The sequence below is a fragment of the Leucoraja erinacea genome, chromosome 2, assembly GCF_028641065.1.
Source record: "Leucoraja erinacea ecotype New England chromosome 2, Leri_hhj_1, whole genome shotgun sequence".
Taxonomy (NCBI): Eukaryota; Metazoa; Chordata; class Chondrichthyes; order Rajiformes; family Rajidae; genus Leucoraja; species Leucoraja erinaceus.
This window is the reverse complement of record NC_073378.1, coordinates 84,533,991-84,777,783: the sequence shown is the minus strand read 5'-3', so window position 1 is coordinate 84,777,783 and position 243,793 is coordinate 84,533,991. Positions and strand designations below refer to the sequence as shown.

General features: G+C 42.1%; 2 protein-coding genes across 3 annotated transcripts; both read left to right on the top strand.

Moving 5' to 3' along the window:
• The first annotated feature begins 2,887 nt into the window (after nt 1-2,887).
• Nucleotides 2,888-4,470, top strand: LOC129711911 (kinesin-like protein KIF11-B). Its single transcript, XM_055659939.1, is given in 2 exon segments — nt 2,888-3,329; nt 3,331-4,470. Coding segments are annotated over 2 exon segments (810 nt in total). The 5' UTR covers nt 2,888-2,922; the 3' UTR covers nt 3,734-4,470.
• A 9,530-nt stretch (nt 4,471-14,000) lies between these two features.
• On the top strand, nt 14,001-236,270 carry jazf1b (JAZF zinc finger 1b). Of its 2 annotated transcripts, XM_055659953.1 has the most exons (6): nt 14,028-14,162; nt 68,722-68,836; nt 114,270-114,342; nt 183,738-183,934; nt 222,616-222,785; nt 234,224-236,270. In XM_055659953.1, the coding sequence occupies exons 2-6, from the start codon at nt 68,821-68,823 to the stop codon at nt 234,398-234,400; spliced, it is 633 nt and encodes a 210-aa protein (XP_055515928.1). In that variant the 5' UTR covers nt 14,028-14,162; nt 68,722-68,820; the 3' UTR covers nt 234,401-236,270. The 2 variants fall into 2 exon arrangements, with proteins under 2 accessions (XP_055515919.1, XP_055515928.1); XM_055659944.1 differs by lacking the exon at nt 68,722-68,836 and having other exon boundaries at nt 14,001-14,162.
• Nucleotides 236,271-243,793: the final 7,523 nt, after the last annotated feature.

Genomic DNA, 243,793 nt, shown 5'->3' with positions numbered 1-243,793 from the left:
AGCCACAACTACAATTCAAACGCGATACACAAAAACGTTTTTTTCGACAAATCCAGTAAGCCACTTAAACCTCTCACCAGTGGACAGGTGGTTCGCCTCCAGCCCAACAAGGGCTATGGCCGTCTGGGTCACATCCACAGCCCTGCCAAAGAACCACACTCCTACCTGGTTGAAATGGATGGAGCCATTTAGACGCAACCGTCAACATATCCTTCCAGTGAAGGAACCACGTCCTGCGTCTCCACATCCAGATGTCTCGCGTTTTGTGTACCCTCCCACTACCGGTCCTGCTGCTCCACTATTAGAGACCTTTTCCCCCGCAGCCTCCCTGGGGCGTTCGGTGCCTAGCTCGCCTATCACACCACCTCCCCTCCCCGGCAGGTCCCCGATCACATCCCCGGTTTCCTCCCCTGTAACCTTTCTGGTGAAAGGAGGAGAAGCGGATTCGTACCGCACACGTGCCGGATGGGTTAGCAGGCCACCGATTAGATACGGTGATTTTGTGTAACTATCGATACTTCCCCATGTGCGTTATTAGCGTTCTGGTTCCTATATTGCTTAGCCACCATGTTCCCACGTATCTATGCATTGTTTTGTTTCTACAAGGAAAGATGTAGATTGGTTATTTCCTACTAACCAATTGTAGTGCTTGTTAGTAGTTGCTCCGCCTAATATGCAATTCATATTACCAAGAGCTTGCCTACGCCATTCAGTATGAGTAGCTGCTAGGAACTGTAATGTCCTGCGAACCGATGCTGTAAGTATAATGACACAAGTTAATAAACATGTGCTGTTCCTGAACCTGGATGTTACAGTTTTCAGGCTCCCGTAGCTTCTTCCTAATGGAAATGGTGGTGAAATGGGTGCGTGGCCAGGATGGTGTGCGTCTTTGATGATGTTGGCTGCCTTTTTGACGCAGCGACTTCGATAGAACCCTTCGATAGTGGAGAGGTCAAAGCCGGTGATGGACTGGGCAGTGGTCACAACTTTTTGTAGTCTTTTCTGCACCTGGAAGTTCAAGTTGCTGAACTAGGCCTTGATGCAACCAGTCAGTGTGTTCTCTACTGTGCACCTGTAGAAGTTCAGGAGAATCCTCTTTGACATGCCGTATCTCCGCAATCTTCTCAGGATGTAGAGTCGCTGATGTGCCAACTTTATTATTGGATCAGTGTGCTGGGTCCAGGAAAGATCTTCAGAAATATGCACACCCAGGAATTTGAAGTTTTTGACCCTCTCCACCATATCAAGATTACTCTTACCCTAACCTATGAGTTATTCCATGCAGCTTTAGCTGATCTACACCATATCTTATGGTTAACTGTAACCCATAGCATTTTCATAGATCAAAGTTTAGTTTAGTTTTCTATACTTATGGAGAAGGGACTTCCTCAAATTCCTTTTTTGATAGTGTCTTGCATGGCATCCATCTTCTAGAGTTTTGTTATAGCTGAACTCATCCAGGCAAGCAAAGATGCCTGTATAATAGCAATTTACCATTACAGCTTATTGTTGGTAGGGTGTAACATGAGATTCCTTTATAATATTGCCTGTATATAACATCAGTTGATCTGAATCTGATCTGAATCAGTTGATCCAGTCAAATTTCCAATCTATACACTGGAAAAGAAAAGTTGGAGAGAAAGCCATGGAATTCGTTGCCACAGAAGGCCAAGTCAATTGATATTTTTAAGGCAGAAATTGATATATTCTTGATTGGTTTGGGTGTCAGGCATTATGGGGCCAAGACAAGAGAGTGGAGTTGAGAGGGTAAAATTGATCAGCCATGATTGAATGGCGGAGTAGACGATGGGCCAAATGGCTTAATTCTGCTTGTATCATTTATGAACTTATGGAAGACTGACCCAATTACACTGCATTATTTGCATTTTTGTCCTCACTTCTGGGCAGTGCTTGAGCTCCTTACTACACAATCAATGGGCATGGAACCCTATGCTCATAAAGCTTATTTTTCCAGATAAATAATTTATGTGTGCAATGCCAGAAATTATTTAGATACTACTCTGATTTTGGCATTATAAGAGTGTGAATGCCTCTCAGTTTATCTGAACGCAAGGCAAACGCCTCCAACGTGGTTGATTGTGATCCAGTCAGAAAATAAGTTGCAGTGCGTAGCTGTGTGCCGGGGAGTGAAAAAGCTGCCAATAAATACACCTTTGAAATTGTCTTTGGACCAGCAGCAAAACAAATTGATGTTTACAAAAATGTGGTGTATCCCATCCTACATGAAGTAATCATGGGGTATAACTGTACTATTTTTGCCTATGGACAAACTGGTACTGGGATCTGGGGGTCCTTGTACATCAGTCTATGAAAGTAAGCATGCAGGTACAGCAGGCAGTGAAGAAAGCGAATGGCATGTTGGCCTTTATAACAAGAGGAATCAAATATAGGAGCAAAGAGGTCCTTTTGCAGTTGAACAGAGCCCTAGTGAGACCACACCTGGAGTATTGTGTGCGGTTTTGGTCCCCTAATTTGAGGAAGGACATTCTTGCTATTGAGGGAGTGCAGCGTAGGTTTACAAGGTTAATTCCCGGGATGGCGGGACTGTCATATGCTGAGAGAATGTTGTTCCCAAAGTCTGCATTTATCCCATAGTCAATGTTACTAAAACAGACGATGTGGCCTTTGTGCAGTACTATTAGTGGGATCTAGCTGTCACAGGCTGGGTCCACAAATGGGGGTCATCGGGGAAAGTGGGGGGGGGGGGGGGGGGGGGGGGGTTGGAGAATAGGAGATAGGAGAAGGGAGGGAGAGGGGAAGAAGGGGACGTAAGGGGAGGCGGGAGTGGAGAAGGGGGAAAAGAGTGGAGAGGGGAGAAGGGAGGAAGAGGGGGGAACAGAAGAAGGGGGGAGAGGGGAGGAGAGAAGTCAAGTCGTCAAGTTTTATTCATCACTTGCTCTGATGAATGCATACTCGAGTCGTTCACATTCGGTCTTTTCCATCACAATACATATGAAGGAGATGACCGATGATGGGGAGGAGCTAGTAAAAATTGGCAAGCTGAATTTAGTGGATCTTGCCGGGAATGAAAATATCGGCCGTTCTGGAGCTGTGGATAAAAGAGCTCGTGAAGCTGGCAATATCAATCAGTCGCTACTTACTCTGGGAAGAGTAATCACAGCATCGGTGGAGAGAACCCCTCACATACCCTACAGAGAATCGAAACTTACCAGGATTCTTCAGGACTCTCTTGGGGGACAAACTAAAACTTCAATCATTGCCACCATTTCCCCAGCTTCATTGAATCTTGAAGAAACCTTGAGCACTCTGGATTATGCCTATCGTGCAAAGAACATTTTGAATAAACCAGGTTAATCAGAAACTTACCAAGATGGCCTTAATAAAGGAGTATACTGAAGAGATTGAGAGACTGAAGCGGGATCTTGCTGCAGCACGTGATAAAAATGGAGTGTTCATGACCGTAGAAAGCTACGAATTTATGCAGAGTAAAGGGACTGGTCTGGAAGAACAGATTAGTGACTATGTTGTAAAGATTGTTGCTATTGAAGAGGAGCTGAAACAGGTTAACGAGCTATTTCTGGATGGCAAGTAGGAGCTTGAACATTGTGTGACAGAACTGCAGCAACAAGAGCAGGTACTTCAGGAAACTTGGCAAGATTTGGAGTTGACCAAAGGAAAGCTGTCTGAAGAGGAATTTGTTTGTGATGCCTATGCTTGCACTGAGAAAAAGCTCTACAGGTGGTTGAAATGAGTACAAGAGACGTGTCTGGGCTTCACTAAGCTTGACTCTTTGCTAGGTTGTTAATCTGTGTGAAGACTCCTGCTGAATAAACGTATGTTTAAAGCAACTCCGGTGTCCGGTCGATTATTGTCGAAACAACCGATGTAAGAGAAAAACGAGACTCACAAGAGCAAATCTGGTTGATGAGACTGGTGGAACGATAGCATCAAATGTCGATTATTTCACTTTGGATGTTAGGTATCATCGTCCCAAAGGGTCATTGTAGCAATGTGCATGAGACAATATGAATATCACTGTACCTTAATTGGTACGCGTGACAATAAAATACCTTTGAAACCTTTGAGGTGTTTGCTGGTTGTCAAAATGCTTGATGGAGTTTGCCCTTAATAAAATTAACACATTGGCTTTTAAGTTACATTTTGCTTCGACTTTAGTTTCCACGAAAGCTGGTTCGTTTGAATAAACCATATCGCCTCTGTTCATCCTATATTCCTGAGGAAGATATATTCCTGAGCCAACAACTCAGGGTCTCCTGCGGTAATGTAATCATAAGCTGATGACGAGTAATGCTGCTTCCTCACTTGAATGAACACTAAAGACATTTCTTACATTCCTCCAATCAGCACAGCAATGGAAGTCTCATCGTTAAGGAGGGGAATGGGACAGTCTGTTACCTGCTCTGTCTCAAAGACTTCAGAGAAGGGGTGGCATAGTGGTGCAGCGGTAGAGTTGCTGCCTTAGTGCTAAAGACCTGGGTTCGATCCAGACGAGTGCTGCCTGTACGGAGTTGTGACCACATGGGTTTTCTCCAAGATCTTCGGTTTCCTCCCACACTACAAAGATGTACAGGTTTGTAGGTTAATTGGCTCGGTATAAATATAAAATTGTCCCTAGTGTGTGTAGGATAGTGTTAATATGCGGGGATCGCTGGTCGGTGCGGACTCGGTGGGCCTGTTTCCGCACTGTATCTCTAAACTAATCTGTTCAACGCTAGCTTTTTACTAATGTCTTTTTCATACTGCGTGTAAATAGGCCTTTCAAAAGACAACAGACAACAGGTGCAGGAGTAGGCCGTTTGGCCCTTCGAGCCAGCACCACCATTCAATGTGATCATGGCTGATCATCCACAATCAATACCCGTTCCTGCCTTCTCTCCATATCCCTTAACTCCGCTATCCCTAAGAGCTCTACCTAACTCTCTTTTGAAAGCATCCAGAGAAGCAACCTCCACCGCCCACTGAGGCAGAGAATTCCACACACTCACAACTCTCTGTGTGAAAATGTTTTTCCTAATCTCCATTTTAAATTGGCTTACCATATTCCTAAACTATGGCCCCTAGTTCTGGACTCCCCCAACATTGGGAACATGTTTCCTGCCTCCAGCATGTCCAAGCCCTTAATAATCTTATGTTTCAATAAGATTCCCTCTAATCCTTCTAAATTCCTTTCAACTCATCATCTTTGCTGACAACTAAGCATCCATTTAAGTCATCCTGTACTAATTCCACCTTATTCCCATGTTCTTCTCAAACTCACATGAGATTCCACTACTCACTTACACACTAATGTAAGCGTGAAAGGAAGTTCAATTAGATTCCTGATCCAACAGAAAGTATGTGAATTTGTAAACTTAACGTCATGAAGATATATTTTTTGTGTAGTACTCATAAACAACCCTGTGTGCCATTCCACTTGATTTAGTTGACCTAAGACTGCAAATCTTACTTAATCTGTGGCTTTCATCAGGCTGCTGGAAGCCACCTCGATGTCCTTCCTGTGTCAACATGTGACCTTATCCTTAACTGCCTCATGCCCAATGGATGTTAATGATGTGCAACAGTGGCACGGTATAGCTGCTGCCATACAGCACCAGAGACTCAGCTTCAATCCTGACTATTGGTGCTGTCTGTACAGTCTGTACGTTCTCCCTGTGTCCATGTGGGTTTTCTCTGGGTGCTCCGGTTTCCTTCCATATTCCAAAGACATGCAGGTTAATTGGCTTCTGTAAATTATTCTTAGTGTGTGGGATAGACTAATGCATGTGTAATCGTTGGTCTGTGTGGACACAGTGGACTGAAGGACCTATTTCCATGTTTTATCTCTAAACTAAACTATAATCATAATAGTACTTTATTAGCCAAGTATATTTTGCAACATACGAGGAATTTGATTTGCCGCACAGTCATACCAATAAAGAGCAAGACACCCAAATAAATTTTTAACATGAACATCCACCACAGCGACTCCCCAACATTCCTCACTGTGATGGAAGGCAAAACAAGTTCAATCTTCGTCCCTATGTGCCTGGGCTGTGGGTTTGGCCTGGCCCAATGACCAGGAATTCTCACTTCAAAGCTAGAAAGGGGCACATTGCACCTATTATATCATTTCTTGATGAGGTTATATTTGGAATATTGTGTATAAGTGTGATATTCTTACATAAGGGACAAAAATCTTACAATTGAAGAATGCAGGGAAGGTTGACCAGATGGATTCCTGCAAAGACAACGTTTTTGTATGAGTAAAGATTAAGAAAATGCGTGGTCAATGGTCAGTCTGGATACAGAGGGTCAAAAGGCTTGTTTCCACGCTTTAAAACTAAAACAGAAAACGAAATGAGACCTGCACTCATTTGAGTTCAGAAGAATGAAAAATACTTATTGTAATGCAAAAAGTTCCAAAGGGGCTTAACAGAATTGATGACCATTGATATTTCCCATGCCTGGGATATCTAGAACCAAGGGTCACAGTCTCAGAAAATAGAGTCAACCAGTTACGATGAAGATGAGAAGAAATGTTCTCACCCAGCTGATAGTGAACCTTTGGAATTCACTACTGAGAGGATTGTCACTGATCAAATTCAAGAGATCAATAGATTTTTAGATATTTTAAACATTAAGGGTATCGGGAAATTATGCAGTCAGTGTGGGGAAGTGGTGCTGAGCTTAACAACCAGATCTCATTGAATGGCATAGCGGGCACAAGCACTAAATGATTTGCTCGCACTTGCATTTCATTTGTTATTATACAGCCTCTGCGCTGAAACAGCAGCAATAAATACTGTAAATACTCATTGTTTAGTGAACCCCAGGCCTCATCCTCATGAGGAGCACATGGTATCTACAATGAAGAGTCCCACAATTTAATCAATTAGCCACATTATCATAAAAAAGTCCCATATTTTATTAAAGTGAAGTTACATGTTTGCCCAGTCATGGGTGGCACAATGGCACAACTGGTTAAGTTATTGCCTCACAGCAACAGAGACTCACGTTCGATCTTGATCTCAGGTGTTGTCTGTGTGGAGTTTGCATATTCTCCCTGTGACTGCATGGGTTTCCTCCAGGTACTTTGGTTGCCTCCTCAGCGGGTTTGCAGGTTAATCGGCCTCAGTAAAATTGCCTTCAATGTGCAGGGAGTGGATGAGAAAGTGGGATCACATTGAAGTAATGTGAATGGGTGACTGATGGTCAGCGTGGGCTGAAGGGCTTTTTTTCCGTGCTGTGACTCTAAAGTAAAAGCACATGCAGTAAACAAGAGGTCAACCATCCCACAAATCAGATCAAGGTCCTGCACTTCTACCGTATCCAGCCATGAGTGAGGTTGAACAATTAAACAAAATAAGGATGTTCCCTTAACTTTCCATCCTTCACAAAAGGAGAGTATTGTTCCTGATTGCAAAATACATATTTGAAGCAGTTGAAGACAGCTTCAGTCGGAAGCACCGAATGGATGTCCGTCTGCGCCTCGTACTGAGGTCCCTGCCTTCACTGAAGCATTCTTTCAGCCAATTCATTTTACTCAAATAACATCAGATAACAACTTAGAGCCATGAGCCAAACAATGTTCCAGCTTTAGGTCTGAAAACATCAGAACCTGTTGCAGTCTAGCCAGACCATGATATTTACTCCTATGAATAAAGTAATTAGTTCTCCAGGAATGTCCACATTGATCCTGTAATTTAGGATAATTTAGGAGGGAAATCGACAGATGACGTTTGGATCAGCATCCTTCTTCAGACTGATTGAGTAGAAGGAAGATAACTGGTAGAAAGAGGTGAGCGGAAGGGCTAGGGGCAATTGATAAGTGGATCCAAGTGGGGTTGATTGGCAGATGAGTCATGTTTGAGAGAAGGGTGGAGAGAGTAATCAAGACTGAAGGTGATAAGTGGAGAAGGCAGAAGGATGCAGATGGTGGAATCTAATAGTCATAGAGTGATACAGTGTGGAAACAAGCCCTTCGGACTAACTTGCCCACAACAATGTCCCAGCTACACTCGTCCCACTTGCCTGTGTTTGGTCCACATCCCTCCAAACCTGTCCTATCCATATGCCTGTCTAACTGTTTCTTGCTACTACCTCTTGCTCCATCTGGGGTTGGGGGCGCGAGAACAGAACTACAGGACACAGAAGAGACACAGGTGAGGGATCAATCTACTACAGCAGAGGGGAAACCACATTTGCAAAAGAAAGGGGTGATCTCAAAAGTCCAAGAATGGAAAGCCCCATCTTGGGAGCCGATGCACCAGAGAAGGAGAAATTGAGGGAAGGTGATTGCATCTTTGCAAGAGGCAGAGTGGGAAGAGGTGTAGTCCAGATAACGGTGGGAGGAAGTGGGCTTATAGTAGACATACAATACAATACAATTTATTGTATCAGTCGATAGTCTGTCTCCTGTGATGGAGACACACAGAAATACCGTGAAAACGGAAAGGCGTCAGAGATAGTCCAAGGGAACCGTAAAGAAATAGGCCCTTCGGCCCAACTTGCCCACACCAACTAACAAGTCCCAGCTACACTAGTCCCACCTGCCCGCATTTGGTCCCTATCCCTCCAAACTTGTCCTATCTGTGTACCTGTCTAATTGTTTCTTAAATGTTGGGATAGTCCCAGCCTCAACTACCTCCTCTGACAGCTTGTTCCATACACCCACCACCCTTTGTATGGAAAAGTCAACCCTCAGATTCCTATTAAATATTTTCCCTTTCACCTTGAACCTATGTCCTCTGGACCTCAATTCCCCTACTCTGGGCAAGAGACTCTGTGCATCTACTCTGTGCATCTATTCCTCTCATGATTTTGTATATCTATAAGATCACCCCTCATCCTCCTGCACTCCATAGAATAGAGACCCAGCCTTCTCAACCTCTCCCTACAGCTCACACGCTCTAGTCCTGGCAACATCCTCGTAAAGCTTTTTTGAACCCTTTCAAGCTTGACAATATCTTTCCTATAAAATGGCGCCCAGAACTGAACACAAAATTTTAAATGTGTTTTATATAACTGCAGCATAACCTCCCAAATTCTACACTCAGTACTCTGACTGATGAACGCCAAAGTGCCAAAAGCATTTTTGACCACCTTATCCACCTGCGATGACCTTTAAGGAACCATGTACCTATATTCCTAGATCCCTCTGCTCTACAACACCTACCAGAGGCCTACCATTTACTGTGTAAGTCCTAACCTTGTTCAACGTCCCAAAATACAACACCTCACACTTCTCTGTATTAAATTCCATCAACCATTCCTCCGCCCACCTGGCCAATCGATCCGGATCCTGCTGCAATCTTTCACAACCATCTTCACTGTCTATAAAACCCCTCTCTTTTGTATCATCAACAAACCTGCTAATCTTGCCCTGCATGTTCCCATCCAAATCATTAATGTAGATGAAAACAGTAACGGGCCCAGCACCGAACCCCGAGGCACACCACCAGTCACAGGCCTCCAGTCCGAGAAGCAACCTTCCACCATCACCCTCTGCTTCCTTCCATGGAGCCAATTTGCTAACAATTCAGCTATCTCTCATTGGATCCCATGCGATCTAACCTTCCAGAGCAGCCGACCATGCGGAACCTTGTCGAATGCCTCACTGAAGTCCATGTACACAACACCTACAGCTTTGCCCTTATCGACCTTTTTGGTCAAGTCTTCAAAAAAATCAATCAGATTTGTGAGATGACCTCCCACTATCCCTAATCATCCCTTGCCCATCCAAATGCCTATATAACCTGTCCCTCTGAATATTCTCTGGTAACTTTCCAACTACTGATGTTATGCCTATAGTACCCAGCATTTTCCCTACTGCCCTTCTTGAAAAGAGGCACAACATTTGCCACCCTCCAGTCATCCGGGACGTCTAATGTATTTAACGATGACTCATAAATTTAAACCAGGGCTCCTGCAATATCCTCTCTAGTTTCCGGCAATGTCCTCGGATATATCTGATCAGGCCCTGGGTATTTGTCTACCTTCATACACAACAGTACCTTCAATACTTCTTTGACGGTAACACTGACTGCTCTCAAGACACTTCCATTGACCGCCCTAAGTTCCTCCAAAAAGTGTTTCCTCGCCCTAAGGCTTCTCCTCCTTAAAAGTCCCCCAACATCGTGTTTCTACCTGGTGTCCAAGCCCTTCTAAATGGCTTACAATGAGATCCTTCTTCTTCTAAACTGTGGCCCAGCTGCTGGTTCTGGACAGTCCCACCATCGGGAATTAACATAAACCTACGCGGCACTTCCTCACCTCTAGGGACCAAAAACTGCACACAATACTCCAGATGTGGTCTCAAGCCTGCAGAAGGAAACATCTTATATGTTTCAATGAGATACCTCTCCAACATCGCTTTCTAAACTCCACCTGAGAGGTGATGAGGTTATCCATTTTGGTGGCCCAAAACAGGAAAGCAGACTGCTAAATGGTGGCCATTCTCAGCGAGACCTCAGGTACATCATTGAAGGTAGGCAGTCCAGCAGGCAGTAAAGAAAGCGACTTTCATTGCAAAAGGGAATAGGAGCAAGAGGTTCCATGTAAACCAGTTTTGGTCTCCAAATCTGAGGAAGGACATTATTGCCATAGAGGGAGGCACTCCCTCAATAGCAAGAATGTCCTTCCTCAAATTAGGGGACCAAAAGAAGATTGCACACAAGGGGTTGGACAGGCTAGATGCTCCAGATGTGGTCTCACTAGGGGGGAAATCCTCTGAGATGACAAGAACTTTTTTCACGCAGAGAGGACTCTGGAACTTCTGCCACAGAGGGTCCAGTATTGGCTATATTTAAGATTAGATGTGGCCCTTGTGGCTAAGGGAATCAGGGGGTATGGAGAGAAGGCAGGTACGGGATACTGAGTTGGATGATAAGCCATGATCATATTGAATGGCGGTGCAGGCTCGAAGGGCCGAATGGCCTACTCCTGCACCTAATTTCTATGTTTCTATGTTTCTACCTGCATGCTTCTTTCATAGACTGATGTACACGGACCCCCAGATCACGTTGTACTTCCCATTTCCCCAACAACGCCATTTAGATAGTAATGTGCCTTCCTGTTTTTGCTACCAAAGTGGATAACCTCACATTTATCCACATTAAACTTAATCTGCCCACTCCCCCAACCTGCCCAAGTCACCCTGCATTCTCATAGCATCCTCCTCACAGTTCACACTGCCACCCAGCTTTGTGTCATCTGCAAATTTGCTAGTGTTACTTTGAATCCCTTCATCCAAATCATTGATGTCCTCAGTAAATAGAGGAGAAATACTCATTGACGACCTTGCCCATCTTCTGTGGTTCCTGGGTAGTCCCACTCCTTCTCTAGACCCTTTTCCCCCTTATGTATTTATAAAATCTTTTGGGATTGTCCTTAATGCTACCCACCAGAGCCATCTCCTGGCCCCTTTTTGCCCTTCTGATCTCCTTTTTCAGTTTATTGATCTCCTTTTTCAATAAGAAAGGAATCTGCTCTCAAGATGAGGCTTTCCATTCTAGGACATCCGAGGTTGTGGATGGAGCCTTCACCAACAAAATAACAGATGGATTATAACATGGGGAAAAAAAGTGTAAAGTTATTTGGTTTAGTATAAAAAACAAAAATTTGAGTATTTTTTTAAATAGTAGGAAACTGGGAAAAGTTTATGTTCAAAGAGACCTGAAAATTCTTGTGAATATGTCATTGTGCAGTAGATCATTGGGAAGGGAAACCCTGCATTGGCCTTTATTGCACACGGTTTCAAAAAGAGTAAGGAGTCACATTTTTGAGACATACGGCAAAGATACAGGCCCTACGGCCCACCAAGTCGATGACGACCATTAACCATTTGTAGACAAGCCTAGTAACATGGAATTTAGGTGTATTTTTAATATAATTATGTTTTTGTGTGTTTTCGGAGTCTATGTGCTTGTAAACCTGTTCCAAATAAAACGTCATTGTACCTGTACCTCACCATACCTGTATATATGACAATAAACTTGACTTGACCCTACTACTACAATTAATTCATTTTTTATTCTCCCCATATTCTCATTAACTTCCCCGATTCTATCATTCACCAACATACTTAGAACAATTTACAGTGGACATTTAAGTTACCAACCTGCGTATTTTTGGAATGTGGCGGAAACCTGGAACACCCAGAGGAAAGCCACATGGTCATAGGGAAAATGCACAACCTCCACACAGACAGCATCAGGTCAGGATTGCACTCAGGTATCTGGTGCTTTGATGTAGCTGCTCCACCAGCTGATTAACTGTGCTTCCTACTTTAGGAGGTTTTACAACAATGATATTGGCTTTCATGAGGCCGATCTGAAATATCATGAATAATTTTGGCCTCCTTTTCTAAAGGTATATTTGCTGGCATCACAGAGTTGCACAGCACAGAAACAGGCCCTTCAGCCTACCATTTCCTTGCTGATCTTTTTGTCCATGTACATTATTCTCGCACTTGGATTGTATCTTTCTATGCCTTATCTGCGAAGTAACTGTCTTAATGTCTCTTAAACGTAGTGATTGTACCTGATCCACCATCTTCTCTAGTAGTGAGTTCCCGATATCAACCTCTCTATGTAAAATCAATATTCTCTCAAATCTATTTTAAAACTCCTTTTTAAACTTGTGCCCTCTTGGTTTTGATACGCCCATCATGGTAAAATAGATTCTATCTGCCCTATTTATGCCCATTATAATTTTATTTACCGATCTCTTTGGTCCTCGGCCTCCATTTGCTCCAGGGATAACACACCCAGCCTATCCAAACTCTCCCCATAACTATTCCGGACAACAACCTGGTGAATCTCTGCTGAATTCTCCCCATACAACCAACCCTGTTCATCATTCGGTGATCAAAATTGCACACAATGGTACAAATGCAATCTAACTAGAGTTTTGTGAAGTTGAACACAATGTCCTAACTTTTATATTCCATGTCATAACAAAGGCAACCAAGCCATACTCGTCATTATTCATTAATGATTAAGTATTCTTCACCACTCCAGCTAACTGTGTTGGCATTTTCTGGGAATGGCAGAGGCATACAGTGAAGATTCACCCTATCAATTTCTGAGATGGTGGGTCCGTTATATGAGTGATTGAATAGGCAAGGCTTCTATTCTGCCGATTAAAAAAATAAATAAGGGGGTGGTCTCATTCTGTTTCCTTAGCTGAGAACTCTAGAACTAGGGGTCGGTCACAGAATCAACTTAAGGGCTAGGCTGTTTAGGACTAAGATAAAGAGCATTTCTTAATTCAGAGGGTGGAATATCTTTGTAATTCAGTACCCAGGAGTGCTGTACAAGCTTAGTCACTGATTGTTTACAAAACAAAGTTTGTTGAAATTCGAGATATTAAAATAATCAAGGGATGCGAAGTAGACATGAGATAGAAGATCAGCTTTAATTCTGTTGAATGGTAGCGACTTAAATGGCTCAATGACCTACTTCTTATTCGAGTTGCTATGTAAAATGGATTAATTAAAATAAGACATTAATGGTCTAATAACAACATTTGGATGTTGTTTCATTTTCATTTTGTTTATAAACAGTGTACTACGCCTACGGTAATTGGGTCAGATTTCCAGAAACTGTTTTGTTTTTGGTTTTCGTTACCTTTTACAAATCAATTCCTTCCCTAGAAAGCAGGAGAAAAACTCTGCGAATCTCTTTGCAGGTGGATTGTGTAGAAGCACAATACTATTTGGCATTGGACAATGCGAGGCAAGGTGCCGTTCATAACTGGATATTCTCAATAGGATTTGCCCACTCGGTATGCCTGCACCCTACATAACTCCTTACTTTTCTTGGAATGTATGGTCATTTATAATAATGTTTATGCTTGGAAGGAATAAAGTGGGTGACCCCAGCCTCACCTCCCAATGAAAGTGCTGTGCACGGCCGGTGTGCCAGTGTGGTGGTGGTGGTGGCGAGGGAGGGAGGGCTGGCTGCCGGCCGTGCGAGCGAGTAGTTCAGTGGGTGGGCGAGTCCCTGCGCTCACTCTGTGCCCCTCCCCTCCCCTCCCCTCCCGCCGCCCGGACCCATGTAGCACCATGACCGGCATCGCCGCCGCCTCCTTCTTCTCCAATACCTGCCGCTTCGGGGGATGCGGGCAGCACTTCCCGACCCTGTGGGAGCTGATCGAGCACATTGAGGACAACCACATCGGTAGGAAGGGGCGAGAGGGAGGGAGGGAGGGAGGCGCCTCTCCGCCGCGCTGTGACTCCGGGCCCCGCGGGCAGTCGCGGCTCGCGTGGAGGGAGCGAGGGAGGGAGGGAGCGGCCGCCCGCCAGGGAGGGAGGGGAGGGGAGGGGGTGACGGCTGCACTGGACCAGGCACTGGGCACTGGGCACCGGGCACACACCCTCTCCGGTCCCCGCCGCGGGGCCCCTGCGGCTCACAGGCCGCCGCCGCCGCCACCGCCGCCGCGCACTTACCCGACCCGACCCGACCCGCTTCCCCGCCACCGCCGCCGCCGCTCGCCCCTCCCCTTGTGGGGCTGGAGGGTGCGGTCACCGGGACAGCGCCCGGCATTCAGGGTGACCGGCCGCCCGGCCCGGCCCGGCCCGAGGGAGGGAGGGAGGGAGGGAGGCAGCCGCAGGCCCTGGACCCCACGGGACGGGTGTCGAGGTTCAGCCGCTGTCATGGCAACGGCTGCAGGGGTGTGGAGGAGGTGGCGGGGAAATGAAGCTGCCCCGGGCACGGGTCAGGTCAGGTCAGGTCGGGCCTGGAGCAGGTGGGGCTTTACCCCCTCGCCTGCAGGAGCACAAGGGTTTGCACCTGAACCCTCACTGAGAGATTAGCCCTACTCACGCTTTTGGGCGGAATTAATGTCCCAACCCAGCATTGCAATTGAGTATTTGAGGGGAGCTGAAAGTTTGGGTATCATTTGAAATGCATTACATTAGGTCTCCGAAAAAGTTTGGCAATTTGGCTTGTTGAACATTCAAACCAGAAGTTAGACTCAATATTCAAGGTGTGCGTGATCTCGTTTTAACGCAGTGACAGCATTTGGAATATGCTTCAAGTGTTAAATAGTTAAAGCATATACTAAATTCTGAGCATGATGTCTTGCACCTAAATTATGCATATGACATGAATGATTGCCTGTGTTGGTCATCACTCTTTAAAATCTTGGTGAGTACTATCTGAAATCAGGGTTTGATCAATTTAAACATGCAAAGAATCTGCAAATGTTTCAGGATATTTCTACAAAATCTTGGGAACATCACCAAAATGTGTCCAGTGAACGTTCCTGGGACTTCAGTGATCCTGTAAAGAATAGCATATTGCGCCCAGGTTTGTAGGAATTCTATGGTCTGCTGCTGGACTGTATTCCACTCCTGTTTTGGACGTTGTAAGATCAAAGCGTACATGTCCTTCTCACCTCTGTATGCCCTTTCTTTCCTTTATGCCAAAAATCTATCAATCTCAGCCCTGGATAGACAATAGGTGCAGGAGTAGGCCATACGACCCTTCAAGCCTGCACCACCATTCAATGTGATAGAAACATAGAAAATAGGTGCAGGAGTAGGCCATTCGACCCTTCAAGCCTGCACCACCATTCAATATGATCATGGCTGATCATCCAACTCAGTATCCTATACCTGCCTTCTCTCCATACCCCCTGATCCCTTTAGCCACAAGGGCCACATCTAACTAACTCCCTCTTAAACATAGCCAATGAACTGGCCTCAACTACTTTCTGTGGCAGAGAATTCCAGAGATTCACCACTCTCTGTGTGAAAAATGTTATTCTCATCTCGGTCCTAAAAGATTTTCCCCTTATCCTTAAACTGTGACCCCTTGTTCTGGACTTACCCAATCTTCCTGCATCTAGCTTGTCCAACCCCTTAAGATCATGGCTGATCAGCCACAATCAGTCCCCCGTTCCTGCCTTCTCCACACATCCCCTGACCGCTATCTTCAAGAGCCCTATCTAGCTCTCTCTTGAAAGTTTCCAGAGAACTGGCCTCCATCGCCCTCTGAGGCAGAGAATTCCACAGACTCGCAACTCTCTGTGTGAAAAAGTGTTTCCTCATCTCCGTCCTAAATGGCTTACCCCTTATTCTTAAACTGTGGCCCCTGATTCCAGACTCACCCTACATTGGGAACATGTTTCCTGCCTCTAGCATGTCCAAACCCTTAATAATCTTATATGTTTTAATAAGATCCCCTCTCGTCCTTTTAAAGTCTAGAGTATACAAGACCAGCTGCTCCATTCTCTCAGCATACGACAGTCCCGCCATCCCGGGAATTAACCTTGTGAAACTGCGCTGCATTCCCTCAATAGCAAGTATGTTCTTCCTCAAATCTGGAGACCAAAACTGCACACAATACTCCAAGTGTGGTCTCACTAGGGCCCTGTACAACTGCAGAAGGACCTCCTTGCTCCTATACTCAACTCTTCTTATGAAGGCCAACATGCCATTCGCTTTCTTCAGTGCCTGCTGTACCTGCATGCTTACTTTCATTGACTGATGATCAAGGACCCACAGATCCCGTTGTAACTTCCCCTTTTCCCAACTTGACACCATTTAGATAAACTTCCTTTGTGTTTTTGCTACCAAAGTCGATAACCTCACATTTATCCACATTAAACTGCATCTGCCATGCATCTGCTCACTCACCCACCCAATGGTCCAAGTTACCCTGCATTCCCATAGCATCCTCCTCACAGTTCACACTGCCACCCAGCTTTGTGTCGTCTGCAAATTTGCTAATGTTACTTGTAATCCCTTCATCTAAATCATTAATATATATTGTAAATAGCTGCGGTCCCAACACCGAGCCTTGCGATACCCCACTAGTCACTGCCTGCCATTCTGAAAGGAACCCGTTATTCCTTACTCTTTGTTTCTTGTCTGTCAACCAATTTTCTATCCATGTCAGCACTCTACCCCCAACACTATGTGCCCTAATTTTGCCCACTAATCTCCTATGTGGGACCTTATCAAATGCTTTCTGAAAGTCCAGGTACACTATATCCACTCCATCTCCCTTGCCCATTTTCCTAGTTACATCCTCAAAAAATTCCAGAAGATTAGTCAAGCGTGATTTCCCCTTCGTAAATCCATGCTGACTCGAACCAATCCTGTTACTGCTATCCAAATGTACCACTATTTCATCTTTTATGATTGACTCCAGCATCTTCCCCACCACTGATGTCAGGCTAACTGGTCTATAATTCCCTGTTTTCTCTCTCCTGCCTTTCTTAAAAAGTGGGATAACATAGCTACCCTCCAATCCACAGGAACTGATCCTGAATCTGTAGAACATTGGAAAATGATCAGCAATGTGTCCATGATTTCTAGAGCCACCTCCTTAAGTACCCTGGGATGCAGACCATCAGGCCCTGAGGATTTATCAGCCTTCAGTCCCATCAGTCTACTCAACACCATTTCCTGCCTTATGTGGATTTCCTTCAGTTCCTCCTTCACCCCAGATCCTCTGGCTAGTAAGATTGTTTGTGTCCTCCTTAGTGAAGATGGATCCAAAGTACCTGTTCAACTCATCTGCAATTTCCTTGTACCCCATAATAAATTCACCCTTTTCAGTCTTCACCCACCAACGTAAACAAACTTGACTACAATAAGAGCTCAGGTCCACTCATTTTGCCTGCTCCCTTTCAGCTCTAATCCCACTAATTTGTTGTTATTCAAAACATTAAAATGCCCCATTTTATAGTTCTTGTTCCACATTATGTCTTCCCAAGCCTCCATTTTTCTCCTTCGCAGTTTCTGCCCACCACCAGCCAAACATGAACTCCTGATCCCGAGGTTCACTCTGCCACGCTGCAAAACATAGAAAATAGGTGCAGGAGTAGGCCATTCGGCCCTTCGAGCCTGCACCGCTATTCAATATGATCATGGATGATCATCCAACTCGGTATCCTGTACCTGCCTTCTCTCCATACCCCCTGATCCCTTTAGCCACAAGGGCCATGTCTAACTCCCTCTTAAATACAGCCAATGAACTGGCCTCAACTACCTTCTGTGGCAGAGAATTCCAGAGATTCACCACTCTGTTTGAAAAATGCTTTTCTCATCTCGGTCCTAAAAGATTTCCCCCTTATCCTAAAACTGTGACCCCTTGTTCTGGACTTCCCCAACATCGGGAACAATCTTCCTGCATCTAGCCTGTCCAACCCCTTAAGAATTTTGTAAGTTTCTATAAAATCCCCCCTCAATCTTCTAAATTCTAGCAAGTACAAGCCAAGTCTATACAGTCTTTCTTCATATGAAAGTCCTGACATCCCAGGAATCAGTCTGGTTAACCTTCTCTGTACTCCCTCTACGGCAAGAATGTATTTCCTCAGATTAGGAGACCAAAACTACGCAATACTCCAGGTGTGGTCTCACCAAGACCCTGTACAACTGCAGCAGAACCTCCCTGCTTCTATACTCAAATCCTTTTGCTATGAATGCTAACATACCATTCGCTTTCTTCACTGCCTGCTGCACCTGCATGCCTACTTTCAATGACTGGTGTACCATGACACCCAGGCCTCACTCCCATTGTCCCAGTTTCCACCTTATTGTTCTGAATCCCATATTCATTCATTTATTTTGTGGCTAGTCTATCTCCAAATACTACTGAACAAGATGTTGCTGAAGCCAGGCGGCTCTTAGCGTGCTGGTCGCTGAAATGAATCTGCAATCATTCATAAACAATTGTTCCACTCTTTAAAATCTTTATTTGAACTCTTTATCCTGTATACTGTGGATGGCTTGATTGTAATCATGTATAGTCCTTTAGATGACTGGATAGCATGAAACATAAAGCTTTTCACTATACCTCAATACATATGACAATAATAAACTAAACTAAACTCTCACTAAGGATGTGTTTTTTGACTTCATCTTGTCCAAAACACCAACCATCCCAGAATGCCTCGAGCCTTGTGGGGTGCTTGCCCCATTCCACTCTACATTCTTGACTTCTGGACTGCTGTAGATCATGAGTTTCCATGCCTATTTCCTCCTTTGCATATAGGCCTCTGGGCACCCTGCTTGAACCATGTCATTCCCTGGGTCTGTTGATCTCTGTGCTGGTCTGTTTCATCTCCTCCCCAACTGTGCTCCGGCATCTGCCTTGCCTACCCTCTTCCTGCAGGCTGCACTACCCCACCTTACACACTCTCCTGCAGCTCCACTTACTCTTGCTGAATCCTTCCCCCTGTGCTGCCATGTTGATCGCTACACCCCCCCAATAGCTCTCCAATGGTTTGGAGAAACAGTACCCAGAAGATTCGTCAGTCTGAGTTTCATTGTCTCGGTTGAAACTAATGAAATTAAATTCTGCAGATGATAGGTTTGATACACCTGTTTTCACCATGCATGAAGGCATATCTCTGAACATAATGGCAGCTTAAAACGCGGGCAATCGGTACTGATGTAAACCTGATTGCAGATCAGTAATTTTAATTTACAAGGACTTTGAATATTGATATAGATGTGTTGAAATAAAACCCCTAGTTATACTTGGGGAAAGTACAGCATGCCAGTGTGATGGAGAGGGTGTGACTGGTACAGCAGATGACCTCTGCACTGCAAATCAATGGCTGAATCATCAGAAATCCAAACTTCATGAAGCAAGTAACACACAAAATATTAATTAATGTTAATCAATTTTTAATTGTATAGTCTCATATAATTTCATATTAAGTTTTACCAGTAAATAAATAATGGTTGAATCAGATTTTAAAATTTGTATCACTATGAATTTACAGAAATGCGATTGATTTATCATGCAAATACCAAAATGAGATTTTCCTGCATCACATAAGCATTCTGATATGACTGTTGATGGCATAATGTATATATTAGCAGAAGCCCAAAAAACCAATGCATCTATCTATCTATCTATCTCCCCCCTTCCCTCCCCCCCCCCCCCTCAGTCCCCCGCCCTCCCTCTCTCTCCTCCCCTCTCATCCCTCCTCCCCCACTCACCCACCCTCCCTCTCCTCCTCCCCTCCACCACCCTCTCCCTTTGTCTCTTGCCCTTCTGTCTCTGCCCCTTTCTCTCTGTCTCTCCCCATTCTCTCTCTGCCCTCACTCTCTAAACCCCCCTCCTTTTCTAGACGCGCCTGCGAGTTAGGGACTATGTGTCAGTGGATAGGGAGGTTAAGGGGTAAAAGGAGCAAATTAATAATATTAATATAATATCAAGGGGGGTAGTTAGCGTGTGTGCGGGGGGGTAGTTAGTGTGTGTGACGCCACATGCCGTTCCCCCCCCCCCCCCCCCCCCCCCCCCCCCCCCCCGCACGTTGGGGGGGACAGACCCAACGGGTCTGCACTTGGTGTAGTGTCTATTAAAACTCTGTGTTTGTGTGTGTGTGTGATTTTGCATGTGAAGGGGAAATTTCTTACATATTTCAGTAGAGACATCCACTCCTCTGTACATTTGGTACATTATTTTCCTTACATTTTTTAATTAAAATTGTTGACCAATGTGACCTTTTTTTTAAAAAATCTGACCGCTGCCACACAACCGCTGATGTTACAATAACAGTAAAATGTTTACATCTTCTGGTAGAAATTTTCCTCATGATTGCAAAAGTCCACTCCTCTATAAATTTGGTCCTGAGATATTTACTAAAATTTATCACCAAACTGACATTTAAAAAAAACATAATGGTTGCCCAGCTGCTGAGCTCACAATGCCTTTCCTCGTTATCGTCGCACGGGGAATGCGATGAGAAGTTGGCCCTGGCGGCCATTACTCCCTCTGGGAAACCTGCAATTCCTCCGCTGATTGCAGGGACACGGGGAATCGTGGCGCGAGAGCTGCCGAGGCTCTCCACGCCGCCTGAGGTCCAGTGCAGGGGGGTAGTTAGTGTGTGTGAGACGCCACATGCCCCCCCCGCAACCGTGCGTTGGGGGGAGGGGGGGGACAGACCCAACGGGTCTGCACTTGGTCTAGTATATTATAAAACTGCAACATTGGAGCGGGTATATGGATTTTTGGAATGTCTGGCCAAGTTGTACTTCAGTTCATAGAGTACTGAGATTGTCCAAGGGAAGTCTGCACTATTTTATAGCATTGAGTACAAACATCATCTTGGCCTTTGAATTTGTTACTGTATGGAATATAACAGTAAATATTAGCAAATTTAGAAAATATAAAATGTCTGGGACATTAACCCTTATTCTGAAATATGTTGACATATTGACCTATCTTTGATCATTCATTGACATAAATCAGTACAAATGATTACTCTACTATGGAACAGTGACAGAAAGGCTAAATGATGAGTGAAAAGGTTGTGAAAGGTTTATCGATGCCCTAAGTAGTGTTTCTTTGAAAGTAATGTATCATAAAGCAAAATCTGTGTGGAACAGATAATTATTTATAAAGAAAGCTGTAATATTTCTTTGTGATGTGAAATGAAATCCTTTTACAACGATCAGTGAAATGTTACAAAAAGCATTACGGTTATCTCAGCTGCAGGAATTTATTCAATGCTGACCTTCATACAGTTAGCAAATTTAAACAAAAACTGACTATTCCTACTTCCTGACATCTGTCTGTTAGAGAATATTTTAAAAAACCTGCATGAATTTCCTGTCAATTAAATATTACTTCCTGTTTTAACATTTGTCATTTATTTTACTTTATTCATTATAATTTTTCATCTGCATATTGATGGAAACTACCCCTGTAAATATGTCGCACAGTAATTGTAATGTCACACCACTTAAATTACTCAATTTTTGCATCTCAATTCTGAAGCAAATGAATAAGCGAGTTCGGTATTCCGACTGCGCATGCTCAGGTCATAGGCCATTCGCGATAAACAGCTGAGTTGCTGCGTGTATACAAACCTGCGTTTCATCCGTAGTCGGGATCGAACCCGGGACTCCGGCGCTGCAAGCGCTGTTGAATTGCTATTGGAGTTAGATAATGTAGAACAAGTGCAAACGGGTGATCTCACTACCGTCCCCGTCCCCTCACGAGTGTCCCATCCCTGTCCGGGGGCGGCCGGAGATGTCCGGGGTGATGGGACACCGGCCCAGAGCAGTGGCTTACAGCCAGCGCTAACTCCAGCTCAAATCTGCTCTAACTCCCGAAGAACCCGGTCCCTGACGGACTGGGGACCGTCAGCTGCACCTCTCGCCTTATCCAGTGGCTGTCAGTTAACCCCCTCGGTGCCGGCGAAAGCCGAGCACCAGTCATCAACGGGGATACCACGGCTCTCACTGAACTTTTTTTCACTGTTGCCAGCCGGGCAACCTAGGCAGCTTTTTAAGTTGCCAAATGACAGTTTAGGTGGTCATTTAAGACGGCTTGCATGACGCGTGCGATAATGTGCTCGGACGAAGTGCGTAGTTACCAGTCGGAATTATGCTCAATGAAGCATTCACATCTTATTTCTGCTTCAAAAAAAGTCACAAACTAAACATATTCACCAATTAAGACATGGTATATACCACAATGACATGCAGCAAAATTATAATACAGTATCTCAACTCTTTTTACACGTTGCAATGAATGCAATTTCCATTATTTCTTTCCACTTCTAAACAAAAATGTGGTTGGATTATTCAGTGTATGATCAACCTGTGTCAATAAATGCTGGACCATGGTAACATATATGTTTAACCATGCACAGTTCAGATTGATGCAAGCATGTTTTCTGTGAAGGACCGAAAATTATCATGACATGGCCATAACATAGGTCTTTTCCTCTTGAATCTTTAAACATCGACCTCTGTTGTGCCCAGTCACAGCAAGGTAAGTTGATAAAGAATTGAATCGATCTGTTTGACTCCTTTGAAGGTAGACAAGGTAACAACATCAAGAGGCGAAAAATAGATACATAATATATCCCTTCTGCTCTAGGATTTTGTAATTTAAAACAAATAAAGAGAATGGAAGTGTACTTTGATTTTCTTTTTCTTGTAACGTACTTGTTACTGTATTATTATTATTATTATTATTACCTGACCTATACCATACTTTTGAATGTGGTAGCAATGTTACAAAATTTAAAAAATCAAGTCTGCAATTTATCCCATCAGATAAAGCATAAAAATAAGTTTAATTTGACACCTAATTCACTTTCATATCTTCAATATTAAAAAAAGTTATGGCCATTTTCATACTCTGAAATTAGCATCTTGTTCCCTATTGACTTAACACAAAAGCTGTGATCGAGGACAGTCAAAAGCCCATAACCTTCTTAAAAATTAAGAGAACTGAATGAAATTTTCAGTTATTATCGATTGAAGCATTCTGAAACAAATATAAAACATCTTACTTGGATGACCTGAAATTAAAGCATATAATTAGTTAGTTACCTAATTGTAGCTAATTACAAAATTGACCGTAGTGATGGAAATAGTAATAAACACCCAGACTGCCTTGAAAATTCAAAAATGTGATATTCTCAAGATCAGAACTTTAATATTATAGTATTATATGCTGTAAGTCCGTAACAGATAGGTAAATAAATTACAATTTCTAGCAATAGACCAAGTCTTTATGAAGAAGATCAGTTGCTAGCTGGTACATTGGCATATCATAATCAGTAGCATCATCATACTCCTCAGATTGTAACCAATAAGCAACTCTGTACACCTTGTTTTTCCACAACTTTTCAATCTTGGCATTAACGACAAGTTTTTGCTCTTCATACCACGCATGACATGCCTTTCTGCTCACTACTTTCCCATTAAGAATGTCCTGTAGATTCCATTTGTTTTAAATAGCCTAAGTATCCAAATAACAAACTAATCCCATTCACAAGAATTCACAATATAACATGATTTTTAAATCTCACTGTCATGAATTTATATGCCAGATGGAAGGAATTTAATGTTTAATTCCCATAAATTAATCTAGAAACATCCACTCAATATAATCAAAATTATAATTTTTTGCACAATACATATGGCTAAAACTGTGTATATTTAGTATAAAAATATTGTCTATGGATAGACAATAATGCAAATATAGACGATTTAGATGCTCATGACATGATTGTCCAAAAAAAGAGCATTTAAATCATCTTGCGAGTGGGTGTTTCTGGAACACGATCGATTTGAATGTTGCGGTGAATTTGAACCCCATATCGGCAGCAAAGACACTGCCGGTTCGTATGGGGTCTAAATAACATGTTTGCAACGTAAAATTAGATTAAAACCATCCCAAGAAGCAAGATTATATGTAAAATACATGACCTACCCTTTGTTTTGTCCTGTCATTATTATCCGTCACGTTGTAGGCGTTCGATCGCTTATTATTTTAATCCAATTATTAAATTTTCCAGCGATTTAAAATAAAAAAAAAAACTCAAAAAAATGGGAACGGAAATATGCCATGGAATTTCTAATATTAATAATTAAGGGCCAGAAGTAGCAGACTTGTTGAGCTTGATCTAATATTCATCAAGATCTTAGCTGACTAATTCAGCTTCTTTTTCCTACACAGTCCCCATTTACCATGATTCCCTTAATATCCAGAAATCTATTAATCCCTTTACTGAATTAATTTGATGATTGAACCTCCAAACATTCGCAACCCTGTAAGTGAAAAAAATTCTCTTCACCATGGTCTGAAATGGCCCACCCTTATTCTAAGCTGTGACACTTGGTTTTAGACTCCTCAGCCAGGGAAATAATTTGTTCTTCAAAGCTCCAGAGAATTCGACCCTACTCACTATCTCGTATGACAAATCTGCCATCCTCGGAACTAGTCTGATGAATCACCCACCTGGTTCTAGCTGCTTAAAGTCAGCTCTCCTATCCCTTACCCACACATCCACTGTTCCCATCTGACCAGCACCTCTCTATTGACTGGTTTCACTCATCATCTTCCTTGTCAGATTCCATAGTCTGTTGTCTCCACAAATCTCCCAGCTCTTGTTGCTGTCCCCATCCCCTCACTTGGCTCCACCTACCTACTAACCCTTTCCTCAACTACATCTATTTATTGCTTGCCAATTCATGCTCACCTTTCCATCTCACATATTTATTCTGGCTATCTTCCCTTTTCACTAGCTCTGCATGGTCTTGACCTGAAATGTTGACTAATCTTTTGCCTCTACAGATGCTGCCTGATCTGCTGACTTCCTCCAGCAATTTTTTTTTTGTTGTTGCTCAATTTACAGCATCTACAGATTTTTGTGTTTCCTGTAACACTGTGTACTTTTGGTCCATCAAAATTAGATCTAAAATTAGCTTTGTCATAAGCCTAGATAGTGATAGAAAAATATTTTTTTGACTGGAAGTCTGTGACCAATGGTGTTCCGCAAAGATCATTGCCAGGATCTGTCGTTTGTAATATGCATTAATGAACATGTGTGAACATGTAGCTGTTCTGACTTGGAAGTTTGCAGCTGACATCAAAATTGGTGGATTTGTGGATAGAGAGAAAGATTGTGAAAGGGTGCAGTAATATATCACTCATTTGGAAACTTGAGTAGAGAAATAGTAAAGCAGGTGGTAAAGGAAGCATATAGTATGTATGCCTTCATTACTCATGGCATAGGGTATAAAAGTAGGGAAGTCGTGTTGCAGTGATATACAGTGTTTGGGACAAAGACCCATCATTTATTTATTTGCCTCTGTGCTCCACAATTTGAGATTTGTAATTGGAAAAAATCACATGTGCACAATCAAAGTGCACATTGTCAGATTTTATTAAAGAATATTTTTATACATTTTGGTTTCACCCTGTAGAAACTACATCTGTGTTTATACATAGTCCCCCATTTCAGGGGCACTATAATGTTTGGGGAACATGGGTTCACAGGTGTTTGTAATTGCTCAGGTATGTTTGATTGCCTCCTAAATGCAGGTATCAGAGAGCTCTCAGCACCTAGTCTTTCCTCCAGCTTTTCAATCACCTTCGGAAACCTTTAATGCTGTTTATCAACACGAGGACCAAAGTTGTGCCAATGAAAGTCAAAGAAGCCATTATGAGTGAGAAACAAGAATAAAACTGTTAGAGACATCAGCCAAACCTTAGGCTTACCAAAATCAACTGTTTGGAACATCATTAAGAAGAAAGAGAGCACTGGTTAGCTTACTAATCGCAAAGGGACTAGCAGGCCAAGGAAGACCTCCACAGCTGATGACAGAAGAATTCTCTCTATAATAAAGAAAAAAAACCCAAACACCTGTCCGACAGATCAGAAACACTCTTCAGGAGTAAGAGGAATAAGACAGATCAGAAACACTCTTCAGGACTGACTTGTGATGCTTCACAACACGGACTAGGCGCAGCATGTCTTCAAAATGATGGTAACGGCAATAAGCCTGTTGCCTATGCCTTGCGCACTATGACTGACTCAGAACAACGCTATGCCCAAATTGAGAAAGAGCTGTTGGCGGTGGTTTTCACCTGCAAGAAATTTAACGACTTTACCTTTGGACACACGATCACGATCGAAACTGACCACCAACCTCTGATCCGCATTTTTAACAAATCGATCCACGCCTCTCCAGTGCGCCTACAGCAGTTGTTGCTGCAACTTCAAAAATATGACATTGTTCTGATCTACAAACGTGGTAAGGATAAACGAGGTCCGCCCTCACAGGATGATGACTTTATCGTAATGACTGTCTTTTGTTCCCTCGTCCTGTATGGAGGATTTGTTTGCCCACACTGCTGCTGACAGTACTCTACGGTTGCTCGCCTCCGTCATTAAGCGCGGCTGGCCAGACAAACACTACAACGTTCCGCTGCATGTCCGGCCTTTCTTTGCCGTCTGTGAGGAGCTAGTGCTGCAGGATGGCATTATTTTAAAAGGACACAAGGCTGTAGTTCCTGCTTCGCTGTACAGCAAGTATTTTAACGCTGTCCATGCAGGGCACCCAGGCGCTGAAGCTACTGTCCTACGGGCAAGAAGCATGTTTTACTGGCCTGGCGTGGCCGAATACATCACCGAGAATGTGGCGTCCTGTGCAGTGTGCAACAGCTTGGCATCTCACCAACAAAAGCAACCACTTCTTTCACATCCGGTTCCTGCACTCCCATGGTCTACAGTGGAAACTGAGATATTTGAGTGGCATGGCAAACAGTACCTAGTACTCATCGATTCGTACTTTTGACATTGATTTTTTTAGCAGTCCCACTTCACGCGGGGTGGTTTCGAAGCTATCTCGCTATTTTTCAATCCATGGATCTCCGGGCATACTGTTATCTGACAATTTACCAGCCAACACTTCAAGGAATTTGTGCACGCTGGAATGTTCGCCACAGTACCAGCAGCCCTGAATATCCACAGTCGAATGGATTCGCTGAGCGGGCTGTCAAGAGTGCCAAACAGCTCATGGAATGTTCGTACAGAGCTAATTCCGACGTGTTTCTGGATCTACTCAACTTACGCAACGTCTCTCGTGACCCCATTTTGGGTTCACCTGCTCAACGTTTATTGTCAAGGCAAACCAGAGCCAGGGTGCCTGTGGCGGATCAGGCATTGATCCCACAAGTGGTTCCACTATCGGAAGTCCAGTCCAGGTTACACCAAAAGCGTGACATTCAAAAACAATGGTATGACAAAACAGGTAGGCCACTGCCACCTTTAACCAGGGAGCAGGTGGTTTGTTTGCAAACTGACAAAGGCCATGACCGTATTGGTGTAATTTCTGGAACTGCCTCTGAGCCACGCTCATATCTGGTCAGTGCTGATGGCGGCACCTACAGGCGTAACAGACAACATATCCTGCCTGTGAACGATCCAGTTCCATTATCCAGACCGTACGAGTGTACTTCCATCTTGTGTCCAGTGGCATTAATCCGCCTATACCAGCACAACATCCCACTTCTGACACCATGTTGAGTAATTGAATAATGAGGAAGGGTTAGTTAGCAGTCTTGTGTGTGGGCCCCTTGGGCAAGAGTGGCCATAATATGGTTGAGTTCTTCATTAGGATGGAAAGTGACATAATTAATTCAGAAACAAGGGTTCTGAACTTAAAGAAAGGTAATTTTGAGGGTATGAGACGTGAATTGGCCAAGATAGACTGGCAATTGATTCTTAAAGGGTTGATGGTAGATATACAATGGGAGGCATTTAAAGACTGCATGGATGAACCACAACAATTGTTCATCCCAGTTTGGCAAAAGAATAAATCAGGGAAGTTAGTGCATCCGTGGATAACAAGGGAAATCAGGGATAGTATCAAAACAAAAGACGAAGCATATAAATTAGCCAGAAAAAGCAGCCTACCAGAGGACTGGGAGAAATTCAGAGTCCAGCAGAGGAGGACAAAGGGCTTAATTAGGAAAGGGAAAATAGATTATGAAAGAAAATTGGCAGGGAACATAAAAACTGACTGCAAATGTTTTTATAGATATGTGAAAAGAAAGAGATTAGTTAAAACAAATGTAGGTCCCTTGCAGTCAGAACCAGGTGAATTGATCATGGGGAACAATGACATGGCTGACCAATTAAATAACTACTTTAGTTCTGTCTTCACTAAGGAAGACATAAATAATCTGCCGGAAATAGCAGGGGACCGGGGGTCAAATGAGATGGAGGAACTGAGTGAAATCCAGGTTAGTCGGGAAGTGGTGTTAGGTAAATTGAATGGATTAAAGGCCGATAAATCCCCAGGGCCAGATAGGCTGCATCCCAGAGTACTTAAGGAAGTAGTCCCAGAAATAGTGGATGCATTACTGATAATTTTTCAAAACTCTTTAGATTCTGGAGTAGTTCCTGAGGATTGGAGGGTAGCTAATGTAACCCCACTTTTTAAAAAGGGAGGGAGAGAGAAAACGGGGAATTACAGACTAGTTAGTCTAACATCGGTAGTGGGGAAACTGCTAGAATCAGTTATTAAAGATGGGATAGCAGCACATTTGGAAAGTGGTGAAATCATTGGACAAAGAGCATGGATTTATGAAAGGTAAATCATGTCTGATGAATCTTATAGAATTTTTTGAGGATGTAACTAGTAGAGTGGATAAGGGAGAACCAGTGGATGTGTTATATCTGGACTTTCAGAAGGCTTTCGACAAGGTCCCACATAAGAGATTAGTATACAAACTTAAAGCACACGGTATTGGGGGTTCAGTATTGATGTGGATAGAGAACTGGCTGGCAGACAGGAAGCAAAGAGTAGGAGTAAATGGGTTATTTTCAGAATGTCAGGCAGTGACTAGTGGGGTACCGCAAGGCTCGGTGCTGGGACCCCAGCTATTTACAATATATTTTAATGATTTGGACGAGGGAATTGAATGCAACATCTCCAAGTTTGCGGATGACACGAAGCTGGGGGGCAGTGTTAGCTGTGAGGAGGATGCTAGAAGGCTGCAAGATAGGCTGGGTGAGTGGGCAATTGCATGGCAGATGCAGTATAATGTGGATAAATGTGAGGTTATCCACTTTGGTGGCAAAAACAGGAAAGTAGACTATTATCTGCATGGTGGCCGATTAGGAAAAGGGGAGATGCAACGAGACCTGGGTGTCATGATACACCAGTCATTGAAAGTAGGCATGCAGGTGCAGCAGGCAGTGAAGAAAGCGAATGGTATGTTAGCATTCGTAGCGAAAGGATTTGAGTATCGGAGCAGGGAGGTTCTACTGCAGTTGTACAGGGTCTTGGTGAGACCACACCTGGAGTATTGCATTCAGTTTTGGTCTCCTAATCTGAGGAAAGACATTCTTGCCATAGAGGGAGTACAGAGAAGGTTCACCAGACTGATTCCTGGGATGAGACGAAGATTAACATATCAGAGTGATGGCAAGAGCAAAGTATAGAGGAGAGAAGGAATTGTCCAAGATCCAAAGCATACCACTTCATCTGTGAAACACGGTGGTGGGGGTGTTATGGCCTGGGCATGTATGGCTACTGAAGGTACTGGCTCACTTATCTTCATTGATGATACAACTGCTATTGGTAGTAGCATAATGAATTCTGAAGTGTGTAGACACATCCTAGATGCTCAAGTTCAAACAAATGCCTCAAAATCCATTGGCTGACGGATTGTACAGCAAGACATTAATCCCAAATGTACTGCAAAAGCAACAAATGAGTTTTTCAAATCTACAAAATGGTCAATTCTTCAGTGGCCAAGTCAATCACCCTATCTGAACCCAACCCAATGAGCTTCTTCTATTCTATCATAACTATAAAAGTGTGCGTGTGTGTGTGTGCGCGGGCTAATGGGAAAATATTTATATATTCCCATTGAGTAATCCCGTCAAATCAAAAGTCGCCTTATCTCAGAATTTCATGCATTGTTTCTCCACTTATTTATGAAAGTGTTCGCAGATCTCTAATAACTTAGAAAATAAACGAGATGGACTCGCTCAGGACGTCACAATGGATCTTTCTGCCTGCCTCTGCTCGCGCTGTGAGTGGCGTCACCCCTGTTCAGTCTTCTGTACTTCTTGGCTTCTTAACTTTAACTTCTTTTATTATGTCCCTTTGCCTTTTTAAACTGCTGCAGGGTCGTGCTGCGCGCTCGGCTGGGCTCCTTGGACAAGGTTGCCGACCCCTGGTATAGATGTATACAAATCATGTGCAAGCAGATGGAATTAATTTTGATTAGCATCATGGTCATCACAGATATGATGGGCCAAGGATCTTGCTCCTGTGTTGTACTTTAGTGTTTTTATCCTTATTGATACACATGCACACCATGTCATCCATGGCAGCCATTGTCATCCATTTTCCTATCATCCATTCTTTGTCATTATCTCTTTTATGCAGGTTAATCAACATGTAAGCTACTGCCTTGCCATCTCTTCCATGGTCTGCTCCAATGTGCAAAGGCGCATTATATCCAGATTAGGTGATTTGTTTTCATTTGGTTCTGCGAGATTGGCAATCATTTTCTCTCACAATCCACTCGTGTTCTTTTGCAGCTCAGTTACAAGTTTAATTACATTGAGTAGAATGCAAGGCCAGCATGTTAGATTGCTGAGATCCACAACAATTTATTACCAAACTCTTATCTCCCACCCAACACCTATCTCTTCTTGGTCCTCCAAAATATTCCAAATGGAATTTAAACTAAAGTCTTAAAGGACCTGTCCCACTTACGCAATTTTTTCGGCGACTTGCCGGCACCTGTCGTAGTTGCAGCAGGTTGCCGAAAAATTGCAACATGTTGAAAATCCAACGGCGACAGAAAAAGGTACAACTCTTTGGGAGACTACTCACCACCAAAAAGGCGTCACCCCGCAACATGTCGTGTTTCTGTAAACCAAACTGACGCAAAATGCAATACAAGAAAGGGATATTACTCTGAAAAATCTGAGGCCATGCGAATGCCCATGGCAAGTCAAAGGTATGGCGATATAGCCGACACCTTGTGTTGCGATGGGCATTCGCAAGGGCCCCAGCTTGGCCTGCCTTTATGTCAGTTACTTGCCAGTCTTTGTTCCATTCCTTGACTCTTTTGCCGCAACATGGATGATTGCATCGGGGCTGCCTCATGCACCCGTGCAGAACTCATCGATTTCATGAACTTTACCACTTTGTAAACTATATATACTTTGTGTATAAAATCATGAGATGAATAGTTCGGGTAGATGCTCAGTGTCTCTTGACCAGAGTAGGTGAATCGAGGACCAGAGGGCATAGGTTTAAGGTGAAGGGGAAAAGATTTAATAGGAATCTGAGGGGTAACCTTTTCACACACAGGGTGGTGGGTGAATGGACCAAGCTGCCAGAGGAAGTAGTTGAGGCAGGGACTATCCCAACATTTAAGAAACAGACAGGTTCATGGATAGGACAGGTTTGGAGGGATTGGACCAAATGCGGGCAGGTGGGACTAATGTAGCTGGGACATGTTGGCCAGTGTGGTCAAGTTGGGCTGAAGGGCCGGTTTCTTGAGTGTATCACTCTATGACACCAAACTTACACCCTACCCTCAAATTCTCTTGGACTATCTCTGACGCCTCTCTCCGTTTTCACGTTCTCTCTGTGTATCTCCCTCACAGGAGACAGACTGATGTCTACTATAGGCCCACCGACACCCACGGTTATCTGGACTTCACCTCTTCCCACCCTGCCTCTTGCAAGGATGTCATCCCCTTCTCTCAATTTCTCCTTCTCTGTTGCATCGGCTCCCAAGTTGAGGCTTTCCATTCGAGGACTTTTGTGATCACCTCTTTCTTCAGCAAATGTGGTTTCCCCTCTGCTGTAGTAGATGGATCCCTCGCCTGTGTCCTGTAGTTTTGTTCTCGCACCCCCCATCCCAGACGGAGCAAGGGTAATTCCCCAAGTCCTTGCCTTTCATCTCACCAGCTTCCGCATCCATCACATCATTCGCCAACATTTCTGCCACCTGAAGAGTGATCCCACCACCAGCCACGTAGTTCCATCCCTATCCCTTTTCACTTTCCGTAGCGACTACTCCTTCCACAACTCTTGGTTGACATCTCTTCCCATTTAAACTGCCCCCAGGTACTTTGACCAGTCATACAACATGGAAACAGGCTCTCAGCCCAGCTCGTCCATCCTGACCAAGATGCCCCAACTAAGCTAGTTCCATTTACACATGTTTGGCCCATACGCTCTAAACCTTTCTTATCCATGTACTTGTGTAATCGTTGTATAAGTGTAGTTGTAGTACCTGCCTCAACTACATTCTCTGGCACTTCATTCCACATACCCACCACCCTCTGAATGAAAAGGTTGGAGGGATATACACTGCTGTAATTTCTCAAGCATTATGGAAGGCACTGTACAGTTAACATTTTACTGTGTCTTGCATGTCCATTTTCTGTTTCAAATAGTATGCCATTGATGATGAGTGCTCTGGAAAACTGCCCAGCAATTTTTATCTTGGATTATTCACAAAAGCTATTTTCATTGCTGTAAATCAAACACTTCATTCATCGTCTACCGACTGACCCAAAGGTCTACAAATCTACCGACCCACAATTATCTTTACTGCACTTCCTCTCACCCTGCCTGTTACAAAAATGCCATCCCCAACTATCAATTCATCTGTCTTCACCACCTCTGCTCCCAATTTGAGGCTTTCCATACAAGGACATCTGAAATATCCTCATTCTTTAGAGAACATTGTTTTTCTCCCAGCTGTGATGGATGAATCCTTCACCCATGTTTCTTCTGTGTCCCGAGTTCTACTATTGCTCCCACTTCCCCCATACGCAACAAGGATAGAGTTTCCCCATGTCCTCATCTTTCACCCCACCAGCCTCTGCACGTGACAAATCATCCTCCAACATTTCTGTCACCTCCAGCGTGATTCCACTACCATCTCTATCCATTAACGCTTACTGCACAGATGTTGGTTTACTCTTCCCTTCCCATCCAAACAATCCCCTTATCCAGGTACTTTTCCCTGCAACTACAGCAGATGTAACAGTAATCATGTATTGTCCATCTGCTGACTGGATCGCATGCAACAAAAGCTTTTTGCTGTATCTATACAGTGACAATACACTAACCTGAAACTACTGAAACTGCCCTTGTACTTCCTCTCTCGACTCCATCCAGGAGCCCCAGCAGTCCTTCCAGGTGAGATGGAGGTTCACAAGCACCTCATCTACTGCATCCAATGTTACTGATGTGGCCTCCTATACATCGGCAAGACCAAACAGACTTGGTGACCGTTTTGCGGAACACGCACTCAGTCTGCCAAGGCGTACATGATCTCCCTGTTGCTAATCACTTTTATTCCCATTCGCATACCAACCTTACTATCCTGGTGCTCCCCCATTGCCGGAGTGAGGCCTCGTGCAAATTGGAGGAACAGCACCTCATATTTTGATTGTTTCCTGTTTTGTTACCTTTTTCCAAATATAGAGCACTATTTCTGAAATTGTCAAAAGTTCAAATTCCATTGCTGGAATTTTTTTTTTGCTTGCCTGATTTTTGCATTGACCATTGAAAAAAACAATGCCTTCTTCCCCATCATGAGTTAATACAAGTTGCACAAATCCCTGTTGTTACCACTACCGCGATGAAAAGACAACAATGATTTTCTCAAATAGCTCGTCCTTAATTGCTACCAGGACACCCAAAGTGCTTCACAGGCATGACTTGACACCAAGTATTAGTAATTTCTGCACAATGACCAAGAGTTCAGCCAAAGACATTTTAAATTAATGTCTTTGGCTGAACACATGAACGTTCTGCCATCGACTCACTCCGCAACAACCCAGATTTGGTTATCAAACCCGCTGACAAGTCCCTTGTCAATTCTTCCCTTCCCTCTCGTACCACCCCCTCCCCGGGCACTTTCCCTTGCAACCGCAAGAGATGCAACACTTGTCCCTTTACCTCCCCCCTCGACTCCGTTCAAGGACCCAAGCAATCGTTCCAGGTGCGACAGAGGTTTACCTGCATCTCTTCCAACCTCATCTATTGCGTCCGCTGCTCTAGATGTCAGCAGATCTATATCGGTGAGACCAAGCGGAGGTTGGGCGATCGTTTCGCCGAACACCTCCGCTCGGTCCGCAATAACCAAGCTGACCTCCCGGTGGCTCAGCACTTCAACTCCCCCTCCCACTCCGTCTCCGGCCTCTCTGTCCTGGGTCTCCTCCATGGCCACAGCGAGCAGCACCGGAAATTGGAGGAACAGCACCTCATATTCCGTTTGGGGAGTCTGCATCCCGGGGGCATGAACATCGAATTCTCCCAATTTTGTTAGTCCTTGCTGTCTCCTCCCCTTCCTCAGCCCCCCTGCTGTCCCCTCCCATCCCCCAGCCATCGGGCTCCTCCTCCTCCTTTTCCCTTTCTTGTCCCCGCCCACCCCCGTCCCCGATCAGTCTGAAGAAGGGTTTCGGCCCGAAACGTTGCCTATTTCCTTCGCTCCATAGATGCTGCTGCACCCGCTGAGTTTCTCCAGCTTTTTTGTGTAACCTTTTAAATTAATTATGTTGAAAGAGATGTGGAGAAAGATAGGAAGGAAATTCCTCAGCTTTGAGTCTTAGAATCTCATGAAATCTTTAGAAATGAAGATTTGGTGACCGGAAGTCCAGAATAAGAGATATGCGGCAATCTGAGAAGGTGGCAAGTCTCTGGAAGATTATGGAAATGGGGTTTTTTTTGAAGGATATGAGAAGGTGAATTTTAACAATCTAATATATTGCTCACCAACGGACAAGGCCAGAAAGCACAAAGGTAATGGGTGGAAAGAATGTTGTGCTTGTTAGGATATCGTATGCTGGATTTAGGATGATCTCTTCGACATGCTGACATCAGTTAACAAAGGCATGGATGTGAGCTTCAAGCTCACACATACGGATGCAGAAGTAGGGTTGGGAAATGCCATTCATAGAAACATAGAAAATAGGTGCAGGAGTAGGCCATTCGGCCCTTCGAGCCTGCACCGCCATTCAATATGATCATGGCTGATCATCCAACTCAGTATCCTGTTCCTGCCTTCTTTCCATACCCCCTGATCCCTTTAGCCACAAGGGCCACATCTAACTCCCTCTTAAATATAGCCAATGAACTGGCCTCAACTACCTTCTGTGGCAGAGAATTCCAGAGATTCACCACTCTCTGTGAAAAAAGTTTTCCTTATCTCGGTCCTAAAAGATTTCCCCCTTATCCTTAAACTATGACCCCTTGTTCTGGACTTCCCCAACATCGGGAACAACCTTCCTGCATCTAGCCTGTACAACCCCTTAAGAATTTTGTAAGTTTCTATAAGATCCCCCCTTAATCTTCTAAATCCTAGCGAGTACAAGCCGAGTCTATCCAGTCTTCCTTCATATGAAAGTCCTGACATCCCAGGAATCAGTCTGGTGAACCTTCGCTGTACTCCCTCTATGGCAAGAATGTCTTTCCTCGGATTAGGAGACCAAAACTGTACGCAATCCTCCAGGTGTGGTCTCACCAAGACCCTGTACAACTGCAGTAGAACCTCCCTGCTCCTATACTCAAATCCTTTTGCTATGAACTATCAAGTAGAAGTAGGCAGAGATAACTAAGATAGTAGAAGTGTGGTCTGAAGCTCATCTCAGTGTCAAATATGACACCAATGCAGAAACAGTCCAGTTTGGTTTTCGTCAGTCAAAAGGTACAGTCCAGAAAATGTGCTGGGGAATGATATTTGGGGTGGGAACCAAAAACACAGTCTAAAGAGTATTAGTGTTCCTGTAGAACTAAATGGCAGATGAGCAACTGATAATTTAGATTAACAACAGTACATAGCATTAGCTAATGTACTTCCCTAAAAACACATCAAACATGCTGACGTTCAGGTAAGATTTCATTAAATAATTGTGACTAACTGGCTTCATGGTAGGATGCAGAGGGTGATGGTGGAAGGTTGGTTTTCACACTGGAGAACTGTGACGAATAGTGTCCCTTGAGGATCAGTGTCAGGCCCATTGTTGTTTGTCATCTATATCAACAATTTTAATGAGCAAGTACAAGACACGATTAGTAAGCTTGCAGATGGCACTAAAATATGTGGTATCACAGACAGTGAAGGTGGTTATCAAGAATTACAATAGGATCTTGATCACCTTTGCAAGTGGGCCAATGATTGACTAATGCAGTTTAGTTCAGATAAGTGTGAGGTGTGTTTTGGTAAGTCAAGCCAGAGCAGGACCTTCACAGTGAATGGTAGGTATCCTGGGAGCGTTGTACCGCAAAGCGATCTAGGAGTACAAGTGCAGCATTCCGTGAAAGTGACATCATAGGTAGACATTGCGACATTATGGTACATTTATATAACATGTCGGTGAGGTTATGTTTGGAATATTGTATTCAGTATTGGACACCACAATAGGAAGCATGTCATTAAAGTACGTGGAGAAGATTTGTTTAGATATTAGAAGGGTTATCATATTAGAAAATATTATACACACACACACACACACACACACACACACACACACACACACACACACACACACACACACACACACACACACACACACACACACACACACACACACACACACTGAAGAAGGGTATCGACCCAAAATGTCACCCATTCCTTCTATCCAGAAATGTTGCGTGTCCCACTGAGTTACTCCAGCTTTTTATATATATATGTGTGTGTGTGTGTGTGTGTGTGTGTGTGTGTGTGTGTGATGTGTGTATACATTCACACTGGAATCTTTTGTGTCTAGTTCTGGATATCCACGTTTCTGAAGATGACATGGCAACTTTAGTTGAATCCTAAAAAGCTATACTGTATCCTTAGCTTCTTAAATGCGAAAAGCAGCACCGTGTACTATTTTAAAATTAGTGAGAGCCAGGTTGGGTTATCATTATCAATTTGGGGCACCACATTTTTGGCCGGATGTCTAAGGAGATCAAAAAAGAAATTTACTGGAATGGTGCCTAGGATGAAAGTTCAGTTAAATAGATAGAAAAGTTTAAAAATGCCATTCAAATTCATGAGTTTTGACAGAATAAATGAGGGGAAACTACTTCCAGTAGAATGGATGATAACCAGGTGACACAGATTTACAGTGCCCTTCATACTGTTTGGGACAGACCCATCATTTATTTACTTGCCTCTGTACTCCAAAATTTGAGATTTGTAATTTAAAAAAATGAAAGAGTTAACACTCATATTGGACCAAATGGCCTCCACCTGTTCAGTACTTTATTTTTGTAAATCCATCGGCTAGAGCTGATGAGTCCCAGCTGCTTTACCACAGCAAAGATCTCTCCTACTAGTGTAATTCGCCTCCGTCCAGTTTAAGATTATTAACAAGCATAGAACCATTAACCATAGCCAACACAAATACCTTTCTGAAACCAGTACTGCTGAATATCTCAAACTTTAATAAAACACAACCACAAAGTTCTGTTCTCACTGCTCCCATTCACTCATTGACTATATTATCTTGTTAACAGTTTATCCCAATAGTCATCGCGGTTTTGTGAAAGAAAGAACCGCAGATGCTGATTTAAACTGAAGGTAGACACAAAAAGCTGGAGTACTTCAGCGGGACCGGCAGCATCTCTGGAGAGAAGGAATGGATGATGTCTGTAGAAGGGTCTCAACCCAAAACATCACCCATTCCTTCTCAACAGAGATGCTGCCTGTCACCGTAGTTTTGCTCTGTCAGAGATGCTCTGCTTTCTCAACCATCCCTGCAGTTAACAAAGTTATTTTGTCTACTTCCCAATTCTGCTGAAGACTCTGATTTAGCATCAGTTATATTTCTCTTCCCATAGGCCTGATTTGAGTATTACCAGGTGGTTTTACTTTAGATTTCCAGTAACTTTTTTTTCATGATATTGTTCACCTTCCATTTCATGCAACTCCTTATGGAAATAGAATAGTGGTCGTTAGCATGTGATAACTTCTTATGGGAGTTATTCCATAACTCCTTATGGAAATAGAATAATGCTCCTTAGCATGCGGATAGGATGGTAAAGAAGGGAATTGAGTATAAAAGTTGGGAAGTCATGTTGAAGCTGTATGAAACTTTGGTTGGCGTAGATTTGGAGTATTGTGCGTAGTTCTGCTTGCTGCATTATAGGAAGGGTGTGAATTATTTGGAGAAGGTGCAAAAGAGGTAATCAGGATGTTACGTGGATTAGAGAGTATAAACCATAAGGAGAGGTTGGACAAACTTTCTCTGAATAGCTTTCTCTGGAGCTTCAGAAGCAACTATATAATATGACAAAGATTAGTGTGAAGCTAGAGGATTGGGAAGCTTTTGAAAACTAACAGACGGCAACTACAAAAGCGATTAAGGCAGAAAAGATGAAATATTATATAAAGATGCCTATATTATAAAGATGCCTATATTATAACGGATGATACCAAAAGCTTTTTCAGATATATAAAGAATAAATCAGAGGCAAGAATTGACATTGGGCAGCTGGAAAATGATACTGGATAAGTAGTAATGAGGAACAAAAAAAAATAGATGAACTGAATACGTTTTTTGCATCACTCTTCACAGTGGAAGATACCAGCAAAATGCCTGGAATTCAAGAGAGTTAGGGGGCTGCAATGAGTGCAGTTGCTATTACTAAAGAGAAGCTGTTTGGAAACTTAAAAGGTTTAAAGTTGGGTAAGTCACCTGGACCAGATGGACTGCACTCCAGGTTTCTGAAAGCAGTTGCTGTAGAGATGCAGAGGGATAAGTAGTAATCTTTAAAGCTAGTTATAGGTAGCAAATTAATTGAATTTGGGTTATTTTATCTGTTGAGGTCATAAGGTCATAACGAATAGGAGTAGAAATAAGCTATTAAGCCCATCAAGTCTACCCCGCCATTCAATCATGAATGATCTATCTCCCCATCCTAACCCCATTCTCCTGCCTTCTCCCCATAACCTCTGACACCCATACTAATCAAGAATCTATCTATCTCTTTTGAGGTCTAGTTAACCACACATAAAATTATGCATTTAATGTGATTTGAAAGTGCCAATATGTTTATAAGGTCATAAGGAATAGGAGTAGAATTAGGCCATTCAGCCCATCATGTCTACTCCCCCATTCAATCAAGGCTGATCTATCTTTCCCTTCTAAACCCATTCTCCTGCTTTCTGCCCATAACCTCTGACACCTGTACTAATCAAGAATCTATCTCTCTGCCTTAAAAATATCCACTGATGGCCTCTACAGCCTTTGGTGACAAAGAATTCCACAGATTAACCACCCCCTGACTAAAGAAATTTCACCTCATCTTCCTAAAAGAATGTCCTTTAATTCTAAGGCTATGACCTATTGTACTAGACTCTCCCACTAGTGGATACATCCTCTCCATATCCACTATATCCAAGCCTTTCACTATTGTGTATTTTTTAATGAGGTCCTTCTAAATTCCAGCGAGTACAGGCCCCGTGCCCACAAACGCTCATCATAGAGCCAGCACATCACTTCCTCAGATATGATGCCCAAAATTGCTCACAATATTCCAAATGTGGCCTTTCCAGTGCCTTATAGAGCCTCAACATTACATCCCTGTGAAATAAATGCTAGCATTGAGTTTTGCTTTCTCTACCACCGATTCGACTTGCAGATTAACTTTTTGGGAATCCTGCTCCAGCACTCCCAAGTCGCTTTGTACCTCCAATTTCTGGATTCTCATCCGATTTAGAATATTTTTTTCATAGCTCTGGAAAACAGCCAAGAAGGTGGTAATAACTGATAACCTTTTATTAAAGAATTGACATGGGTACAACAGATTGAATGGCATTCTGCATTTGAATATGATACTAAAGATATTCTCAGTTTTAGGGAACTCTCAGATAACCTGCATTTTCTTAGCAAGTGTGAAATTTAAATTACATATATATACTAATAGAAACATCGGGCTCAGAAGCACCATGGGTCCAGTGGAAGACGCTCAACCGCCTGAGAACAGGAACAGGGCGATCAAAAGCTGCCATGGCCAGGTGGGGCTATGAAACTGGCCAAACCACCTGTGAATGTGGAGAAGAGGACCATACAATGCAGCACTGCCCAAAGGACCTTGCAGTGTTCAATAAAAACGCAAAGGACTGTAAAGGAGTGGGAAACTATCACATAACCAACCAGCTTCAAAGACACGAAAAGAAGAAGAAGAATAGAAACTTAAATATCCAATTTAAAATAATTTGGAAATACAATAAATGGATTATTTTTACATGTTGCAAAATTAGATTTTTTAAGATCACAGTTGCAACTGTTATGGATCTGTTCTTAAAAAATGTGAAATCACGTTCTTGAAACCAGCCACATCTTTAAATTTATTGCTCTGGAGAGGAATGTATTTATGCAGCTGCAATGCATAAACAAAACACCGTTGCCTGGAAAATCTATTCTCTTTAGAGAGATCAATTAATGTTTTTCCGCTTAAGTACTTTACCTGCAGATGTCCACCTTTCTCATTCCCACAACCTCTGCGTTAACCTCTTTGCTATACCATACACAAGCGATACAGGGAAACAATTTTTTTCTTAAATAGTAATGTAAGGATTTTATGCTATATAATTTCTTTAAATATCTTTCAGTTTCTACAGATTTTCTTACAAAACACCAAGATACTCTGATATGATACTGTCTTTATTTAACAGCTAGTGACAGTGAAATGATGTTATTTTTGCTTTGTTTCATTATTTTTCCATAAGCTTGGATGTCAAAGTAAATCAACTTATAAATTTCCGCTGACATTTATAACTAACCTTTATAACCTAACTTGCCAGCAAGATAATCAATGTGGTATCAAAGTGCCAATGAACCTTGCAAACTAGAAAAGGCTGGAAGTACTCAGCTAGTGAGGCAGCATCTGTGGCAGGCAAACTACATAACACTTCAGATCCAAGGATCTTTCATTGGTACTTTGGTTATTGGGGTGACACATCAGGAGAGGAGAGTACAAAAAGCATGTGATACTGTTACTACTTTGATTTTATATTGCATTGACGATTCGTCTCTTGTCTGGTTATCATCCTCCAGCACAATCCTAATAACTTAATCAAAACCCGATGTAAACAACTACAGGTGCACAACCTTTTATCCGAAAGCCTTGGGACCAGACACTTGTCGGATTTCGGACATTTTCGGATTTCCGAATGGAAGATTTTTAGCGTAGATTAGGTAGGTAGCGCGGGCGGCTTGAAAAGTCTGGAGCAGCTGCCTCCTCCCTGGAGACCGGGAGAATCATTGCATAAATGTTAGTCAGTTAGTTTGGAGGGATTTTATGTGGTGGTGGGGGGGGTGGGGGTGAAGGGGGAAACTTTGATTCTTAGTCCCCTACCTGGTCGGCCACTCCCAACCTCGCGGAGCTGGGGGCTCCGTCCGGCTGCGGGCGGCGCCGGTTGGAGCTCCGACCCCGGCAACTCTACCCCTGGCTGCGCGGCTCCAAATCCAGCGACGCTCCGCGAATGTTGGGAGTCGGCGGCCACAGCGCTCCGGAGCTTACCGCACAGCGACCCGGTAAGGCATTGCCTGCTCCCCGCTGGTATCCCAGCGCTGCGACGCCGCTGACTCCCGACATTCGCGGAGCTGGGGCGTCCGGCCGCGGGCCGCGCTGGATTTGGAGCGCCTCGCAGCCAGGGGTAGAGTTGCCGGGGTCGGAGCTACAACCGGCGCCGCCCACAGCCCCACCGGCCACAGCGCTGCGGAGCTTACTGCACGGCGACCCGGTAAGGCATTGACCGCTCCCCGCCTCTCCGACCAGGTAGGGGACTAAGAATTAAAGTTTACCCCTTCACCCCCCCTTCACATAAAAGCCCTCCAAACTAACTGACTAACATTTAAGCAATGATTTACAGATGTTTAAGCGTCTCCCGGTCTCCGGGGAGGAGGCAGCCGCTACAGTAGTACAGACCTGGGTTGACCGTGGGTCGTTTCGGGTCAAGTTTGGCGCCAAACGCGAGCTTTGGTGCGCAGACGACATCTGGAAAAAATGGCCGGTTTTCGGAGTTTTTCGGTTTCCGGAACACCGGATAAAAGGTTGTGCACCTGTATCATGAAATATGCATTTTTAAAATATTAATATTGATGAGTATTGAGTTATTTAATTTTCTGTATTGGCTTTTCAATGATTATGACTTACCTGAAACGGCTGTTTGATGACTTGCATATGTAAATCAGAACTTCAATATAAAATCTGGCGTTCAGAGGTTATGCTATACAAATTGTAGCAGTCAAACTAGCACTACCTAAAATGACCAGTGTGCTGTGCTTTGAAATGCCACAACTTTTTATAAGGTATATTAGATCATGGGACCAGTTGGGTCCCTGTCACAAGGGAGGCCTGGTCCCCCAATGCAACCCGTTACCCCAATGCATTATTCCACCACTCATCCATCGCCGCCAACTGTGCAGGCGTGGCTCATTTCCCCTCATCCCACAGCACTCCCTCCTCACTCCTCTTCACCCTCCCTCTTCTTTCCCCTCTCCTCTTCTCCTTCCCTACCCCACTCCCTCCCCTCTCCCTAACTAATCCCTCTCCCTTCCCTACCCCCTCATCTCTATCTGTTTAAATAACAACAATCCACCCCTCCCCTACTCCCTCCCTCTCCTTACAACAATGTAACAAATCTCATAGCACTGGCAGTCCTGTCTTTGTTAACATTGTAACAGTGGAGCACTGCTGCCGGGCAGTTTATGTAAATGAGATCCCATTGTGACATCATAGCTGTAACTGCCACTGCAGTGTTCAAATGATTCTTTCACAAACTGGATTTTGTAAAGTTAAAAATGTGAATAACTTGTAAAATATAACATCAATATGAATGAAACTTGATACACATGACCACGGGACAATGGTGAGTAAGGTAGTAATATCGCGTACCGTTTTGGCGTAATTCAAGTCATGAATCACAGACACACATACACGCAAACAGATATGGTTGGAGGGAGAGGAATAAGAATGCTTCTCATGAATTTGCAGAAATAGAGTGTCATCTGCTGCTAAAACTCACCTCCCCTCCGTTTTGCTTCCCAAAACATCTCCTTGCAGCTGGCTTAATAATAGAGTGATTTTTCAGACCACAATAAGGAAGCTTCACTCGAGCACCCAATTGAAATCCACAACTTGTCTCTTTTCATATAATTTGGATTGAATATCAAAATTTCCTTTCGGCTCACTGTAATTAACACTGTGCACTCGGATTGTACTGCACATTTACTGACGATTTGAATTTCCTCATTTGTGGCACTGTATCATCATCATCCAAATACTACAGAATTTTATGTAACACAGTGATCCTTCCATTAAATTAGTGTATCATCTTGCTTATCATTAGAAATACAAGACACAATATAAGCATAGTAACTATAATAGACCATTCATTGCAATTCAATAGCGTAAGTACACTCATGCAGATATTTTGCTGTTGCTTGATTGAATTTCCATAAAGAAAGAACAATTTACAATTGAGGAAATGTAAAATAAAGGATCAAAAATGGATATACAAACTTCTGTTTGCAAAAGGTGAATAGAAAAGGGACATCCAAATGGGCTCTCACTTAACTTTTTTTCTCTGTTGTCAGCCGGGACAACCTTGGCAGCTTTTTAGGTTGCCAAATGACAGTTTAGGTGGTCATTTAAGACGGCTTGCATGACGCGTGCGATAATGTGCTCGGACGAAGTGCGTAGTTACCAGTCGGAATTATGCTCAATGAAGCATTCACATCTTATTTCTGGTTCAAATAAAGTCACAAACTAAACATATTCACCAATCAAGACATGATATATACCACAATGACATGCAGCAAAATTATAATACAGTATCTCAACTCTTTTTACACGTTGCAATGAATGCAATTTCTATTATTTCTTTCCACTTCCAAACAAAAATGTGGTTGGATTATTCAGCGTATGATCAACCTCGGTGAGACCAAGCGCAGGCTTGGCGATCGCTTCGCACAACACCTCCACTCAGTTCGCAATAACCAACCTGATCTCCCGGTGGCTCAGCACTTCAACTCCCCCTCCCATTCCGAATCCGACATTTCTGTCCTGGGTCTCCTCCATGGCCAGAGTGAGGCCCACCTCAAATTGGAGGAGCAGCACCTCATATTTCGCTTGGGCAGTTTACACCCCAGCTGTATGAACATTGACTTCTCCAATTTCAGGTAGTCCCTGCTTTCTCCTCCCTTTCCCAGCTCTCCCTCAACCCACTGTCTCCGCCTCTTCCTTTCTTCTTCTCCTCCCCCCCCCCCCCCCCCCCCCCCCCCCCCCCACACACATCAGTCTGAAGAAGGGTCTCGATCCGATACGTTGCCTATTTCCTTCGCTCCATTGATGCTGCCTCACCCGCTGAGTTTCTCCAGCATTTTTGTCTGCCCATTCACACAAGTTCAGTTATCCCTTCCTCACCCACTCCCTACATATTAGGGGCAATTTTACAGATACAAGTTAACCTACAAAGCCAATGTGTCTGCGATGTGGGAGGAAACCCACACGCTTGCAGGGAGAATGTGCAAATTCAACACAGACAGTGCCCGAGGGCAGGATCAAACACAGATCTCTGGCGTGTGAGGCAGCAAGTCTACCAGCTGTGCCACTATATTTTGTTTTCCATCACACAAAAAATTATACCTTGATAACTTTGGTTACTAAAATAAAACTATCCATTTTCAGTCTTAAATCTCTAATTGACCATATGTCCCCCTTTACAGCTACTGTATGTTTTAATTCAGTTCAAGACTATGGGGCAGTACATTGGCCATAAAGTTGCTGCCTGAAAGTGCCAGAGACCCGGAATTGATCCTGAATATGGGTGCTGTCTGTATGGAGTTTGCTCCTTTTCCCTTTGATCGCATGGGTTTTCTCCAGGTACACTTGTTTCCTTCCACATTCCAAAGGCGCGCAGGAACCTATTTCAGACCCAATCCAAAACATGATATTTTCCTTTTGTCCAGAGATTGTGTCTGATCTGTTGAGTTACTCCAGCTTTTTGTGTCTTTCTTCAGTTTAAACCAGCATCTGCAGTTCCTTCCTACACACACAATACTATACGATAGAACTTTATTAATCCCAGGAGGGAAAGTGTGTGGGTATATATATTATACACACACTCACATACATATATATATTTATATAGTTATATATTCATATATAAATATACACCGTTTTGTTTTCTCGTTTATAACATTGTTTACAGAGTACTATGTTTACATAATCTGTTGTGCTGCTGCAAGTAAGGATTTCATTGTTCTAACTTGGACTTGAGAGAATAAAACACTCTTGACTCTTGACATACATCGCTATTGTGTGGGATAGAATTTGGTGTGGGCTTGGTGGGCCGAAGGGCCTGTTTCCACGCTGTATCTTTAAATTAAACTAAAAACACAAACTCCATGGCTGCTCCATGGAGTTCCCCTGCACAATTAAAGCATGGAATAGTCTTCACCCTACCATAGTTACCCAACCAGAGGCAAATAAATTTAAGGTAGCTCTTTTTTTCCCCAAGAACCCTTTTTTGCTTAAGTCCATGTCAAGAGTCAAGAGAGTTTTATTGTCATGTGTCCCAGATAGGACAATGAAATTCTTGTGTGATGCAACACAACAGAATATGTAACCATAATACAGAACAGGAGATAAAAGTTCAGTGTGTTTGTATACCATAGACCATATATATATACAATAAATAAACAGATAAAATGCAATAGGCTGTTATTGTTCAGAGTTTGGAGTTTGGTGGTGGACCCTGCACTACCTCCAGGTTAAATTCCATTTAGAATATTTTTGGAGGACCAGGAAACCAAGAAGCAAGAGTTACTCCAGGGAGTTACTCCAGCTCCAGGGAGTGATTCTGCGTGGTTTTCAGCAGTCGCGGCGAAGTAGCGACTGGACAGCAGTGGTGGCCAGATCTCCCATAATGCAAAGGGAGGGAGAAAGTGCCCGGCGCCAACCAGTTTCCGTGGCAGTGCGCTTGTGCAGGGCGGCCGATGATGTGCTGGCCATGGCAGTGTGCATGTGCAGGGGGAGGATGTGCTGGCCGTGGCAGTGTGCATGTGCAAGGCTGCCGGCGGATGACGAGCGGCGGAGAGCGGAGACCTGGACACGGATGGCGGACGGATACGGAGAGTGACAGAGAGAGAAATAGAGAGGTGTGCCTGCTCAGAGTTGAATGGCAGGTGCTTGCCAAGCCGGGCAAAATGACCTGACTTTTAGGTTGCTCGGCGGGACATTAGGTGGCCATTGGCACCCGGGCAGCCGTTCATTTCGAGCCCTGAACAGATTTAAATGTGCAGAGCACCTGCTGTAGAACGTATATTTAACATTTTATAAAGATGTTAATGTTGGAAAATTCTCAGAACAATGGTATTTGAAATGTCTGTAGCAATGCTTTCAAAGGCCAGTGTTGGAAGGTGTGAAATGCAAGTTCCCAGGCCTGAAAAAGTTCCAGATACAGTCATAAAACAGTCATAAAAACACACAACATGGAAGCAGACTCGTTGGCTTAACTCATCCATGCCGACTGTGTAGTTAACATTGTTAGTACATTTCCAGATGACACCAAATTTTGTGGGACATGGGACAGTGAGGAAGGCTATCTAAGTTGACAACAAGATCTAGATCAGTTGGGAAGATGAGGCAAGAAAGGGCAAACAGAATTTAATTCTGACAAGTCTATATCAAACCTGCGCAGGACTTGTACAGTAAATGGAAGAGCCCAGGAGAGTTTTGTAGAATAGAGGGATTTGGGAGTACAGGTGCAATGTTTTCCTGAAAGTGGTGAATCAGGTTGACAGTATGGTAAAGGAAGTGTTTGGCATGCTTGTTTTCATTAGGAAGTGTAATGAATTATAAAGGTTGAGACATCATGATGCAGCCACGCAGGTCATTGGTGAGACCACACTTGAAGTACTATAGGATCAGCTATAGGAAAGAAGCTGTTACGTTGGAAGGTAAGCAGATGAGATTCAGCAGGATGTTATCTGGAATTGCAGGCTTGAGTATAGGGAGAGGTTAAATAGGGTGGGACGTATTTGTTTGGAGTGTTGAAGGCTGAGAGATGACCTTGTTGAGATGTACAAAATCATGAGGGAGATGGATAAAGTGAACACCCACAGTCTTTTTTTCCAGGATAGAGAATTCGAAATCTCTTAGAATAGGTTTAAGATGAGAGGGGAGAGATTTAAGAGTGACTCGGGGCACATTTTTTGCTTTGAGTGTAGTCCGTATCCAGAGGAAGCTACAGAAACAGATACAATTATAACGTAAAATACATTTGGACAGACAGATAGTTCAGATGGATGGACAGGAGGGGTTTAAAGGGATGTGGGCCAAAGGCAGGCAAATAGTACTAGCCCAGATTGCCAAGTCGGTTGGTACAGACAAGGCCTGTATTGCTTGATTACTTGATATATATACCATCATTTATATAAAAAATGTTGCCCCTCACTTCCTTTCCAGAATGTAGGGAATTTGGAAATATTCTGATAGATCTATCCACTATTTCTTCAATCACTTTTAAGACCAGATCCGGGGTATAGATCAGCGGGTCCAGTAATCTTGTTGTCGTTTAGCTTCAATAGATTCCCTCTCACAATTTTCTAGTGAAGGTCATTGCTCTAAGTTGCTCCCTCTCTATATCACCTTGATTACTATAGAACTGTTTTTAGTGTATTCTACAGTGAAGACTGATAGCAAATAAGATTTAGATTCTCTGCCATTTCACTATTTTCTTTTGCATATTTCCACAACATCCTTTAAGGGCCAGCATTTATGTTGTCTACCCGTATCCTTTTTATCCGAGTTACCACTGGGTAAATAACGGGTTTTTTACTTTCACCCATAAGTTGAATTAGTCTGCAAGACAGAGAATGCACAAAATCACTCAATATGGTGCACAATATTGTAACCAATAGTAGCAAATTAGCATATTGGACTGATAAGAAGGGATAATTGAAGTGGAGTGGAACAATGGAGAGAAGAAACTAGTTCTGCCAATTGTTGGAAGGAACATATGTGGGGCTTTTTAATTTAATAGAATGAAAGCTTGTTTGTATGTAGGAGTGTTAATAAACCAGGGGTTCATGACCCAGGACCGCCTGTATACAGTGCATTCAGAAAGTAATCAGACCCCTTCACTTTTTCTACATTTTGTTACGTTACAGCCTTATTCTAAAATGGATTATATTCATTTTTTTTATCATCCATCTGCACACAATACCCCATAATAAAAAAGCGAAAACAAGTGTTTAGAAATGTTTGCAAAGTAATTAAAAATAAATAACTGAAATATCACATTTAAATAAATATTCAGAACAAAGATCATAGATCGGAGCAAGATGGTCTACTCCTGCAAAATCCAATGGACTAACGTGTAGTACAGAACGGGGCGGGACGTCCGCCATTTTAGCAAACCCGACCCGTCTTCCGTGGAATGTGTAATCAGCAAAGATCATAGAGTGGAGTCGGGTCGGGTTGGTTTCTTTATTTGAAAATCGAAATGAGGAAAACTACCAAGGGAATGATTTGGTATGGTAATTGAAAAGTTTCTGAATTACTAACTTAGAATGAAATCGGAGCATGCAACCATTGTCTTTTTTGAGGAGGACGGATGAGAGCTTTGGCTTACAGCCCAGACTGGAATTCATTTTAGCAAATGTTTGCTTGCTGTCAGAGCAATATTTCAATTACCTGCATAATCTGCAATTCAAACGTTGGCTTGAAGGAGAGGGCAATGCTGAGGAAGGAATTGCAGATGCTGGTTTAAACTGAAGATAGACACAGAATGCTGGAGTAACTCAGCGGGACAGGCGGCATCTCTGGAGAGAAGGAATGGGTGACGTTTCGGGTCGAGACCCTTCTTCAGAATGAAAGTTCCTTTCCCGTGTCTATCTTTGGTTTAAACCAGCATCTGCAGTTCCTTCCTATGCACAGTCTGTCCAGTCGAGGGTACAATTGGCGATCGAAATACAATAGCGAATGTTCAAGCAAAGATCATAGATCTCTGTGTTCAACGATGATTAATGCACCTGGCTGCAGTTTATGCACTTAACTTCATCCCGCGTTGAAACCGATCCCGGGGTGTATTAATCACCAGTAAATGCACGCTTCATTCCCTTCTTTTCATTACTTGTATGACAGTTTCTAAAATCGGCACACACAATGCTTTGGGGCCTGTTTGAATGGGTGAAAAATACAGCGATTCTGAATCTCGCTGCACTTAGTCCAGTAGAGTTATTTTCTTTACTCGTTTCAATGCGCGTAAAAGCAAATGACATTACAACATGAAGATTCTTGCCACAAACAACCAAAAAAGTTTGTAATGATTAGCATTTTATTAACATTTTGCCTTTTCATTTTGAATCGAATAAATAAAAGTGATAGACGTTTACACGGAATTCAAAATATTTTTTAAATTATGGGTAGCATTTTGGTGATTTGTAGAGAAATGGAACACTTAATGTTGAGGCACCGTTACTGTAATCCAACACTTAAAATGCCTGCGTTTTAAAATCTAAATATTTCTTTGCTGTAAAATAAATAGTCACACATGGTCATAGCTGGTTACCCTATATTCTGCTAATTGGTATTCATATATATATATTTTTTAAACGCGTAAATGATAAATTGCAGGAACAATGTGTTTTTAAAAGAGTTTACTTCAGTTGTGATTAGTTAACGGTGTAAACCATTTGAAATATAAACCAATTATATTTTCCCAAAACAAAAATCGAGGGAAAATGTCCTGAGTGCATAAATTCCTAATTCACAATCAAGAAACTGCATCAAGAAACATTGGATTATAATTTGATTTTTGACTCCCAATACGATCCATTAGGAACCTCGACAGTTCTGCGGCAAATGAACGCACTTGGGCAAATGAAATGGGTCTTTAGCATCGGTCTTTAGTAATTCAGAACTGTGTTCTGCCTTGCTATAATTTCATACATATTGAGCTAGGAGCTGAAGCTAGCGTCTGCAGTTTTAGAGCACGGCACAATTATAGGTAATCAAAAGAAAAATAATTAACTTTATCTAACACCTAGGTGAGAAGGGTCTCGACCCGAAACGTCACCCGTTCATTCTCTCCAGAAATGCTGTCTGGCCCGAACCGCTGAGTTATTCCAGCTTTTTGTGTCTATCTTCGGTGTACTCCAAAGATCATAGAGCGGACGCCATGACTAATGATCATAGATTGGAGCGGAGATGGAAGCCGGTTACGGAAATGGCCTTGAGGATTACTCATAACCTACTATGGCTTTTTCGACGAGTGGACTATCTTGCTCCGCTTTATGATCTTTGATTCAGACCCTTTGCAATGACACTCAAAATTGAGCTTAGGCTCATCCTGTTTCCATTGATTATCCTTGAGATGTTTCTACAACTTGATTGGAGTCCACCAGTGGTAAATTAAATTGATTGGACATGATTTGGAAAGGCACACACCTGTCTATAAGGTCCCACAGTTGACAGTGCATGTCAGAGCAAAAACAAAGCCATGAAGATGAAGGAATTGTCCATAGACCTCCAAGATAGGATTGTGTTGAAACACAGATCTGGGGAAGGGTATGAAACAATTTCTGCAGCATTGCAGGTCGCGAAGAGCACAGTGGCCGTCATTCTTAAATGGAAGAACATTGAAACCACCAGGGCTCATTATAGAGCTGCCGCCCGGCCAAACTGAGCAATCGGGGCCGAAGGGTCTTGGTCAGGGAGGTGACCAAGAACCCGATGGTCACTCTGATAGAGCTCCAGAGTTCCTCTGTGGAGGTGGGAGAACCTTCCAGAAGGACAACTATATATCTGCAGCACTCCACCAATCAGTCCTTTATGATAGACAAAAATGCTGGAGAAACTCAGCGGGCGAGGCAGCATCTATGGAGCAAAGGAATAGGTGACGTTTTGGGTCGAGACCCTTCTTCAGGCCTTTATAGTAGAGTGGCCAAATGGAAGCCACTCCTAAGTTAAAGGCACATGACAGCCCGCTTGGAGTTTGCCAAAAGGCACCTAAACAAGATTCTCTGGTCTGATGAAACCAAGATTGAACTCTTTGGCCTGAATGCCAAGTGTCAAGTCTGGAGAAAACCAAGCACCGCTCATCACCTGGTCAATATCATACCTACGGTGAAGCATGATGGTGGCAGCATCATGCCGTGGGGATGTTTTTCAGCGGCAGGAACTGGGAGACTAGTCAGGATCGTGGGAAAGATGAACGGAGCAAAGTACAGAAAAATCCTTGATGAAAACCTGCTCCAGAGCATTCTGGACCTTAGACTGGGACGGAGGTTCACCTTCCAACAGGACAACGACCCTAAGCACTCTGCCAAGACAAAGCAGGAGTGGCTTCGTGACAAGTCTGTGAATGTCCTTGAGTGGCCCAGCCAGACTTGAACCCGATCGAACATCTCTGGAGGGACCTGAAAATAGCTGTGCATCGACGCTCGCTATCCAACTTGATAGAGCTTGAGAGGATCTGCAGAGAAGAATAGGAAAAATTACCCAAATACAGGTGTGCCAAGCTTGTAGCATCATACCCAAGAAGACCTGAGGCTGTAATCGCTACCAAAGGTGCCTCAATAAAATACTGTGAAGGGTGAATACTTACTTAAATGTGATATTTCAGTTATTTATTTTTAATTACTTTGCAAAAATTAATAAACATCTGCTTTCGCTTTTTTATAGTGGGGTATTGTTTGTAGATTGATGATTAAAAAAATGAATTGAATCCATTTTAGAATAAGGCTGTAACATAACAAAATGTGGAAAAAGTGAAGGGGTCTGAATACTTTCTGAATGCACTGTCTGTAGAAGCTCTTAGTTTTCCTATGATATTTGCTCGTTTACCTTCATTATCTAGCTTCTTCATTTTCTTTATTTTTTGTTTAGTTTGTTTAATCTTTTGTTAGTTTCAAAAACGTCACGGTTCTCTGTCCACCACTTAAATGTACAACTCTGTATACCTTTTTTTCCAATATGGTCCCATTCTTAACCTTTTTATTTAGTCATGGATGATGTACTGTCTTGTGTGCTTTTATTTTTTCAACAGGATATATATTCCTTTGCTAAGATGTAAGAAATATGTCCTTTAACCGCCTTCAACTGCTGATCTACCATCTTATCCTTAAATCTATTTTCTCAATCCTCTTTCACCATTCTGACCGTTACTACATATTAGTAGTAAATCAAAATTTCTCACACTCTGACTGAATTTGATATTCTATACCATGATCACTCTTACATTGGGAATCTTACTATCAGATCAATAATCCTGTCTTACCATACATACCTAATTTCCTCACCACTACTACCACAAAGCAAAAACATCTTATGAGTCGAAGTAATAATTACAAGGATGAGTTGTAGATTAATTCTGTACTTTGCAGGTTCACAAGAAGTAAACACGTCAATTGTTATAGATTTTATCCAACATTAACAAATATCTCGAAGGGAAGGATTTCTCTATATGTGTGGAAAATTTCTTTATATGTTTAGAAAAAAAAGCTTTGTTTCATATGCAACGGTTTGTTTAAAATATTTCATTATAGCTGTGTGGCTGTTTAAATGAAATTAGTCAGTATTTCTTACTTTGCTGTATTGGGATGTCATCATAGTTACTTGAAGAATGGTGACATCTGCTGGTAAAATGGCAAATATAATGTACCAGTGTTTAAATTTCCGAGTGGTGGCGCCACCGAGTGTGGCAGCCTTGACAGTAGCTGTTTGTACTTTCATTCTTTTTTTATTTTTAGTGTCAAAAAGTTTTGTTTTGGAGGTCTTTTAGTCTTTTTATGTGGGGGGTGTAGGGGGAAACTGTTTTTCACAGTCGTTACCTGGGTCGAGGATGCGTCTTTCCTCCGAGCTGCATCATCGCCCTCTCCTCGCGGCCTACCATCTGGACTGGTGCGGCCTTTCCTGCTGGAGACCGGCCAGAGCTTCAGCTTCAGCGGCCGATGCCTTATTCGGGTCGCCGTGTTGGAAGCTCCGGAGTGCTGGGACTGCCGACTTTAACACTGTAGAGTGTGGTCTGTGGAGCTTCCAGCCGTGGGTGGCGCTGACTTTAACATCACAGAGGCCTGGGATCTTTCGCCGAGGTCGCCAGTGTTGGAGCTCCGCCCAGCTCGGCCTGTGGACCTCAGAAGCCGCGGTCTCCGGTAGGAAGCGGCCGATTCGGAAACTCCAAGCCGCTGAGAGTGTTCTTCCGACGCCGGAGTACCATCATCCAGTGAGAAGGCCTGAAACATCGGGCCGGCCGTAGCGGCGACTCTGGAGGCCTCAATAGGCCCCGACCACGGGTGAACAAGAGGAAGAGGACTGAACTTTTATTGCCTTCCCTCACAGTAGGAAACGTTGATTCAGTTGTGGGGGATGTTTTATGTTTTATGTTAAATTCTATAGTGTTGTGTTTATCTTATTTGTGTGCTGGATGGTAACAAAAATTTCACTGCACCAATTGGTGTATGTGACAATAAATGTCCTTTGTCCAATGCCTGGAAATGCATTACTGGTACCAATGCACTAAACACTCTGTATGGTACTGGAAGCTCATTTTGTTTGATTGACATCAAAAACATTAAATTTTAGAAGTGGTTGGAATAAGTTTTCATTTTTGATATAGTACATTTACCGCCATGAAAACAGGATGTATTTCCAGTCAATAAAAGGAAAAGTGTTAGAAATATTTAGCAGGTTAAGCAGCTTTCTGGAAAGATAAACTTATTATATCAGGTCTGGGTCCCTTTTTCGGAATTTGGAAGCAAGAAACAATTTAGTTTACAGTGGGAGTGAGATGGGAGAGGGTGGGTGGAACAAAGGCAATGTCTTGGAGAGAGTGGGATCAGGAACAGCAGGAATAGCTGTGAGAATAACATTATGCTTCTATTTTGTTATGTGCCCAGCGGAGAAAACTGTATGAATAGAAAAAGAAAAACTGAGCTAAAAATTATAACTGGCTGAAAGGTCCAATTTTAATACTGTACAGATTTTTGCAAAAACCTAAAATTGGAGTATTAAATGCAGAAAGCTGCAGTGTGTGCAAGCAAAAGATGGGGTGTTATTCCTTGTATTGAGCCTCACAGTAAAGCACTTTTTCATTTTAATGTACTACTCGGGAAATTTTGGTTGGGTGGGGAAGATGGAAGCTGATTGCTGGCGAGAGGACTTGTCCATAAATGCTGATCTTTGGAGGATTGAGAAACTGACTGCCTTGATTGAGAGTAAATCAAAATAAAGTAAAGGATAATGGGATTAACAGGATAATTCAGAGTGGATATTCACAGGATGGAAATTAACCCTTCTTCAAAGTGACTTACCCGAAACATTACTTATTCCTTTTCTCCAGGGATGGATGCTGAATGCAGGAAAGAACTGCGGATGCCGGATTAAATCAAAGGTAGACACAAAATGCTGGAATAACTAAGTGGCACAGGCATCTCGACCCTTCGCATCTCTGGAGAGAAGGAATGGGTGACGTTTCAGGTCGAAATTCTTCTTCCGACTCTGAAGAAGGGTTTCGACCTGAAACATCACCCATTCCTTCTCTCCAGAGATGCGGCCTGTGCCACTGAGTTACTCCAGCATTTTGTGTCTATCTTCAGATTAAACCAGCATCTGCAGCTCCTTCCTACACCAAATGTTCCTTGTAATCCCCATGCTAAATGATGGCAACTATTCCTCCCACACCATTGTGCCCCACCTTCCACCTCAAGGGAGGATGGAAGAGGGAGAAAGAAAGAACAGTTGAAGGAAAAGTAAAAATAATTCATTCAAATAATAGATGAATTAAGGCAGACAGTACAGACACCATACTGTATGCAACATCTATGAATGTTTTATTATTTGAAACTGAGAATACTGCCAAGTAAATAGGTCAGGCAACAATGGCAAAGCTAAAAATTAAGCTAATACTTCAGATGGGTGAAGGAAACGAGGGAAGGAGCCTGAATAGAAGGATAGTGGATTTAATAAATTATCTGTCCCAACGTGTGGTGGAAAATTTATTATTTGGTGGAAGTGAAAGGATTTAAAGTAAAGGTGGATAAATATTTGGGGGGAAAAAGGGAGAAAGAAAGAACAGTTGAAGGAAAAATAAAAATAATAGATGAATTAAGGCAGACAGTACAGACACCATACTGTATGCAACATCTATGAATATTTTATTAATTGAAACTGAAAATACTGCCAAGTAAATAGTTCAGGCAATAATGGCAAAGCTAAAAATTAAGCTAATACTTCAGATGGGTGAAGGAAACGAGGGAAGGAGCCTGAATAGAAGGATAGTGGATTTAATAAATTATCTGTCCCAACGTGTGGTGGAAAATTTATTATTTGGTAGAAGTGAAAGGATTTAAAGTAAAGGTGGATAAATATTTGGGAAAAAAGGGGAATAGAGGAATATGGAGAAATGGTATAGACCAGACGATCATACTGAATGGCAATATAGACAAAGATGCTGGAGAAACTCAGCGGGTGAGGCAGCATCTATGGAGTGAAGGAATAGGTGACGTTTTGGGTCGAGATCCTTCTTCAGACTGATGTGGGGGTAGTGGGGGCGGGGGATGGGAAGAAGAAAGGAAGAGGCACAGACAGTGGGCTGTGGGAGAGCTGGGAAGGGGAGGGGAAGGAGGGAGAAAGCAAGAACTACCTGAAATTGGAGAAGTCAATGTTCATACCGCTGGGGTGTTACTCCAAACCCACCAAATCCCATGGCTATCTAGACTACACTTCTTCTCACCCTGCTTCCTGTAAGGACTCTATCCTCTACTCCCAATTCCTCTGTCTACGCCGCATCTGCACCCACGATGAGGTGTTCCAAACCAGGGCATCAGAGATGTCCTCATTCTTTAGGGAACAGGGGTTCCCCTCTTTGACTATAGATGAGGCTCTCACCAGGATCTCTTCTATATCCCGTAGTTCCGCTCTCTCTCCCCACCCGAAACAAGGACAGAGTCCCCCTTGTCCTCACCTTCTACCCTACCAGCCGTCACAGACAACAGATAATCCTCCAACAGGATCCCACCACTGGCCACATCTTCCCATCTCCTCCCCTTTCGGCTTTCCGCAGAGACTGCTCCCTCCGTAACTCCCTGGTCAATTCGTCCTTCCCACCCAAACCACCACCTCCCCTGGTACTTTCCATTGCAACCGCGGGAAATGCTACACTTGTCACTTTACCTCCCCCCCTTGACTCCATCCAAGGACCCAAGCAGTCTTTCCAGGTGAGGCAGAGGTTCACCTGCATCTCCTCCAATCTCATCTATTACATCCGCTGCTCTAGGTGTCAGCTGCTCTACATCGGTGAGACCAAGCGTAGGCTTGGCGATCACTTCACCCAACACCTCTGCTCGGTTCGCACTAACCAACCTGACCTCCCGGTGGCTCAGCACTTCAACTCCCCCTCCCATTCCGAATCCAACCTTTCCGTCCTGGGCATCCTTCATGGCCAGAGCGAGTCCCACCGTAAATTGGAGGAGCAGCTTCTAATATTTCGCTTGAGTAGTTTACACCCCAGCGGTATGAACATTGACCTCCAATTTCAGGTAGTCCTTGATTTCTCCCTCCTTCCCCTCCCCTTCCCAGCTCGACCACAGCCCACTGTCTCCGCCTCTTCCTTTCTTCTTTCCGCCCCCCCCCCCCCATCCCCACATCAGTCTGAAGAAGGGTCTCGACCCGAAACATCACCTATTCCTTCACTCCATAGATGCTACCTCACCCGCTGAGTTTCTCCAGCATTTTTGCCTACCTTCGATTATTCCAGCATCTGCAGTTCTTTCTTAAACATATTGAATGGCAAGATAAACTTGAAAGCCCCAATAGCGTACTTCAAGTTGTGGTTTCTTATTCCTGTAGCAGAAGAAAGGAATATCCCACATACCTGCATTAGTTTCCACAACAACCACATCGAGGAGATGTTCAATGCAATGTACATGCAACGTTGGGCGAAGGACTGGTCGGGGCAGTTCAAGCATAAAACACGAAGCCCTAAGGCAATGCAGATAGATTGGATCATTCATAGTAAAAATGGATTCAAACTGGACCAGGAGAGAAATAAAAGTGATGGTAATAAGAAAGGAGTTTGGTGGTATCGGTAGAGGCTGAAACAATGGGCTGCCACACTCAGCCACCTCCATCACCACCTTTATTCACAACCTCTGCAGCTAACCACCCCGTCATAGATATTTTCTTGGACACATGAGAATTCAGAAGCCAGAATCTTGAGCAAAAAACAAAGTGCTTGAGGAACTCAGTGGGTCAGGCAACATCTGTGGAGGGAAATGAACGACATATATGTTGGGACTCTGTTTGTTACCTCCACACAACCCCATCCCCACCCTCTGAAATTTAAAATATTAAAACATTTCTCACTGGAAAAGCATCGACCGCGGATACTGCCGTGTATTTTCAAAATGTTTCCATTTTATGGATTTCCTGCATCTGCAAACAGTGGTTTGGTTTACCCTTGTTCTTATTTGCTGCTTAAATTATTTTGGGATATGGTAAGTACAGTGCTCTAAAGCAAAGACACTATGCTGAACACAAACAAACACTTTCTAGTCACCACATTTAATCAGGATATGAAGGAACTCGGGAGGATACAGAAAAGATTTACAAGGTTGATGGATTTCAACGCTAAAATTAGACTAACGATACTGTTTGTTCTACATAGGTTTGAAAGGAGATTTGATAAAGGGCTACAAGATCATGACGGGTTATGATTGATAGAGAGTAGATGTTCCCATTAGCAAAGGTCTGGCCAGGGGCATTCAAAATCTTAGAAAAAAGATTGAGAGGAAAACCTTCTTTACAGCAGTATTATGATTTGGAACATTGCTTCTAGGGATGGTGAAAGAATCCATCATTACTTTTAAAATGAAATTGGATAAACATATGAAAGAGAATTTGCAGGGCTTTTCTGAAAGATCAGCTAAACGGGACTGACCAGATTGTACTATTTGGAGCAAACATAAACCTCCATCTGTGCCCAAACAGCACTATGGTTTGTATCCTTCATTCATTCCTCCTTTGCCAAATTATACTGATTACGCTATCAGTAGACTGGCATGTGATGGCAAATAACTGAGATGTTTTCATATTTGGTTATGGGTGATGGGACATATTTTTGCTTGTGAAGTTTTCACATTTAAAAATATATATATGATTAGACCCAAACATTCATGTGACCAATATCCAAAACACGAATGCAAATGTGATTTGTTCTCTCTCGTGTATGGATGAATGAGGAGTGATCTCAATTAAACATGTCTGTTCCAGAGTGTGTATGTTCATTCTGTGTCTATAGTCCTCCCAAAGTGCATCACATCACACTTATCAGGATTAAATTCCATCTGTCATTGCTCTGCCCATTTTACCAACTGATCAATATCATCCTGGAGCCTCCAACTTTACTTCTCCCTTTCTACAGTACTGTTGGGCTGTAAGCTATACAATATGACATGTTTGCACTCTGACAATGGAGGTGGCTTAGGACAGAAAGGTTTGTATTGGACTGAAAATGGTTTGTAACCGTGTAGGCCTTGGTGGACTCAGCACGTCTTTGTCCGAAAAGGTCGCCGAGTCTGTTTGATCTCGCTAATGCAAAGGAGGCCACGTCAGGAACACCAGATGCAGTAAATGAGGTTTGTCAAGATGCATGTGGACCTCTGTCACACTTGGAGGTTTAGGGACAGGTGTTGCAGGGGAAACTACCTGGAGAGGAGGTGGCTTGGGTGGGATGGCATGAGTGAACCATGGAGTTATGGAGGGAGAAGTCTGTGCCGCAGGGAATAAGGGATGGGGATGGACTAGTGGCGGGATCAAGTTGGAGGTGATGGAAGTGTCCAAGGCTGATGTGGTGGCTGTTGGGGTGAAAGGTGAAGACCAGGGGAGCTCTATCCTTGTTCCAGCTGGGGGGAGGGGGAGTGAGAACAGAACTATGTGACACAGATGAGGCACAGATAAGTTAAAATACCTCCTGTGAGGGATCCAAGTATGATAGCGGGAGGGGGTGACCATGTACGCTTAAGAACGAGGACATTGTTCTTGAGAGATGTAACGCCTTTCCCTATACCTCCTCCCTCACCTGCATTCAAGGAACCTAGCAGTCTTTCCAAGGGAAACAGAGGTTCATGTGCTCTAACCTCATCTACTGAATCCAATGTCACCGATGTGTTTTCCTGTACATCGGTGAAGCCATGCGTAGACTTGGCAACCGCTTTGCCAAACACTTGCTCTCGGTCCGCCAGCATCAGAAACCAGCATCTGCAGTTCCTTGTATCCATATAGTGATAACAACCCAGTGATGCAAGGGTACACTACTGATGATGTGTCCTGTGCCCAACTATCCTGAAGTTTACACAGGCCAAGATATACCTATCACCCCCCCGCCCCCCACCGATGTTGAGCGTCTACCACTCTCAACAATCAACGAATGTCGTGAAATGCTCCCCACCTATTGGCACAAGGGACTTTTAACATCTTGTCCTGTGTATTTGATTCTAGTTCAATGCACATTTACCTCAGTTCTTTCTATTCATAGAATTGTGCTCTCAAAATATACCAATTCACATTTCTTAACATTTAATTTCATCTGCCTATGTTTCTATTTCACAAATCTGCCTATAACCTCCTTGAAATCTATTGCACACCTCCTCACAATTTACTACACCTTAAATTCTTGTGTCATCTACAGATTTTGAAATAGTGCCCTGCAGTTCCAAGTCATTAATATCTATTAATAAAACCTGTATCCTTGTGGTACCAAACTTTACAATTCCCTCCAGTCCGAGAAACAGTCTTTCACTGCTACTCTGTATCCTGTGGCTGAGCCAATTTTCTGTCCTACCGCCTGCAGTTCTTTGTATTCCATGCCCTTAAATCCTGATGACAAGCCTATTATGTGGCACCTTATCAAAGGTATATTGGAAAATCATTTGTGGCACACCAAGCACATTTTCTTCACTGTTATTTCATCAAAGTAAAACTCTTGTCTAGTTAGGTAGACATGATCTGCCTTTCGTGATATCTTTGGTGGCTTTCGCTAATTAATTCATACTCCTGATTTATTCTATCCTTGATTATTATTTCTGGAACTACCCCGCCTCCAAGATTAAATGTACGGATTGATCTCAATTCATATTTCATTGTTGCACATATAAACTCAAAAGACCATTAGTGAATGGAAATGCCTGGCTGGCAAAACTGATACTTTGAGGATACCTCGGAATAAACGACGTTTCGGGTCGAGACCCTTCTTCAGACTGATGTTGGGGGGGGGATGGAAGAGGCGGAGACAGTAGGCTTTTGGGAAGGGAAGGGGAAGGAGGGAGAAAGCAAGGACTACCTGAAATTGGTCGTCAATGTACATACCGCTGGGGTGTAAACTACCCAAGCGTTTATCCAGCATTTTTGTCTACTGTCTATCTTTGATTTTTCCAGCATCTGCAGTCCTTTCTTAAACTTTATGGATACCTAGTGAATATGAGATACTATGTAACAACAGAAATTATGAAGAAAGAGGCCTGCATATATCCAGTGCCCTCCATAATGTTTGTGACAAGGGCCCATCATTTGTACTCCACAATTTGAGAATTGTAATAGAAAAAAATCACATGTGGTTAAAGTGCACATTGTCAGATTTTATTAAAGGGTGTTTTTATATATTTTGGTTTCACCATGTAGAAATTACAGCTGAATTTCAGGGCACCATAATGTTTGGGACACATGGCTTCCCAGGTGTTTGTAATTGCTCAGGTGTGCTTAAATGCCTCCTTAATGCAAGTATAAGAGAGCTCACAGTACCTGGTCTTACCTCTAGTCTTTCCAGCACCTTTGGAAACGTTTATTGCTGTTTATCAACATGAGGACCAAAGTTGTACCAACGAATGTCAAAGAAGCCATTATGAGACTGAGAAACAAGAATAAAACTGTTGGAGACATCAGCCAAACCTTAGGCTTACCAAAATCAACTGTTTGGAACATCATTAAGAAGGGACTGCCAGGCCAAGGAAGAGAGAAGATATCTCGATAATAAAGAAAAATCCCCAAACACCTGTCCGACAGATCAGAAACATTCTTCAGGAGTCAGGTGTGGATTTGTCAATGACCACTGTCCGCAGAAGACTTCATGAATAGACATACAGAGGCTACACTGCAAGATGCAAACCACTGGTTAGCCGCAAGGTTAGGATGGCCAGGTTACAGTTTGCCAAGAAGTACTTGAAAGAGCAACCACAGTTCTGGAAAAAAGGTCTTGTGGACAGATGAGACAAAGATTAACATATCAGAGTGATGGCAAGAGCAAAGTATGGAGGAGAGAAGGAATTGCCCAAGATCCAAAGCAAACCACCTCATCTGTGAAACACGGTGGAGGGGATGTTACGGCCTGGGCATGGATGGCTTCTGAAGGTACTGGCTCACTTATCTTCATTGATGATACAACTGCTGATGGTAGTAGCATAATGAATTCTGAAGTGTATAGACACATCCTATCTGCACAAGTTCAAACAAATGCTTCAAAACTCATTGGCTGGCGGATCATTCTACAGCAAGACAATGATCCCAAACATACTGCTAAAGCAACAAAGTAGTTTTACAAAGCTAAAAAATTGTAAATTCTTGAGTGGCCAAGTCAATCACCCGATTTGAACTCAATTGAGCATGCCTTTTTTATGCTGAAGAGAAAACTGAAGAGAAACTAGCCCCCAAAACAAGCATAAGCTAAAGATGGCTGCAATACAGGCCCGGCAGAGCATCACCAGATAAAACTCCCAGCAACTCGTGATGTTCATGAATCACAGACTTCAAGCAGTCATTGCATTCAAAGGATATGCAACAAAATACTAAACATGACTACTTTCATTTACATGACATTGCTGTGTCCCAAACATTATGGTGCGCTGAAATGGGGGGACTATGCATAAACACTGCTGAATTTTTCTACATGGTGTAACCAAAATGTATAAAAATGGCCTTTATTAAAATTTGACCGTGTGCACTTTAACCACGTGTGATTTTTTCTATTACGAATCTCAAATTGTGGAATACAGAAGCAAATAAATAAATGATTGGTCTTTGTCCCAAACATTATGCAGGACACTGTATGTATGTGTGTATGTTTGAGTAATATACACACAGTGCTCTTTACTGCCTCTGATTATTCCAAAACATGTTATGACTTGCAACTTGTGCTTGAGTTGCTGTTGCTGTTACTGTTGTAATGCAAGAATTATGGTCGTCAGTTTGTAAGAGGAAGCTTCTGCAAACATTTAGATGACCATGAGGAAATAATATATTTGTGATATTGATTGAAGAATAACAATTGTCTAGACACTGGGATTAACTCTCTTGCATAGAAATGGTCTTATGGCACCTTTGTCTCCAATGGTGTGTCAAATGGGGCCTAAATTCAACACTTTATGTCACAGCACCTTGTACCAAAGATCTTAGAGCGGAGCAAGATGGTCCACTTCTGCAAAATCCAATGGACTGACGTGTAGTATGCACCGGAGCGTAACTTCCGCCATTTCAGTAAACCCGACCCGACTTCTGTTATGCCTCTCGCAGTGTAATAAGCATTGCGGAGGAACAGTTTGTGTGTTTCTAAATGTTTTAAATGTTTTTTTTAATTTTCTTTTTAAATGCAGTGAACCCTCATCAATTTCCTCCCATCACTGTCAGCATCGCCTTGGCCGCTATTTGCTGAAGTGAGTGTGTGTGTGGAAATTTGCATGATTGTTAATCTGACTGGAAGCCAAATCTGACTAGACCCATGGAGTTACCCCGCACAATTAAAGCATGGAATAGTCTCCACTCTACCATAGTCACTCAACCAAACGCAACTAAATTTAAGGTAGACAAAAATGCTGGAGAAACTCAGCGGGTGAGGCAGCATTTATGGAGCGAAGGAATAGGTGACGTTTCGGTTCAAGACCATTCTTCAGACTGATGTTGGGGGGGAGGGGGCAGGAAAAAGAAAGGAAGAGGCGGAGACAGTGGGCTGTGGGAGAGCTTGGAATGGGAGGGGAAGGAGGGAGAAAGCAAAGACTACCTGAAATTGCAGAAGCCAATGTTCATACCACTGGGCTGTAAACTACTCAAGCGGAATATGAGGTGCTGTTCCTCCAATTTTGCGGTTGGCCTCTCTTTGGCCATGGAGGAGGCCCAGGACAGAGAGGTCGGATTCGGAATGGGAATGAAGTGCTGAGCCACCGGGAGATCAGATTGGTTATTGCAAACTGAGTGGAGGTGTTGTACGAAGCGATCGCCAAGCCTGCGTTTGGTCTCACCGAGGTTGATAATACTCTGAATAATCCAACCACATTTTTGTTTGGAAGTGGAAAGAAATAATAGAAGTTGCATTCATAGCAACGTGTAAAAAGAGTTGAGATATTGTATTGTAATTTTGTTGCATGTCATTGTGGTATATATCATGTCTTGATTGATGAATATATTTAGTTTGTGACTTTATTTGAAGCAGAAATAATATGTGAATGCTTCATTGAGCATAATCCCGACTGGTAACTATACACTTCGTCCGAGTACATCATCGCAAGCCGTATTAAATGACCACCTAGACTGTCATTTGGCAACCTAAGCTTCCTAGGTTTTGGGACGGGACCTAATGTAATGTGTGTGTGTGTGTGTGTGTGTGTGTGTGTGTGTGTGTGTGTGTGTGTGTGTGTGTGTGTGTGTGTGTGTGTGTGTGTGTGTGTGTGTGTGTGTGTGTGTGTGTGTGTGTGTGTGTGTGTGTGTGTGTGTGTGTGTGTGTGTGTGTGTGTGTGTGTGTGTGTGTGTGTGTGTGTGTGTGTGTGTGTGTGTGTGTGTGTGTGTGTGTGTGTGTGTGTGTGTGTGTGTGTGTGGTGTGTGTGTGTGTGTGTGTGCGTGTGCGTGTGCGTGTGCGCGTGTGCGTGTGTGCGCGTGCGTGTGCGTGTGCGTGTGTGTGTGCGTGTGCGTGTGTGCGTGTGTGTGTGTGAGTTTGTGTGTGTGCGAGCATGTGTGTGTGCGTGTGGTGTGTGTGTGTGTGTGTGTGTGTGTGTGTGTGTGTGCGCATGTGTGTGCGTGTGTGTGTGTGCGTGCGTCTGTGTGTGTGCATGTGCGTGTGTGTGTGCGTGTGTGCGTGTGGTGTGTGTGTGCGTGTGTGTGTGGTGTGTGTGCGTGCGTGCGCGCGTGTGTGTGTGTGTGTGTCTCTCTCTCATGTGAGACCCGTTGGGTCCTATCCCCTCAACGCGGTTGCAGGTGGGGGGGGGATCCTGCGGCATCACAGACACACTAACCATCCCCGTCCAAAATTATATTAATATTATTCATTTAACCTCATCCCCACCCTGTCCCCTCAGGCATACCCCCAACTCGCGGTGGCGGGGAGAGAGGGGGGGGGCAGCGAGAGAGGGCAGAGGGAGGGGGGGCAGAGAGAGTGGGGGCAGAGAGAGGTGGGGCAGTGAGGGAGGGCATAGGGAGGAGGGCATAGGGAGGGCAAAGAGAGAGGACCCGGCCCGAGGATCTGACAGCTCTGTCCCGTCCCCTCAACGATGGGGAAACGTGGACTCGGCGGGCGAGCGGTACAGGCCCGACTTGCTCGTACTTTCTACATCTTTTGGAGCGAGGGGAGGGCAGAGTCTTGAATAACGGGGGGACGAGGGGGGGAGGGTGACGTCACTCGCAGTGCGAAGAAGAAAGGCACGCAGACCCCTTGTGATGTCATCAGTGAAAGACAGTCGTTTTTAAATTCAAAATGTTGTCAGATTTTTGAAAATATTCGGTAATAACTCGAGAAATAAAGCATGACATTTTCAGATAAGGCTCCACGGTAAAATATCTACCGGAATATGTAAAAAGCTTTACCGTTAGCGCGTCGTTTTTTCGAGAAGATGTGATTATACACAAACACACACACACACGCACACACACACACACGCACGCACACACACACACACACACACACGCACCCACACACACGCACGCACGCACACACACACACACACACACACACACACACACACACACACACACACACACACACACACACACACACACACACACACACACACACATCCAAGGTCAGACATTTAAATCTATAGATGAGAGTAAAATATTGCATTCATATGGGAATGAATTTGGATCTATAACAGTGCATATGTCAGATGAGGATGGACTGTTTACTGATATTCATAGAAGACAGAAGCTTTAACTTTTAATTAGAGATAATCAGAATAATTTTAAGAAACCAATTTCCAATTAATATGTGTTGTGGGTGTGTGTCTAGACATTTTTTTACGTGATTTCCTCCTATGATAGTTAATGGTATCAGAGGTATTGCCATACTATCATATTTAAGAATTAGAATATTATTTCTTCTGCCTGTGAGGACAATAATGTCCCTTCTACCATTATCATGATGGTAATGTCAGTTTGAATGCTGTTGCTTTTGGGTCAGATTATGAGTTCAAACACTTGCCATAGATTTGAGCTTTTGATTGTTCAGCACATTCCCTGATGGAGTGCTCACACCATGCTGTTAATATTTGGTACCAGCCTCCCTGCAGGAATAGAAATATATTTCCATGTTAGGATCATGATTTATAAGAATATCATTTCCTGTGCTCCTGCCACCCTGGATCTTAGTGTCCAAGGCTGCAGGTTTGGAAACAACTGCTGGGGATATCCTGGTGAATTACTGTAGAATTTCAGCAGTCAGCATGTGTCACACTGCTCTGAAAGGTTGCTGTGACTGCTGCACTTGGCCACACTTGAGCAAGATAGTACCATCCGGAAGTGGCGGCGCTGCCTTGCAGTTGCGGCTCGCCTGCAGTCCATTTGTCTTTTCTTTTTTTGTTTTCTTTTGTCCCATTGTTACAGTTTATTTTTGTTTATTTAGTTGTGTATGTGTGGGGGGGTGGGAGAAACATTTTTTGACTCTTCCATCAGGGGGATGCGACCTTTCTTGCCGTATCCCCCGTCTCCCGTCTGCGCTGAGGCCTATCGCGGAGCTGGCGGCCTCCAACTGGGACCGACCTCGAGGCTCCGCAGGCAGAGCCAGGACTTACCAATGCGAGGCTGGACAACTTTGGGGCTGTGGTGGCGTTGCAACCCGACTTCCTACCCGACTTCAAAGCCTCGGAGGCTCGGCCGCGGGCCAGTGGACGACATCATCGTCAGGAGCTCGCAGGTCACAGGTTGGTGACCTGTTTTTCCGGAGCTCCCGCAACAACAGCTTCATCCGCTGGATGGGAGGGCGGCAGCTTCAGCAGCTTCGACCGCCCCGGGCCGCGGAGTTTGAACCGGCCCGTTCGCGGAGCTCGGATTCAGCCACGGGACTTGCTTACCATCACCCGGCGGGGTCACAACATCGGAGGCCTGGATCGTCTCAGCGTAGAGGGAGAGCAAGGAGGGAAGGGACAAGGACTTTGGGACTTTTGCCTTCCATCACAGTGAGGAAGTGCCTGGTGGACTCACTGTGGTGGATGTAAAACTGTGTTGAGTGTGTGTTTTGTTATTTGTTGTACTGAAAAGTGCAATGACAATATAATTGCATCTGAAGTGTCGTGAGATGAGATGTATGAATTCAGAATTTGCTTGGAAAGGTGTGAATATAGTTCTGAATTTGACAATCCGTGGCAAGGTGAATCTGTAACAGATGATTGGCTGTAAGTTTGGTAGTAGCACAGAGATCGCCTTGGGAAATCAATGGCCTCTTAAGCATTGTTGTGCAAAGAGCTGTGCAAGCTATTAACGGCGCTTGGAATCGTGCTACTGAGTGGGAGAATGCTTCTTCCATAACACCGGGTTCTCGTGCATGCTTTACACATGGTGTCAGCTGGATTATCACAATCCAATTTAGTGGCAAGGGCATCATATTATTGTTGTATGAACGCCACTCCCTGCATTAATCTGGCATGTACACACAACATACGGGCTATTGTGTTGGACATTTTACCCAATAAGGTTAGTTCTGTGAAAATTTGTGCTCGTCATTTCAAAATAAAACTAAAAGCAAATCAGTGCCGCAGCTACACAGTTCAGATTTGTGGCTAAGATGTTTTATTTCATTGGTTGATATATACCTACTGGCCTTATTTATCTATGTTTGATTGTATGATTTGCAACTAAACCAATAAATATTCCATAAAATTGCCTGTAGAGGGAGACAGAGTTCAGTGAAATTAGGTATTTTAAATTTGAAAATAATGCTGAAGAAAGCAATTATTTTTTCATGCATGTTAGTTTTGCAGCAAATGTGTTGCTGTACCAGAAAGGGCTAAACCACAAATCCCGCTTTCTCTAATAATTCTGTCTTCACACTGAAAAGGAAATATTTAAGGTCTTTAATATTTTCTGCCATCCTTTCTCTTTATTGCTGCTGCATGATTTAAGTGAATTGTTCACCCACCCCAGATATTCCTTGACCATCATCACGCCTTATCCATTTAAATATTTTATACAATCAGATATCTACCACTTCCTTCCCACTGAAGCAGCCCTAATTAACATCATGTGACATTCCTGTGTCTTTTTTTACTTCCTCACAACCTTTGAATTCATTGGTTATATTATCCATCACCTACCCCATTGTAATCTAGTTGGCCATGCTTGACTGCCACCCTCCTCCCTGGTAGCTCCAGAACCTCCAATAAAGGCTGTACCATTACCTCTGATGTCAGAAGCTCCTCTTCCTCATCCATATGCAACCTCTTAGTCACAACATCCAAAGACTTGGGATTTTTCAGATTTACATCGATTACCTCTTGTTTTACTTCTCGGGTCATTTGACGACTTCTCCAGAAGAATTTATACTGTGAGCCTGGTAATCTGACACCCAGTCTTAGATAAACAATATTTTCCTTCAGCTAAATGTATGGATGATGGAAGGTATGGTCAAAATCTATGGCCCATTCTGTCTCACTGTCTGATGACGGTCTCAATTTGAACATGACTGCTTGCAAACGTTTAGACTGGGATCAGTTTCAAATCTTTCATTCCCCCTTTCACTAATACCCAAACTCCATCTAGGTAACATCACCTAACTATCAGCAGTACTAAATGTGTCTGTGTAGGAAGGAACTGCAGATGCTGGTTTAAACCGAATATAGACACAAAATGCTGGGAGTAACTCAGAAGGACCGGCAGCATCTCGGGAGAGAAGGAATAGGTGACGTTTTGGGTCGAGACCCTTCTTAGACTAAATGTGTTTGCTTTTGCCTATTTCTCTACCATATTCAAGATGGACTATTTTGCTATTATTTCGACCAATTAATCATCCTCAGTAATTTTAAGGCTATTATGCTAACGAGTGCCATGTTCTGAGATGCATTTCATCCATATCCACTGATAACCCCAATATAATACTTCTTTGTGTTCAAATCTATATATTGCAATATCTTGTTCTATCTCTAAAATGTCTTACTTCCAATAATGTTGGATGGCACATGCCTGTTGTATAATTTCTAACTTTGCATCTCAAATTATTTCTAAAGCTGGCGGCAGACCCGAAACCATCAGCGGTTCAACCTTGACCGCTAAAATTACACCAGATACATTCTACGCATCATTCGAGCCCTGTTGATTCATGTAGCATGTTCACCTGCCTTGGTAGGACAACATCTATAATTATATTCCCAGACACTTTTCACATATCAATTAATAGTGTATGTAAAGCAAAATGGAGATATTCATTATATTTTCTTAAGAACGTGGTATAACTAAATCTTTATTGGGTATTTTGGCTCTGGGAAACAGTTAAGCACAGAGCAATATTCAATAGAAGAATGACAGTAAAAAGTACAGAAGGTAATTTTTGTTTTAAATGTACTGGCTTGCCCAATCGGAGTGGTTATAATATTGTTAAAATTGTTTGAGAACTATAATGGGACTGAAATAAAGATAAAATAAAAATATCTGACGATTTCAAGTCTTTTGAAAGAAACATGACATAACCGTGTTCACCCGCCATCTCTCCCCTCTCCTGACAAATGTCATGTGGGACAAATTACAAACAATTCCGAATAAATATAAGATAGGTGTAAAAGTTCTAACTTTCCGGATTTATGTGTGTTTAGTGAATTACATTTTTTTTCAACCTGCAATTTGAGACAAATACATGTGCTACTTCATGTTGGGAATTTTGTACAGTTTTTTGTATCAAAATGCGTAATCGAGGTATACAGAGAACAAATATAGGCTACAACAAAAACATCTCTTCTAATTCCAGTATAGTCCTTCCATATGCACAAAGAAGAAATAAGACATTGTTTAAACATCATCAAAGTTAAGCTCAAAATATATTTGCTGCTACTTGTTTCCACCTAAAGACCAAAAACATAATTTAAACATGTATATGTGAAAAATAATAGCTTTTTTCTAATGTACACTTTGTGAACTGGAGAACACTAATGATTAGCATGGATTGCTCATTTTATTGTCGATATTTAAGCACATAATTGGTATATAACATCGCTTATGTTCAACAACAAATTTTATATTCCTGAAAATTGGCTTATGAGACTTCAAAATGTAATATCACCAAATTACAATTTGTGTTAGATTTTCTATATTAAGGTTGGTGATGATCTGCTCCAATAATAGAATAATGATTTGGAAACGTAAAAATTCAAATGATGGGAATGTATATTTTAAAAGAACTCAAATTGCATCTGAGATTCTGCTTCTCAAGGTTGATTTCTTTACTAACCAGTTTGCAGCCAGTCATTTTGCTTCATTTCTGGGTCTTCAGAGAAGAGCACATTTTTTTCTAGCTCACAAACGAGCAATGATTTCCAATGGAGCTAATAAGGTTGTTTCTGACTTCTGGCTATTCTAACCATAATATCAGTTTCTGCTGTGGAATGGAGGATCTTCAAGTTAAAGCAGAGGATAGTTGGTCTGTGTTTCTTGTCATCTAGTGTTGGAAAAGATTAGCTTAAAAATGTTAGACGTTTTTCAGTAAGACGTGTGGACAGAATGGTTAAAAGAGAAGATTTTTATGCCTGAATTTTTTTTTCTCAAACAATTACCCTTGAGATTTCAGAAGCAATAATCCGATTTGTGCCAAAACATGAAACAATTCCCTGTTGAAGACTGTGTAAATGAGGTAGCTTGCTCTTGTCAAGACCTCACAGGTCAGTGGTATGAAATGTTTTTAACATTGAAGATACTTTTATATTGGTTGACTGTGGTGGCTGTAAATGTGGAAACAATTTCCTCACTAATTTGGGACAATTGGTATGTTTTCCTCAATCAGAACGGAAATAATAAAATTTAAAAACGTTTAGAAGCGCCCACCACTTAGTTCGGTTGCACCTGGTGTTCCTAATTACATTTGTTTCGATCATCACTCAAAACTTGGAGGCTAAATAGCCACCATCAATACTTATGAATGTATATTGGGTATTAACTTGTAAAACAAAATTATGGGAATTGTGTGATATTGTTAAATCCAAGGTGATGACATTTTTGATTATTTGAAAAGTTGACTTTGTTATAATTTCAAGGTCAGAAACCATTTTGGCCACACAATTTGGTTTCTGACAATATTAAATACCACATTTTTGCCCATGAGCTTTGAATTTACTTCTTGTGGTTAATTTTAACTAACCATTCTTTGCTAAAGAGAGAAACTTCAATAAAACTTAAGTTAGGGTTGCAGAGACTGCTGGGGCAGTTTCAGTGTTTATCTGATAAGAAAGCTTTCTGCTTAGTACCATAAAATTTATCAAAGAGGCATCTGTTCAATGCAAAAGGTTGGTTGATTTTTTTTATCTTAAAAGTAAGCTTGGCGAAAGTAGACTTTTCATTTATACATTTGCCCTTGAGGCAAGAATAACGCCCCATAAAGTTTGCTATTTCTTGCCACAATACTGCAATGGCTGCAGCCAATTTTACTTATTCCAGTCCTCTCTTAGGTCTGGAATGTCTTGCCTGGCAGCCTTTTAACTAGGTCAACAGATTTCAAATGTTAAATTTAGTAGCTGCATGCAAAAATTAATTGTTAACAGAATCATTATTACCAACAGTAAAATAGTTAGACTAAGTGATGTCTCCATGGAAATGACTACAGGTTTCCTTAGAAGTGGATGAAATGAAATGCGTGGTTACACATTTGTAAATGTAAGAGGGTTACATTGCTTATCAATGTGCTTTTTTAATGCACTTTTAAACTTTAAAAAAATATATAAATAAACACAAATAAAGTATATATAATCTTAGATGTTTGGAATATTTTATTTCTTCGTGTTGTCTCCAAAGAACCAGCCTATTCCAACCACATAATTTAATTTTTGATAGAGATTGCTACAAATTATCACAACGTATTAAAATATGATGTTTTCCGTTGGTTTTGTGTTTCAGCGATTTCGGAATCATTTTTGCTGGAGCAAGCTGGTACTTCATAAAAATGTCACCAATCAAATTCTACATTAAGCACCTACCCATTTGCCCCAGGCTGTTGAAATAAATTCAGACCAGGTGTTCCTCTCATAATGGAACTCTCTGATGTGTTCTGATAATGAGCTTGAAAACGGAAACTGTCATTTTTCAAGTGGCTTGAAGAATGCAATTAGAGCAGTTTTAAAAGTGCCATGGGACAGTATTCCATCAACAAAGCATTAGTTTCATGGACATTCTAAGAGCAATGTTTTCCAAAAAGTAAGGTTGTGTGTTTTTGTTTTTGTTTTGATTGTTGGCAGATGCTGTTCACTATATACCTGTTGATGTAAAATACTCCATTGACAAGCCAACCAAAGATCTGCTGTTCTTGGTAGTTATGATAAACTTATCAATGCATTGTAGCTATGATGATCTTGGATGCTTCAATGGAAGCAGAATTTATTATAGATCCTCTGAACAGTGCTTGAGAGTTCTTCATATTACAAAAGTGGACTATGAAATATCTATATATATTATTAAAACTCTCATCTTGTTTGTTTGTATGCGTGCGTGCGTGGATGTGATATCCCAAAACCCCGCCGAAACAGTATACGATCGCACTACAATTTTTGACCTACCTTATTCACCATTGTCCTGGGATGTAAATGAAACAAGTTTCGTTCGGATTGATGTTATATTTTGTTTTGTTTATATTATATGTTACTGACATTTATAACTTAAAACAGCGCCCCCACTTGTCAGCCGCGCCTGCACGGTTGGGGGAGGCCCGTCAGCCCCGCGTGTGCGCTGTGTGGCCGGCGGCGGGCAGAGGCCACGCCGGGGACCCGGGGCCTGTGCGCTGGGGCTGTGTCTGGGGGTGGCGATGCTGCTGCACTGAGCCCACGTGGCGGTGTCCGGGGGCTGGGTCTGGGGGGGGGGGGGGGGGGGGGGGCGCGCAGTTGCTCCGGGGGCCGCGGAGAGGGAGAGGAGCGGGACCCTCGAGATCTTGGGGAGGTGAGGAGGGATGGTGTGGAGATTGAGGGAGAGGAGGGTGTAGGGAGGGAGAGGAGGGGGGTAGGAAGGGAGAGGGAGGGGAAAGTGGGGGAGGTGAGGAGGTACAGTAGGGGAGGTAGGGAGTAGGGGGGATAGAGGGAGGACAGTGAGAAAGGAGATTGGGGGGAGGTAAGATGGGGGGAGGTAAGGAGTGGGGGAGGTGGGAGAGACAGGGAGAGGAGGGTAGTAGTGAGGGGAGAGGGGTTATGGAGGGAGGGAATGACTGAAGGTAGGGGAAAGGAGAGGGAGGGGGAGGAGGAGAGGGGAAATAGGAGTGAGGGTGAAGAGGAGGGGGAAGGACTGCTGGGGGATTATGGGGAATGGAGGAGGATAGAGGTAGGAATAGGGATGGCGAAGTAATGGAGGAGGGGAGGGTGAAGACAGAAGAGGGAAGGGAGGGGGTGAGGGAAGTAAGCAGAAGAGGGTTGGTGGAGGGTGGGGAGATGGAGGATAATGGAGGGGGGGAATAGGGGACTGTAGAGGGAGAGTGAGAAGCGTTCACATTGATCTTAGATTTTACAAGTTATTGCCATTTTAAACTTTAAAAAAGTCGCAATGCCTGCTCAGTTTGGTGGAATATTGCGTTGGGGGAACGGGACCCAACGGGTCTGCACTTGATCTAGTGCTATATAAATGCAAAAATCGTGTCGATTTTCTAAAATGTTTATGTGGTAACAACTGCAGAGAAACTTTCCCTCGGGAGGAGCATTTGAATTTATCTGTTGGAAGGAAGAAGTAAAACTGACCCGTCCCTTTGATTAGTTGCAGAGTGTCAATGGTGGACTCCGAGTCCAAATTATTGACAGGACTTGTCAATAAGCTACGGCTTATTGGGAATAAAAGGTTTACATCAGGAAGCCATGTAAGCAGAACACTTCCGCTTCAAGGAAAATATGTGTAAAATTGAATCATAAGCTCTAGTTTTTGTTTTTGTGTACCTTGTGTGTTGTGACTGTCGGCAGACCAATTTCTCTTTGGAAGTTTTATTGTGTCGTATCGTAGCCATTATCAGTACTTTTGTAATGTATTTTTATCAACTTTTACAGAGATAAGTAAATAATTATAAATTTTGAGCATTAGTTTGCTAATAGATCCAGGTAGCAAAAATGGGACAAATTAGTTGAAAAACCTTGTTTTATAATGTGAAAAACGTACTTGTTTTCTATGCGTGTTGCTGAGTAAAGAGGTCAGAACGTTTATTTTAACCTGAATTGATGATGCCATTTCTTTGCTATTAACATTTTCTGCTATTGCAACTTTAAGAAAACATTGAATGGGAATGGATTGTTGCAATAATCAATGGTAGATAAAAATGCTGGAGAAACTCAGCAGGTGAGGCAACATCTATGGAGCGAAGGAATAGGTGACGTTATGGGTCAAGACCCTTCTTCAGACTGATGTGGAGGTGGTGGGAGCGGGAAGTAGAAAGGAAGAGGCGGAGACAGTGGGCTGTGGAAGTGCTGGGAAGGGGAGGGGAAAGAGGGAGAAAGCAAGGGCTACCTGAAATTGGAGAAGTCAATGTTCATATCGCTGGGGTATAAACTACCCAAGCGAAATATGAGGTTCTGCTCCTCCAATTTACGGTGGGACTCACTCTGGCCATGGAGGAGCCCCAGGACAGAAAGATCGGATTCGTAATGGGAGGGGGAGTTGAAGTGCTGAGCCACCGGGAGATCAGGTTGGTTATTGCGAACTGAGCGAATCGTGTTGGGCAAAGCGATCGCCAAGCCTCTGATTGGTCTCACCGATGTAGAACGGCTGACACCTCAGCAGCGAATGCAATAAGTTGGGGGAAGTGCCGGTGAACCTCTGCCGCACCTGGAAAGACTGCTTAGGTCCTTGGATGGAGTCAAGGGGGGAGGTAAAGCGACAAGTGTTGCATTTCCTGCGGTTGCAAGGGAAAGCACCATGGGAGGGGGTGGTTTGGGTGGGAAGGCTCGAATTGACCAGGGAGTTACGGAGGGAGCGGTCTCTGCGGAAAGCCGAAAGGTAGGAGATGGGAAGATGTGGCCAGTGGTGGGTTCCCGTTGGAGGTGGCGAAATTTCAACAGATAATCCTCTGACATTTTCGCCACCTCCAACGGGTCTCTACCCGAAATGTCACCTATTCCTTCACTCCATAGATGCTGCCTCACCCGCTGAGTTTCTCCAGCATTTTTATCTACTTTCGATTTTTCCAGCATCTGCAGTTCCTTCTTAAACGTTGCAATAATCAATGTTGATTACCTCTGGGTCAGCTTACAGAAAAGACGCTGAATGATCATCTACGAGCCACTGATTCAGTTATAGACCATAGCTCTTAGTTTTTACTTTGAACTTTAGATTTTAGAGATACAATTTTACCAAAGCCAAATAACCTACAAACCTGTACGTCTTTGGAGTGTGGGAAGAAACTGGAGCACCTGGAGAAAAGCCACGTGGTCATAGGGGGAACATACAAAATGCATACAGACAGCACATAAGCAGGATCAAAGCCAAGTCTCTGACACTGTAGGCAACTGCTGCGCCACAGTGCCGCCCACTTTTAGTTTTGGACATAATGAATAGAAACAGGCCCTATGGCCCACCATGTCCACGCAAACAATTGTTCATCAGTTTGCACTAGTTCTATGTTTCTATATTCTATATTCTATATTCTATATTCTCCCACTTGCGCATCCACTCCCTACGCATTAAGGAAATTTACATAGGCCAATTAACCTAGAAACCCAAGAGTTTATGGGATGTGGGAGGAATACCCAGAGGAAACTCAGGCAGAACATGCAAACTTCCATACAGATAGCACCCGACAGGATCAAACCCGATCAAATCCTGTGAGGCAGCACATCTACCAGCTGCACCACTGTGCCGCCTTTGTGTGAAATCCAGAACAGTTTGGATTCCCATGAAGAAATTGTTACAAACCTGGGGCTAAATGCTGCCTGCTTCAACTCCGTGATTTATGTTGTGCAATAATTTAATTTACTGCAGATATTCTGTCCATTTTGCCAGCTTTTGAAATCCAACAAAAAATGTTGATTTAAAAATTTGCAGTATAAATATAGATGGGTTATAAGCAGCAAGAAAATAAACTGCTGGAGGAACTTAGCAGGTCAGGCAGCATTGTTGGAGGCCGAGGGATGGTTGATGTTTTATGGGCCTGTCCCACTTTGCGATTTTTTTTCAGCGACTGCAGACGTCAGTGACTGACGCCCTAAAACAGTGTATGACACTCCGCGTCCCCAATACGTCAAGCACGTCACCCGCCTTCACACTACACCGAAGTATAATAATCACATTGGAAATGAACATCTGCTTCCTTGTCAGTTTGCTCACTGCTCGAACAGATAGCGATCTGGGGTTTTTAGGTATGAGTCGCTCCCTGCGAGGTCTCTGTTTCGCTCCAGCAGTATCCTGTTTCTATGTACATAATTGACATATTAAACTTTACAAAAATTACTTTTTTCAAACCATTTTTCCACTTGCCCTGCCCATCAGCCGCGTTCAGTGTCACAATGACATCACAATGGGATCCAGTTCGAGGTCACAATGGGATCCCTAGTCTCATTTACATTTTTTTTAATCGCAATTTTCAAAAAAACTCAGTTTTAATCAAATTCTACCTTCATTAACAGCTAACATTGTGTTTAGGTTATTTTAAAGAAAAAAAAGCGATTTTCATTAAGAATTCCATTTAAAAAAATAACATCGCGGTTTCATGGGAATGAGGGGGAATGAAGGAGGATAGCGGTAGGAAGTGGGAGGGCAAGGTGCAGTTTGGGGAGGGTTGCCGTGACTCGCGCCACAACGGGAATCTCTGGTATCACAACAGGAACCCCTCAGCTTGCACATTTGAGGGCTATGGGTGAGTGGTGGAATATTGCGTTGGGGGAACGAGGCCCAACGGGTCCCCACCTGGTCTAGTATATTTTTAAAAACAAACTCTATGGTGCACACAGAGAGTTAGGACTAAGTTTACACAGAAAAGCTGGAGAAACTCAGCGGGTGCAGCAGCATCTATGGAGCGAAGGAAATAGGCAACGTTTCGGGCCGAAACCCTTCTTCAGTTAGGACTAAGTGTTGTCTTCACTTAAAGCAGGTTAGATGAGGAGGCCCTTCCATTCAAATCAAGTGAAAAGACCCATGTGTCATCCTGCCTGTCTCTCAATCACTCTTGTCAGTCTCTCTGAAAGCTTTTTATTTTCCTTTTCACAGATGTTTCCCATGCTTAAGCAGGGTAATGCCAGGTGACTCTAAACATTTTGATGACATTTCCCTGCAATATCTAGGGTGCTCCATTTCTCACTTTGGTGGGTAATGAAGCATTCTCATCCCTGCACCTACTTTCAAAGCTACCTAACTTCTAAGTTATGCCACATGACAAATTGTGCATGATTCTGGCTGGTTGATTGCAGTATCATTATTGATAATCACTGAAGGCACTGAGAAAGGTGGACACCATAACATGCTAGAAATTGGCCATTTGATGGAAGACCTCTTATATTCGAAATCACATTGATAGTTGATACCTGAGGAATGATAGCCACCATTTTATCTGATTTGCCTATATTCTAGTAAACTTTTAAAGTATTTAATGGCATTGTGTATGTGTATAATATGGTATTTTCAAATAATATGCAATATGCAAATTAATATGCTTTTTTTAAACTTGTTTTCTGTGTAGCTGAATTGAGTAAAATCTGAAATATTCAGATGTTAGTTTTAAATCTATTACCTTGCAAACTAGTTAACCAGAAGTTTGGAAACAAACTGCTTCTGAAATATCTTTCCTTTTGTTTTGGGTATAATCCTGATATGAACTATATAGACATATTTGTTGTTTCTTACGATGAAGTTCAACAGGTGCTGCAAATGAACTTGTCAAAAAAATCTCATGTTTTGCTTTCTCTACATCTTAAATTCAAATTAATATGAATATGTAGGTTTATTGCCAAATCTCATTTTAAAAAGGTTAAAACTAATAAAGATCGGTAGGCAAATTCTAATAACAATATAATGTTTATGATTTGTTGCCAAATGTACTTTGAAACACTCCAATTTGAATATCTTTGGCACCCTTCCCATATGATCCATATCAGTGAACTAGGTTGCCAACCTCGTTACCTGTACTTGAAACTGTTAATCAACTTGATCATGCATATTAATCTGTGGATGAAGGAGTTTTTGTGTATGAAAGAAAGAATAACTGTAACTGAAGCACGCAGTAGGTTGCATTATTCTTTATTAGTATAAAAAATCTGCATTGTTTGTGTCGCAACTTCGGGCGAGTACCTTGTGGGCTCTTTATGGTTGATATTCGCAGATTTTCTCATTGTTTTCTCTGCAAAGTTATCTTCCTTTGCATTAAACTAAATCTTCTCCATGATTCAAGGTTATTTTGATTTCATTCTCAAATCCATAAAATGTTCAATATTATTCAATAAGAAATAATCTATACAGATTGAAATCTTTCAGAAAACATGATTAAAATTGGATTTAAAATGTGCACAGTAAAATTCCAATCATCCAAAACCCTTCGCACTAGCAGATTTTTTAGGACTATTGGATGTTACTCCAGTTAATTTCCAAATGCAATTTTATGTCACTTTATGTAATAATTCCACTGAACCTGTTGAGTTTAAAAGGAGCAGGAAATGTATGTGTAGTCTAGACCCTAACTCCAATCTCAAGTTTACCCATGTTATTGACCCTTGGTGTTCCACATCCCACTTACACTCTGGATTCCCACTTCATCTTGTGGGCTAATGTGCGATGAAGATGGCAAACCATGCTGGATTATTGGAGTTTTACTGTTGTGAGCAGTTGCCACTGGACCAGTGAAGCTAATCAACACTGATGCCAGATGTTAGAAACATAGAAACATAGAAAATAGGTGCAGGAGTAGGCCATTCGGCCCTTCGAGCCTGCACCGCCATTCAATATGATCATGGCTGATCAGTATCCCGTACCTGCCTTCTCTCCATACCCCCTGATACCTTTAGCCACAAGGACCACATCTAACCCCCTCTTAAAAATAGCCAATGAAATGGCCTCAACTACCTTCTGTGGCAGAGAATTCCACAGATTCACTACTCTATGTGTGAAAAATATTTTTCTCATCTCGGTCCTAAAAGATTTCCCCCTTATCCTTAAACTGTGAGCCCTTGTTCTGGACTTCCCCAACATCGGGAACAATCTTCCTCCATCTAGCCTGTCCAACCCCTTAATAATTTTGTAAGTTTCTATAAGATCCCCCCTCAATCTTCTAAATTCTAGCGAGTACAAGCCGAGTCTATCCAGTCTTTCTTCATATGAAAGTCCTGACATCCCAGGAATCAGTCTGGTGAACCTTCTCTGTACTCCCTTTATGACAAGAATGTTGGACAAGGTTAGCAGTGATGCCAGCTTTGGATCCTTGTTACCCGTGAAGTATGCAGAACTGTTCTTCTTGATGACAGCATCTATCCTTAATGGGGCAGCTTCAAGCACAATGCCTTGTCCGGCCCGGTGGGACAGTGGTAGAACAGCTGCTCGGGGCGCCAGAAACCTGGGTTTGATCAAGGGTTTCGGCCCGAAACGCTGCCTATTTCCTTCGCTCCATAGATGCTGCTGCAACCGCTGAGTTTCTCCAGCTTTTTTGTGTAACCTGGGTTTGATCATCCTGACTATGGGTGCTGTCTGTTTGGAGTTTGAACTCTTTCTCTGTGACCTGAAAGGTTTTGTCCGGGAGATCCGGTTTCTTTCCATATTATAAGACGTGGAGTTTGTAAGTTGTTCTGAGACGCTGAACCAACTGTTGAGCCTTCCCGAGATGTAGTGGGCCTGACAACGAAACAGTGAAGGGGGTGCCCACTTGATAACCCCAATGATGTACTTGCATCATTTTTACTTTAAGCTATGCCACTCATTGTGTGCAATCCCGGGAGAACATTTTGCCACATGAACACCTCCGCTCAGTCCGCCCAGGCCTACGCAATCTCCCAGTTGCCCTGACCCAAAATGTCAGTTGACCATTTTCTCCAGAAATTCTGTTTGACCAGCTGAGTTACTCCAGTATTAAAAAAAGTGTCTTTTTTTGTAAACCAGCATCTGCAGTTCTTTGTATCCTCGGGAAATGTGATAGTGGACAACCTCGGGAAATGTGATAGTGGACAACCCAGAGCCTGATCAAAGAGACGAGCTTTGAGGACTGTCACAAATAAGTAAAGAAACACAGCAAATGTACTGCTGAAATTAAGGATGGTATAACAAATACAATTAAACTACTTCATGCTCACAGGCCAGAACTCAGCAAATTCAGTCAGCTGTGGAGCTGGGAAAGATTATAGAAACAAGCAGGGGGGCTTGGAAAGATACGAGAACAAGGCTGCAAATTGATAAAAATCTTGGCTTTGCTTTACCAGAGCCGATGTAATTCTGCAAGCAGAGCACAATGAATGGATTAGAACTGTTGCACGTTGTGACACAGATAGCAAAGCTCTGGATGACCTCACATTTATGGAGATGTCAGAAGCTTGTCACAAATAGTCAGATCCAAGGATAAAGAAAAATAATAGACGAGGGATGTTTGACACTGCGGTCCACTGTTGCAAGGTCCTGGACTCCCTTAATAATGTTCCTCAAACTCCTCGTGTTGCTGATAAAACATCAATAATCCTATTAACATAAAACAAAAATGCTAGAAATAAATCAGGCCTGGCTGCATCTGTAGGAAGAGAAAGTCACCACTTGACACGACGACTCTGTTTCACTTCCCAGGGATGCAGCCTGACCCAATAAATATTTCTAGCATTTACTGTTTTTATTTTAAATTTCCAGCATCTGCATTTTTTGTTTGATCTTCCATGATCCTGATAATGTTACCTGATAAAACAGCCATGCACCTCACAAAACCTCAGATCAGCAAATTAAGCATGGCAATCTCAGGCGTCTTCCTGCAGTTCACCCTTGCCTCGAGAGGAGGCACTGTGAGGGATTGTTTGCATTCATTCCAGAGGACTAGAATGAAAAAGCAGGAATGTCATGCTTTATTAAGCAATGGTCACACTATATTTGGAGTATTGTGCGCAGTGATTGGGCACCATATCTGAAGTGGGATTTATTGGCTTTCGAGAGGATCTAGAGGGGGTTTACGAGAATGATCCCAGGGATGATTGGGTTAATGTATGATGAGTGACAGCCATGCGCCTCAACTTGTTCCAGTTTCGAAGGATGAGGGGGAGGAGACTTCATTGAAACGTAATAATCAAAGGCCTGGATAGAGTGAACATGAAGAGGATGTTTCCACTAGTGGGAGAGTCTAGGACCCGAGAGTTTAACCTCACAATAAAAGGACGTACGTACCTTTAGAAGGGAGATGAGGAGGAACTTACTTTTGCTAGAGGGTGGTGAATGTGTGGAATTCATTGCCACAGACGACTGTGGAGGCCAGGTCTTTGCATATTCTTAAAGCAGAGGTTGGCAGGTTCTTGATTAGTAATGGTGTTAAAGGTTATGGGGGAAAAGGGAGGAGAATGGGGTTGAGAGAGAAAGAAAGATCAGCAATGATTGAATAGTGGAGTAGGCTCGACGAGCCAAATGGCCTAATTCTGCTCCTATGACCAATTAACTTATGAACCCGATGATATGAACATTAAATTCTCCAATTTTAGGTCACTTCTACAAACACCTCCTATGCCCGGTCCCCTTTCTCTCCCCCCCCCCCCCCCCCTCCCCCACCCCCCAACACTACCCATCCCCTTCTCCTGAAACTTGGCTGTCCTTGCACCAGTTTCTGGATGTTTTGTCAGGGATGTATTTGTGAGGGAATGCATACCCCACTTAAAAACATTTCACATTGCTGAAAAATGTAGTTTCATATGGTATATCACCACATGGCAGGCTTTGACCACATACACCATTACTAAAAGCACTATTTTAATTTCACTAACATTGCCTGACTCTGCTCCTGACTCAGCTTATTTGCTGTCAAGTGCTCCATGTCTTTGTTATCTCAAGACCACCAACGCATTTGCTCCTTGCTTCCCTCGTTATACTCAAATCAGTCAAAAGTCTGCTTCTCTTGTCCAATCTCTTCATTTATTTTACTTCAGCACAGCCACTGACATAAATTAGTTCCAGCTCAAGCAACGATTTAATTTTTAAACTCTACTCTTTGTTTACACACCATTCCAGACTTAAAGTGTCCACAATCTATGTGCTCTAATTCTGACTACTTCAGCATCCCTCCGTTAATCACTCCTTTGTTGGTGGCCTTGCTGTCAGAAGTCAAGGCATCAAGCTCAGGGATTTCAAAATCTGGCAGCTTTTAACTGCGCTTCTAAACCTACCCCAGACCAAATATTGGGCCATCTGCTCTATTATTTCCTGGTACAACTCATTGTCAAACTGTGATAAATAAAGCATTTCTAAAATATTTTAGAATGTTTCATTCTATTGAAAATATGGACAAACTATTAATTGCTCATTTAACTTCTATGCATTATATTTTATGCTATGGATGCTGGTTTATGGTTAGTATGTCATAAGATCATCACCGTGTTTATTGCTGCCAGCTTTATAATGTTAATACTCAATTTGTAGTTGATGAGCCTATCTCTCTCAATCTGATGATCAGGTCTTTTTTTCCCACAATATCAAAAGATTGGGAGAGCATTAGGTTTGTGCCATAATTGCTTTTTTTAAAACTAAGAATGCTGTTTGGTGCATTGGAAGCTATTGCTTGTTTTATAGGAATGGATTTAACACCATGTCCAAGAGAAGTATGAGTAAAGCCTGGAAATATATTTGTTAACATTCTGTTCACATTTATAACTTTGGAAAGAGGAAGATGGTTGTAAATGGCCCATTCTGAAATTCCCCATCCATTATGTGTATTTGCATCTATATGTATTACTAATAAATAGTTTATAATAGAATTGTAACAAATCAAAGTAAGAATGGAATATTTTTCTTTTGAATACAACATTGGCATACGCTGAACAACAGACGTTAAAATAAAGGTTATTCATTGAGTACGTTAGGATTTGGATTGGAATTTGCACTCGTAGTACTCATCTTTGACCTTGAAATCTGCCCACTATGATCTGAGAACTTCAGTGGCGCCTGAGAACTTTTAGTAGTGTTCTAAGATATCTGGTCCAACAGATCCCTTGGTCTTCAGATCAGCAGTGCTGCAAGTTACATAGAAGAATTTTGAGACAACAAATGAGGAAATAAAAAGTATAATTTCTGACAAGTATTTAAGGATTTTTGAAGAGTGCATGATGAAGATTAGGAAATATATGAAATTATTATGCCTTTATACCCATTTATATTCCAAAATAATTGCAAGTGTTAAGAGATAAGTGTTAAGAGTATTAAGAATTGCAAGAATTAAAAGATAGACAAATCACGCCCGCCGGCCCACTCCACTGGAGCTGAGGATGGCCGGCGGAGGTCTCCAACTGGACACAATTTTCGGAGGGACCAGAAGCGGCCCCAGGAGATGTCGCCAAATGGAAAGCGGAGAATCTGATCCCGACGGAGGAGAGCGTCCAGCGCCCGATGTGAGTCCCAAACACAATGCCAACTAAACGCCCCGCAGCTCCAGCCCCTTCCCCTCTGGTCCCCCTCGCTGGCTCCTTCTCCCCTCCCCCATGATAGCCCCCTCTCCCCCATGGCTCTTCCCCCGTCTTTTCTTCCAACTCTCCCCCGCCACCTCGCCCCCACACGCTGGCTCTGCCGCAGCTGCTGGTGCTTCCGGGCCGAGCCAAGGATCCGCGCCGACGGCTGATGCTTCTCCAGGGGTCGGGTACTTTTCGGAGCCGCTGTTTCGGCGCCGCCCATAGTTAATGCTTATCACCTAGTTCATCTTAATTCATCTAAATTTTGCAAAGCTGTTATATTCTTATCACCTAGTTTATGTTAATTCTTATAGTTTTCAATAGTTTTGGGAGCCTTTATTAAATGAAGAATAGGTGAAATAAAAATTGGTTAAAAAAAAGTTAGTATAAAATAAATTCAATAACTTAATGTATTTCAAAGTTATGGGCTAAACCACGCAAGTATTCTAGTCGATCCCTTGTACCAAACTGTTGTACAATATTTAAAATGCACTCATCAGCACGCAAGAAGGAGAGGAGCGGCAACCTCGAGATCCTGGGATGGGAGAGTGGGGAGGGGGGGAGGATAGAGGGAGAGGAGGGCGTTAGGGAGAGGAGTTATGGAGGGCGGGAGTGTCTGAAGGTAATGGAAAAGAGAGGGAGAGAGCGGAGGGATTGGGGAGGAGAGGGGGAAGAAGAGGGAGGGTGAAGATGAGGGGGAAAGAGTGCTCAGGATGAGGGGAAATGAGCTACGCCTGTGCAGTCGGGGGGCTATGGATGAGTGGTGGAATATTGCGTTGGGGGACCAAGCCTCCTGTGTGACAGGAACCCAACGGGTCCCAATTAGTCTAGTCTTTATTAGTTCTCATCCAGATTCTTGAGGTTCTGTTGGTAGGTTTCCCATCCATGAAGGTGTTTAGGCATTGCAACTGCATGATTGACCTGATGTCCTTTCTCAAGATATGTGCAATGAAAATGGATGGGCGCATTTTCCCAAAATAAGCTTTTGCTATCTGAATCTTGTGTTCAATTATGACATTAGCATTTTGAGAGAGATGCCGACTGAGGCAAGATCTGAGGCAGGCAGAATGAGGGCCTTAGTCTTCTGACTATTATGTACTTCGGCTGTGGTACATTTGTGCAGAAAGATGCAGTGTGGACTGAAGGTTAATTTCAGTGTGTATGAAGTTTACAGCATGATTAGCATGACGGTCAGTAATAGGCCACTTCAGTCATTGAGTGAGAAAGACTTTGAAATAGGCAGAATGCCAGAAACCCCCTCTTTTATCCATTGATCAGGGCTGCTTTAATTGTTTTGTGGTCACTGAATAGTGCCACATGGATGATTTTGTGCAAAGTCATGTACTTTCTGGGAATTCGCTATCAGTTCTGCTCTTTGTTATAGAACTTACTTTTATAAAATGTGAAATAGATTTTCTGTGTAACATTCTTGACCCTCAACAGGGCTTGTTGCTCGGTTCCTAGTTTCTCACTTGCGTACATCTGGGTATCTTGAATACACTTGGTATTCATGAATCACAACTGTTTTTAATTATTTTAAAATAGCAAAACATTCTGTGGAGACCAGTTCCTGTTTAACAAGGAACCAAAACTTGTGCTTGGTCTTCCTCGGCCTGCAGGATCTCAAGGTTGCTAACCATTTTAACTCTCCTTTCCATTCCCATACCAACCTTTCTGTCCTGGGCTTCCTCCATTGCTAGTATGAGGCCACACATAATCTGAAGGAACAGCACCTCACATTCCACTTGGATAGCTTACAACCCAACAGAATGAATTCTCCAATTTTATGTAAACACTTCCCCATCTCTTCACTGTGACCCATCTGGGTGTGTGCCCCCGCTCCCCAACCGACCCCTTCCACTGGCTTCACATTTCACACATTTTCTCTCCTTATCGCACACCCTTTTGTCTCCTTTTTATCGTTAGCTTTAAGGAAAAGAAGAGGAGGGCAGTAGTAATAGGGGACTCGATAGTTGGGGGGTTTGACAGGCGATTCTGTGGACACAGTCTGGAGACCCGGATGGTAGTTTGCCTCCCTGGTGCCAGGGTCAGGGATGTGTCTGAACGTGTCCAAGATATCCTGAAATGGGAGGGAGAGGAGCCTGAGGTACTGGCACATATAGGTACCAATGACATAGGTAGAAAAAGGGAAGAGGTCCTGAAAGGAGAATTTAGGGAGTTAGGAAGAGAGTTAAGGAAAAGGACCGCAAAGGTAACAATCTCAGGATTACTGCCTGTGCCACGCGACAGTGAGAGTAGGAATGGAGTGAGGTGGAGAATAAATGCGTGGCTGAGGGACTGGTGCAGGGGGCAGGGAATCAAGTTTCTGGATCATTGGAACCTCTTTTGGGGAAGGTGTGACCTGTACAAAAAGGACGGGTTGCACTTGAACCCGAGGAGGACCAATATCCTGACGGGGAGATTTGCAAAGGCTACTGGGGAGACTTTAAACTAGAACGGTTGGGGGGAGGGACTCAAATAGAGAAAGCTAGCAGACAGTGTGTGAGGCAGGAGGCAGAGAAGGGAAGCACTCAGACCCAACATGTAGGGGGGAAAGAAGAAAAAGATAATAAACAGAGAATGAGAGGTGGTGGGTTTCTTAAATGTGTGAGCAGAGAGACAGAGGGGTGTAAAATGAGGGAAGAAGCAATAGGTAGCAAGGTGAAAAGTAAAAGTGGTAGGCAGACAAATCCAGGGCATAAAAAAAGTGCAATTTTTCAACATAATTGTATAAGAGGTAAGAGTGTTGTAAAAACAAGCCTGAAGGCTTTGCGTCTCAATGCAAGGAGCATTCGTAATAAGGTGGATGAGTTGAATGTGCAGATAGCTATTAATGTCTATGATATAGTTGGGGTCACAGAGACATGGCTCCAGGGTGACCAAGTCTGGGAGCTGAACATCCAGGGATATTCAATATTCAGGAGGGATAGACAGAAAGGAAAAGGAGGTGGGGTAGCGTTGCTCGTTAGAGAGGAGATTAACGCAATAGAAAGGAAGGACATTAGCTTGGAGGATGTGGAATCGATATGGGTAGAGCTGCGAAACACTAAGGGGCAGAAAACATTAGTGGGAGTTGTGTACAGGCCACCTAACAGTAGTAGTGGAGTTGGGGCTGGCATCAAACAGGAAATTAGAAATGCTTGCAACAAAGGTAAATCAGTTATAATGGGTGACTCCAATCTACATATAGATTGGGTGAATCAAATTGGCAGGGGTACTGAGGAAGAGGATTTCTTGTAATGTATGCAGGATAGTTTTCTAAACCAACATGTAGAGGAACCAACGAGAGAGCAGGCTATTCTAGACTGGGTATTGAGTAATGAGGAAGGGTTAGTTAGCAGTCTTGTTGTGCGTGGCCCCTTGGGCAAGAGTGACCATAATATGGTCGAGTTCTTCATTCGGATGGAGAGTGACATAATTAATTCAGAAACAAGGGTTCTGAACTTAAAAAAAGGTAACTTTGAGGGTATGAGACGTGAATTGGCCAAGATAGACTGGCAATTGATTCGTAAAGGGTTGACGGTGGATATGCAATGGAAGGCATTTAAAGGCTGCATGGATGAACTACAACAATTGTTCATCCCAGTTTGGCAAAAGAATAAATCAGGGAAGGTAGTGCATCCGTGAATAACAAGGGAAATCAGGGATAGTATCAAAACAAAAGATGAAGCATATAAATTAGCCAGAAAAAGCAGCCTACCAGAGGACTGGGAGAAATTCAGTCCAGCCGAGGAAGACAAAGGGCTTAATTAGGAAAGGGAAAATACATTATGAAAGAAAACTGACAGGGAACATAAAAACTGACTGCAAAGGTTTTTATAGATATGTGAAGAGAAAAATATTAGTTAAAACAAATGTAGGTCCCTTGCAGTCAGAACCAGGTGAATTGATCATGGGGAACAAGGACATGGCAGATTAATTGAATAACTACTTTGGTTCTGTATTCACTAAGGAAGACTTAATTAATCTGTCGGAAATAGCAGGGGACCAGGGGTCAAATGAGATGGAGGAACTGAGTGAAATCCAGGTTAGCCGTGAAGTGGTGTTAGGTAAATTGAATGGATTAAAGGACGATAAATCCCCAGGACCAGATAGGCTGCATCCCAGAGTACTTAAGGAAGTAGCCCCAGAAATAGTGGGTGCATTAGTGATAATTTTTCAAAACTCTTTAGATTCTGGAGTAGTTCCTGAGGATTGGAGGCCCACTTTTTGTAACCCCACTTTTTAAAAAGGGAGGGAGAGAGAAAACGGGGAATTACAGACCAGTTAGTCTAACATCGGTAGTGGGGAAACTGCTAGAGTCAGTTATTAAAGATGGGATAGCAGCACATTTGGAAAGTGGTGAAATCATGGGATGTAACAAGTAGATTGGATAAGGGAGAACCAGTGGATGTGTTATATCTGGACTTTCAGAAGGCTTTCGACAAGGTCCCACATAAGAGATTAGTATACAAACATAAAGCACACAGTATTGGGGGTTCAGTATTGATGTGGATAGAGAACTGGCTGGCAGACAGGAAGCAAAGAGTAGGAGTTAACGGGTCCTTTTCAGAATGGCAGGCAGTGACTAGTGGGGTACTGTAAGACTCAGTGCTGGGACCCCAGCTATTTACGATATATATTAATGATTTGGACGAGGGAATTGAATGCAACATCTCCAAGTTTGTGGATGACACGAAGCTAGGGGGCAGTGTTAGCTGTGAGGAGGATGCTAGGAGGCTGCAAGATGACTTGGATAGGTTGGGTGAGTGGGCAAATGCATGGCAGATGCAGTATAATGTGGATAAATGTGAGGTTATCCACTTTGGTGGCAAAAACAGGAAAGTAGACTATTACCTGAATGGTGACCGATTAGGAAAAGGGGAGATGCAACGAGACCTGGGTGTCATGGTACACCAGTCATTGAAAGTAGGCATGCAGGTGCAGCAGGCAGTGAAGAAAGCGAATGGTATGTTAGCATTCATAGCAAAAGGATTTGAGTATAGGAGCAGGGGGGTTCTACTGCAGTTGTACAGGGTCTTGGTGAGACCACACCTGCAGTATTGCGTACAGTTTTGGTCTCCTAATCTGAGGAAGGACATTCTTGCCATTGTACAGAGAAGGTTCACCAGACTGATTCCTGGGATGTCAGGACTTTCATATGAAGAAAGACTGGATAGACTCGGCTTGTACTCGCTAGAATTTAGAAGATTGAGGGGGGATCTTATAGAAACTTACAAAATTCTTAAGGGGTTGGACAGGCTTGATGCAGGAAGATTGTACCCGATGTTGAGGAAGTCCTGAACAAGGGGTCACAGTTTAAGGAAGGGGAAATCTATTTAAGAGGGAGTTAGATGTGGCCCTTGTGGCTAAAGGGATCACGGGGTATGGAGAGAAAGCAGGTACAGGATACTGAGTTGGATGATCAGCCATGATCATATTGAATGGCGGTGCAGGCTCGAAGGGCCGAATGGCCTACTCCTGCACCTATTTTCTATGTTTCTATGTACACCCCCTCCGCCTGTATCCACCTATTAGAAGAGTGCCGACCCAAAACGTCGCCTATCCACGACTTCCAAAGTTACTGCCTGACCCACTAAGTTACTCCAGCACTTTGTGGTTTTTTTTGATGCTAAAGTAATATTCAGTTGCTGGATTCCGCTGATCCCGGAGTTTTGATCTCTGAGTCAATTGCCATGTACCAAGCTACGAGGACTTATTATGTCTTGAGGAATACACACATGGATATTGCCTGTTAAATAATTCAGAGCATAGATATCCTGAAATTCAATGAACGAGCAATACAAGCTATAAAGCTGTGGGGTTTTTTAACTAGCATTCTAGCACACTACAATAATATGTCATCTTAAACCAAGCAGAAGGCTTTAAACTTAAAGGTAGTGCAACATATTTGCGATAGTACTGCACTTAAATGCCACAATCTTAATGTACTTTCACTTTTACAAGAATTTCGCAGTTTCCAATGAAGATATTTCTATAATTGTTTCCTCTTTTTAGCAGTCACTTTTACTAAAGTGTGTTTGGTCCTACATTCTAGTGACCTAAACTAGAAATTTACAATGTGTGAGTCATTTGAAATGTAATGCATTTGTCTTCATAAAGATGAAGAAAAACAGATGACTACATTAAGCTAAACTTGGGAGGTTTGAATTAATGCATAGAAATACACACACAGGCATAATATTTATCTTTAGCACCTTGGATGCGGTTAAATAATCTTTTTTAAATATTCCGTGGCGTTTCTCAACTGATTGGTAGTTTGGAGAAGTCTGCCTTTTCTCTGTTATTAAAGAAAACAGGATACATTTTAATGTATATCTATTTTATCAATTTCTTCTTTTGATCTATCGGTTCCCTATCTTCTGTGGTCAACTTTTGTTAATTTTCTGTCCCATGTAATTTACATTACAATGTTTGTTGGGTATTAGGATGTGTCCCAGTATCTGCTAGTGCAAGACAAAAGTGCATTGGACTGAAGTAATGGATGTGCTATGTAAAGAATGGTGGTGCAAGATTCTCGAAAGGTTAATTTGCAAGTTGAATCGGTAGTAAGGAAGGCAAATGCAATGGTTGCATTCATTTCGAGGGAACTAGATATATAAGCACAAATGTAATGCTGAAGTTTTATAAGGCATTGGTCAGACCACACACATTTTGAGTATTGTGAGCAGTTTTGGGCCCCGTATCTGAAGAGGGATGTACTGGAATCGGAGAAGGTCCAGAGGAGATTTGCGAGAATGATCCCTGGGACGATTGGGATAAGGTATGATAATTGTTTGGGCCTGTATTCGCTCGAGTTTAGAAGAATGAAGGGAGACCTCATTGAAACTTACCGAATAGTGAACGGCCTGGGAGAGTCTAGGACCAGAACGCACAACTTCAGAATAAAAGGACATACCTTTAGAAAGTAGATAAGGAGGAATTTATTTTGTCAGAGAGTCGTTAATCTGTGGAATTCATCGTCACAGATGGTCGTGGAAGCCAAGTCTTTTGGGTATTTTTAAAGTAGATTCTTGATTAGTAAGGGTGTCAAGTATTATGGGCAGAAGCAGGAGAATGGGATTGAGAGGGAAAGGTAGATCAACCATGAATTAATGGCGGAGTTGATTCGATGGGCCGAAAGGCCTAATTCCGCTCCTCTGACATGAACTGATGAATAGTTCTTGCAATAATTATTTTGTGCCTAATTTTGAGGTGATTATTTTCCTTTTGTAGGACACAGAATTCCTGGTTATTATCAATAGTTAAATGAATGCGTGTCTCCATCCTAAACTCTGGAATTTTGTGCCTAAACCCATCTTGCTTCCCTGCCTCTAGTTGTCATTGCTTTCATTCTTAGCTATTTGACCAAGCAATTAGTTGTTTTTCTTTATCATTATCATTAAATTGTGTTTGTAAACATTCATGTAAAGGGTCTTAGTTAAACCAAATGCAAGTTTGTGAATACTTAAAAAAAAAACATATGGTGAAGATTGGGGCTATGGGCAGTAGTCCGAGGTAATAGAGTTTAAGGTGCAAGAGTAGGGCAGGGGAGTGTGGTTGGGGCAGATTGGTGATGCAGACTACACTCTTCTAGTTTGGCAAACATACCCTTCAAATAGTCAGCACAATACCAGGTCATTCGTTAGGAAATGGGGTTCCCCTCTTCCATTATAGATGAAGCTCTCACTAGGGTCTCCTCGATATCCCTCAGCTCTGCTCTTTCTCCCCCTCTCCCACTTCCCCCCCATTCATAACAAGGACAGAGTCCCTCTTGTCCTCACCTTCGACCTCATCAGCCATCACATATAGCATATAATCCTCTGACATTTTCGCCACCTCCAACGGGATCCGACTACTGGCCACATCTTCCCATCTCCACCCCTTTCTGCTTTCCGCGGAGACGGATCCCTCCGCAACTCCCTGGTCAACTACATTCCCTTCCCACCCAAACCACCCCCTCCCCAGGTGCTTTCCCCAGCAATCGCAGGAGATGCAACACCTGCAGGGCTCGAAATTAACGGTTGCCCGGGTGCCATTGACCACTCAAAGTGCAGCCGGGCAACCTAAATGCCGACTCATTTTGCCCGGCTTGGCAATCAAATACTGGTTTATACCGATAGACACAAAAAACTGGAGTAACTCCGCGGGTCAGGCAGCATCTCTGGAGAATAGGAACGTGACGTTTCGTGTCGGCGGCGGCGGCTGTATTCGTCTAGTATATTTGATTGTGGGGCAAAGATACTAGGTGCGTGGTGGTGAAGGATCGGAGCGAATGACCGGCTCCGAACAGCGACAACAGCGGCTGCGCCGCCTCCTCCTCCCGCACCCCGCCCGGCGGAAGGAACCTCCCTCTCTCCCTCCTCCCAGCTCAGCTTGCGGGAGGGGCTGTGAAAGCTCTGTTGGTGGATTTGTAAGCAGCAGCCGAAGGTAATCCGCCAACGGCGCTTTCAATACAACCCCTCCCGCACGCCGAGGCCGGGAGGAGGGAGAAGGAGTCGGAGGCCTCCTTCCGCCGTCTGAAGCAGCTGCACGACAGATCCTTTAGCTATACGATCTTTCAGCTGCACCGCTCGGCCCCGCACCTTCCAGTCGGCTGGAGGGCGGAGGCGGTGGCGTGGATGCGGCGGCACTTTGGCATTGGACAGGGACGGCCAAGGCAGCGGGGCGATGTTGTCCGAGGAGCGCTGACCTTCCTTCCTCCCCATCTCCTCTGCCCCTTCTCTCTCTCTCTATTGTACGCCCCCCTCCACCCCTCTTATCCTGGGACCCCTCCCCTCCATCCCGCACTGATCCCCATTCCCTCCTCCTCTATTCAGTCCTCACTGACATCCCCTGTGCTCCCCTCCCCATCTATCTCATTCCCCCCCATCTATTCGTCACTGCACTGATCTCCCTATCCACCTTGCATTGATTCTCCTGCCACCCGCCCCATCCATCCTGTACTGCTGGTCCCCCAATTCATCCTGTACTGATCCCCCTTCCCATCCATCCTGCACTTCTCCCCCCATTCATATTGCACTGATCCACCCATTCATCCCGTACTGACCCACCCACCATTTACCCTGCACCAATCCCCACATTCATCCCATACTGATCACCCAATCATCTTTTACTGACCCCCTATTCATCCTGTACTGATCCCCTCATTCATCCTGTACTGATCCCCTCATGCATCCTGTACTGATCCCCTCATTCATCCTGTAGTGATCTCCCATTCCTCCGGCCCCGCCCCTCCGATCCACACTGTCCTGACCCCCCCCCCCCCCAATTCATCCTGTACTGACCCCCCCCCATTCATCCTATGCTGACCCCCCCCCCCCCCCCCCACAATCCATCCTGTACTGATCCCCCACATTTCAAGAAGATTGGGGGGAACAGTTTGAAGAAGGGTCTCGACCCGAAACTTTGCATATTTCCTTAGCTCCATAGATGCTGCCTCACCCGCTGAATTTCTCCAGCATTTTTTTCTACCCCCATTCATCCTGTACTGACCTCCCCCCCCCCCCCCATCCTTCCGTACTGACCCCCCATTCAACACCACTGACATCTCCCCTCACAATTTTACATACTCCAACCAACACGTACTAATTCACCTGCCTCATTCCATCCATTCCGCACCGATTGCCTTCTGAAACCCCCCACCGCCAACTATCCACCCCGCACTGAATCACACACCCCCTGACCCTATTGTGCTTCATGGTCTTCAGAGCGAACATTGACTATGTTTGATAACGGAATGCAATTAAATGTGTTTTAATCCCCAATGTTATTATTTGTTTTGACACCTTTAAACATATTACCAAAAGAACATTTCCTGCAGTTATATCCTTTGGCCATCTCTTGTCAGTTAGTGTAATGTTTAATCTGTCAGATGGGTATAGTCGGTTTTAACAGCTATTATCATAAAATGCCTTTAGAAATTTCCTTGCAACCTGTATATTTTGTTATGGATAAATTATGTGGGAAGCGAGAGTGTTTCTGTGCCAATAGCAATAACGACCCATGCTATGGCCATGTCATGGTAATTTTCGGTCCTTCACAGAAAACATGCTTGCATCAATTGAAATGTGTAAAAGGAGTTGAGATATTGTATTGTAATTTTGCTGCATGTCATTGCGGAATATATAATGTCTTGATTGGTGAATATGTTTAGTTTGTGAGTTATTTGAAGCAGAAATAATATGTGAATGTAGACAAAAGTGCTGGAGAAACTCAGCGGATGCGGCAGCATCTATGGAGCGAAGGAAATAGGCAACGTTTCGGGCCGAAACCCTTCTTCAGACTGATGGGTTTCCGCCTGAAACATTGCCTATTTCCTTCGCTCCATAGATGCTGCCGCACCCACTGAGTTTCTCTAGCACTTTTGTCTACCTTCGATTTTCCAGCATCTGCAGTTCCTTCTTGAATATAATATATGAATGCTTCATTGAGCATAATTCCAACTGGTAACTACGCACTTTGTCCAAGCACATTATCACACGCGTCATGCAAACCATCTTAAATGACCACCTAAACTGTCATTTGGCAACCTAAAAAGCTGTCAAGGTTGCCCAGCTGGCAACAGGGAAAAAAAGTTAAGCGAGAGCCCTGACCTGTCCTTTTACCTCCCCTCTCGACTCCATCCAAGGACCCCGACGGTCTTTCCAGATGAGCAGAAGTTCAATTACACCTCCTCCAACCTCATCTACTGTATCCGCTGTTCCAGGTGTCAACTCCTGTATATCGGTGAGACCAAGCGCAAGTTCGGCGATCGTTTTGCTGAACACCTCCGCTTTGTCTGCCTTTACCTGATCTCCTTGTTGCTTTGTACTTTAACTTCCCCTCCCATTCCCAATCTGACCTTTCTGTCCTGGGCCTCCTCCATTGTCAGAGTGAGGCCCAGCGCAAATTGGAGGAACAGCACCTCATATTTAGCTTGGGTAGTTTACACCCCAGCAGTGTTAACATTGACTTCTCTAACTTCAAGTAGCCCTTGCTTTCCCTCTCTCTCCATCCCTTCCCCCTTTCCAGTTCTCCCACCAGTCTTACTGTCTCCAACTACATTCTATCTCTGTCCCGCCCACTCCCCTGACATGAAGAAGGGTCTTCACCCAAAACGTCACCCATTCCTTCTCTTCATAGAAGGTGCCTGTCCCCGCTGAGTTACTCTGTGTGTCTACCTTCTAATCAGCACAATACATGAATGTGCACTTAGCGTTATTTGTGTGATATATAAAAGGGCTAGAAATTAACGGTTGTCTGGTTGCCAATGGCCACCTAAAGTCCCGCCGGGCAACCTAAAAGCCGTGTCATTTTGCCCGGCTTGGCAAATATCCGGAACACCAGCCGTTCAACTCTGAGCGGGCCCCCCCTCTCTATCTCTCTCTGTTGCTCTCCTTCTCCGCCCGCCATCCGTTTCCGGGCCGCCGTGTCTCCGCTCTCCAGCCGCTCCTTATCCACCGGAAAGGCCGGCCGCCTTGCACATGTGCACTGCCACGGCCTGCATATCCTCCCCCTGCACATGCGCAGAACCACGGCCAGCAGATCATCTGCCGCCCTGCACATGCACACTGCCAAGGCAACTGGTCGGCGCCGGGCACTTTCTACCTCCCTTTACATTGTGGGAGATCTGGCCGCCATTGCTGTCCGCTCGCCGCAACCGCTGAAACCCAACGCAGAATCACTTCCTGGAGCTGGAGTAACTCCCTGGAGTAACTTCTTGGTTTCCTGGTCCTCCAAAAATATTCCAAATGGAATTTAAACTGGAGGTGGTGGAGGGTTCCATCACTAAACTCCAAACTCTGAACAATAACAGCCTATTGCACATTATCTGTTTATTTATTGTGTATATATATGGTCTATGGTATATAAACACACAGAACTTTTATCTCCTGTTCTGTATTATGTTTACATATTCTGTTGTGCTGCAGCAAGCAAGAATGTCATTGTCCTATCTGGGCCACATGACAATAAAACTCTCTTGACTCTTGACTTGGACTTAAGCAAAAAAGGGTACTTGTGGAATAAAGAGCTACCTTAAATTTAGTTGCGTCTGGTTGGGTAACTATGGTAGGGTGAAGACTATTCCATGCTTCAATTGTGTGGGGAACTCCATGGAGCAGCCAGCATCTCTGGATAGAAGTAATTGGGTGACGTTTCGGGTAGAGACCCTTCTTTAGACTCCCTCTGGTTTTAATGTTTTTAGTTTCATTTAAAGATACAGCGTGGAAACAGGCCCTTTGGCCCACCAAGTCCATGCCGACCACCAATCACCCGTACACTAGTTTTATCCCGCACATTAGCGACGTAAGTCAAGAGTCAGGAGTGTTTTATTCTCTCACGTCCCAGTTAGAACAATGAAATCCTTACTTGCAGCAGCACAACAGAATATGTAAACATAGTACTCTGTAAACAATGTTATAAACCGAGAAAACAAAACAGTGTATATTTATATATGAATATATAACTATATAAATATATATAACTATATAAATATATATATATATATATATATATATATATATATATATTTATACTACACTATTGATATAAATCATAATTGATATATTTACATATATATCAATATATATATATATACACATACATACTTTGTACACACACATATATATATATATATATATATGTGTGTGTGTGTGTGTATATATATACCCACAGACACACACAAACAGATTCAGATTCAGATTCAATTTTAATTGTCATTGTCAGTGTACAGTACAGAGACAACGAAATGCATTTAGCATCTCCCTTGAAGAGCGACATAGCAAACAATTTGAATAAAAAAATAATAAGTGTCCAGGGGGGGGGGGGGTGATTGGCAGTCACCGAGGTACGTTGGTGAGTAGAGTTACAGCCGCCGGAAAGAAGCTGTTCCTCGACCTGCTGGTTCGGCAACGGAGAGACCTGTAGCGCCTCCCGGATGGTGGGAGGGTAAACAGTCCATGGTTGGGGTGAGAGCAGTCCTTGGCGATGCTGAGCGCCCTCCGCAGACAGCGCTTGCTTTGGACAGATTCAATGGAGGGGAGCGTGGAACCGGTGATGCGTTGGACAATTTTCACCACCCTCTGCAATGCCTTCCGGTCGGAGACAGAGCAGTTGCCATACCATACTGTGATGCAGTTGGTAAGGATGCTCTCGATGGTGCAGCGGTAGAAGTTCACCAGGATCTGAGGAGACAGATGGACCTTCTTCAGTCTCCTCAGGAAGAAGAGACGCTAATGAGCCTTCTTGATCAGAGTAGAGGTATTGTGGGTCCAAGAGAGGTCATCGGAGATGTTGACTCCCAGGAACCTGAAGCTAGAAACACGTTCCACCTCCGTCCCGTTAATGTGGATGGGGGTGTGCGTGCTGCGAGGAAACAATTTCCCTCCTGGGATTAATAAAGTTATATCGTATAGTATTGTGTGTGTAGGAAGGAACTGTAGATGCTGGTTTAAACTGAAGATAGACACGAAAAGTAACTCAACAGGTCAGACAGAATCTCTGGACAAAAGGAAAATTTTATATTTTGGGTTGGGTCTGCAAAAGGTTCCTGCAAACCTTTAGAATGTGGAAGGAAACAAGAGCACCCAGAGAAAGCCCATGCAATCAAAGGGAAAAGGAGCAAACTCCATACAGACAGCACCTATATTCAGGTTCAATTCCGGGTCTCTTGCACTTTTAGGCAGCAACTTTATGGCCAATGTACTGCCCCATAGTCTTGAACTGAATTAAAGCATACAGTAGCTGTAAAGGGGGACATAATGTCACTTAAAGATTTAAGACTAAAAATGGATAGTTTTTTTTTTAGTAACCAAAGTTATCAACGTATAATTTTTTGTGTGTTGGAAAACAAAATATAGTGGCACAGCTGGTAGACTTGCTGCCTCACACGCCAGAGATCTGTGTTCGATCCTGTCCTCGGGCACTGTCTGTGTTGAATTTGCACATTCTCCCTGCAAGCATGTGGGTTTCCTCCCACATCCCAAAGACACATTGGCTTTGTAGGTTAACTTGTCTCTGTAAAATTGCCCTTAATGTGTAGGGAGCGGGTGAGGAAAGTGGAATAACAGAACTTGTGTGAATGGGTGGTAGACAAAAAAGCTGGAGAAAATCAGCGGGTGAGGCAGCATCTATGGAGCGAAGGAATAGGCGACGTTTCGGGTCGAGACACTTCTTCAGATAGATGTCGGGGGGGGAGGGGGGAGAAAAGAAGGGAGAGGCGGAGACAGTAGGCTGTGGGAGGGCTGGGAATGGGAGGGGAAGGAGGGAGAAAGCAAGGGCTACCTGAAATTGGAGAAGCCGATGTTCATACGCTGGGGTGTAAACTACCCAAGCGAAATATGAGGTGCTGTTCCTCCAATTTGCGGTGGGCCTCACTCTGGCCATGGAGGAGGCCCAGGACAGAAAATTCAGATTTGGAATGGGAGGGGGAGTTGAAGTGCTGAGCCACCAGGAGATCAGGTTGGTTATTGCAAACTGAGTGGAGGTGTTGTGCGAAGCGATCGCCAAGCCTGCGCTTGGTCTCACCGAGGTTGATCATACGCTGAATAATCCAATCACATTTTTATTTGGAAGTGGAAAGAAATAATAGAAATTGCATTCATTGCAATGTGAAAAAAGAGTTGAGATACTGTATTATAATTTTGCTGCATGTCATTGTGGTATATATCATGTTTTGATTGGTGAATATGTTTAGTTTGTGACTTTATTTGAAGCAGAAATACTATATGAATGCTTCATTGAGCATAATTCCGACTGGTAACTACGCACTTCGTCCGAGCACATTATCGCACGCGTCATGGAAGCCGTCTTAAATGACCACCTAAACTGTCATTTGGAACGTAAAAAGCTGCCTAGGTTGCCCGGCTGGAAACAGAGAAAAAAAGTTAAGTGAGAGCCCATAAGGAACACTGCGTAGGGAATCAAGGGATATGGCGGAAAAAAGCCAGAACAGGGTACTGATTTTGGATGGTTAGCCATGATCATATTCAATGGCGGTGCTGGCTCGAAGGGCTAAATGGCCTACTCCTGCACCTATTTTCTATGTTTCTGTGTTCTATTAGAACTTTGTAAATTGCACTCTAGGAATACAGAGAATCTCTTAATTTGCATTGGATTAAGGGAACATAACCACAAGAAAACCTCAAATCCAAAGTATTAATATAAAGTGGAAAAAAACATTTTGAGAACATCAGAATTCAACAAGAGGAAATATGTAAAAAGTAAAAAGGATTGCTCTCCCACAGGCAGGGCCAACCGCATACTTTATCCCCTATCTGTCATGTCTGTTATATGTAATGCTTGGGGGGGTAATTACAGGTGAAGTAAGGGAGTAACGCAGTTTATATCATGAGACTAGCTGTGTTTGTTGTCATAACTTCCAAGAGCTTTTGTTTCCGTGTAGAAAGTCACAGTCCATGTTTCTGCTCTAATTTTAAGGTATTAACAGTTTAATTAATAACCTTGTTTGTTGTTAATCTCCGAGTATTTTCGAAAGAAACTGAGACACTGTTGAAATGGGTAATGTGTATTTCCAGATAGAAGGCACTAGGAAGTAACCGATTTATAGAAAATATGTAGATATATCTGATGGCCAGAGTTCAAATTTGAGTCCATAGTAGTGAACTGAGTTTTTTATTGCTGGGCCACGTGTCGATGCCTGGAGAATCAAAGCTATAATGTACCCCAGAAGTGATTCACGTCAGAACCAAATCATTTGCGAGAATCTTTGAAAAATATATCGTGTTCCCGGGGTCGCAGTTTAAGGATGAGGGGGAAATCTTTTAGGACCGAGATGAGAAAAAATTTTTCACACAAAGTGGTGAATCTCTGGAATTCTCTGCCACAGAAGGTAGTTGAGGCCAGAACATTGGCTATATTTAAGAGGGAGTTAGATGTGGCCCTTGTGGCTAAAGGGATCAGGGGGTATGGAGAGAAGGCAGGTACAGGATACTGAGTTGGATGATCAGCCGTTATCATATTGAATGGCGGTGCAGGCTCGAAGGGCCGAATGGCCTACTCCTGCACCTATATTCGATGTTTCTATGTGTTGTTGGAAGTAGCCTACAAGTCAACACAAACCGTTGTTGCAAATTTTGAGTTTTTATTCTTGTGATTTAGCTATAACCGATGCTTAATAATTTTTATCTTGGCAAAACAACAGAAGTAGTAGAGAGAAACAGTCAGAAAGAGAAAAATAACAATTTATCCCTTGACTATCTAAATTTCAGGGTAAACAGTATAGCATGGATTTGTGGAGCAAATTTAAATGCAAGCACTATTGTGAAAAAAACAGTTCAAATATGATGTTCTCAACTTTAGTGTAGAATGTAGGAAATATGCACAAAATAATGTTCCTTTTAATTTAAGTGCTGACGTGCGCAGTTGAATGTTAGTCAGTGGCATATATAAATGCTATTTCCTGCATGGTACAAGTGGTAAAGTTGAGCTGTTACTATATAAATCTGTTTACAAGATTGGGAATATTTAGCTGATCTGCAATAATAACATGTGAGTGTTATAATTTGAATTCTTCATGATTGCTTGTCCAACACAGTTATTTTCGGTTTGGGTTTTAGAAATGGGATAAGATCATTGTGCATCATGTTTGATTGTCAAGAATTGGAATTAACATCAAAAGAAATCTGGCCATTTTGAAACGTCATCTATTCCTTCGCTCCATAGATACTGCCTCACTCGCTGAGTTTCTCCAGCATTTTTGTCTACTGCCCATTAATTAATGTGAAATACATCTTGGAAAAGGGCTGAGTTTGGTGTTGGTGGTTGTGGTCTGCAAAACAGAAGCAGAATCAAAAAATAAATTGAGCTACAAAAACTTTAACTTTGATTTAATAAATACATTTTGACTACAGTTGCAAAACTCGGGTTATTGCTCGTCTGAAAATTTGGGGCAGCACAGTACAAAACCAGTTTACTGCATGAAGTAGACAAATGAACTTTAATTATCAAGAAATGTCAACATTTAGCTCAAAAGGTTAACTTTGAACTGTCTGTAGCCAGTGCATTAGGGTTGTTTACCAGAGGATTTCAAGATTGAAATAAATCTTGTCTGATCACATCCTGAAAGAAACTTTGTGTCTTCTGGAAAGGTCACATGTGAAGGTTTCTTATTTTGTAGCGTTGATAAATATGTCCTCTGGATTCCCATTATCCAATAAAATTAATTTTCAGACAAATGCACATGAAACACAAGGAGCTCAGAACAACATGTGCCCCCTTGATTCAAAGACTCCTTTCAAATTGCCTTTCCAGAACATTCTATAAATATCGTTGCAACCGAGAGAACAGTAAAGGCAAATAATGCGATCTTTAAAGATGTAACAATTAAACCACCAATCTCTATTTGCAACAAACTATAACAATGACCATGCGTTTCTGTTCTAAAATGAAATTTAACGTTACTTAATGCATCTACAAATCCTGCATTGGTTTCTGGTACAGTAAGAAGATTTGATAAACAGATTTTCACCATAACGCCGTTAACTCTTTCGGGTATGTGTCTTCAATTGACTAAACTACTTTTTGCTCTAATGTATTAGTTGCTGCTCGTGTGTGCATCATACGCACTGATTTTGCCCAGCTTTTTTATTTTTTAATGTTCAATGAACAAAATGTTTTCTAGGAAGGCCTCCCTTTCATAAACCAAGGAATAGCTGTATTCATGGTTATGGAGCAAATACAATTACAAAATGTTTGTTTTGTTTTAATCTGTACTCATAGTTTTTCACTTTCAAAAGCATTGTAATGCTTGGAAAAATTGAAAAACCTTTTAAAACCAATAAATCAAATTGAAATTTTTTGTAATCGTGAAAATGTTCAGATTTAATGTATTGTGAAGTGAGATTGATTTCTACCTGGCTTTATTATGCTTAATGTTAAAGCTTTATACATTTATAAATATTGATTCTTGTATCTGTAGGTTTTTACTAGTTGGATCCTCTAGTAACCATTTTTCACACCCAAACTGCACACGGTTTCCGCGGCGGTTCAATTGGACTTTTTATTGTGTATTGTGTGTTCTTTTTAAGTGTATCACTGCTGGCAAATTCATTTCACTGCATGTGATGTGCATGTGACTAATAAAATTGACTTTGACTTTTGACTCGTTTCTGGGTGAAATTGAGCATGCTGGGAAGTTGGCCTGGGCATTTACATGTATAAGGCACCTTCCTGCACTTGGCATTTACACAGATTTGCCAAATGACACTGCCATCTCTTTCTTTCTTTGGAGCGTGTTGAATGCAAATTTTGTTGTCTACTCAGTACAACCCAGAGTTTCTCAAGTGTTTCATTGTGACATTTGGTCAATTTAAAGGAAGACCATGGAAGATTTGACTGGGCAGCTTGCACTTGGTTCTGAAACCAACAGGGTATTTCTTTCTAGCACTCAGTTCCTGACATAACCAAAATTCTCATTATTCACTAACTTACTGAACGCAGATCAGCATATTCATAAGGTTATAAACACAAGAGACTGCATTTGCTGGAATCCGGAGCAAAACAAAACTATTGGAGTAACTCAGTGCATCAGGCAGTATCTGTGGAGGGATATGGACAGATGATGTTTTGGGTAAAAAAAGGCCACCAGTTTCAATGCCATCTATCCGCAAACCAGAATTCAGTTGCATTGGTAAACTGAAGTCAAAACACCATGGCAGTGAGACAACAGCACCAAAGGTAGTTAGTGTCTATTGGTGATCAAATCAAAGGAGGTAAAGTGATGACAGTCAACATCACAGCCAGCAGCTTGCGTAACGATTTATCCCGAACAGCTCCGTCACAGAGGACTCTGTGATCTACGGACTGTTCCCAGGGACGCATTCAGAGACTGACATCGAGTGCTGCTGGAGGGTCATCAACTCGGTCAAAGACGCTCTTTGGTCTGCCCGAGCGTTGCTCACCACCCAGCAGAGCGAGATGTCCGTCAGGGAATGTTGCCGACTGGCCCACTGCAGACTGCAGGAGTACGTGCTAAGGGACTCGCTGAAGCTTGGTGCAGCCAACGCCAAGGCTCGGTGGGGGAGGGCCACAGTCTAGGGTCCTTCCGCTGCTGGACATGGGGGGCACGGTATGGTGGAGACGCCCCTCAAATTAAATTAAGGGAAGGTATCCCACGCCAGGGGGCCACATGAGTGGCACGGGTGGGGGACTGTTTGGAGAAATTTGAAAAATGTAAAAAAAAATTGTACTGAAAAAACTTGTATAGTCTCCGAAAATGTCGGATGAATTTTGTTTGTTTGAATGGTTCAGGAATTGTATATATTTATCAATGAATAAAGTCTATTTTGAAATAAAAAAAAAAAAAAGCTTGCGTATGCTGCTTGCAACAGCTGTGACATGAAATTCAGTGGCCAGGCCTGCTGTCTGTGAGGTACAGGATAGTCTCCATTCTAGTGTAATGTTCAATTGATGTAGGCTACCCTTCTATGTGAAGAAGGCATATGGTATGCTTATCTTTATCAGTCAGCCATCAAGTATAAGAGTCACAAAGTTACGATGCAGATTTGATTAGGCAGCATTTGGAGTATTGTGTGCACTTTTCGTCGCCCCATTACATCTTTAGAGAGGGGGCAGAAGTAGTTTACCAGGATGTTAACTAGATTAGTGGGTATTTATGTAAGGAGAGGTTGGACAAATTTGGATTGATTTCTCTAGAGTGTAGGATGCTGCGGGGAGGCCTAATAGAGCTTTATAAAATTTATATGAGAGGCAAAGATAGGGTAAACGGTCAGAATCTTTTTCCCCAAGATGGAAATTACAAATACTGGAGAGCATAGCTTTAAGGTGGAGGTGGAGCTGGTTACAGAGTGGTGCAGATCTCACAACCTCACCCTCAACGTGGATAAGACGAAGGAGATGGTGATTGATTTCAGGAGGGCTGGCAAACACCATCATACACCGCTACACATTGATGGTGCTGCTGTGGAGAGGGTTAGCAGCGTGAAGTTCCTGGGAGTTCACCTAGTGGACGACCTGACCTCAACGACCAACACCACAGCAGTCAACAAAAGAGCACGGCAGCGGCTCCACCCCCTCCGGAGACTCAGAAAAGCAGGTCTCCCCACTGTACATTATTGGGCGTCGCGACCGACGTCGCAGCGGCCTCTGCAGTCTGTCTGTGTGTTTTTCATTTTTTTGTCCTGTTGAGGGTTTAGTTTGTAGTGGGTTTTTAAATGTGTATATGTGGGGGGTGGGGGTGGGTGGGGGAAACTTTTAAATCTCTTCCCTGCATGGAGACCCAACCTTTTCCCTGTTGGGTCTCCGTTGCCGTTGGGGCCTAGCGCCAGAGCTGTGGAGCAGTGGAGCTGCGGAACTGCGGACTTACCTCCGTGGAGCTGTGGAACTGCGGACCTACCTCCGTGGAGCTGGCCAGCTTCGGAGCATGGAGAGCTGCGGTGGCGCGCTGCTGCGACCCGACTCCGGTGGATGGTGACACCGGGAGCTCGTGGGTCCCCGGTGGGAGACTGCTTTGCAGGGCACCGGCAACGGCGACTTCTCCCGCCCGAATTGCGGGGTTGAAAGTGACCTGGAGCAGGGCCTTACAACGCCCGGCGCGGCTTCGATTTGCCGCGGACTTGCCAGCGCCCGCCGGGGGCTCCAACACCAAGTCCCAGGGCAGGGCCATACATCGCCCGGCGTGGCTTTGAGTGGCCACGGACTTGCTAGCTCCCGCCGGGGGCTTTGACCTCGACCGGGAGAGGAATGGAGAGCAGAGGAGAGACAAGACTTTGCCTTCCATCACAGTGAGGAGGAGACTCACTGTGATGGATGTTTGTGTAAATTGTGTTGGTGTGTGTCTTGGTTCTTTTCTTGTATGGCTGCAGTATGGCTGAGGTTCAAATGACAAATAAAAGGTATTGTATTGTATTGTATTGTTCGACCTTCTACAGGGGTACCATTGAGAGCATACTGACCTATGGCATCACTTCCTGGTTTGGCAGCTGCAAGGCTTATGAACAAAGACAGCTAAACAGGATAGTGAAGACAGCCAGTAGGATCATCGGTGCCCCACACCCTTTCCTGTTGGAGATCTACCAGAAGCGCTGCATCCGCAAAGCCATCTCCATCATTAAGTTAAATACTGAAACTGAAGGTAACAGGGGGAAAGTTTTAAGGAGGTGTGAAGCAATCATTTTTACTCAGAGAGTGACGGGCACCTGGAATGCCCGGCCAGGGGTGGTGGTGGAAGCAGATGCAAATGGCATTTAAGAGGCTTTTAGAGAGGCACACGTATATGAGGGAAATGGAGGGATATGGATCACTGGTAGGCAGAAGGGATCGGTTTATTTTGGGATCATGTTCGATGCAGACATTGTGGGCAAAAGGACCTGTTCCTGTCTTGGGATTTTTCAGCTGACGGAACATGTTAGGTGATAATCTGTCCAAGGTTTCCTTGCCTAAGATTGACTTTCTAAAGTAAGACTCATGTGTTCAAGAAGGAACTGCAGATGCTGGAAGATCGAAGGTACACAAAATTGCTGGAGAAACTCAGCGAGTGCAGCAGCATCTATGGAGCGAAGGAAATAGGCGATGTTTCGGGCCGAAACCCTTCTTCAGACTGATGGGGGATGGGGGAGGAGAAGGAAGGAAAAGGGGTAGGAGGAGGAGCCCGAGGGCGGGCGGATAGGAGGGTGGGAGGAGACAGCTAGAGGGTTAAGGAAGGGGAGGAGACAGCAAGGGCTAGCAAAATTGGGAGAATTCAATGTTAATGCCATCCGGACGCAAGGTCCCCAGGCGGAATATGAGGTGCTGTTCCTCCAATTTCCGCTGTTGCTCACTCTGGCAATGGAGGAGACCCAGGACAGAGAGGTCGGATTGGGAATGGGAGGGGGAGTTGAAGTGCTGAGCCACCGGGAGGTCAGGTTGGTTATTGCGGACTGAGCGGAGGTGTTCGGCGAAACGATCGCCCAACCTACGCTTAGTCTCCCTGATGTAAATCAGCTGACACCTAGAGCAGAGGATGCAGTAGATGAGGTTGGAGGAGATGCAGGTGAACCTTTGTCGCACCTGGAACGATTGCTTGGGTCCTTGAATGGAGTCGAGGGGGGAGGTGAAGGGACAGGTGTTACATTTCTTGCGGTTGCAACGGAAAGTACCCGGGGAGGGGGTGGTGCGGGAGGGAAGGGAAGAATTGACAAAGTAAGACTCATGATGTTCAGTAAATGTTGTGCGTGTTGTGGGTCTGGTGGTGCACATAACTCAGCCTGGGTAATCATGACATGTATTCGTTAAGACATTTGCAGCATGTGACAGAAAAAATACTGGCAGAACCACTAATTTATGACTCGTAAAATATGAAACTCTCGTGTATCAATTTAGGAAACTGACCATTTGCTGGTTTCAACAAAAAATGTTCAGTTTTCTAAGTTGGTATCAAAGCAAATATCTTCCCGCATATAACACAATATTTTATACTCCTTTTTACTCTTATTTTACTTTTACCTTTCTTTTCTCTTTTATTCCTGAAAGTCAGAAGGATTTATTAGCATGGCTGCATTTGCCAGAGAGGGGAAAAAGTAATGGATCCAGGAATACAAGATGTAAGGAATAAATTGGGAAACTGTCATAGCTAGTTGGACTGTTGAAATTCTGGACTTTTTGAAGAATATGGATGGAGGGGGAGAGCAAGTGGTTGCGTGGTGGTAGTGGCCGGGACAGAGCAGCCATGATCAAAGTTTAAAAAACAGCTCAAGCGAATGGAAAGTTGGTTTTGAGTATAAGCAGTGAAAGAAGATTTTGCATATAGCTTCACGCTTTTTTGTTAGTAAACTAGAGGTTGTTAGTGAATGTAACAATGAATGAATGCGGGTTGAAAAAAATAGAAGGCTGGGGGAATGAAAGGTAGATGTGAAACCAGCTTTTGAGAGGGCAATGAAAGCTTCTGCCAGTGTTCAGAATTATGACTGCATAAAAGTAACAACAACTTCAATTCACTTTCATTGAAATCTGCACAAGGATAATGAAGGGTCTCAGATTCAGATTCAATTTTAATTGTCATTGTCAGTGTACAGTACAGAGACAACGAAATGCATTACAGAGACAACGAAATGTCTCGACCCGAAACATCACCCTTCTCTCCAGACATGCTTCCTGACCCGCTAAGTTACTACAGCATTTTGTGTCTACCTTTGATTTAAACCGGCATCTGCAGTTCTTTCCTATGTAGTTTTGATCGTTGCTCTTTTACATAAAATTTATTTTGTGTTGTTTTATGAATTGCTCTTCCATGTCTTTGATTTAATCTTGTGTTTTTGTCAAGACAGCACTTGAAATTTAATTTATTTTACCTGTATTTTTTGTTTTCTGTGAAGAATATTCTGACTGGTTGGAAGGTGAACGCACTGGTTTGTGGAATGAATACTGATTTCTATAACTTCAAGTAACCCCAAATTCCCTCTCTCTCTATCCCTCCCCACCCAAGTCGCACTAGCTTCTCATTTTCACCCAACAAACAGTTAACAATGGCTTGTTTCCTTTATCATTGTTACTTTTTTTGCATATCTTTAATTCATTGTTCTTTATCTCTCTACATCATCGTCTATTTCCCTTTTCCCAAACTAGTCTGAAGAAGGGTCTCGACCCAAAACGTCACCCATTCCTTGTCTCCAGAGATGCTGCCTGTCCAGCTGAGTTACTGCAGCATTTTGTGTCTACCACTGGTTTCCTGCGCTGATTGCTCTACTCGTTGATGCCGCAGTTGCCCGTAGAGGGCAGCAAATCCAAACAAATGATGCACAATCAGACATGCAGGCTGACAACTCCACTTGAAGTCTGTGTGCAACTGGGTAGCAAAATGAAATGTTATCCTTGGCTGCTGACAGCAAAATCTGCAGCATAATTAAACCAGGAGAAGTTTAATTTCTGATTTGTACTTTTAATAACAAGCTGTGACAGAACCTGATGACAAAAAGAAGCAAGCACAATTGGGAATATTATTACCATGCACAGATGCACAAAAGTATTTTAGCTTGCATTCTCCTTAATTTCAATTCAATTCAATTTCAGTTGGAGGAACTACATACATTGAATATCCCCTTTAAAGAATTTTTATAATGAATCTAGGAAATAAATATATTGTAGGGCAAAATGCTTTGAAATCCAATTAATTGAGAAGTACCCATAACATTAGGAGCAAAATACATAGTCATTGAGTAACTCAATGGGTCAATCAGCAATTGAGGAGGAAATGAGTACGTAACGTTATGAGTTGTGGCCCTTCTTCAGACTGATTGTAGTAGAGAGGAGGAAGCTAGAAAGGATGTGAGATAATTTTTCAATTGCTGCCATAAGAAAAGGGGAGGCATCCACAGTGATTTTAGCAATATTTATCACTCAATCAGCATCACAAATACACGTGACCAAATCATTATAACATGATGGGTTCATCGTTGTGTTGTATAGGACAGACAAGGGAGAGTCAGTACATGTTGTTTACTTAGATTTTCAGAAAGCCTTTGATAAGGTGCTATATATGAGGCTGCTAAGGAAGAGCCTACGGAATCAAAGGGCAGATACGAGCATGGATAGCAGGTTGGCTGGATGGCAGAAGGCAAAGAGTGGCAATAAAGGGGACTTTTTCAAGTTAGCTGCCAGTAACTAGCGGAGTTCCACAAGAGTCGGTGCTGGGGCGTTACTCTTCACTTTGTATATTAATGACTTGGACAAGGGGATTGAAGGCTTTGTGGACAGGTTCGCAGATGATATGAAAATAGGTGGAGGGGCAGGTAGTGCCGAGAAAGCAGGGACTCTGACGAAGGACTTGGACAGGTTTGGAGAGTAGGCAGAGAAGTGGCAGATGGAATATAGTGTAGCAAAGTGTGGAGTCATGCATTTTGGTAGAGGGAATAAAGGCGTAGACTATTTTATAAATGGGGAGAGAATCCAGAAATCGGAGATGCAAAGGATCTTGGGTGCTGGTGCAGGATTCGCAAAAGGTTAATCTGCAAGTTGAATTGGTAGTAAAGAAAGCAAACTCAATGCTAGTATTTATTTCAAGAGGGCTTGTATTCAAAAACAGGGATGTAATGCTGAGGCTCAATAAACATAGAAACATTTAACATAGAAAATAGGTGCAGGAGTAGGCCATTCGGTCCTTCGAGCCTGCACCGCCATTCAATATGATCATGGCTGATCATCCAACTCAGTATCCTGTACCTGCCTTCTCTCCATACCCCCTGATCCCCTTAGCCACAAGGGCCACATCTAACTCCCTCTTAAATATAGCCAATGAACTGGCCTCAACTACCTTCTGCGGGAGAGAATTCCAGAGATTCACCACTCTCTGTGTGAAAAAAGTTTTCCTCATCTCGGTCCTAAAAGATTTCCCCTTTATCCTTAAACTGTGGCCCCTTGTTCTGGACTTCCCCAACATCGGGAACAATCTTCCTGCATCTAGCCTGTCCAACCCCTTAATAATTTTGTAAGTTTCTATAAGATCCCCCCTCAATCTTCTAAATTCTAGCGAGTACAAGCCGAGTCTATCCAGTCTTTCTTCATATGAAAGTCCTGACATCCCAGGAATCAGTCTGGTGAACCTTCTCTGTACTCCCTCTATGGCAAGCGCTGGTCAGGCCGCATTTGGAATATTGCGAGCAATTTTGGGCACCATATCTGAAGAAGTGGTGTGCTGAATGCGGAGAGTGTCCCGAGGAGGTTTACAAGAATTATCCCAGGAATGATTAGGTTAATCTATGATGAGCTTTTGTCGGCACTGGGCCTGCTCTCGCTGGTGTTTCAAAGAATGAGGGGGGACCTCATTGAAACATATAGAACAGTGAAAGGCTTGGATAGAGTGGATGTTGAGAGGATGTTTCCACTAGTGGGAGAGTCTAGGACTAGAGGTCATAGCCTTAGAATTAAAGGATGTTCTTTATGGAAGATGAGATATTTCTTTAGTCAGAGGGTGGTGAATCTGTGGAATTCTTTGCCACAGAAGGCTGTGGAGCCAAAGTCAGTGGATATTTTTAAGGCGGAGATAGATAGAGCTTTGATTAGTACAGGTGTCAGAGGTTATGGGGAGAAGGCAGGAGAATGGGGTTAGGAGGGAGAGATAGATCAGCCATGATTGAATGGCGGAGTAGAGTTGATGGCCTAATTTTACCTAATTGATGGTCTAAATCTACTCCTATCACATATGACCTAGTGAAAGTCAAATTTATTCGTCACATGCACCAACGAAAGCACTGTAAATTGAATTTGCCATGCAGCGATACACTTAAAAAAAGAACACGCAATACACAATAGTCAACACAAACATCCATCACAGCATTCCTCACTGGTAGAAGGCAACAAAGTTCAGCCAGTCCTCCCCGTTCATCCGTGGTCGAGGCCATAAACCCTCTGTAGATGCCGCTACGGACGGCCGGATGTACAGGCCCTCTCGTCAGGATGATCAAAACTACGACGTCGGGACGGTCGAACACACTTGGAGCACACGAATTGGCCACTTTCCTACCAGAGACCGCGGGATACTTCAGGATGTATGGGTCTTTGCTGCCTGCAAAATAACTGGCATATGTCTGTCCATCAAAAATACTTAATTGTGTCCAACGTACTTTAGGATATCTTGAGATTTTGAAAGACAATATCTAATTACACGTTTTTAACTTCTTTCTATATTTTGAATGGCTAAATGGTTACACCTCATTGTCCAAAACTCCAGCGAGTTTAAATGAATCTTTCTTAATTTATTTTTGTGGAACAGCTATCATGCCAGGAATCAATGTAGTGAATGACCAGGTCAGGCAGCGTCTCTGGAGGACATGGATAGGTGACGTTTTGGGTCGGGACTTTTCTTCAGATAGGCCACGTTTCGGGACAGTTCCCTTCATCACCGCCCTGCCCCACACCCAATTTTCTCATTAAACCCATCCCCAACCCTTCTCCTACCCGTCCCCTTTCACCTTTAATTCTCCCTCTGCCTTTACATTTCATTCTTCTTTACTCCTGATCTGACACTCTTGTGACTCCTTTAATCCCCATTTTATTTCCTTTTCATCCTTTGTTCACCTATCTGCCAATCAAAAGCCCCCTTCACCTGTATCAACCTATCACTTGTCAAACTTTGTCCCACACGCACCTCTTTTCCAGTTTTCTCCCTCCTACTGCAATCAGTTTGAAGATAGGTTCCAAAACATTGCCTATCCCTGTCTGCCAGAAATGCTGTCTGACTGCTGAGTTACTTCAGCACTTTGTGTTCAACACATAATAAATCACCAAGGTATATGGATGAAAACTCTTACCAGAGCCTGTCTTAGCCAGTCATCCCTTTTCAATAGATACAACTACCCTTGGCCTTCCATTTGTTTGTTGCAGCTCCACGGTTCCTTTCTGTATCTTGCACACCAAGATTACAAACATTTAATAGTTTTTCACTGTTCAAAAACTGTTCTGTTTCTTTCATGCCATCTGACTTTGATTGCTTTGGTTGGATTAAAATCAGCAAGATGATTATGAGCAGTGAGTGATTTTCAATAACATTATTGCATTGTGGACATTTCCTATGATCATTGCTTGGTAACTAATAATGTAAACTTTATTTTCCAAGTGAACAATTTTCAGCAGTCGCTCTGGTTCAATAAGCTTAATAAGCTCATAGTCACTTACAGCTAAAGCTGCAGTCAATTTCTCTTGGAAGTGTGTCATATTATTTTCTGGTTTCATATGCTTAGTGCCTTTGAGGGATGTGCTATAAATCTCACATTGGAAAGCCTTTTCATTTGCAATTAAGTTCAGTTGATGATTCAAGCTATAAAATCAACTCTTAATCATAGAACTAATGCAGGGTTTAAAATTCTGGACTGAACCTCTCCTTGTACTTTCTGCGCAAAGTGCATGTACTTAGATAATCAAGTGAATTTGAACAAGCATTGAAGGTTTTATAATTTTTGTTTCTTTGGTGTTACTCGGATTATTTTTTAAATATTAGAATTTTGTTGTTTTCATTAAATATTATCTGGACTAATTTTTCCTGATGATGTTTGACCTATGTTTTGTCGCAAATTACTGTTGCATTATTACTTTGGCTCAAGAGGTAATCCAGAAAAAAAGTGTGAATATATTTAGCTCCCTTGCTAATGGTAACCATGAGGGGAGAGGCATGGTATTGCATAAAAATCTGTTTGAATGTCAATGGCCTACATAAATGGCGGAGTGGGAAGGTGCCAAGACAGAAGGTCGGCGTACCTTCAGTGAATTGGTGTGACATTTGATATGCTGAAGTAAGCTAAAAACTGCATAGTTGTGGGACTGAATGGATATTGATATCAAGATGCAGATAAATCTGTCACTATGCTTGGCTGAATAGGCCATTAAATTATTTCCAGCATTGAATCTAGTATTAGGGAAACACAACTCCGACTGCTGACACTGGAACCTTGCAGTTACATCACTCAAGAAGCCACAGAGTGCTGAAGTCGCTCAGCCGGGTAGGGCAGCATCTTAGGAAGAACTGTCTACTCCACTGTCCTACTCCAGCACTCTGTCTTCTTTTGTAAACCAGCCACCTGCAGTTCCTTCTTTCTACTGTTACATCACTCATCTCTGTCAAGGCTCTTCCATCCAGCTAAGCCCCACAATTGATGCAGTTGTAAGCTTTACAGTCTCTTGCCTCCCTCCCCCCCCCCCCTTCCCTATCCCATCCATATCCACCATGACATCGAATGAAGAGTCAGTAAATCTCAGTTATGCAGAATGCTGTCTGATTTCTTTGTACTGGCAGCCGTCCTCATAATTCTTCAAATTTCATATTTGCAGTGTATTTCTAATAAATGGCTTTTTGTTTTGAGAGATACAGCATGGTTTCCCCTTCATTCGTTGAGGGGAAACAGACCTACCGTTGATCACCCATTCACACTAGTCCTATGTTATGCCACTTTCTCATCCACTCGCTACACAATAGGAACAATTTAAAGAGACCAATTAAGCTACAAACCCTCACATCGTAGGGATGCGGGAGGAAACCAGAGCATCTGGAGGAAACCCATGCAGTCATAGGGAGAATGTGCGAATTCCACATGAGCACACAAGGTCAAGATCGAACCCGGGTCACTAGTGCTGTGAGGCAGCAGCTCTACCAGTTGCGCCACTATGCTGCCCAATCCTGTCCTCCGGTGCTGTTGGTATAGACGTTTGCATGGGTTACATAATATATTTTGACAATATTTTGCGTGACAATCAGGATGTTGATAAAGCTGGTATATAACAGGAAAAGTCCATGACCTATTAAACAAATTAGGCCTGATTTTTTGCAATTGATTAATAGACTTAGGAGTACAATTAATAACGAACAAATAGGCTATTGGTATTTTCTCTTAAGGATAATAAAGACATAAGACTATAGCAGTAAATGACCCGAGGGGCAGGCAATGGAAAAGCTACTGGCTGTAAAAGTATTAAAGGAGCCACAGGCTTTTTCCTAAAGCAATTTAACCTTGGCAGGTAATAGATTTATGAACATAACTGGTCACCCGAGAATATGTGGCTGCTAATATGAGGCCTGTTGAGGACAGATGATGTTTGGAGGGGTGATACATTAATTTATTAAAACAAAGGGATGTTTTATGATCAAATTTAGATCGGAGCAGTGGTTTTATTTTGGCTATTGGTTATATGTTTGTCTGTTGCTCAAAGAAGTGTTCGTTTATGATATATAACCTCAGAATTGGTTGAAACTGGTCTCGTCTAGTTATGCTTTGGGTGTAATCATCACAATATGGTGTGATTTATGAGGCTCCCAGAGCTCTGTATCTAGGTGATTTCCTTGCAGGTGTTTGAATAAAATGGCGAGCATAGAAGTCCCTACTGATTATTATGGAGTGTGCAGGGTGACTACTACAATTACAGTGTCACTAGGCATTGATTTGTGTGTGCTGTTATCAGCAAAACGTTACCTATTTATGTTCTCCAGAGATGTTGCCTGACCCGCAGAGTTACTCCAGCACTTTGTGCCCTTTCTACTCAGTTTAGTTTGTTTGAAAATCCTGTACTCCAGTAGCTGGATTACAGACACTCCAACGAAACCAATGCAGAAAATTGCCTCAAGCTACCGTTGCTGCAAATTGCCTCAGGCTATCTTATCTAAATTATGCTCTATCTGACCCAGCTCACATTGGATAATAATATTCAACCTAATTTCATTCATGCAATATAGTTGTTTCATATTTCAAGAAATATACATGCTTGTTTTGATGATTCATAAGAATTTTGTCCATTTGTTTCCATCTTAGCTGCAGTATAGTACAACAAGCCTGAAGTTGGCAGTTGTAGAGAGCATTTTGCCCCCATTGCATTCTTGCTGCCAAATTTAATTTGTTTTCTTATGAGACTATATGTCCTATAATTGACCAAATGTCCAGACCATTTGTAGACTCATGTCTAGTGTTGCCCTTATAGTTAGACCCTGAGTTTACCTTTTCCACGTGAAAATAAACATATTTAGGGGCTGATGATAATTTGCTTACCCTGTCAGTAGATTTGGAGGTTTTCACGGCATCGTTCCAGTGCTTTGAGATGCCTATCTCAAGGTGGGGTTGTAAAATGATGGCACATTGAAATAGGATGTAATTTGATGGGGAACCGAGAAAATTGCTGATACAAGGTCTTGGAAATACCTTTTTTCTTTTTTACATATGTGCTACGAGGCCTTTTTTACATATGCATTAAAGATTCCTCTTGACTCTCCTTAGTTTGCTGCTATGAATGGAAACACAGTATTTTTAAATGTACTTCCAACAAAGATGTGGTAGTTGTGGAACAACCGCATTTCCAAGGAAATTCCTGATCTCGCATCCCACCTGCAGCTGCAATGCACATGGTCTATGGAATAAAAAAGGTCTATTCTTAAAATGTATTAGATTTTCGTAAAGATTTAAACTTCAATATTATTTGATAAATTATGCAAATTTGTTGTAAATTGCAATAAAATGTACATTATTTCAATACTGACCAGTGACTGATATCATCATGTCATGTGATATATTTCAGTGTTAACTGGACCAGTGTAAAAATATACGTTAATAATCTGTACGCTTTTTATGCCCCTGCAGATACTGATCCCAGGGTTTTAGAAAAACAAGAACTACAACAGCCAACCTACGTAGCTCTTAGTTATGTGAACAGGTAAGATTACTTTTCAAACAAGAGGACATGACTTCAGAATTAAGGGACAGAAGTTTAGGGGTAATATGAGGGGGAACTTCTTTACTCAGAGAGTGGTAGCGGTGTGGAATGAGCTTCCAGTGGAAGTGGTGGAGGCAAGTTCATTGGTATCATTTAAAAATAAATTGGATAGGCATATGGATGAGAAGGGAATGGAGGGTTATGGTATGAGTGCAGGCAGGTGGGACTAAGGGGAAAAAAAAATTTGTTCGGCACGGACTTGTAGGGCCGAGATGGCCTGTTTCCGTGCTGTAATTGTTATATGGTTATATGGTTACTTTTTTTGTAAGAATGATTTGTATCTTTTTGGAACATTCTTCTGAAGTGGAAGCTCCGTGAAATTGTTATTTTAGTTACTGGTGATTTTCCCTACATTTGAAATCTCAAACCTGACTGCTATATTTACCAGCTTTTCCATGTTTGGTATGTTTGCACAAGAATGGAAAATTCATGTTGGTGAAAGTATAGTTAAGTAACAATTCACAAATAGAAAATGGAACACTTTAAATGCAGTCATCTCCTGGCATATCACTACATTTGCTGCAAGGACAATTGCCACTCCAGTGTAGGTTCAGAAGATTTGACAGACCTGGGATGAATAAATCCCTGATTTATTGGTAGATGGAGATGGGAGTTAGCTGTGGGGAGGATTGACAGTAAGGGGCTGATGGCAAGTTAATGCAGTAAACCATACATGTCAACTTCACAAATGGTAACCTACTATTTGTTCTGAATTTAATTGTTAAATGTGGCGACCCATGAAGTATGAATTTGTCTTATTAATGTAATGTTATCAATTCAATTTTGCATTTAATTTTTCATTGCAATTTTAATTTCAAAATTTGGTGTAAAGTATTTCCCACTCCATAGCCTTTTAAAGATTTGATCAGCAGTCCAAATGGAAAACTGTCAATTTTGTAGGTATATCTTAATTGAAAGGGAATCTATAATAGGTACAAGCATATTTTATGGATGCCATTCTAGGACTTATTAGGACTTGGGGCACTTGAGCAATGAAGTGGCAAAAGGATTACCATTGGGCTTCCTTGCTCTCCATGCTGCATCACAGATACTCTGAATAAACCATTCAGTTTAGACATCAGAAGCACTTTAGAATCCTATTCTGGTGTTAGAATCACTTTGCATCGTGCAGTCTTGCTCCCACTGTGTTGTTTTTTCATGGAATTTATTTTTGCATAAACCGAATCAACATATAATTGCCATCCTGAGCATTCATCGTTATAATGTGTTGTATGTTTAAGAAATCATGGCAGTTAGGTTTGCAGAAGCTCCATGCTGTTTCATCTCTCCTGTATAAGGAAGCTTGTGAAATAAATTGAAGAAATTAACATATTATTCCTACAATAGCTGGTTGTACGGCGCGACCAACGTCACAGCGGCCTCTGCAGTCTGTCTGTCTTTTTTAAATTTTTTTTGTCCCGTTGAGGGTATAGTTTGTAGTGGGTTTTTAAATGTGTATGTGTGGGGGGCGGGGGGTGGGTGAGGGGAAACTTTTAAATCTCTTCCCTGCACGGACACTCGACCTTTTCCCTGTCGGGTTTCCGTTGTCGTTGGGGCCTAGCACCATGGAGCGGCCTCCAACCAGAACGACCTGGGGGCTCAAGTCACGGAGCCAGCAGAGCTGCCGACCTACCATCGTGGAGCTGGCCGGTTCGGAGCGTGGAGAGCTGCGGTGGCGCGCGGCTGCGACCCGACTCCGGTGGATGGTGACACCGGGAGCTCGCGAGACCCCGGTGGGAGACCGCTTTGCGGGGCACCGGCAACAGCGACTTCTCCCACCTGAATTGCGGGGTTGAAAGTGACCTGGAGCGGGGCCTTACATCACCCGGCGCGGCTTTAAATGGCCGCGGGACTTGCTAGCGCCTGCCGGGGGCTTTGACTTTGACATCGGGAGAAGAATGGAGAGCAGGGGAGAGACAGGACTTTGCCTTCCATCACAGTGAGGAGGAGATTCACTGTGATGGATGTTTGTGTAAATTGTGTTGGTGTATGTCTTGGTTCTTTTCTTGCATGACAGCAGAAACCAAATTTCGTTTGAACCTCATGTGAGGTTCAAATGACAAATAAATGGTATTGTATTATATATTGTGTATTTTTGAAATGCACCTTAAAGTCGTACAGCACGGAGATAGGCCCTTCGGCGCATTTGTCTATGTCATCCTGGTTTTCTTAGTGAATGTTTAAATATATACGATTAATAAAAAAATGTTGCGAAGCCAGTTACACCCATATCTTCATTCCATTCCTGTTTGGGGATGGGCAACGTTACTGTTGGTAACTAATTTAATCAAAATGCTGGTACTTTTGTTGTGCTTTCAAATCAAAGTGATTATACTTCCAGAGATAAACAACATTCAATAATTCAGAACCAATGTTAACTTGGTAACAGACAAATAGATACCAGAATACACAGGACCACCGTAGAAAAAAGTTGAATTACATTATTTTATGACATAGTTGTAACTATCTGCATGATTTTATAGTCCTCAATAAGTCCCAAATTATAATGCCGACTTAATCACCTACATGAATTGTGCTCCTCAACTGAAGAATTAGACGGCCAACAATGGGGACAGCTTTGGCTGTTTCTGGGCCTGGAGGTAGATATCGCTGACTGTCAAAGCCAATCGTGTAGAGTTGTCCATCTGCACTCAGAGAGCCCTGCACTACACAGAGTTCCACGAATCAGCTGAGCAGCAGACCACTAATGCAGCATTTAAAGTGTATTTTCATCAGGTTGTTAGTTCGCTGTTTGGAAAATACTTTTAACATGCAAAGTTTCAAACATGTAAAATAAAATGTTAATATCATCCCAAAATGTATCCCAAAGTGTTTGACGTGGCATGCAGCCTGAACACTTAAGTTTCTGAACATTTTTGATAATATTCTTCCGTTTAGATATGTAAGGTTAATTTATTTTTCATTTATTACCAATATGAATTGTACAAATTCTTTCCATTCATTCTTCCCTACCTTTTGGTTATTGGTAGTGAATTTCACGTTGGATGTTGGATGCAAAAGAACCTTTGTTCTAAATGGTCTGCCAGTTCATTTTCACCTGTTTTATATTATTGTCCACATTTTGGTTCCAATGACCATTTTCTGATTCATAGTTGCATGGGAGCTATTCATCATATGGCATCTTGGCCAACTGGCTCCTCTTTAGTGCTGGTTGGCTATTGAAGCGTGAAGGCAACTGAAGGAAAACAGAAATCTTTCCACCTAGCATTTTAATGTGTTGACATTTGACTGAGATCATCGATTGCAAATCAAGAGTAAGCTATAAACACCCATTTGACTTATGAGGAAGGAATATAGATCTGCATAAACAAGGTTTGATTACAAGAAGACAACTCCATTTGGAAGTCTGCTGGTTCCCGGGAGGGAACTGCCTGCGTTGAATCATTGCAACAGAAATAAGACCTGGACTTGCATGGAGCATTTGTAGCTCCAAGGCATGCAAAGCAGCAGGTGTGGCATGCCATAAAGTCCAGCAATAGAGCCTGATCTTGCTGATGCAATATTGTGGACTCCAGTCATTTCAATGAAAATTTCAATTAGAGATATAGCACAGAAACAGGCCCTCGGTCCACCGAGTCCACGCCGACCAGTGATCCCCACACACTAACACTATTCTACACACACGAGGGACAATTTACAATTATACCAAGCCAATTAGCCTACAAACCTGTACGTCTTTGAAAAATGTGAGAAAACCCATGCAAGTTGAGGGAGAACATATAAACCCCACATACAGACAGCACTTGTGGTCAGGATCGAACCCGGTCTCTGGTGATTTAAGGCAGCAGCCCTACCGCTGCGCCCGTGTTTAATCCGTTTTAATTCATTTATTTTATTCGTTTTTTTCTTTCCACTTTATTTTATTTGCATTTTATTTTAATAGATTTTAATGTCCCTGAATGTCAAAATCATTCATAGTCTTTTATCAGACTGCGAATCTCCATTTGCAGCTGTGCCTGGTGTCAGTGAAGGGCCAGTGTGATTGGTCCTCCACACCTGGTGCAGATGAGTGCAGGAAGATCTAGCCCAATAGCAGGGAGGACTTCTCATTTCCAAATGTTTTGCTCCTTTTAAATATCAGCCTGTCCGCCAGTTCTTCTAATCATCTGCATCTAATGACGGCCCAGTCTTGCTGAGAGTCAGTATTTTGCATGCATCTGGGTCAAAAATAGCACAGAATATCACCCCAGCTTCTTCAACACACAATGAATTACCCCGAGTGGATGTGTTCACTCTGGGAGCAGTCATGAAACTGATGCACCCTCCATATTCCTAGACAGATGACCTGGTGTGATGTTACACATATGAAAATTAGATTTGTCTGTTAAGTGTGCAAATAGCACATATTATCAAATAGCAGGCAAATTATCATGGAAATCTGATAATTTTCATTTTCATTTTCATTTTTGAATTAATTTTCTTAATGTTAATTATTCAGTCTGTTTTGACCAGTTAGATACCATTTTTTTCCATAGAGGTTCAAATATTTTGTTCAATATCCGACGTTATAAATTTGCATGTGTGCAATTCACCACCTGTGATTAAAAACAATAGCGATGACCACATGAGGGAGCTCTTTTACTACGCATCAGAAAATATTCCGACATAATCAGTCAAAAATACAAGCACACTTTGTAATTGCCTGGTTATGTATTGTCGTAATTATGGCATATGTTTTGGAATGGGAACGTAACCATGAGCGTAATGGAATATTTACCTTGTTTTTGTAATCTGTAGTCTTTCTAGTTCTCTGTTCATTAAAAATGTTGCCCTGTGTTTTTCCGCATTTTCTGAACAGTTGCACCCGGTATTTCATGGCAAAAATCAACACTGTCACATAACAAGAATCTGAGACAATTCCTAAGTGCTGTTGCGTGTAAGGCAGCCAGTAACACAGATGGTTTTGCTTATATGCAGACATTTTCACACCGTAGAATTTGAGTAAATTTGTAGATGGGACCAGCAGAAAAGGAAAATGCTGAAGCGTTTTTAAAGCAACAATTCATGCATCCATTTCTTTTTACCTAATTAAATTTTACCGCAGAGCTTACAATACTGATTCTTTATCTATTTAGATTTCTACAGATGAAAATTGCAAACCACATTTCCTTATTACTGAGCCACTGGTCTGCTGCCAAAATATTAAAAAAAAACTAGACAACCTATTGTATTTTTTATGAGCAATGCTTAGGAGACTATAACTACAGTCAGACACAATATGCAACAAAGAATATACTGGACTTAGCAAAGTACTTTGTTTTGCTTTTTTCCAATTTGGTAATAGAATTGAAAACATTAAGGTCTGCTACCAAATCATGGGTTAAAATGAGGATGTGTACGATTCCTGGATGCAGGCTAGGAAATACATAGTAGAATGGGGTAATAAGTAGAAGATGCGGGAATCCAGCTTTTCAATGTGGTTGCAGTATATTCTAGCACATGGAGGAGGAGCAAAGCTGCCAGTAAGAGAATGGGATTAGGAATGGAGAGCACGTTATATGTTTGATGGGGCCAATTTTTACAAACCTGGAAACAATAGAAACTCCAGAAGAGTCCACTATTCTCATGGATTATGTTTGATGATCAGAACCAAGTAAAAGAAAATAAGCTTAGAAATGGCAAGGTTGTGACAGAAAATCTTGCACTTACAAGAAGTCGATTTTTGATTGATTGATTCCACGCTGTTGCTTGCTGTAAGTCGAGAGAATAACTTTGAAAAACATGGATCATCTATGGAATTGCTGACAATGAGTATGATAATGTTTGTAAATTAAAGAATAAATTAGTTTTCGTTCATAATGAAAAGCAAATAATAATTGACATTACATCGCAACAATTCAGTTTCTAAAAAATATGTTAATGTAGTTATTATTAGAAAATCTACGAAACATTTGATGACATTTCTGGAGGATGCAGTTAATACCTTTTTATTAGTCCAGATTTTTCACACTCACATCTGCATTGGCCAGAAATATCATGCGAGATGTATATTCATGTAGTTGAACTGCATGCTTCTTATCTTTGAAATCCTCAGAGCCATCTGGAAGGAGGGGGATGGCTGGGAGGTTGAGGGCCGAGAATGTGGAATTGCATTGGCGGGAGGAAGTGCAGTATTCCAATGAAAAGCAAGAGTCATCAATCCTACCAGCTGCCAGACTTTACTGAAGTAAATCACTGTTTTGGTACTGAATTTTCCATACCATTCTTGCATCAATAATCCTATCTACCATTCGACACCATTCTTGAAAAGAGAGAATCAAATACTAATCCAAAGAAACATAGAAACATAGAAAATAGGTGCAGGAGTAGACCATTCGGCCATTGAGCCTGCACCGCCATTAAATATGATCGTGGCTGATCATCCAACTCAGTATCCTGTACCTGCCTTCTCTCCATACCCCCTGATCCCTTTAGCCACAAGGGCCACATCTAACTCCCTCTTAAATATAGCCAATGAACTGGCCTCAACTACTTTCTGTGGCAGAGAGTTCCAGAGATTCACCACTCTCTGTGTGAAAAATGTTTTTCTCATCTAGGTCCTAAAGGATTTCCCCTTTATCCTTAAACTGTGACCCCTTGTCCTGGACTTCCTCAACATCGGGAACAATCTTCCTGCGTCTAGCCTGTCCAACCTCTTAAGAATTTTGTAAGTTTCTATAAGATCCTCCCTCAATCTTCTAAATTCTAGCGAGAAACAATACATACTGAGTAACAATTTCCAGAGCCTTATACTCATTTGCCTGATCTGGTGCTCATAAAACTCTTGAAATAAATACCTAGTTTTTCCCATCTTTCTGCTTAAGATAATATCTTTATAACTTTTTTTCCTATTCCTCCTCACTATTTCAGGACTCCCTATTTATGGTGTTGCCAAAATAGTGTTTCTTTTCGAATATAAGATTTACACTTCAAGAGCACTTCAAAGTCATGCAGCTCCTCCAGCCTGCACACTATTCAATAACGTCGAAACAAAGAACTGCAGATGCTGGTTAATGCACAAGGGCACAAAGTGCTGGATTAACACAGCAGGTCAGGCAGCATCTCTGGAGAACATGCAGAGATGACATTTCAGTTTGAAACCCTTCTTCAGACTGGATAAGGATCTCATCCTGAAACTCCACCTATCCAAGTTCTCCAGGGATGCTGCTTGACCTGCTAAGATATTCCAACACTTTGTGTCCTTCCACCATTCAATAATGTTGTGACTGATCTGATCTTGGCCTTAACTCCACTTTCCTGCCAGGTTCCCCAAATTCATGATTCACCTAAATTCTAAAAATGTTTTATTCTGTCTCAGAAGTGATGAAAACATAATGACTTACCCCAGACCTGCATCATCTGCGTTTATGAATAAGGACAAACAAAATCAACAGGGGTACCTGAGTACAACATTGCCAAATCTTGTGCAACCTAACTATTTACTCCTTTTCTGTCTCAGACATTAACTAAGCGCCTGTAAGTTGCTTCAGTAGCACACAGGTGTTATTATGGTTTCTGGTACCTGTGGTGTAGCAATGGGTTGCTGTGCTACAAAATTTGCTTTATAGTGTGCAACAGATGTAAAGTGTTTAAAAAGAATAGCAGCTGTTGCATCACTTACACAGTCTGGAGCAATTTTTTGCTGTTTCTCTCAGTTTTTATCATTCAACTGGAATTCGTGATAGGGATTCATTGAACATCAAATGCACTAAATACAAATGCACATGGTGTCAGGCTACAAATATATGTATGATGGAGCAAGCAGTTTAGGTAAATAACATCTTCCTTTCTGTTCATGAAGTTGTAGCAGAAACCTGTAGGCACTGCTAAATAAGTATAATGCTATAATCTGGTGCTTCTTTGTTAATGCATTTGGGTACATAAGTCAGCATAACATGCATGCACTCATACTACATATAGGTGAGACAGTGCTCTTTCACTATCTTTATGTTTGTCTGTTGAAAGGTAGAGGTTGGCCAACCCCAAAATGAGTTTTAAAGAATGCAGGTGTGGGTCCACGGTTGCTTGTTTGGTAAGTTAACTGTCATAGTTGTGTTAAGTTACAGTATCCATAAATCTTAGGAACAAATTATGGAGAACCATTACTGGAAACCTGATAGCTGGCCTCCTAACTACTTCCTGGCCTGTAGTATTTTGCCTGGAAAAATATTTCAAAGAAGCATACAGTGGAGTAGGAGGCCAGTTGGCTCATCACATCCTTTGAAAAAGCAATCCAGTTAGTCCCACATGCTGCTCTTTACCTCAAAGTTTTCCTTTCAACGTATATGTGCATGCTACGTGTTCAGGAAGTGCATTCCATATCATCATCATCATCATAGTTTGCATTTTTTAAATGTTCTCTATATCTCCACTGTGTTTTTCTGATCAACATCATTTTTTTTCCCTGTGCACACTTATTTGCTTACAAATGGAAGCTGACATAATTTAGAACAATTCTATTAAAACCTCGTCACTTTTCTTTGCCCTCGGAAGAGCACAGCATGTCTAGCCTCCACATAATTCAAATATCACAATTTTGGTTGAATTCTGGTAAATCCCTCCAACCTCTCCCAGACCGTGATAACCTGAAAGCTATTCTGCGTGGGAGTGGTTTTGGATCATATGTAGCAGAGACACATGGAGGGTTTTGTATGCAGGTAATGAAAGAAATGATCCTAGGAGCAACATTTTGGGGAGCACCACAATAGAGGGAGCAAGTTTTTGGATGGAAAATCTAGAGCTGAACCTACAACTCACAATGGTGGACTGATTAAAATAAGACCAAGTTGGAGTAATTTAGTCATGAGGTATATAATATTAAAAATTATTTGATACTAATGAGCTGCACAAGATATAAATGAGTGATTTTTGACATTGCTTCAAATGTAAATCTCAGGTTTTAACATATGTTTATGCTGCAAAAAAACTGCACTGATCAGTACCACAAAAATATTCTTAGCAATAATTTTATATAGTTTGTTTTGTTGTGGTAATTGGGGTGTTTATTTCACATATTAGTTACATATAAAATGTTTGATGATTCCTGCTAGACAGATATAGAACAGAGAAGAACGCATGGTTTGTCAGTGTACCAGCGCTGCACATTCTCCCAATAACCTGGTTTGCTCATTATGTTAATGTGCAAATTGTGAGGTTTTATTTTGCATTTCCCTTTGATCTCTGTGTTATGCAACAAATTATTTTTGTACTCATTTAGTCAGTAAATAAATAAGACAAGTGTAACTTCTTTTTTGGGAGTGGTATATAAGATGTAATTAAATATACGTGTTCGATTACCTTGTTTTGGTGAATGTTGTCCAAATGAATGGTTCTAATAAAATGTCATTGTCTCTTCCACTACAGAAACTATCTGGTCTCTTGAGTAATTCTGGCATTTTCTATTAAAATTTTACAGTATTCACATAGTTTGCTTAGATGGCTCTGGATTTGATTTTTGGTTTTGAAGATAGTATCAAGGTGTGGGGTACTTCAGATAAAGATGAACAAAGAAATAATACCTATTAATGGAAAATATTTAATCTTTTACAATGATTCCTTTGTTTTTTACTTATTTGAATTTTTAACGGGAAACATACGCATTCAGCTTCTGAAGGAGACCTAAGAATTTTCAAAACATTTTCAGTTGCCAACTTTTATTATCTGAACTGAAGTAATTGCAAAGGAAAAACATTGGGGTGATGTGGTGGAGGTGTGGTTTCCACCACAGTATCTGGCTAGGTGCCATTGGGAGTCCACAGAGTAACCCTGATGGCAGCTTTAATGCAATTTAAAGAATACAGCCCATTAACAATTTATAGTGAATAGAATACAAACAGCTGGAGATGCCCAGCAAAATATTGGTCCAAGGAAGGGTGTTTGAGGAGAATAATGTTGCCTTTTGGGCTTTAAGTGACAGAAGCCAAATTTCCATATTAGCCAGGTATATAGGTTGACACAGGCCGGCAATCTAATTGTCCAGTGTTTGGCCACTGTTAACCTCCTTCTTCTTGCGTATGGCATGCACAGCCTAAAGTTGTAAGACAACTTGTTCTGTTTGATCTTCCATTTGTGCACGCCAGGTTGATTGCATTCGTCGAAACAGGGTGGGCCTAGTGAAGGTTGCAATCTCCCACCCCTTTAACCTGCTGAAAGGAAGTGCATGATGCTTTCCCACTGGTGAGTGTGAAAGGATCAAACTTCAGAGAATGAATACTGTATGCAGAATTACTGTCAGACCAAAATCCCGATGTCTTGGAGCAGCCTGTTCTTCTCGACAGGTAGATTACATAATAGGTTTAGGAGCAAGGGGGTCCTACTGCAGTTGTACAGGGCCCTGATGAGACTGCACCTGGAGTATTGTGTGCAATTTTGGTCTCCTAATTTGAGGAAGGACATTATTGCTATTGAGGGAGTGCAGCGTAGGTTCACCAGGTTAATGGCGGGACTGATGTCTACACATATATGATGAAAGAACGGGTCGACTGGGCTGGTATTCGCTGGAATTTAGAAGGATGAGAGGGGATCTTCTAGAAACATATAACATTTGTAGAGAATTGGACAGGGTAGATTCAGGAAAAAATTTCCCGATGTTGGGGGAGTCCTGCACCAGGGTCACAGTTTAAGAATAGGGGTAGACCATTTCGGACTGCGATGAGGAAAACACTTTTTCACCCAGAGAGTTGTGAATCTGTGGAATTCTCTGCCACAGAAGGCAGTGGGGGCCACTTCACTGGATGTTTTCAAGAGAGAGTTAGATTGAGCTCTTAGGGCTAAAGGAATCAAGGGATATGGGGGAAAAGCTGTAACGGGGTACTGGTTTTGGATGATCAGCCATGATCATATTGAATGGCAGGGCTACCTCGAAGGGCCGAATGGCCTACTCCTCCACCAATTTTCTATGTTTCTATATTCAACCATGATAGTAAACGTTGCTCTCTCCACTCTCTCTGCCCTCTAGTCATATTCCCCATGCTGACACCCTTCTTCCTTGCTCTCCAGCTCCCATTTTCACCACACCATCTCTACTTCTCTGTGCCACCTTACCCACTGCTGCTCTTTCTGCACACGTCACCTGTCCTGTCCCACCTCTCCCCCGACTCATTCAATTCACCACTCCAACTTTCACACCTCTTTCACTCATCTCTCTCTCACTCTCATTCCTCTCTCTCTCTCTCTCACACTTTCTCCCTTCTCTCATGAACCTGTAAATGTTGACTAATTTTGCTTTGATTTATACCAACTACCTGTATCTAACTCAGTAGCCTTTGCTCAGGCAGAATGTTTTCAAATAATAGACCTTTCTTATTTCATTTACAACATGTATGGTGGTACATTAGTTCAGAGAAAATTATTTTGAAAGTTCTGCCTTGAAATTAATTGCAGGTGAATGGAATTTTTAATGAAAGAACAAGGTTGCAACTGAAGTAGTTTTTTTTAAATATTGTCATAATGCAAAGTTTTACTAAAATATATATTATTGTAATGTGTAGTGATTGATAATCATTTTTTAAAACTTAATTTTATATAATGAATTTCATGTGTTCACATTACATAATATAGTCTTGCAACTCAATTGTGCAAAATATTTGACCTGTACATTTTAATTTTTTTCTAAATGTATTCGCAAATGAGTGTATTTGTTTCTTTGCAACTCCCTCCACATTAAATCCCATCAACTGAAGCATTCTGTACAGATAACAATTATTGGGTGATATTGATGAGAAAGTAGTGTGATTCGATCTATTGTCAGCACGTGCTATCTATTACACTCAATGTGGAAACGTATTTTGTTAAAGTCTTTAAAAGCATAAAACTGTTAGTAGCAATAGTTGCATGTCAATAAGTAAGAGATCAGTGAGCTCTAAAACATACTGAGGGAAAAGATTAAGTTTAGTATTTTCTACTGTGGCTGAACATGATTAGTGCGCCTGTTTTAGCCAGACTCCACATGTGGATATGGATTTGATTTATTTTCATAAAAAACACTCATGGCAACATTTATGATACCTCAGCTGCATTTTGTAGATCTGTCAGGAGATTAGACCATCAGAGGTATACATTTTTGAATAAATGTTAAAGTAGAGTTTCAAATAACTGCCGGGCATAAAAATTCTGGATCTTGCACATCCCATTTATGACTCAATTTCCTGCCATGCATTCAGTGCCTAACATGTTAGGCTGTGGGTGTGCTAGGGATAGGGGAAGGGTGGGGGGTTGGGAAACAATTGTTGAATCAATTTGATACCTTCACCAACCCTCCTTTTCTCTGCTATTAGATCTGTATTGGTTGAATCCATGACCTTTCCTCCCAACTAACTAATCCCAACTCCAGCAAGCAAAATGGAATTGAGGATAAGTGAATATAAGTGTTTTAAGTTGGCATTCATGCCAAGTAGAACATATTAGATTTGCAGTTGGAAATCGATGCTGAGTAACAAATTTAAAGTGGCACATCGTTTAGAATATTAAGAGCAGCATTTGGCAAATTGAAATAAATGGCATTATGTATTAGAATCTTTGCCTTCCAGCACAGATCTACTTTTAACATAATTAATTAAAAAAATAATCTTTTGATGTCAAAGGCACAGTTGAAAGATCATAGCGTTTAAAAAAACAATAATCCAAACTCTAATGCTCCACTGTGTGTGGTTGAGGGGAAAACAAAGAGCAATGATGACTCAAGGAATTTGAATTAAGGGTTAGTAAATCAACGTGATTGTTGGTGGAGACTAGAGGATAGAATAACATTTGAAATGGATGAAGATGAAAGTAGTTGGGGTAAATTGAGTTGTTGGGGATAAAACCAGCACTGATTTGAAAGACTATAATTTTAATAGTTCTGTGAAATTCTGCATTTTTAAGACAGAGCCCATTGTATAATTTTGAGGTGCTGATGTTGAACAGCACTCCTATTGAGGCACAGAGTTACCATAGGTATTTATTTTGGTGAGAAATTTGGAAAGTTGCATAAAGGGAACAAAATTGTTGGTGTTTATCGGGATTTTCATGAACTGTTTGATAAAGTCCCACACAAAAAGCAAAGTTATGACTTCTGGAATTGAAGGGTCAGCAGCAGAAAAGTTGAAAATTGACAAAGGCAGAAGGCAGAAAATAGAGGTAAATAGATGTATTTCATACTGGAGAATGGATGAAAATTGAGTTCTCCAGGGGCTAGTGCTGGGACCATTACTTGCTGCTACATATTAAAGAGTTGGATATGGGTGTTCAAGGTAACATTTCCAAATGTTACTTAAAATGACACAAAAGATTGGAAGTGTGGTTAATAGTGAAGAGGATAGTAATTCAGACAGATGGGTAGCTGAATAGATATATTTTAATACACCATTTTGCAAAATTGATTCTGGACTTAAAAGAGGAGAGCTAAATAAAAAATGAACTATCTTACCTGATAACTAATAACAAACCATGTTAAAAAAGAATAATAGGGTTGGACAGAATCAACATGCATTTGTAAAGTCTAAATCATATCTGACTAATATGTTGGAGGCTCATTAAGGAAGTGACTAATAGTGAATGTAGATTTCCAGTAGGTTTTTGATAAGGTGTCACACAGAAGGTTGGTTGTGTGCAGTTTGGGTCCCCTAATTTGAGGAAGGACATTCTTGCTATTGAGGGAGTGCAGCGTAGATTTACAAGGTTAATTCCCGGGATGGTGGGATTGTCATATGCTGAGAGAATGGAGCAGCTGGGCTTGTACACTCTGGAGTTTAGAAGGATGAGAGGGAATCTCATTGAAACATATAAGATTGTTAAGGGTTTGGACACGCTAGAGGCAGGAAACATGTTCCCGATGTTGGGGGAGTTGAGAACCAGGGGCCACAGTTTAAGAATAAGGACTAAGCCATTTAGAATGGAGACGAGGAAACACTTTATCTCACAGAGAGTTGTGAGTCTGTGGAATTCTCTGCCTCAGAGGGCGGTGGAGGCAGGTTCTCTGGATGCTTTCAAGAGCTAATAGGGCTCTTAAAAATAGCGGAGTCAGGAGATATGGGGAGAAGGCAGGAACGGGGTACTGATTGGGGATGATCAGCCATCATCACATTAAATTCGGCTCAAAGGGCCGAATGGCCTACTCCTGCACCTATTGTCTATTGTCTATTGTTACAAGAAATTGAAGATAATGTAATGATGAAGAATAAGAATTGATTATTAGGCAAAAAACAAACTGCTGGAGAAACTTAGCGGCTCTGAAGAAGTATCCTAACCAAAATGCCGTCTATCCATTCTTTCCACAGATGCTGCCTGACCTGCTGAGTTCCTCCGCCAGTTTGTCTTTTTGGTCCAGATTCCAGCAACTGCAGATCCTACTCAGTTTGGCAAATTGTGGGCTATAGGGGTGATTGGCGTTGGGGCCATAGTTAGGGATGATCTAAATCAACAATTAGTGGACATAAAATGTAATTTCCAAGTTTCCTAATGATACTACAGTAATATCAGGGGATTGTGAGAGTTGATAAAAATGTAAAGATTATATTAGTGAGGAGGGGGTTTGAGGTAGAGATGAGCAGATTGAGGGGCAAGATCATGACAGATGGAAAGTAACATGAAAAAAATGAGGTCATCAATTTTGATACATATAACTAAAAAGCAGATTGCTTGTTAAATGGTGAGTGATTGCGTTTAAAGGGACCTGGGAATGCTTAAATACAAGTGGGACTGATGAGATTGCTCAACCAAGACTTGGCATATACTCAGTGCGACAAATAGCTACTTTTTCTCCTAAAACTAAGTTAAAAAAATATATATAATCACATAAAAAATGGCGATATACAATAGTATTGTACATGATGCTTTAGGTTTGTTTCTTATGTGAATTTTATACAGATAGTCATTTCTGAGAGCCATGTATATTGATTAATTTCAGTGTTATCTGCTTGAAATCTTAATGTTAGTCTACCATTTTGGAACTTTAAACCAAAATTTTATTGTGTAATAGGTTTTGTGCGGTTATGCAGCTGTTGTATAAATCTACGGTCTCAGACGCAGAAACAAATCTGAGCTTGCAAAGTTTGGCTGCAGTAAAATTGCATATTTCCATCACAGAGGTTTCACACTGATGCAAATAACTGACGTTAAATGGTCAGTTCAATTGTGTTTTTTTCCTCATTACAGTCATTGATATTTTCTTGTGGTATGGTTGATACTCCTTTATTGTTCTTTTTTTACTCTGTTGACTGTGTCATGCAGAACAGAGTCCACGTTTGGGTTGTTCAGTTTGCATTTGAGTGCCAACTGTTTTGTAAAGCTTTGCTAATTTATATCTTAAATATTAATAATTAATCAACAAAGCTTCCACCAAAACAATGAGTTTTTTGCAATGCTGTTTAAATTGATTTGTTGCTTTTATAAAATGTAGTTGCAGTCGTTTTTATTAAAATCTATATAACAAAAGTGATAATTTATAACTATGACAGTTTATTAAAGTGGAAATAAAAACCATCTGAAATTCTGGTTTTATTATTCAAAGAACAATAAGTATTTGATCGGTTGATGCAAATTTACAGAGTGAATGCTTCAGTTTAATTAAATTTAACAATAGTATGAACATTTGTGACCAACTCTTCCCCGTGGACCCAATAAAGTGCTTCATTCCCCATACAGTGTTGAGCTTAAATCAAGGGACATGTTGTTAGGCTGTGAAGCCAGAATCCGATAGAGCACCCGTTCCATTGTTTAATCATATAAATACTTTCAGTTAACCATGTTATATTGTGCAATGTCATTTGGTCCTAAATAAACGCATAGCCACCAAACTTTATAAATTACCAGACCAAGTGCAGACCCGTTGGGTCTGTTCCCCCAACGTGTGGTTGTGGGGGGGGAGGCGGCATGCAGCGGCACACACACTAACTATCCCCCCCCCCCCGCATTCACGCTAATTACCCCCCCTTGATATTATATTAATATTAATTTGCTCCTTTTACCCGATAACCACCCTATCTACTGACGCATAGCCCCCAACTTGCAGTCACATCTAGAGAGGGGGGGGAGGGGGGGGTGGGTAGAGAGTGAGGGCAGAGAGAGAAGGGGCAGACACAGAGAGAGGGGCAAGAGGGAGAGCGGGTGGCGAGGAGAAGAAGAGAGAGGGTGGGTGAGAGGGGAAAGGTGGGGGGGGAGGGGAGAGAGAGAGAGGGTGGGTGAGTGGGGAAGCGAGGGGGGGGAGGGGGAGGGGGGGGAGAGGGGACGGGGTGAGGGGAGGGGGGGGAGAGGTGAGGGGAGGGGGAGAGGTGGGGAGCAGGGAGGGGGAGGGAAGGGGGTAGGTAGGGTGTGTGGAGGGGAGGGGGGGTTTAGGGGAGAGATGGTGGGGGAGGGGAGGAGTGGGAGAAAAAGGGGAGAAAGAGAGAGAGAGGGGGGAGGAGGAAGAGGGGGAGGAGAGGGGCGGAGAGGAGAGGGGGTTGAGGACAGGGGGGGAGAGAGGGGAGGGGGAGGAGGTGAGGGGGGGTGATGAGAGGGGGGGTGGTGAGGGAGAGGGGGAGAGGTGGGGAGCAGGGAGGGGGGAGGGGTGGAGGGAGGGGGGGGGGGGGTGGAGGGAAGGGGGTAGGGGTGTGAAGGGGAGGGCGGTTTAGGGGAGGACGGTGCGGTAGGGGAGGGAGAGGGTGGCGGTAGGGAGGAGGGGATGGAGAGGAGGAAGGGGAGAAAGGGAGGAGGAGAGGGGGGGTGGGGAGAGAGGGGAGGGGGGAGAGGAGAGGGGGGAGAGGAGAGGGGGGTAGAGGAGAGGGGGAGAGGAGAGGGAGGAGAGGGGGGAGAGGGGGGGAGAGAGGAGAGGGGGAGAGACGAGAGATGGGAGAGAGGAGAGGGGGAGAGAAGAGAGGGGGGGGAGAGGAGAGGAGAGGAGAGGAGAAGGGGGGGGGGGGGGAGGAGAGGAGAGGGGTGAGAGAGAGTGCTTTTTTATTTCAACCCAAACCCCCCAACCAACCATTTGCAGGCAGTGCTTTTTTTACTTTAACCATATTTTCATTTTCAAACCACATTAAGGGTACTTACTCACAGTTGTGTGAACATGTGTTCAGTGTTATTCACAGCTCAGAGAAACGTGACCCTCTGCCTTCCTCCAGCTTGCAGACTAATTGAGGCACACCACTTCCTGGTTTTATAGTCCACCCCCCCTGCCGCCAGCGGGGGCAGCAGAGAGAATGGGGAATTTTGTAAAATCATTAAAAACTCTGTCATTTTTCATCGACTGGAAAAATCCTCGGCACACTTGCGGCGGAGGGGGGCTCTGAGCGATGTGGCCAAAAATGACGGCCGTAGGTGGCGGCGTTCTCTCGGAAATCGCAGCACAGATCGCCAAACCCGGTCAAGAACAGACGTTTAGTAATATATAGATGAGTGTAAACTAAATAGGTTATTATTTCACTTCCAGAATAGCATGAAATATATGAATAAAACTACAGGAGATGTGCCATAAATGTTAAAAAGCCTCAAAGAAAATGCCACAATCATAAAACAGCAAGAGAAAATAAGAGGTAAATTTATAGTCATAGGAATATTGTGAAGAAAGTTTTACAAGAGCTCCACGTTCGTGAAATTACTTGCCACTTGTACGTAGGTAATTTGACCAGTCTTTGGAGCATTATGCCGTTGTTTTGCAGTTGTAATTATACTGGTACAACTCAGCAGCACCTAACCACCACAACTATTTGTGCTATTCCTTTTAATTGCTGTGTTAAGTGTGGTTTTCGATTATCTAAGAGCCGACAATTATATTTAATAAAATTATTACAGACAATGTTAAGGTTATGGAATTCAATCTGTCTTGCCAAGTATTTAACTGCTGAATAATCAATATTAATATGTTTAGTCATTGTGATTGATATAACCTCCACAAAAACTAATTTTCTGTCATTTATGATTAACTATCCAAAAATAACCTCACCTTACATCAGCAAAGTGAACTATTTTGAGATAATTTGCCTGATAATTCATCATCAAATTATAGTTGATAATAAATTTAGCTAAGGGAAATCTTACAGGATAGGTATATCTTGCTGAGAGCTTTTATAAATAAAGTACTTTGTTTCTGAGTACACCAAATCAATAATGTATTTTCTTATTTTGGGCATTTCTGCATTTTTCTGTGCCGTAAATTACTGATTTATTTTCTTAGATTGGGAGGATTAAAAAACACAACAAAGAATGTCCAAACACATTTGTAAAAGAAGGTAATGAAGTAAGCACACAGATCTCACGGTCTGTGAGAAGAAATATTGTGGAAGGGAATAATGAGATGGTCGAGATGATGAACACGTCTTCATAGTGGAGGTCCCAAAATGTATTCCAGATATTGAGGAAAACAAAAAAAAACAGTGACAGTAAGAAAGTCTAAGTCATTAAAAAATAAATAAATAAGTACTGGAGAAACTAATGAGACTGAAGGCTGACCAGTCCCCAGGATCTGTTAGCATCCGGAGGTTAGGTTCGGCATCTACAGAGATCATGGATGATTTGCAAGGAAGGAAATAATTGGACTATGAAATAAAGCTAGCCAGAAACACACCAACAGATAATGAGAGTTTCTGTGTACTTAAAGAAGAAAAGATCTGGTTCTGTCGAGAACAAGTCTGGGGAATTAATAAAGGAAAACATGGTAATACAGATGAATTAAGCAAGTATTCTGCATTAATATTCACTGTGGAAGATGCAACTAACAGCCCAGAAACAGCTGTAAATGAGAAGCCCAAAGGAATGGAGAAACCTCCGGAAATTTCAAACACTGGGGAAGTGCTCAGCAGATTGTTGGAGCTGTGTATCTAATGGACTTCATCCTGGGATTTTGAAAGAAGTGACTGGAGAGATAGTTAATGCATTAATTTTAATTTTCTAATATTCTCTATATACAGCTAAGGTTCTTTGTATTAGAAGAAAACAACTTTAATTTTACCTCCTTCATTGAAAAAAAAAGCAGGAAACCACAGATCAGTTAGCATAATGCCTGTCATAAGGAAAATGTTAGAAACCATTATTCATGATATTAAAGTCAGACATAAACATCGAAGATAATCAGACAAAGTCAACATCGCTTTGTAAAAGGAAATTATGTTTGACTAGTTTAGTGGTCTTATTTGAAGAAGTAAGGTGGTGGATAAAGAGCTACAGATGGATGTACTAAGATTTTCAGAAGGCAGGCATTTGACAAGGTGCTGCATCATAGAATATTGTTATTAAGATGTATTTGATGTGAATAGCAGATCATCTGGCTAACAGGAAACAAAGAGTCGACATAAAAGGGCTTTTCTGCTAATTGGAAGGTACAATGAGTGGTGGGTTGCAGGGATTATTGCTAGTACTTCAACATTAAACAATTTGTACCAATGACTTGGATAAAGGCACCAAAGGTATGTTTGGTAAATTTACTGATTACATACAGTGCCCTCCATAATGTTTGGGGTCAAAGACCCATCATTTTTTTATTTGCCTCCACAAATTGTACTCCACAATTTGAAGGTAGACAAAAATACTGGAGAAACTCAGCGGGTGAGGCAGCATCTATGGAGCGAAGGAAATAGGCAAAGTTTCAGGTCGAGACCTTGGTCTACTCCAAAATTTGAGATCTGTAATAGACAAAATTACATGTGGTTAAAGTGCACATTGTCAGATTTTATTAAGCGCCATTTTTATACATTTTGGTTTCACCATGTAGAAATTACAGCTGTGTTTATACATAGTCCCCCCATTTCAGGGCACCATAATGGTTGGGACACATGGCTTCACAGGCGTTTGTAATTTCTCAGGTGTGTTTAATTGCCTCCTTAATGCAGATGTAAGAGAGCTGTCAGCACCTAGTCCTTCCTCCAGTCTTTACATCACCTTTGGAAACTTTTATTGTTGTTTATCAACATGAGGACCAACGTTGTGCCAATGGAAGTCAGAGAATCCATTATGAGACTGAGAAACAAGAATAAAACTGTTAGAGACATCAGCCAAACCTTAGGCTTATCTAAATCAACTGTTTGGGACATCATTAAGAAGAAAGAGAGCACTGGTGAGCTTACTAATCGCAAAGGGACTGGCAGGCCAAGGAAGACCTCCATATCGGATGAAAGAAGAATTATCTCTATAATAAAGAAAAATCCCCAAACACCTGTCCGACAGATCAGAAACACTCTTCAGGAGTCAGGTGTGGATTTGTCAATGACCACTGTCCACAAAAGACTTCATGAACAGAAATACAGAGGCTACACTGAAAGATGCAAACCACTGGTTAGCTGTAAAAATAGGATGGCCAGTTTCCAGTTTGCCAAGAAGTACTTAAAAGAGCAACCACAGTTCTTGAAAAAGGTCTTGTGGACAGATGAGACGAAGATTAACTTATATCAGAGTGATGGCAAGTGCAAAGTATAGAGGAGAGAAGGAACTGCCCAAGATCCAAAGCATACCACTTCATCTGTGAAACACGGTGGTGGGGGTGTTATGGCCTGGGCATGTATGGCTGCTGAAGGTATGGGCTCACTTATCTTAATTGATGATACAACTGCTGATGGTAGTAGCATAATAAATTCTGAAGTGCACAGGCACATCCTATCTGCCCAAGTTCAAACAAATGCCTCAAAACTCATTGTCTGGCGGTTCATTCTACAGCAAGACAATAATCCCAAACATACTGCTAAAGCAACAAAGGAGTTTTTCAAAGCTAAAAATGGTAAATTATTGAGTGGCCAAGTCAATCACCCGATCTGAACCCAATTGAGCATGCCTTTTATATGCTGAAGAGGAATCTGAAGGGGTTAGCCCCCAAAACAAGCATAGGCTAAAGATGGCTGCAATACAGGCCTGGCAGAGCTTCACAATAGACAATAGACAATGGGTGCAGGAGTAGGCCATACGGCCCTTCAAGCCAGCACCACCATTCAATGTGATCATGGCTGATCATCCACAATCAGTACCCCGTTCCTGCCTTCTCCCCATATCTGCTGAGCCCCATCTAGCGCTCTCTTGAAAGTTTCCAGAGAACCGGCCTCCAACACCCGCTGAGGCAGATAATTCTACAGACTCACAACTCTCTGTGTGAAAAAGTGTTCCCTCATCTCCGTTCTAAATGGCTTACCCCTTATTCTTAAACCATGGTCCTTGGTTCTGGACTTCCCCAACATCGGGAACATCACCAGAGAAGACACCCAGCAACTGGTGATGCAAACTTCAAGCAGTCATTGAATGCAAGGGATATGCAACAAAATACTAAACATGACTACTTTCATTTATGTGACATTGCTGCGTGTCAAACATTATGGTGCCCTGAAATGGGAGGACTATGTATAAACACTGCTGTAATTTCTACATGGTTAAACCAAAATGTATAAAAATGGCCTTTATTAAAATCTGACAATGCGCAATTTAACCACATGTGAATTATTTATATTACAAATCTCAAATTGTGGAGTACAGAGGCAAATAAATAAATGATGGGTCTTTGTCCCAAACATTATGGAGAGCACTGTGACTACAGAGAGGAAATTAAGTTGTAATGAGGATATACAATGAGGTTATAGATATGTTATGTGAGTGGACAAAGTTTTAGAAAATAGAATATAATGTGGGAAGATCTGAAGTTTCCTATTTAGGCAAAAAAAACATTTAACCTAATTTGTGAGACTTAGTGGAACAGATTTAGAACAATCTGGCCATCCATTTCCAACTGATGTGGTCACAGTAAGTAATCAGGGAAGCTAACAAAATGTTATTGTTTGCTGTGAGCAGAATGAAATGCAAAAGAAGGGAGGTTGTGCATCACTTAAAAGAGCATTGGGAACCACTTCCGGACTAGAGTATTGGATTCCTTATTTTGTAATGCGCAGGAAGTAGTAAAGAGAACGTTTAACAGACTGATATCTGGAATGGGCAGGGTGTTTTGTGACAACAGTTGGACAGACTAGACTAGAGATAGAAAGAATGAGAGGGATTTGAATGAAACATATGGGATCCCGAGGTGTGTTGACAGAGTGGATGTTGAAAAAATGTTTTATTTTACGAGAGATCCCAGCAGTGTCATGTTCTAAAATATATGGTCACCCATTTAAGACCAAGTCGTGTCATTTTGTTTCTGTCACAGAATTCTCTTTGAAAAGCCGTGTCTTTGAATATTTTTAAGGCAGAGTTAGATAGGTACATTATAAGCAAGGGGATGAATGGTTACCATGAGACAAAGAGAATGTAAAGTAGAGGCTGCAGTCTGACCAAGCATGATCTTTTTAAATGACTTGAAGGGCTGAGTTGACATGTCTGCTTATGTTTTTATGTTCTTATGTTTGCATGGTCCAGAATTCTCTGGATTCTGAAAAGACCCCAGCAAATTGGAAAAACATAAAATATAAAATGCTACTACTCAGGAAAAGAGGGGAAAGAAAATATAGAATGGGAAGCCAATTAGCTTGACATCGATTGTCGGAGAATGCTGGAGTCTATAAGTAAGGAAATAATAGCAGGGCACAAAGAGAAACACAACATAATTAATTATAATTATTATGTAGAGAAATTGTACTTGACAAATGTTTGAGAGGTTTTTTGATGATGTGACCAGCAGGGAGAGAATAAAAGGATGCATAAAATAATTGGCATTGAATATTTAGACATTTAGACATTTAAAAGATTGGTGTCTCGACATGTGAACACGACTAGAGACATGGAGATAGAGGCTCAAGAAAACGGGAATTTATCTCCTTCAACTTGCATAGAGATTGTCAGAAAATGCAAGCTACAGCTCAGAGGATGGTGTAGGCATGTTATGGGCATGACTCACTGAATACCCGTTAAATACCCTTCTGACTTTTATCAAGACCACTTTTACCTGCTATTTCTACAAATCGAGTGCAACCACATTGACACAATCGACAATGCAAAGCGCAAAGGAGTGTCTGCATTTCTTCCTGATACAGCAGTTGGTTGTAGTTCCATATTTACGTGATGCGCTGGCCAAATGAAACACAGGGCTCTCTCCTGAATGAGTTGGTTCTTAACTCCAATTGAGGCTTTAGCGACCAGAATAGTATTCTCTCAAGATGCGAGTCATAATCGTGGAATTATACAACATGTGTGACAGAAATGGTTTCTCTGGCCCACCGTGTCTATGCCGATCAACAATTATTTATCCATAATAATCCCATTTGCCAGTGCTTGGTCATTATATAGCTATCAGAAATATAAAGCAAAATTTGACAAAAGTGGCTCAAAGTTCAGTCTGGTGACAATTCTGATCAATAAAGCTCAGAACAAAACAAAGCATTCTGGCTGAACTAGGCCCTGACAAGAGAGATTTATACCACTCAAGTACCAGGCATGAACACCTTCAATAAGTGAGAATCTAACTATAATCTCTACAATTACCAAGATTATTATCACATTTCCTGCCTGGTGTTGGAGTCAGCAGAGACTGCAGATTTTAGAATCTTGAGTAAAAACAATGTACTTCATGAACTCAGCAAGTCACGGAGCTTATATGAATACAACATTTTGGGTGGTCATCCTGAGATGAGGTGCTGTTCTGCTGAGATACGCTAGCACTGCTTTTCTTACTCAAGATTCTGGTTGTTGCTGCTCAGTGGATTGTTATGCTTTGGGAGGGGAGGTGGGGATGGGAGGAGTGGTGCATTCATGTATGATTTGTAAATATGAAGAATTGTGGATTGAGGGAGAAGGTCGATTAGATACAAGCTCCTTTATTATTCACTGCAAAGCTTGTGGCCCAGGGCAACATGTCAGCTGCCTCTTACTGGTGGAGTTTTCTAAAGTATTTGACTGATGTTCATGTCTTCACTCCTCCCCCCTCCACTAGCCTGCTACGACAGGTAAACATTGTTTGCCATCATCTCCCTTGAGACGAGGATATGTGCTAGTGAGTATCTTTCAATGCATCTGAATTATATGCTTCTCATGGTTGAATAGCTGGGAGTTTGAGAGTTTTGGATGTGGGGATTGGAATATTGATAAGTATGTGTTTATGTTGGGGATTATTAATTTAATTTAGTTTAGTTTGGTGAGAGTGTAGAAACAGGTTCTTCAGCCCAACAAGTCCATGCCAACCAGCGATCACCCATACACTATTTCTATTACTAGTTCTAGTATAGGGTCAATTTACAGAAGCTAATTAACCTACAAACCTTTGGAGCGTAGAAGGAAACCGGAGCACCTGGAGAAAACCCATGTGGTCAGGAGGAGCACATACAATCTCTGTATAGACAGCACTTGTATTCAGGATCGAACCCGTCTCTCTGCCACGGTAAGGCAGCAACTTTACCGCTGCGCCACTGCTCTGCCCTTGGTGTTAATGTTTGGTAGGAGTCTTGATCGATAGTTGCAGGATGAAAGATGGGTAGCTTTGTGGAGTCATGAGTGAGGCCATTGCTATAGTTGTTTGACGAGATGCTTTGGTGATGTCTGATCCATGATGTGGTGATCTATGACCCATGGCCATATATGTGAGGTCATTGAACTTGTAAATGTTAAGAAATATTAACACTCCATTTTCCAGCTACTTCACTCCTCGCTTTAAGCTCAAGTGCACCCTTGTCCCATTGCTATTTCATTATTGAATTTAAATGTTTTCAGTGATCCTGTGAGTTGATGGCCTTTCTCCTTTTCACACTATCTACTCACAAGAGTGCGGAGAAGATTTACGAGGATGTCACCAGAACTTGAGTGCTTGAGCTATAAGGAGTGGTTGAGTAGGTTATGACTCTATTCCTGGAGTGCAGGAGGATGAGCCATCATCTTATAGAGGTGTGCGATATCATGAGGGGAATCAATAGGGTAAATGCAGTGTTTTACACAGAGTTGGGGAATCAAGAACCCCACTATTGGGTAAAAGTTTGCAGATGACACAAAAGTGGATGGTATGGTAGTTAATGAAGATGGTTGACAGAATTGCAGCAAGGTCTTGATCGGTTGGCCAGGTGGGCTAAGGAATGGTTGATAAAATTTAATACTAAGAAATGTGAGGTGTTGCATTTATGGGAACACGAACATGGACAGGACCTGAACTGTGAATGATGGGGCTCTGGGGAGTGCTGTGCAACAGAGGGATCTAGGATTACAGGTACATAGTTTGTTGAATGTGGCATCGCAGCTAGGTAGGGGTGGGAGATTGCTACCTTCACGTGATCCGCCCTGTTTCGACGAATGCAATCAACCTGGCGTGCACAATCAAATAAGATCAAATAGAACAAGTTGTCCTACAACTTTAGGCTGTGTACGCCATATGCAAGAAGAAGAAGACAGGCAGGTAGATAGGGTGGTCACAACGGCTTTTCATACATTGACCTTCATCAGTCAAGAGTATTGAGTACAGAAGTTGGGAGGTCATGTTGCAGTTGTATAAGACATTGGTGAGGCCACAGTTAAAGTATTGTCTTCCGTTTTGGGCACCATGTTACAGGAAAGATGTTGTCAAGCTGGAAAAGGTGCCGAAAAGATGTTATCAAGATGTTTTTCAAATGCTATCCAATTTCTGGCTAGTACAATCTTCTGAACAATTACTGCTATTTATTGATTATATAATTGTAATGGAAAGAAACAAAGGTTTGAATTTATGTAGCGTCTTTCTTGACTTCAGAATATCTCAAAGCACTTTACAACAATTACAATTTTTAGAAAACTACTTAAATGATCTCTATTTTCATAATATTCATACACCATTGCACACAGCTGAACAATTACACCTGCCTGCGCACGTGCACAAAAAAGCTGAATAACAATCATCAAGCAAACCTTCATAACTATGATAAATTCCAGAATTTGTTTACCTACAATGATCATTTACCAAGTTGGGATGAGTGGAGTCTCTTATTGTATCATATCTTCTGTGAGTATGTTTATCTTTTAGACGTTACTCCCTTTGGTTTGATTTTGTGTGTGTTTTCAGTTGCTGCAGCATTAAAATTGGACTGCAGTTTTTCCATGCGTTTTCTATTGACTTGCCAGTGCACCATGTTTTACAAGCCCGCTGCGTAGTATTTTACAGCATTCCTTGGAGATTATTTTATAGCTGCAGCTAAACCCTGCTGTTGGGGATCAAAATAACCTAATATGAATTTCCTGTTCTTTAAAAAAAATCAATGGAAAAATAAATTAGTTTATTATTGTGAAGACACGTTTTTCAAATAAACATTTGTGAACCTTTGTGTTCATGAATAATTTGAATAAAATTTGTTGTTTAGCAAAAAGTTAGAGAGCCATGACAGCAAACTTTGATTCTAAACCGAACGATTCTGAAGAAGATGTATTTTCTGTTAGTGAAAACAAACCTTGGGTAGAATTAAAGCAAATAGTGACGGAAAATTGAAATATCAACATATGGAAATATTTTTTTCTAAGCATCATAATAATAAATATGATGTAAATTAAATTTCACACAAGATCAAGATACACAAGATACATTTAATTGTCATTTGGACCCCTTGAGGTCCAAACGAAATGCCGTTTCTGCAGCCATACATTACAAAACACATAGACCCAAGACACAACATAATTTACATAAACATCCATCACATCGCTGTGATGGAAGGCCAAATAAACTTATCTCTCCACTGCACTCTCCCCCCCCCATGTCAAAGTCAAAGTCAAAGCCCCCGGCTGGCGATGGCGATTGTCCCGCGGCCATTAAAGCCACGCCGGGTGGCGCGAGGTCGCACACCGGGTTCTTGGTGTTGGAGCCCCCGGCGTGCGCTCGCAGAGTCCCGCGGCCATTCCAAGCCGCGCGGGGCAGTGATGTAGGCCCCGCTCCAGGAGCTCTTCAACCCCGCAACTCGGGCGGGGGAAGTCGCCGTTGCCAGAGCCCTGAAAAGCGGTCTCCCTCCAGGGACCTGCGGGCTCCCGGTGCCGCTGTCCACAGACCTGCCGTTGGAGCCTCCGACTCTCCGGTCGGGCCGCAGCGGCAGCGCTCCTCCACCGCTCCACCCGCTCCGGACTCGGCCAGCCCCGCGACGGTGACGGTGAGTCGTAGCACCAGAGTCCCCGGTCTCTTCCTGTTGGAGGCCGCTCCTCGTTGCGGCCCCAACGACAACGGAAACCCGACGAGAAAAGGTCGGGTCTCCCGTGCAGGGAGAGATTTAAAAAGTTTCCCCCCCCCTCCACCCCACCCCCGCCTCCCCACACACACACCCCAACCAAAAATAACAAGAACTACATAAAAAACACAGACAGAAAATAATAAAACGCGGACAGACTGCAGAGGCCGCTGCTGACCAGAGTCGCGCCGCCCACAAGCAAATTTCAATAAAGTGAGAGAAAGTAACCAATCAAAGAATGCATTACAATGCAAAAGGACACAGCAAAGGTCAGTTTCACAGCTAATAAAATAATCACAATGTAACAAAATGTAATATAGCAGGAGCTTCAAACTTATTAGAAATGCTGAACATGTTCTTGTTTCAAAAGAAAACTATTGAAAAGACTAAATTACTCCATAAAAAGTAAGAAAGTAGTGACAAGCTATCAATGGAGCTGGAGAAACCAATGGTGCTGAAAGCTGATAATTCCCTGGGGCCTGATAATTTTCATTTCAGAGGTGACTTGAAATGCATTGGTTATCATTTTCTAGAATTAATAGTGGGGAAAATGCTTGAAACCATTGTAAAAGATTGAATAAAAAGGCACTTAGAAAATATCAATCTGATTAGACAAAATAAGTGAATTTTGGGAAGGATTTAATTTTCTGAAATATACATTGAAAATATTTGTGAGTGCAACTGATAGCAAAGTTTAGCGAGAACCACTAGATGTGGTGCAATTGTATATTCAAACAGCCTTTGATAAAATCCCACATGAAGGGCCAGTGTATCAAATTATAGCCCTTGGTATTTTAGGTAATGTATTAGCATAGATTGAATGATAGTCGGGTGACAAAGTAAGAATAGTGGTTTATTTTAGGGTGGCAGGCATTAGTGGGGTATCGCAGGGATTAGTGTATTAGTTTTGAATCAGGACCGGGATGAGGGGTGAACAGAAGAAAATTTGAATGAAATGGAGCCCACAGAAGGAGTTGAATGAAAAGGAACACAGCTGATCAATTTTGTAAGTTTGTCAAAAGAAAGCTGCAATTTAAGGTTTTGCACCTGGATGGAATGGGTTTGAATATAACGTTTAACAACATAGCTGAGAGATGGTAGAACGTTTATGTAGCATCTGAGAGTTTGAATAAATATTTATTGATGAAAGTTTGCATTAGACCAATAATTTAATTTCTTAGTAGGAACCAAACCGGATTGATAGGGTGCAATGCATTGGTGTCAAGAGATATTTTAGGAAGACTTTTCACAACTTCCCACCCAGGAGACTGATCAGAAAAGTTGTAGCCCATAGTTTCCAAACGGCATCAAATCTAGAATTAGCCCTGTGGGAGGTAGCATCAGGTAATTGTTAGATGTGTTATTTTTGCTTGGTACATTTTTTTTTTGCTTTCTGTGGCATTTCTGTAATATATTTCAAATAAAAAAGCAAATTAGAGTTGTAGATCGAGATCTAAGATCTATGTGATTACGTCAATTGTCACTACATGGAAGACGCTGACATTACAGTGTAAAGGGCAGACATTTATAATGTGATTAATTGTTTGAGCTGAGGTCTGCAATCATTTAAGACATTCCTTATAGCCTAGCTCCTTGACTTAGTATTTAATTATATATTAGAACTTTAATCTACAGGATATAGATCAAGAAATGAAGGGGCCTTACTGAAGAGGCATCATCTTTGAAATAAGATGTTGCTGGGGCCAAATCCACATGTGGAGGTGAACAATTATTGAAGAAGAGCAGCAGTGTTGTAGTGTCAACATTTCAAGCCATCAAAACAGAATGATTAACTTGCATTTAGAACTGTTTTATGTACAAATTATCTGCTGTCGCTACTTATATAATATCTTGCACTTGTAAAATAGTGTATCAACTGTGAAACATTTGGTTTAGAACAGAAAACAGAACAGGCAACTTGTACCCTTTGTCTCCACAGATGCTGCTTGACCCACTAAATTCTTCCAGCGTTCTGTTTTTGTTCTGGATTCTATTATTTACATAATATGCCTTAACAACAAAAGAGACAAAGTGCTGGAGTAACTCAATGGGTCAGGTAGCATCTCTGGAGAACATGGATGTCTGACGTTTCGAGTCGGGATCGCTTTTCTTAATCTATCTGAAGAAGAGTCCCCATCCAAAACATTGCCTCATAGATCATAAAGAGTCAAAAGTCATACAGTGTGGACTAGACCCACTGGCCCACATTTGGCCTCTATCACTCTAAACCCATCCTATCCATGTACCTGCCTAAATGTTTCTTAAACATTGTAATAGGACCTGCCTCAACTAACTCCTTCCATACGCTTATTCATTCCATACACTAGCTCGTTCCATACACTTACCACCCTTTGTGTAAAAAAAGCCACCCTTCAGGATCCTAAATCTTTTCCCTCCTTGCCTTAAACCTATGTCCTCTGGTTCTTGATTCCCCTACTCCTGGTAAAAGACTGTGTATTTACACTATCCATCTCATGATCTATTCTATCATCCCTCATCTTCCTGTGCTCCAAGATGTTGCAAGGTTCCTGCTCAACCTGTCCCTGTAGCTCAGGCCCTCGAGCCTTGTCACTATCCTCTAAGTCTTTTCTGCGCTCTTTCCAGCGTAACATCTTTCCTCCAACAGAGTGACCAAAACAATATTCTAAATGTGGCCTCACCATTGTCTTGTACAACTGTAACAAGACCCCCCCCCCCAACTTCTATACCCAATGCTCTGAAGTGGCAAATGTGCCAAAGCCTTCTTGACCACCCCATCTACTTGTGACACTATTTTCAAGAAACCTGTATTCCTAGATCGCTCTGCTCCACAGCACTCCCCCAAAGCCCTGCTATTCACTGTGTAGATCCTGCCTTGGCTTGACTTTCCAAAATGCAACAGCTCGCACTTCTCTATATTAAACTTCATTAACCATTCCTCAGCCCACCTGTCCAACCAATCAAGATTCTGCTGCAATTTTTTACAACCATCTTCGCTCTCTACAATACCACCTACTTTAGTATTATCTGCAAACTTGCTAATCATGCCTTGAATGTTCTCGGCCAAATCATTGATGCAGATGACTAACAGCAATGGACCCAGAAACACACCACTATTCACAGGCCTCCAGTCCGAAAAACAACCTTCTAACATCACCCTCTGCTTCCTTCCATGAAACCAATTTTCTATCCAGTCAGCCAGCTCTCCTTGGATCCCATGCAATCTAACCTCCAATACAGCCTACTATGCAGAACCTTGTCAAACGCCTTGCTGAAATCCATATTTACAATGTTAACAGCTCTGGCCTCATCATACATTATAGTCACATCTTCAATACCTCAATGAGATTTGTGAGACATGATCTCTCATGTACAAAGCCATGCTGTCTATCCCGAATCACCCCCCGTCCATCTAAATACATGGATCTCATATTCCTCAGAATATTCTCTAGTAACTGACCACAGATGTTAGACTCACTAGCCTGGAGTTCCCAGCCTTTTCCTTGCGCCCTTTCTAAATAGGGACACAACATTTGCTACCCTACAGTGTTCACCTGTATTTAATGATGATTCATGAATCCCAGCCAGGGCTCCTGCAATTTTCTCACTAGCTTCTCACTGTCTTCAGATATATTTGGTCAGGCCCTGGAGATTTGTCTGCCTTCATAGATGTCAGGACCTTCAGCATCTCCTTGTCCATAATACTGACTGCCCTCAAGGCACTTCCATCAACCGCCTCAAGTTCCCCGGTCCTGGTCATTCTCCATGGTAAAAACCGAGGAGAAATACACATTAAGGACTTTGCCCACCTCCCGAGGCTCCACACAGAGTTGACTGCTTTGATTCCTGAGGGTAGACACAAAATGCTGGAGTAACTCAGCGGGTGAGGCAGCATCTCTGGAGAGAAGGAATGGGCGATGTTTCGGGTCAAGTCTCTTCTTCAGACCGGTGGGAAGAAGTGTAGTCAAGATAGCTATGGGAGTCAGCAGGTTTATAGTAGATGTTGGTCAGTAGTCTGTTTCCATCACACTTCTTCCCACCCTGCTTCCTGTAAAGACGCTATCCCCTACTCCTAATTCTTCCGTCTACGCCGCATCAGCGCCCAGGATGAGGTGTTCCATACCAGGGCATCGGTGGTGTCCTCTTCTTTAGGAAACGGGGGTTCCCCTCTTCCATTATAGATGAGGCTCTCACTAGGGTCTCCTCGATATCCCGCAGCTCCGCTCTTACTCCCCCTCCCCCCATTCGTAACAAGGACAGAGTCCCCCTTGTCCTCACCTTCCACCCCATCAGCCGTCGCATACAGCATATAATCCTCCAACATTTTCGCCATCTCTAATGAGATCCCACTACTGGCCACATCTTCATCTCCACCCCTTTCTGCTTTCCACAGAGACCATTCTCTCCGCAGCTCCCTGGTCAACTCGTCCCTTCCCACCCAAACCCCTCCCCAGGTACTTTCCCCAGCAACCGCAGGAGGTGCAACACCTGCCCTTTATCTCCCCCCTCGACTCCATCCAAGGACCCAAACAGTCTTTCCAGGTCAGGCAGAGGTTCACTTGCACCTCCTCCAACCTCATCTACTGTATCCACTGTTACAGGTGTCAACCTCTACATCGGCGAGACTAAGGGCAGGCTCGGCGATTATTTCACTGAACACCTCCGCTCAGTCTGTCTTAACCTACCTGATCTCCCGGTGGCTCAGCACTTCAACTCCCCCTCCCATTCCCATCTGACCTTTCTGCCCTGGGCCTCCTCCACTGTCAGAGTGAGGCCCAGCGCAAATTGGAAGAACAGCAGTTAGTGACTAGTGGGGTACCGCAAGGCTCGGTGCTGGGACCGCAGCTATTTACAATACACATCAATGATTTAGATCAAGGGATTCAAAGTAACATTAGCAAATTTGCAGATGACACAAAGCTGGGTGGCAGTGTGAATTGTGAGGAGGATGCTATGAGAATGCAGGGTGACTTGGACAGGTTGGGTGAGTGGGCAGATGCATGGCAGATGCAGTTTAATGTGGATAAATGTGAGGTTATCCACTTTGGTAGCAAAAACAGGAAGGCAGAATATTATCTAAAATGTGTCAAGATGGGAAAAGGGGAAGTACAACAGGATCTGGGGGTCTTTGTTCTTCAGTCAAAGAAAGTAAGCATGCAGTGAAGAAAGCGAATGACATGTTGGCCTTCATAACAAGAGCAGTTGAGTATAGGAGCAAAGAGGTCCTTCCGCAGTTGTATAGGGCCCTAGTGAGACCACACGTGGATTATTGTGTGCAGTTTTGGCCCCCTAATTTGAGGAAGGACATTATTGCTTTTGAGGGAGTGCAGCGTAGGTTTACAAGGTTAATTCCCGGGATGATGGGACTGTCATATGCTGAGAGAATGGAGCGGCTGGGCTTGTACACTCTGGAATTTAGAAGGATGAGAGGGTATCTTATTGAAACATATAAGATTATTAAGGTTTTGGACACGCTAGAGGCAAGAAACATGTTCCCGATGTTGGGGGTGACCAGAGCCAGGACCAGGGGTTTAAGAATAAAGGGTAAGCCATTAAGAACGGAGATGACAAAACACTTTTTCACACAGAGCGTTGTGAGTCTGTAGAATTATCTGCCTCAGAGGGCGGTTCCTGAAACTCTTCCAGGGATACACTTGATCCCAGCTGCCTATGCCTGTCCCATGCCACCATCTTATTCTTAACCAGACCCTCAACTTTACTTGTCATCCAAGCTTCCTTATGCCTACCTGCTTTGCCCTTCACTCTAATAGGAACATGGAGGTCCTAGACCCTTGTCAGCACACTTTTAAAAACACCCCACTTTCTAGTCATTCTTTTTCCTCAAACAACCTGTTCCAATCAACTTGAATGAGTTCCTGTCGAATGCCTTTAAACTGAGCCTTACCCCAATTTACAATTTTAAACTCATGGGCCTGTCCTTTGTCTATCCTGCTACACCTAATAGAACAGTGGTCACTGGCTCAAAAAATGTCATCCACGAACACTTCATCCACTTGCCCCTCCCAATTTCCTAAGAATAGATCAGGTGTTGTCCTTCTCTGTATAGGGCCCTCTACATATTTACTGAACACATTTAACAAATTATGTCCCGTCTAAACCTTTTGAACTATGACATTCGCAGTTTATATTGTGAAAGTTAAAAATCTGCTACAACAATCTTATTAGTCCTGCAGCTGCCTGCAATCTACTGGCATATTTTCTCTTCCAAATTGGGGGCCTGCGGTATACCCCAACAAGGTGATCATCCCTTTCTTATTTTGCAGCTACACCCAGCTACAATCATCAGTAACGTCATCTCTGACAACTACCATGACATCCTCAAAACAGCAACACCTACTGCTCTTTTACCTCTACCTCTCTTGAATCATCTGTACCCTTAAATATTAAGCTGCCAGTCCTGTTCCTCTCTTAACCAGGTTTCTGTAATGGCTACAACATCTCAGTTGCATATACCTATTCACGCCATGAGTGTATCTGCCTTACCCGTCAGGCATCTCGCATTAAAATCAGTGCAATTCAAGCCAACAGGCCTTCTTTGTTCCCTGCTTTTCTCCTGCTTATTCTGTCCACTAAACTTTATTTCATCAATATCCATACTGCCTTCCAGCCTTCTCACCTGCCTTGGTTCTGCATAGGATCCCACCCCCCCTGCCAATCTAGTTTAAACCCACTTGTGTAGCATTAATGAACCTGCCTGCCAGGATATTGGTTCCCCTTCAGTTAAGGTGCAATCTGTCCATCATAGGTACAGGTCACCTATGCCCCAGAGGAGATCCCAATGGTCCACATATCCATGTTCTCCAGATATGTTGCCTGACCCACTGAACTACTTTGGCATTTTGTGCCTTTTTTGTAAAGCAAATTTTGCAGTTAGTTCCTTGTTTCTCCTCATGCTTTAACAACACATTGAGTAAAAGGTTTCTTCCTCTTAATTCTGATTCTTTGCCTCGGTTAAGTCAGTGGATAGACACAATGATGAAGTAACTCAGCTGTAGAAAAGGAATAGGTGACGTTTCTCTCTGGTCTCAAACTACACTCTCTTCCAGTATGGCCCCGGGATCAATTTTGCAATGGCAGGTCAGCTCTCACCTGATCGGCAAAACCCTGTGCAGCAAAGGGTTTCTACAGATGTAAGTAGTGGCTCCAATATGTATGGCTTTGGTGGTTTCTGAGGCCCCACCAGGCTCACTAAGTATCCTCAGCTGTATTGGAACAACAAATAGGGATTTGACACCCAGTTGCTCATGCAGCATGCATGGACCTTTAATAATAAATTAACATTTGTTTCTATCACCCATAATAGTTTCCATTAGAAATCCTGATCCCGAGGCAAGCACAGCTCTGTTCACAGGCTGCAGCTTCTACACTGGATCAGAGCAAGGAACTCCCAGCCTGCAGACCACGTTAAGTCCATCAACAACGATTGTTAAGGGCTTGGACACGCTAGAGGCAGGAAACATGTTCCCGATGTTGGGGGAGTCCAGAACCAGGGGCCACAGTTTAAGAATAAGGAGTAAACCATTTAGAACAGAGACGAGGAAACACTTTTTCTCACAGAGAGTGGTAAGTCTGTGGAATTCTCTGTCTCACAGGGCGGTGGAGGCAGGTTCTCTAGATGCTTTCAAGAGAGAGCTAGATAGGGCACTTAAAAATAGCGGTCAGGGGATATGGGGAGAAGGCAGGAACGGGGTTCTGATTGGGGATGATCAGCCATGATCACATTGAATGGCCGAATGGCCTACTCCTGCACCTATTGTCTATTGTTTATTATCTCAGTTGCAGATGGTTCGCAGCTTCCCTTCTGAATCTCAGCTCAGTGAAATTGAAACCCTTGATGGAGAGAACTGCCATAGCAAGTGTAGTAATATGTCAAACATTGGTATGTGCTGCTGGGATCTTGCTGAAATTCAAAGTGTGATTTTTTTTTCTCTCTCGCTGCAAAAGCTTTCAGCAGGGGTCAGTAAAGAAAGCTTCTGAATAGTTCATATAAAACTCACACATGTCCTCTGCACTTGCCAGATTCACCTACACAGGTAGAGAAGGTAAAATAGTTACTGAAAAATAATCTTTCACTTCGGGATGGAAGGGGAAGCTGCTCAGTAGTGCACATAAGACTCATACATACGTATGTTCTTCTTGCTTGCCAGATGCACTTACTCAGGTTGAGGAGGCAGGAGCAGGAGAGAAGGCAATTTGACACTGGCTTATTGAGCTTTACGAAGAACTCAGTGCTGCAGTGTAGGCCTCAATCCTTTAACTCTGGTGTCCACCTAATTGAAAGTGCTTAACTGGAATACTGTGCTTCTAAAGTGATACGCCAGTACTTGCCAATAGTTCTATATCTAACTGCCAGATAGACTTTCTAAGAGTCAATAAATTCTGTCAGTATACTTTGATAGCAAGGGAATTGTTTTTGTGCAGTACGCATTTCTACCTGTAGATGTCACTTGTACACTTCAGAAAGCATATTGTTATATGTGTTGGGGGGAAAAAATATGTTTATAATCCATTTTTACAAGTAGTAGCATTAAGCTAATTTAGAATCTCTCAGGGTCTGTATCTAATTCTGATAATGCGAGGAAGTGCATCTCAAATGTTCACATCTGCCCTTGAAAAGATTACTGACGTTAATCCACACTGGATGGTGTAAGCACTTTGGAATCTCAGATTGCTTCAGGGTTGATCTATCTTGTTTAACTTGCACATAAAACTGTGGTGGGGAAGGAGCAGTCTAAAAGGATTAAATAGAGTTTTACCATGCAGTAAACACATTTCAACTCCGCAGGCTGGTTTGCTTAGCGGTTCCCACTGGTCTGACGTTTTTCAAAAGGAAATGGCGTTTGTTATGTTTCTGTACATTTACACATTCTTTATATTAGGTTTGCCAACATAACCAATCGTTTGTTTTTAATTATATATCCATTCTCAAAGTTTTTTGTAATGGAAATTGTTGCATGGAAAGTCAGGCCAGCATTTACACATTTCCACCAAGGCTATCGGAATTGTTTCCTAATTAAACACATATCTACTCCGTCTTTTTGTCAGCTTTGTATCTAAAGATCTCCATCTGAATGTAGATCTGGTGCATTAGAAACCAGACTGTCGCTGATGTCTTTCTGGAGAGTTCCATGTGTTAATTTTATAACTATCAGGCTTCTTTGTCCATTGTTATTTATACATTGGGAGTGAAATTTAAAACTTTTTAAGGGTTATATCTCATCTGGTAGATGACATATACATTTAAAAAATATCTTTTTAATACAATTTGGGGAAAATGTAATACAGCTCTGAAGCATAAACAGTTTGTGTTTAATGTAAGTAAGGGACAAGAGGGAATAATTTGAGCAGTATCTCTGTCAATCTTTTTGAAATAAATGTTACACAGGCCTGATCCGTTGACATGGTATGGAAAGATGACAACTTTAATTCCTATGTTGTACTCCAGATTATTGGCTTATGGTATAATTTCCAATAGTGTAACTAGTGTTCTCTGGTGCAGTAAAACCTAATTACTGTGGTGTGATGAAGCATGGCATTTATTTTTCTGAACAACTGTGCGGGAAAATATAGGGTTTGCATGGATAAAAATTACAGCATTCACTTCTGTAGCAGCTTCCACAGTAGGATTCACATATTTGTGTCATCTTCGTGGTGTTACAAATATGTTTCTTCTAAGTAAAGATCCATTCTCATGTTAGCTCTTACCCTGACATGATAAAACTGGGCATCAGAGTAAGAGTTTTGGCACTTGTTCCCAATTTCACCATATTGTATTCAATATTTTCTGTGATATATGGTGCACAAAGCCAAATTGGGGAAGATTTATTGGTTCATTAAAAGTAAGCCTAGTATGCAAAACTGCAACATTTTAAAGAATGTCATACTTTTTTAAATTCCTTTATCAGCACTGCTCCAGTATTGGAGTGGAGGGTTGTGGGCAGAAAGTAGGTGGATTTTTGATGGGTAGGAGCATAGTTATTAGGGTTGTCAACTAAGGGTTGGGTTCCCACACCACCCCTAAATCATTTTGCCTTTTTACCTCTATTGTTTTTATTACAGAAGACAATCAATCCTTAAAACATTTGGTAACATGAATAAATCCTATTGTTTTTCGATTTACTGTGAGAGTTCTTTGAAGGATCTTGGACATTGTTTGGGTCGGGACCCTAATTCAATCTGAAGAGTCCCGACCCAAAAAATTTCTGTTCAAAACAACTCCACTAAATGCTGCCTGATCCGGATAGTTCCTCCAATACTTTGTGATTTGTTCAGGATTACAACATCTACAGTTCCTTATGTCTCCATTGTGGTTAAGTTAGGTTAGGTAGATTGCCAGATCTTTTAAAATTTCAAACACGCTTAGTCCGTGGGCCAGAGTGGCCTACCGTGAACCCCCACTATGATCCTACTTCTTTGGGTGTCATTTTGTTCATTGGTATCTCTTCTATCGGAAAAATGAAGTTCCCAAGAAAAAAATTCATTTGGACTTTGTTTTTTAACCCATTATTTCAATCTATGTCAAATTTGTGTTTTTTCATACTGCCCTCTTTCTTGTGGTCTGTGAATTTGGTACTTGCAATTGAGTCTAGTTTTAATTGTAATTGTCTTCTTCATCTTTGGTGGTCACAATTACTCCCGCTATCTGACCTACCTTGCTGTGTTTGTGGCAAACATCGAAGAATCACATCCCGGCACCCTGACAGAGGTGCCATCAGTGTCGCTAGGTCGTTCATACCTGGAAACCGATGTGCTGTTGACAAAACGATTGAGGAGATGATCATGAAGCACGGCAAATCTCGAGGTAGTGGTTTTGGGCTCTCTGGCATGTTGGAGAATCACAGTGCTTATCAGAGATGGGTTCAAACTTCAACAGAAAGGACATGCTTTCTCTCTGCAACTCTCAGCCTCGCAGACATGACTTCTGATACCAATCGCGGAAGCAAACACAGAGATCAACAACCAACTGAGATAAGGAAAAATGAGGCATGTGTAAAGAAAGTCATTGATGCTGTTAAGAGCTTCCTGAATCCTTTTGACATAGATGACAAGACTGGGTTGCATGTACTTTCTTCTGGTGCGCATGTTCTGGCTGAAGTTGAGAAAGATGTCATAAAGGTACTTACCACAGGGAAAGAACAGAAAGAGAAGTTCATCAGAGAGCGACTTGAGAAAAAGACAGCATTCTCCAAACCCATCAAGAATCTGAAACTCAAAACCATGGCAGAAACAAAGAAAAGAGTGAAGCTGAAAACATTTGAACAAAAGGTTATAGAGTACAAACAACAAGGAGATATTGCTTTTCAACTGGTGGTCAAAGCACAAAGTTCTCAGTCAACTTAATCTACATGAGATTATGAAGTACTCTCAGACCCCTGTACCCTACTCCATTTGTACATCAGCCAACTTCTTTGCAAAGGCTGATAAATCCAAGGGCCTACACTACCTATTGAAAGATGTAGACAACTCACAACCTCCTGCCAGTAACAAGACATTGACCGTGGAAGATAGCAATGCTGCATTCTACTATCTCAAAGAGATTCCAGCAAACTTCAAAGAGATTGGCATCAAAATCTTCAATGCATTGTCATCTAATGATGTAGTCTTCAGTATTGATATGTACAAACCAGATTCAGTGAAGTCGTGAACGGACACGGCGGGGGTGTGCGGAGAAGCGAATAATCAAAGGGGGAAAGACCAAAAAACCAAGAGATTGGAAGCAGTTCTTGACCAATGATGAGAACAAGAAACAGCTCATTGAAATTCTTCTCATGCTCCTCTGTGGAGTGAGCATGACATGGCAAAGAGGCTACATGGAAGGATGGTGATCTTCATTAAGGAAGGAGAGGACACAGTTCTTACTTCTCAGAATGGGAAAGAAACACTGCAGTCTGAGATTCAATCTTTGAAGTCAAACCATGAAGAAACAGACTTGCGAGTCATCGTATACTGCAACTATGGCAAAGAGCAAGGATGGGACCACGTACAAGTCAAAAGCCCAGACAGCGATATCTTTTTCATATTGCTTCACTATGCAAACAGCATTCAAGACACCACAATGTTCTTTGACACAGGGAGAGGCAACAGGCAAAGGCTAATAGATGTCACCCATTTTGCAAAGCAGTCCTCCTCAGAATACTGCTCAGCATTATTTGGACTGCATGCGTTCTCAGGCTGTGACTCAACAAATGCCTTCAAAGGAGTCGGCAAAGTCAAGCCAATCAAACTGATGCAACAGCATAACAAATTTGTGAAATCTCTGGCAGAGCTTGGGGAATCCTGGACTGTCTCAGAAGAGCTGATGTCAAACCTGGAGGAGTTCACATGTGCCTTGTACGGGAAACCAAGATTCACTGATGTCGACGAAGCTCGATTCGTTATGATGAAAGAAAGGTGCAAAGGTGATGGAGAGGAAATCAGTAGGTCCGTTCATGTGGATTTGTCTTCATTCCCACCTTGCAAAGACAGTCTAGAGCAACACAGCAGAAGGGTAAACCACCAGGTGGCAATATGGAAGAGGGCTCATGAGCCCAACCCCACCATTCCAGCACCAACAATGGTCATGGCTGGACGAACAATGGAGACAAGTTGGGACCGCAATGGACAACGACTGAGATCCTACCCCCTAGGCTGGTTGACATTCTTGACTCCTTGGCAGAGAAAGAGGATTCAAGTGATGACGAGTAAGCTCCAGATGATGATGATCAATGCTATGGGTCAGACAAAGACATAGATAGTGAAGATGAATTCTAAAGATTCTTCATTCATAGTTTCGCCATGTAAGCAATTTTTTTTGTTTCCTTCTGTAATAATTATAATAATAAGTTACTTCAATTAGTAATAAGGGTGATGCTAATGTCTGAAAAATAGTTTGTAATTGTGTATGCCCAATTTTCTTTTTACAATGTGTCTAAGCAGTCCAATTGACTATTACCAGTATAAGTATGGTTAAAATACACAAAAAAGCCGATGCTACATTTATTTTTGTCGCATGTATGAGGGCGAATTTCTTCGGACAGACAGCTATTCCTTTCAACTTTGCTTCATTTGTACAAGTAATAGAAATGCATTAAAGGTGATGCCTTTCACTGTTTCTATTGCAATATCTTTCATGTAATAATTCAGATTCTTTTGTACCACTTATTCTTTCTTGAAATAAGATTATCCCTAACTACAACTAGAGAACTAAAATCATTATTCAGAACAAACTGGATTGGATTGCAGTTTACAGTGTGAAAATATTTATTCAAAGAATATGAAGTTTGGATGCTCAAGAGTTTTCCATTAAAAGTGAATTTAGTGAAAGTGAAAGAGGAACCATTTAAAAGTGAATTTAAAAGTGAAAGAGGCACCATTTCATAGGTTATTCGCACAACTAAAACTCAAGGGATATATTATGTAATTATTGCATAAAAATCAATTAAATTTTGTTTTATGATTTTCATAGAATTGAAGATGATATGGTCCTAATTTAGTGGATTTTTTAAGTATCTTCACTAAGAAACAGACTCAATTGCAAGTACCAAATTCACAGACCCCAAGAAAGAGGGCAAAGTGTGAACAAACACAATTTTGACATATTGAAATAAGGGTTAAAAACACATAGCCCAAATGAGTTTTTTTCATGGAAGCATAATTTTTCTGACAGAAGAGAAACCAATGAACAAAATGACACCCAAGTAGGATCATAGGGGGGGGGGTGCACAGCAGGCCCCTCTGGCCCACGGACTACCTCTCTGTCGGTCTGATGAAAGTTTGTCATTTTTTTTTTCTTCATTGAAGAAGGGGACATTGCATCAATTTAGGGATCAGACATTGCATATTGCCATTAGGACATTGAAAGTATTTTCATTTCTTGGAGCGATGTGGATATTCTGTTGTTGAGTATGCTCCAGACAGAGATACATAGATTTTTAAAAGATTTGTGGTTCTTGCATGAAGAAGATCAGATATGATTTTGTTGAATAGTGAAACAGGCACAAAGGGCAGGGTGACCTAAACCTGTTCCCATGTCTTTTATCTTTCTGTTTTATTCTGAAATGTAAGCTCCTTTATTTCATTTGCTTCATGACTCAAATGCCATTTATATTTCTTGTTCTTTAATTTGTTGTGATCTGCATGTCTTCATTCTGACTGGTTGAAGAGTCCCTCTGCTGCTTGAACTTCTCAGATTTGCCACAAATACCCTGTTAGGTGCACCGCATTCGGATTAGCTTCCATTGATAAACCCACAAGAAATCTTTGGACAGGCGTAGAGGTAAATTGCAAATGACCATTACACAAAGCATAAGCTGGCCCAAAATGCTTTTTGTAAATTATGAATACGTCTTCATCTTTGAGCAGTTTAATGTTGAATTAGCAGTGGATAAGAAACGTTGTCCATTTTCTATCTTTCTTTACTCTCAATTGATGCTGGCTATTTTGCATGATCCACAAAATCTTCTCAAAGCTTTTACTTTCCATATTATTTCCTTTGTATAATTTCATTCATTCAAGAATTATCTGGCGGCGCTGTTGAACGGCTGCAGCTCGCCTGCAGTCCGTTTGTTTTTACTTTTTTGTGTTGTTTTTTTCGTTTTGTGTAACTAAGTTTTTGGTTTTTAGGTTGTGTTTATGTGTGTGTGTGTGGGGGAGTGGGGGGTGAAATGGGGCTTGCTGTCACTCCCTTCGGGGGAATGCAACTTTTTTGTCGTATCCCCCTTCTCTGCCTCCGTCTGCGCTGAGGCCTAATGGCGGAGTTGGCGACCTCGAAGCTCCGGAGGCAGAGCCTGTTAGGACTCGCCCAGGGCTCGCTCCCGTGAGGGCAGTCCGGCTCGGGGCTGGAACGGCGCTCCCGTGAGGGGCTGTGACGCTCCCGTGAGGGCGGCCTGGCGCGGGGCTGAGACGCTCCCGTGAGGGCGGCCCAGCTCGAGGGAAACGGTGCTCCCGTGTGGGCGGCCCAGCCTGAGGGTAACGGCGCTCCCGTCGGGGCGGCCCAGCTCAAGGGTGGAACGGTGCTCCGGTGGCTGAGACGGCGTTCTGGCGGCGGTGACTTGAGTCCGGGGTTCGGCAGTGGGGCAGTGGACGACGTCAACAGCAGCGTCCGCTGGACTGGAGGGCGGCAGCTTCGACCACCCCGGGCCGCGGTGTCTGAACTGGCCCGTTCGCGGAGCTCGGTGAGCCGCGGGACTGATTATACCATCGCCCGGTGGGGTATCGCCTCAGCGCAGAGGGAGAAGAGGAGGGAAGAGACTGCAGCCCTAAGATTTTTGCCTCCATCATAGTGAGGAGGTGCTTGGTGGACTCACTGTGGTGGATGTTAATTTGTGTTTACTGTCTGTTCTGTTGTTTATTATTGTATTATTGTATGTATGACTGCAGGCACGAAATTTCGTTCAGACTGAAAGGTCTGAATGAAAATAAAGGAAATTCAAATTCAAATCCTGAAAGTACAGTTTTATTAAACAAAATATTTGAAATGCATTTTCCATGAATATGAAGGTGTATTTTAATTGAGCAAATATTTGATTGAAGGGGAATACCTAGAAATTGCCACATCTCAATGATGTCTGCTGGATTGGCTTTGTAAACTTCTGCTGCAACCCGTTTTTTTGGAAATGATAAAATGCTGCCTGGGAATTGGGTCAAAGATGCCAAATTGAGAGTATTGGTATGGCTATGGGTAACAGGCCTGAGGAAAGGCTTTGCTGGGTCTACAGGGACTAGGAGTCTCGAGAAGCAGGGGGATTGAGCCTATAGGAATAGGTTTGATGTTTAGGATTTGACCCTAATTTACTTTAAAAGGACAGGATGGGGGACAGATGAAGTTTCTTGGAGGGGGCGGAGGAGACAATGATCAGCCAAATATTGGTGACAGTGATGAGATAAATGATGAGGGCTTTGAAGGTCAAGGAATCCACTGGGCAATGAGAGAGTTGGGTTTTGAGGACTAGAGGTCAAGCCTGGACCTTGGTTGAAGGTGTTAGCTGATTGGAATTATCACAGGAAACTAAGGAACTTGCTGGTGGCTGCAACAATTCAGCATTCTGTTGATTGACCTAGCTATCACAGTAATGACCAAGAATAGTTCAAATTCCCCACATTTTTCCAAAAGGAATATAGGATTGGGAACGGTATAATCTTATACATCCTGATATTGGAATCACTTTTGGAACAAGGGTTTGAATTTTTGGAGTGACTTAAACTCTTTCAGCAATCATGGCTTTCCATCCATATTTCACATGGCAATTTAAATCAACATTTCTGATCACAATCAACTTATCTTGTCCCTAAGAAATCTGAACATCTCTAATATCACATTCAATGTTTTTTCTCTAAATTATTCCTCAACTATTTTTCCTCAACTATTTATTTTTATGTTTATCCACTTATCAATCATTCTCCCCTTGACCCAATTCCCTCCAGGTTAGGTTGTACAGCCCAGTTGTTTTACTATAACTTTTAATCAATATTGTTGCTCTGAGAACAGCTTCTTGTGTTTGGTTTTCTGCTGCATCTGGTAGTCACCGGAATCGTAGGCAGCAAACTGCAGCGATGCTTCTGTTTGAGCAGAGTGACCGAGCTCCAAGACATCGACCCACTCATCAAAGCATACCAGAGGTCTGAAAGGCCAAGATCCTCTACCACATTGGGCAGTTTGCACCCCAGCGGCATAAACATTGACTTCTCCAATTTCCGGTAGCCCTTGCTGTCTCCTCCCCTTCTCAGCTCTCCCTCAACCCTCGGGCTCCTCCTCTTCCTTTCTCCTTTCTTCTCCCCGCCCCCACCCTGCATCAGTCTGAAGAAGGGTTTCGGTCCGAAACGTCGCCTATTTCCTTCGCTCCATAGATGCTGCTGCACCCGCTGAGTTTCTCCAGCACTTTTGTCTACCCTCTACCAATCCATCCTTGCTCATACACACATGATTGTCTAACAATAGAGAATCACAACATGACCCTGGAAAGCATGAATCACTTCCCAAATCATCAAGAACTTGTAGAAGCCCTGCATGCGTGATGGAAGGAGCGCATCATCTCACAAACTACCCATCCAAGCTGGTGGCTTTCTCCTGTCCTGCCTGTGGAAGAGTCTGCCTTTTTAGCCCTGGAGTGAAGGAGGTCCTCCTTGATCCTGAAGGGCTGCCAAAGAAAAGAAGACATAGCAAATTAAACGCAGAGCACTCGAGTCATAAAGTTGGAGAAAAGTACAGCACAGAAACAAGCCCTTCAGTCCACTATGTCCATGTTGACCATGTCCATGTTGACCAATCATATATCCATCCAAATGTTTTAAAAACTTGTAATTTTATCTGTTTCTATAGCTTCCTCTGTCAGCTCATTCCACATATGGACCATCTACAGAGTGAAAATGTTACCTCTGTAATCCCTCTTAATATTATCCCCGCTCACCTTCAACCTATGCCCTCTGGTTATAGAATCCGCTACCCTGGGAAAAAGACTGTGTGTGTTTACTTTAGTCATGCTCCTCATGACTCCGAATGGTGTTTACCTGGATTTTCAGAAGGCCTTTGATAAGATGCCGCACATGAGGCTCCTAAAGAAGATGAGAGTCCATGGTATAAGGGGGAAGATACTAGCAAGGATAGCAGGTTGGCTGAATGGCAGAAGCCAAAGAATGGGAATAAACGGGGCTTTACCTGGATAGCCAACCTGCTATCCTTGCCAGTATCTTCCCTTTAATACCATGGACTCTCTTTTCCTGGTTGGCTGCCAGTGACAAGCAGTGTTCCACAGGGATCGCTGCTGGGGCCGCTACTCTTCACATTGTATATCACCGATTTGGATGAGGGAATTGAAGGCGTTGTGGCCAAGGTTACAGATGATGTCAAGATAGGTGGAGGGGAGAGGATTCAGAAATCGGAGGTGCAAAGGGGACTTGGGAGTGCTAGTGCAGGATTCCCAAAAGGTTAATTTGCAAGTTGAATCGGTAGTAAGGTAAATGCAATGTTAGCATTTATTTCAAGAGGATTCAAATATAAAAACAGTGATGTATTGCTGTGGCTTTATAAGGCACTACAGTCACGGCAGACCACATTTGAACTATTGTGAGCATTTATAGGACCTATATCTGAGGAATGTACTGGCGTTGGAGGAGGTTTACAAGAATTATCCCGGAGCTAATTGTGTTAACGTATGATGAGCATTTGGTGGCACTGGGCATGTACATGCCGGAGTTTAGAAATCTGAGTTGGGACCTCATTCAAACTTACCGAATCATAACAGACCTGGATATAGAGTGAATGTTTCCAACAGTGGAAGAATTCACAGACCACAGACTGTTCGTATTGTTGGAATTGTGGCAGCCTCGATAACAATCAGCACGGGAGCACCTCAAGGCTGCGTGCTCAGTCCCCTGCTGTACTCACTCTATACTCATGACTGCGTAGCCGGTCATAGTGCAAACTCCATCATCAAGTTCGTTGATGACACCACTGTTGTGGGACGAATAACTGATGGGGAAGAGTCAGAGTATAGAAGAGAGATCGACCGACTGACCAAATGGTGCCAGCACAATAACCTGGCCCTCAACACCAACAACACCAAGGAACTGATTGTGGACTTTGGCAGGGGCAGGATGGGGACCCACAGTCTCGTTTATATCAACGGGTCGATGATAGAGAGAGTCAAGAGCTTCAAATTCCTGACCGTGCATATTTCTGAAGATCTCTCCTGGTCCGAGAACACTGATGCAATTATAAAGAAAGGACATCAGCGCCTCTACATCCTGAGATGATTACGGAGAGTTGGTATGTCAAGGAGGACTCTCTCTAACTTCTACAGGTGCACAGTAGAGAACATGCTGACCGGTTGCATTGTGGTTTGGTTCAGCAACATGAGCGCCCTGGAGCGGAAAAGACTACAAAGAGTAGTAAACACTGCCCAGTCCATCATCGGCTCTGACCTCCCTACCATCGAGGAGATCTATCACAGTCGCTGCCTCAAAAAGGCTGGCAGCATCATCAAGGACCCACACCATCCTGGCCCCACACTCATCTCCCCGCTACCTTCAGGTAGAAGGTACAGGAGCCTGAAGACTGCAGCGTCCAGGTTCAGGAATAGTTACTTCCCCGCAATCAGGCTATTAAACTCAAATGAAACAAAACTCTGAATTATCTGTTTATTTGCACCTTATCTGTTTATTTATTCATGTGTGTATATATTTATATAATGGTATATAGACACACTGATCTGTTCTGTATTCATGCCTACTATATTCTGTTGTGCTGAAGCAAAGTAAGAATTTCATTGTCCTATCTGGGACACATGACAATAAACTCTCTTGAATCTTGAATCTTGGATATAGGACCAGAGGGTAAGTCTCAGAATAAAATGATGTATCTTTAGAAAGATGAGGAATTTCTTTAGTCAGCGGGTGGTGAATCTGTGGAATTAATTGCCACAGATGGCTGTGGAGGCCGTGATTGGGTATTTTTAAGGCGGAGATTGGCAGATTCTTGATTAGTAATGGGCCTGTCCCACTTAGGCGACTTTTTAGGCGAGTGCAGGAGACTCTGCGCTCGCCACATGGTTGCCACATGTTTGCTGGTGGTCTCTGGTGAGTCTCCTTCATGATCGCGAGGAGTTCCTGCATTCTGGAAACTAGTCGTGGCCTCAGTATGGTCGGCGCAAATTTTTCACCATGTTTCTTGGTCCCTTTTAACATGTTTCTTGGTCACCCTTCCTTGGTCCATTTTCCTAACTGATCCAGTACTTGTTGTCAGTTTCAATAACTGTCCTCAAAGTTAACTACACCACCTATTTTGGTTTGATTTGCAAACTTACCAACAATGTTAACTGCATTGTCATCCAAATAATTAATGTGGATAACAAATAGCAGCATGCCCAGCAACATCCATGCGGCACTACATTGATCACTGGCCTCCAATCAACAAAAAGCAACCTTGCACAACTACCCTTTGCTTCCTTCCCCCAGGCCAATTTTGAATCCAATTGGCTAGCGCACCTTGGATTCCACACTTTGTAGCTTAATCATTAATTATGACTTTTGTTCTCTTAAGATTATGTCATTTATTATTCTGTTGACTTGTTGATTGCTACTAGCGTTTATTCTATGAAGGGAGCTTTTTCCAGCCTCTTGAAATTTAATTTGTAGCTTTACCAGCACCATTCCTGATGTAAAGATCCTATCTATTTTCCTGTACATACAATGCCCTGCATAATGTTTGGGACAAGGACCAATCATTTATTTATTTGCCTCTGTACGCCACAAATTGAGATTTGTAAAGGAAAAAAATCACATGTGGTTAAATTGCACATTGTCAGATTTTATTAAAGGGCCTTTATTTTTATACATTTTTTTTCACCATGTCGAAATTACAGCTGTGTTTATACATAGTCCCCCAATTTCAGGGCACCATAATGTTTGGGACACATGGCTTCACATGTGTTTGTAATTACTCAGGTGTGTTAAAATGCCTCCTTAATGCAGGTATATGGGAGCTCTCAGCACCTAGTCTTTCCATCATCTTTGGAAACTTTTATTGCTCAACATGAGGACCAAATGCCTCAAAACTCATTGGCCGGTGGTTCATTCTACAGCAAGACAATGATCCCAAACATATTGCTGAAGCAACAAAGGAGTTGTTCAAAGCTAAAAAAATGATAAATTCTTGAGTGGCCAAGTCAATCATCTGATCTGAACCCAATTGAGCATGCCTTTTATATGCTGAAGAAAAAAATGAAGGGGACTGGCCCCCAAAACAAGCAAAAGCTAAAGATGGCGGCAATACAGGCCTGATAGAGCATCACCAGAGAAGACACACAGCAACTGGTGATGTTCAGCAGTCAATGCATGCAAAGGATATGCAACAAAATATTAAACATAACTACTTTCATTTACATGACATTGCTGTGTCCCAAACATTATGGTGCCTTGAAATGGGGGGACTATGTATAAACAGTACTATAAACACTGGTGAAACGAAAATGGATAGAAATACCCTTTATTTAATAATATGCACTTTAACCACATGTGATTTTTTCTATTACAAATCTCAAATTGTGGAGTACAGAGGCAAATAAATAAATGATGGGTCATTGTCCCAAACATTATGGAGGGCACTCACTATATGTAGTACTTTTCCCAGATCTGTTTATGTTCTTTCCACTTAACATATTTCGCCCAGTTATTCCATAATTCTTGAGCTACCCCACCTGACTGCATTGCCTTTTCAAGTTTGTATCTTCTGTAAATTTGGTTACTTGGCATTGTTTTGCGTCTAGGTCATTTATGTAAATTGGAAACAGTAGTGGGCCAGACACTGAGCCCCGAGGCAGCTCACTCAGTGCTAACCTCCCCTCCCCACCCCCAGCTATTTTGGCATGGCTCCTCTAACGAGTACTTGTTTCCTACCCTTCAGCTAGTTTCTTAACCATTCCCAGGGTTTACTATGAATCCCCACAGCTTTGAATTTAATTAACAACCTTTTACTGGCAATTGATCAAGGAATAATACGTCATAGGACTTACCATAGTCCACTTGGGTTAAGATTTCCTGAGAGCAGTCAAGGAGGTCGGTCAGGCAGGATTTTCCCCTTATGGATCCTTGCCAACTGCTGTTAACAAATGATGTGATAAATCACAAGAACAGAGCTGAAACTTTTTTATGACTGCCACGATAACTTGAGTTTAAACTGCTGCTTCAAATTCAGTACTCAACTTTACTTTCATTTCTTTCAATGCATATCAAAGTTGCTTCAGAATATGGAGGTTAACAGTAAGCAAGGAAAAACAAGGGAAATAACAGGGCAGATGATAAGTGGAAACCAAAGGTCTAATCAAGAGAATAGGGAACTGGGAAGAAAATGCCAAAGGGTAGGACATTCATGTATGTCTGAGTGAACACAGCTGCTGGGATACAAAGCAAAAGGAGATCATGAAGACAAAATTAGCACAATTGATAGAGTTATTTCTAACAAGAATGAAAGTCTTGCAGGATGGGTCGGTAAACAGGAGGCCTGTACACATGGGAGCTCATTGATGGCACTGTAAACATTGTCCAGGTGAGGATACACACTATGGTACTTGGAGTGGTGTGGCAATGTGGAGGGAAGCTAGTTAGATGTTATTGGTATTACAATGTAGATTTGATCAAGCAGCTAAGACCTACCAGCAGAAAATGACAGAACATAAGAGGAAATGGGCAATTTTCCAGAGCTGTTTACAGTTTTATCTGGCACCGATTCTGATCACTTTGGCTGGATAGTGTGTTTAGTGTTTTCCAAACACTCCTGCTTAAATGCGCTTTGCCATACCCCCTGACTAGATCCAATACTACTTCCTTTGATAAATAAGGAATGAATGTAAAAATTGTAAAACATTATGTCATGCCCTTTTGTCACCTGCCTGAGTGATGGTTAATATCCTGGTCAACTATTATTCCTCAAATAATATGATTAAAACAACTTGTGTGGTCATTTATTTCATTATTATTCGTGTGCAGGTTTTGCTCTGTATATCAGTAACTATACTTAAAAATATCATGGTTGCTATTGGTGTACACTTCTTAAATGTGGCCACTTGCAACAGGCACCTCAAAGCACTGAAGAGATATATTATCAATGCTGTCTCTGCAAAATCTTCCATATCAATTATCAGGATAAGTAAATCAACATCAGTGTCTTTCCCAGCCCAACATCCTCAGAATTGGGGCCCTAATTACAGTCAGTTTGCTCTAATGGGCAGGCCACATCGTTTGCGTGGCCTACACCAGAATTCAAAATAGACATTCTATTCCAAACTCCATCATAGCAAGAGATTGCAAAATACAGTAGGTGAAATCCCCAGGATGGCATGAGAAACTCAAATTCGTTAGCTGAGATCACACACAAACTCAGCAGAAATAGCAGAAAGGGAAGCCACTTAATTGCCCTTCCTGTCAAGCATCTCCTGTTCTATCTGTAGGAGAATCAGGGTCCCATCAGCCACCTTGGAAACCACAGATCTAAAATAGAAGCAAATCATCCACGACCCTGAGAGAATTGAAAAAAGACAGGACAATTTAAAGTTTTTCTTTTTTTTAGTTAAAGGTAGTAAAACTTGTTTTCAGCATCTTATATCTACCAGTGGACCAGAAAAATATCTTCATTACTAACGCTTGTATGATGTTGCCAGTAAAATTGGTCTCCCTCTGATGTACCTGGACTTTCAGAAAGCATTTGATAAGGTCACACATAGGAGATTAGTGAGACAAATTAAGGCACATGGTACTCTGTCAGACATGGATAAAGAAGTGGTTGGCAGACAGGAAACAAAGAGAAGGGATTAACGGGTCCCTTTCAGATTGGCAGGCAGTGACTAGTGGGGTACCGCAAGGCTCGGTGCTGGGACCGCAGCTATTTACAATATACATCAATGATTTGGATGAAGGGATTCAAAGTAACATTAGCAAATTTGCAGATGACACAAAGCTGGGTGGCAGTGTGAACTGTGAGGAGGATGCTATGAGAATGCAGGGTGACGTGGACAGGTTGGGGGAGTGGGCAGATGCATGGCAGATGAGGTTTAATGTGGATAAATGTGAGGTTATCCACTTTGGTAGCAAAAACAGGAAGGCAGATTACTATCTAAATGGCGTCAAGTTGGGAAAAGGGGAAGTACAACGGGATCTGGGGGTCCTTGTACCTCAGTCTATGAAAGTAAGCATGCAGGTACAGCAGGCAGTGAGGTTTACAAGGTTAATTCCCGGGATGGCGGGACTGTCATATGCTGAGAGAATGGAGCAGCTGGGCTTGTACACTCTGGAGTTTAGAAGGATGAGAGGTTATCATTGAAACATACAGGATTGTTAAGGGCTTGGACACGCTAGAGGCAGGAAACATGTTCCCGATGTTGGGGGAGTCCAGAACCAGGGGCCACAGTTTAAGAATAAGGAGTAAGTCATTTAGAACAGAGACGAGGAGACACTTTTTCTCACAGAGAGTGGTGAGTCTGTGGAATTCTCTGCCTCAGAGGGCAGCGGAGGCAGGTTCTCTGGATGCTTTCAAGAGAGAGCTAGATAGGGCTCTTAAAAATAGCGGTCAGGGGATATGGGGAAAAAGCAGGAACGGGGTGGTAGGGTGGTAAAGAAAGCTTTTGATGTGCTGGCCTTTATAAATCAGAGCATTGAGTATAGAAGTTGGGATGTAATGTTAAAATTGTACAAGGCATTGGTGAGGCCAATTCTGGAGTATGGTGTACAATTTTGGTCGCCAAATTATAGGAAAGATGTCAACAAAATAGAGAGTACAGAGGAGATTTAGTGGAATGTTGCCTGGGTTTCAGCACCTAAGTTACAGAGAGAGGTTGAACAAGTTAGGTCTTTATTCTTTGGAGCGCAGAAGGTTAAGGGGGGACTTGATAAAGGTCTTTAAAATGATGAGAGGGATAGACAGAGTTGACGTGGATAAGCTTTTTTCCATTGAGAGTAGGGAAGATTCAAACAAGAGGACATGATTTGAGAATTAAGGGACAGAAGTTTAGTGGTAACATGAGGGGCACTTCTTTACTCAGAGAGTGGTAGCTGTGTGGAATTAGCTTCCAGTGGAGGTGGTGGAGGCAGGTTCGATAATATCATTTAAAAATAAATTGGATAGGTATATGGACGGGAAAGGAATGGAGGGTTATGGTCTGAGTGCAGGTAGATGGGACTAGGTGAGAGTAAGTGTTCGGCATGGACTAGCAACATAGAAATTAGGTGCAGGAGTAGGCCATTCGGCCCTTCGAGCCTGCACTGCCATTCAATATGATCATGGCTGATCATCCAACTCAGTATCCCGTACCTGCCTTCTCTCCATACCCTCTGATCCCCTTAGCCACAAGGGCCACATCTAACTCCCTTTTAAATATAACCAATGAACTGGCCTCGACTACCCTCTGTGGCAGAGAGTTCCAGAGATTCACCACTCTCTGTGTGAAAAAAGTTCTTCTCATCTCGGTTTTAAAGGATTTCCCCCTTATCCTTAAGCTGTGACCCCTTGTCCTGGACTTCCCCAACATCGGGAGGAATCTTCCTGCATCTAGCCTGTCCAACCTCCTTAAGAATTTTGTAAGTTTCTATAAGATCCCCTCTCAATCTCCTAAATTCTAGAGAGTATAAACCAAGTCTATCCAGTCTTTCTTCATAAGAAAGTCCTGACATCCCAGGAATCAGTCTCGTGAACCTTCTCTGCACTCCCTCTATGGCAATAATGTCCTTCCTCAGATTTGGAGACCAAAACTCTATGTAATACTCCAGGTGTGGTCTCACCAAGACCCTGTACAACTGCAGTAGAACCTCCCTGCTCCTATACTCAAATCCTTTTGCTATGAAAGCTAACATACCATTCGCTTTCTTCACTGCCTACTGCACCTGCATGCCTACTTTCAATGACTGGTGTACCATGACACCCAGGTCTCGCTGCATCTCCCCTTTTCCTAGTCGGCCACCATTTAGATAATAGTCTGCATTCCTGTTTTTGCCACCAAAATGGATAACCTCACATTTATCCACATTATACTGCATCTGCCAAACATTTGCCCACTCACACAGCCTATCCAAGTCACCTTGCAGTCTCCTAGCATCCTCCTCACAGCTAACACTGCCCCCCAGCTTAGTGTCATCCGCAAACTTGGAGATATTGCCTTCAATTCCCTCATCCAGATCATTAATATATATTGTAAATAACTGGGGTCCCAGCACTGAGCCTTGCGGTACCCCACTAGTCACTGCCTGCCATTGTGAAAAGGACCTGTTTACTCCTACTCTTTGCTTCCTGTTTGCCAGCCAGTTCTCTATCCACATCAATACTGAACCCCCAATGCAGTGTGCTTTAAGTTTGTATACTAATCTCTTATGTGGGACCTTGTCGAAAGCCTTCTGGAAGTCCAGATACACCACATCAACTGGTTCTCCCCCTATCCACGCTACTAATTACATCCTCGAAAAGAAGGGCCGAGATGGTCTGTTTCCGTGCTGTAATTGTTATATGTTATATGGTTATATGGGGTACTGATTGAGGATGATCAGCCATGATCACATTGAATGGCAGTGTTGGCTCGAAGGGCCAAATGGCCTACTCCTGCGCCTATTGTCTATTGTCTGAGTGAATCAGAAAAAAATATCTTGGGGAAACTTGAAGGGGTTGTATGACCCTTTTGCCGAGGTGACATTTGGAAGCCATTATTATACCATGTAAAAAATCAATGTTAATGCTATATTATGCTGATTTCCAAGTGCCCAAGATTGTAATGCATAATGGTATTTTGGTGGAGTTTTACTGTGCCTAGCTTTATCATTTTGTCAGCTCCTCTAATAAAAGGCCACAACAGATACAGAAACCCTCAGCTTTACATATGCTGGCTAAGAGAGCATTTTGGGAATCTTGTCTTTATTGTGGACCCTGGGTATTCGTTACCAGTGACACACATGCTGGGATGCGATCATTGACAATGAATCCTGTTATTAAGCAGGTCTGTTGAGATAATTAGCACTCAAGTTTGCATTTTTTAATCGGACTTGAGTCAGATAATTTATCACAGCAGTACCAAGCTGTCAGGGTCACATTATAAATGCTTGTTAATAATGAATAGAGATTAAACACAGACTGAATAGAAAATTAGGCCAAGCAGTAGTTACCAAAGGTCTGATTTTGATGTTTGCAGTGCTAATTTAGCATTATTTGGCAAACAGATCAAGACCTAAGCTTTATTCGCTATTTGGAATATGTAGTAGATGAGACAGCTAGCGGTGGTTTCAGTTTCCAACTGTGAAAAAATAATTATTCTTTTGTTTCTAATTGATTTTGAGAAATGATTCCGTTTTTGAGGAGCTGAATTAGCACAACATTGCTGACAGAACCAGGCGCTTCAGAGTAATTAGCTGACATTAGGTTTATGAATAGAAATTTTGCATATTGAGTGAGGTCTAATTTGTTAGCATTAGTAAAGTACAGCACATTTAATTTAATCTAACCAATTTGTTTATGACCCATTTTAAGATAAGAACTTGGTTTGTATTGTAACTAATCTTTAATACTAGACGAAGTGGGGTCCGTTGGGTCCCATGTTCACACGGGAGGGCTGGTCCCCCAATGCAATATTCCACCTCTCCAACGATTCCAATATTGGTGGCCAGTGGTGTGGGGGGGGGTTTCTGGAGCGCTAGTATGGGTGTTGTGGGCTGACGGAACTGGTTTCCAGAGGGCTAGTATGAACTTTGTGGTCTGAATGGATTCTTGGGCTGGCAGCTCAGTCACTCAGGCCTGGTGGGCTGGCAGTCACTCAGGGCTGGTGGGCTGGCAGTCAATCACGGCTATTCTTTGAAATTCCATTTCAAGCAGAGTGCAGGCCACCAAATTCAATTTCATAGCATTTCCAGCAGAGTGTAGGCCACCAAATTCAATTTCATAGCATTTCAAGCAGATTGAAAGCCACAAATTGCCAAACAACTCATTGCATTGTCATTAAGGGCTAACAAATCAATTTTTGCAAGTACATTGCAGTCTCACAGTTCAGTTGATTCACAGCTTAGAATCACAGTTGTGGACTATCCCTCGCGATCTTCCAGAATGACTGACTCATGTCCAGACATCCGAGGTTTTATAGTTCTGCCCCCCCAGAAGGGCCATTACCGTCATCATGGTGATTGACAGGCGAGAAGACCAATCAGCTGATCTCAAGATGTTTTAAACACTCATAACTTTTTTATTTTTCATCGATCGGAAAAATCCTCGGGGCTGCTACAGCGGAGGAGGACAGTGAGTAAGATGGCCAAAAATCATAGCAATACAGGTGCACAACCTTTTATCCGGTGTTCCGGAAACCGAAAAACTCCGAAAACCGGCCATTTTTTCCAGGATGTCGTCTGCACACCAAAGCTCGCGTTTGGCGCCAAACTTGACCCGAAACGACCCACGGTCAACCCAGGTCTGTACTACTGTCACGGCTGCCTCCTCCCCGGAGACCGGGGAAACACGTCGGAGAGGCGGGGAGCGGTCAATGCCTTACCGGGTCGCCGTGCAGTAAGCTCCGCAGCGCTGTGGCCGCCAACTCCCAGCTGGGGCTGCGGGCGGCGCCGGTTGTAGCTCCGACCCCGGCAACTCTATTCCTGGCTGCGAGGCGCTCCAAATCCACCGCCGCCTGCGGCGCTGGGATACCAGCGGGGAGCGGGCAATGCCTTACCGGGTCGCCGTGCGGTAAGCTCCAGGGCGCTGAGGCCGCCTTCTCCCAACAGATGTTGGGAGTCGCCGACCAGGTAGGGGACTAAGAATTAAAGTTTCCCCCTTCACCCACCCACCCCACCACCACATAAAATCCCTCCAAACTAACTGACTAACATTTATGCAATGATTTACAATGATTCCCCGGTCTCCGGGGAGGAGGCAGTCGCTCCAGACTTTTCAAGCCGCCCGCGCTACCTACCTAATCTACGCTAAAAATCTTCCATTCGGAAATCCGAAAATGTCCGAAATCCGACAAGTGTCTGGTCCCAAGGCTTTCGGATAAAAGGTTGTGCACCTGTATATGGTAGCGATATTTCTAAAATCAATATACAGCGCAGACAGGAAGTGGTCAAGGTGAGGCTTTTAATTATATAGATGGAAACACTGTTATTTAGAAAAAATGTGTTTACTGCTAGTGCACCTTTTGTACTTGAATTTTTACTATTCTGTAAAACAGCGATGAAGAGTCTTCGACCTGAAGCATTGGTTTCTCTTTCCACAGATGCTACTTGACTGCCTGAGTTCTTCCAGTGTTTCTGTTTTTATTATCGTTAGTATCTTTTCTTCAGTAAGATGGTGATTATTCTTAGTTCAATTATAATAAGTATTTTACAGGTAGACAAAAATGCTGGAGAAACTCAGCGGGTGAGGCAGCATCTATGGAGTATTTTACATGTCTTTTTATAAATGCTGGAGGGAAAATAATGGATATTCATCAGTGGTTCTGTGCTAGATATCTAGCTTCCACTAAGCGGCACAAAATTAGTTGTGGAAAGGGATTTCAATACAAAAATGCAATATCAGCAATTCATTATATAGCAAAAGCAAGCCTTTAAATGTGTCTTGTCTGCATATGGGACTTTTAAATTGCTTTCTCCAAGTGCCAACTCACAGTGTGAGGTGCCGGACCAGCTTTCATTTTTCTTCTACAGTTACAACAATGTCCATTGGATCATTTTTTCCTCTTTAAAACCCTGTAACAGACTGCCAAATGCAGCAAGACAACGGTGGTCTAAGTGTGCGTCTACATGTGGTAGCTTTCCTGATGTGAAGCCACATTGGTTATAAAGCAGCTACTGTAGAAAACTGTAAAAACTTGGATTATTATCCAGGACTTAAACAGTCATAATCTTTGTTGACCTATTGCAGTCTGTTTTATATTTACACTGGCCTTAAAGTATTAACACCTAGTAAAGAAAATGTAGGTTATTATGCTGTAGAATTGCAATCTGTATAAAATGTGTTTATGGGGAACAAGCAAGTGGATATCTATCTGATTTCGGCTAGATTTGCTGTTCTGCATATGTTATAATTTTTGGGTTCTTTGTGCACATTTGTCGTAAGGCGGAAATTGGAGTTCTAGGAGATCCAGGGAATGATAAGACACACAGAACACTCCTACCACAACTGAAAAACGCTCCAATATGTTGTCTGAAAACAAATAGAAGATAAATATGTTCATGAAGTGAGGTGGGAGCTGCGTGAAAACACTCTGTAATGGAAATATTTTGAAAATTGTAACTTGGCGTAGGTTTTAAAGAGTGTCAGAACTCTTTGATGTATAAATGAGATGCGAATGTATAAGAGTATAAGCTTAACAATGGGTTTAATTTTAGACCTGCCCAGTGGGGATAGTGCAGGAAAAGTGGTTGGGGTGGTGGTTGGACTATTTTCCCTGCGCATTACCATACAGCTGGCAATTTAATTTTGCTTCTTCTTGCCAATCCTGATGTATTTCCCCTGAAACTACTTGAATATCAAATTCTCAAACCAGATACAGGTGTGGTCATATTGAAACTTCCAGGAAGAAGGTTGTCTCAGTGGGTCAATACCTCAGAAATGTAGCAACAGCCACTAATGGTAAGGGGAATCAAGCTTGACAAATCTTCTGGAATTTTTTGAGGATGTATCAAGTAAAATGGACAAGGGAGAGCCAGTGGATGTAGTGTACCTGGACTTTCAGAAAGCATTTGATAAGCCCCAAATATGAGATTAGTGGGCAAAATTAGAGCACATGGTATTGGGGGTAGGGTATTGACATGGCTAGAAAATTGGCTGGCAGACAAAGGGTAGGGATTAACGGGACACTTTCAGAAAGGCAGGCAGTGACTAGTGGGGTGCCGCAAGGCTCGTTGCTGGGACCGCAGCTATTTACAATATACATTAATGATTTAGATGAAGGCATTAAAAGTAACATTAGCAAATTTGCAGACGACACAAAGCTAGGTGGCAGTGTGAACTGCGAGGAGGATGCTATGAGAATGCAGGGTGACTTGGACAGGTTGGGTGATTCGGCAGATGCATGGCAGATGCAGTTTAATGTGGATAAATGTGAGGTTATCCACTTTGGAAGCAAAAACAGGAAGGCAGATTATTATCTAAATTGTGTCGAGTTGGGAAAAGGGGAAGTACAACAGGATCTGGGGGTCCTTGTTCATCAGTCACTGAAAATAAGCATGCAGGTACAGCAAGCACTGAAGAAAGCGAATGGCATGTTGGTCTTCATAACGAGAGGAGTTGAGTATAGGAGCAAAGAGGTCCTTCTGCAGTTGTAGAGAGCCCTGGTGAGACCACATCTGGAGTATTTTGTGCAGTTTTGGTCCCCTAATTTGAGGAAGGACATTCTTGCTATTGAGGGAGTGCAACGTAGGCTCACGATGTTAATTCCCGGGATGGCGGAATGATGAATGATGATATGATGAAAGAATGGAGCAACTGGAATTTAGAAGGATGAGAGGGACCTTATAGAAACATAAAAATTATTAAGGATTTGGACATGCTAGATGCAGGAAACATGTTCCCGATGTTGGGGGAGTCCAGAACCAGGGGCCACAGTTTAGGAATAAGGGGTAGGCCATTTAGAACCAAGATGAGGAAATCCTTTTCACACAGAGAGTTGTGAATTTGTGGAATTTTCTGCCTCAGAAGGCAGTGCAGGCCGATTCACTGGATGCATTCAAAAGAGAGTTAGATAGAGTTCTTAGGGCTCGTGGAATCAAGGGGTATGGGGAGAAGGCAGGAAGACCTGTCCTGGTTAGCGTACACCTACCACCTGAAGCACTACATCCACATTCTGCAGATGAGAGAGATCAACGAGAAACTGGCCGTCAGTTTGCTGTTGTCTCTATTGGAAGTCTTTCACTTTGACCCAGCGAGCCTGAGGAAGGAGTTTGATTGAGGATGATCAGCCATGATCACATTGAATGGCGGTGCTGGCTTGAAGGGCCGAATGGCGTACTCCTGCCCCTATTGACTATGTATCTATGTATGTAAGTTTACTAAACGCAATACATCACACAAACCTGCCTCTCCTTCCATTGACTCCATCTACACTTCACACTACTCTCTCATATACATCTCTATAAAATCGCCCATCAGCCTCCTGTGCTCCAAGGAATAAGGTCCTAGCCTTTCCAACCTCTACCCAGAGCTCAGGCTCTCGTGTCCCGGCAGCATCCTTGTAAATCTTCTCTACATTCTACAAGCTTAGTGGCATCCTTCTGATGCAAGAAGCTGAAAAACGAACACAATACTTTAAATGCGGCCTCACTTACATCTTCTGCAAATGTAACCTAATATCCCAACTTATGTACAATACCTTGACTGATGAAGGCCAATGTACCGAAAGCCTTCTTGATCAACCTATCTATATGAGATGCCACTTGCAGGGAACTATGTACTTATACTCCTGGAGCCCGCTCCTCTATAGAAATCCTCCCGGGGTCCTATCATTCACTATGAACATTGAAAGCCATTTTAACTTGCCAAAATGCAACACCTTGCACTTGATAAACCAATACACATATACTGGACACCTCTATCCTAAGATATTTGCTAATGCTTCAGCAATCTTTTCACTAGTCACCTTCTCCCACCAGGTATTTAATTTGTGATTAGAGTGCAGAGCCATTGGTTGGGAGAATCACTTGGATTTGTCCATTGCATGTTGCATGTCATTCTATCTTGTAGCTTCACCAATGGCCTTACAATTTCTATTGTAAAGTTTTAAAACCCATTCACAGGATTTGGACACCACTGGAAACTCCAGAATTTATCAAGTAAAGTCAAGTAGAGTTTATTATCATGTGCACGTGGGAAATCTGTATCTCACCATGCTTGATCATTTGACCATAAATTCGACTTGACTATTGAACTAAATGACCATTAATAGAGTGACATTCAATCAATTTTCAGAGGGTAGAAAAATCAGCCACGTTGTTCTTGGTCCTGTTTTACATTTAGGCTTAATTGGGCCCACCACGTCCCTATCAATCATTTTGCCCATCTACACATATCTCACTTAAGCAGTACTACCGTCAACTATGCTTTAAAAAAAAGCGCAAAGCAGAGACTAAAAACCTTCAAGGCTGAAAAGCAAGAAAAAATGTATGTAGAATCACTAATATTCAATGACATGGACAAAATTCCTTCAACAGTTTGTCCGACTCTTGTTGGGCTGGTTGGTGCATTGAAGTGCATTACTGAATTTCCCAAATGGGGGAGAAACAGACTAAACATTTGTAAAATGGGACATTGTCTTAAGTTGACTCATGCATGCCTAGAGGAATGGTTCATCATTTAATTCCTTTCACATATATTTGTTGCATGAGCTATCATTTAACTTTGCAACTTAATTAATATAATGTCTTGGCCAGGACTCTCTTGTAAAAGAGATTTTTAATCTCAATGAGACTTCTCCTGGTTAAATAAAGGTTAAATAAATAAAAATAAAAATAATGTTGCGATTAAATTACTAATATTCTAATATAATTATGGTAAACTATAGCTGCATTCTGCTGAGTTCATGAACCTTATAGAGACAGAATGAGCTGCTATTGCTGGAATCTTGAGTAAAACGTAAAGTACTGGACTACAGTGAGCCAGGCACCATTTGTGGATGGAATAGATAAGTGATGTTTCAGGTCAGAACCCTTCTTTACACTGAATAAGCTATGTGCAATATAACCCTGTTAGAGGATTCAGCATGGTCTCCTCTCTACTAGAGAAACTAAACGGCGGTTAGGACACGGCTTTGCAGAACACCAGCATTCAGAACACCGATCAGTTCTCAAAGGCAATTCAAAGATTATGTTACCCATCATAGTCTGCATCCCATTCGCACTCTGTTCTGTCATTCTACGGCCTCCTGCACTGTTACAATAAGGCCCAACACAAAATTGAGGAACAGCACCTCATCTTCCATCCGGGCACATTACAGTCTTCTGGATTAAATATGGAATTCTACAATTTAAGGTTGTATGCTACTTAGCTTCTTTGCTTGCTGTGTATTCCCCCCCCCCCTCTATTTTCCCCCTCAGGGCATGAATTTGCCCATGTTCTAGATAGTTTCTTGACAGTGGCACACCAACCTGAAAGGATCAAGTCCCAGACTAGTTTCAACCTGAAGGCATCTGCATTGCCTGAGGTGGCCTGACAAATGCTGATCCCTTGCATTTTGCGGTGAGTGGCTGACCTCCAAATGAATCGAAGCTTCTTTGGAGTGAGTTTTTCCAAGAGCCTAACAAGGCAAAATAAGCCTAGTTCACAGAAACTCAGTGATTTTTTGGGTTTGGATCCTTCTTCAGACTCCCTCTCTCAAGTGTCCCTCATTTATCAATAATCATAATCCAAACAGAGCTGGCTACATTTCATTCCCTCCTGCCAGGTAATAGAAGGTTGAGAGAGCACACAGCTGTCCTGGATTTTGGGGGTCCTCGTGTTGCAGTGTGCCATTGGCTACTTCATAGGCTTCACTTCATAGGCTTTGCACTCAACAAACAGAAAGGAACTTATTTCTCAAATGTTCAAATGTACATTATATTAAAGAAAATCCGGCAGTGGACATGTTGTACTTATTGTGCACTAATGAGCTATGGCAGCTGCATTCAAGCCACCCAGACAAGCCAAATGGTGAATATTGAACAACAAAAACCAATGGCTATGAATTGCTATACATATGTATGTATACACATATACTGAATGGTTCAATGGTTCTTTGTTGTCACATATGCACAGCACAGTGAAATTCTTTTGCAAAACCACAAAAGCACAGTCGCCACAATGTTGGCACCGTTTATAATTACAAAAGAAACTGAAAAGCCATTTCAAATTGCAAAAAAACGGAAAGCCATTCTGCCACGCTAACCATAATTTCTACTTTCTGTATTAATCTTTAGTATTGCTGTAGGCATGTCAAGACTCCTGATGCTCTGTTACATGGTGTACACCTTTGCCATCATGAGCAACTGCTTTTTTTTTAACCAATTTTAAAATCAGGAACCAGAGAAGGAAGGATGAAATCCTGTGCTGTTTCATGCTAATGTCAACCACGTGCACATTCCTTCAGTGCATACCATCTGTGGTTGGCTGTCTTGGTGCTCCCAACCAGGGCCAATGCTGTTGCTGCAGCATTGCTAATGGTACAGAACTAGGTTTCAGTGGAAGCAACAGGATATGATCTTGGAAGATCACTTCACGTCAAGTTGAGTTGATTGTCAAATGCACAAGTATGGTAAAGTACAGGTACAACGAAAATCTTGCTTGCAACCGCATCAAAGGCACATAGATTCAGACAAAGACATCAATACATAAATTATGCATAACCTTCGACTGGATGGGAACAACTCAGTTTGAGCATTAGTTGCCTGGGCAGGCTGTCTGACAGGCAACATCGAGAGGACTGGTGAAGTGCTGGTATCTTGAATGTTATTATGGAGAGAGAACAATTATTTGGCACAAAGCCCTACTTCCACTGCTCCAGGATGGATCAAGTCAATATAGTCTGTTGGAGGTCAGATTGCTGAAGAAATGTAAAACCCTGCAAGCTGTTCGTGCACACCGTAATAACTATTATGATTGCACCGATTAGAATTTTAATAGTAGTTAAAAGATCTTACATTACAGCAGCATGAAATTCCACAACTACATTCATGTTTTGGATGAGTGTAGCCTGAGTTGCATTGTCACTTGTGAGAGTCTGCAACATGGTGGGATAAGCTTCGGATTTTGCACAAAGTCCTGTGTCAAGTTGGTACCAAATATAATCTATGCTCTTTAACACCTAACATATTCTGGAGAGATTCCTAATGCATTTCATTGTGCAGATCCATCAGCATTTGGAAGCCTTCTCTACCCGTGCCTTCATCTGAATCTTTTGAAGCAGAACTTCCATGTATCATCTTGCCTCATCTTCCTATGAGCTGACCTCTACAATATCTTTGCCTCCTATCTGTCTGCTTGTGCTTGCTATTTCACTACCTGGAGATTCTCCCTCTCAGCTCTCCTCTAAATGTGGAATGTCAGTATCTAAGCTGATGGCTAAGAATGCAAAGTTGACCGATGATCTTACATCATCACTCACTTGTCATCCCTCCTTTACTTGGCCAAGTTGTTCTTTGATATCTGAGATGGAAAGACATAAAATGGTCGAAAAGAAAATAGAAATTGATGTGTACGTAATCCGGACATGATAATGAACGAGGTGGAGGTAGAATGTGAGAGGGATTGGCTAGAGGAAACCTTCACTCTTCGTGGTTTTAGATCCGCTGTTGGCTCTGGTCTCAGCGAGAGACTACACAATATTGGTCAATCACATTTCCTTATATACCTTTCCATTTAACCTATAGTTCAGGGGTGCACATACCTTTTTTTGTCCCGTTTACCCCGGGCATCTTTAACCAGTTACGTTAAAGTTAAATAACAATGTTATTTCACTTATTTATGAACAACTAATGATGAACAGATACCGACCAGAACCAAACAGTCAGTCAATTAGAAAATATATGCACAAATCCAGAATCAACTAATTTACCCCCTGGGTTGGTGAAATTTACCCCCTGGGAGGAAATTTACCCCAGGTTGGGAACCCTTGCTCTAGTTCATTTGGCTCTTTGCCATCTTGTCAGAAATGTGTCAGAGTGCTGTGGAGTTTGCTTGGTGATATGACTGTCATGGTTGAATAACTGAAAAGCTGGACGATCTTGGGGCAAGGCCTCAAATGCTATAATCATGGAGCCCACTCATTTCAGACAGTGTCATTCTACCTGTTATTCTGATGCTGATTTGTTCATACAATAATTGCAAGCATCTGCTGCAACATCTCTTGTAAAGCTTCCCTTTAATAAGTCATATTTTCTTCCATCTGACATGGCCACCTAACAGCGTATTTGCCACTGACCGACTGTTAAATTCATTGAAATGAATTGGCTGCATGAAGTTGCTCCAATCTCTGTCACATTGCTATTCCAGGTTTATCAAACTTAATCTCTAATTCTTGTGCATTTGGATGGAACAATGAGCCAGCAGTCAAATACAGTGCTTAAACAGGCCATGAAACGTTTAGTCATAATCCATTTCAGCATTTGTTAATTAATCAAAAGGATCAGAATCCTTATTCCAATTTTCCACTGGGTTATTCATCAATTTGCATCACCCTTTAACATTCTTGTGTTGTTAATGATGGTCTAGAACTGATCTAGTTTTATAAAATGGATTTATTATTCTAGTTCGGGTTGGAAGCTATACCGATTTTCCTTTTTTGCTCCGCCTCTTTGACAACTTAAAGAAGGAGAATGATACAAATGTTTGAAATACTGTGGCAAAACATTCATATTTTTAACTACAAAATAGAAAAACACTTCAAAAATTTTTGTATTGTTGCTTTAACATTTATTTTGTTCTCGCACAACTATGGAGTTGTGTGCAGCTATAACGATTTGCCTGTAGGAGGCTCCGTTACACCATGTATTTCTAACATCCTGTGAGTCCTGTCATTTAAGATATGAACCGGTGGGGGTGGGTATGGCACACTCCACAAGTCTTCCATCACATAAATCTGGCACACAGACTGAAGTGTGGGCGGCCACGATTTGTGGGCTGTCCAGTCTGAATTCATTATTTTAATAGTTTGCACCACGCTCATGTGGCAGCAAGAGTCCACAGCTTACAGGGTAGCAAAATCAGACTTTCAGTCAAGGATCTTGCTTTTGAATGAAGGATGCATATAATTCCTCCTTTGTTTTCCTTCTTTGAGAATGCGAATTATCAACAGATTTTTGGGTCCTCGTTTCAAAATGGCTGCCCACAAATTAAAACAGAATTTGGACCGATACTGATGAAGTGCCAGTTAATGGCACTAATCCACTCGCGGACAAAACTTATTGGTTGGCAAAAGGTCATTTTCAATGAATACTGGAACCGAGATAAAGAAATGCCCAAAATGGAGATATTGAGTCAAAATGCTGGTTTGCCCCATGTTTAGTGCCCAAATACACGTTGATAAAGGAATTTAAGCCAGCAATAGGAATGGCCACCAGGAGGCTTATTAAACACCTCATTGCCACTTAAAATGCCTATGAGTGCTCATTAAAGAGACTACACGGCATTTTGGTGACTACAGCTTCAACTAACGCTCTTTCTTAACTGTTACCAGCTGTTTTTTTAATGAATATGGTGTCAGCATTGATTACTACTTAAAGGGATATTCACCACTCAGAGATACTCACTAATTCAGGCTCATTGCCACTGAATCTATGAATAGGTCCACTGAACCACATTCAAAAACATCCTGTGTGTCTTTGTCATCGATATTCAAGCGACATTTACTCCAGAAATTATTTTGTGAAGTTCATGTAAAAGATTACTTCTTTCATAATTGGTCTTATTATGGAAGTCACCAGCAGAAGGACTGTTTGCTTATTAGCTTTTTGCAAGAGATCCACAAAAATTGTAACTAATCTGCAGGTGTTTGTGTATCACATCCAGACAAATTCAAATAATGGTAATCAGCAATTAAGATCAAAATTGTGTGCTAAATCCGGACTTTTAAAGTGTCGGTCTTGTTAGCACTTGTCTTGTTACCTGTTTACCGCCTGTTTTTACCCTTTGGCTAAATTAATTCCCTTGCTAATTAAAAACAAAATTGCTGTGCATTGCTATTTGGATATTTTTCATTTTGAAACATATTTCCATTCAATTGACTTTCTTGCAGTTGAGTGACTGATTTTGCTGTACTATATATCATCTGCTAGAGGCCCATTCTCTCAGTGCACCATCTTTTTCATTAGCCATCTCTGTCCCTCCTTCACTGTTAAGTAAGGCTGTGGTTTATTAAACTTTCTCTGTTTTCATGCTTGTAATGATCCTTCAGTAGTGCTATCCTTTATTAACCATTTTTTTCCCTATTTAATGAAAACCCTATTATTGTGCACTAACTGTGCTTATGAAATGGATCAAACACAGAGGAAGGAAACTCCTGCTGTATGTTGCCTTAGAGGCTTTTACATTCTTATGCAGTCAGATGCTAAACCATTTCCATCTTAGCGGGGTTTCTGCTTCTTTTCTACCAGACCAGCAAATTATGCCATTTTGGTTTGACAAAATCTGTGCATTTTATGATCAAAATTTAACATTATTCCTTGTTTTGTTTATATGTCATTTTTTTCTCTTTCATCGGATTAAGCCAATTTTTCAGTATTTGGAATTGTATGGAAACATTTCATAAAGACAATGCAGAAAGCTGCTTGTAAATCTTTAGTAGTTTTGCAGGTTTATTAATATGTAGCTAATTCAGAAAACCATTTCATGCATTGATCTCAATTATTTTATTTTAGGAGCTATGGTTTAATTATTCACAAAAAGTTGAAGCAGAAATTAGATTCCGAAAGGGTTATTCTTGGATTTCACTGTGGAATATAAGCAGTTTTGGGGAAAGGACTACCCCGTTTTGCTCTTTGCCAAACAACATTCTTTGCAGAGCCTGACATTTGAGTTTATTTTTGGTTGAGTCATATGGAATATTTGCCCTGTCAAATTAACGAATTGTGATTTGCTGCATTTACTTGGATTTATCACATTTCTTTTACCTTCCAAAACAAGAGAATACAAATTCTGCTTAAAGTAAATGGCCTTACATTGCAAGCACTTTGTATTTTTGGTCATGAAACACAAGGAAGATACTTACACCTTAAAGGCAATCTGAAAAACTATGGAATTGATCTTTAGTGTTAGGGGATTGGGGTGTGAAATCTGCAACTTACCCGTAAGCAGTCCTTGAGAGGGAACCTCATAGAAATGTATGTGACAGATGTCCTCATCTACTAACACCATACTTTCTACACCATGTCATTGTGAAGCTTCACTGCCCTTATTGGAAATGATCTTGAAGTTTTACCCTTGCTCGCAGATTCCAGAAATCTCTTACTTCTTTGTTTCCATTTGTCCACTTTAACTCAACTAAAGATCAAGGAACTATTTTCATGACAATTGCGAGAAAATATGTGACTAAACGATAGGCAGAAATAACATAAAGATAGTACAAAGCAAATCAACTTCTTTTGTTATTCTTCGCAACTAGAAAATAGGGCAGATACATTTTTATTTCAAAAGTAAATTATTTGAAATGAAAAATATACACAAAACAAAAACTGCAAACATTCTTCATGCATTCCCAGTGTCTATACATTTAATAGTGTCATATTCAGTAGTGTTCACGCCAATCTTTAAAGAAAACTCCTTTGCCCTTGTGGTCCCCTGGAATATCCCTTCCCATGTTTGAGATGTGTCCCCACCGGACTCTGCCCCTCAATGTCCGTAGCGGAAGTGCCCTAGACTGTGGTCCTTCCCCACAGAGCTTTGCCGTTACCTGCACCAAGCTTCAGTGTGTAACTCAGCGTGTAATCCTGTTGTCTGGAATGAGCCAGTCGGCAACATTCCCTGACGGGCATCATACTGTGCTGGAAGACCAACATGTTTCGGGCAGACCAAAGAGCGTCTTTCACCAAATTTATGATCTTCCAGCAGCACTTAATAACCTTCTCCAATAGTGTCCATGAGAACAGCCCACAAATCAGAGAGTCCTCTGTCACGGAAGTTTAAATAAGATTAATTTTAGTGATGTGTTCTTGAATTCTCAGGAAATGGATTTAGTGTTTACCCACTGCCCATTGCATGCATAAACTAGGCTGCATTTTTAAGTGTTGCATATTGGAGATTTTTTTTTTTTTTTCCAAACCCATGGTGTAACTAAAGGAGCTCTGAATTAACACCACTATAAATATAGACTGGAGGTCTCACTCAAAGCTTTGCAGGATAATTATTGGAGTTACACATTGTTCTATGGAAATCAGCGACTTAAAACCTTTTTAAAAATCATGCAATATTTAATTATCAATTTCACTGCTTTATGTTGTACATTGATGGGAGCAATCTGATAGTTCCCATAACCAACCATGCTAAAACTTGTCTTATGCAACCAATTTTCCATAAAGGATATAACCAATCACAGTACATGGCACAATGTTCCAACATTCAGTAGGACTAAATCACTGGTTCTGCCTATCATAGAAATCATAAAACAAAAATGTGCTTCACAAAATGCCAGCAAAAGTCCCAAGTATTACAAATTAGATTTGACATGCTCAGTCACAGTAAACGTTGGTTCTAAATGTAGAGTTCTGGTAGTAAGAACAAATTAAAAGGATATTATGGACTAACAAGCTGCCAGATGGCAAGTGGCAGTCTTGTTTGCCACTGTAAAATGAAACATGTTTTATAGCTATTTCATGGTCCTGCCAGCATTAGACTTTAGTCTCAATGCTCCAAATTCCAACATTAGACATGAACTCTGATTATATTACCGGCATAAAAAGGAGAAATAATCTGTCTTGAGTTAGATTGAATATTTGGACAGCAAATACTGTTTTAAATTTCATCAAAGAACAACCAACTAATTTATGAAATGAAATAATGAATTTAATTTTAATTTAGTTATCTGACGGAAAACTGACCTTAGAAGTTATACATTATTCGTTTTTTTCCCCAGTAATTAGAATTCTGCTTGTATGCCTTTTTGAAGAAATAAATGTTTTGCATGCTTTTCTATTGTCCTGAGTTGGTGGATAACAGGTGGCTTAAAAAGTAGGTGCTTACATTTAAAAGGTATAATGTGTGATATAATATAGAAAAATGAGAGGCTGTGCAATTCTTTGGGAAGAAAACGAAACAGAAGTCATTCCACACTCGTTGTTGCTTCACCATTCAGTGAGATTCTTGCTGATGGGTTTTTTTTACCACAATTGTTACTCTCCTGCACTAATCCCATACCCCCTGATTCCTTTTAGTATATAAATATATATTGGTAACCATCTTGAATACACTCCATATCCAAACCTCCAAATCCTCTTGAGTAGTGAATTCCAAAGATTCACTTTCTGACTGAAGTAATTTCAGTTACCTCTCAGAAAAGCAGAATAAATGAAGTAGATATTGTTGTACATAAGGTAAATGGTATGTTGGTTCAGGAAAACAGAATATGAATAGGTATAAGTATAGTACACAGTGAGAAAGGGAAATTAAACGTTAGTCATTTTACAAGGGAGGCCAGTGTACAGGAGTATGGAATTTTTGCTGAGATTGCACAAAACTATCAATTTTGGATTCCTTAACCAAGAAAGATAGTTCAATACAGTTTAGATTCACTCGATTGATTCCTGGGATGAGGGAGTTAGCCAATGAAGAGAGATTAATAGAATTTACCTTTATGCAAAGGATTGAGATCCACAAAGATAAATTTTGTGGTTGAAAAGCATTTTTGAAGTCTTGAGAATTCCCACAGTTTTTTGCATGACACCATGTTAGTAAATTAGTTAATATGTTTTGATGCTGTTAAGTTAATCCAGATAAACATCAAAATGGAGTCTCCCTATCGTGCCTCATTCAATAGATACATTCCCTTGGATTCTGTACCTCTATGAGTAATGCAATGAAACGGTAGTTTAGCTTGTGCCTTCAAGTCGCGGAGTGGGGCATATACAAGTTATTCTGCCTCTGTGATGAGAGTCCAACCTGAACCAAGCTGAGACTTAAGCAAATATAGCATTTCAAAGATATAATCAGTAAGATATACTCATTGGTTTATCTTTACAAAATAGCGCATGAGGTCTCATTACAGACTATTTATTTTAAAGGTGTGCAGTTTTAGCAAATTGATATCAAATTTCCACCTACATTCCTCCCAAATTGTTTTTCTCATGTATCCTAAAAAGGTTTGATACAGTAAAAGTGACCTGGGAAAACGTTATTTCTGGTAGGAAGCCACAAATCCTCTGTGCTTTGTTTTGCAACTGCAGATTTATGACGGATGCTGCTCGCCGGGAACAAGAAACCTTGAAGAAAAAGATTCAACCGAAACTGTCTTTATCATTATCAAGTACAATTGGTCGAGGAAGTATTTCAACACCGCAGCGCCATAACAGCGGCAGCCTTACTCCTCCAGTCACACCGCCTGTTACTCCATCATCATCATTTCGAAGCATCACACCCACAGGTACAAAAGAACAATGACCCCTTTTGTCACACTGAATGTCCAAGTTTGTTCTTTTAAAATTTTAAATCAATCGCCTTGCAATTTCTAAACTATGGAGAGAAAATACCCAGGTTGTGCTCCTGATTCTGAATACAATTTCGTAAAACCCTACCGAAAGATGTGAGAGAATGATGGTCACTCAATGTCAGGAAGCTTGAGCAAACCGCCAAAGAATCGGCAGTGCCGTATATTGTAATTATATATTTATATACTTGTAATTCAGTGGTATCAGTTACAGTGGGGGGGAAGAAACAGAGATGTGTTTTATAATTTAGTATTAATAAAGTAGATATAATAAGACATTACGTTAAAATGTGCGCACTGGGATGTAAGGAGTCCACCTCTAGATATTGTTGATGGAAAATAACAATAAAAGTCAAAGCTCTTGGACCAAATAGAAATACAAAATGAACACGTGGAAAATAAAAATAACATTTAAAAACAATTTTAATTGAAAGGGAACAATAGAAACCAAACACCAATACCAAAAGAAGAAGTAATAGTAGAGAAGTTTATCTAAATAAGTACTTTGCAGTGTGCTTGACGTATAAGCACCTTCCACAGTCTGGTAAAATGGGCAGAGCAATGACAGGTAGAATTTAATCCTGATTATGTACATTGATGCACAAAGCCATGCAGACTGTCCCTAGCAAAACCATGCTTTTCCAAATGCAAGTAAAACCTAACCCCAAGATCCTCTCCAAATGCTTCCCCAACATTAATGTCACTCACCGGCCTATTGTTTCCTGAATTATCCCTATTGCCCTATCAACTAAATAATATAATTTGCCTTGAGACGTATTCATTACATTAAAGGTGTTATATAAATGGAGATAGATGTTATGTTTGAGAACTGGCAAGTCTAGTATAAGCAATTGATTCTGTGTGATATAAGAAAAAACAAGATTAAACTTAATTAATACTGTAAAAAAAAACAACTGTAACATCTAGAAGATCCTGAATTCCATAGGGGGAGTAATTCAGAATAGCTTTTGTATTTTTGAAATTGGAGATGAAATGTCCTTTCCTACTGAACAGTTGAACACATGAAGACAATATACACAGTGAAGAAACAAAAACGATTCCACCCGAACCTTTGGTGCCATCTGTGCAGAGTTTACACATTCTCCCTGTGTCGGGTGGGTTTCCTCCATGTGCTCAGGTTTTCTCTCACTTTGCAAAAGACAATAGTTGATTTATTGTACCAAGTGTGTATGTAGATGAGCGGCAGAATGTGGAAGATGTTGCTAGAAATATAGGGACAATAAAATAGGATCAGTGCAAAATGAGTGTTCCTACCCTGCTTCCTGTAAAGACACTATCTCCAACTCCCAATTCCTCCTACGCCATTGTTGCGCCCAGGATGAGGTTTTCCATGTCAGGTCATTGGAGATGTCCTCATTCTTTAGGGAACAGGGGTTCCCCTCTTCCATTATAGATGAGGCTCTCACTAGGGTCTCCTCGATATCTCACAGCTCTGCTCATGCTCCCCCCCCCCCCCCCCCCCCATTCGTAACAAGGACAGAGTCCCCCTTGTCCTCACCTTCCACCCCATCAGCCGTCGCATACAGCATATCATCCTCTGACATTGTCGCCATCTCCAACGGGATCCCACTACTCACCACATCTTCCCATCTCCACCCCTTTCTGCTTTCCGCAAAGACCGTACCCTCCGCAACTCCCAGGTCAACTCATCCCTTCCCACCCAAACCACCCCCTGCCCAGGTACTTTCCCCTGCAACCGCAGGAGATGCAACACCTGTCGCTTTACCTCCTCCACCGACTCCATCCAAGGACCCCGATTCTTTTTAGGTGAGGCAGAGGTTCACTTGCACCTCCTCCAACCTCATCTACTGTATCAGCTGTTCCAGATGTCAACTCTTGTATATCAGCAAGACCAAGGACAGGCTCGGCAATCGTTTTACTGAACACCTCCCTTCAGTCCGCCTTAACCTACCTGATCTCCCGGTTGCTCAGCACTTTAACTCCCCCTCCCATTCCCAATCGGAGCTTTCTATCCTGGGCCTACTCCATTGTCAGAGTGAGGCCCAGCACAAATTGGAGGAACAGCACCTCATATTTCGCTTGGGTAGCTTACACTCCAGCGGTATGAACATTGACCTCTAATTTCAAATAACCCTTGCTTTCCCTCTCTCTCTCTCTCTCTCTCTCAATCTCCTCCCCCTTCTCCCACCAGTCTTACTGTCTCCGACTACATTCTATTTCTGTCCCGCCCACTCTCCTGTCATGAGTCTAAAGATGGGTCTCAACCCGAAATGTTACCCGTTCCTTCTCTCCAGAGATGCTGCCTGTCCTGCTGCATTTGTGTCTAATGTCAATTTAAACCAACATCTGCAGTTCGTTCCTGCACAAATTGAGTGTTTGTTGATCAATAAAGGCAGCCACGGTGGCACAGCGGTAGAGATGCTGCCTTACAGCGAATGTAGGAGACCCCGGTGCTGTCTGTACGGTGTTTGTACGTTCTCCCCGTGACCTGCGTGGGTTTCCCCCGAGATCTTCGGTTTCCTCCCACACTCCAAAGACATACAGGTTTGTAGGTTAATTGGTTTGGTAAATGTAAAAATTGTCCCTAGTGGGTGTAGGATAGTGTTAATGTGCGGGGATCGCTGGTCGGCGCGGACCCGGTGGACCGAAGGGCCTGTTTCCGCGCTATATCTCTAAACCAAACGCATGGTTGGTTGAAGCATTGTTTTAATGTTGTATGTTTTTATAAAATGACAACAATTCTAAATAATAATTTTGAATCGCTCCATGTGGTAGATATATTAAAAAATCCAAATAATAATAATAAATAGTAGAGCTATAGGGAAGGAGGTACTTAAATCTATTAACTGCCCTTTGAATTATATGGGATTCACGGGGGGAATAGTGAGAGAGGGAGAATGTGGTATTAAGACCAATATTGGATCACTCATGTTCCTATGACGGAGCAGACTCTAGGGGGCTGATTGGCCTACTCCTGCTCCTGTTTCTATGTTCTGATCTGAACTGAGAGAACTCGAGTAATTCAGAGTCTAAGTTGGGAGCTGTACTTTGTGATCAGTTCTTCACGCAGTGTTTTGGGGAAGCTAAAGGAATGTTGCGCTGGTAATCACTAATGATCCCCAAAATTCAAACTGGAAGACACCCAAGGGACAGTGATAACAATCTGGGAAACATAACCAAATGGCACACTAAATATGTAACAATAATAGTGGTATATTCTATGAAATAAACATACCTAAGATAAATAAAATGAGGAAGACTTTAACAACATTTCAATGGGAGACAAGTGGAATCTGGAAAATAACAGAAACTGAGCCTGCATGTGAGAGCATGTAAGATCCTTATTCAGTGGGTCAGATTTTGCACCACAGATCTTCCCCTGGAAGGTATTACGCTTAATCCTGTAGTGGATGTAGGACAAGCCGTGTGTTAACTCAGAGACATGGACGTGCTTGAGGGATCTTGGTGAGGTGTAGCTGGTATGAAATATCTGCATTTAGTTCATGGTCCAATCACTAGAGAGGAAATAGAGGAAGCCTATAAAAGATTCTAGGATACGTTTACATTTATTAATGTCACGTGTACCAAAGTACAGTGAAAAGGGGAGGGGAAGTTAGCACTGAGTGAGCTGCCTCAGGGGTTAGTGTCTGCCCCATTACTGTTTCCAATTTACAACGCAAAACAATGCCAAGTAACCAAATTTACAGAAGATACAAACTTGAAAAGGCAATGCAGTCAGGTGGGGCAGCTCAGGAATTATGGAATAGCTGGGCATGAGGACGTCGAGGATTCAATTGCAGAGAGATGCACAGAGACACAATTCTGTAGGTTTGGTAACCAGCTTGGAGGGGATGATTGTATTAAATGCCGAGCTGTAATCAATGAATAGCAAGCAGCCTGACATATGAGTTTTTGTTGTCCAAGTGGTCCAGAGCGGAGTGGAGGGCCAGCGAGATCGCATCTATCTGTTGTGGCGGTAAGCAAACTGCATTGGGTCCGGGTTTTTGTCGAGGTAGGAGTTGATTTGCGCCATGATCAACCTCTCAAAGCATTTCATCACCACAGACGTTAGTGCCACTGGTCGATAGTCATTGAGGCACGTCACCTTGCTCTGCTTGGGCACTGGTATTATTGATGACCTTTCGAAGCAGGTGGGAACCTCAGACCTCAGAAGTGAGAGGTTGAAAATGGCCGTAATAACTCCAGCCAGTTGGTCCGCACAGGTTTTTGAACACAACCGGGTATACCATCAGGTCCAGGCGCTTTCCGAGGGTTCACCCCCCTGAAGGATTTTCTGACGCCGACCTCAGTGACTGTGACTGAAATACCATCACAGCGAATGGGGGCTCGAGAAGGCACATCAGTGTTCTCGCTATCAAAGCGTGCGTAAAACGCATTGAGCTCGTCAGGGAGTGATGTTTCGCCGACATACGAGCTACCTCCTGATTTTGCCTTGTAGGAGGTGATTGCATTCAGACCCCGCCACAGCTGCCGAACATCTGTCTCGTCCTCCAGTTTGGAGCAGAAGTCCCTTTTGGCCTTTTTAATGGCCTTACCAAGGTCGTATCTGGACTTCTTGTAGACCACTGTATTATCAGACATGAATGCCCGGTGCCTGGTCTTCAGGAGAGTGCGGATCTCAAAGTTCATCCAAGGCTTCTGATTGGGAAACACTCGGAAGGTTTTTGTCGGGATGCAGTCCTCCACACATTTCTTTAAAAAGTCTGTAACGACTGAGGCGTATTCGTTCAGGTCCGTTGCCGAGTCCCTGATCATTGCCCAGTCTACAAACAATCCTGGAGTTGTTCCTCCTACCCCCCCGACCAGTTCTGTACTGTCCTCACCTCTGGGGGTGCGCTCTTTAATTGCTGCCTGTAGGCAGGAAGAAGCAGCACCACAGTATGGTCGGATTTACCGAAGTGAGGGCGAGGGATAGAACGATAGGCATCCTTGATGGTGGTGTAGCAGTGGTCGAGGGTGTTTGGTCCTCTGGTGCAGCAGGAGACATGTTGGTGGAAGTTAGGGAGTGATTTCTTGAGGTTTGCTTTATTGAAGTCCCCAGCTATGGTGGTAAACGCCTCTGGGTAAGACGTCTGGTGTTTGTTGACTACGGTGTGCAGCTCCTCCAGTGCCAGACGGACGTCTGCTTGGGGTGGGATGTAGACCGCGGCCAGGATGATGGAGGTGAATTTCCTCGGAAGGTAGAAGGGGCGGCACTTCACCGCCAGATGTTCGAGGTGTGGAAAGCAGGAGTTGGATAGGACTGCCACGTCTGAGCACCACGCAGAGTTGACCATGAGGCAGATGCCCCCTCCTCTCCCTTTCCCAAATGCCTGCGTACGGTCCATACGGTGGATAGGGAACCCTTCAGGCTGGACCGCTGAGTCTGGGGAGCTGGGGGTGAGCCATGTCTCTGTGAAACAGAACACAGAGCATTCACTCAGCTCCCTTTGATAAAGCAGTCTTGCCCGTAAGTCCTCCAGGGATTGTACATTGGCCAGTAGGATTGTGGGGAGAGGGAGCCGAAGTCACCTGCGCTTCAGTCTGACCTGAAGTCCTGCTCGTCGGACATGTTTCCGGACACAATGGAGGCCTCCCCGTTGTTTCCCGGTAATGTGTTTACTGTACCTGCTGTTTCTGCGAACCTGTGCTGGACCGGGGTTTCCCTTGCACATGGCAGCTCCAGCTCCGTTCCGATAGGGGAATCCCTCCCAGACGGCAGCTCCAGCTCCGTTGCTCCCGGAAAATCTTGCTTGTCGGCTACGGAGGTGTTTCCAGGTACAGTCTCTTTGATTCCCAGTCGGGTCGGGTTCTCTCCAGCGGTCGAAAGGAACGCTTGCACTTGGAGGCTCCCGCAGCTGCGGGAGATCACGAAATCACTAGTGCTTTCAGGTGCACTAGCAGCTTTTCCGTTATGGCGCCGATATCTGTCGTTTTTCCTATCCAGGTAAGTTGCTTGTTGCTGTAGGTAATCTTCTTCTTTGGCTGTTAGCAAAAAGTCGCCGCTGCAGGCGCCATCTTTGGATAAGTGAGCCAGTACCTTCAGCAGCCATACATGCCCAGGCCCAAACATCCCCACCACCGTGTTTCACAGATGAGGTGGTATGCTTTGGATCTTGGGCAATTCCTTCTCTCCTCTATACTTGGTTCTTACCATCACTCTGATATGTTAATCTTCGTCTCATCTGTCCACGAGACCTTTTTCCAGAACTGTGGTTGCTCTTTTAAGTACTTCTTGGTAAATTGTAACCTGGCCGTCCTATTTTTTCGGCTAACCAGTGGTTTGCATCTTGCAGTTTAGCCTCTGTATTTCTGTTCATGAAGTCTTCTGCGGACAGTGTTCATTGACAAATCCACACCTGACTCCTGAAGAGTGTTTCTGATCTGTCGGACAGGTGTTTGGGGATTTTTCTTTATTATAGAGAGAATTCTTCTGTCATCAGCTGTGGAGATCTTCTTTGGTCTGCCAGTCCCTTTGCGATTAGTAAGCTTTAATGATGTTGCGAACAGTTGATTTTGGAAAGCCTAAGGTTTGGCTGATGTCTTTAAGAGTTTTATTCTTGTTTCTCAGTCCCTTAATGGCTTCTTTGACTTTCATTGGATAAACAGCAATAGAAGTTTCCAAGGGTGATGGAAAGACTGGAGGACTCGGTGCCGAGAGCACTCTTATACCTGCATTAAGGAGGCAATTAAACACAGAGGCAAATAAATAAATGATGAGTCTTTGTCCCAAACATTACGGAGGGCACTGTATGATATGCTTGACCTCATTGTTAGGGCATTGAATATAAGAGTCAGGAAGTCATGAGGCAGCCCCTATAGGACTTGGTTAGGTTGCATTTGGAATATTGCTTGCAGTTCTGTTCGCCCCATTACAGGAAAGATGTGGAGGCTTTGGAGAAGGTGCAGAGGAGTCTAACCAGAATTCTAAAATAGACTAGAAATGCTGGAGTATCATCGGGTTACCGCAATGCTGCCTGGATTAGAGGCATTCAGCTACAGGGAGAGGTTGGATAGACGGCTTGTTTTCTCTGGAACGTCGGAGGTGAGGGGAGACTTGATAGAAGATATAAAACTATGAGAGGCATAGATAGGGTAGACAGTCAGAACCTTTTTCCCAAGATGGAATTTTTTAACACTAGAGGGCACAAGGTGAGAGGGGGATGTTTAATGGAGGTGCGGGGGGAGGTTTTTTTCACAGATAGTTGTGGGAACCTGGAACACATTGCCTGGTGTGGTGGTAGAGACAGATACAATAGTGGCATTTAAGAGGCTTTTAGATTGGCACATAGAAGTACAGGTAATAGAGGTATATGAATCATGTGAAGGCAGATGAAATCAGTTCAGCTGGGCATCATGTTGTTCAAGAAGGAACTGCAGATGCTGGAATATCGAAGGTACACAAAAATGCTGGAGAAACTCAGCGGGTGCAGCAGCATCTATGGAGCGCAGGAAGGAAGAAGGGTTTTGGCCCGAAACGTTACCTATTTCCTTCGCTCCATAGATGCTGCTGCAACCGCTGAGTTTCTCCAGCATTTTTGTGTACCAGCTGGGCATCATGTTCAGCACAAACATTGTGGGAGGAGAATGGTGTGATAAACTGTGTCAAAGATTTCATACAGGCTGGGAGCATCAGGAACTAAGGTTTAACAAAATTGCAATTAAATGGGATATAACTCAGATTAATGTATTTTCTTATTTGTAACTAACCTATGACTGGTTCTGAAATCTAATGTTCTCATATATTGTGATTTTATTTGGTGCCTCCTAAATTGTCACAGCTACAGGTTCTAGTTGAGAACAGAATCAGTAGCTAATTTCATTTTTTCCCACCTTCTGACATCTGTATTGCATGTGCTGCAAATGTCTTAGTTTGTGGAAGGCCCAAACCTGTTCTTAATAAAACTGTAAATAATATAGCAAAAGCAACACAATTGCTGTGAGTCCGAACAGTGGTTAGCAAAGTTGTTAAAGATAAATCCATTCTGCATTCTGTTATGAAGAAATAGTTTCTTCCCTTAAGTACAATAATATCAAAATGAGTAAATTAGCATAAATTGACAGGGAAGTTACTTCAAACTATATATTTGTTTGTATCAGCAATTGTATTCGACAGCTGTGACAAGGCTTGCATGCTATCATTTCCTACAACTTGAAACCAGGTAGCATAAACGGCAATGGTACATTTCTTTAGGATGAGCTCCAATGTTTTTATGCACACTTAGATAGTGTGAACAATGATACCTACATGAAATCCCCACAGCCCCTGACAACCTTGTATTCTCAGTCTCTGAGGCAGACATCTGAACATCGTTCAAAAGTGTGAATCTACGCAGAGTGTCCAACCCAGATAGTTATTGGCCGAATACTAAAGACCTGTGCGGACCAGCTGGCTGAAGTATTTAAGGATATTTTCAACCTCCTTGTTTCTCCTGTCTGAAGTTCGTTCCCACATGCTTCAAAGAGGTATCTATCATACAGGTTTTGAAGAAGAGCATGGTGATGTGCCTCAATGACTACCCTCCAGTAGGACGTATCCACTGTAATGAAACGTATTGCTAATGAAGCAACTCTTGCCTCAAAAAATAACCTAGATCCGCCTTGATTTGACTATCGCCACAACAGGGCCAACAGCAAATACGATCTCGCTGGCTCTCCAATCTACTCTGGATATCTGGATAACAGGAACACTTATGTTAGGCTGCTGTTCATCGATTACAGCTGCTGTTTGACACAATCACCCTCACCTAAGTTGGAAGACCTGAAGCTCTGTACCTTCCTTTGCAACTGGATCCTTGACTTCCTCCCTGGTAGACCTGAGTCAGTAATGACAAATCCTCCTCACAGACAGTCAGCACAGGTATCCCTCAGGGCTGTGTGCATTGCCTCCTTCTTTACTGTATGACTGTATGGCCAAGCACAGCTAAAATGGCATCAAGTTTGCTAACAACACCATTGGTGTTACTCAAATCACACGTGGTGATGAGTCAGTGCACAGGACAGGGTTAAAAATACTGCTTGGGTAGTGCTGCAACCACATCTCGCTCAACGTTAACAAAATCAAATTCCTGGGCATTAACATTTTGGATGACCTGTCCTGGGCCCACCATGGAGATGTAATCACGAAGAAGGATTGCCACCATCTCTACTTTCTGTGAAGTTTAAAGAGATTCAGCATGTCGCTGAATACTGTGACAAATTTCTGGACATTTATGAAAAATATCCTCTGTGGCTGCATCATGCCCTGATACCGAAATTCCAACGCACAAAAACGCAAGAGGCTGCAGAGAGTAGGGAGAGCCAGCTCAGTTCATCAAAGGCACTGCCTTCCACATCAATGAAACATCTACATGATGCTCTGCCTTAAGAAGGTAACATTTATTATAGAGGATCACCACCATCTGGGCCAGGCCTCTTCTCGCTGGTACGATTGGGCAGGAGGTACAGAAGCCTGAAGTCTCACACAACCAGGTGCAGAGAAAGCTGCTTTCCTACACACATGATGTTGTTGAACCAACCTGCATAACTGTAATCCTACAGTACCTCAGAAAAGGAACACTACAGACCACCACAAACTTGTTTTCTGTGTTTTTACACAATGTAGGAATGTTACAAAATTTTGAGATTTTAAAAGTCAAGCCTGTAATTTATCCTATCAGATAAAGCATAAATAGAACTTTAATTTGATACCTAATTCACTTTCATATCTTCAGTATTAAAAAGTTATGGTCATTTTCATACTCGGAAATTAGCATCTTGTTCCCTATTGCTTTTCCATTGGACTTAACACAAAAGCTGTGATCGAGGACAGTCAAAAGCCCATAACTTTTTTAAAAATTAAGAGAACTGAATGAATTATTCATCTATTCATCTAAATTCAATTACTAAATCTAAACATCTATCCATTTTTTAAGAACAGGCTAAATTTTTAAAATAGCCTAAGTATCCAAATAACAAATAACAAACTGATCCCATTCACACGAGAATTAACAATATAACATGATTTTTAAATTTCACTTTGTCATGAATTTATATGCCAAATGGAAGGAATTTAATGTTTAATTCCCATAAATTAATCTAGAAACATCCACTCCCAAGATAATCAAAATCATTATTTTTTGCACAATCTGACTAAAACTGTACTGTGGATATTTAGTATGAAAATATTGATCATGGATAGACAATAACACAAAATATAGATGATTTAGGTGTTCTTATGACATGATTGTGCAAAAAATAATGAATTTGATTATCTTGAGAGTGGATGTTTCTGGAATGTGATCGATTGGAATGTTGCCGTTGCCATAAATTTTAAGTCCATATCGGCAGGCAAGACACGGCCGATTTGTATGGGCCTAAATAACATTTTCGCATCATAAGATTAGAATGAAGCCACACCAAAAAGCAAGATAATATGTTAACTAACGACATACCTTTTGTTTTGTCTTGATTTTGCGATCTGTGATGTTGAAGGCGTTAGAAGTCGCTTTTTACTTCAATCCAGCGATTTAATCGTCCAGCAATTTTTTTTTTAATAAACTGGGAACGGAAGCCTGATCGATTTTTCTTCATCAGCTAGCAGCCCGAGGAAATCCCTCTCCGACAACCAATACAAACCTGCATTTTAATCCCGCCGTCCCCCCCCCCCCCCCCCCCCCCCCCCCCTCCAAAAGCCTCCGGAGTCGCACGCACAGGCAGTGGCAGATCTACAGCGCCACTGATGGTGGGTTTTGTAATAACGCTACACAACGTCTCGTTTTTTTTGCAGTTTTATCTTGTCACTCTCTTAGATAATTCATGGATAATCTATGTGCAATTAATGTTTGTGTGTTGTCCGGGTCTGGGTGCCTGCGATGCTGCTACAAGCAAGATTTTTGTTGTACCGTTTGTACCACACCGTACTTCCGATGATGATAAATACTTGAGTTGGCTTGAATAGGTAGTCGCACTTCCATAGCTAGACCGCAGTTATGTGTCAGTAGAGCTGCTGTGTTTGCTTACATTTATAATTGGGAACTGGTACAGAGGTGCATTTACTTATAACACCATAAATTATTTACATTAATGATGTTGTTACTTTAATAAGGTAAATACCATTTTAAACATCACACCTATATAAATGTTTACATTTATCAAGATAGCAAACAATGCCTTTGGTGATATTGATGGGTGTACCTTCTTGATCTTGTGAGAAAAGTTTTTCAAGAATTTGGAAACTAGGCACAAGTGCGCTGTTCCCGTGCATCTACAATCAGCTGCTGACATCACAGTAATAAACTGCGGGTTATTTCTGCTTCTCAGCTTGTTCCTTTTCTGTGTTCATTCGTTTTAGGTTTCCATGACATTAACAAATTATTCTGTGTCAAACCTGTCATCTCAACCTACCTAAGCGGCAGCTGATTTAGATTATTGGGGTCTTTAAATTAGTGTTGCTGACTTGAATGGAAAGAAACGCAAAGGTTATTTCCTCTTTCGTCTTTTTGAAACAATTTAGAAAGTATTCCTATCTAAGGAGAGTTAAATGGAGATTTGCAACACCGCAGTATTTTGTAAACAGCTGAATGAATATGGGTAGCAACAGGGTTGATGTGAAATTCTCAAAGGTTACCATTGGCTGCCTTGTTCCCCACTCATAAAACCTTCACCAAAAAATATGAACCACTTTAATTGAAACTTCAAAGATACATATTTAGTATATGCCGCATTATCGGTACAACATTTTCACAAAAGCTGCAGTCTTAAGTTTTGTATGGTGTTTCTGTTAAATACAGACTGTATAAATAATCAGGTTAGGCAGCATGCTTCCTGTAATTGCCCTATATGAATCATTATGTCCTCACTTCTGGACATAGAGGTAGCCAAAAACTATGAGGAACCACAGGATAGAATCGCGTCATAGACATATATCAATCATCTCTCTGGCAGTCTAAAATTATGTAAGAGTCATTAAAAAAAATCTAAAGACGCAACAGAACTAAGGTGTTGTCTTTAATTAGTAAACAAAAATTTATGGAAAAAAAGCAATCTTTGGATTTTTATTTCTATTGAAATTATGGTAAATCCTTGTTTTTACGGACCCCTTTATAATGGTATCCGGTTGTAGCGGATAGACCCCTGACTCACACTACCTCCACAGCCTCTTAGAACTCAGGCTACCGAGGGCCCAGCCCAATGAGCAAGGTGCACCAGCGTGTCCTTCTTCACTTCTTTACTCACCGCACGGTCCGGTTGAAGCGGGCGGCTGTTGTTGCGGCTCACACTGTAGCCTAGCTTTAACGTGAAACAATACAAAGTGCTGGAGTAACTCAGCAAACTGAATCAATCTGAAGAGGGTTCCCAACATCACCTATCTATGTTCTCCGGTGATGCTGCCTGACCCGCCGAGTTACTCCAGTACTTTGTGTCCTTTTGTCTATTAACCATCATCTACAGCTCTTTTTTTCAACTACATACAATTATAATACATTACTTGGTACCCCCCCCCCCCGCGCCATGGTCTGTATAACAAGGGTTTACTTGTAATACTGGTTTTCTATCACCAGCTTAAGGTAATGACTAAACCAAAGATAAATGTAGAGAATCACCCTTACATACTATCTTGAAGAACTATTTTAACATTTACTTTAAGTGGTAACCCAAGCCTCATGGTTAAGCTAGAAGGGGAGGGGAAGGAGGGAGAAAGCAAGGACTACTTGAAATTGGAGAAGTCAATGTTCATACCACTGGGGTGTAAACTGCCCAAGCGAAATATGAGGTGCTAACTTTGCTTGGGCAGTTTACACCCCAGCGGTATGAACATTGACTTCTCCAGTGCAGGTAGTCTTTATTCTTAATGATGTTCCAAACAGTTGATTTTGATAAGCCTAAGGTTTGGCTGATGCCTCTTAACAGTTTCATTCTTATTTCTCAGTCTCCTAATGGCTTCTTTGGCTTTAATTGGCACAACTTTGGTCCTCATGTTGATAAACAGCAATAACATTTTCCAAATGTGATGGAAAGACTGGAGGAAAGACTAGGTGCTGAGAGCTCTCTTATACCTGCATTAAGGAGGCAATTAAACACACCTGAGCAATTACAAACGCCTGTGAAGCCATGTGTCCCAAACATTATGGTGCCCTGAAATGGGGGGACTATGTATAAACACAGCTGTAATTTCTACATGGTGAAACCCAAATGTATAAAAATGGCCTTCCATAAAATCTGACGATGTGCACTTTAACCACGTGATTTTTTTCTATTACAAATCTCAAATTGCGGAGTACAGAGGCAAATAAATAAATGATGGGTCTTTGTCCCAAACATTATGGAGGGCACTGTGTACTCCCTGTATATTTGTGACTGTGGCTAAATTCTGCCCTAACACCCATTACAAGTTTGCAAATGACACTACAGGAGTGGGCCGGACCTTGAACAATGAAGAGAAGGAATACAGGAAGGAGATAGAGAGCAACAGCTCTGCCCAAGAAATTACAGAGTTAGGGACATTGGCAAACATGATGCTAAATTAAATTCATTCCATCTGCCTGCACATGAAATGTTGCTCCATTGCAGTGCATTTCAGGCACCTACCACTCCCTGATTCAGAAAACTGGCCCTGCACATCTTATTTCAAGTATCCACCTTACCTCAAAGCTTTAGTGTTTGACATTTATTCCCTAAGGCACAAATTCAGACAGTCGGGATCTTTTTCCTATGCTGGAAATATCAAATACTGTTAACAGCTCGCATAGTTTTATCGATTTCTGTCAAGTCTCACCTCAGCCTTCGACGCTCCAGAGAGAACTATCCAAGATTGTCCCACCTTTTCTCATAGCCAATAACCTCTAATCCAGCAGTATCCTGGTAGATCTTTACTGCATCATCTCTAAAGCCTCGACATCCTTCCTGTAACGGGCAACCAGAGCTGCACATAGTACTTCAAATGTGGCCTAACTAAAGCTTTGTCATAACTTCCTGACTCTCGTACACAATGACCTAACCGATGAAGGCAAGCATACTAGATGCCTTCTTTACCACTCCCATCTACTTTTAGGAAGCTGTGAACTCAGACCCCAAAATCCCTCTCGATTGTAATCATGTATTGTCTTTCCACTGACAGGTTAGCACGCAACAAAAGCTTTTCACTGTACCTCGGTACACGTGACAATAAACTAAACTCAAGCATCAAACCCTCCGTCCACCAGTGCTGTTAAGGTTCCTGCATTAACTGCACATTTTCCTCTTACATTTATACCTCACGCTGCCCCGGCAAGGCCAGCAGCATTATCAAAGAACGAGTCGCACCCTGACCACTTCCTCGTCTCCCCTCTCCCATCAGGCAAAAGGTATAGAAGTGTGAAAATGCACACCACCAGATTGAAGGACAGTTTCTTCCCAGCTACTGTCAGGCAACTGAACCATCCTACCACAACCAGAGAGCCGTACTGAACCACTATCTACCTCTTTAATAACCCTCGGACTATCCTTGATCGGACTTTGCTGGCTTTACCTTGCACTAAACGTTATTCCCTTATCACTGTAAATGTATCTATTGTAATTGAGTATTGTCTTTCTGCTGACTGGTTAGCACGCAACAAAATATTTTCACTGTACCTCGGTACACATGACAAGAAACTAAACAAAACTACATTTGGTAATTAAATGCCTTAAATTTTGTGTCTTTTTTGTTCGTGTTGGAAGGAATTGAATTTTCAGAGATTACATTTAGTTTAACTTTCTGGCATGCATAATTGAAGAATGGGCATCCCTCTGCCACTATGTTCAACTATGCTGGCGGGATTGGTGATGATTTCATCTCTCCTAACAGAAAGCTAGATAACATTTCAGATTTCCTCTATTTTCGTCATCCCCATCCCCCATAATTACAATTATTATTACTTACTCTCTCAGATGGAAAGTAAGATTTCCTTTCTTAACACAAAATAATTCAGGAAGATGGATATCGAACGTGAGAAAGATTAAAATGTATTCTAGTGAATACATAGTTAATGAGATGCTTGTGGATTGCTGAAAATGGGTTTTTTATGTTGCTTACAAGCCTCATACGTTTCTACATTCTCTATTCATCCTATTACGGGGATAAAACCTGCCAGACTAGCAAAAAATAAATGTGGGGTATTTGAATATCCAAAGGCACAGGGTCTCAGCCCAATTAAAATTACATTTCCAGTTTCATGCTAAAATACAATATGCAAGGCCAAAATCTATTCAGTTTTACAAAGATATAGTTTTCTAATAGCTCCCCAGGTAAAGATATCATGGATAGCTTTTTCCTTGCATACAGTATATAGTCTTGTGTTAAACTATTTTATGGTGGAATTAATATTAATGTGATCCCTGAACCATTGCTTTCATTATTCCATTTTTTGCAGCACGGTTACCACCGTCAATTATGGTCTCTGGAGATTCTGTGTTTGTCAGGTGATTTATTTTTGCATGTCATCATTCATTTTATTTCGCAAATATTGGTATCTATATATAGGGGGAAATCACGCAGGTCAATCCGTAACTTGTAGATTTTGAAAGGAAACAGAAGTTCAGTGGAAAATTGATTAGGTGCAGAGGATATGGTTAGCAACATAGATATGAAGTTGACTAGATAATTAGCCTGTTACAATTATGGATGAATTGTGGTCATTCTCGGGTACAGAAAGAAGTGTATACCAAGGTGTTTAAAAGTCATTATGTTGGAAAGCTGAAATGCAACTCTTAGACCAAAAGTTAACTCCTTTTGATATTGCTGTGAAACAAGTCTTCATGTTCCGTGACAATAGTCAATAGTCAGATTTATTTGTCATATACACAATGAAGTGCAGTGAAATGAACTTGCCAGCAGCAGTACAATAAAAAAAACACACAATACACAATAAATATGTAACACAAAACATCTACCACAGCATTCATCACTGTGGTGGAAGGCACAAAGTTCAGTCAGTCCTCCTCCATTTTTCCCCTTGGTCGGGACCACAAACCTCCGCAGTCGCCGCTGCGGGCGGTCAGATGTTCAGGCAAGGTAAGTCCCGAATCAGTACTTCTCTACCGGAGACTGCGGCTTCAAGACGTTGTACGCCGCGGGCCGGCGGTCGGAGCTCTTCGCCTCCGGGGTCCCCAACGAGGGATCCCAGGCTCCGCAGACCGCGGCTTCAGGATGTATCAGTCGGCGGGCCAGCGATCGGAGCACTCCCTGCGGGCGACCCTCGGCGGGGGTTCGCCCGCTCCGCAATGAAAAGTTCACGCTGCGCCCACTACTGAAGCTCCGGGCCCGACTCCGGGAAAGGCCGCACCAATTCATGGTGTTAGGCCACGAGGGAGGCGACATTGAAAATGTCGACTCTCCATGGAGGAGGCGACCAAACACGGTTGCTCCCTTACCCCCCCTCACCACCCTCCACACAAGACATACCGAGAGACATTAAAACAAACATTTGGACATACTAAAAAAAACAAAAACATGACTAACATGCTGCTGCCACTAACACAATATGGTGGAAGGTCATTTAAGCTGTCTCACAGATCAATCCCATTCCCACCGTAATGTTCCCTGTAACTTATTCTCCTAATATTCCCATTAATACTGCCACCTACCTCCACCAGGCGAAATTCACAATTATCTGACATTGTGCATGACTTTGGGTTGAGTGAGGGAACCATAGCACTGGTGATGGGGGGTGGGATCCACAAGATCCCAGGAGATTCGACTGTTTACATTTTCCTGTTATACAGGTGCAAAGATGCAAAAGCAATCGTGTTTAGTAAAATTGGTTCAGCATATAAACAGGCACTTTTTGTCCTTTTACATTTTCCCGCTGTAGGAGAGTATTCTTCTGGATTTTGCCTATTTAAATGTTTGGCAAAAATGCCTATAGTACATAAAGTATATAAAAAAACACAAATGCTAGAGTAACTTAGGGCGTCAGGTAGCATCACTGGAGTATATTGTTAGGTGCCATTTTAGGTCAAGGCCCTTATCTTTGCTGTGAAACAAAATTTCATTTTCCCTGACAGTATAATAGAAGTTCCTGATGCGAAGCGTTAGCTATCCATGTTCTCCAGGGGTGGTGCCTGACTTGCTGAGTTACGCCAGCACTTTGTGTCCTTGTTTCCACATTGTGTCTGCCTCGTAAGCATAGTAATTATATCTAATTCCACCACTACCTCTGGCAGCAAGTTTCGGATATCAACCACTCTCTGTGCAAACAATACTTATCCCTCAGATACCCTTTAAAACTTCTTTCTCTCAACTTAAATCTATACCTTCATATTTGATATTTACAATGAGAAAAATACTTTAATTACATACCTTTGCTTTTAATAATTATGTATACTTCTATCAGCTTCTAAAGAAAACAAGCCAAGCATATACTATCCTCCCCACAACCAGTCAAGGCCCTGGTGAATTGCACACTACTGTGGTACAACCACACACCCCTCTCCCATCCACGCTGCAGTGTGGTGACCAGAACCACACATCAGGTTTTCCCAGATCAGTGCTCAACAAAGCTACACACAACATTCTTTACTCCACGCCACAATATACAAAGCCAAGTATGTCAGCTGCCCAAGGATTCTGTTCATCAATGTTTTTTAGTGTCGTATCATTTCCTGTATATGCACTGTTCTTCTTTGACTCCCCAAAATGTATCACCTTGCACTTATCATATTCAATCTGCCCATACTCCAACAACTTTCCATTCTATAATTCTGCTTTAACCTTAAATAGCCTTGTTCGCTTTCCACAGCACCACTCATTTTTGTTTCACCCACAGACCTACCAACCATAATTTATACATTCATGTGCAAGTTGTTAATATATATTTTAAACAGTAAAGTTCCCTGCATGTATCCCTGTGGTACACCACATGGCTCAGTCTTTCAATCAGAGAATCATCCTTTCAACATTACTCTGCACCTCCTATCACCAAGTCAATTTTTGATCTAGTTAGCCAGCCAACCTTGGTTCCCTTATGCCATAACCTTCCGGACCAGCCTACCATGTGCGATCTTGCCAAATGCCTTACTTATGTCCATGTAGAAAATATCTACCAAATAGCCTTCATCACTTCTTTGTTACCTCTTCAAAATGTTCAATCAAACATAGTAATTCAAGGTTTCCCTGGTCTATTATCCCTAAACAATCCCATTCTCTGTAAATGTACATAAATCCCCAGAAAACCCTTGGAATTTTCTCCTAAAATTTCCCATTCGCAAACATAAAACTGACCACTGATGTAAGGTTTGCATATTATTCTGTAATGTTCATGCACATCTCAGTTAGTTGTATTTTAAGTATAGTGATATGTGATAGAAATAATTGCTTCACAATACAAAAAAGATAGAATACAGCGACAAATCAGTTGGATTTGATTTATTTCCCCATCTTTCAAATACTGCAATATTTTCCATTGTTTATTCAACATTTTTTTTTCTTTTGTCCTTGCTTTCATATGGTTGGTCAAATATTTTGAAGATATGGGAGACATACAGTAGTGCCATTATGGCTGTATTTGGGTGATCAGGTTTTGAAAGTAGTCATTGAAGGGGGTGAGAAGATATGGGGCCAGCATTTTCAATGGTTAGTAATAGTGGTGGGTGGGGCTGTAGATCAAGGGACGATTGTTGAGATTAGTAAATGCAGATGACAATGTGATAGCTCAAAAAATATAAATAATTAATTTTTCTGAGTGTTTCCAGCATTTTCTGTTTCTAAATAGATGCAGGTGCAGTGTTTTTTATATTTATGTTTTATCAGGAGTAGCCAACAATGGGCTTTCCTTGGAAATTTCCTTTCCTTTGCCTTTGATTTTGCCTTTGATTCGTTACTTCGTGAAAACCAGACGCAAAAACGCCGAGATTTTTACCATTTCGCTCGCGATTTTACTTGTACATTCACAAATCCACTCCTCATTAAATTTATTCATTTTTCTGCACACATTTTTAATTAAATCCTTCAGAAAACTTACTCTTTTCTTTAAATCAGCAGCTGCGGACGTCACAATGCCCTTGCGCTCGCGGCACCGCCACCCGCTCTCCATTCAAGCAGACGCTGTCACCGCAGTTTCAATACCCCCCCCCCCCCACTCAGTCATTTTTTTGCCTCCCGTTGGCAATTAAATGGGGGGGACTATGTATAAACACAGCTGTAATTTCTACATGGTGAAACCAAAATGTATAAAAATGGCCTTTAATAAAATCTGACAATGTGCACTTTAACCACATGTGATTTTTTTTTAGTACAAATCTCGACTTGTGGAGTACAGAGACAAATAAATAAATGATGGGTCTTTGACTCAAACATTATGGAGGGCACTGTAAATGTTGGTGTGAAACTCCTTATAAAGAATTGCATTATGGAGTGTCTTTCTTAATCTTGGAATGCCAAACAACACCCTACAATTAATGAGGTACATTTAATGAATATTTACCATTGTAATGCAAGAGAAAAACTCAGACGTAGGTACATACTTGTTTTTTTTATATAGAACATTTATATTTCTGACTTCATAGAATGCTTAAGGACTTTATCAGACTGTTTATGTATTTTCTGAGAAGTTGGCCAATTTTCAAACTAGTGGCCTTCAGTGGGCACTTGATCCTAACTTTGCACCTGTTTGACTCAAAGCTGAAAATTGTAGCCTCAACTGTCTCACATCTTTGGACAAATTGAATGATCAAAAAATATATATATTTAGGTATTGTATTTATCTGTGTCATCTCCACTGCTGTCACTGATTAGTTCTGTTTGCTTTCATTTTCTATATCCATACATGGATATCTTTTAAAATCCCTACAATGGGTGGGAGCTGTGTTAAATTAGTAAGCATTTGAAACTGCACCTCAATCTGCTCTGAAATTGCATTCTGATCGAGCAGCAGCCTTTTTGTGGGTGTGCAAGTAATTCACTTTGGAGAACTAGATCTGCAATTATACAATGTTAACAAGGCTCTGATCTTTAGATTTTGGCAGTCACTTATGTTTAACACTGGCTCCTGGAGTTTTCCAGGGTTGGGGAAACTCAGCAGCTAGAGAGAGGTAGAAATGCCAGATACAGCAGTTGTTATTAATAGAGCAATGCTTGTGAGCCAGAAGGAGCTGGAATGCTTCCCTCTCCAGCTAATGTTCGGCTACATGGCAAGGTGCCCCATCATTAACCAGATTCATGACTGGAAGATGGGCCTTCAGTAGATGGGCGAGAAGGTTCCAGGCACGGTTGGCGGGCTGGAAAGTGGCTGCGTGTAACTCATTACCACCCTGTGGCCATGGAAGTCAGGTTCTGATATTTGAGTTAACCCCTTCACAGATGGAGAGGATACAAATCAGTTTATTCACACATTATAATGGTTGGGTCTGCAGCACATAATGGAACACATCCAACATACTTTCAGTATTAAAATATAATATCTCTGGGGTGGTTTTTAACACCCTTTTTGAATACCAGGAACTATTGTTTCCCAATAAATGAAGTATCTATCTAATTTTCTAAGCCGAGCAGGACACTGCAGTTATTTTTCGATTGAAAGATTTTCAGTTCATGTTTATGCACGTTTGCTAGTATCATTTGTTTCTGGTGGATTTCCCAACTTTCCTTTTTTGAGCTCAGACGTATTACAGATCCTCTATGCTCCTTAGGATTATTTACACAGGAATTATTATAGGTTTCAAGCAATATTACAGTTTGTAATTTACCCAATACAATGTCCTCAGAAAATCATATTCATATTCATTGATTAATACTGACCCAAAGTTAAAATTGTTCCATGTAACAGGTAGTTCATTGCTTTTCTCCTTCACACTCCTTAATATTGGACATGAAACAAAGGAATATTTAAGCAGAGGAATAACGAGAGAAGAGATAAAGGTTTTGGATAATTAAAGGCTCACACCACCCCTGTGTTAAAAATCAATTCAGCAGCAATTTATAATGATTTAGGCATCAGACCAGGGTCCTTTTCATCTGAAGTAGGGTATGGATGCCTATGATCTATTAATGAAAGCCATTTCTTTGCACCTTTTGATTTCAAACATAACCAGCTAGCTAAAAACCTGCAGTGGTTGGGCTGCTCATATGTAAAATATTTGGCAGTTGTTCCTCACTGCCCTAAAGGAAAAAGATCAGTGGGAAGTAGTTCCCAGTCCCATTGCCAACTGACTTTATTTTAAATATGTTTTAAATCAGCCTGTCTGTAATATTTCTGCTGTACATCATGCATAGTGCTGAATGTCACACAAACACAAGTTCATTATTATGTTTGATCTATAGAAATCTCACTGAGAAACTTATAAACTGCACTTTGTTTTTGTAAATGTTAGATGTCAAAGCTGTGAATGATTTAAATTCTTGAACTCTCAGTTTCACTGCTTCAAATCTCCACATGCTCACAGGATTGCATGCTTTTTAACCAAACAGTGAGGGGATAAATTATTTTCCCTCGTGTTTTTCACTTTCTGTAGGATCATTATACAGTGCCCTCCATAATGTTTGTGACAAAGACCCATCAGTTATTTATTTGCCTCTGTACACTACGAGTCGAGATTTGTAATTAAAAAAAATCACATGTGGTTAAAGTGCATATTGTCAGATTTTAATAAAGGCCATTTTTATCCATTTTAGTTTCACCATGTAGAAATTACAGCAGTGTTTATACATAGTCTCCCCCCCCCCCTCCCTCTTTCAGGGCACCATAATGTTTGGGACACAGCAATGTCATGTGAATGAAAGTAGTAATGTTTAGTATTTTGTTGCATATCCTTTGCATGCAATGACTGCTTGAAGTCGGCGATTCATGGACATCACCAGTTGCTGGGTGTCTTCTCTGGTGATGCTCTGCCAGGCCTGTATTGTAGCAATGTTACAACGTTTTGAGATTTAAAAAAATCAAGTCTGCAATTTATCCCATCAGATAAAGCATAAAAAGAAGTTTAATTTGACACCTAATTCACTTTCATATCTCAAGTAATAAAAAAGTTATGGCCATTTTCATACTCGGAAATTAGCATCTTGTTCCCTATTGATTTTCTATGGACATAACAAAAAAGCTGTGATCATGGACAGTCAAAAGCCCATAACCTTCTTAAAAATTAAGAGAACTGAATGAAATTTGCAGTTATCATAGATTGAACCATTCTGAAACAAATATAAAATAATCTTACTTGGATGACCTGAAATTAAAGCATATAATTAGTTAGTTACCCAATTGTAGCTAATTTCAAACTTCAATTACTAGATCTAAACATCTATCCATTTCTTAATAAATGATTAACATTTTTAAATAGCCTAAGTGTCCAAATAATATTCACAAATAATTCATAATAAAACATGATTTTTAAATCTCATTTACATCAATTTATAGGCCAAATGGAAGGAATTTAGTGTTCAATTGCTGTAAATTAAAGTCCATTTTAAATCAGCTTTCTAGTGGGTTCCTGTGAACGCGCTGGTTTAGAACGTTCACATTGCGCTGGATTTGTGCCCTCAAATGCCCAGAAAAATACTGCGGGATATAAAGAGCCCAAAATGAACTACTCGCTATAGTAAACTTTGTATAAAGGGGTCTTAAGAAGCCCCTTTTAATGTAAAAATAAGGTACATACCTTTAATTGTTTGCTTTATAAAACCCTGGGGCTGCGAGAGGTCGCGGGTTGAGAGAGTGATTTTAAAACTATTATAACTATTATTCGAGGCCTATAAAACTAATAATACCTTTTGCGACGGGGTCTTTCAGCGATTTTTCATTAATGATTTACTAGGCTGAACATCTTCGATTGGAACAGCCTAGTAAAAATCGCGTTTTAAACCCGCCCCCTCTAAACAGCGCCAAAATCACACACACGGGCTGGGGCAGATTCTCAGCGACGATTCAGGTAGGTTTTGCAACATACCTATGTATTGTAGCCATATTTAGCTTAGGCTTGCTTTGGGGGCTGAGTTTTCTCTTCAGCATATAAAAGGCATGCACAATTGGGTTCAGATCAGGTGATTGACTTGGCCACTCAAGAATTTACAATTTTTTTGCTTTGAAAAACTCCTTTGTTGCTTTAGCAGTATGTTTGAGAGCATTTTCTTGCTGTAGAATGAACTGCCTGCCAATGAATTGCTCTTTTAAGTACTTCTTGGCAAACTGTAACTTGGCCATCATATTTTTTCAGCTAACCAGTGGTTTGCATCTTGCAGTGAATTTTTGTTCATGAAGTCTTCAGCGGACAGTGATCATTGACAAATCCACACCTGACTCCTGAAGAGTGTTTCTGATCTGTAAAACAGGTGTTTGAGGATTTTTCTTTATTATAGAGATAATTCTTCTGTCATCAGCTGTGGAGGTCTTCTTTGGCCTGCCAGTCCCTTTGCGATTAGTAAGCTCACCGGTGCTCTCTTTCTTCTTAATCATATTCCAAACAGTTGATTTTGGTAAGCCTAATGTTTGGCTGATGTCTCTAACAGTTTTACTCTTGTTTCTCAGTCTCAAAACAGAGCTGTAATTTCTACATGTATAAAAATGGCCCATTAACAAAATCTGACAATGTGCACTTTAACCACATGTGATATTTTTCTATCACATATCTCAAATTGTGGAGTATAGAGGCAAATAAATTAAATGATGGGTCATTGTCCCAAACATTATGGAAGGCACTGTATATAGGAATTTATACAATCTCAAAGTGGAAATGCCATTTTCTCAAACAACTTGTTTTAAAGTCAATTCTACGTTGATAGATTGAAAAAGCTAGAATGACGAAACATAGATTTTAGAATTATGTAGATTTAGGACCAAATTGGGGGTCAGGGTTTGGATGAAAGTATTGGAATCATAGTTGGTGATGGGATCAATGTGTGTTCTACAAGTTTTGTATGTTTAGAACGTATTATAAGCTGGCAAACATGCTGGGTGGGATCAGAATCATCTGAAACCCACTATAATATGAGCAGCAAATGCATTAATCCAACAGCATAGTTCTGTTTTTTACTCTATTGCCACAATAGTTTGATTGCACAGTTAAAACTGCTAAAAATCAGAATACTGCAAACAAAACAAACAAATATCCAGTGAGACTTGGATATAATTTAAGGCAGGAAGGTTACTCCTCAACTTCGAGTCCATACTGCTGCCAACTCTTAAACTGTTTGGCCCTTCTTCCCATCATCAGTGGATTGAATTATGGAAGCATTGCATTAAATCCATTTTCAGAGAAATCGCTCTTGAAATTATTTTGATGCTTAGGCAAATGCCAATGAGAATATATCCTCCACGATATTTTCTTTGCATCTTAGAGCAGTGATTCAACCATCCAGCTCAAGGTTTGGCATAAGGGATTATGAATATTAATCATAGAATTAAAGAATTGTACAACACAGAAACAGCACTCGCCCACGTTGTACATGGAGACTCTGTTGCCTATCTACATTAATCCCATTTACCCACATTAGGTCTGTATCCCTCTCCTCCTTTTAAATCCAAATCCCTGTCTAAATGCCTTTGAAACATATGTAATAGTATCAGGCTCGGTTATTTTCGCTCACAGCTCTTTCCAAATGAAAAACCTCTGCAAGAAGAAATTTGCAGGAATCTCCATTTTAAAGTGACTGCCTCCTAATCTTGTAATTGTGATCCTTCGTTTGAAATTCTCCTACTCCTGGGGAAACATTTTAGTGCCTTCCATGCCATGTTCTCTCAGAATCTTCTATGTGTCAGCAAGATTACTCCACATTCTTCTAAATCCAAATAATATAGATGGTGTTTAGCTCCTTATAATGAAACTTCCTCCTTCTCCACATAGATTCATAGAGTGACACAGTGTGAAAACAGGCCCTTCGGCACAACTTGCCCACTCCAGCCAACAGCTATACTAGTTCCACCCAGCTGCGCTTGGACCTTATCCCTCCAAACCTTGTTCCATGTACCCGTCTAACTGTTTCTTAAATGATGGGATAGTCCCAGCCTCAACTACCTCCTCTGGCAGCTTGCTCCATACACCCACCACCCTTTGTGTGAAAAAGTCACCGTTCGGATTCTGATTATATCTTTTCCCCTCTCACCTTGAACCTATGTCCTCTGGTCTTCTATTCCCCTTCTCTCGGCAAGAGACTTTGTGTATCTACCCGATATTTATCCTTTCTTAACTAAACTTACCAAAACTGTGCAGAATACTCCAGGTATGGCCTCTTTATTACCTTGTACAATTGCGACAATACATCCTCATTTCTAAATATAACCCCTTTTGCAATACAGGTCAATATGCCATTTGCATTCCCAACTATTTGCTGCACAAGCCCATTAACTTTTTGCAATTTGTGCATGAGAATACATGGAGCCCTCCTATATTTCCTTCACCTACAATCTCTATCCATTTCAATAAAAGTCTGCTTTAGGTTCCTCTTACAAAATGTAAGGATTTACACTTCCCACATTAAACTCCATTTGCTAAACTGAACCGATCTATATCCCATTCCAGAATACAAATATTATCGCAATGTGCCCTATCATCTATTTTTGTGTCATCAACAAACTTGGATATCTTACACTGCCTCATAGTACAGGTCATTAATATAAATTATAAATAGGTTAGGGTTAAGAACTGATTCTTAGTACATTTGCTCATTATATTGTTCTAATGTAAAAAAGCTCATTATTCTGATTATCCTCAATCAATGCTAATATTCCCCAACATCATGAGCTTTTACCTTGTGAACCAGCCTTTAATGTGACACCTTGTCAAATTGGGTGGCACGGTGGCGTAGCGGTAGAGTTACTACCTTACAGCGCCAGAGACCCGGGTTTGATCCTGACTACTTGACTACTTTGATCACATTGATCCTCTATAGAGTTTGTATGTTCTCCCCGTGACATGCGTGGGTTTTCTCCGAGATCTGGCTTCCTCCCATACTCCAAAGACGAACAGGTTTATAGATTAATTGGCTTGATATGAATGTAAAATTGTCCCCAGTGTGTGTAGAGTAATGTTAATGTGCAGGATCGTTGGTCGGTGTGGCTCGGTGGCCCAAAGGGCCTGTTTCCGCGCTGTATCTCAAAACTAAAAAACTAAACTAAACTAAATTCAGTCTTAAAATCCAAATATTTAAGATTTGATGGTTCCCCTCTTCTAACTGCTTGCTATCTCCTTGAAGAATATCACATTTGTCAAGCAGACTTACCCTTCATAAAACCACTTAGGCTTTGTTCAATTACATTAAGCATCTCTAAATGATCTGTTTTGTCCTTCATGAGAGATTCTAGCATCTTGCCAACAACAAATGTTAAGCCAACAAGCCTATAGTTCCTTTTTTTCCCTCCCTTCTTGAACAACAAAATCACATAAGCGCTATTCCAATCCACTGTTACTTTCTCAGAAGTCAGTAAGTTTAGAAAAAATTAAACCAATTCTCCATCATCTCTTTGGCTACTTCCCTTAAAATCCTTGATATCCTTGATGCAGGCCATTGGGTCCAAGTGATGTGGCTTTTATCTCATTATTATTTTTCCAATACTTTGTCCATCATAATAATATTTGTCACATGTCCTTCTACATTGTTTGAAACTAGCTCATTAAATATCTTCGCAGTGTCCTTCATTGTATAGATTGATGCAACATAGACTTAATGTATTAGCCATTTCCTTGATTCCTGTTATTAATTCTTCCATCTCATTAATCCAACTACTCTCATTCTAACATACATAGAAGCAGGGATAACATACATAGAAGCATTTTCCATTTGTTATGATATTACTTTCTATTACATCAGAGTTGAGAGTAAAAGCTCCTTTAGAGATGAAGGACCCAGTATTAAATGAAATGTCTATGTTTATAATGACACAAAGTTGGTGGAAGTGTTCACCCTGAGAATGATGCAGAGAGATTCCAGAATGATTTGAACAGGTTGAATGAATGGGTAAATGCATGGAAGATACAGTATAATGTGGTTGAGTATGTTAGTAAATTTGGTAGCAAAAAGGCAGATTATTCGGTGAAAGACAAGAGATTGGGAGACAGGGAAAGAGTAGCGAGATCTGGTTGGCTTTGTTCAACAGTCGGTCCATGCAAGTGCAACAAGCAATGAAGAAGGTACATTATACAATACCCCATGACAGAAGGGGGGAGTTGTACAGTTTGATAGCAAACATGGAAGAAGGATCTCCTGTAGCGTTCTGTACTGAATCTTGTTGGAATCAGTATCAGTCATCATAGTGAGAGGAATTGAGTGCAGGAGCAGGGATGCCAGGTTGCAATATACAGGGCCTTGCTGAGACCATACTTTGAATATTCTGTGCAGATTTGGCCTCTTTATTTGAGAATGGAGGGACTGCTGCATAAGTTTACATACCTGACGCTGAAATGGCAGGGCTGATACATGGAGAGTTTGGGACAATCAGGCATGCGTAAAAGATTTTCCCGATTGTGGGGAAGTCCTGAACGAGGAGTCACAGCCTAATGATATGGGTTGGGTTATTTAGGCAGCAAGATAAACTTATTTGTGCAAACAATTATAAATGTGTGACATTCTCTGCCACAGAAGGTGGCCGAGGCCATATCATTAAATATATTGAAAAGGGGTTGGTTTAAAACTGTGGGTAAAGAGATCAAGAGATACAGGGAGAAAAGAGGATCAGGGTACTGAATTTTGATGATCGACTATGAACATATTGAATGGCAAAGCAGGCTTGAAGAGCTGACCGGTTGGCTTCTGTTGCTATTTTTTTTACATCTCAGTGGATTTCATTAATGTAAAAAAGGAGTTAAAATTGTTAATACACAAACAATGATTTTTCATGGTTTATCACTGTCCTCTCCATATGAATCAAATATACTTGGTTGAGATTATTAAATTAGAAGGTAGCTGTGCAAATTCCACCTCCACCTCCGACGGCTATGACTGGTCATTCGGGTTCCCTCTACAGGTGAATATCGATTGGCATTCTCCACTTCCCTTGCATGCTCTGCGCTCTCTTTTGCAAAGTAAGAAGAGACCTGTGAGTTAGTCTGATGGCATATGTGGAACTGATGGATAGAAAATCTGTTGCTAATGGTGAACCATACTAGAAAGTCATGTCAAATCACATAAAAGTGAAATTTAATGTGATATGTGGCTAGGCAAATGTGTATATTTGGGAGTCCACACGCTGAGATGCACAAGGAAATAAAATTCAAACCTAGAGTTCCCATGAATTATTTTCTCTTCTTATAAAGTTAATAACCTCTATAGGTAAGAAATGGATTCCACAGAAGAGATTTTGCAAAGGCCATATTAAGAGCATGCTCGTCAGCCCCATTATAGTGGTCTATTAATACTGCAGTAAAACATGGATAGAGGAGATGAAAATTAAAAACAAAACTGCAGGTGCTAGAAATCTGAAGCATAAACAAGAAACTACTGAAAAGTGTGAATATGCTGGACATTATAGGCACTGGCTTTAAAAAATTCTGAATATTAACACCAAAGAACACAAATATTCATGGAAGAAAACGTGGAGAAGATGGTAAAATTGATTAAAATAGTGTGGTAGACTCAGACAATGCCGTTGGATTATAACTAGACTATATTTGCTGTGGTTACCGCACAGTAAAACAGCTGCTTCTTTTATTCCCAATTCTTAATTGCTAATTGTAAACTGTTTAAACATTTGCCAGAGCGCAATTAATTTGCAATGGCTGAAAATGGAAAATTTTCCTTTGTGCCTGGGAGTCTGAAGTGTCCTAGCCATTTTTATCCTCTAGACAAAAATGCATGAAAGCCAAGTATTTCATGTGGTCACCAGAATTTCAGGCCACAACTAACGTGCAAATATCTGCCAACACAGATCAGAACCGACTGGACATTCACCTGAGAGGTATATTCATTCACGAATGAAAAGAGTTTTAGCAACAACATGTTGGAGGCAACTGTTTTCATGACAACAAAGATTTCCCTCCACTTTGTGTGAACAGTAGAATCACTTTTAGTTTAGTTTAGAGATACAGCGTAGAAACAGACCCTTCAGCCCACCCAGTCCACCCCACTAATGATCACCCGTACACTAGTTCTGTGTTATCCCAGTTTCACATCTTACAACCAGGGTCAATTTAATCTACAGACTCACACATCTTTGGAATGTGGGAGGAAGCCAGAGCACCTGCAGGCAGTGGGCCGAGCATCTAGAAATCAACTTTCGTGACCCATGTCTAGGAACGACATGAAATTTTGCGCAGATTTAGATAAAATATGATTGAGAAGGGAGTCATAACTCGTCAGTGCCAAAAGTTGCACATTAATTAATTAAACTAATTGGAAAATGAGATCGAAAAAGTAAGCGTCATCTAGTGTCCAATGCCCATATTACACCATGGGGAGCCTATTTCCGTGTTGCAGTTATTTAAATCATATATTATTATACCATATTTATATATATGACGTGAATATGACTGTAATCATATATAATTATGTATAGTTATATTATATAAAAATAATATAATTAATATAATTGTGAGTGTGTATTTTGAATGAGACTGCCGCAGAGGTCCTGATCCTGAACCAGCCTAATTAAGACTTCAAGAGACTTAATTGTCCCAGATAGGACAATGAATTGTCATGTGTCCCAGATAGGACAATGAAATTCTTGCTTTGCTTCAGCAGAACAGAATATCGTCGGCATAAATAAATACAGAACAGATCAGTGTGTCCATATACCATTGAATATATATATACACACATATAATAAGCATATAAAGTGCAATAGGCTATTAAAGTTCAGATTTTTGTTTGAGTTGAGTTTAATAGTCTGATGGCTGTGGGGAAGCAGCTGTTCCTGAACCTGGATGTTGCAGATTTCAGGCTCCTGTATCTTCTACCTGATGGCGGCGGAGAGATGAGTGTGTGGCCAGGATGGTGTGGATCCTTGATGATGCTGCCAGCCTTTTTGAGGCAGCGACTGTGGTAGATCCCCTCGATGGTAGGGAGGTCAGAGCTGATGATGGACTGGGCAGTGTTTACAATATTTTGTGGTCTTTTCCGCTCCTGGGCGCACAAGTTGCCGAACCAAGCCACGATGCAACCGGTCAGCATGCTCTCTACTGTGCACCTGTGGAAGTTAGAGAGAGTCCTCCTCGACATACCGACATAATGGGTGAGGGCACTTTACTGAACCACACTGACTGCCAGTGTGCAGCGTGCGGGGCACGGCCATAGTGGTACTGGGTCAGTGCCAGGCTGGGGGAAGGCTAAGGCATCTTCCACTGACAGGAAAATGCCTAACCCTAACCCTAACTCACCCCTCTTCCAGAGCTGCCCACAGCTGGAGCTGGAGCCGCTTTGGGATCGACTGCAGGCTCCGTATGTGTGGCCCCGCAAGGCGTCCACCTCGGCCAGCATGCCCTTCTGGATCATCATGGTGATGATGGTGGGGAGCAGCACTGCCCTGCACACCTTCAGCATCACCATAGTGCCGGCTCCATCAGGCCACCCGCAGGCTCGCTGCAACACCGGCCTACCGACAGCCCGACCGACCACTCGCAGCATCCACTGGCCATCCGACCACTCTCACCACCCACCGTCGGCCCGACCCAGCCGACCCCTCTCACCACCCACCCACCGACCCCTCTCACCACCCACCGTCGGCCCGACCCAGCCGACCCCTCTCACCACCCACCGACCGACCGGATTCTCTCACCACCCACCGATGGTCCAAAAGCCCGGCCAATCCTCCACAGCATTCATCGGCCTACCGACAAGACCGACTGACCGACCGACTGAATAACTAACTGACCAACCGACTGATTAACCCGTCTGAACGGCCGACTGAATAACCAACTGACCTAACCCTAATCCTAACCCTAGCTCTACATTTGTTATTTATCATTTTTATTTAACAGTTCACTTCATAACTTTATAAAGATAAATCAATTGAATGAGGAAGGGTTAGTTAGCAGTCTTGTGCGTGGCCCCTTGGGCAAGAGTGACCATAATATGGTTGAGCTCTTCATTAGGATGGAGAGTGACATTGTTAATTCAGAAACAAGGGTTCTGAACTTAAAGAAAGGGTATGAGACGTGAATTGGCCAAGATAGACTGGCAATTGATTCTTAAAGGGTTGACAGTGGATATGCAATTGAAGGCATTTAAAGACTGCATGGATGAACTACAACAATTGTTCATCCCAGTCTGGCAAATGAATAAATCAGGAAAGGTAGTGCATCCGTGGATAACAACGGAAATCAGGGATAGTATCAGAACAAAAGATGAAGCATACAAATTAGCCAGAAAAAAACATCCTACCAGAGGACTGGGAGAAATTCAGTCCAGCAGAGGAGGACAAATGGCTTAATTAGGAAAGGGAAAATAGATTATGAAAGAAAACTGGCAGCGAACATAAAAACTGACTGCAAAAGTTTTTATAGATATGTGAAGAGGAAAAGATTAGTTAAAACAAATGTAGGTCCCTTGCAGTCAGAAACAGGTGAATTGATCATGGGGAACAAGGACATGGCAAACCAATTGAATACCTACTTTGGTTCTGTCTTCACTGAGGAAGACTTAAATAATCTGTCGGAAATAGCAGGGGTCAAATGAGATGGAGGAACTGAGTGAAATCCAGGTTAGCCGGGAACTCGTGTTAGGTAAATTGAATGGATTAAAGGCCGATTAATCTCCTGGGCCAGATAGGCTGCATCCCAGAGTACTTAAGGAAGTAGCCCCAGAAATAGTGGATGCATTACTGATAATTTTTCAAAACTCTTTAGATTCTGGAGTAGTTCCTGAGGATTGGAGGGTAGCTAATGTAACCCCACTTTTTAAAAAGGGAGGGAGAGAGAAAATGGGGAATTACAGACCAGTTAGTCTAACATCGGTAGTGGGGAAACTGCTAGAGTCAGTTATTAAAGATGGGATAGCAGCACATTTGGAAAGTGGTGAATTCATTGGACAAAGTCAGCATGGATTTATGAAAGGTAAATCATGTCTGACGAATCTTATAGAATTGTTCGAGGATGTAACTAGTAGAGTGGATAAGGGAGAACCAGTGGACGTGTTATATCTGGACTTTCAGAAGGCTTTCGACAAGGTCCCACATAAGAGATTAGTATACAAACTTAAAGCACATGGTATTGGGGGTTCAGTATAGGAAGAGAGGAGAATGGAAAGTTTAGCTTTATAAACTGTTTGAGTCAGCCTGTTCGGTTGGTAATTGACTTTGTAAGTTACTGCAACATTACCTTGAAAAGTACCGTAGTTGCTCTTTGGCACCATATTGCTTCTTTGAGCAGCCTGGGCAGCTTTGGAGCACCTCTAGTGCTTATTGAAAAGTGGGTTTTTTTGCAGACAGATGTCTTGTACGGCTGGAGCAAGGCTTGCACATCTCCCAATAGTCCAGCTAACTGTCATTCATAATGCCTACATTATGCCACAGTTGAATGGTAATGACTAATTATTATTCAGAATGCAGAGCAGTAGAGTTTTTGCCCTTCTGTAATTTGATTATAAAAATATCAGTAGTTTACAGCTTTTTCCTCTAACCAGTGAGCTTTAGTGTTAAAACAATACCAACTACTTTTGGGCAGGAAACGTTTCTTAGGGTTATGATATTTATTAATGTTTATAATAGCTTTTATCTATGCAGTCTGTTAGCTGTGTAGGAAAACACCAAAAGAGCCAATCTCATACATTGGAGAAATATTTTTACCGACTTTGTGATCGCCAACTGCCTTGCCTTAGAGCCAGCTTCCAGTACGGTCCTAGGTACAGTCTTCCCTTGTCTGAGGGGCTGATATCTGGCTGATCGCCATGCAGTGCAGTGGCGTCATGCCTCGTCGCACATTAATTCCCGTTACAGTGTTGTGTGGTTTGCTGCAAGGATTGTAATACTGTTAGAATGTATGGCTTCGAAACTGAATTATGCAATTCCACATCCTATTTGTTCATTTCTGTTCACAAAAATGGCGGGAACAATTAAATCAGTCCACCCGATACCAAAGTTGTATCAAGGTCATGTTCGTAACAGATTCAACAACAGCGCTGCTTAGCCTTTCAATAAAATGGTATGGGGGGGTGGAAAAGGAGAGGGGTAAAGGGGGGGTGTGGGTGTGTGGGGGGGAGGGGGTGTATGGGGGGGGGGGGAGGAAAGGGTGTGTGTGAGGAGGAGGAGGGAGGTAAGGGGAGAAGGGGGGGGGGGGGCGGGGGGATGGTGGGAACTCTACTCAGGGGCCACCTGCCGCGGCACCACACAGCGACTTTCCCGACTCCACTCTTGCAGACTCAATCAGCACTTGTGGACTCAGCCCCGCCTCCAGGGTTTTATTCTCCAGCGGGTGCCGGAAGGGGCATTACCTTCATGGTGACAGACAGGCGAGAAGGCCAATCTGCTGACCACACGATTTTTTAAACCTTCATAACTTTTGTAATCTTCCACCGATCGGAACAAAACTTGGTGTGTTTGGAAGAGAGAACGGTGAGTAAGGTGGGGGGAATCCTAGCGATAAAGGGTACAGCTTTTGCGCGATTTGTTTTTAAAAGCAAGCCGGAAGTGGTCAAGGTGAGAGTTTTAGAAATAATATAGATAAAATGCTCTTGTGGTAGATTTGCCCATTATTACCAAGAAAAATTGGAGCAGCAACTTTAAAAAGTATTTAACCTAAAATGTGGCATATTACTTGGACCAACATTTAATTTCCAATTTAGGGATGGTATTGGGTGATACAGCAAATAAGCCAACATACATTTATGAAAGATCATGTTTGACAAAACCTATTAGTTTTTGCAACTATAATTGGCAGAACTAGCTCGTCTGGTGTTTTTGGACGGACACACACACACACACACACACACACACACACACACACACACACACACACACACACACACACACACACACACACACACACACACACACACACACACACACACACACACACACACACACACACACACACACACACACACACACACACATACACACACACACACACACATACAAACACACATATATATAGACACACACACACACAGACACACACACACACACACACACACACACACACACACACACACACACACACACACACACACACACACACACACACACACACACACACACACACACACACACACACACACACACACACACACACACACACACACACACACACACACACACACACACAAAATGCGCACAGGGATGTAATATACATAGTGGGGATTGAGGATAGATTCACAGGCAGACAGAAAATAGTAATTAACGGGTTTATTTCCTGGCTATGACTCGTGGTATGCTGTGGAGATTTGTTCTTGTGCCCTCACTGTTGCTAACCTATGTCAGCGATTTGGATGAGTACTGTAATACACCCATGTCTGTGACGATACCAGGCTGGTCAATGTGGATTGTGAGGAAGATACAGAAAACTTCAGGGGGATATATGCAGATTAAGTGAATGGGCAAGGACATGGCAGGTGGTATATTATATGTAAATTGTCCATCCAAAATTCAAATACCACCACAGCTTCTACTTTGGAAGAAAAACATTATTCAAATAAAATATGTTTATTTTGAAATGATCAGCGAGTATAAGTATTCTGAGATATCTGGGTGTCCTTATCCATGAATCCTTGTACAAGAATCACTGAAAGTTATCATACAGGTGAAGCAAGCGATGAGGAAGGTATAATGGAAGGATGGATCATGCTGGTTTCTCGAAACTAGAAAGCAGAAAACAGTAAAGTGTGATTGTTAAAGATTGTTAAGATGATGGAAGAGTTTGATGTGGTAGAAATTGAGATGATCCATTATTAGAATATGGAATTCACTAAACTGAGAGCTGGTTGAAATGTCAAACGTGGATTTATTTAAGGGGAATCTAGATAAAAGCGGCAGTGGAAGGAATAGAACAATATTGGGAAGTGGTTTGATGAAGAACAGTGAGAAAATATATGGTTTAAACACTGGAATTAACTTACAGGACCAAATAGCCTCTTCCAATTGCAATACTGCTCTAAATTCAGCAGAAATCTAATAATAAATAAGCTGTTCATTATTCTTGCCCCCACGTCCCACGCATCCTCCCCTTCCAACTCAGTATTGGATGGTTCAAACTGTTATGTATATTTTCAACTCTGGCTGTTGGGATAACCAGGTTCTTCTGCTGCGAGAGATTGGCAGTGGTATTAAATATTCCTTTCAGCAATAGCTGCCAAAAACAATTGGTATTTGAAGAGTTTAACTTCTCTTAATCCCAAATTTAGCAGTGCTGATTTGTCCTTCTGAGTTGTGGGCAATGGTGGTCAGAAGAACTGCCGGCATCTGCCCTGGCACATTCTATCTTCACCGAAGGAGTGGTGCAGACTTCAAATGATGACTACACTGGTCCCTTGCACAATTACCTCTAGTTTGTTCACAGGCATCTGCTATTTACACGATTAAGCATATGAAAGTGGTTGTTGTAAAGTCGTAGTCTCGGGAACAGAGGAAAGAACTTCAGACCAGTGATAGAGCCCATTGTTGGCACAGAGACTAAAATGTAGCAGAACGTCTGCTGCAGTGCGCCTGGGGATAATTATCTGCTGTTATTGTTAACCTTCTGGATGGAAACGTTGAGGAGCATCTGGCATGGTGTATAACATGCAATGTTTTGGTTCAATGGAGAAGTGGCTAATTTAGCTTACTTGGTGACATCATTGTGTACACCTTTCTGTTTGAATTTTTCTGTGAACTGCTTTTTACATTTCCATTTCCCATGGCAGAATCTGACAAAGCCTGTTTGGAGGCTCTCTAATACCACAGTATTAATCCTGCTTCATTGAAAGGTATTGGGATTCTTTTGGACTTCTGGATAGCCGTGGCTCGGGGCAGAAATGTCCCCACCACTTTCAGCTTGGATTGATTCTTTCAGGACAGCACTTTGACAAATTGATGTTAATAAGTGGATAGAGCCTGCGTGGGAAGCTGTGGTGGGATAGGGATGGAGGATTGGGGATGCAGAACTGGGACGTGGCACTGGGCCATTTTCTCGGAGGATGTGGGTCCTCAGATGCCAGACCTCAGCTTATCTGTGTGCACTCCTGACACCGATCTTCAGTGGACCACTTCAGTTCGATCCACATAACCCATCTACTGATCAATGAAAATGTTTCAGAATGGTTAGGCCGCACTTGGAGGATTGTGTGCAGTTCTCATCACCAAACTAACATATAGATGGGTTGCGCTGGAGAGAATGCTCAGGAGATTCACCAGGATGTTATCTGAAATGGAGGACATTAGTTGTAGGGTGAGATTAGATAAGCTATCCCTGTTTTCTCGAGGGAAAGGAGATCAAGGGGTAGCCTGAAGTATATAAGATCATGAGGCATAGATAGCGTAGATAGTCAAAATCTTTTTCCCATGGTAAGTTTATCAAAAACAAGAGGTTTAAGGTAAGAGGAAGAAGTTATAAAGAGGATAGACACAAAAAGCTGCAGTAACTCAGCGGGTCAGACAGCATCTCTGGAGAATTGAATTGAATTGAATTGAATTGAATGCCTTTATTGTCATTCAGACCTTACGGTCTGAACGAAATTTCGTGCCTGCAGTCATACATACAATCATACAATAATAAACAACAATAAACACAAATTAACATCCACCACAGTGAGTCCTCCAAGCACCTCCTCACTGTGGTGGAGGCAAAAATCTTAGGGCTACTATCTCTTCCCTCCTCTTCTCCCTCTGCGCTGAGGCGATACCCCAGGTAACCGCTGCCAGAATGCCGTCCCAGCCACCGGAGCACCGTTCCAGCCCCAAGCCGGATCACCCTCACGTGAGTGCCGTTCCTCCCTCGAGCTGGGCCACTCCGACGGGAGTGCCGTTCCACCTCTGGCTGGGCCACTCCGACGGGAGTGCCACAGCCCCTCACGGGAGAGTCTCAGCCCCTCGCCAGGCCGCCCTCACGAGAGCGTCACAGACCCTCACGGGAGCGCAGTTCCAGCCCGAGCAAAGGAATAGGTGACATCTCGAGTCAACACCCTTCAGAATGGTCTCGACCCGAAATGTCACCTATTCCTTTTCGCCAGAGATGCTCTCTGACCCGCTGAGATACTGCAGCTTTGGTGTCTATCTCCGGTTTAAACCAACATCTGGAGTTCCTTCCTGCACATTTAAAAAATAATCTTTGTTTACATAGACTGTAGTTGATATCTGTACACGCTGCCTGAGGAGGAGGTGGAATCAAAAACAATCAGTTTTTAAGAGATTTTAGACAAAGACATCACATAAGACAAAGAAGGATATGGTCCTAATGTGGACAAATATAATTTTAATTGTGTAATGAAAGGTCCAGTTGCAATCAGGGACTTAGTTGAACATTTTGGTGAAAGCGACAGCAAGCAGAAATAAAGTGGGAACTGTGCAGTGTATTAAACAGTGTATTTTGTGTGCTGCAAAATGGCAAAATGGCAAAAAGCATTTCACTTCACTACACCTCGGTGTACGTGAATGTGACTAATAAAATACCTTTGATACCTTTAAACCCCAAATTCTGAGTGAACCACTGTCACGGTTGAAGAACAGGGTAATCATCCACACACTGAAGCAAATGCAAGTGACTATCCAGAATCTGCAAGTGGCAAGTAAAATAAAACTATCAGAAAAGTGAAATGGGTTAAAAACCTCAGATGTTATCCATGTGTTCAAGACATTGAAGTGAATAGAAAACTGAATCACAATCATTAATTTTCAAATATAAGTAAAAATAAGAAGTAGGTACATCCCTTTTATCTTTTTTTTTCTTCTTTTTTTCACTTTTATATACCCTCTGCACTCTTTTTCTCCCTTTCTCTTTCTTTGGCTTTCCCCTTACCTCTTTTTTTGGAGTTTTACGTTTCTAAGGGTCTCCCTTGATCACTCTTTCACGCACTTACTATTCTATCTAACTCTCTTTACTTTTCTTCTTTTTAAAGTTTAAAATATGAAGTGGTACAGGAAATGTATGATGTCATTTTTGGCTTATATCACTGTAATGTACACTACTTCTAATAAATTAAAAAAAAAAAAATAAAACATTTTCAAATTGCCGTTAAGTCCAAATTCACCGAATCAAATGGAGAAGAAAGAATATATACAGTTTGCTGAACTGCTTTATATTGAGGGCGTTCTACATACAGAAAAGCATTCCGAAGAACACAGTGGAGGGAATAGGAAAGTTTACATAAAAATTGGGTAAATGTTGAAGATGTTATTAATTAATGGGCAGGTATGTTTAAGATGTACATCTTAGACATACCTGGCCTGCCCCTTTGGTGGGTTAGCTGGTAGCCTGGCACCCTCGGCAGGTTGGGGACACAGGAGCACCAATACCCAAGGTTTCCAACATCATTTACTCTTACAATAGTGGTTGTTTTAAGGGATGGCATAAGCTCCGTCTTAAAATCATATGTAGAATATTCAGTACAAGGTCAGGAACCAATGTAACTGTCCCATTCAGAGGCAGTAGTGACTAATTACAACAGTAATTTACTGGAAAGGCCACGGTCCTTCTGGGGCTAGACTTTTACAAATTATTTCCAGTGTGAAGGGTCCTGACCAGAAACGTTGCCTGTCCATTCCCTCCCCAGATGCTGTTTTGGTCCGCTGAGTCACTCCAGCACTATGGGCCTTGATTTAAAAAATGAACACTTTTCTGTTTTTATTATTGAATTCTCCCCTTTGTTTCTTTCTCAGGTAGCGAATATGACGAAGAAGAGGTTGATTATGAAGAATCAGACAGTGATGAGTCTTGGACCACAGAAAGTGCAATTAGTTCAGAAACTATTCTGAGCTCCATGTGCATGAATGGAGGAGAAGAAAAGCCTTTTGCCTGTCCAGTTCCTGGATGTAAGAAGAGATACAAGGTATGTTGGATGGTAGCAAATCAAAATAAATAATTTAACTAGGATAAAATGTTAAAGTACATATAGCAATAGATTGGGCCTTCATAACTCAAGAAAAATTCTTATTTTTTATTTATACATTTTTATGCAGAGTTTTACACGTCATTGGCAAATTATCTGGAGATTCAACCATAAGTTGCATTTGAAGTACATTTTCATGATACATTTTTATAGATACAGCATGGTAATAGGACCTTTGGCCCACCGAGTCCACACCAACCATCGATAACCCCGTTTTAACTAGCTCTATGATAAGGGGCAATTTACAGAGCTACAAACCTGCATGTCTTTGATATATTTTGGATTGTTAAAGATGCAGAAGAAAGTAATCATGAAAGCAAGTAAACAGTACTCTTCAGATAGTGAGATTTGTCCTCGATATTCGTGTACAGTTATAATTTAATCCTGGGTGGCTAACAAGGAATGCAAAACTCATCATAAGTATGTCCCCGTTCTAGATTTCCCACCTGCATAAATTGTCATTGTCAGGATCAAATCACCACTTATGTTGTGCTTTCCCCTTAAATGACCAGCATGTAGCATTGACTCTTACAATGGCATTACCCAGATGTAATCTAAATACACCATATCACCAAAGTCTCATCTTCTGTGTAACACGGTCTTCCTTCTCCCCACATTCAAATAAAGGCTTATTCTGTCAATTCACAACTCAGCCAGTAATGTGACAACATATTTATTCTTTACATACCCATCTACCAATAATGCTATGTGAATAATGCAGTATTAATTAAGTGGAGTTTTTTTTGGATTCTTTGATTAATATCAAAGTGAACCTTATCTAACTTATCCTTTTCTAACACCGAGCTACCCCTGCCTGCCTTTCGGTCAGCTTTCTAGAATTTGACTTTGAAACATCAATGGTAGTAATACGGCTTATCCATTGTACAAATAATTTATGAAATGAATGGTCCAGCTGGCACCAGTCAAATGCTGCACTCTTAGAGAAGTGGTGATGTTAGGTAGCTAAAGCCCAGTCAATGCTATTTCACTATCAAATAGCTCATCCACTAGTAGCTAACAGATCCTAGTGAGATTGCAGCCGTCGAGTGTGGAAACATGGAGTGCTGCAAATTTGCTTCCCTGAGGTGAAAATTTGATTTAGCTTCCAGTGATGCTGAAACTCACTCCACTGGTGTCTGAAACCAAATGGAAGTTTTCCTGGTGACATCATGAGTGAGAACTTGAGACTTTAGAATCATCACCTAAGTTGTCACAAATTCACAGACTTGAAGGAGGCCATTCAATCCATTGGGTTTATACCACATTCAAGGAAGCAATCCCATCAGTTCCATTTCTCCTCCTTATTTTCCTGTAATCCTGCAATTCCTTATCTCTCATGAGTGCCCGTCAATTACCTTTGAGCCTTTTTGTCATTTTTAATTCTCTTGTATTAAGGAGCTATTTCACCATTCCGAGCATCTTTGGAATGTGGGAAGAAATCCCCATGCACCCAGAGGAACCCCAGCCCATCACAGGGGGAAAGTACAAACAGAGAAGGGCGGCATGGTGCCACAGCGGTAAAGTTGCTGACTTATAGCGCGTGCAGCGCCGGAGACCCGGGTTCGATCCCGACTGCAAGTGCTCTGTCCGAGTTTGTACATTCTCCCCGTGACTGCGTGGGTATTCTCTGAGATCTTCGGTTTCCTCCCACACTTGAAAACCATTCAGGTTTGTAAGTTAATTGGCTTGATATAAGTGTAAATGGTTGTGTGTGTGTGTGTGTGTGTGTGTGTGTGTGTGTGTGTGTGTGTGTGTGTGTGTGTGTGTGTGTGTGTGTGTGTGTGTGTGTGTGTGTGTGTGTGTGTGTGTGTGTGTGTGTGTGTGTGTGTGTGTGTGTGTGTGTGTGTGTGTGTGTGTGTGTGTGTGTGTGTGTGTGTGTGTGTGTGTGTGTGTGTGATAGTGCTGTGGATCACAGGTCAGTGCGGACTCGGTGGGCACTGTATCTCTAAACTAAAGTAAAAAAACTTAAGTCTGAAGAAGGGTGTCGACCCGAAACGTCACCTATTCCTTCGCTCCATAGATGCTGCCTCATCCACTGAGTTTCTCCAGCATTTTCGTCTACCTTAAACTAAAAAAAACTAAACAGCTTCAATCAAGGTCAGAACCAACCCTGGTTCTCTGGAGATGTGAGGCAGAAGCACAAACTACTGACATTGAGCCTGCAGAGCCTGCAGAAGCCTGGTGCTTGAACATTCTCCTCCTCAGGCACATACCTCTATGTAAAACGGGTCAGGCAACATCTGTGGAGGAAATACCCAGACAGCTTTTCGGGTCGGATGCTTCTTCAGGCTGATCATCCATTCCTCCGGCATTTTGCGTTTCACTCAAGATTCCTTTTGTCTCTGATGTACCTCTGTGTTCCAGCCTCTATATCCCAAAGCCATATGCAACATTCTCCTCATCTCTACCAAGGGTGTGCTGTGCCCTTTCCCAATTTCTCCCCTCTATTCCATCACCCAATGTTTGTCATGTCCTAACCAAATTTGGGTGATTAGGCAAAGAAATAAAGGTCTCTGCAAGTGTGGATATTGCTGGCAAGATCAGCATTTATTGATCATCCCTAATTACCCTTGATGAGGTGGTGGTGTGCCACCTTCTAGAGCTGCTGCAGATGGTTCTGGGTAGGGAGTCCAGGATTTAGAACATTTATATCACAGTTTAATTTTAACACCATCCTGGCCGCACTCTCTTTTGCTGCAACTATTGGGAAGAAGGTACAGGAGCCTGACAACCGTTATCTCCAGGTTCAAGAACAGTATCTTCCCACCAACTATCAATATGCAATATATATACACAATATTTTATTACATGTCATTTGAACCTCAATGAGGCTCAAACGAAACTCTGTTTCCACAGCCATACAAACAAAGACAATTTCCTAGACATACACACAATTCAATTTACACAAACATCCATCACAGTGAATCTCCTCCTCACTGTGACGGAAGGCAAAGTATTTTCTCTCCCCTGTTCTCCATTTTTCTCCCAATGTCGAAGCCCCAGGCGGGCGATGATAAGTCCCACGGCCATTTTAGACCATGCCGGACGATGTTCGGCCCCGCTCCCGGTCTAAAAGTCACAAAGTTGGAACCCCCGGCAGGCGCTGGAATGTCCCGCGGCCATTAAGCCGCGCCGTGCGATGTACGGCCCCGCTCCGGGTCATTCCAACCCCACGACATAGGCTGGAGAAGTTGCGTTGCGGGAGCTCCGGAAAGCGGTCTCCACCCGGACCTGCGAGCTCCCGATATCCCGACAGTCCACAGAAGCTGCGTTGCTGGAGCCTCCGAGCTCCAGAGTCGGGCCGCAGCAGCGAGCCACCACCGCTCCCCACGCTCCGAGGCCGGCCAGCCCCACGATGGTAAGTCCGCAGCTCCGCAGGCTCCGTGACTGGAGCCCCCAGGTCGTTCAGGCTGGAGGCCGCTCCACTGCGCTAGGCCCCAACGACAACGGAGACCCGACAGGGAAAAGGTCGGGTCTCCCCTGCAGGGAAGAGATTTTTTTTTAAGTTTCCCCCTCCCCCGCCCCCCACATATACACAGTTAAAAATACTATTAAAAAACACTAACAACTACATTTAACTAGACAAAAAAATTAAAAAAAAAGACAGGCTGTAGGGGCCGCTGCAAAGGGTGAGGCACACCGCTGCACTCTTCAGATCTATCAGACTCTTGAACCATCTACCTCCCTCAGCACCAAACTACTGTGGATTTTGCACTACGAAGATTGCACCGCATACTTTGGCTTGTGCTATCATGGTCTGGTTTCCTTAGAGTAACTGATAATTTATTGTATATCTTTGTAGTCTGGTTACATTTAATGTTCTTGTAAAGGATGAATTTAATTGTATTGTTCCGGGTGCATATAACAATTAGACACACTTGGCCATTGAACACTTGTCCAAAATTTACTGTTCCGAATGCCTTCTGCCAGATTTTCCACTATTGAATTTTTCCCAAAAAGTTGTTGGTGCAAGTTCTTATTAACGCAGAGAGGAAAGCAGTGCATCTAGGCTCTGAGTATACAGGGCAACCAACAGGTCGATCTTTAATCAAGGGAAGATTAATAAAACAGCAAGAATTCAATTTCAAATTAAGTTACAGAAGATTAGGCAAAGATTCAGATTCAGATTCAATTTTTAATTGAACAGTAGAGACAACGAAATGCATTTAGCAAATGACATAGCAAATTAAAAAAAATAAGAAATGAGACCTCATTGGCAGTCACCGAGGTACGTTGTTGAGTATCACAGCCGGGGCTGTTCCTCGACCTGCTCGGCAAAGAGACCTGTAGCGCCTCCCGGATGGTAGGAGGGTAAACAGTCCATGGTTTGAGGCAGTCCTTGGCGAAAGCGCGTTGCAGACAGTGCTTGCTTTCAGACTCAATGGAGGGGATGCCGTGCTGCGTTGAAGGAAGAGAGAACCGCTGAAGGAAGAGAGAAACAAAAGAAACTAGAAGTATACAAATGAAGACAAATTTAAAAAAAAAACAGAAATGAGACCTCACAAGATGGATAATTGTCGATATCAAAGAGGGGCAGTCAAAACTACATATTGTTAAAAAGATACTCAACCAAGTGAATTAAAAAAATATAGATCATTTATTGAACAAATACAACAGTTCTGGTATAAAAACAGCTCAGAATCCAATACTGCTTTCATGAAACTAATGATATAATGACACATGGGCCAACAGCATGTTAAACAAACAGCACATCAAAAACTGCTATATTGTTAATCCCCAATTCTGGCAGATGCTATGAGTATTATTGTTATTTTGACAATAACGTTTTGCCCAATGCTTCAAAGAAGAATTTCCTTTCCCTATTTTGTTCTGCTCAGGAAAGATATAGGTAACATTCTTGACAATGTCAATGAATTGTTTGTTGAAGGACTATTGCTCAGAATAACAGTTATACCATTTTGTAACTGAAAGTAGAATTTTCTCGGAGAGCAGTAAAGATTATTTCCAGGTCACTTTCCATCATGCTGTAAATTCAACCAGGCACTTTGCAGCTGATGTAATTTTCCTGTCCATTGTGCAAGGTGATAATGTGTTTTCCATTCAATTCCCTTATTAGTCCCAGGATAACCATGTGTTAGTAATATCCATGCTGGATTGGGACCCCTTTAACTAAGGTTTCCTAATTACCTTTGTTTGTCTGAGCACTCTGCTGCTGAATTAATTAACCTTCTCCACACTCACCACAAAACCAAAATCCAGGCATTGGTCTTCTAAGGCTTCCATCAGGTGGTGAAATTCCTGATCGTCAATCCCCAGTTCTTTCCCCTTCCCCTGGCCCATTTACCTAAAAATAAGGTTTTGCCTCATTTAACCCTCCTCCCACCTTCAACCCTGACCCAATGCCTCCTGCTACTAAACCCTCCCATCCCACAGCCTGTCTCATTCCTAGGTGGGTCATCTTAGAAACCCTAGGTGGGTCATCTTAGAAACATAGAAAAATAGGTGCAGAAGTAACATAATCATGGCTGATCATCTAAAATCAGTACCGTTCCTGTTTTCCCCACATATCCCTTGATTCCTTTTGCCCTAAGAGCTAAATCTAACCCTCTTGAAAACATCCAGGGAATTGGCCTCCACTGCCTTCTCTGGCAGAGAATTCCACATCTTCAGTTGCTAGAATGGGCATCGCTGGATCAGTCCCAGCTTGGGTCTGGGTCTCAACTGAAATTTGCAAGAAGTAACTGGATATTTTATATTGACTTATCTTCAGTCTCTTGCTAAAACCTGAGTACAAATTCCTCAGAAAGCCCGTCTAAAGTCTTGAAGATTTTAGGTTTAGCTTTTATAGTGACTGACTTTCTGCAGCAGCAGCCAGGCAGTGACCAGCACTGTGAACATGTACATTAGTTCTCCTGCTTTCCAGAAAACACTTATACCATGAACAGCAAATCCAGAGAACTTAACATAGTCAATTGGAAGAACCACTGAGGAATATTGCTCCAATATCTAAATGTTGTAAGTTGTGTAACAGCTTCTGAGTTCTACTTGACCTTGAGCTGAGCTTCCTACTAAGATCATTTACACCAAAGTTTCCCTTATTCCAGGAGTGTAACAGACTGCACCAACTCCCCTTCCCTGCTTATGAAACACTTTGCTCTCACCACAATTACTCTTCCGTTTGCTCTCTCACAACCTAACACTTTTTATAATTCATTCCTGAGTTGCAGGTTGCTCACAGATATCTTGCTTAATGCCAGTTTCCAATCCCCTTGAGAGAATTCCCGTGATGAGTCACTCCTTTTTTGAACCATTGTAATCCCACTGCCTGGATAGCATTCTGCATAGGATGTGACAGGTAACATTAATGCCAGGGAAGTAGTAGTTAGTGAGTCTTCAACAAGACGGATTGTAACCACTACCCTTGACATTCAATGGCATTATTAACAAGGTTGTGAAGAGGTCGAGCCAATCAGTCCTAGGGAAACACAAAGTGAGCATTGAAGAATAGGTTTTCAATGAGTAATTGCTGTTTGATAGCATTAGCTTCCATCATTTTGCTGATGATTGAGAGTTAACTGATTGGCCAGTTGTTAGAGCGATTGATTCTGTACTGTCTTTAGTGAACAGGAAGTACCCGGGTAATGTTCAGCATCGTTGTGAGGGTGCCAGAGTTTTAACTGTACTGGAACAGTTTGACTAGGGGTGCCACTAATTCTGCAGCAGATTGTTAATACAACAGCTGGAATGTTGTCTGATCCTGTGACCTTTGCCATGTCCATTGCACTCAGCTATCTCTCGACGCAGCTAAATGATTCTGCCACACCACAGGTGAGAATTTGAAAATGACGGCAGGTTTTGTAGACGTAAAGCCACATTTTTCATTCCATGGAACCAGGCATCAGTGTGTTTGTTCATCCAAAAGCAGTTGAGTACAAAGATTCAACCAAATCCTTTAAAATTGCCCGTTCCTGAGTTGTCGTTTCTGACAACATAATAAACATTAAAAGGAAAATGAAAGAATGATCTATGCAGCATTACACATTAAAAGCTAAATAATGGAAGTTGTTACAAACTGCATAGATATGAGAATCATGAACACTTGGTTAAAAATATTCTGGTCTGAAAAAGTGGGAGCTTGTAAAGGCATAATTCGTTGTTCAGGAAGCAAACAGTCCATGGCCTTCTCACAGAAAGATGATTTCCCTGGAGACTACCAAAACATTGAGAAGAGCAACTCTTACAAAAAAATCCCAGTAATTTGCTATATCCTGTCTGCACTTTGTTTGACAGCTAGTCTTTTCTTAATTGCCCCATAATTCCTGGTTTTCTTCTGGAGTCTCTCGGCCCTCATCTGAAATTCAGGAGGGCTGTCTCACTGATATCTTGCACACCATTAGTGTGTGAGGAGCCAGACCTGGAATTAATTCATGATTGATGGCGGGCTTGATAAAATGGGAGAAAAGGCAATGATGCAGACATAAGAATCTGCATTAACCGACATTGTCGATAGGATTAGGGCAAACTAATCTAATTAAAGAGCACGTTAGTAAGTTTCAAAATGCCTGTATTATTGAATGTTCAGAGAACATGCAAATTGATGGTAGTTTGATCATCTTTACTTACATGGCACCTTTCATGACCACAGGAATCCCAGACAGTTTCACAGCAAGTGAAGTACTCTTAAAGTAGTGCAGAAACTATAATAGCGGCCAGATAGGCTGCTTTCAGTAATATTGGTTCAAAGATCAGTTTAGGTTCAACAACAAAGAAATTTGCTCTTCTCAAAGTACTGATGAATCTTTGTAATTGTGGGAGTGTAAAGTAAAAATGCCTAACTATTGTTATTGTCCCTTTTTATTGTCATAGAAACATAGAAATTAGGTGCAGGAGAAGGCCATTCGGCCCTTCGAGCCTGCACCACCATTCAATATGATCATGGCTGATCATCCAACTCAGTATCCCGTACCTGCCTTCTCTCCATACCCACTGATCCCCTTAGCCACAAGGGCCACATCTAACTCCCTCTTAAATATAGCCAATGAACTGGCCTCAACTACCCTCTGTGGCAGAGAGTTCCAGAGATTCACCACTCTCTGGCATGTCCCTTCAAGTGGAGTAGCTTCATATTCACCCCATCAAAGTCATTTAACACACCTTGATCAAATGATTCCTCAACCGCTGTATTCAAAGAATATTTCAGATGTTTTACCTTCCTAGTAGAATTTCTAATGGAAAAGCTATTCACTGCAAGGTAAATTTGTAGCAACTTCACCATAGTGTCTTCTCACAGCAGGGACAAATGGTGCTCAAATCTGTGGTGGGTACATGGAATGAACTGCTAGAGGAAGCTGGAGAGCTGGGTACAATTACAATACATTTAGGCAGATACATGAACATTAAAGATGAAGAGGGATATCAGCCAAATACAGGTGAATGGAAGTGGCTCAGATAGATAATTTGGTCATCATGGATCAGTTGGGCTGAAGGGCCTGTTTCCGTGATGCGAATGCTCCATAACTCTAAATGGAGGCAAATCATTGAGGGAGTTAATGCTGTATTTCTGCACCTATCTACATCAATTTCGTACTGGAGTCTTGCCTTAAGTAGGTGTGAAGTGGTGAATGGGAAGGAGAGGGTACAGGGTCCATTCTTTGTAGACTTGGGTCTGGCTGTGTTGGTTGGGGAGGGGGGGAGGGGGTACCAGGGTTATGTTTCTGATTTTCAAACCTGCAGTAAAACTCATTCAGGTTGTTGGTCAGCTGACGATTATCCAAGGAGCAGGGGGGCTTTCCTCTTATAGCTGGTGATTTCTTGCATGCCCTTCCAAACTGAAGAAGAGTCACTAGCTGAGAACTTGCTCCTCAACTTCTCAAAGTGCCTTTCCTTGGCAGCTCTGTTTCCTCTTCTCAGCTTGTACTTGGATGCCTGCCTGTAGAGGTCTGTATCCCCACTCCTGTAGGCCTCTTCTTTAGACTGTCGGAGCTGTCTGAGTTCTGTGGTGAACCAGGGCTTCTAGGTGTTGAACCTTGTCCGGGTCTTAGTTGGAATGCAACTGTCCTTGCTAAAGCTGACATAAGAGGATACAGTGTCCGTATACTCATCGAGGCTTGCGGTTGCTTCCCTGAACACATTCCAATCCGTGCAGTCAAAGCAGGATTATAGGTTCTCAATGCCTTCGCTTGTCCACCTTTTGGTTGTTCTGACCACAGGCTTAGCAGCTTTTAGTTTCTGCCTGTAGGTCGGAATAAGGCGAACTAGATAATAGATAGATAGATAGATAGATAGATAGATAGATAGATAGATAGATAGATAGATAGATATAGCCTTTTATTGTCATTCAGACCGAAGTCTGAACGAAATTGCAGCAGTCATACATATAATACAATACAATAAAACAACAATAAACACATATTAACATCCACCACAGTGAGTCCACCCAGCATCTCCTCACTGTGATGGAGGCAAAAGTCTTAGGTCTGCAGTCTCTTCCCTCCTCTTCTCCCTCTGCGCTGGGGCGATACCCCCCCCCGGGCGATGTTAAGAACAGTCCCGCGGCTCAAACACCGCAGCCCGGGGTGGTTGAAGCTGCCGCCCACCAGTCCTGCAGACGCAGCCGCTGGCCCGATCAGATCAGAGAGACCCAGACCCGCCTGGGGAATAGAGCGATATGTGTTCTTGACCATACCTACGGTGAAGCATGGTGGTGGCAGCATCATGCTGTGGGGATGTGTTTCAGCGGCAGGAACTGGGAGACTTGTCAAGATCGAGAGAAAGATGAACGGAGCAAAGTACAGGGAGATCCTTGATGAAAACCTGCTCCAAAGCTTTCTGGACCTCAGACTGGGGCGGAGGTTCACCTTCCAACAGGACAAAGACCCGAAGCACACAGCCAAGACAATGCAGGAGTGGTTTCGCGACAAGTCTGTGAATGTCCTTGAGTGGCCCAGGCAGAGCCCGGACTTGAACCCGATCGAACATCCCTGGAGGGACCTGAAAATAACTGTGCATCGACGCTCCCCATCCAACCTGACAGAGCTTGAGAGGATCTGCAGAGAAGAATGGGAGAAATCACCCAAATACAGGTGTGCCAAGCTTGTAGCATCATACCCAAGAAGACTTGAAGCTGTAATCACTGCCAAAGGTCTCAACAAAGTACTGAATACTTATGTAAATCTGATATTTCAGTTATTTATTTTTACTTTGCCAAAATTTCTAAACACCTGTTTTTGCTTTTTTATTATGGGGTATTGTCTGTTGATTGATTATTAAAAAAAAAAGAATTTAATTCATTTTAGAATAAGGCTGTAACGTAACAAAATGTGGAAAAAGTGAAGTGGAGTGAAAGGTCCGAATACTTTCTGAGTGCACTGTAACTGTTGGCCTCTCAGCAAAAGCTGCTAGGAGCTGAATTCAAGCACAAGTTTTAAACAAAGTTATAGGATGCCTTCTGAATGAGCAAACGTGGAGACAAATGGCCTAAAATTACCTCTTATTTCAGCTACGATCACAAAACCTTTATGAATTACAGGTCATTCTGCAAAAAAAGTATTTCTCCATATCACTGCTTTTCTGCCTGTCTCTGTAAATCTATCCCTGGGTTCCTGACTCTTCTGCCCCTTGGGATCAGTTAATGTTTTCACTTTGTCTAAGTTAAGAGACACCAGAGCTTGTGTGATTTGTTTTTGTTTGTAAAATGTGCCAATGTACTCTGTTTCTGCTGACTAAATTTTTTGAAATAATGAAAGTATCTAAGGTTTAACTTTATATATTACGTTAATTCCAACAGAGAAAGGTGGTTGATACCAGTAGCTCATCTTGATTTTTATTTTAAGATTGAAAGATAATGTTTTTTTTTATTCTTAATTTTTTGACATTATGTTGTAACTTTTGACTAAACCTGCTGCTGTGAAATCATTTTAGCATTTTTACAGTTTTGAAAGCTCAAAGCCCTTGATATAAAGTGAACTGTTGCATCAAGGAAACAAAATCAACATATAGAATCGGAAATAGAGCTGTGATTTTTGAGCTTAAACAAAATAGTGCATGAATGTTTCTTGGGCTTATGTACTAAGATCATTTTTGTTTACTATGTAATAAATGATGTGTTTCATTGTTTCATTGTTTTGGGAAATATTTCAACATTGTCAGATCATAAAAAGAACTTGGAAGGTTGATAAACACCAACTAGACTTGGTTTCAAGAAGATAAAGACATGCTGCCTGATGCAGCTGATGAAATTTAACATAGAAACCGGGACTGGTTGAGAGGTTTTCTGATTTTATCTTTAATTTGGACAGCATTAGAATTTGTCTTTTTTTTTAAAAACAGCACTAATCAATCTGTATGTCTTTCAACTGTATGTGCTCACATTCTGTACCTTTATAAGTGAATTTAATTCTCCTTTGCTTTTCCAACAGAATGTAAATGGTATAAAATACCATGCCAAGAATGGCCATCGGACGCAGATACGTGTCCGCAAACCAATCAAATGTCGCTGTGGGAAAAGCTACAAGACTGCACAGGGTCTGAGGCATCACACCATCAATTTCCATCCTCCAGTGTCTGCTGAGATTATCAGAAAAATGCAACAGTAAACATGTACCCATTTGTGTGTGTAATATATACTATATATACCCAAACATAAATAAAATATGTATCTGTGCTGGTTGGGCTATAACCAACAATCCAGAGATACACAAGCTGTTGCAACCTGAGACATCATCTGCAGGATGGATTCGGCAACCTTTCAAACACTACTAGCCCTTTTAAGTGTGTGCTTCAATTTGTTTGTATCTTTTAGAATGGTGTATCTTTGGACTCTAGAGTATGTGCTATTGTACATGTGCATTTGTTCATAGTTCCTGGAGTCCACCGTTATTACATCAGGTGCTAAAAATATTCTGTCAAATGTGTATGCTGCCAATGTTCACATTTCATTAAGTTTATATGCAGTAAATACATTGACATTTTATAGCTGTTGTATCTTCAATTTGTTCTTTTTATAATTTATAATTTTATTTACTCGATATGTAACCTGAAAGTTGGCTGGTCAAAGTGGCTCCAGGGATGTAAAATGCTTCTAATTATTTGGAAGATGCAGTGGGAAGTGTAATATTTGGCATCAGTGTAAAGTAATGGTTAGCCATCCGGCTGTCTATTATTAATCTATCTGAATTTTGTTATCCATTGACTATAAAAAGCATAAAAACTAATAGAGAAATATAATGTGCTGCCAAGCTGAAAATCACTAGTTTTCTTCTGTAGGCATAATTTAAAGTTAACTCCACTGGCTGTAACTTATTTAGAATTTGTTGCAGGGTCGACTGCAGTATTTTGGTTCACATCAGCAGACATTTGTAGTGTGGAGTAATGTTATGGATGTTTTAGTACATTACAGATACATCACTGTGGGAAATATGTTGATGTCTCTGCAGCATGTAAAGCTACAAATTTACAAATCCTTATCAAAATTATTCAACTAGAGGGAATAATGTGCAAGGGCTTTGCACATTGCCTTTGAAACAATATGTATTTTCTTTTAATTTTCCCCTTCTAGGAAATATTTTCTTTCTTGGTAATTTGTTATTTAAAAATGAATGGTTTTCCAGTTATATACCACTTTGAATATGTTGTTTTGTTATGTGGAACTGAACAACTTCATCACAATTGATGAAGTTTATAAGCACTTTGTAGAAACCTGTTGCAAGTAGGGTTAAATATTTCTGTTGCCAATTCCTACAGCCACTGTATCTGCATGTGCCTGTGGTTGCAAAGAAAAAGCATGTTAAGGAGGTGGTTACAGGAGTTTTCTTTTTGTTAGTTAAGCCTCCGACTCATGGTTCTGTATTTTTGTGAATGATCTTGTAATAATAATCTCAATGCCTTGTTCCTGAAACTCACTGCATTCCATTTGTAATTGTTAAGCTTTCATCTTCGTGTCACAGTGCTGTGTGTGAAGAACGTTTGCCATTCTAGCCTTACTGATAGCGATGTGTTCTGCTTGTAGCGAGTGGATAAAATTTGGTCTCTTCGAAGTCTGCTTGGCTTCCTGGCAGGAGATCAAAATAGCCTGTGCCCTTCTTGGTACTGCTCCATATTTTGTTTTAAAAAAAAAAACAGCATTTGGATGTTAAAATGCATAAATTTGTCATCAGTGCATGTAAATTATTGATTAATAACTCACAATAATTACATTCTACAAGTATTTACTTCTACCTTGTGGCAGTATTAAGAAACATATATGGATGGGGTTACTTTGTTGTGTATAGCAATTTGTATCGTCAAGTCTGTAAAGTGCGCTCTAAATTATATTTTTCATATGTTCTATTGGGATGATGTAACGTTACTTTATTGAAAGTAAAGTTGAGGTGTGAGCAGCTGAAGGCAACCAGATAAATCACACAAAAAGCTGCCTTTTAACTGTAAGAAGTCACAATTAAATAAATAAATAATCCTTTGATTCAATGATTACATCACCTTCATGAGTTTGATTTGTGGGGGGGGGGGGGGGGGGGGGGGGAGAGTAAGGGAATGAAGGAGAGGGAGGGAGGGAATGGAGTGGAAAGGAGGGAGGAAGGAAAAGGCAGGTAGGAAGGGGAGGGATGGAGGATGAGGGGAGGGAGGGGGTAGAGGGTGAGAGGCGGGAAGAAAATGTGGATGGATATGTAGAGAAGAGGGAATTGAGGGGAGGGAGTGCGCGGGGTGGTGGAGAGGGATTGAGGGGAGGGGTTCAGAGAAAGGGAGAGAAGTGGGCATGTGGGGGTGGGGTGAGATGAGGGAGGAGTAGAGGGATGAGAATAGATGACCGGGTTGGGGTGGGGGAAGGAGAGGAAAGGCGACCTGAGGCAGGAGGGGTGATCTCAAGGCAGAACTTGATCGTGCAGCATCAAGAAAGAGGTAAACAATGGAAAACAATCCAACAATTCATACGCCATTCAACCCAGCCCCAGTCCTTTGCTGCAAGAAATCCTTAGGCGGTGTCTATGTCCAACCAATTGTAGCTGCTTCAACAATGAGTTTCTTTCTACCAAAAGGCTAGAAATGAGAGTCTTCATTTACCATGTTCAATTTCATTTGCACCTCTTCAGTGAAACCAAAACAACATTCAGGAACTCGCTAGTAAGTTGCAGGGAACATTCACACCTTGCACCTACTAGGCAGTGACCACAGTCCTTACAGTTAACATCCTGGAGGTCACTAAAAACCCAGCTGGTCCAGACACATAAATAAAAACTAAAATGCTGAAAGATCTCAGCCGGTCAAGCAACATCTGGGGAAAGAGAAACCAGTCAGTTGAAGACCTTTCTGATGAAGATGTTTGACTTGAAGAAGCATCACATCAAGAAGCATCACATCGTCCATTTTGGTTAGCACTTGGCTGTAACCCGAAACATTCATTCCATCTGCAAAAAATATACTGGTATTGTTCGTTTAGGTTAATCAAATATATGGAATAGGAACGAGATTGCAAAATAATTAAGCAAGTCAGATATTAAGAAATTTAAGATAAAGGTGATAAGCAAAATGGCAAACAAGCTACCTTTAACTCAATAGTTAATTAATAACCAATCATTATTAATAACCAATCATCTGTTATTTGCACTTTATCGTTTTATTTATTAATGTGTGTATATATTATATTATAGTATATGGACACATTGATCTGTTTTGTAGTAAATGCCTACTATGTTCTGTGTGTTGAAGCAAAGCAAAAATTTCATTGTCCTATCAGGGACACATGACAATAAACTCACTTGAACTTGATAGTGAAGTTGGCCAAACTTTTGTTTTCTTCAGTTTTAAAACGACAATAATGTAATAGAAAAGATGCTACATAAGAGTCACAAAGATCATTCCAAAACTTGGAACATGTTGTCAATATCTTGTACCATGCTCATTCCAGACATAAAAATCACAAATATTTAATGTTTTAGGGGTTTGGCGATTGTTAAAATGTGGAAAATGTTTTTAAAAAAATGAAAATCTGCAAATAAAACAAGTGATACTGCAAACACTCAACTAGTCAGACAGTAAGTGTGGAAAGAGAAAATGAAATGGGCACAATTTCACTCCGCAGATGCTGCCTGACTTGCTGAGCGGTTCCATATTAAGAACAACTCTTACTCTATTGTACATTGCAAAAAACATTTGAACTGGAGTACAATGAGTAAAAATTACCTGAACTGTGCAGGCCATTTTAACCTTCAGATTAAATTGCAATGCCCGATTGAGCACATCTGAAGGCCATGACGTATTAGACTATAGTTGCAACATTTGGCCAGCACAACAATCCATGCAAGCAGCCTCCGGAGATGATGCCTGACCTGCTGAGTTACTTCAGCATTTTGTGTCTATCGTTAGCTTATTAATGAGATCGGGTCCAGAAATAGCTCCAATATTTCTCATAACTTATGACAGCGCGCTACACAGCATGGAAACGGCACCTTTCCACCCGAGCAGTGAAGACTCTTAAGGGCCTGTCCCACGAGCATGCGACTGCATGCGGCAAGCGCGACCTAACGTGGTCACTTGAGCCGTACGGCCTCGCGGGGCCGGTCCCACTTCGATCGCTGGAGTCGTATGGAGTTGTGCGGGGCTGGTCCCGACATCGCGCGGGGCTCCGAAAAACTGACCGTGTTCAAAAAGTCCGTGCACCAACGGCCTGCCGGCCCACAGCCGCCTCGACGGCGTACATACCGCCTCGACGGGCATACGCAGCGTCTTGACGCCGTATGTCATGCGCAGACTTCGCTCGAACTTCACGTCACGCGTGGTGGGACCGGCCCGGTACGGGGAACACTCGACCTCCGCGCGGCCCCCGCTTCCGGTTTGGTCGCGCTTGCCGCATGCCGTCGCATGCTCGTGGGACAGGCCCTTTAAGCACCCGTTCACACTAACTCTACCAATCCCATTCATTCTCCCCACTCCTTTGAGCAAAATACTGGATCATAAATGACTGTGTTTTAAGAACTCAGCAAAGAAATTAGGCAAAACAGACACAAAATGCTGGAATAACTCAACGGGTCGGCCAGCATCTCTGGTAAACGTTGATAGGTGGTGTTTTGTGCAATGAAACTTGTGTCCTATTTCCAATCTCAGAATTGTTTGCAACTCATTGTTCTAGCTTTTACTCAAGAAAAGATTAACACGTACAAACACATTCTAAAATAATAGGCTACTTCTCAATTATTCAGTTCAGTATGAATAGAAGCTCAAAATGTGCATGTCTCCCAGCATCTCCTGCTGGAACTCCAAATTGCACTGGAGAAGGGTCCGGATCAGAAACATCATCTGTCCATTTCCTTCCTCAGATGCCATGTAATCCACTGAGTTCCGCCAGCAGTTTGTTTTTTATTTATCATTCCCAGATCCATCTTGAAAAGAAAACATCTGAGAACACCATGTGAGCGATAACATGCTTTGAATATTAAAGGTTCACATTTTGCCACATTCAACAGATTTTTAATGCAAAGAATCATCTTTGACACAAAACAGAGTCTAAATGAAGTGTACAATGCAATGGGTAAAATTAAGGCATTAATTGTCTCTTTAAAAAAAAAACAGCTTGCGATGAGAGATAAGATTAGAGAAAAAAGTCAGCATTTTTAAATAATTTTATAATTTCAGTGAAGAAAAAAAGTAGAAATGTACACTTGGGCAATGACATTTTCTGTGCCAGAGAGATGTTTGAGAGTAATTATTGATGACAAAAACAGTGAACATAACATTTTATTACCATGCTTGGAGGATAACTAGGAGGTAAGTACTCTACTTTCAATTGTATGGGTACTTTCAACAAAGTAATTTATATCGAATCATGGGTTTGCATTTTTCTCTGTGCATTTGTCTTGTGTAAGTTTTGGTTGCACAGAGAATTCCATGTCATTAACAATATGGTGTTTGTAATCTTTCATTTGTTGGATTCTTCTATAAACTGAACAATATAAAATACTGTAAATGAAGTTGTCTACAAAAGTTCACATAGGCAAATCTATTTCCCCAGTCAAACACTTTCACTGCTCTACATAAATGGTAGAAAGCTTTGAGACGCTTCAGTGCAACATATTAACAGAAATATGGTAGCAAAGGTTTGTAAAACTTCAGATGTCTTTACTTAAATAGTCTGTTCAATGCAGTATTAACCTTGGGATACTTCACTGTTGCACAACTGGCAATAAAAAGGCTGTATTTTCAAGGTTTCAGTTTGTGGTTACAAATGAAGGAAATAGGTAAGATGGTAGACCAACCCATCCAACTTTATACCCATGCAGTGCAGGAGAAGTGGTACTATTGATTGATGGGTTTTATCAAGATTGAAAGAAAAACAAAACAATAGCTGAAGGTACATTAGTCAGCAGGTTAGGCAGCACCAGATCGGATTTAACTGTGTTCATTATCCTAAAATGTTCATTTTGTTATTCGATCTTCAGATGAACAGTTGACCGGAGTATTTTCCCTTTTGCCCAATCAAAGAGCTGGATCACCCTGGCCTGTAGTTGCCTCTGCATCATCCCAATGGTCGTACCAACATTCAGCATCTCCATGGCTCCCAACCACTTCAAGGCTTTACCGTCATGGCCATCCCATAAATAATGTTTGCCAGAGATTAGATCTCAGGCAAGCTGAGAATCCATCCACAAACCACCTTTAAGACTTCTAACAGCCTGTGGTGTTTCCAAATATCTCTGATCATCAGATTTGGTCCGTCACACCAGATTATTAATGGTTACCCATGAATTCAATAGTGAACTCTTGACCTGAGTCGAGGCGACAACTCTCAGACACCTCCTCCTACTTATCCTTGGACCATGACCCCACAGGCGAGCACCAAGACTTAATCTCAAGTACCATCACTGACTTAATCACTTCCGGCTGAGGGAGTGCAGCGTAGGTTGACAAGGTTAATTCCCGGGATGGCGGGACTGTCATATGCTGAGAGAATGGAGCAGCTGGGCTTGTATACTAATTTAGATGGATGAGAGGGGATCTTATTGAAACTTAAAAGATTATTAAGGGTTTGGACACGCTAGAGGCATGTTCCCGATGTTGGGGGAGCCCAGAACCAGGGGTGACAGTTTAAGAATAAGGGGTAAGCCTTTTAGAACGGAGACGAGGAAACACTTTTTCACACAGAGAGTTGTGAGTCTGTGGATCGTTTCGCTGACCACCACCTTCCGCTCAGTCCGCCGCAACCAACCTGATCTCCCGGTTGCTCAGCACTTCAACTCCCCCTCCCATTCCCAATCTGACCTTTCTGTCCAGGGCCTCCTCCATTGCCAGAGTGAGGCCCAGCTCAAATTGGAGGAACAGCACCTCATATTTCGCTTGGGTAGTTTACACCACAGCGGTATGAACATTGACCTCTAATTTCAGATAGATCTTGCTTTCTCCCTCCCCTTCCCAGTTTGGCTTCAAGTCCTACTGTCTCCACCCACTTTATATCTTCCCCCCCCCCCCCCCCCCGACATCAGTCCAAAGATGGGTCTCGACCCGAAACGTCACCCATTCCTTCTCCCCATAGATGCCTCACCCGCTAAGTTACTCCAGCATTTTGTGCCTACCTTCAATTTTATCCAGCTTCTGCAGTTCTTTCTCAAACATGATGCGCTTTGCTGTTTCTCAAGCAGGGGAAACTCCTGTTTCTTGATCTCCAGCTTGAAATGTTGCCATGGGATGTTTTATAATCAACTGATCTAATGTTTCATTGCAAAGATGGCAATGGGATGAAGTGGATGGGAAGTGGGATAGTGACATATCAATTACATAAGGTTGGATTGAATCTAAATGAAGCAGGAGACCTCCTAACTACCTTGTTAGCTTGGAAAGAGAGAAGTATTTTGCAGGCATTGAAGGATGGAAGGTTTGTGATTGAGTAGGTTGTTGCCCTCTCAGTTTGACCAATTCTTAAGAACAAAATTGTAGTTTTACTAAACAGTCACAATAATAACTTGTCTGGTGATCATTATTTTGTCCAATTTAGGTAAGAGTGAGCACCCGATATTCAGTACAGGAATACCTTTTTTGAGAAAACAAAATATTACAAATAAGGCGATCCACTGTTTATTGTATATTTGGATGTTTATATGAATCTTTGGGGTCTCCCACAGTTCCCCCAATATAACACATGGTTGGGGTCACAGCATCCAATATCTGTGCTGACTCTGCACAGAATGTCCAAGGGCCATGGATGATAAATGTCTATAATTGATGCTCATATGCTATTTTGGAGGGGAAACAAGCAGAGGGGATATGGAGAGATATACTGCCTTAAGGTCAGCCACATAGGATATTATTAGTGTTTTATAGGCTACTCTCTCTCCTCCCCAGCTAGCCTCTGCTGCAGGGTTCCACAAGGTTCCATCCTTGGCCCCATTCTATTCTCCCTGTATATGCTCCCCTTAGGCCAAGTCATTCAAAGGCACGACATTTCCTTCCATTGCTATGCAGACGATACGCAACTCTATCTCCCCCTGAAGCCCATAAACCGATCAAATCTACTTAACCGTATCCACTGTCTCGAGAATATAAAGTGTTGGATGGCCCAGAACTTCCTCCAACTAAACAAAAGTAAGTCTGAGGTCATCCTCTCGGCCCCTCGGACTCAATCAAAATGATAGCAGGCAGCCTGGGAAGCCTTACCCCATTACTCAAACCTCACGTCAAAAACCTTGGCGTGATATTTGACTCGGCATTGAAATTTGACAAACAAGTCAATGCCGTGGTAAACGCTAGCTTCTTCCAGCATTGAACGATAGCTAAAATAAAACAATTCCTCCAGTTTGATGACCTAGAAAAGATCATCCACACATTTATCTCCTCCCACCTCGACTACTGCAACTCCCTTTACACTGGCATCAGCCAATCTTCCCTGTCCCGCCTGCAACTGGTCCAAAACGCCGCAGCGAGACTCCTGACGGGCACCCGAAAAAGGGACCACATCACCCCGATCCTGGCCTCTCTCCACTGGCTCCCTGTGTGGTTCCGAATAAATTTCAAGATCCTTCTTTATGTCTACAAAGCCCTTAACGGGCTTGCCCCCACCTATAAATGATGTTTATCTTTTAATATTTTATCTTGTATGTATCGTTAGCTTTTAGAAATGTTTGAATGGTGCACTGACTGGCTGACATTTTTTAATTTTGTTGTACATGGTTCATGTTACAATGACAATAAAGAAACTATTCTATTCTACATCAATAGTCTACTTACCCACCACACCACCTCCAGGTCCCTCAGATCGGCCGACTTGGGGTTACTGAACATCCCGCGGTCTAGACATAAGCTCAGGGGCGACCACGCCTTTGCGGTTGCAGCTGCTAGACTGTGGAACAGCAACCCTCTTCCCATCAGAAATGCCCCCTCCATCGACTAAAAACTCATCTTTACTCTCAAGCCTTTCTTGACGTCCTCTGAGGGAGGGCTATATGTTTGTATTTATGTATGTAAATATATGAACCACTGTTGTATAACGTTAGTACCTCCACCAATGTAAAGCACTTTGGACAACGAGAGTTGTTTTTTAAATGTGCTATAGAAATAAAAGTGACTTAACTTGAATGACTTTTGATATTGAGATGTAATGTAAACTGGAATGGAAGGATTCAAAATGAGTATATAAGATGGGAAGAGAGTTGACATACAATCAAGAATATGAGAAAGGGAATTTGGAGACAGACAGGTAATTTGCAGGGATTGAGGATTTAGTGTTGAGAGGGGTGATGACAGCAGAAATGAAGTAAAAAGGCACAGCACCCTAGGCAGGGGAACTGGTAAAGTCGATGAGGGCATGACTTACGTAGGCAACTTCTTGGTGAGAATACAGTAGCAGATCAGCAAATGGGGGTGTTGTGTTAACTCGTTCGGTGCCGTACAACAGCAGACCTGGTTGGAGGTTTGAGTCTGTGTTAACATTGGTGTCTGTCTGTCTGTGTATGTGTGTGACTGTGTCTGTGTAGGTCTCTGTGTTTCTGTGTGTGTCTCTCTGTGGC

Bases quoted from the DNA above. Each gene is read 5' to 3' on its own strand.
- jazf1b (XM_055659944.1), top strand. From the start codon at position 14,048: ATGACCGGCATCGCCGCCGCCTCCTTCTTCTCCAATACCTGCCGCTTC. The intron at 114,343-183,737 runs GTAAGATTACTT...TTGCAACTGCAG, and splicing joins GCTCTTAGTTATGTGAACAG to ATTTATGACGGATGCTGCTC. The intron at 222,786-234,223 runs GTATGTTGGATG...CTTTTCCAACAG, and splicing joins GATGTAAGAAGAGATACAAG to AATGTAAATGGTATAAAATA.